Below are 243793 nucleotides of genomic sequence, written 5' to 3'. Positions count from 1 at the left end.
GTATAAGTCATACATCTTCTTGTATATAGTGATATGGAGCATGCTGGTATAACCTGGGTATCTTCTGTATATAATTATATATGTACAGCTGGTATAAGTTATACATCTTCTTGTATATAGTGACATGGAGCATGCTGATATAACCTGGGTATCTTCTGTATATAATTATATATGTACAGCTGGTATAAGTTATACATCTTCTTGTACATAGTGATATGGAGCATGCTGGTATAACCTGTGTATCTTCTGTATATAATTATATATGTACAGCTGGTATAAGTTATACATCTTCTTGTATATAGTGATATGGAGCATGCTGGTGTAACCTGGGTATCTTCTGTATATAATTATATATGTACAGCTGGTATAAGTTATACATCTTCTTGTATATAGTGATATGGAGCATGCTGGTGTAACCTGGGTATCTTCTGTATATAATTATATATGTACAGCAGGTATAAGTTATACATCTTCTTGTATATAGTTATATGGAGCAGGCTGGTATTACCTGGGTATCTTCTGTACATAATTATATATGTACAACTAGTATAAGTTATACATCTTCTTGTATATAGTGATATGGAGCATGCTGGTATAAACCGGGTATCTTCTGTATATTATTATATATGTACAGCTGGTATAAGTTATACATCTTCTTGTATATAGTGATATGGAGCATGCTGGTATAACCTGGGTATCTCCTGTATATAATTATATATGTACAGCAGGTATAAGTTATACATCTTCTTGTATATAGTGATATGGAGCATGCTGGTATAACCTGGGTATCTTCTGTATATAATTATATATGTACAGCTGGTATAAGTTATACATCTTCTTGTATACAGTGATATGGAGCATGCTGGTATAACCTGGGTATCTCCGGTATATAATTATATATGTACAGCTGGTATAAGTTATATATCTTCTTGTATATAGTGATATGGAGCATGCTGGTATAACCTGGGTATCTTCTGTATATAATGATATATGTACAGCAGGTATAAGTTACACATCTTCTTGTATATAGTGATATGGAGAATGCTGGTATAACCTGGGCATCTTCTGTATATAATTATATATGTACAGCTGGTATAAGTTATACATCTTCTTGTATATAGTGATATGGAGCATGCTGGTATAACCTGGGCATCTTCTGTATATAATTATATATGTACAGCTGGTATAAGTTATACATCTTCCTGTATATAGTGATATGGAGCATGCTGGTATAAGCTGGGTATCTTCCTGTATATAATTATATATGTACAGCTGGTATAAGTTATACATCTTCCTGTATATAGTGATATGGAGCATGCCGGTATAACCTGGGTATCTTCTCTATATAATTATATATGTACAGCTGGTATAAGTTATACATCTTCTTGTATATAGTGATATGGAGCATGCTGGTATAACCTGGGTATCTTCTGTATATAATTATATATGTACAGCTGGTATAAGTTATGCATCTTCTTGTATATAGTGATATGGAGCATGCTGGTATAACCTGGGTATCTTCTGTATATAGTTATATATGTACAGCTGGTATAAGTTATACATCTTTTTGTATATAGTGATATGGAGCATGCTGGTATAACCTGGGCATCTTCTGTGTATAATTATATATGTACAGCTGGTATAAGTTATACATCTTCCTGTATATAGTGATATGGAGCGTGCTGGTATAACCTGGGTATCTCCTGTATATAATTATATATGTACAGCTGGTATAAGTTATACATCTTCTTGTATATAGTGACATGGAGCATGCTGGTATAACCTGGGTATCTCCTGTATATAATTATATATGTACAGCTAGTATAAGTTATATATCTTCTTGTATATAGTGATATGGAGCATGCTGGTATAACCTGGGTATCTTCTGTATATAATTATATATGTACAGCTGGTATAAGTTATACATCTTCTTGTATATAGTGATATGGAGCATGCTGGTATAACCTGGGTATCTTCTGTATATAATTATATATGTACAGCTGGTATAAGTTATACATCTTCTTGTATACAGTGATATGGAGCATGCTGGTATAACCTGGGTATCTTTTGTATATAATTATATATGTACAGCTGGTATAAGTTATACATCTTCTTGTATATAGTGATATGGAGCATGCTCGTGTAACCTGGGTATCTTTTGTATATAATTATATATGTACAGCTGGTATAAGTTATACATCTTCTTGTATATAGTGATATGGAGCATGCTGGTATAACCCGGGCATCTTCTGTATATAATTATATATGTACTGCTGGTATAAGTTATACATCTTCTTGTATATAGTGATATGGAGCATGCTGGTATAACCTGGGTATCTTCTGTATATAATTATATATGTACAGCTGGTATAAGTTATACATCTTCTTGTATATAGGGATATGGTGCGTGCTGGTATAACCTGGGTATCTTCTGTATATAATTATATCTGTACAGCTGGTATAAGTTATATATCTTCTTGTATATAGTGATATGGAGCATGCTGGTATAACCTGGGTATATTCTGTATATAATTATATATGTACAGCTGGTATAAGTTATACATCTTCTTGTATATAGTGATATGGAGCATGCTGGTATAACCTGGGTATCTTCTGTATATAATTATATGTGTACAGCTGGTATAAGTTATACATCTTCTTGTATATAGTGATATGGAGCATTCTGGTATAACCTGGGTATCTTCTGTATATTATTATATATGTACAGCTGGTATAAGTTATACGTCTTCTTGTATATAGTGATATGGAGCATGCTGGTATAACCTGGGTATCTCCTGTATATAATTATATATGTACAGCTGGTATAAGTTATACATCTTCTTGTATATAGTGATATGGAGCATGCTGGTATAACCTGGGTATCTTCTATATATAAATTATATATGTACAGCTGGTATAAGTTATACATCTTCTTGTATATAGTGATATGGAGCATGCTGGTATAACCTGGGTATATCCTGTATATAATTATATATGTACAGCTGGTATAAGTTATACATCTTCTTGTATACAGTGATATGGAGCATGCTGGTATAACCTGGGTATCTCCTGTATATAATTATATATGTACAGCTGGTATAAGTTATACATCTTCTTGTATATAGTGATATGGAGCATGCTGGTGTAACCTGGGTATCTCCTGTATATAATTATATATGTACAGCTAGTATAAGTTATACATCTTCTTGTATATAGTGATATGGAGCATGCTGGTATAACCCGGGTATCTTCTGTATATAATTATATATGTACAGCTGGTATAAGTTATACATCTTCTTATATATAGTGATATGGAGCATGCTGGTATAACCTGGGTATCTTCTGTATATAATTATATATGTACAGCTGGTATAAGTTATACATCTTCTTGTATATAGTGATATGGAGCATGCTGGTATAACCTGGGTATCTTCTGTATATAATTATATATGTACAGCTGGTATAAGTCATACATCTTCTTGTATATAGTGATATGGAGCATGCTGGTATAACCTGGGTATCTTCTGTATATAATTATATATGTACAGCTGGTATAAGTTATACATCTTCTTGTATATAGTGACATGGAGCATGCTGATATAACCTGGGTATCTTCTGTATATAATTATATATGTACAGCTGGTATAAGTTATACATCTTCTTGTACATAGTGATATGGAGCATGCTGGTATAACCTGTGTATCTTCTGTATATAATTATATATGTACAGCTGGTATAAGTTATACATCTTCTTGTATATAGTGATATGGAGCATGCTGGTGTAACCTGGGTATCTTCTGTATATAATTATATATGTACAGCTGGTATAAGTTATACATCTTCTTGTACATAGTGATATGGAGCATGCTGGTATAACCTGTGTATCTTCCGTATATAATTATATATGTACAGCTGGTATAAGTTATACATCTTCTTGTATATAGTGATATGGAGCATGCTGGTGTAACCTGGGTATCTTCTGTATATAATTATATATGTACAGCTGGTATAAGTTATACATCTTCTTGTATATAGTGATATGGAGCATGCTGGTGTAACCTGGGTATCTTCTGTATATAATTATATATGTACAGCAGGTATAAGTTATACATCTTCTTGTATATAGTTATATGGAGCAGGCTGGTATAACCTGGGTATCTTCTGTATATAATTATATATGTACAGCTGGTATAAGTTATACATCTTCTTGTATATAGTGATATGGAGCATGCTGGTGTAACCTGGGTATCTTCTGTATATAATTATATATGTACAGCAGGTATAAGTTATACATCTTCTTGTATATAGTTATATGGAGCAGGCTGGTATTACCTGGGTATCTTCTGTACATAATTATATATGTACAACTAGTATAAGTTATACATCTTCTTGTATATAGTGATATGGAGCATGCTGGTATAAACCGGGTATCTTCTGTATATTATTATATATGTACAGCTGGTATAAGTTATACATCTTCTTGTATATAGTGATATGGAGCATGCTGGTATAACCTGGGTATCTCCTGTATATAATTATATATGTACAGCAGGTATAAGTTATACATCTTCTTGTATATAGTGATATGGAGCATGCTGGTATAACCTGGGTATCTTCTGTATATTATTATATATGTACAGCTGGTATAAGTTATACATCTTCTTGTATATAGTGATATGGAGCATGCTGGTATAACCTGGGTATCTCCTGTATATAATTATATATGTACAGCTGGTATAAGTTATATATCTTCTTGTATATAGTGATATGGAGCATGCTGGTATAACCTGGGTATCTTCTGTATATAATGATATATGTACAGCAGGTATAAGTTACACATCTTCTTGTATATAGTGATATGGAGAATGCTGGTATAACCTGGGCATCTTCTGTATATAATTATATATGTACAGCTGGTATAAGTTATACATCTTCTTGTATATAGTGATATGGAGCATGCTGGTATAACCTGGGCATCTTCTGTATATAATTATATATGTACAGCTGGTATAAGTTATACATCGTCTTGTATATAGTGATATGGAGAATGCTGGTATAACCTGGGTATCTTCTGTATATAATTATATATGTACAGCTTGTATAAGTTATACATTATCCTGTATATAGTGATATGGAGCATGCCGGTATAACCTGGGTATCTTCTGTATATAATTATATATGTACAGCTGGTATAAGTTATACATCTTCTTGTATATAGTGATATGGAGCATGCTGGTATAACCTGGGTATCTTCTGTATATAATTATATGTGTACAGCTGGTATAAGTTATACATCTTCTTGTATATAGTGATATGGAGCATGCTGGTATAACCTGGGTATCTTCTGTATATAATTATATATGTACAGCTGGTATAAGTTATACATCTTCTTGTATATAGTGATATGGAGCATGCTGGTATAACCTGGGTATCTTCTGTATATAATTATATATGTACAGCTGGTATAAGTTATACATCTTCTTGTATATAGTGATACGGAGCATGCTGGTATAACCTGGGTATCTTCTGTATATAATTATATATGTACAGCTGGTATAAGTTATACATCTTGTATATAGTGATATGGAGCATGCTGGTATAACCTGGGTATCTTCTGTATATAATTATATATGTACAGCTGGTATAAGTTATACATCTTCCTGTATATAGTGATATGGAGTATGCTGGTATAACCTGGGTATCTTCTGTATATAATTATATATGTACAGCTGGTATAAGTTATACATCTTCCTGTATATAGTGATATGGAGCATGCTGGTATAACCTGGGTATCTTCTGTATATAATTATATATGTACAGCTGGTATAAGTTATACATCTTCCTGTATATAGTGATATGGAGCATGCTGGTATAACCTGGGTATCTTCTGTATATAATTATATATGTACAGCTGGTATAAGTTATACATCTTCCTGTATATAGTGATATGGAGTATGCTGGTATAACCTGGGTATCTTCTGTATATAATTATATATGTACAGCTGGTATAAGTTATACATCTTCCTGTATATAGTGATATGGAGCATGCTGGTATAACCTGGGTATCTTCTGTATATAATTATATATGTACAGCTGGTATAAGTTATACATCTTCCTGTATATAGTGATATGGAGCATGCTGGTATAACCTGGGTATCTTCTGTATATAATTATATATGTACAGCTGGTATAAGTTATACATCTTCCTGTATATAGTGATATGGAGTATGCTGGTATAACCTGGGTATCTTCTGTATATAATTATATATGTACAGCTGGTATAAGTCCTCCGTGTGCAGAGATGTATACGGCTCAGAGGTGGTGATTTCTTAGACAATCTGGGGTAATGTATAAGTAGTTGTTAGTTATAAACAGATTTCACATCCCCGAGGATGGGGCCGCACAGGAGGATGTGAGTCATTATCGCATCTAATGCCACATCCTATATGGGGGGGGGGGGGGGGGTGTAGGACCCCAGTAAAGCTGGAGGAGACCAAGCGACAATTTGTTTTTCCTGCATTTTACATCCTTTCTCGTACGTCAGGGACTTCTGCTGATAATTGGGGTCTCCTCCATAGAACAGCAATAGCCCCAACAGACCCCAACATACAGTCACACTCTATTAGCACCTGGAGGCTCCGGATAAATGCAGCTACAGGTTGATTATTACTTTATATTCCTTGTCTCTTTCCATCAAGTTGTAATATTCAGATTTAACCCTTTAGAAGATTTTGCAATATTTGCCTATGAATAAATATCATAGCAGTCAATGGAAAGTTGTGCACGGCCGTAACCACGTTCAACCTTCAAATTGGCGCACGCCGTGTAATATAATGGCCGAAGCGCTCCGCATATTAGACATGTCATAGAACACGATGGCCACTCGGCTCACACCAATAATCTATGCACAAAAAAAATATCATAGCAGTTGCATTCATAGAGAAGATGGTGCAGCAGGAATCGGCAACAACTGGGGACCCCATTTTAATTTTTGCAATGAGCCCCCTCATGGAAGCGGAGGACCTAACACTTGTTGCCCGCATGTCTTGCATTAGAGATAAGCGGTGCCATAACACCAACTTGTTTGCAGAGAGGGGGAGTTTTGTGCAGAGTAAAGCGGGATTGGCCCGAGATCAGCAGCTGCCTCTATGGTCTGTGCCCCCCATCGCCCTCCCAGCACAGAGCGGTTATGATGAATCACTTATGTGGTGTAACATTGTGGTCGGCCCAGGTGGCAGGATTTACAGTTCTGACTCCGGGAACACAATCGCATCAGCTCATTCACCCGTCTGGACTTTCAATGGCAATAAATGAATGGACACCATGGGGGGAGGCTGGAGCGTTGCGTCCTGGTGAGGCGGAACATGAAATGAGGGTCCCAGGGATCCCGGGACCTCCACGCCAGTGCAGTGATCACAATAGATGTGCCACTGAGGGTCGGATTAAGGCCTCATGCACACGACAGTAGTGATGTGCACGGCCGTGATTTGCGGCTCGGACGGCCAGGAAGTGTCATCCGCAAACCACAGGCCGCGTGCATTCATTTCAATGAGCCTGGACCATGGAAACCACGGTCGTGTGCATGGGCCCATATAAATGAATGGGACCTCAATTCAACCACAGACTTGCAGGTGAATTGCGGCCACAAAAACACGTTCATGTGTATGGGGCCCAAGATTGGCGGAGGGTCCCGAATTTTTTTTTCTTGTAAAGTGCCCCATCCTACTTTGGGAACCTGGACTCCACCTGACCCCATCACAGCCAAATATTAGAGAGATGGCCGCCTATGATTTTGGAATTCTTTACTAAAGTCTATGGAAGACTCCACCTCTTCTTAGCTGGATACCACCGAATGGCCATCGTAGGGGGCGCCATGTCTGACACGTGCCCCTGGGGGTCTGAGAAAATGGACTAACCTCTCATCTGTGGGGGCTCTTAGGCCCCATGCACATGACCGTATTTTCATAAATCCGTAAATACTGATCCATAGTCACCCGCAAATACGGAACTGTATCCGCAAATACGGTCCATAGTCTATTTGTATATACGGATCTGCAAAAAGAAGAAAACCACAAATGATGTGCCGTCGCCTAGCAATGCTTCCGTAATTACGGACGGCTACGGGGGCACATCTGTAGCCGTCCGTAATTGCGGAAGCGCCCATAGACTTCTATGGGGAGTCCGTGCCGTAATTACGGACACGAATAGGACATGTTCTATATTTTACAGATCATTTCTACGGAACGGACACCCATCTGTAAAAATACGGAAAGGTGTCCATAGCCCATAGAAATGAATGTGTCCGCAATTACGGTTGAAAAATATGTCCGTGTGCATGGGGCCTTACCGGAGACATATTCGCTGCCACCCAGCTTTCCTCATTTATGCCTGAGAAGAACTTCGAAAAAGACGACTTTTTATTTGTTTTTAGTGAGAAATATTCCCTGCTCACTTGTAAGATTTTATGTACTAACGACCTCTTACTATATAGAAATACATCAAAATTCCTTTAATCCAGAAGGTCTCATAGTCCAGCACTCCAATATGTCAAATGTCACAAGACCAAAAGCTGAACACAAAGCGACATCAGATTTTGGATTCAGATTGTATTTTGGCCTCCCTGAATAACGGTTTGATAATCCAGAATATTTGATAATCCGGCACCGATCCTATGCGGCCGGATTACAGGACATTTACTATATAGATATGAGATATTTTCTCAGATTGGCTGGAGGTGATTGGTGTGTGGCCGGTGTATACGAGGGGGGGGGGGGGGGGTCTGAGGATGGTTGAGGGTATATGAAGGGGTCACGATTTCCTTTAAGGAAGTGGGAGCTGTAATTTTGTGTATGTAAGGGATTGTGTTTCCTGTAGATAAGCGGCCGCCTGTGTTTGCAGATCCGGGGGAAACTGTCAGCAGAGCTGTGAGGTTTGATAAGAGATGAAATCACCGGCACAGGCCGAGCTCAGCCCAGCGGGAGGAGGGGAATGCCCTTCACTTCTGCGCCAACCCTTGCGTTTAAACCGGACAATTGTCCGGGCACCGATACCGAGAGCTAATAACAAGGACGTCTTGGGCCAACGGCAGAAATGCCCGGTCACTAATAACAGGACGATAATATATATCCCCCCCCATGTAAATCCTTGAGTCTTCCTCTTCTGGACATTTATTTGTTATATCTCTACCTGGGAAAGCTGGGTTACAACCGATATGTTCACCATTACAACTCCCATAGTGGTTGTCACCCAGCTTTCCCAGACTCCAGAAAGGCAAATGTATCTAGTGATACAAAGAAACAGCAAGTGAGTTACTATGGAAACTGGGGGAATGCCATTCCCTGGCCCAATAATAATGGAAGAAATAACTAAACCTGTGTGTGCGGCGCCACCTGCTGGCTGTAGTATTCTAGGTACAAGGATTTCCATCAGCTGCATGACTGACGCCTTCCATAGGAGGTCCACACCCGGCAGACCCGCACACCTACATGGGGTTTGTATGTTTCTATGCGCACGCTGCAGAAATGACCCCGGTCAGATGTGATGGACGGTCTGCAACAAATCCGCCGCATGTGAACAAGCGAAGACGTCTTTATTATTTTGTTGCTGCATGGGGAGATAGCGGGGCCCTTCTTTTGGGGGGGGGGGGGGGGGGTGCAACCAACGAATGCCGTGTCTGGTACTGCAAAAAACACGCAGAGAAGGCCATACTTACATAAAGGGCAGGTAGAAACCCATTCCCAACGGGCCGCGGACCGGTCAGAAATTCTGCTGAAGGAGAGTGATCAGGTGCATTAAATAATAATAATAATAATAACCGCACCCACAAGCCTAGAGGGGGGAGGCGTGTGGTGCGCGGGTGTGGAGAAGAAAAAAAATAGTGTATAATATACAAGTGGTAATAAAATGTGTGAAACATAGGGGGCAGTATAGTGCATGTGCAAGAACATGGAGGGATAATGTGCGAGTCGTGAGGCGCAGCTTATATAGCCGCATAGCGGCCTATTTGTAAGGCCATGTTATTACATAGAGCGGGCGGCCCTGCGTGCAATACCAGATAACAGCACATAATGCTCCCCCAGCATTAGAAGACCTGGCCGCGTCCTGAAAAAAACATGGGGTATTGGGAGTAATTTTGGCCAAAAGAACGCAAGCTCGCAATCCTCGTCACGAGCAATCCTCCAGCTGGTATTACAGCTCAATCCTACTAAAAAAAACCCGGCTATACCGCTGATGATCGGACCAACTTTATGATCATTAATGATCGTCCAGGGTCATCGGGAGCGATCACACCCAGGCCTGAGCGGGCATAAAGGCCTCCAGGTAATGTCTCTACCTGGGGCTACGGTTTTTATTGAAGTTGGAGTCCACAGGTTACATTGCATTGCGCTACTTTCCTTTACACCTAGACCCGGCCACTCGCATTAAACCAGTGGAAGACTCGATCACAGTGATTGCTTTTGGCAAAATGCCAGGCAGGTCACCTCTGACTATAGATCTAGCAAATCATTGTGGTCAAGGTTCTACTGGTGATGCGCTGTGTAGCCCGAGCCCCAAAGGAGATGTCCCAGAATCGAAAATTATCACCTATCCACAGGCTAAGGCCTTATTCACACGAACGTGTTTAACGTCAGTGATTCGCGCGTGAAAATCACACGTGTCGCACGGACCTGTTAGTGAATGGGGCCATTCAGACAGTCCGTGATTTTCACGCAGCGTGTGTCCGCTGCGTAAAACTCACGTCATGTCCTATACTTGGCAGGTTTTTGCGCATGACGCACCCATTGAAGTCAATGGGAGCGTGATAATCGCGCACGGCACACGGAAGCACTTCCGTGTGTGGCGTGTGATTCGCGCAACAGTAAAGAAATGAAGGAAAAAATCAAAGCACCTCCTTCATTTATTTTTATAAACATCAAAACTGCGTGTCATAAGCATGAAAATCACGCAGCCACGCACCAAGTACTGATGACACACGCAACTGCAACACGCAAGAAACGCTGCGTTTTTTTGCGCGTGTAAAACGCACACGCTCGTGTGAATAAGGCCTGAGGCCTCATTTACACGAGCGTAATATACGCGCGTGCGACGCGCGTGCTTTTCACGCGTGTCGTACGCACCTATATTACTCTATGGGGCAGTGCAGACGATGCGTGAATTTTGCACAGCGCGAGTGCGTTGCGTAAAACTCACGACATGTTCTATAATCGTGCGTTTTTCGCATTGAAGTCAATGGGTGCGTGAAAACCACGAAGGTCGCACGGAAGCACTTCCGTGCGAACTCGTTTTGACCGAACCTGTCAGGAGACAGTCACTGTGCAGGGTGCTGAAAGAGTTAAACTGTTTCAGCACCCTGGACAGTGACTTCCGATTCCAATATACGTGAATATGTAAAAAAAAAAAAAAAGTTCTGACTTACCGATAACTCCCGGCTTCTTCCTCCAGTCTGACCTCCCGGGATGACAATTCAGTCCAAGTGACAGCTGCAGCCAATCACAGGCCAAGCACAGGCTGCAGCGGTCACATGGACTGGCGCGTCATCCAGGGAGGTGGGGCCAGATGTCAAGAGAAGCGCGTCACCAAGGACGCGTCACCAAGGCAACGGCCGGGAAGTTCTCGGTAAGTACGAACCTCTTTTTTTTTTAAACAGGTTACTCGATATGGTGATCGGAATTCACTGTCGAGGGTGCTGAAAGAGTTACTGCCGATCAGTTAACTCTTTCAGCACCATGGACAGTGACTGACGTCGACTAGCCTCATCTCTATGCATCATACACGGATGACACATGGAGCTGTCAGGTGCCTTTTGCGCACGCAAAACGCTGCGTTTTTTGCACGCGCAAAACGCACACGCTCGTGTAAATGAGGCCTGAGTGTGAGTTTTTTTTTCTTTCTGAGTTGTGATTTTTTCAGCAAAAATCACATCTGCCATTTGCTTGTTTTACCTCCGCACTGAATTCAATGGGGAAAATCCGTAACATAAAAACAGCGATTCCGCAAAAACAATTGACATGCTGCAGATTACCCGCACCGCAGGTCAATTTGAGCGTTTTTGCCGCTTATCATTTCCGTATGGTGTGGATGAGATCATCTCTGCTGCTACTGTATTATGCGGCGGATTTTCCACAACTAAATCCGTTGTGGTAAATCCCCAGTATTTATGCTACGTGTGAACCCGGCCTAAGAATGACGGATACAGCACAGGCACGTACTCCGTTTCTTGTCATGCCTATAAACTTTGCTTGACCGCCGCTCCATTCAATGACCTCCTCATCACTGTGCGGGTTCAGTGAGGAGGATCTAAGGGATCGGCACCCCCGTTCTCGCAATCAGTGGGGCCCCCAGCGATTAGACCATTATCATCCACCCGCAGGATAGGTGATAATGGTCTATTCCAGGACAACCTCTTTAAGGCTCTGTTCACACCACATTTTTGTTCTACGTTTTTATTAAAAATAAATAGTAATGTTCCCTATGTCCGTGCGCCCGTCACGTGCTTTACCTCACTTCTGTCCAGCTTCATCCTTTAAAGTGACGGCTCACATAATCAGATCTGTCAGCGTCCGATTAAAAAAAACACAATCTACAAAAATGACCAAACGTTTGTTTAAAAACATGTCTTTTATTCAATGACCCCCCCCCACTCCAAATAATATTAATCAAAATATTAAACAGGAAATAACAAACCTCTGTACACAGCAGGAAGGGAACACTGTACCGAGACACCCACTCAGCATCTCCCAGACACCACCACTGCCCCCCAGTGGCTCTCAGCAGTACGAGCAGCTCTTGGAAAAAATAAAAAAAAAGTTTCCTGCCTCTTTTTTTTTTTACCCGAGGGGCAGAGATAGTGCTGCGGCCGCCCCTCTGGCAAACAATGGCTTCACTGCTACCGTCAATATTAAAAAAATAAGAATTCAAGAAACGACAAAAACGACCCGAAATACTGCGCTCACGTGTTTATACAAGGGGTGAGGAAGGAAGATGTCACGTTAAAGAGACGACATCCTGAGCAGCAAAGGGGCGACTTCTTATTTCTGGTCTTCAGGTCTCCTCCTAGATCCCGAGACATCGGTCACCCCTCTCCCCACTCCTCCCGGAGTCACGACCACCTGCCGTATAGAGGAATGTGTACTTGTAGGTGTTTTTAATGCATTAAATAGGGCGCTGCGTTCCAAACTCTGCACCAGCCAGGAAAGGGTCAATAGGCCATGTTCACACCCGCGTTAGGGCTTCCGTCACCATTGAAATCATCCGCTGCCAATGGTTTCAGTTTGTCTCCGTTGTGGAAGGGTTCCGTCGTTTTGACGTGATGAATACCGTAATCGACTGCGCTATTCATCCCGTCAAAACAACGGAAAAAAACGAAAACCATTGGCACCGGATCCGTCCCCATTGAAATCAATGGCGATGGAAACGGAAACCTTTGGTTTCAGTTTGTGTCAGTCAGGGCGGCGTTCCGACGGAAAGCTCAGACAGAACGTCGGAACGCTGCCCTGACGCAGATGTGAACGAAGCCTTAACCGAACGGGTTCGGGGGGGGGTTAAGAAAACATACTGAAGTCCACATTGTCAGTGGGAAGGCAGTTTGGACCCACTTGCCACCTATTGACCTCAAAGCTTTGTTACAAGGTGCAAAAATGACCCCACTCCCCGAGAAATGGATGCAATAAGGCACTTGGGAGAGTTGATGTTGCCCGGGTCAGGAGGATGGCAGAAGCAGGTTGGAGTGCCTTATTGCCACAACTCAGCGTCCACAGCGGAAGTACAGGTAACTCCCAGCATGCCTTGCTGCAGTCAGAACTGTCCCTGGACACAGACCCTGAAGGCACAGAACTGGGCTGCAAGGAGTTAAAGGGGGGGGAGGGCTCGGAGCTAGAATAGCAGAGCTAAAACGTATTGCAGCAGTTGTCCTTCAGTCATAGGGGGACCCCCCCCCCCCAAAGTAAGAACACATGAAAGTCCAAAATACTCTCATACTATGTAAACAGTATACTCTCACATCCTCCCGTCCGCCTCCCCCAGTCCAACCCAGAAACTACAAGTCCCAGAGGGCGAACATTACTCATGTTGGGGGGTGCAAAGTGCCCGTCGTGACCCTCCTGGATTTTAAGGCGTGAGGAGGACGGGGCAGTGTGAATTGGCAGTTATCCAACTCAGAATGGCCTCAATTCAGGGACTATCCCTGTGATCAGAAGCTGTATGACCCCCCGAGGCACAAGCCAGGTGGGCTCTCCCAATGTCTCTAAATAGAAAACTGTACCATGTCCCAATCTTGGGGTAAAGGAGTCTGGTTATCGTGGCGGTGATAGAAGTCTCTCCAAGTACCCCGAAAATGAATCCGAGTGTTTGTATAGGAGGGCAGCCAGTAGGACCAGGAGCAGCGTCCCCAACGTCCGGCCACGGGTCTTCAGTAACGGGACCACGCAGTTCGCCACAGTGGACACAAACACCAGAACCACGGCCATGAGGGCCAAAAGGATGTTGATGAGTTTGCCCAGAAGATTTCGAGCCGTTGCGTTCTCCAAGCCTTCCAACTGGACCACCTGCTGCTGCTGTTGTTGCAGCTCCATCTTGGATATCCTGGTCTGACAAGTTTCTAGCGCCTCCTAGAGGACAAAATATATAATGTCAGCTCAGACGTAGAGAACCTACTGGATCAGTCACAAGCAGGGAAATAAAACAGACTCAATCCTAAGGGTATGTTCACACGGCTTATTTTCGCCGTTTTTCGGAAGCAGAACGCCTCCAAACATCTGCCCGTTAATTTCAATGGGAAAAACGGCGTTCTATTTCAATGGGGCGTTTTTTTTATAAAAAAAAAACGGCTGCGAAAAAGAAGTGCATGTCACTTCTTCAGCCGTTTTTCATGGACTCTATAGAAAAATCGCTCCAAAAAAGGCCGTGAAAAACGAGCGTTTGCTTAAAAAACGTCTGAAAATCAAGAGCGGTTTTCCCTTGAAAACAGCTCCTGATTTTCAGACATTTTTTTAAGCCACTCGCGTTTTTTGTGGCGTTTTTGGAGCGGTTTTCAATAGTCAATGAAAAACGGCTCCAAAAACATCCCAAGAAGTGACCTGCACTTCTTTTTCGCTGGCTTCTTTTTACGTGCCGTTTTTGGAAAACGAGGCGTAATAAAATGTCGGCAGCGCGTCTCCCGGTTTACACACCAAGATGCGCTGCCGACAACCACAATATTTCCTGCTGCATAAACAATATTTGCTCGTTCATTGGCTGATCGTTGCCGTTTTTACGCAGGGCAATTATCGGGATCGAGTGTTGATATGAGCGCTTGTTTGCCCGATTATTAACCAGTGTAACGGCCTTTAGATAACGCGTGTGAACTTTGCAGAACGACTGACTGAAGTCGTTTTCATCTTTTTCTTGAACAGGATTTTGTAAATAAAACCTAATATAATTTGTGTTTTGCTTCTTCACCATTTTCGAGATCTCAGCATTTTGTCGGGGAATGGGGACACTCTTTTTTTTTTCCATTAAAACCAGTCCTAAGTCCAGGGATTCTCGGGCCATGTGACGGCCGTTCTTTGAACAGCTGCAGTAGGAACAAGAGACCCCAAATGGGGCTCTTCACCCGGCCGACTTTTTGACAGCCCAGTAAACCGGGCCGTCAAAAAATGGAACATGCCCTATATTGGGCCGTTCTCCTGGCCGCACGGCTCCCATAGAAGTCTATGTTGCCGTGTAAAGAACGGCTGCCACTTGGATGTGTTTTCTGAGTGACGTCCGTGCTTCCTGACGCTCCTTCGCTCTCTTCTCCTCCTTACAGTGCGAAGTGCATGTGAGGAGGAGGAGGAGATCTTTTTTGCTCCCTGTAGCATTGCCGAAGCAGTGGCCGGGAGTTCTCCTCCAGGAAGGGTCTGACTTCACTGTCCATATTCCGCTCCAGGAGAACTCACTGTCCATATGTAGACAGTGAAGTCAGGGACTTCTCCTGGAGCGGTCCCCTACAGAGGCGCTATCTACAGGAAGGGGGGGGCACTATCTACAGGGGAATGTGTTGCACTATGTACAGGGGGCAGTGTGTGGCACTATGTACAGGGGGCAGTGTGTGGCACTATGTACAGGGGGCAGTGTGTGGCACTATGTACAGGGGGCAGTGTGTGGCACTATGTACAGGGGGCAGTGTGTGGCACTATGTACAGGGGGCAGTGTGTGGCACTATGTACAGGGGGCAGTGTGTGGCAAAAAAGATTGACAAATGAGATTCATCCGTTTTGAAAACGGGCAGGGAAAAAAAAACTGATGCAAAAAGGGTCAAAATCATCCGTTAAAACGGAAACACAACCCGGAATGGATGCAAAACGGCCGTTTTTATCGGCCGACACTCGGAGCCCAATACTGTTCACAGCTGAGGGTTTGCTACCATTGTATGCTAAACATAAGCAGCACAAATATATCTCCTGATAGTTTGCTACAGTGTATCAGTCTGGAGTCCAGGCTGTATATTTCATAGAAGATTGTCTAGGCTGCATACAATGATGGCAAACCTTTAGCTGTGAGAAGTTTTAGGTCAGGACGGGTTTTCAGCCTCTGAATATAAACAAGAATGTTACCGTTTAATGACAACAAACAGAGATCTTGAAAATGGTGAGAAATGTAATACAAAAAGTCTATTAGAAAGTTGCAGAAGTTTTCAATATACAATAATTCAGATTCAGAAAACCAGAAACCCTTTAATAAATGAACGGTTCTGGATACTGAAGCAAACACTATGCGGGCAGCTCCCCGGAGCCAGCGCCAGTCTAATGGGAATTATAGATAAAAACTAATGCAAAGTGGGGTGTGCGGAGCTGCTCTGGGGACGGCTCCAATTTCCATTTGCACCGTTCTTCATATCTCAGACTCGTAGATTGTGCGACTCCATAGGGACTGACCTTCTATACAGACTACGTGGCTGCTCGTGTTCATTGCTGCTCTGACCTACTGCAGAGATCATTGACTGTAAAATGACAAGATCTCCTCCTGGTTCACACTGACATCTAAACCATCAGCCGCAGCAGACGAGGATCAATGATAGGACTGGGCAATTAAATAAAAAAAATAATCGAAATTCAGCGCAATTAATCGAAGTCATCTTACAATTTTCGGTTTTATGAATTAAATTGTATTTGCGTCTTCAGGACGTAGACACAGATAAATCCAATGGTAGAGCAGGGGCCGGTCCCTCCTATAACCTTCACTATGTGTCGCCGGACGCGAGGCAGTGACGTCATCGCGCCGAGCTGCACAGACCTGAGGAGCGGAGGGATCTCCGCCACTCTTCATTGGAACGGGGTTAGGTATATTGTTATTTTTATCAGGCACTATTGGGACCAGCTATGGGGGCATTATACTGTGTGGGGGCAGCTATGGGGAACATTATATGGTGTGGTGGCATTATACTGTGTGGGAAGCACTATGGTGGTATTATACTGTGTGGGGGCAGCGATGGGGCAATATACTGTGTGGGAAGCACTATGGTGGTATTATACTGTGTGGGGGCAGCGATGGGGCAATATACTGTGTGGGGGCAGTGTCAGGGGGTATATTATATACAGTACTATACAGCAGGCTTAGGGGATAAATATTAATTCAAATAATCGTAATCGAGGTTACATGTTCAATTAATCATAATTTTGTTTTAGATAATTGCCCAGCCCTAATCAATAATATTAAAGATCCCTGAGATAACGTAAGCAAAGAACGTCTATCCCCATCACCGCTCTCCGTCCAGCCCGCCCCGTCCTCACCTGTATGTCTCGCGCCCTCTCGTAGGACTGGTAAGCGATTTTCTCCTCCATGCTGGCCAATTCCTGCTTTAAGTTGAGGATCTCGTTCTGGTGAAGCTCGGTTAAATCGTTCAGCTGCTCCTCGAGTCTCTCACATCTGATCAGAAAAAGAACAGGACGAGAGAGATGAGAGACGTGATCCGCAGATTCACCAACCAATAGTACACAATGGGCAAGAGATTTCATTCGGATTTTACTGGCAGTTTTAATGCCTAATACATAATAATAGTGGTTGTAGTACAAATCAACTCGCTAATCAATTACTGAAGGCTGTCAGGGAATATTGGGAGTTGTGGTTTCAATGGTTGGAGACCAATCATATCCATCCCTAAGTGACAGGTTATCTGTCATTCCTGTAAGTCACCACTAGGTGGAGCTCCGACTCCACATATTCACAGGTCCGAACTACATGATGCTGCGCATTGTGTGTGATTCGTACTCATGCAATTATGTATTTAAATAAAATAAAAAAATTACAAAATTATTACATTGACTTAATCTACTCAGGAATAAAACTCTGGACTTTCCGTCTGTAAATACTGAGCTATTCTGGCTAAATACATAGAATACCTATTTGTGCATAATAAAAAGCCGTTTAAAGGGACATAAATCTAAGGCTGATAATTGATCCCGTTAAGTAGGACACAGATAATCGTTCCCATATTCTTATTAAATGAATCAGGAGTCCATTCCGGGTCTGGAGAAGAGGACGCGTGCTGCCTTAGTGACAGGGACATCGGGTCGGATCTCTGCGGCTGTAGTGGGTTTTAAGAGAACAGTCCAGTACGAGATTACACAGAACATCATGTGTCGGGTGTGAAACAGAACCCCGAGACTTTATGTAACGTTAATTACAGGATTAATCACAGGTGAACGCGGCGTTTACAGCTTCATTACAAGACTACGCACTGCTGATTAACCGCAGAGATGACGAGTGGCAGCCGTATATACACATTTATATACATGAATGCACCTCTATGACCATCTGCAGCAGTCACGTCATCTACTCATAAAAATGCACATGAAAAACCCACAGCACACACCTATCTCCTGAAATACTCTGTGCTGCTGAAGGACGTTGCACCTTCCACTATGCAACTTTTACAACAGCAGCACACTACTCTCCTGAAATACTTTGTGCTGCTGGAGAACCCGTCCTCCACTATGTAACTCAGTTTATGATCAGCACACTCGTCTGAAATACTCTGTGCTGCTGGAGGACCCTTCTTTCACCACTATGTACTCTCAGAATATGAGTTCTCGCAAGAACTCTCCACTCACTGTCCGAAATACTCTGTGCTGCTGGAGGACCCTTCTTCTTTCACCACTATGTACTCTCAGAATATGACCACTAGCAAGAACTCTCCACTCACTGTCTGAAATACTCTGTGCAGCTGGGGGATCCTGCTCTATTTCCCTTCCCACATCACATGCAGCCACAGTCCTCACTAACACCACGAGTGGATGGGTCACTGTCCCCATCTTATTGGGGACATATGGTGCAGGGAGTACATTAGGGTGATACTCTTTCCAGGTGTATAATGAGCTCCTCCTGCCGTCACTCACCTGTATCTTTCCTCTTGTAGTGACTGGAGGATGAAGGAGTAGTCACTTTGATACTGAGTCCTAAATCCTTCCAGAGATTCCTCCAGCTGGCTTTGGGTTTCCCGCATTTCCTGGATCTCCTGAATGACCATTTCAAATCCCATCAGTCCTTGCATATCCAAGGTGTTTGTCCTTGAGCTGCCCCCTCCTCCCCCGCCAGGCCCCCCACTAGTACTGATGGCGCCCAGTGAGCCCGAGGTGGCGCTGGAGCAGTCCTCCTCGCTCCCATACTTGGGACTAGCCTGAAACATGTTCATAGGTGCCAGGCTCTTCCCATGCTGCGGTCCATCCTCTTGTGTGGAAGACAGGCCGGTGGCATCATCCAAGGATGAAATGTTGTCACTGCTGCCAAAACGGTTCCGTAACAAGGAGGCGATCTCCCGGGGCTTGGACACCACGGCCCCTGCAGCCGAGTGAGTGGCCTGGGAGAAACTGGAAAGTCCACCCCTAACACTGTCCACCACCCCTTCACTGAAACCGGTGACTCGGGCCCCGACGCCCTTCAGACCTTCTCTTAAGACATCCTTGGGTTGACGAGCGATTCCGTTCTGCTCCACCTCGCGAAGCTTGCGGTGATAATGCTCCAACTTCCTCTGCAGCTGGAGGATGTTCTGGGAAGACTTCTGGTTCTTCTTCTCAAACACCTGAGGAAGGAAAGAAAGTCAGGAAGTTAAGAAATTGGTACAAAACGTCCGTTGTCTGACGGAGGATGGCGGCAGGAAAGCTGGTGACATAATACCCTTAGGCCCTGTTCACAAGGTTTTTTTGACGCAGAAACTGCGCTACTAAACGGGCGAAAAACTCCTCCCATTGATTTCAATGGGAGGCGGAGGAGTTTTTTCCCCGCGAGTGGAAAAAAACCCACGGGAAAAAGGAGAGTCATGCCCATTCTTCGGGCGTTTCCGTCTCTGACCTCCCATTGACATCAATGGGAGGCAGAGAAATCGTTTTTTGCAGTTTTTTTGCCTGCGGCGCTCAATGGCAGTGGCCGAAAAACGCAGCAAAGAACGAGACAAAGAGAGTGCAGGCAGGTCAAAATCTGCCTCAAAATTCCTAAAGGAATTTTGAGGCAGATTTTTCCACCTGCAAAAAAACGGTGTGTGAAAAGGGCCTAAAATGATCAGAAATCAGTCTGGAATAGAAGCCGATACATTTCACCCGCACTGACACATTGTAACAAAGTATCAGGACAGGAGACAAATTGCTGCTGCTGATGTGTTTACCTCACAGAGGATTCTCTAAAAATGGGACACAAGATTGCAGCTGAAAAGTCCAATGTGACCGTGCGACTTCTCAGCCGCCATCTGTGCTGGACGCCATGAACAATCGTCCACTAAGTATTTCTACACCATTTTTGGAAGTTTCTGTCTAATGTGTGTGACCTGCTCAGAGTATCCTGACTGCTTATATCAAGTCTCCCCGTTGACTAATTTCGGTCTGAATCCATGGACAGGAGAGCTTTGCTGATTCCTCCACATTCAGGAAAACAAGAATGTAAGGGTATGTTCACATGGCCAAATTACGGACGTAATTCGGGCGTTTTACGCCTAGAATTACGTCCGAAATTACGGCTTGAAAGCGTTGACAAACATCTGCCCATTGAAATCAATGGGCTGACGTTTGTCTGTTCACACGAGGCGTATATTTACGCGTCGCTGTCAAAAGACGGCGCGTAAATAGACGCCCGCGCCAAAGAAGTGTCATGTCACTTCTTCAGACGTAAATGGAGCTGTTTTCCATGGAAAACCAGCTCCAGTTACGTCCGTAATGGACGCGGCGTTCAAGCGCCTGCACATGCCGTTACGGCTGAAATGACGGGGCTGTTTTCTCCTGAAAACAGCCCAGTAATTTTGGCCGTTACGGACGCTGCCGTGTCAACATACCCTAATAGAAAGGACTGGGCAGCTTGAAACCCAGAGAGATAAGTGGCGCCAGGTGGAGCATGGCACCCAATATCCCACCTATTAAAATAATTTGGCCAAAACTGGTGGGATTCTGGGTGGTATTAAGTGTTGGCGGAGTTTATTGCCATCACATACCATGGAAACTTTAGGATTGCGTCGTCTCTACCAGTAAACTAGGACATCAGGGATGTGGCCTCGGCCTGATACACTGGTCCACACCTACAGCGTTAAGGGGGTTTTACACTAGGCGATCGTCGTGAAGACGAGCGTTCATATAACGCTCATTGACGATAATTGCGCTGTGTAAAGAGGGGAACGATCAAACGCTGGATCATCCGCTGGTCGTATCGTTATAAAAAAAAGTCAAATATTCCGGTTGCCGACATGATGATAATATATGGGGACGAGTGATCGGAGTAACGACCGCTCCTCCTCATCCATAGCTCCATGTGACAGGAGCAAACGAGCGCCAATCAACCAGGTCTCATTGAGCGGCGCTCGCTGCACCGGCCGGTGTAAAAGGGCCTTAATTAGAAGTCCCAGCGATATTCTGGCACCCCTGGTCGCGCTGAGAGGGGATTTTCCAGACTGTTGGAGGTCCAGATACTGGACATTAATCTGGATAATCCAAGAGTTGCCCCGGACGGTGCAGCGGGTTATGTGGTTTTGTATACACTACATTATTCCATGGAGAGGTCACCTGCTTGATCCGCGCGCCCTGCTGTCTGTCCGCATTGTTCGCCAGCTTCAGGTACTCGGCCACGTTGTCGTCTCTGGCCGTTTGCTCGATCTTAATCTGTTCCGTCAGCCGGAGGATCTTCTGCTGCAGGTGTAGAATGGCCGCCTTGGTCCGCTGGGGGTCAGGCGTCTCGTCAACTGTGTCCAACATGCCGTCCACCCCCGAGGACACCATACTGGACACCTGCGAGAGTCCTCCACCTTCTAACCGATCGAGCTGTTAAAGACAAAAGGAACAACAAATTATATCCGGCCTTATTTATAGCGGTTTCTAAGCGACAACCAATATGGCCGCCTTCACAGGGGTAATCCGCCGCTTTCCCACAACCCTGAATAGCAAATCTGCCTAATTTGTCAGAAATCCGCCATATTGCTGCATAACTATGAAGCTTTGCCTTACAGAGCTCTAGAAAAGCTGAGTGAGCGGTAATGATGGCCATTCTGGTTGCCACCCAGCTTTCCCAGAGACTGATATATCTAATGAACCACTGAATAGCATTTTTAATAACTCGATAGAAAAGGACGACTCGTACAGGCGATGTCAGACAACAGGTAAAGGGATGGAACTACAACCCCCAGCAATACCCTTTCTCTTCAGACAATGCTGGGATCATTAGTTCCAGGTCAGTCGGACAGACACGGTGACAGGACAGACTCTCCGGATGCGGCACTTCCAGTACATGAAATAAATGAAGACCAGGAAAGGGAAATTATCTATTTAAAGCCAATTACAAAAGTGCCCTCCCCCAGCGCCAGTCATGACTAGGAAAGCCAGGGAGATTCCGCAGCCAGCGGCTGGTCAATCTCCGAGAGAGAAGGGGTTAACAGTGCGGTTTCCTCAGAGGAGACGTCTCGGTAATTGTATTAGCGGCAGGGGGGGGGGGGGGGGGATTTTCTCCTCTCCACCCCAGTGTAATCCTAAATCTCAGAGTGGTCAGTGGTCAGGAGGCTGCGGGATGGATTAGAGGTAGTGGCTCCCTGGAGAACAATGGACCGAAGGGGCCCCTAATAGAGTCCTCGAGAGGAGGGGGCGATGATCTTACACCGGACTCTTCTATGGCGGCCTCGGAATAGTGTAACGCCGCGCCGGAGAACTCTAACATTAATACCAATTGTTTATTTAAAAATAAATAGAAATATAACAGACGCCATTTATTATACGGAAATATAGAACCTGCGCTCAGTGCGGCATAAAATATTTACTACTTCAGTGCAACGATCAGCGTCACCCGGGCACAATGATCAGCGTCACCCGGGCACAATCACAGCACGCTGATCAGCGTCACCCAGGCACAATCACAGCACAATGATCAGCGTCACCCGGGCACAATCACAGCACAATGATCAGCATCACCCGGGCACAATCACAGCACAATGATCAGCGTCACCCAGGCACAATCACAGCACGCTGATCAGCGTCACCCAGGCACAATCACAGCACAATGATCAGCGTCACCCGGGCACAATCACAGCACAATGATCAGCGTCACCCAGGCACAATCACAGAACGCTGATCAGCGTCACCCGGGCACAATCACAGCACAATGATCAGCGTCACCCAGGCATAATTACAGCACGCTGATCAGCGTCATCTGGGCACAATCACAGCACACTGATCAGCGTTACCCACAAAAATCACAGCACGCTGATCAGCATTACCCGGGCACAATGGCCAGCATCATCTAACTGATCATTGTGCTGCCATTGTAGTTACCCTGACACAATGGCAGTACATTGGTTAGGGGCACCCAGGTACAACGGTGGCACTTACTGATCCCTGTGACTCTGCCACACACTGACCACGGTGATCTAGACACAATTACTACACACAGTGTCCCGGGCACAATCACTGCATAGTAACTCATGCCATGCTATTCACTGTCCCCGGGCACAATCAATGTTCACCCTCTCCTGCCACAACCAGCCCACACTGATCACAATCACAGAGTAATACAGGCTGCAGGATCCTCACACTCCCCATATACTGGTGCCCCCTCCTGCTGGCACTGCCCGCTCCTCACCTCCTGTGTGTGGTCTCAGGATCGGGTGTCCCGGCTGCTGCATACCGGAGCCCTCAGCTGCTTGTATCTCACCACCTGAAACTGTCAATCAGGGATGAGCTCCTGGCCCCTCCCCAGGAGGCGGGACCGCCCCCGGGCCAGAGGTGAAGTAACCCTTTGTTTCCCGGAGAGATCACAGCGAGTTTCACTATCACATGAGTCAGAACTTACTGAACAGTCAATAGAAAATCTAAAACGTAAGCGGAAACGGAACAAAACTCTGGGCCAAAGAGCTTACGATCTCCGCATTAGGAGCATCAGCGCTGGCTCCATTCACTGGGCTACAGTTTCATTAATGGGAGATTTGGAGCGATCCTGAGCGGATGAAGTGATCGTTAGATCTGCAGTTTTATCACTTCACCAGAGACGCCCAGATGGGGTCAGATCAGCAAAATTATCAACGTGTCTGGGATTTGCACCTTTACGGCTGGGTTCACACTGTGCGTTTTTTTGTTAGATCATTTCCATGTCTCTCAATGAGAAATTATCAACCAAAACAAAAACCACATGTTAAAAATGCACTGTGTGAACCGAGCTCAACACAGGTCATCCAGACATGTCAGGACGAAGCGCTGGTTTAATTTCCTCAACATTTTCAAGATCTCTGTTTGGCGTCAGTGAATCAAACACCCTCATGTTCCATCCCTTTCATGTTTACATCAAGAAGTTGAACACCTGTGCAGACCTAATACTTCTTACAGCTGAGGGTTTGCTACGATTGCGTCCAGTCATAAGGTCCTTTTACGCGGCCAATTATCGGTCAAATGAGCGTTCACGTGAACACATTACTGAGGGAGACGCGCTGCCGACGCGATAGAAATGTATAAGGACGAGCGAACGCAGTAACGATCGCTCATCCCCAAACAAAGCTCCTTGTGAATGGAGCAAACGAGCGCCGATCAACGAGCTGTCTGGTTGATCGGCGCTCGTTTACACGGCCTCTGTGAGCTAAACACACCAGCGCCACAAATCTCTCTCCTGTCCTGATAGTTTGTTACAATGTGTCAGCGCAGGTAAAATGTGTGAGTCTGGAGTCCAGGGTGTTTAGCTCACACACAATAAATAAACTTCATTTTTATTAATCTGATCCATGTACGTTCCCATGTGATAGCGGGATTAATTTCCGGGGTATAATCCAGTTATGCAAAGTATGGAAACAAGTATAGGGTTATATAATGCGCAGGAACAATGTGCCTTGTATTCAGAAGTCTCAGGCAACACATAATCCGGCTGCCGTCTACGGAAACCCTGTCCACGCGGCTTTAAGTCTGCAACCTGTGACTCTCCAGAAGTTGTGAAACTATAACTCCCAGCAGGGCATGCTGGGAGGAGTAGTTTTACAAAAGCTCTCAATGGAAACACAGTTGTGCCACTTAGGGGGTCGGAGTTCAATTGGTTTTGACCCGATTTTCTTAAATTAAGATTTTGTCGTCGTCTAGAGGGCCCTCGTTGTGTGCATAGCCGGTCACATTCTTGTGCATCTGCCAATCCATCTCGGATCAAGCTTTTCTTTTTTTTTTTAAATTGTGTAACCGGCCATCAACAATTGCGGACTGAAAAAAAACCCTGTCTCCGGGATCCTTTCCAACATCCTTGACAGTCCCTGATGCGGCACGCTGATCGCCCGTGAGGAGGCATCGCTAAAGATCCAGCATAATTAGTGGAAGCATCGTCATCTGGTGAAGTGTGAACGCTGCCCTCTGCTAGCAGAATTCTGCCATTAAAGGGGTTCTCCGCTTTAGACAATCCCCACTTGCTAGGTTGTGTTCACACAGTGCGTTTGTTTTTTTGTTTAACATGCATATTTTTTTTTGTTTTGGTACTTGAATTCCCATTTAAAAGACATGCGAGTTCATCAACCAAAACAACGCGTGTTAAAAACGCACTGTGTGAACCCAGACTCAAGGCCCCATTACACCGGCCGCTGCAGCGAGCGCCGATCAATGAGACATTGTTGGTCGGCGCTCATTTGCTCCTGTCACATGGAGCTACGGATGGAGACGAGCAGTCATTACGCCGATCGCTCGTCCCCATACATTATCATCATGTCGGCAGAACGTCTCCCTGATTACACACCAAGATTCGCTGCCGACAACTATAATATTTGACTTTTTTTTTTAAAACAATATGATCAGCTGATGATCGAGTGTTTGCTCGTTCATCTGCTGATCGCTGCCCTTTTTACACGGGGCAATTATCGGCAACAAGCGCTATATGAACACTCATCTGCCTGATAATCGTCCTGTGCTAAACCCCCTTAAAACAATCACAAATTGTCCCCCTGCTGAGACTCCAGCGATCAACTGTAATCTGTGGGGACACCTGGCAGTAAGTATTTAATATTCCTGCAGCGCCACCACAGGAGAAATGAAGCATTACACAGTGTCCATTCATATCGAGTGGTCTGTGTAATACAGGACAGGTCCTCCAGAGAGAGAGACGCTCTACGTAACCGCTCTCCACTCTGACCAAGAGATGAGGATCCCGAACAGAGGACCCCCCCCCCCCATTACCTCAGAAATCCCTAATAGGGTGTACGACAATGGGCTGTCTAAACTGGACAATTCCTTTAAAGGGTGGACTGGACATTTAAGATGTTACCGCAGTCCTCAGCTGTTGTGGTGGAGCCACCCCGGCTCACAACATATTTCATGAAGCGCAGCAGTGACTGACAACCACAAACCTCAAGTTCTGTAGCAGCTGCAGATGACCAGTCGCCATCTCTTAAAGGGCCACTGCACCTAAAAGTGTTCAGCTTATATTAGCACAGAAGCGTTATAAGAGGAGCAGCTGATATCAGTCACACATATGGATGTAAAGGTCTCCGGAGGTTCTCAGCACTGGAGAATGTGACAAAGTATATATTTTGACTGGAGGCATGCTGACACTTGTAGTTCTGCTGCGGCTCGCCCTCTTTCCTCGATGTGATCATTATCTTAGTCTTTGTGTCAGCAGCAATGTCGTTCAGGCAGGAGATTTTCATGAATTAGGTCCAGAGACTTTGCAAAGAAACACAAAGAAGATTAACTTCCATGTCGTTAATCCAATTCTGGGCGCAATATTTACCTGTAAACGTCGTGGATTAGAAGGGCTGGGAAGAAGTGTTGAAGGGTTAATGTCTGCCCTGAAGTGAAAGGGTTAAAAGAAACTTCTCTCATGACATCATGGTGACAGAGCGCACAGCTCATGTTTATGGCATGAAAGCAGCAAAGCGGGGAGTGACTGTGGTGACAGCTGATACCAGAGAAGGAAATGACTCCCCCGCCCCCCCAGGACACATCATGGCCCAGCGCCCCGGGCAAACAGCAAATCCTGAGTGTAAACATCCTGGAGTAAGAACACCTACCCCGAAAGTGAACGCACAATACCTGACAATACACACCTGCAATTTACCTGCTCTGCCACAATACACAGACCTCACCGACCCTCCCGAAAAAAAAAAAAACACCCAGTGATAATATGGAGCTTCACATATACAGAGCTCCCCTGCCAGGACCCAAAAATATACACAGCTCCCCTGCCAGGACCCAAAAATATACACAGCGCCCCTGCCGGGACCCAAAAATATACACAGCGCCCCTGCCGGGACCCAAAAATATACACAGCGCCCCTGCCGGGACCCAAAAATATACACAGCTCCCCTGCCGGGACCCAAAAATATACACAGCGCCCCTGCCGGGACCCAAAAATATACACAGCGCCCCTGCCGGGACCCAAAAATATACACAGCGCCCCTGCCGGGACCCAAAAATATACACAGCGCCCCTGCCGGGACCCAAAAATATACACAGCGCCCCTGCCGGGACCCAAAAATATACACAGCGCCCCTGCCGGGACCCAAAAATATACACAGCTCCCCTGCCGGGACCCAAAAATATACACAGCGCCCCTGCCGGGACCCAAAAATATACACAGCGCCCCTGCCGGGACCCAAAAATATACACAGCGCCCCTGCCGGGACCCAAAAATATACACAGCGCCCCTGCCGGGACCCAAAAATATACACAGCGCCCCTGCCGGGACCCAAAAATATACACAGCGCCCCTGCCGGGACCCAAAAATATACACAGCGCCCCTGCCGGGACCCAAAAATATACACAGCGCCCCTGCCGGGACCCAAAAATATACACAGCGCCCCTGCCGGGACCCAAAAATATACACCGCTCCCCTGCCGGGACCCAAAAATATACACCGCTCCCCTGCCGGGACCCAAAAATATACACAGCACCCCTGCCGGGACCCAAAAATATACACCGCTCCCCTGTCCTGCACTCTTCACTAGGTATACATCAGTTACTCATGAGATTTAGTTGCGGGGTGTAGGAGTTCGGGCCAGGCAATGACGACATAAATCAAAATCACGATTTATTGAAAAATGTAACCTCGATTACTGAACGATTATTTTGGCCACGCCCCTTTTTGAATGCTACACCATTGAATATTTATCCCCTGAGCCTGCTGTATATAATATATCCCCTAACACTGTCCCCACACAGTATATTTCCCCCATAGTGCTCCCTACGCAGCATAATACCCCATAGCTGCCCCCACATATTATAATGCCCCTAGAACTCCCTCCACACTGTATAATGTCCCCATAACTCCCACCCGCTGTATAATGCCCCCATAGCTGCCTACACATAGTATAATGCCCCCATAACCAATTTACCCATATAGCTGCCCTCACACAGTAGAATGCCCCCATAACGGCACCGCACACAGTATAAAGCCCCCCACAGCTGCCCCCAATAGTGCATGAAATAATACACACTCACCTAATCCCATTCCAATGACGATTGGAGGAGATTCCTCCACTCCTCCGGTCCGTGCAACTTGGCGCAGTCAGGCGCGATGATGTCACTGCCTCGCGTCCAGCGATACATAGTGAATGGCAGAGCAGGGACCTTACGATCCCCGACTCTACCATTGGATTCAACGGTATCTGCGTCCTGAAGATGCAGATACAGTTTAAACCGGGAAAAAAGAATTGATAAAACCGAAATTCGCAAGAGGACGTTGATAAATTGCGCTGAATTTAAATTTCCATTAATTAATTGCCCAGCCCTAGTACGAGTGCTGTATACAGTTGCGATGGCGGTCTGTCAGGCACAGATGACACGACATACAGGTGGTGTATATTTACTTCAGAGAGTCAACACTAGAGCGAGATCCCATTGATGTCTAATCTAATGCACACATCCAATCTCCACCAACCTTATTGTCAGCGGCCATAAATCACTGCGGACAAAGGCAGCACATAACGGCGCACATGGAAGGTGGCGGGACCATGACAAACATGGCAATCGTAAAGGGCAATGCCCCCTAAAAGAAAAAACGTCCTTGTGTCGGCCTCTTCAGTCATGTTGTAAATGTTCTATTCTACTGTTCCTATGTAATATCGGTTTCTAGGAAATCCGGGTGACAACCAATATGGCACCATTAGTCCACCCATAGGGAATGTAACCCAGCTCTCCCAGGGTCCTGAAAAGTTACGCAGTTATGTGGGATTGAAACGATTCTTAAAGGGGTTTTCTCATAACGATCATTTATCACCAATCCACAGGATAGGTGATAAATGTCTGATCAGTGGGGGATCAACCGCTTATCCCGACAACGGGGGTCCCCGAGTGGCCTATGTGAATGGAGGAGTGGCCGAGCATGCGCAGTACCACTATTATTTACATAGGGCACTCCGGGACCCCCATTCTCGTTCATTGCCGTTCGAGCAGAGCCTGTATGGCGGCACACCTAGTTACTATGGGTCTGTTTTACAGACCCATAGACACACAGTGTGCCCCATTAGGCTCCATATTCTCCTTCTAGGGGAGATGACCTCTGTAATATGGCACTCGATGAAGCATGCCACATATAAAAGAAACCAGTGCTAATCGGCTTCCCCATATATAAAACAAGAGTTTAACCAGTGGGTCTTTGGAGCGTTTTCAATGGTTTGTGGTAATATTCTAACAGCACCGAGGCCTAGGGCCTCACATACCAAATCTGCCTCAGATGCCTGGTTGCCAATAGCAACCAATCAGAGATCAGCTTTTATCTTCGAACTAGCCTTGGGAATATTAAACATGGGCTCTGATTGGTTGCCATGGGCCATTTTGTTCTGTGAGGCCTGTACTAGACAAACTGCCATTTTGAGGGATAAAAACAATATTACTAGTAGTTGGTCCAGTCACTGGGGATCTAGCATACGACATTCAGTGGACTAGGCCAACATTTAGCTCAATAAACTCATCAGGGTGTAAAGTGCCTCAGGTCTCACACTGATAAAAAAAAGGTTCACCCGCTCCTAAAATGGCGTCCTCCACACTGTTAGGGTGATGGCGCGCCTTAATGAAAGAAATAAGGTAGAAAAATAAAAAGAATTTCTCTATAAAAGCAGTGAAAGTAGAAAATGGAAGGTTAATGAGATGCGTGTTCACGGCTGGGCACATGCCTCTAATCTCACAGATGACATGTCTGTGGAGGCAGGCACAGCGTGTAGAGATGGATGTCGATGGAAAGCCTGCGGGCTTTGCTTTTTTTTTTTAACAAAAAATTGCACTTACTGACAAGTTAATCTTCACAAATGTAATACCTCTGGCGACTCAATACTGAATGGAAATACGATATGGAGGGGGGGGGGGGGGTAATTAAAACGAGAAAAAAAAAAACCATTACGAGCGATTATAAAATGTAAGACCATGTTGCATTAAAAGTAAGAGAAAACAGCTCCGGAGTTTCAGACGTAATGGCATGTTGAGGCGTTTTGCGCTGCGTCCATTACGGACGTAATTGGAGCTGTTTTTCCATAGAGTCAAGGGAAAACGGCTCCAATTACGTCTCAAGAAGCGACAGGCACTTCTTTGACGCGGGCATCTTTTTTACGCGCCGTCTTTTGACAGCGGCGCGTAAAAAAAATGACCGTCGGCACAGAACATCGTAAAGCCCATTCAAATGAATGGGCAGATGTTAGCCGACGCCTTGGAGCCGTATTTTTGGACGTAATTCGGGGCTAAAACGCCCGAATTACGTCCGTAAATAGGGCGTGTGAACCCAGCCTAAGAGCGAATGCCCCCTTCTCCACCGTGCGGGGGAGGGGAAGTGACAATTGTCGATTTTCCAGTAAAAAAAATAAATAATAAAAAAAAATCAGGAACTACGCATTGTAATTTAGTTGGGAACAGTTTTACGCAATGACTGAAAATGGTTTCGATTCTGTGGCGTGAAATTCTGGGTTAAAATAAGAAACAAGGAAGAAGAAAGAGGAAACGGATTTTGCCTAAAAAACAAGAATAAGTTCTGGTCGTAGTTTAGTCAGTCACCCAGGGCGTCTCTTTTTGGGGGCAATTAGATGGTCAGGTTTGCTTCAACCCTTTTGTTACCCCCCATTTCTTATTAATTAGGGGGTGCTAATACGCAGCCATTATCCCATGTACCTGACAGGATTTACGCCTGAAATTACAACCACCGCCCAAATATTATGTGTATCAGTTACGCCGGGCAATTCAATCTCTGGGAAATCTTGGGGCCGGTGTCTCATGTAACACACACGCAGACAGAGCCGCGAGCAAAGATGACGGCAGTGCATAAATCACTGACACAACCAGAAAACGTACAAAGACTCGTTCACAATGTGTACGCTGCTGCCCTCAGCTATAAAAAACGAAAAAAAAAAACGGAGGGGGATTTCTCAGAGCCGCCGACCTGTACACATAATAGGGAGGTTACAGAACCCCAGATCGGACCGTGAACTGGGAAAACCCACAAAACGTAAAAATAAACCCGCTGGAAGAATAAAAATGGCCGATGCGTATATTTTAACGTTTCAGCGCTGCAAACGCTGGAAAGAGTCGCACCCGTGTGTACCAAAGGTCACTGCGAGAGCGGCGTTATCAGTTCCGGGGGGTCAGGAATCTGTAATATACCCAGATTATAACTCTCCACAGCAACGTCAGACACAATGGAGGTGAACAGCCCCCATATACACGTCATATTTCCGCCATTCGAACACATGGTAGAGCGGGCATGGGCCTATATATAATACCGGAGAGGCGCTTATTCTGGTGGGGCGTCACCGCCACAGTAAAGGACGCAAACCCTTTTTTGTAAAACCCCTAGAGACACAAATAAATGAGTGTGATGGAAAGTAATCAACGCTCGTCCCCTATTTTGATCACACACAGATTCTCTCAGGGGCCCTGAATATATTGAGCGCACGGGCGGCAGATTTTTTTTTCTTCTTTGAGATAAACCAGAATTGAAATGAATGCGGCTTCGCATCTAGTGATATCCGAGTGGTGCGATGCCTCCCACGTTACGTTTTTTTTAAACAAATTATGGCTTATGTCACCAATTACTAGTTGACGGGCGACAAAATGGCTGCTGGACTGGCACAACTGTGTTTCATGGTCACGTCTCATAGGCCTCATTCACAAGAACGAAAGGGTTTTTACTGTCCGTAAATATCTGTAGCCATCCCATAGAGCCGGTGCCGCAATAGCGGGCCAGGATAGGACATGTTCTATATTTTACGGATCATTTCTACAGCCCGGACACACATCCGCACGGAAAGGTGTCCAGGGCCTATAGAAATGAATGGGTCCGCCACTTCACCCATAATAACCTGATCCGTAATTACGGATGAAAACTACGGTGGTCTGTATGGGGCCTTATGCATTGTAGGCGGCTTTGCCATTCAGAGCTCTGAGAAAGCTGGATGTAGCCCTTCTGGGGCTGTAATGGCGACCATATCTAGGAATCCGCGAAACAGAATTTTTAAAAGAGGACGACTCTAGGCCCCGGGCAGTGGCACGTTACACGCGATCATGTGACCGTATAAAAACGGCGCTCTCGTCTGTGTAGAAATGTGCTGCGCTCTGTCATTTCCTGCCCTCATTCTGTGTAAACTATTATAGGAGCCGGATAAATAAATGATTCCTATTTAAGGGACGCTCGTATACCGGCATGCTTCACCCCGGCTGATTCAGTCTGAGGAATGGTGACGCGTACGTGGGCGGGGCTTCTACGAACCGCAGCGTACATGGGCGGGGCTTCTACGAACCGCAGCGTACAGACCGGACGAGTCTGACCAGATTGATCTGTAATAATAATAAAACACCTAATATTCTAAGAAGTCATTCAGGACGAGACGCTCCTTGTCATTTCAGCTGTACAAACAGTTCTCACTGCTCCATAGGGAAACACGTTATATATGTATAATGTACCAGATTCTGTCCTTTACCTGCAGGCACCACCATAATAACGTGGCTGTCCGGTGGCGGTCACCCCCCTGCTAACACCACGCCAATTAGGGCACATCTGTAAGCAGTGACTCCAGCTTAACTGCATTGTCTATAGGAGTCAGAAATCCTCATTCTGTTTCATCAGAGGCTCAGGCTGCTGCTCTGTCCCACCACCATGCTTTACACTGAAGCTCTGCTTTTAGTGCACAACTTTGAAAAATGACTCCAGCTTGGCTGTATTGTCTATCGGAGCCTAATGCCTCATGCACGTTGAGTGTATTTGAAAACCGTATTGCACAGATCCCAAATACGGTGTCAATACATTTTAACGGGGGCTATGCTTACCGCCATATTGGATCGAGTTCTCCCCTAGAGGCACTGAATTCAGCGCCTAAGAGGAAGACTCGATTCATGAAACAGAACATTATCGAAGCTTTGGCGTACATGTACGAATAGCAGATGTCATTATACAATAGTTGTCGTTTTTGTGTGATGACATCACAATCCCTATAGACAGTACTCAGGTCATGTGACCGCGTCCGGTCATCGCCTCGAATTGTGGAAATACACGAAACGTTCGGAGACATCAGGGACTGAGACAACCTGGTAGAATTCCTCGCGTCGGCGCGACAGCTGTCAGTCGTGGGCGCTCTATCCAATTATCTGCGCCGACGGAGATGCCTCAACGCGTCCCAGTTGTTTAAACAGATTTCTTGCCAAAGTAAGCGGCGCAATGTTTACAGATCTAGACGTGTGCGCTCGGCTATTTATGAGCGAGTGCTTATGCAAAAATAACGATGGGGATTCAGCAGGCCCCGGGTAACAGCGATTCTCAGCCACGCGATCGCCAAATGTCGTGACACCACATCTACACAACTCCAGCCTTGTGTCACTCTGCAAAAGAACAGAATGGAGAATGCGCCGTCACTGGGAACATCCGCCATTCACTCCGACTGTCACGTGTCGCGCTGACCTGTAATGGAGAGATTACGATAATTACATTATATTTGGGCACTGCCAGGGAGGGGGCGGCATCTGAGCTCTGATTGGTTGGGCAACAAGGTCGGTCTTAAGCTGCCCATATACTTAGGGTGCATTTACATGAGCAGTTTTTGTCCGCGCGGGGGACTAACAACGCACAAATTGCGGTTTTACCACGAATTGTTGCAGTTTGCTCCTGTGTGAATTTTTCAGGCGAAGCATGTAAAATAAATGTTTCACCTGCCAAAACCGTGTCCAAAAACCGACGCATTTCGCAGTAAAACCACGTGCGTTTTTGCCATAATTTTTGATGCGTTTTTTACTGTGCGGCCAAATAATCTCATGTAAATTCACCCTTCCAATAACCATCAACCTACACCGATTCCTCCCAACCCCCCCCCCCATACACATGCATGCTTGGCCAGACAGCCGCTTATCTCCGGTGGTAACAATGGATCAAGTGTGGTATTTTGCCCAACATCTGTCGTAGGGAAGGAGGGAGGGTGGTCGCAAAACCTCCATACACATTAGTCGGCCAGTGTAGCCCTAGGCTACATTGAGACGAGCGTTGGCAACCTCGGGCGTGAAAAACCACAGTCTATGGAGGGAATGCGTGAAATGCAAGAAAACGGGACATGTCCTATTTTTTCACGGACCCTTCACACGCTCTGTTGAAACAATGGCCGTATCTACGACCCCATTGAAATACATGTGTCCGCGTGACGGCCGTCGTTTTTCACGGCCGTCACACGGACGACTTATACGCTCGTCTGAATGAGCCCTTAGGCTATGTTCGCATCTCGCCGATTTGCCATCCGTATTTGCGATCAGAAAACCTGCAGCAGAATTCAGTAGCAGCAAAGTCGATGAGACTTGAACAAAACTCTCTCACATGCTGCAGACATTTTCTCACCTCCAGTGCGGATTGTCACTTACGCTGCGGAAAGCGCATGGAATTTTGTTACGGATTTTCCCCAATTAATTAAATTGGAAAGAAGAAACCCCACACACATTTTTATTCCTGCGGATTTTGCGGCGCATTTGGAGCAAAATCGTCACGCCCAGATAGTTTAAAATAAAAAAGTACAACACTCACCTCCCCCCGGCAATGCCTTCCTCAGTCTCTGTGGACACTTGTGATTGGCTGCAGTGGGCACATGTGACGACCCGTCTTCGCTGGAGATCAGGGGTACATGGACATTCCACTCTTTTTCTGAAGGGTAATCCGCACTATACGATTTGGTGCGGATTTCCCTGCGGCTTCCTCCAGATTTACTGCAAGTGTCCACTCTTAGGCTATGTTCACACGCAAACGCAAAATACGTCTGAAATTACGGAGCTGTTTTGAGGCGAAGACAGCTCCTGATTTTCAGAAGTTTTTTTTTTTTTTTTAACAACTCGCGTTTTTTGAGCTGTTTTTCTATGGAGTCAATGAAAAACGCCTCCAAAAACGTCCCAAGAAGGGTCCTGCACTTCTTTTGACGAGCCGTCATTTTAGGCGCCGTATTTTGACAGCGACGCGTAAAATAAAGGCTCGCGGGAACAGAACATCGTAAAACCCATGGCAAGCAATGGGAAGATGTTTGTAGGTGTAATGGAGCCGTCTTCTCAGGCGTAATTGGAGGCGTAAAACGCCCGAATTACGCCCGAAAACGCTGCGTGTGAACATCCCCTTATGTGGAAAATTAGGACGAGAGATTCAATGCCAGTCAAGCCAATTTACATTTGCAGAAAATGGGCCCAATATACTGAGGCGCTCGTGTCTTTGGCGTCTGTGTTTGTCCACGTACAGAAATACAAATGTACGCCAGCTTTGAGCCGTATGACTGCGTTCACATCTGCATCGCAGTTCCGTCCACATTAGAGGACAAGAAAAGTGCCGCCTGCAGCGATATTCTTACCGCCCCAACGACAGAACTTATAACAGGTCTGTAAATCTGCCGGGTGCTTTTCACACACATTGCACCGCGGCGTGGCCTCCATTATAAACTTGGGCTTTCTGCGGGCACCGGATTTGGGACTCTGAATATGGCCGTGTGCGTGGGGCGTTCGGGCTCGTCCACACGGAACGGAATTGCTGCGTATTTTTCGTCCGGAATTGTAAACGGAAAATATGCAGCAGAATACAGTACAAATCTCATCCACACGCTGCGTAATATTTCCCACCAGAAACTCAACTGCGTATTTTTCGTACCGTAGAACGTCAGTTCCTGCTGCGGAAAGTGGACTGAATTGCGGCGTTTTTCAGGAGAGGTCACCATCCCCCAACACTGAGAAAAACGCAGCAAAATCCGCACCATTTTCCGCCGTAAAAAACGCCGGAAATGGTGCGTTTTTTCCACAGCGGAACGTCTGCTAGTTTTAACGGCAATGCTGCAGCAATACCGCAAAGTGTGGACAAGCCCTGACACCGATTTGTGGGATTTACCGTCTCTGTAGGTTTTTTTTTAGAATACGAATCTTTACCTTTCTCGGCCATTAACCGCGCACATTCCATATTCCAATCGGATAGGAACGTGGTATCAAAATCCTTAAAAAAAACGAAACTGGTCATAATAAATGGCGTTAGCCCTCGGGTTCTGCGGTTATTTAGTCCCATATGTCAGGATACAGTCACACGCGGCATTTTTGTCATGGTTTAATCGCGGTTTCGCCACAATTTCCACAAACCGCTTAAGGTACTAGAAACATCCTACACTTACCACTCACGGCAGAATTTTTCGATAGCGATTACGGTTTCGTTCAACACATTTGTTGGCAAAACGTTTAAATGAGAAACGAGGCGCTGCCCCAGCGTGTACCCGACGTAGTGGGACGCCATTTTCTGTATAAAAAAAACCGCCAAAACTTTTGTAAGTCAGATGTGCGGAGCGCGACTTCAGCGGTAACCTCAGCTGCTCGGGGTGTCGCATTTACAAAACAGGTTACAGTTGAAAAAACACACGCGCCGCATTTACCAAACGCCCCGGCCGCCATCTCTTACCCCACGGTCAATGGTTCTCGATTTCGGAGGTTGGGTTGTGCAGAAACCAACGGCAGGTCGGAGCGGGCGCACATCATAGAAGGGACACGTATGAACGTCGCTCAGGGACCTGCATGGGAATTCAGTGCGAAGTAACGGAGACGCAGGTGCGGAGCACAGGTGTCGGGGGAGGGGGGCAGGGACTTGTGGATCTTTCCATCTTCGGGCTGTTTGCTGACACTTCACTGTTGATGTTTCCTCCATGCAAACAAGAACCGGGCGTGGCCAAATGAAGAACAAACCGTCCGTCCTGAGGCTGCCCGCACACCCGAGCTCCGACCAGACATCGACACAAACAAGACCGGCATTGTGTGCCCTAAATACACCCACATTGTGCCGGGAGCGCAGGGGATCACACAGCCCAGGATATGCTGGTATCTGTGGTTCCACTAGTTCTATAGGGAGCAGTGCTTATACCGGAGTCACCCCCGGGCCCTCTATAAGGGTCAATTTACACGAGGCGTATTACGTGCGGTTTAGCCGCGTGTATTTGCGTGCGGCAGAACCGCGGCGTAATACAATGAGATTCCAGGAAATCTCACGTACGCGCTGCAGTATTTTTTTTTTTGCACGTAAATTGACCTGCGATGCGGATTTTAAAATCTGCATGTCAATTTATCTTGCGTTTCCGTTTGCGAGTTGTATACGCCTCGCGCTGAGAAATCGCACCAAAAAACGCAGCATGAAAACGTGCCGAAAAAACGCATCAAAACTTTAAAACCACACCGAAAAACGCACGATTAAGTGCGGTTTTTACCTGCGAATTTCCAGCGTATTGCTGCGGTTGTGGTGCATCTCGTCCGTGTGCTGTGCCTTGAAATCAATGGGGCTATCCACACATGCGTGACAATCACTGCATGTCCTATATAGGTGAGTTTCCACGCACCTAGCCGCCCATTGAAGTGAATGGGTGCGTGAAAACCACGGACAGCGCACAGAGGCACATACGTGTGATATCCGTGTTTTACGCATCAATTACATTGAAAAAAAAAAGGAAATGCTTGCGAGTGCGTAAAAAAAACCCACATGCCACACGCAAAGCACGCTGATACACAACGCACATGGACAGATTTTACACGGCCATAAATCTGTCACGCTCGTGTGAATGTAGCCTAAGGGTGTATTCACACGTGCAGGTTTTTTTATGCCATTTTTGGAGCCAAAATCAAGGGTGGATTCAAATAGAGAAGAAGTATCTGTCCTTTATACTTCCCCTTTATGATCCACATCATCGGCATAAAAAACCTGATCATAAACTGCCTGTGTGAATACACCCTAATAAGTGACGGTTGGGGGCCCAGATTGTTTGCTGGTTGATGCGTAAATGCTGCAGAAGTTTTCCGTAGCAAATCTGTTACGTGTGGATAAGCGCTTAATATACACCCCGGCAGATTCTAGGGAGAGGGGTGTCAGGGTAAGGCCACAAGGAGCGGCCCTGACACGGTCGCGACGCGGCCAACGACACCATGTTCGGCGCGGCTGTCAAACACCCCGTTAACGCGGGTAAAGCGTCCCTTTATCTTAATTTTAAAAACGCCAACAATTTTAGAGGCGTTTTTAAATAGTCAGAAATTTGAGAATGAGACCGAAGAGCAACTTCCAGACATCTCTTGCGTTGCCCTAAGGAGATGAATATTACGAGGACGCACACGGCCCGTTTTACGGACTCATTTTGCTCAAGTTTATGACCCCTTTAACATTGGAATGACCCCCACCCAATTTCTTCATGTAAAGAGAGTGATTCTGATAATGGACTCCTATATGGCCTGGTCTGGACCACCAGTGATGGATCGTGCGTACCTTTCTGGGGGTGACTTGTGGTGATCTGGGGCAGCAAAGACTAATACGAGCCCATTTTCCAATTGGGAATGTTGATAAGTAAACCGGCGCGCTGACGGGCTGCATCGTCACAAGTCTTTACCAGGCCTCCCCCCCGCTGTGACGGCATGGGTTAATGGTGCCGATCTCTAGCACATGAGAACATATTCACTCTTATCACCTGCGTGAGAGGGAGGGGGATGGGAGCCGCAGGTGACAGAGTGAACAATTACTTTAGAGGTAAGGAATCCGTCTGTCTATGAAAGTCTGAGTGACCCAATAGTGGGGTCACGGGCGGCGGCTCCTCCACTCATACAGTCTATCCCGACATTCCCAAAGTATCCGTTACAGTCTATGGCGGCTGGGTAATGATTAACAAATGTGGAAAAATATTTAAAGAACATTTCAGGAGTTCGGTCAGGACTTCACTTTCTTTCACTCTGAGGCTCATCTGTAATATACTATATATGATGAAGACGACCGTGTAATCTCACAAGACAGAAGAGTTTATACAGATTCTGATATTGAAAGAAGCAGCGGCGGTCACTAATGAAAGGTCCCCAAGGTACATGGTAAAAATATTTTATAAAAGAGGTTTGGGAACAGTACTTCATTTTCATTCCCTTCCATCAGGCCTCAGGACAAGGAGCAAAAACGTAATGTTCTCTTTACTCCAGGTTGAGATTTCTCCGATGCTCAGTGCTGCCCCTGCTGGATAATGTAGTGAGAGCCGCAAAGGAGTGGGGGAAGGGAAGAGACACTTTGCAATATCGAATGGTCATTATTGACTTCAGCCGTTATCATCACAAACAAATGGTATTATAATTAATTACTATAATACTGCCCCCTATATACAAGAATATAACTACTATAATACTGCCCCCTATATACAAGACTATAACTACTATAATACTGCTCCTATATACAAGAATATAACTACTATAATACTGCCCCCTATATACAAGAATATAACTACTATAATACTGCCCACTATATACAAGAATATAACTACTATAATACTGCTCCTATATACAAGAATATAACTACTATAATACTGCCCCCTATATACAAGAATATAACTACTATAATACTGCCCCCTATATACAAGAATATAACTACTATAATACTGCCTCTATATACAAGAATATAACTACAATAATACTGCCCCCTATATACAAGAATATAACTACTATAATACTGCCCCCTATATACAAGAATATAACTACTATAATACTGCCCCTATATACAAGAATATAACTACTATAACACTTCCCCCTATATACAAGAATATAACTACTATAATACTGCCTCCTATATACAAGAATATAACTACTATAATACCGCTCCTATATACAAGAATATAACTACTATAATACTGCCCCCTATGTACAAGAATATAACTACTATAATACTGCCTCCTATATACAAGAATATAATTACTATAATACTGCCCCCTATATACAAGAATATAACTACTATAATACTGCCCCCTATATACAAGAATATAACTACTATAATACTGCCTCCTATATACAAGAATATAACTACTATAATACCGCTCCTATATACAAGAATATAACTACTATAATACTGCCCCCTATGTACAAGAATATAACTACTATAATACTGCCCCTACATACAAGAATATAACTACTATAATACTGCCCCCTATATACAAGAATATAACAACTATAATACTGCCCCTATATACAAGAATATAACTACTATAATACTGCCCCCTATATACAAGAATATAACTACTATAATACTGCCCCTATATTCAGGAATATAACTACTATAATACTGCCCCCTATATACAAGAATATAACTACTATAATACTGCCCCTATATACAGGAATATAACTACTATAATACTGCCCCCTATGTACAAGAATATAACTACTATAATACTTCCCCTATATACAAGAATATAACTACTATAATACTGCCCCTATATACAAGAATATAACTACTATAATACTGCCCCTATATACAGGAATATAACTACTATAATACTGCCCCTATATACAGGAATATAACTACTATAATACTGCCCCTATATACAGGAATATAACTACTATAATACTGCCCCCTATATACAAGAATATAACTACTATAATACTGCTCCTATATACAAGAATATAACTACCATAATACTGCTCCTATATACAAGAATATAACTACTATAATACTGCCCCTATATTCAAGAATATAACTACCATAATACTGCTCCTATATACAAGAATATAACTACTATAATACTGCTCCTATACACAAGAATATAACTACTATAATACTGCTCCCTATATACAAGAATATAACTACTATAATACTGCCCCTACATACAAGAATATAACTACTATAATACTGCCCCCTATATACAAGAATATAACAACTATAATACTGCCCCTATATACAAGAATATAACTACTATAATACTGCCCCCTATATACAAGAATATAACTACTATAATACTGCCCCTATATTCAGGAATATAACTACTATAATACTGCCCCCTATATACAAGAATATAACTACTATAATACTGCCCCTATATACAGGAATATAACTACTATAATACTGCCCCCTATGTACAAGAATATAACTACTATAATACTTCCCCTATATACAAGAATATAACTACTATAATACTGCCCCTATATACAAGAATATAACTACTATAATACTGCCCCTATATACAGGAATATAACTACTATAATACTGCCCCTATATACAGGAATATAACTACTATAATACTGCCCCTATATACAGGAATATAACTACTATAATACTGCCCCCTATATACAAGAATATAACTACTATAATACTGCTCCTATATACAAGAATATAACTACCATAATACTGCTCCTATATACAAGAATATAACTACTATAATACTGCCCCTATATTCAAGAATATAACTATTATAATACTGCCCCCTATATTCAAGAATATAACTACTATAATACTGCTCCTATATACAAGAATATAACTACTATAATACTGCCCCTATATACAAGAATATAACTACTATAATACTGCCCCCTATATTCAAGAATATAACTACTATAATACTGCTCCTATATACAAGAATATAACTACTATAATACTGCCCCCTATATTCAAGAATATAACTACTATAATACTGCCTCCTATATACAAGAATATAACTACTATAATACTGTCCCCTATATACAAGAATATAACTACTATAATACTGCCCCTATATACAAGAATATAACTACTATAATACTGTCCCCTATATACAAGAATATAACTACTATAATACTGCCCCTATATACAAGAATATAACTACTATAATACTGCCTCCTATATACAAGAATATAACTACTATAATACTGCCTCCTATATACAAGAATATAACTACTATAATACTGCCCCCTATATACAAGAATATAACTACTATAATACTGCCCCCTATATACAAGAATATAACTACTATAATACTGCCCCTATATACAAGAATATATCTACTATAACACTGCCCCTATATACAAGAATATAACTACTATAATACGGCTTCTATATATAAGAATATAACTACTATAATACTGCCCCTATATACAGGAACATTACTACTATAATACTGCCCCTATATACCAGAATATAACTACTATAACACTGCTCCCTATATACAAGAATATAACTACTATAATACTGCTCCTACATACAAGAATATAACTACTATAATACTGCCCCCTATATACAAGAATATAACTACTATAATACTGCCCCTATATACAAGAATATATCTACTATAACACTGCCCCTATATACAAGGATATAACTACTATAATACTGCTCCTATATACAAGAATATAACTACTATAATACTGCCCACTATATACAAGAATATAACTACTATAATACTGCTCCTATATACAAGAATATAACTACTATAATACGGCTTCTATATATAAGAATATAACTACTATAATACTGCCCCTATATACAAGAATATTACTACTATAATACTGCCCCTATATACAAGAATATAACTACTATAATACTGCCCCTATATACCAGAATATAACTACTATAACACTGCTCCCTATATACAAGAATATAACTACTATAATACTGCTCCTACATACAAGAATATAACTACTATAATACTGCCCCCTATATACAATATAACTACTATAATACTGCCCCTACATACAAGAATATAACTACTATAATACTGCCCCTATATACAAGAATATAACAACTATAATACTGCCCCCTATATACAAGAATATAACTACTATAATACTGCTCCTATACACAAGAATATAACTACTATAATACTGCTCCCTATATACAAGAATATAACTACTATAATACTGCCCCTACATACAAGAATATAACTACTATAATACTGCTCCTATATACAAGAATATAACTACCATAATACTGCTCCTATATACAAGAATATAACTACTATAATACTGCCCCTATATTCAAGAATATAACTATTATAATACTGCCCCCTATATTCAAGAATATAACTACTATAATACTGCTCCTATATACAAGAATATAACTACTATAATACTGCCCCTATATACAAGAATATAACTACTATAATACTGCCCCCTATATTCAAGAATATAACTACTATAATACTGCTCCTATATACAAGAATATAACTACTATAATACTGCCCCCTATATTCAAGAATATAACTACTATAATACTGCCTCCTATATACAAGAATATAACTACTATAATACTGTCCCCTATATACAAGAATATAACTACTATAATACTGCCCCTATATACAAGAATATAACTACTATAATACTGTCCCCTATATACAAGAATATAACTACTATAATACTGCCCCTATATACAAGAATATAACTACTATAATACTGCCTCCTATATACAAGAATATAACTACTATAATACTGCCTCCTATATACAAGAATATAACTACTATAATACTGCCCCCTATATACAAGAATATAACTACTATAATACTGCCCCCTATATACAAGAATATAACTACTATAATACTGCCCCTATATACAAGAATATATCTACTATAACACTGCCCCTATATACAAGGATATAACTACTATAATACTGCTCCTATATACAAGAATATAACTACTATAATACTGCCCACTATATACAAGAATATAACTACTATAATACTGCTCCTATATACAAGAATATAACTACTATAATACGGCTTCTATATATAAGAATATAACTACTATAATACTGCCCCTATATACAGGAACATTACTACTATAATACTGCCCCTATATACCAGAATATAACTACTATAACACTGCTCCCTATATACAAGAATATAACTACTATAATACTGCTCCTACATACAAGAATATAACTACTATAATACTGCCCCCTATATACAAGAATATAACTACTATAATACTGCCCCTATATACAAGAATATATCTACTATAACACTGCCCCTATATACAAGGATATAACTACTATAATACTGCTCCTATATACAAGAATATAACTACTATAATACTGCCCACTATATACAAGAATATAACTACTATAATACTGCTCCTATATACAAGAATATAACTACTATAATACGGCTTCTATATATAAGAATATAACTACTATAATACTGCCCCTATATACAAGAATATTACTACTATAATACTGCCCCTATATACAAGAATATAACTACTATAATACTGCCCCTATATACCAGAATATAACTACTATAACACTGCTCCCTATATACAAGAATATAACTACTATAATACTGCTCCTACATACAAGAATATAACTACTATAATACTGCCCCCTATATACAATATAACTACTATAATACTGCCCCTACATACAAGAATATAACTACTATAATACTGCCCCTATATACAAGAATATAACAACTATAATACTGCCCCCTATATACAAGAATATAACTACTATAATACTGCTCCTATACACAAGAATATAACTACTATAATACTGCTCCCTATATACAAGAATATAACTACTATAATACTGCCCCTACATACAAGAATATAACTACTATAATACTGCCCCCTATATACAAGAATATAACTACTATAATACTGCCCCTATATACAAGAATATAACAACTATAATACTGCCCCCTATATACAAGAATATAACTACTATAATACTGCTCCTATACACAAGAATATAACTACTATAATACTGCTCCCTATATACAAGAATATAACTACTATAATACTGCCCCTACATACAAGAATATAACTACTATAATACTGCCCCCTATATACAAGAATATAACAACTATAATACTGCCCCTATATACAAGAATATAACTACTATAATACTGCCCCCTATATACAAGAATATAACTACTATAATACTGCCCCTATATACAAGAATATAACTACTATAATACTGCTCCTATATACAAGAATATAACTACTATAATACTGCTCCTATATACAAGAATATAACAACTATAATACTGCCTCCTATATACAAGAATATAACTACTATAATACTGCTCCTATATACAATAATATAACAACTATAATACTGCCTCCTATATACAAGAATATAACTACTATAATACTGCCCCCTATATACAAGACTATAACTACTATAATACTGCCCCTATATACAAGAATATAACAACTATAATACTGCTCCTATACACAAGAATATAACACTATAATACTGCTCCTATACACAAGAATATATCTACTATAATACTGCTGCCTATATACAAGAATATAACTACTATAATACTGCCCCTATATACAAGAATATAACTACTATAATACTGCCCCTATATACAAGAATATAACACTATAATACTGCTGCCTATATACAAGAATATAACTACTATAATACTGCTCCTATATACAAGAATATAACACTATAATACTGCTGCCTATATACAAGAATATAACTACTATAATACTGCCCTATATATACAAGAATATAACTACTATAATACTGTCCCCTATATACAAGAATATAACTACTATAATACTGCCCCTATATACAAGAATATAAGTACTATAATACTGCCTCCTATATACAAGAATATAACTACTATAATACTGCCTCCTATATACAAGAATATAACTACTATAATACTGCCCCCTATATACAAGAATATAACTACTATAATACTGCCCCCTATATACAAGAATATAACTACTATAATACTGCCCCTATATACAAGGATATAACTACTATAATACTGCTCCTATATACAAGAATATAACTACTATAATACTGCCCACTATATACAAGAATATAACTACTATAATACTGCTCCTATATACAAGAATATAACTACTATAATACGGCTTCTATATATAAGAATATAACTACTATAATACTGCCCCTATATACAAGAATATTACTACTATAATACTGCCCCCTATATACAAGAATATAACTACTATAATACTGACCCTATATACAAGAATATAACTACTATAACACTGCTCCCTATATACAAGAATATAACTACTATAATACTGCTCCTACATACAAGAATATAACTACTATAATACTGCCCCCTATATACAAGAATATAACTACTATAATACTGCCCCTACATACAAGAATATAACTACTATAATACTGCCCCTATATACAAGAATATAACAACTATAATACTGCCCCTATATACAAGAATATAACTACTATAATACTGCCCCCTATATACAAGAATATAACTACTATAATACTGCTCCTATACACAAGAATATAACTACTATAATACTGCTCCTATACACAAGAATATAACTACTATAATACTGCTCCCTATATACAAGAATATAACTACTATAATACTGCTCCTATATACAAGAATATAACTACTATAATACTGCTCCCTATATACAAGAATATAACTACTATAATACTGCTCCTACATACAAGAATATAACTACTATAATACTGCCCCTATATACAAGAATATAACAACTATAATACTGCTCCTATACACAAGAATATAACTACTATAATACTGCTCCTATATACAAGAATATAACTACTATAATACTGCTCCTATATACAAGAATATAACTACGTTAATACTGCCCCTATATACAAGAATATAACTACTATAATACTGCCCCTATATAGAAGAATATAACTACTATAATACTGCTCCTATATACAAGAATATAACTACTATAATACTGCCCCTATATACAAGAATATAACTACTATAATACTGCCCCATATATACAAGAATATAACCACTATAATACTGCCTCCTATATACAAGAATATAACTACTATAATACTGCACCCTATATACAAGAATATAACTACTATAATACTGCTCCTATATACAAGAATATAACTACTATAATACTGCTCCTATATACAAGAATATAACTACTATAATACTGCCCCCTATATACAAGAATATAACTACTATACTACTGCCTCCTGTATACAAGAATATAACTACTATAATACTGCCCCTATATACAAGAATATAACTACTATAATACTGCTCCCTATATACAAGAATATAACTACTATAATACTGCTCCTATATACAAGAATATAACTACTATAATACTGCTCCTGTATACAAGAATATAACTACTATAATACCGCTCCTATATACAAGAATATAACTACTATAATACCGCTCCTATATACAAGAATATAACTACTATAATACTGCTCCTATATACAAGAATATAACTACTATAATACTGCCCCTATATACAAGAATATAACTACTATAATACTGCCCCATATATACAAGAATATAACCACTATAATACTGCCTCCTATATACAAGAATATAACTACTATAATACTGCACCCTATATACAAGAATATAACTACTATAATACTGCTCCTATATACAAGAATATAACTACTATAATACTGCTCCTAGATACAAGAATATAACTACTATAATACTGCCCCCTATATACAAGAATATAACTACTATACTACTGCCTCCTGTATACAAGAATATAACTACTATAATACTGCCCCTATATACAAGAATATAACTACTATAATACTGCTCCCTATATACAAGAATATAACTACTATAATACTGCTCCTATATACAAGAATATAACTACTATAATACTGCTCCTGTATACAAGAATATAACTACTATAATACTCCCTCCTATATACAGGAATATAACTACTATAATACTACCTCCTATATACAAGAATATAACTACTATAATACTGCCCCCTATATACAAGAATATAACTATTATAATACTGCTCCCTATATACAAGAATATAACTATTATAATACTGCCCCCTATATACAAGAATATAACTATTATAATACTGCTCCCTATATACAAGAATATAACTACTATAATACTGCCCCTATATACAAGAATATAACTACTATAAGGCCTCATTTACACGAGCGTGTGCGTTTTGCGCGCGCAAAAAACGCTGCGTTTTGCGCGCGCAAAAAACGCTGCGTTTTGCGCGCGCAAAAGGCACTTGGCAGCTCCGTGTGTCATCCGTGTATGATGCGCGGCTGCGTGATTTTCGCGCAGCCGCCATCATAGAGATGAGGCTAGTCGACGCCCGTCACTGTCCAAGGTGCTGAAAGAGCTAACTGATCGGCAGTAACTCTTTCAGCACCCTCATCAGTGAATGCCGAACACAATATACACCAACCTGTGAATAAAAAAAGACTTTCATACTTACCAAGAACTTCCTGCTTCCCCCAGTCCGGGCTCCCGGCCGTTGCCTTGGTGACGCGTCCCTCTCTTGTCATCCGGCCCCACCTCCCAGGATGACGCCGCAGTCCATGAGACCGCTGCAGCCTGTGATTGGCTGCAGCCTGTGCTTGGCCTGTGATTGGCTGCAGCTGTCACTTGGACTGAACTGTCATCCCGGGAGGTCGGACCGGAGTTATCGGTAAGTCAGAACGTCTTTTTTTTTTTACAGGTTCATGGATTTTCGGAGCGGAAGTCACTGTCCATGGTGCTGAACCAGTTTAACGCTTTCAGCACCGTGGACAGTGACTGTCTCCTGACGTCGCGTACCCGAACATTTTTTACCGGTTTCGGTCAAAACGAGTTTGGCCGAACCCGGGGAAGTTTGGTGCGCTCATCTCGAATTTGACACTCCGTTTGGATGTTTGTAAACAGAAAAGCACGTGGTGCTTTTCTGTTTACATTCAGGAGTTTGACAGCTCTTGCGCGAATCACGCAGTTCGCACGGAAGTGCTTCCGTGCGGCATGCGTGGTTTTCACGCACCCATTGACTTCAATGGGTGCGTGAGTGCGCGAAAAACGCACGATTATAGAACATGTCGTGAGTTTTTTTCTGCGCACACGCGCTGAGCGCAATTCACGCATCGTCTAAACTGCCCCATTGACTAATATAGGTGCGTACGACATGCGTGCAAAGCACGCGCGTATATTACGTTTGTGTAAATGAGGCCTAATACTGCCCCCTATATACAAGAATATAACTACTATAATACTGCCTCCTATATACAAGAATATAACTACTATAATACTGCCCGCTATATACAAGAATATAACTACTATAATACTGCTCCCTATATACAAGAATATAACTACTATAATACTGCCCCCTATATACAAGAATATAACTACTATAATACTGCTCCTATATACAAGAATATAACTATTATAATACTGCCCCCTATATACAAGAATATAACTACTATAATACTGCTCCTGTATACAAGAATATAACTACTATAATACCGCTCCTATATACAAGAATATAACTACTATAATACCGCTCCTATATACAAGAATATAACTACTATAATACTGCCCCTATATAGAAGAATATAACTACTATAATACTGCTCCTATATACAAGAATATAACTACTATAATACTGCCCCATATATACAAGAATATAACCACTATAATACTGCCTCCTATATACAAGAATATAACTACTATAATACTGCACCCTATATACAAGAATATAACTACTATAATACTGCTCCTATATACAAGAATATAACTACTATAATACTGCTCCTATATACAAGAATATAACTACTATAATACTGCCCCCTATATACAAGAATATAACTACTATACTACTGCCTCCTGTATACAAGAATATAACTACTATAATACTGCCCCTATATACAAGAATATAACTACTATAATACTGCTCCCTATATACAAGAATATAACTACTATAATACTGCTCCTATATACAAGAATATAACTACTATAATACTGCTCCTGTATACAAGAATATAACTACTATAATACCGCTCCTATATACAAGAATATAACTACTATAATACCGCTCCTATATACAAGAATATAACTACTATAATACTGCTCCTATATACAAGAATATAACTACTATAATACTGCCCCTATATACAAGAATATAACTACTATAATACTGCCCCATATATACAAGAATATAACCACTATAATACTGCCTCCTATATACAAGAATATAACTACTATAATACTGCACCCTATATACAAGAATATAACTACTATAATACTGCTCCTATATACAAGAATATAACTACTATAATACTGCTCCTAGATACAAGAATATAACTACTATAATACTGCCCCCTATATACAAGAATATAACTACTATACTACTGCCTCCTGTATACAAGAATATAACTACTATAATACTGCCCCTATATACAAGAATATAACTACTATAATACTGCTCCCTATATACAAGAATATAACTACTATAATACTGCTCCTATATACAAGAATATAACTACTATAATACTGCTCCTGTATACAAGAATATAACTACTATAATACTCCCTCCTATATACAGGAATATAACTACTATAATACTACCTCCTATATACAAGAATATAACTACTATAATACTGCCCCCTATATACAAGAATATAACTATTATAATACTGCTCCCTATATACAAGAATATAACTATTATAATACTGCCCCCTATATACAAGAATATAACTATTATAATACTGCTCCCTATATACAAGAATATAACTACTATAATACTGCCCCTATATACAAGAATATAACTACTATAAGGCCTCATTTACACGAGCGTGTGCGTTTTGCGCGCGCAAAAAACGCTGCGTTTTGCGCGCGCAAAAGGCACTTGGCAGCTCCGTGTGTCATCCGTGTATGATGCGCGGCTGCGTGATTTTCGCGCAGCCGCCATCATAGAGATGAGGCTAGTCGACGCCCGTCACTGTCCAAGGTGCTGAAAGAGCTAACTGATCGGCAGTAACTCTTTCAGCACCCTCATCAGTGAATGCCGAACACAATATACACCAACCTGTGAATAAAAAAAGACTTTCATACTTACCAAGAACTTCCTGCTTCCCCCAGTCCGGGCTCCCGGCCGTTGCCTTGGTGACGCGTCCCTCTCTTGTCATCCGGCCCCACCTCCCAGGATGACGCCGCAGTCCATGAGACCGCTGCAGCCTGTGATTGGCTGCAGCCTGTGCTTGGCCTGTGATTGGCTGCAGCTGTCACTTGGACTGAACTGTCATCCCGGGAGGTCGGACCGGAGTTATCGGTAAGTCAGAACGTCTTTTTTTTTTTACAGGTTCATGGATTTTCGGAGCGGAAGTCACTGTCCATGGTGCTGAACCAGTTTAACGCTTTCAGCACCGTGGACAGTGACTGTCTCCTGACGTCGCGTACCCGAACATTTTTTACCGGTTTCGGTCAAAACGAGTTTGGCCGAACCCGGGGAAGTTTGGTGCGCTCATCTCGAATTTGACACTCCGTTTGGATGTTTGTAAACAGAAAAGCACGTGGTGCTTTTCTGTTTACATTCAGGAGTTTGACAGCTCTTGCGCGAATCACGCAGTTCGCACGGAAGTGCTTCCGTGCGGCATGCGTGGTTTTCACGCACCCATTGACTTCAATGGGTGCGTGAGTGCGCGAAAAACGCACGATTATAGAACATGTCGTGAGTTTTTTTCTGCGCACACGCGCTGAGCGCAATTCACGCATCGTCTAAACTGCCCCATTGACTAATATAGGTGCGTACGACATGCGTGCAAAGCACGCGCGTATATTACGTTTGTGTAAATGAGGCCTAATACTGCCCCCTATATACAAGAATATAACTACTATAATACTGCCTCCTATATACAAGAATATAACTACTATAATACTGCCCGCTATATACAAGAATATAACTACTATAATACTGCTCCCTATATACAAGAATATAACTACTATAATACTGCCCCCTATATACAAGAATATAACTACTATAATACTGCTCCTATATACAAGAATATAACTATTATAATACTGCCCCCTATATACAAGAATATAACTACTATAATACTGCTCCTGTATACAAGAATATAACTACTATAATACCGCTCCTATATACAAGAATATAACTACTATAATACCGCTCCTATATACAAGAATATAACTACTATAATACTGCCCCTATATAGAAGAATATAACTACTATAATACTGCTCCTATATACAAGAATATAACTACTATAATACTGCCCCATATATACAAGAATATAACCACTATAATACTGCCTCCTATATACAAGAATATAACTACTATAATACTGCACCCTATATACAAGAATATAACTACTATAATACTGCTCCTATATACAAGAATATAACTACTATAATACTGCTCCTATATACAAGAATATAACTACTATAATACTGCCCCCTATATACAAGAATATAACTACTATACTACTGCCTCCTGTATACAAGAATATAACTACTATAATACTGCCCCTATATACAAGAATATAACTACTATAATACTGCTCCCTATATACAAGAATATAACTACTATAATACTGCTCCTATATACAAGAATATAACTACTATAATACTGCTCCTGTATACAAGAATATAACTACTATAATACCGCTCCTATATACAAGAATATAACTACTATAATACCGCTCCTATATACAAGAATATAACTACTATAATACTGCTCCTATATACAAGAATATAACTACTATAATACTGCCCCTATATACAAGAATATAACTACTATAATACTGCCCCATATATACAAGAATATAACCACTATAATACTGCCTCCTATATACAAGAATATAACTACTATAATACTGCACCCTATATACAAGAATATAACTACTATAATACTGCTCCTATATACAAGAATATAACTACTATAATACTGCTCCTAGATACAAGAATATAACTACTATAATACTGCCCCCTATATACAAGAATATAACTACTATACTACTGCCTCCTGTATACAAGAATATAACTACTATAATACTGCCCCTATATACAAGAATATAACTACTATAATACTGCTCCCTATATACAAGAATATAACTACTATAATACTGCTCCTATATACAAGAATATAACTACTATAATACTGCTCCTGTATACAAGAATATAACTACTATAATACTCCCTCCTATATACAGGAATATAACTACTATAATACTACCTCCTATATACAAGAATATAACTACTATAATACTGCCCCCTATATACAAGAATATAACTATTATAATACTGCTCCCTATATACAAGAATATAACTATTATAATACTGCCCCCTATATACAAGAATATAACTATTATAATACTGCTCCCTATATACAAGAATATAACTACTATAATACTGCCCCTATATACAAGAATATAACTACTATAAGGCCTCATTTACACGAGCGTGTGCGTTTTGCGCGCGCAAAAAACGCTGCGTTTTGCGCGCGCAAAAGGCACTTGGCAGCTCCGTGTGTCATCCGTGTATGATGCGCGGCTGCGTGATTTTCGCGCAGCCGCCATCATAGAGATGAGGCTAGTAGACGCCCGTCACTGTCCAAGGTGCTGAAAGAGCTAACTGATCGGCAGTAACTCTTTCAGCACCCTCATCAGTGAATGCCGAACACAATATACACCAACCTGTGAATAAAAAAAGACTTTCATACTTACCAAGAACTTCCTGCTTCCCCCAGTCCGGGCTCCCGGCCGTTGCCTTGGTGACGCGTCCCTCTCTTGTCATCCGGCCCCACCTCCCAGGATGACGCCGCAGTCCATGAGACCGCTGCAGCCTGTGATTGGCTGCAGCCTGTGCTTGGCCTGTGATTGGCTGCAGCTGTCACTTGGACTGAACTGTCATCCCGGGAGGTCGGACCGGAGTTATCGGTAAGTCAGAACGTCTTTTTTTTTTTACAGGTTCATGGATTTTCGGAGCGGAAGTCACTGTCCATGGTGCTGAACCAGTTTAACGCTTTCAGCACCGTGGACAGTGACTGTCTCCTGACGTCGCGTACCCGAACATTTTTTACCGGTTTCGGTCAAAACGAGTTTGGCCGAACCCGGGGAAGTTTGGTGCGCTCATCTCGAATTTGACACTCCGTTTGGATGTTTGTAAACAGAAAAGCACGTGGTGCTTTTCTGTTTACATTCAGGAGTTTGACAGCTCTTGCGCGAATCACGCAGTTCGCACGGAAGTGCTTCCGTGCGGCATGCGTGGTTTTCACGCACCCATTGACTTCAATGGGTGCGTGAGTGCGCGAAAAACGCACGATTATAGAACATGTCGTGAGTTTTTTTCTGCGCACACGCGCTGAGCGCAATTCACGCATCGTCTAAACTGCCCCATTGACTAATATAGGTGCGTACGACATGCGTGCAAAGACCGCGCGTATATTACGTTTGTGTAAATGAGGCCTAATACTGCCCCCTATATACAAGAATATAACTACTATAATACTGCCTCCTATATACAAGAATATAACTACTATAATACTGCCCGCTATATACAAGAATATAACTACTATAATACTGCTCCCTATATACAAGAATATAACTACTATAATACTGCCCCCTATATACAAGAATATAACTACTATAATACTGCTCCTATATACAAGAATATAACTATTATAATACTGCCCCCTATATACAAGAATATAACTACTATAATACTGCCCCCTATATACAAGAATATAACTACTATAATACTGCCTCTATATACAAGAATATAACTACTATAATATTGCCCCTATATACAAGAATATAACTACTATAATACTGCCCCTATATACAAGAATATAACTACTATAATACTACCTCCTATATACAAGAATATAACTACTATAATACTGCCCCTATATACAAGAATATAACTACTATAATACTACCTCCTATATACAAGAATATAACTACTATAATACTGCCCCCTATATACAAGAATATAACTATTATAATACTGCCCCTATATACAAGAATATAACTACTATAATACTGCCCCCTATATACAAGAATATAACTACTATAATACTGCTCCCTATATACAAGAATATAACTACTATAATACTGCTCCCTATATACAAGAATATAACTACTATAATACTGCCCCCTATATACAAGAATATAACTACTATAATACTGCCCCCTATATACAAGAATATAACTACTATAATACTGCCCCATATATACAAGAATATAACTACTATAATACTGCCCCTATATACAAGAATATAACTACTATAATACTGCTCCTATATACAAGAATATAACTACTATAATACTGCTCCTATATACAAGAATATAACTACTATAGTACTGCTACTATATACAAGAATAGAACTAGTATAATACTGCCCCCTATATACAAGAATATAACTACTATAATACTGCCCCTATATACAAGAATATAACTACTATAATACTGCTCCTATATACAAGAATATAACAACTATAATACTGTCTCCTATATACAAGAATATAACTACTATAATACTGCCCCCTATATACAAGACTATAACTACTATAATACTGCCCCTATATACAAGAATATAACAACTATAATACTGCTCCTATACACAAGAATATAACACTATAATACTGCTCCTATACACAAGAATATATCTACTATAATACTGCTGCCTATATACAAGAATATAACTACTATAATACTGCCCCTATATACAAGAATATAACTACTATAATACTGCCCCTATATACAAGAATATAACACTATAATACTGCTGCCTATATACAAGAATATAACTACTATAATACTGCTCCTATATACAAGAATATAACACTATAATACTGCTGCCTATATACAAGAATATAACTACTATAATACTGCCCTATATATACAAGAATATAACTACTATAATACTGTCCCCTATATACAAGAATATAACTACTATAATACTGCCCCTATATACAAGAATATAAGTACTATAATACTGCCTCCTATATACAAGAATATAACTACTATAATACTGCCTCCTATATACAAGAATATAACTACTATAATACTGCCCCCTATATACAAGAATATAACTACTATAATACTGCCCCCTATATACAAGAATATAACTACTATAATACTGCCCCTATATACAAGGATATAACTACTATAATACTGCTCCTATATACAAGAATATAACTACTATAATACTGCCCACTATATACAAGAATATAACTACTATAATACTGCTCCTATATACAAGAATATAACTACTATAATACGGCTTCTATATATAAGAATATAACTACTATAATACTGCCCCTATATACAAGAATATTACTACTATAATACTGCCCCCTATATACAAGAATATAACTACTATAATACTGACCCTATATACAAGAATATAACTACTATAACACTGCTCCCTATATACAAGAATATAACTACTATAATACTGCTCCTATATACAAGAATATAACTACTATAATACTGCCCCCTATATACAAGAATATAACTACTATAATACTGCCCCTACATACAAGAATATAACTACTATAATACTGCCCCTATATGCAAGAATATAACAACTATAATACTGCCCCTATATACAAGAATATAACTACTATAATACTGCCCCCTATATACAAGAATATAACTACTATAATACTGCTCCTATACACAAGAATATAACTACTATAATACTGCTCCTATACACAAGAATATAACTACTATAATACTGCTCCCTATATACAAGAATATAACTACTATAATACTGCTCCTATATACAAGAATATAACTACTATAATACTGCTCCCTATATACAAGAATATAACTACTATAATACTGCTCCTACATACAAGAATATAACTACTATAATACTGCCCCTATATACAAGAATATAACAACTATAATACTGCTCCTATACACAAGAATATAACTACTATAATACTGCTCCTATATACAAGAATATAACTACTATAATACTGCTCCTATATACAAGAATATAACTACTATAATACTGCCCCTATATACAAGAATATAACTACTATAATACTGCCCCTATATAGAAGAATATAACTACTATAATACTGCTCCTATATACAAGAATATAACTACTATAATACTGCCCCATATATACAAGAATATAACCACTATAATACTGCCTCCTATATACAAGAATATAACTACTATAATACTGCACCCTATATACAAGAATATAACTACTATAATACTGCTCCTATATACAAGAATATAACTACTATAATACTGCTCCTATATACAAGAATATAACTACTATAATACTGCCCCCTATATACAAGAATATAACTACTATACTACTGCCTCCTGTATACAAGAATATAACTACTATAATACTGCCCCTATATACAAGAATATAACTACTATAATACTGCTCCCTATATACAAGAATATAACTACTATAATACTGCTCCTATATACAAGAATATAACTACTATAATACTGCTCCTGTATACAAGAATATAACTACTATAATACCGCTCCTATATACAAGAATATAACTACTATAATACCGCTCCTATATACAAGAATATAACTACTATAATACTGCCCCTATATAGAAGAATATAACTACTATAATACTGCTCCTATATACAAGAATATAACTACTATAATACTGCCCCATATATACAAGAATATAACCACTATAATACTGCCTCCTATATACAAGAATATAACTACTATAATACTGCACCCTATATACAAGAATATAACTACTATAATACTGCTCCTATATACAAGAATATAACTACTATAATACTGCTCCTATATACAAGAATATAACTACTATAATACTGCCCCCTATATACAAGAATATAACTACTATAATACTGCCCCTATATACAAGAATATAACTACTATAATACTGCCCCTATATACAAGAATATAACTACTATAATACTGCCCCCTATATACAAGAATATAACTACTATAATACTGCTCCCTATATACAAGAATATAACTACTATAATGCTGCTCCCTATATACAAGAATATAACTACTATAATACTGCCCCCTATATACAAGAATATATCTACAATAATACTGCTCCTATATACAAGAATATAACTACTATAATACTGCTATATACAAGAATATTACTACTATAATACTGCCCCTATATACAAGAATATAACTACTATAATACTGCCCCTATGTACAAGAATATAACTACTATAATACTGCCCCCTATATACAAGAATATAACTACTATAATACTGCTCCTACATACAAGAATATAACTACTATAAGGGCATGACCACACATGGCGGAATTCCTCCGCAACTGTCCGCATCGATGCCGCACAGAATCTGCGTTGCAGATTCTGCAGCGGATCTGCACAAAATGTGCAGTACATTGATGCGGACTAGCTGCTGCAGACTGCGGGAAAAGTGCTTCCCTTCTCCCTATCAGTGCAGGATAGAGAGAAGGGACAGCACTTTCCCTAGTGAAAGTAAACGATTTTCATACTTACCGGCCGTTGTCTTGGTGACGCGTCCCTCTTTCGGCATCCAGCCCGACCTCCCTGGATGACGCGCCAGTCCATGTGACCGCTGCAGCCTGTGCTTGGCCTGTGATTGGCTGCAGCCGTCACTTACACTGAAACGTCATCCTGGGAGGCCGGACTGGAGACAGACGAAGGGAGTTCTCGGTAAGTATGAACTTATATGTTTTTTTACAGATACATGTATATTGGGATCGGTAGTCACTGTCCCGGGTGCAGAAACAGTTACTGCCGATCGCTTAACTCTTTCAGCACCCTGGACAGTGACTATTTACAGACGTCTCCTAGCAACGCTCCCGTCATTACGGGAGCCCCATTGACTTCCTCAGTCTGGCTGTAGACCTAGAAATACCTAGGTCCAGCCAGAATGAAGAAATGTCAAGTTAAAAAAGCAAGACGCATCCGCAGCACACATGACATGTGCATGACAGCTGCGGACTTCATTGCGGAACTTAGAATCTCCATTGAAGTCAATGGAGAAATTCCGCCATGAGTCCGCCACTGCTCCGCAACAGACAGAGCATGCTGCGGACACCAAATTCCGCTCCGCAGCCTATGCTCCGCAGCGGAATTGTACGCATCGTGTAAACGAACACTGCTAAATTAAAGTGAAAGTCAATGGAGAAACGGCTCCGCTGCGGATTAACGCTGCGGAGTGTCCGCAGCGGAATTTAAGTGGAATTCCGCCATGTGTGAACCCGCCCTAATACTGCCCCCTATATACAAGAATATAACTACTATAATACTGCTCCTATATACAAGAATATAACTACTATAATACTGCTCCTATATACAAGAATATAACTACTATAATACTGCCCCCTATATACAGGAATATAACTACTATAATACTGTCCCTATATACAAGAATATAACTACTATAATACTGCTCCTATATACAAGAATATAACTACTATAATACTGCCCCCTATATACAAGAATATAACTACTATACTACTGCCTCCTATATACAAGAATATAACTAAGATTCTGGGGGTTCTGGTATATGGGGGTAGTGGTCCCTGTGTCGGGTCCTTGCAGTCATTGTTATATACTCTTGCGCTTTATGTATTGTGAAATGAAGTTCTGTTTACAACCAGTTATATAAAGCGTCAGCTCTGGGGTTTTGTGGCCTTTAGTGGCCTCGTCTCTAGAAGAACTAGTCCTAACATGTCCTGAAGTCTGACACATAGGACATGCTGTGACTTGTAGTACCACTAACACCGGACACAGACGGTCTAGTTACACTCCAGAGCCAGGATATTGCCATAAAGATTTGCTTATTCTTTTACGTAATCCGACTTAAGAGGGGCCCACAGGACTCCTCACATGACTTCTCCGCGCTGCAGTTCTTCTCACCTTAGTTGAACCCGCACTTATATACTAGAAAACGTCATGAATGACAATGACCCAATCTTAAAGGGGTATTCCCATCATAAACATTTATGGCAGGATATGTCATAGTTGCTTGATAGGTGCGGGTCCCTTCTATGGCTCATGGAGAGATGGCCACGGGTTTATGGTTGTTAGAGTGGCTGGTCAGAAGCTGCAAATGGGGGTTGCGGGACCCTTGTCCCCCAATATCTTCTATATATCCCATAAACGTTTACGTTTGGAATACCCCTTAAACTATTCTCTTTACAAAACAGGAGAACCCCAATAATAGAGGACATTTTCCGCACAGCGCGTGTATGTATACTCTATATACAGTAGGGGTGTTGTAATAATAAATGTGATGGCAGAGCGACCCCCCCTTATATAGGGAGCGATTCTGATAAGTTGTTTTCCCTGGTGACTTGGTGAATCAACAAGTTTAGTGGCGGAATGATGAAATTCCTACATCTCACCAGCAGGTGTCAGTGCAGAGCTAAGTGACCCGATACTGTACATTCCTCTGTATATTACTGGTAAGAGTTAATTTTTTTTTCTTTTTCTGGCATGGAATTTATCTGATATAATTGTATAAAGCGCCAGTCATATCACTGTTTTGCTTTAAAGGGGTTCTCCGGTTTCAGCAAATTAATGATATTTTGTGCATAATTAAGTATTACAATTTTCCAATATCCTTTCAGTATTAATTTCTCATTTTTCAAGATCTCTGCTGGCTGTTACTCAGTAGGAACATTCATTCTTTACTTCCAGTTGATACAATTCTGCCCATGGTCATGTGGTGGGCACACAGGTGCTGGGATCGTTACAGTTACAGTATGTGTATCAGGGCTTTGTCTTCTAACGTTCTCAGCATGTTTGTCCATCACATTACCCTGCAACGAGCCATTCACCCGTGTCCATCACGTGACCCTGTAACGAGTCCAGCACCTGTGTGTCCATCACATGACACTGTAAAGATCCCAGCACCTGTATCCATCACATGACCATGTAACGAGCCCAGCACCTGTGTCCGTCACATGACACTGTAACGATCCCAGCACCTGTGTCCATCACATGAACCTGTAACGATCCCAGCACCTGTATCCATCACATGACCCTGTAACGAGCCGTGCACCTGTGTCCATCACATGACCCTGAAACGATCCCAGCACCTGTGTCCATCACATGACCCTGAAACGATCCCAGCACGTGTCCATCACATGACTCTGAAACGATCCCAGCACCTGTGTCCATCACATGACCCTGTAACGAGCCGTGCACCTGTGTGTCCATCACATGACCCTGGAACGATCCCAGCACCTGTGTGCCCATCACATGACCCTGGAACGATCCCAGCACCTGTGTGTCCATCACATGACCCTGGATTATGACATCTACGTTAAACGGATGCCATAATAGTTTATGCGCGATGGATCTTATTGTTGGGCATCCGTAAGCGAATTGTAAAAACTTTGAAGATGGCGGCCTGCATTCTGCTGCTGGATGCCCAGGGCAGGAGATCTGGTTCATACGGTGTGAATTTAGGGAACTGCTATTTCAATATGATAACCGAGCGCCGTAAGAAGGACACAGCGCGTTACCGGCGTTTATCCAGCGCAGGGTATACAAGAATAAACTGCGGCATCTTGTGCCCTTCCTGTCCCCTCGGCACCAGCTCCACTAATGTATCGCTCACCCTGCAGAGGAAACGATGCGGTCTGTGGCAGGAAACCGCTCTGCGTACAGTGGGGTATGTTATATACGGCTATATAAATATATACTGATAAATGTCCGCTTCTCGTTAAACACTTAACTCTTTCAGCGCTGAGGTGCCATCATCCAGGGTCGCCATGGGGGGATATTACACTACTGTCTAACATACTTTGTTTCAAATCCTCACCCTATTCAAAATCTCCGCTAGATATCAGTGAATGGAAACTATTCATTACACCCAGAGGCTGAAAAACCAAATAATTCTCACAGCTGAGGGTTTGCTACCCTTGTATCTAGTCTAGACAATCCTCTGTGAGCTAAACAGCCTGGACTTCAGACTGACACATTTTACCTGCACTTATACCTTGTAACAACCTGTCTCTACATGAAAAGGATTGTAACAAACCCTCAGCTGTGAGAAGTATTAGGTCCGCAAATCGCTGTGTAAATGCAATCGCTCGATGGTCTGTCAAATAAAGGGCGCTGCCCTGCAAACCATCCCGTAGCGGGAACGATTTTGCCATGTTTCCGCAGCGCTTTACCATGTGACTGCAATCGTAATCGCGAATAATTGTCACACGTAAAGATAGGTCCTCCACGATCAGGAGTTATAGGCGATCAAGTGGTCAAACCGCTGAATCGTACACAATATCAAAGCGTGTAAAGCCGCCCATTTAAGGCCTTATTTATGGTCCAAGGGTTCGGCTGTTTCGGTCAGTGCCAGGGCGGCGGGGCGTATGCGTGACCGCCAATCCAATCAAACTCCTCCTAGCCGCGGTTGTACCCCACCGATCTAACATTGATCCCCTGTACATGCTTCTGGATATAATAAACCTTTATCCATTGTCCTGGCCTATTTTTTTTACAGCTGAGGGTTTGTTCCAATTGTATCCAATCTAGACAATTCTCTGTGATCTGAACTGCAGACTGATACATTGTAACAAACGATCAGGACAGGCGAGAGTCTTGTGCTGCTGATGTGTTTAGTTTACAGAGGATTGTCTAGACTGGATACAACTGTAACAACCCCTCAGCTGTTAGAAGTTTTACTTCTCTACAGATCATCAGCACAGGAACGTTGTAAACATATACAAGAGGTATTAATATTTATGTGATGGCGTCGCGCTGGAAGCTTCCTGTGGGGTCTGTGCGAAATGTCCCCGGTTTATAGTCAACAACTCAACGTCTTTCCATCTTGCATATAAATGTATAGGAGGCGCTGGCGCCCTGGCCGCCATGACACGTGGCGCTGGCGAGGTCGGATTCTGTATAAACAGGACTCTACACGTGAGGAAATATTTACAGCAGACGCAGAATAACCGCCACTGGACTCCGCACTGCCGCCAATGACGCTTTGGGGCTTTTACTACAGGTGATTCTGAGAACGAGGGCCCGGTCCACGTATCCGGCAATAACCGGTCCGAGGCCGCGTGAAAATCCACAACCCTCCGTAACCACAAGTTCTTAACTCGTCGTCGTCCCCTGTCAAGTAGTTCAACGTTTCATTTAGTCGTGTCTTAGTTTTCCCAGGCTCCTGAATGTCATGTTTTGCAGTAATACACCTTGTTTACTAGGCAGATTAGCCATTCAGGACTATGGGAAAGCTGGGTTGAAGTCCATATAAGTGCTGGTGGCTATATTGTTATCATCCAGCTTTTCCAAACAACCGAATGGAATCTCAACTTTGTAGAAGTGGACGATCAAGGACAACTTGTGGGGGTACTTGTAGATTTCCATGTATGATGCCCTTTACAAGCACCAGCTCTACTAGAATGTCAGTACATTGAGGAGGGGGTGGGGGGGGGGGTGTCATTATTTGGGCAGGATATCCCGGGTTCGTTACTTCCACCCCGGTGCAGACACTTGTACATTGTTCTGGTCACACACACAAGGTCACAGCAGTGTCACATACGTTTTGGTCTGACTGCGAGCGTTCCATCCCGTCTGCGGCCTGTACGGAGGGAGACATGCATGCTGCGGCCCGGCTCTACTCACTCATTCTAGAACAGGAGCGACCAGTCATATGAGATCAGGGGCAGCGCTATAAATACTGCCAGCTGCTGCCCACGTGAGAGGACGAGGGTCACTACCCAAACACTGCTGACACCTCTGTGGCCATGCACTCTATGGAGGGGGACAGTCTGCATTCAACAGCATGGCAAACACTCTATAGTTCTCTGTTATCAACCATTGAAGACTAGGGAAGGGTTGCCTAGTTCTTTAATAACCCAGAAACCCCGCTGCCCCCCCCTGATCACTACTTTATATCTCATAAAACATTTGCTTCTATATCGGTGACTCATATCAGCCGCTCCTCTTAGAACGCCGCTGCACTGTCAGGGTATGTTCACATGCACTATTTACGGACGTAATTCAGGCGTTTTACGCCTGGAATTACGTCCGAAAATACGGCACCAAAGTGCCGGCAAACATCTGCCCATTCACTTGAATGGGTTTTACGATGTTCTGTGCCGACGGTCTTTTTTTTTTACGCGCCATTGTCAAAAGACGGCACGTAAAAAAGACGCCCGCGTCAAAGAAGTGCCTGTCACTTCTTGCGACGTAATTGGAGCCGTTTTCCATTGACTCCATAGAAAAACAGCTCCAATTACGTCCGTAATGGACGCCTCGAAAAACGCCTGAAAACAGCTCCGTAATTTCAGACGTATCGGACGCTGCCGTGTGAACATACCCTCAGGGCTCGTCCACACGTAACGGAATTGCTGCGTATTTTCTGTCCGGATTGGTGGATGGAAATGACGCAGCGGAATACGGTAGCAGCAAAGTGGATGGGATTTAACAAATCTCATCCACACGCTGCGTAACATTTCCGAGCAGAAGTTAACCTGCGCTGCGTATTTTTCGAACATGTCAATTCCTGCTGCAGAAAGTGGACCGAATTGCTGTGTTTTTCAGAGGAGACGTCGCCATCCCCCGACATTGAGAAAACCGCAGAAAACTCCGCACCATTTTCTGCAGCAATTTAGTTACATGTGGACAAGCCCTTATAAGATTACGACATTAGGGTGCATGGCCCTTTAAATAGGAGACGTCTTGCTCCGGCGGCGTCGCACTTTGTACGGACTCTGGTCGGAGTAATTGAACTTATATGGGCCCGAGTTTCCTTCCTTTTGTTTTTATATTCAAAAACAACATTGGGAGGAAAAAAAAAAAAGAAACAAAACCATAAAATAATTCAGACTGAGCAATAAAACGAGTCTCGAAGCCTCGGCTCACAGAACACTCATATAACAAACCTGGAAGATCAGCGGCGCCTTTATATACATAAGCGCTTCCTCTCCGGAGATCACGTTGGCGATTACAGCGGCGGAGGAGGAGGATTTTGACCCATTTGAGTCTCTCGTAAAACGCGCTTTATCTTTATTGCTTAGAAAAATAGGAGATAAGTTACGAGGCTCCGCGGGAGGTCCGATATACACAATGTACAACTTTAACCCTTTCATACAGCAGAGAGGGGGGGGGGCATTCCCAAGAATGATCCAACATCATCTGAGAAGACAGAAATAATGGGGGTAGGGTAACGGAGCAGTGTGATGGAGAATGGACGCAGTTGCTGTGTGTTGTGTTTTCCCGCTGTAGGGGCTCGTCCACATGTAGCGGAATTGCAGATGGAAAATCCGCAGCAGAATACAGCAGCAAAGTGGATGGGAATCTAACAAATCTCATCCACGCGCTGTGTAAAATATCCGTATGAACAGAGCCTAGCAGGTAGTCGCTAAGTTACAGCAGTCCTCTCTAGCAGCTATGGCGTTATCATGTAGTCACAGGGTCACCCAGGCTTCATGGATATACATAGTCCCTGCACACTCCTCCCTCTTCTGTGACTCCTCCTGTTTAAGACTATATGCACATGACCGTTTGTATTTTGCAGCCCGTAAACAATGCTCTGTGCCCTTTTGCAGTCTGTGTGTCATTAGTGTCTCCTCCACTTCCATTGTCCGTGGTTTTAACGACACCATAGGCTATTGAGCAAGATCGAGCCGCAAACACGGACAGGAATAGGACCTGCTCTGAGTTTTATGGCCCTGGTCACACAGCCCTCACATGGATCGGTAGTGTGCATAGGGCCATAGAAATGGCTATCCATTAAAACCATTTAAAAAAAAACAGCTAGCGCACTGACTAAAGCAACGGTCATGTGCATGTAGCCTTACACTGAATTTCATGCAATGCATGATCGATGGCAGTCCATGTCCAAGTTGCAGCAATCCAATGTACGGATCTGTCAGCAGCACCCAGGCTGCTGTTTATGGTGGCCTGTATTCTGTCGAGACTGTAATAACATAACCTGTTGCTGCTGAGCGGGAATGTGAAAACTCTGCTGCATTATAAGCTTATTAACATATTGCTCGAGCTTGTAAGGTGTGTGTGTGTGTGTGTGTGTGTGTGTGTGTGTGTGTGTGTGTGTGTGTGTGTGTGTGTGTGTGTGTGTGTGTGTGTGTGTGTGTGTGTGTGTTTTGAACAGATCTCAGCAAAACTTTCCTTTTAGTTTTTCTGCTCTCCTATAAATATGTGGAGAACAATAGCAACTATGGACAGAAAACATGCAATTCGCTGCTTTACACCCACTCATAGGCCTCTCTCTCGCAGCTGTGCCTGCGTGTCAGTCTTTACTGCAGTCCTGGCATTGTATTCATGGATCAGGAGGAGCGCTGCAGTGCATGCAATCAGGACGACACAAAAAAAGTGGAAAGATGAAATCCCTACATAAAATAGACGTGTGACTTATCAATCAGCGATTGCGGCATCTGTGGCTACAATCTATAGGACCTCCTGGAATAGACATGCAGCGTACAGTTGTTCCTACTGAATATTACAATAATTCATCAGTGCAGCTTCCCGCCACCGCCGCCGCCGCCTTCCTCAGACACCTCAGCGTCTTCTCCTGGCGGCTGATGTTGGGTTAAGGCCGGCCCGTCTGTTTGCTTCTCATGGCTGATATTTATTTTGAGGTTCTGCCAACATAAAAAATCTCAAGTTTCTCATCCTCATAAACAATGAACGTCCTCCGGTTGCTACAGTCGGCGGCCGTGCCAGCGTTACATGGGGTCTCTGCTTTGGACGAGCACTTTCCATATGTCCCATTACAGCATACGGAGGTAAATAGAGGAGTGGGGGAGGGTTATGGACCCTTTAAATTCACCTGTCACGTCAGACAATCAAGAACATGAATAATAACAACTACTTTACAAGCCAGAAATGTGCTCAGCAGTTATCACGTTCCTCCCCCTACTCCTCCTGGCAACTATAAAGTGCAATCCTCAGCAGGGGGCAGCACTGAGCACAGGAGAAAGTCAATTCCAGGATAAAAGAGATGAAATATGCGTTCCATCCTGCGGCATTAAGAGTAAAAAAAATAGGGATTTACCAGTCAATTGCATGGACCATGAGAATCAACATTGACACGAAGCTACATCAATGCGTCACCGAAGCCTCAGACCTGCTGCTGTTGGGACGCCAAAGGAGTCAAGTGCCGGACTACCAGAAAAATTCCTGCTAATCTGGCATTGGACTGTTTTTGACGTATTAGCAGAATTTCTGGACCATTGGATGACCTGAAAAACATACAAAAACATCCCGCACTGATCTCCAGAAAAGGGGTCCTGCTCGCTCGTCTGTTTCCGTAACTCCCATAGCAATGAATAGAGAGTTGCGCACAACTCTTCATTCATTCTCCGCACCTCTCAGACATTATAGCAGAGCCGGTGGATATTCCATAAAGGTCTATGATGGAAAAGACCCTTTAAGGTGGTATATTCCCCTTTAAAAATTTCAAGACTTCATTAATGACCGACTATCACGGTTTCATCGCGCCTGCAGGTTCGGTTGCACATCCCTGTGCGCGCTGCATAAATGGTTAATAATAATAATAATAATAATTTTTTTATCATCCGGAGCAGAACGCGTAATGCTCACTCTAACTGTATAACGCATCTCCAGGCGCGCTCTATTCATCCGGTCTGGTCTACACACCGGGGATCCGGCCTTTCCACAAGATCCTGATCGCCTGTTAATTATAAAGCTGCTAAATAAATAAAACGCATCTCAAGTGGAAAGTAACATCGGTGCCGGAGGAGGATTTAACCTGAATTAAGAGACGTCACTTGGCCGCAGAGACGCTGCCCCCCCCCCCCCTCCATCTGATCTGGGGTGTCAGATTGAGTTGGCGCCGCAAGTCTCAAGAAACTCGAGCGCAGGGGATATTGTTATGAGGCTGAAGCTCTGCAAAACTAAACCTGAAAATGCCAAAAGGGCAACGGCCGGCGCGATCAGAATTCAGCCGTCAGATATCGCCACTCAGGTAAAGGAACGACTTTCGTGTCGCCAAGGGCTTGTCTGTCCCCGGATGAATGTGTAGGCAACGTTCTGGGTAGATGGATGGTTTTGCAGTAGATTGCTATGAGCTGTAATACCCCACTTCCAGCACCCACCACTAGGGGCGCTGTGGCCACTGTGAATTACACGAAGGCCTGCAATGTCCCCTGATCCAATAATAATCCCAGATTTTTTATCATCAAAAGATTTTTCCCTTAAAATACCGTGCCCTTTGGATCATTTGTTTTACCCACATAGGTCATAACAATTTACCCAGGACAAGTTCTCAATAATTGGCACATGCAGATCACTCGCTAGAAGGACAAAGTATAGACCGCTTGTTATCAGATGTATTCACTGTACACCGGCCTGAATGCTGAAAAAAGGGGGGAAAGTTGTAATTCGAGCAGGTGACGGGGGCAGCTGTAATACACAACCTGACCAGTAGACGGCACCACATGCATGTCCACTAGTGCCCTCCCCCCACAGTATAGAAGAGCGGTAGTGTTATATAATGTGTACATGGGATCATGAATCCTATGGGGGTCACATGTACGGAGAACGGCGACTTCTACCACGCTCATTAACCCCATAAGGACCAGCCCTGGGGTTTTCAGGTGTCATTTTGGGTCTCTTACAACCATCAGAATTTTGTTTGGTCTCTGTTCACATCAGCATTCCAGATTTTTTCTGTTCTGCCCAGTCCAAAGGAGCAAAACAAAAAACGCAATTGCCGGATCCGTTGCACAAAAGACACCAACGGCGCCTGATGAATCCCATTAACTAATGGGTTTCGTCAGGATTCCGTCATTTACCTGACATAATAGCGCAGCGCTCTACACCACATTGTCCAGCGTTCCTCACCAGATCTGCGACGCAGATGTAAACAGAGCTGAAGACCAGGAAAAAAAAAAAGCAGCGATAATAAAATGCGACGTTACGCAACAAACACCATAAATGTACGGAAGTGACGCCGCTCACCTACGAGACACAGACGAAGGTTCACGATGAGGGAACGCAAGTCTCAGTATGGCTGCAACACAACCGAAAGACCCCGGACCACCAGCAGGTTCCACGGCGCTCTAAGCTCGGTGCAACGGTACCAAGACGGGTTCTGGTCTTGCGGCCGTAATACGGACGGTAAAATGTAGGCGCCTGAACTCAACCTACCCGTTTCTAAGGAGCGTACACAGGCGAGTTACTGCCAGGTGAACCCCCCCCCCTCCCCCCCACGTGTTTCCGATTGTCATTTCTGTTAAGGTTATTTGCATAGCGGGGGACCAGAGTTCAGAGGTCATGGGCTGTTTTACGACATCCTTGCTCTATAGACAGAATACAGGCTGCCACAAACAGCAACGCTCGATGACTATTAGGGTATGTTCACACGCACTAATTACGGACGTAATTTGGGCGTTTTTGCCCCGAATTACGTCCGAAAATAGCGCCTCGATAGCGTTGACAAACGTCTGCCCATTGAAAGCAATGGGCAGACGTTTGTCTGTTCACACGAGGCGTATATTTACGCGCCGCTGTCAAATAACGGCGCGTAAATAGACACCCGCGTCAAAGAAGTGACCTGTCACTTCTTGGGGTGTAATTGGAGCCGTTATTCATTGACTCCAATGAATAGCAGCGCCAATTACGTCCATAAAGGACGCGGCGTTCAAGCGCCTGCACATGCCGTTACGGCTGAAATTACGGGGATGTTTTCAGGCGGAAACATCCCCGTAATTTCAGCCGTTACGGACGCCCTCGTGTGAACATACCCTCAGGCTGGGTTCACACGACCTATTTTCAGACGTAAACGAGGCGTATTATGCCTCGTTTTACGTCTGAAAATACGGCTCCAATACGTCGGCAAGCATCTGCCCATTCATTTGAATGGGTTTGCCGACGTACTGTGCAGACGACCTGTTATTTATGCGTCGTCGTTTGACAGCTGTCAAACGACAACGCGTAAAAATACAGCCTCGTCAAAGACGTACGGGACACTTATATACCTTACGTGCGGGGCGCTTCTATACGCTACGTGCGGGACGCTTCTATACCTTACGTGCGGGACGCTTCTATACGCTACGTGCGGGGCGCTTCTATACGCTACGTGCGGGACGCTTCTATACCTTACGTGCGGGACGCTTCTATACCTTACGTGCGGGACGCTTCTATACGCTACGTGCGGGACGCTTCTATACGCTACGTGCGGGACGCTTCTATACGCTACGTGCGGGACGCTTCTATACGCTACGTGCGGGACGCTTCTATACGCTACGTGCGGGACGCTTCTATACGCTACGTGCGGGACGCTTCTATACGCTACGTGCGGGACGCTTCTATACGCTACGTGCGGGACGCTTCTATACGCTACGTGCGGGACGCTTCTATACGCTACGTGCGGGACGCTTCTATACGCTACGTGCGGGACGCTTCTATACGCTACGTGCGGGACGCTTCTATACGCTACGTGCGGGACGCTTCTATACGCTACGTGCGGGACGCTTCTATACGCTACGTGCGGGACGCTTCTATACGCTACGTGCGGGACGCTTCTATACGCTACGTGCGGGACGCTTCTATACGCTACGTGCGGGACGCTTCTATACGCTACGTGCGGGACGCTTCTATACGCTACGTGCGGGACGCTTCTATACGCTACGTGCGGGACGCTTCTATACGCTACGTGCGGGACGCTTCTATACGCTACGTGCGGGACGCTTCTATACGCTACGTGCGGGACGCTTCTATACGCTACGTGCGGGACGCTTCTATACGCTACGTGCGGGGCGCTTCTATACGCTACGTGCGGGGCGCTTCTATACGCTACGTGCGGGGCGCTTCTATACGCTACGTGCGGGGCGCTTCTATACGCTACGTGCGGGGCGCTTCTATACGCTACGTGCGGGGCGCTTCTATACGCTACGTGCGGGGCGCTTCTATACGCTACGTGCGGGGCGCTTCTATACGCTACGTGCGGGGCGCTTCTATACGCTACGTGCGGGGCGCTTCTATACGCTACGTGCGGGGCGCTTCTATACGCTACGTGCGGGGCGCTTCTATACGCTACGTGCGGGGCGCTTCTATACGCTACGTGCGGGGCGCTTCTATACGCTACGTGCGGGGCGCTTCTATACGCTACGTGCGGGGCGCTTCTATACGCTACGTGCGGGGCGCTTCTATACGCTACGTGCGGGGCGCTTCTATACGCTACGTGCGGGGCGCTTCTATACGCTACGTGCGGGGCGCTTCTATACGCTACGTGCGGGGCGCTTCTATACGCTACGTGCGGGGCGCTTCTATACGCTACGTGCGGGGCGCTTCTATACGCTACGTGCGGGGCGCTTCTATACGCTACGTGCGGGGCGCTTCTATACGCTACGTGCGGGGCGCTTCTATACGCTACGTGCGGGGCGCTTCTATACGCTACGTGCGGGGCGCTTCTATACGCTACGTGCGGGGCGCTTCTATACGCTACGTGCGGGGCGCTTCTATACGCTACGTGCGGGGCGCTTCTATACGCTACGTGCGGGGCGCTTCTATACGCTACGTGCGGGGCGCTTCTATACGCTACGTGCGGGGCGCTTCTATACGCTACGTGCGGGGCGCTTCTATACGCTACGTGCGGGGCGCTTCTATACGCTACGTGCGGGGCGCTTCTATACGCTACGTGCGGGGCGCTTCTATACGCTACGTGCGGGGCGCTTCTATACGCTACGTGCGGGGCGCTTCTATACGCTACGTGCGGGGCGCTTCTATACGCTACGTGCGGGGCGCTTCTATACGCTACGTGCGGGGCGCTTCTATACGCTACGTGCGGGGCGCTTCTATACGCTACGTGCGGGGCGCTTCTATACGCTACGTGCGGGGCGCTTCTATACGCTACGTGCGGGGCGCTTCTATACGCTACGTGCGGGGCGCTTCTATACGCTACGTGCGGGGCGCTTCTATACGCTACGTGCGGGGCGCTTCTATACGCTACGTGCGGGGCGCTTCTATACGCTACGTGCGGGGCGCTTCTATACGCTACGTGCGGGGCGCTTCTATACGCTACGTGCGGGGCGCTTCTATACGCTACGTGCGGGGCGCTTCTATACGCTACGTGCGGGACGCTTCTATACGCTACGTGCGGGACGCTTCTATACGCTACGTGCGGGACGCTTCTATACGCTACGTGCGGGACGCTTCTATACGCTACGTGCGGGACACTCCTTGGGACGTAATTTGAGCCGTTTTTCATTGACTTCAATGAAGAACAGCTCCAAATTACGGCCGTAATTGACGCCTCGCAAAACGCAAGTACGAGCAATTACGTCTGAAATGCAGGTGCTGTTTTCTCCTGAAAACAGCTCTGTAATTTTAGCCGTAATTGTCGTTATCGTCTGCACATCCCCTTATTATTAGATGCATATTAGGAAATCGTTGTTTAAAAAGGAGTTTTCCAGGACTATAAAGGCGGATTCACACGGGGCGGGTAAGGACGCAGTGTATCCGCGCTGTGCACTGCAGGGAATTTCGATCGAAAAACTGCACCAAAAACTGTGGTGCAGTTTTTCGCCCAAAATGTTCGCTGCGGAAAACTGCAGCACTTAGCCGGCCTTTGATTGGCTGCAGCAGCGGGCACATGAAATAAATAAATAAAAAAAAGAAAATGTAAAAAAAAAAAAATCTGCCACAAAATTCCTTCAGAAATTTTGAGGCAGATTTTGAGCTGCTGCACTCTCCGCACCGCAGATCAATTTGAGCGTTTTTTTCCCCACTTATCATTTACGCAGCGTGATGCTACAATATTATGCTGCGGATTCTCCGCAACTAATTCCGTCGCGGAAAATCGGTAGTATTTACGCAACGTGTGAACTGACTCGAATATTGATCAGCGGGGGTCCGCCTCCTGGCACCCCTGCCAATCAGCTGAATGAAGGGGCTGTGGCATGAGCAGCAGTACCAGGCACAGCCACAACCAAAAGTACAGCGCTGTGCCTAGTAAATAACATAGGGGACGCAACGCTTGCTGGAACGCCACATCCATCTCACTCGGCGGGGGTGGCAGCAGTCAGACCCCCATCAGCTATTATTGGTCTATACGAAGGATAGGCAATCAATATTATAACCCCGGAGAAACCCTTCTGTCACGTGACTCACGTGATACACACGTGACTCACGTGATACACACGTGACTCACGTGATACACACGTGACACACACGATCCATCATGGCGGCTCAGCCGTCAGCAGGAGTGTCAGCACCGGGGTCCTAGGTTCAAATCCAACCAATAAGCACTAGGGATGTCGTCCGAGTTCTTGATTTACATGCGATGGGAACGAGACATTATACAATCATAACGGCAGCGACAATGGTGGTCAGATAATGGGAGGAGCCAATCACTGAGCGTTCAGGACATGTGATTAATGGATCCAATCGAATATTCGCGGTCGGGTCCCGGGTGGAGAGGATCTCTGTAAACACGCGGTCGTTATCTCCAGCAGAAGCTAAACTTTCACCCCACGCTTCCTGCAATAATATTTTATCTGCAAAAACATGAGCGGGTGCGTGCGCGGCGGAGCGCGGACGGTCAAGTTTAGCACATTGTCCCCATGCAGAAACGGTCAGTGAATGGTCACCTGGCGCTAGCAACGTTACACACCAGAAAGATGGCGGACGAGGTCTGCGCCACAGGACGGCCGGGAGGTTCTGTTACTGGCCAGGAGAGCGTTAAAACGATCAATACACGTAATAATCCACTAAATAGAATAAAGGGACAGAAAGGGTTAAACAAAAATCAATCATTTAACCCCGTCTTTTCTGTATAGATTGATAACCCTTCGTAACATTGCACATTGTTGTAGGTGAAGTAGAGCCAAATATCATCTCTGTCTACAGGAGACTTCTGCAACTTTCTAAATCAACAGTGGTTTAATTCACCATTTTTAATATCTCTACTTGCTGTCAGTAAATGGAAATATTCTAGAGGCTTAAAAAAAAAACATCCGGACCGAATACTTCTCACAGCTGAGGGTTTGTTACAATTGTATCCAGTCTGAACAATCCTCTGAGCTAAACACTGTGGACTCCAGACTGATTCATTTTACCTGCACTGATACATTGTAACAAACGATCAGAATAGCAGAGCGATTTGTGCTGTTGTCATATTCAGCTCACAGAATGGACTGGACATAACTGAAGCAAACGATCATCCGTCTGAAGATGCTTGGAGTTGTAGTTCTGCACATCGAGCGCATCATGGATGCATCAAAATCGTAGCGTAACTATAATTCAGAAACGGTGACATAAGCGCGAACCCCCCCCCCCCCACCCCAAAAAAAACTTCGGTTGCGCTTCTCCCCAATGAACTTTCCTCTGTTTTCATTCTGCAGGAAGGAGCTGGTCACACAGATTAAGCAGAGCCGAGTTAGCGGAGGCAGCTGATTAGGGAACAACAACTGGTTATCTGGAGCTACAGACACATGTGACTCGCACAGCAATGAGGGGGCAAGAACGGTCAATCCACATGAAGATAGGACCAACTGATGATGTCATCGTGAGGTCATCTGACTACAGGGTTAATAGAGGGACGGAGAGGGGGCTGCAAACCGAAAAGAAGCTGCTCGGCGTGGATAAAAGAGGGAGTTCATCTCGTAGATCCCGTGGCAACAAATTGTGCCATATAATGTCTGTATGTGGCGGCTCTGAGTACCTGTTCATGATCCCCACGCTCCCATAGATTCCCCACGCTCCCATAGATGCCCCATCCCAATCATTGTACCATCTACCGTGCAGACCCGGACCATGCGGAGGACAATGACCACTTTCTATCCTGACCCCCGTCTAGAACCGTTTTCGATGAGAACGATGAGCGAGCGCAGGACACACAATAGTGTCACGCTGTGTCTACCACCAGCTCCTCGCTGGTCACCGTGTCCGTCCCTTAATCATCTAGTGATGCGGACAATGGGGACTTATACAGAGGGTGTATCATAGAGCACGGTTCTCATCGTCGGGAAAGAAGAGAGAGTCACATTGATGATTATCCGATTTACGTAATTGATAAAAAGTCATTTTTAAAGGGTTGAGAGGAGATGCCGAGGACACACGGCTGAAATACAACCAAAATTAAGGATGTAAAACCCGCAGCGTTCTCGATTCTGCCAGAAAGAACTTAGATCAACATTGGATCCTATCAGGATGGAACCGCGGGAAGTCCAGGTTCAGTTTCCCTGCAGCGCCTCCTCAGGAGAAGTGAAGCATTACATAGGTCTTATTGAAATTCAATAGGCTGTCCGTGAGGGAGACACTCTAATAGGGTTAATAGGTTTTCTAATCCAGACAATGCCTTTGAATACAAGAGTCCTGCCAACCAGCGGAGCATGCTGGGATTTGTGGGTCTACAATACCTTAAAGTGTAACTCCAGCCATTACATGCCTGGACATTGAGGACTTTGCGGCAGGGGAAGTGACAACTGCTCATTGGATAATAGAAGTCACCGGATGCTGCTACTATATCTAGATGGACCACGGCAAACTGTTCAGACCACGAGTCCACGCTGCAGATATGAACGATGTCAATGTACGATTCCTCCCGGTCTAGAAAAAGAACAGTAAGATTTACCGGAGTCCAGGTCATTGTGGCAGCGGATCCGCGCGCAATACGACAAACCAAGTCATTTAGAGGGAAAGTTCAGATGCGATATTAGACAACGTGACTGACGTGCACATCTGTAGTGTATTTCCGGTCACGCCATCGTATTCGAGGCGATCCAGCGGGGGTGGGGTGGGCATAGGTGGTGCACCTTCTTATGCAGTGTTACTTAGTATTGTATACGGGTCAATGCACACCATGCGTATTACGTGCCACTTTTCCACACGGATTTGCGTGCAGCAAATCCGCAGAGTAATACAGGACCAGCATAGTCAAGGCGACTCCGGGAAATCTCATGCGCACGCTGCAGTATTTTTCAGGACGGAAATTGACCCGCGGTGCGGATTTTACAACCCGCTTCATGTCAATTTATCACGCACACGTTATTTTGGTGCGGAAAACACGCACCGCAACCGCAGGTAAAGAGCGCACCGGATCAGGACGCGTTTTCCGGGGCGTTTTAATGCTGTAGGTTTTGGTGCATTAGGCAGATACAATGCGCAAGCGGAAACGCAAGATCAATGGACATGCTGCAGATTCCAAAAGAACGCAGCGCAGAATCAGTCCCGAAATGTACTGCAGCGTGTACGGGAGATTTCCTGAAATCTCATTGACTATGCTGGTGATATATTACGCTGCAGATTTTCCGCACATAGTGTGCATTGACCCTAAGGGATACTCCTTGCAAAAGTAATGCCTGATGCAGGAGCTGAGGGGGCGGAGCATGACCAGAGGGGGCAGGTCATGACCAGAGGGGGCTGAACATGTCAAGAGGGGGTGGAGCATGTCCAGACAGGGCGGAGCATGTCCAGAGGGGCGGAGCATGACAGATAGTCTTTGGAGACCTTTGAATCCCTATGTTACATTTTAGGGTTAAGGTCCTTTTACACCGGTTCCGTGAACGCTCGGTTCCTATCAATGTCCTGTGTAAACGGTGCAGCAATCAGCCGATGAACGAGTAAACACTGGATCATCTGCTGATCGGATCAGATCAGCAGATGAATAATATTATGGTGGCATAAATATTATCGTTGTCGGCAACACATCTTGGCGTGTAAAACAGGGAGACGCGCTGCCGACATGATAAGAATGTATGGAGACGAGCGATCGGAGTAACGACCACTCGTCCCCATCAATAGTCTTGTGCAGTTGAATGACATCTATTGTTCCCTGTTATCAGCCATTTCAGGCTAGAAAGAGGCCACTTGTAGTGTTCGGTTGCTTTTACAAGGGCAGATTTTTGCCAGTTAAACAAGCGACCACTGACAATCTTTTGCTCAACAATCGGAATAAACGTGGAGGAACGATCGCTCACACGGGGAGGCGCTGCCGACGAGAAAATGTTTTGGCTGCATAAAAGTTTAAATCAGGAGACAACCCAGCATTCTCTCATTAGTCAGCTGATTGATGCCCTGTTTACGGTAAAGAGCTACGGGCAGCATTGAGACGAGTGACAGTTGTGCCAGTTCCATGCGGTTGTCAAATTGCTTGTTAATGGCAAAATAGTTCGCCCGATCATTGACACGTGTAAAGGGCCTTATTTAGTGGGATGAGTGACAGGAAGTGCAGAAACCTCCCTCTTCCCCCCCCCATGATCCCTACATTGTCCCATATCTCCAGTGCAGAGACCCTCCAGAGACATTACATCATGTGTGTGACTGATATCAGCCGCTCCTCTTATAACACTCCAGTACTATTATATCCTCCAGACATTACATCATATGTGACTGATATCAGCCGCTCCTCTTATATCACTCCAGTACTATTATATCCTCCAGAGACATTACATCATATGTGTGACTGATATCAGCCGCTCCTCTAATATCACTCCAGCACTATTATATCCTCCAGAGACATTACATCATATGTGTGACTGATATCTGCCGCTCCTCTTATATCACTCCAGTACTATATCCTCCAGAGACATTACATCATGTGTGACTGATATCAGCCGCTCCTCTTATATCACTCCAGTACTATTATATCCTCCAGAGACATTACATCATATGTGTGACTGATATCTGCCGCTCCTCTTATATCACTCCAGTACTATATCCTCCAGAGACATTACATCATATGTGACTGATATCAGCCGCTCCTCTTATATCACTCCAGTACTATTATATCCTCCAGAGACATTACATCATATGTGACTGATATCAGCCGCTCCTCTTATATCACTCCAGCACTATTATATCCTCCAGAGACATTACATCATATGTGACTGACATCAGCCGCTCCTCTTATATCACTCCAGTACTATTATATCCTCCAGAGATATTACATCATATGTGTGACTGATATCAGCCGCTCCTCTTATATCACTCCAGTACTATTATATCCTCCAGAGACATTACATCATATGTGTGACTGATATCAGCCGCTCCTCTTATATCACTCCAGTACTATTATATCCTCCAGAGACATTACATCATATGTGACTGATATCAGCCGCTCCTCTTATAACACTCCAGTACTATTATATCCTCCAGAGACATTACATCATATGTGACTGATATCAGCCGCTCCTCTTGTATCACTCCAGTACTATTATATCCTCCAGAGACATTACATCATATGTGACTGATATCAGCCGCTCCTCTTATAACTATCCAGCACTATTATATCCTCCAGAGACATTACATCATGTGTGTGACTGATATCAGCCGCTCCTCTTATATCACTCCAGCACTATTATATCCTCCAGAGACATTACATCATATGTGTGACTGATATCAGCCGCTCCTCTTATATCACTCCAGCACTATTATATCCTCCAGAGACATTACATCATATGTGACTGATATCAGCCGCTCCTTTTATAACACTCCAGTACTATTATATCCTCCAGAGACATTACATCATATGTGTGACTGATATCAGCCGCTCCTCTTATATCACTCCAGCACTATTATATCCTCCAGAGACATTACATCATATGTGACTGATATCAGCCGCTCCTCTTATATCACTCCAGCACTATTATATCCTCCAGAGACATTACATCATATGTGTGACTGATATCAGCCGCTCCTTTTATATCACTCCAGCACTGTTATATCCTCCAGAGACATTACATCATATGTGACTGATATCAGCCGCTCCTCTTATAACACTCCAGCACTATTATATCCTCCAGAGACATTACATCATATGTGACTGATATCAGCCGCTCCTCTTATATCACTCCAGTACTATTATATCCTCCAGAGACATTACATCATATGTGACTGATATCAGCCGCTCCTCTTATATCACTCCAGTACTATTATATCCTCCAGAGACATTACATCATATGTGTGACTGATATCAGCCGCTCCTCTTATATCACTCCAGTACTATTATAAGTCGGTGACTTTAGGGTGCATGGCCCTTTAAGTGCAGCTTCATAATTCGTTCCTCTTATTAATTACTTCAGGCTTAGATTCTTTTGCTGAATGTGTAACACATAAGACTGGGCAGAAAATGCTAAAATCAGCTCCTGACCGTAGGAAGGCGACGAGCGCAGAATGTTGCTAAGTACGTTTGGCAAATCTTTATCGCCCCTTTTTGTGAGCAGCTTCTTACACCCCAGGGAGCGTTCAGCCAAAAATACCCTGATCACGAGTTTAGGGCTTCACCTCTGGAGCTGGCACATTGCAGCAGAAAAATAAATCATTAGGATTGTGCCCTGGCTCAGCTCATCCACACCGGCACCTTAAGGGGTACTCCACCTATAGAAACCTGACAGATCTCTGACCGCTGCATCGATATCCCGGGTCATGGGGTGCACTGGTAAAACACATCGGCCCACATGGAGGAAGACCGGCCTGTCATACATTAGTCTTAGGTTGGCCGTAGGTCAGACACACCTGCCAATGTCAGCGGGACCGGCTGACCATCTCATGTATATGGTGGCGCCCCAAAACTCCCGACAGCAGATGTCGCAGGAACGGAGGGTCGGGCATGTGGATTCTCAAGTGTCAATCAGCGCTCGTTTGTGACAATCAAATGGAGCCGTGGTCGGGATGTGCGGGGTTTATTACGGTCGCTTGTCCCTATACGTTTGCATCTGGTCGGCAGCACATCCTCTGTTTACACGAGGGACTAGGGACCGTTTTTTGCCGCATAAAAGTTCCGATCAACGAGTGACCGTATGAACGCTTGTTTGTCCGATCATTGGCCCGTGTAAAAGTGTAAATTGCTTTTCCAGCTCGGCGTGGGCTGTCATGTGGCGGTTTCATAGTGTAGGGAGTAACTTTTACGCTCATATTACAGATGTAAATCCCAACCACAAGTTTAATGACCTGAACGAACAGCTTTATGGAAGTTTCACACGCAGCGGTTTTCTGAAAAACGCCACGTTTGTTTGCGGTAAATGCTGCGGCCAGATGTCAGCTGGAAGTCACCGGAGAAATATAGAACACGACCAAAACGTGGCTTTTTTTAGGTTTTCATTCAGTTCTATTGGCCGCAGTATCGCTACGGATGGGTGTCCGTGCCATAAAAACGTTCCGAAAGTTATGGCGGAACATGTCCGTTCTTTTGCATTTTACGAACTGTGCTGCCATACTTTGTATGAGAGCAGGACACAAAAATGCGGGCTGCCATCCGCGGCCGGCTATGCCTGAAATCGCGGGCACGGCGTGTGCATGGGGCCTAAACGTGTGCTGCGTTTTATTCCGCATTTTTGGTGCCATTTCTTCTGGAAGTCGATGTGTTGCAAAGATTAATTTGTTTGAATCACATCATTTGCAAATCGGAGAAAAGCCACCTAAAAAATAAAAAAATACACAAAAAAAAAACAAAGACACGTGGATAGTAGAAAACGAATAGCAAAAAAAAATAAAAGAATAAAGTGTGACGGAGGCCTCTCAGGTATTTAGGACTTGCACCCGTGTTGCGTGTAACCGGCCTTAGACCTTATTCAGGCGACCAGAATGCAACAGCATTTTAGCATCTACATTATGACAGCAAGACGCGGACCCTCGCGGTTCCTGTGAGCAGAACTTGGATCACCCCTGGGGTTCACACTAGTCATGGAGGGGGTTCTCAGGCGCCGGATGACCCCCAGCGGTGCGCGCCCTGTACAGGTGACAAGAGCTGTAAACTCTTTTCATATGTACAAACCGCGTGGCCAAAAACCGCATTGCAATTTTGTGGTAAACCGCGTCCAGTTTTGCTGTACAGTAATTGGCCACCACTTCCCCTTGCCACGTAAGAATTCACCCCAAGGGCTTATTCACACGAACGTAGAATAAGTCCACGTGACGGCTGTTAAACCAACGGCCGTCACACAGACGCATGTATTTCAATGGCGCCGTTCACACGGCTGTTTTAATGGTCCGTCCGTGTGAAGGGTCCGTGGGATAACAGAACCTGTCCTATTATCTTCCGTTTTCACAGATCCTCAATGGACTCCAGGTCTATGGAGATCCGTGAAAACGGGACCCGCACCGGGGCAACACGGATGTGAAAAACTGACGTCTTGTGAATAAGCCCCAAGAAGATTACAAATAAAAAACCAAAAGATCCGTCATTCGCAGATGGACCCTGCTTGTTGACAGTCTCCAGGCACTGCCGGATTTGTTTTACCAATACTGCACAGACGCCAGATTTTACATTTGCCGAATACAGAGCCATGTAAAACGATGGATCAGTACAGGAAGTGTAAAGCAAGGCGGTTCAAAGGGTCTTCAGATACGTGCGCTCCCCCCCTCAAACAGGAAAATACTGGATTTACATGAAGAAATTTCCCTCATGAGGAGCGCTCTCCAGCCGTTGCAAAACTACAACTCCCAGCAATCCCCGACAGCTGCAGATTACAAAATGTTGCGGTCTTGCGAGGAGCAGATCATCATCATCATCATCATCACCGGCTTAGGTCATTATCCCCGCCGGTTTTTGCTGGGGTAAAATGAGGCTGCGAACAATGCAATGAACCAGCACCGGATACAACGTGGAGCAATATATGGGGGTGTCCCGACGGTCAGACATGTAAGCTGCAGGAGGCGGCACACGTGGCATTACATGGCGGGAGCCCCTAAGACTCCCTTCAAAAAAACGGTGACCGAATGGACATCCCCTTTAAAAACATTTCCCTCCATTTCTGAGTTCTTCATTCAATTATGGCTAAGTAGGGTGACCAGCATTATGGTTGCCATTAAGCTCGCCTAAAGATGGTCACTCAGCTTTTCCAGACTTCGGAACGTCAAATCGCTGCAGCTCAGCATTTACACACGACTGCTCTGAACAACTAACTTGAAAGGAGTCTGGGAAAGCTGGGTGACAACCAATATAGAGGTCATTACAGTTCTATCAGGGGTGATCATCCAGCTTTCCTCTAGTACCGAATGGTAATGCCGGCTTATGCAGCGATACATCCCCTGCTACCATATCCCCACATCGCTCGAGCCTGGAGAAAGCAGAGGGACAGCTTTTATGGGAGAAGCAATGTTGGTGGTCACCCAGCTTTACCAGAAACAGATAAGATCTTTGCGTGGAATTATAACTCCGGGGCTGGGAATTATGGGAGTTTAGAGGGAAATACGATGTGCAGCTGCTGCATTTCTGCCCCATTCTATGAATACAGAAAATATTCTTCAGCAACTATACAACGTCACCATTACCGGAGGATATAAAACACGGTTGAAAAGCAAAGACTGTAGAATAGTAAGAAGCGATAGCGCAAATAATGAGCTGCAACAAAGCACCAGAAATACAGAAGAGGTGAAGCAGCAGCAGCAACAGCCGCCGTCTGAAAAGCACCAGAAAGTCAGAAGCCGCTACAAGAGACGATACAGCGGGGAAGGTGCAGCGGGGAAGGTGCAGCAAGGAGTTTTCCGGAGAGGCGGCTGCACCTCGTCTCATCTGTGGGCAGGAAGCCGGATTCTACCAACTGGGCAGGGCACGGGAAAACATTCCTGGCGTCTGACAAAGCAGGAACTCCGCTTGCTGTAATACATTCCTACACAATATCAGACAATCTCCAGTCCCCGAGTCGTCCTTTTCTGCAAATTATTCCGTTCAACCAATCATGTTCCCAGGAAAGCTGGGTGACAACCAATATGGCTTTCATTACACATCCCACAGGAGTAATCACCCAGCTTTCTCAAACTCCTGAATTACAATTTCAGTCTTGTTATCCAGTAATACATCCACTTCTCCTGCTCTACAGAACTAGGAGCATTTGGTGTTTAAAGGAGCCCAGGTGACTACCAATATAGTGGCAGTTATAGAGCTTAATGGTGTGGCTACCCAGCTTTCCCAGACTCCTGAATGACAAAAAGTAAGTCTAGTAATAAAGTGATACACTAAATAGTTTTGCCATTTAAGTGCGCTAGGAAAGCCGGGCGACGATCCCTGTAGCAGGAGGAAGGGCGGTAATATTAGTGGTCATCCAGCTGCCCCAGAGGAGGATAGAACGAAGACGCGGCAGAATAGAGGACGACTCAAGGATTTCATTTACTGAAAGATTTTATATTTATAAAAAGCAGAAATTAAATAATGAAAATGCATTTTTAAAAAAAATAAAATAGCCCAAAAATAAATAAAATTACAAAAAAAAAACAAAAACAAAAAACACTAACGACACAACACGCTGCACCACAGACACGACGAGGGACAGAACGCACAGATCCGATCAATTACCCCAAATGCATAAAACTACTTCATTGTCAAAGCAGAAAATGCAAAAATAAATAAGTAAAATAAAAAAGGAGAGTGCCACGCAGGAGGGGTAGAGCGTGCGCCCGCTGGCACAGAACACCGTAACCTGCCCTGTACCCACCTTAGACAGCTGCCTCCTCAGGCTGAACCGCTGGACCATGTTGAACCCTTCTTCACACAAAGAAATAGGAGGGTGTGGTGGCTGGCGGCAATTAAAACGGCATTTTCCAGATGAAAGGGCGCAGGAAAGTAGGGGGTGAGGGGAGGGAGACCCCCCAGATCAGGAGCCCCGGACAGAGGAGAAGACACAGAGCAGATCAGCCTGAAGTTCATGGCACCTCATTGTTCGTGGACTCCACTGCCAGGCAGAGGGTGAGGAGGGAGGGGCGCCGGCTGCTCTCTACATTTCCTGTGAGTCAGCTGTGAGAGAGGGTCCGAGACAGATGGACCCTGAAGACAATCCCCCTGATACACTACCCCCCCCCTCCCCCATATCCACCTGACCCAGCCATTACCTCTATTTCATCAGCTGCAAAAATTAGGAAAGCAAATGTATTGACACGCCGGCAGCGCGGAGCAGATCTGACGGGTTCACTTATTTATACCAGACACCATTCAGCCTGACACACGTGTCCCAGAACCCCCTAGTCCCCCACAACCGTCTACAATTACATACGAGGAAATTGCATAAATTACAACTCCATCATATACAACTTCAATTTCTGCTGCGCTGCCGCCCTACAGACCCATTAGCAGCTGCTGTTTTTGGCAGCCTGTATTCTGACAGGTAGCGGTAAATACACCCCACATGACCCGGTGACGACGCAGGAAATCTTCGTATCTGCTGCTCGCTCTGACTGGCTCTAATAATGCGCGGTCTTGAGAATAGGAAAATATTAGGTCCTTGTTGGTTAAGCAATATCCTAAGTCTGCGCTCTCACTTTATTTATCTAGAAAAAAGAAACAATCGTCTCGACCTCTCATCAGCAACACTCCCCGCAAGCACGGCCGCTGTCCGCAGAGCCTTCAAGAGCGCGGCCGTCCTAAAGTGCATGCGGGCAGTGCCACCGCCTCCCTGCTGGCAGGATATGGCGCAATGGGAAACGGCAGATTTAAAGGGGTTATTCTTTTTTGGCCCAAACACTGGGTTCTCCTTAAGTCTAGAACTCATTTCTCCATTTCTGCACCCACCCGGGATCCAGGGGCCCTTGAGACTCAAGTGATCCCATATAATAGTTTACTAGAAACACTGATCGAATATGATCGCTGCTTCCCATCGATCTGTAGGTCAAAAACCATCAAAAAAAAAAAATCATAATCAAAAAGGTTTCCGACCGTAGATTTTAGTTGGTTACAAAGCGCGCACGCGGCTGGTCACACTCCCCATCCCAGGCTCTACCTACATGTACATCCCCAGGAGTCTAAAATCTGACAGCCTGGTGACTATGGATACATTGTAACAAGCGCAGTCTTAATGGCGTTGTCAGGCAGCCGGTCCCTAGCAACCAGTCTGTCTCCAATTACGCAAGACTTAAACTGGAGGCAGAATCACCACAGACCTGACGGCCGGCTGGATCCAAATCTTCCAACAACCCAAGCCGCTGTTTGATATCGAAAAATGGATCCGATCTATTAAATGGGCGGCACAAGACGACGCAGCGAACAACCCGCCAAGAAAACACAAAGACACTTCAAATAGAAGTTGCGCCGTCCTGTCTCTCGGTAGCACGGGTCATGGAAACTGCTCCTCATAGGGCATGTTCACACAGGGCGGATACGCTGCGTAAAAGTACACAGCACGTCAGCCCTGGCTCCCGCCGCGAATTCCGGACAAAAAAAAACAAAAACGCACCAAATTGCCAGAATGTCCGCGGCAGAAAACTGCGTGTAAAAACGAAACAAAAAAACAAACATGTTCATACTTACCCGTAGCCATGGTGACGCGCCCCTTTGCCGTCCGGCAGCCCGGCCTCCTGGGATGACGCTTTACCCCATGTGACCACTGCAGCCTGTGAAACGTCATCCCTGGAGGCCGGGCCGGATGCAGGGACAGAGAATCTTTTTGCTTTTTTTTTTATTCCCTAAATTGCTATTTTTGGGAATCGCAGCTTTTCTGCCGCAAAAACCGCATCATCTGCGACGTGTCGCAGGTTTCACCTCCTCATTGAATTCAATGGGAAAAACCTGCAACAAAAAAGCAGCGATTACGCAAATACAGGCGACGCCGCGGATTAGAATACAGAATGTCAATTTGAGCGTTTTTTTCCGCTTATCATTTCCGCAGCGTGTGGGTGAGGTTTGTTTTCTCATCCACTTTGCAGCTACTGTAGTTTTTGACTCCGCGTGCGAATATAATCTACAGGTGGAGTGACGGACATCAGTCACACATATGTAAAGGTCAGTACTGGAAAGAAAATAGGGATCATGGGGACTGGGAGGTTCCCAGACTTCCGGTCAATCATCGCACTGAAAAACTCTGTAGATTGTCACAACAATCATGCGGCTCTTCAGCTGATGACACTACAACTCCTAGTATGTATTAACAGCCACAGGATGCCAGGTCACGCTGGGAGTTGTAGTTTCACAACCGCTGGAGAATCAAAGGTTGGAGACCACCGTGTTAGTAGCTCGATGCCAAACAGATGGATTAAAAAAAAAAAAAAAAAAAAAAAAGAAGTGCCAGAAAAATGGAGAAACATGTTAAAAAAAAAAAAAAAAATGGCGCAACTGTCCGGCACCGTTTTGGGTCTTGTTCTGATCAGATTTGGGGGGGGGGGGTTTTAGAGGGTCAATACTTTTTATGGACAAGCGCCATTCTTTTTTTGCTCAAAATACAGCAATCCAGACAGCCATCAAAAGTCATTAGGTGGGGAGTCGTCTATTATACCTCGATTTGCTCCCACATTTGGCGCGGCTTTTAGCGACTCGCCAGTTGTAGAGCGCGGTTCTGACGCCACTATTGACGAACGTGCCCCGGACGACCTCAGCATGAAGTTTCCAAGGTGAAGCAATCAGATAATCAATAGAAAAGTCTCGGCGCCCTCGTGTTTGGCAGTTCAGGGCAGGAAAGGTTAAGTGCGATGTGGAACCGGTTGGAGAGCCTGGCGCGGGGAGCGGCGACGCGTTCATTACATAAAGCTCATTGTTCTGCCTGCGCCCTGGGATTCAGCCGCAGAGATTCCTATAGAGATAAGTCCCATTAACCCTGCAAACCAAACTCTGCTCAGCAGGTGCCGGATTATCAGAACACCAAGAAACCGGCACAACCGGAGCAATAAATGAGGCCCGTGTGTGCCGGGAAGGATTCGGTTTTATGACTCCGCAGGAGGTAACAAGTAATATAATCTCCGGGGGAGGGGCAAGAAAAAAAAATTTAAATGTAACCCCACGACGTCATCACACAGGTCTACAAAGACTGCGTTAGCTTGTCCTGCGGTGCACGGTGACGTCTCCACGCACCGCTCTTGGCCACAAGTCGCCATCTTGACATCTGATCAGGGATAGACAGATTTTTTTTGCAGGTTGTGCCGTTTTGTGATTGGACGGCAGATTCACCATTGCTGACTGATCATTTCTAGGCACTGACACATCTGGAGCCAGGAGGAAAGAGGCGTCCGGGCACATTTCTAAAAGGAAATTTCGAGGAATTATCCATAGCAGCAGAATAAAACAAAAAAAAAAAAAAAAAAGTACACAAATATTTTGGATAATGAAAGATTCTGACACTGAATGGGAACATTTTTTTTGTCTATATACAGAGGCCGAGATCCCGTACAGAACTAAAGCCCCTTATACACCGGCCGATTTTGGCTGGTGCAGCGAGCGCCGATCAACGAGACATTGTTGATCGGCGCTCGTTTGCTCCGGTCACAAGGATCTATGGATGGGGATGAGCGGCCGTTACGCCGATCGCTCGTCCCTATACATCATCATCATGTCGGCAGCGCGTCTCCGTTTACACACCAAGATGCGCCGCCGACAACCAGAATATATATATATTTTTTAAACCGATACGACCGGCGGATGATCCAGCGTTTGCTCGTTCATCTGCTGATCGCTGCCCTGTTTATACTGGACAATTATTGGCAACGAGCGTTATATGAAGGATTGTGTGCCCGATAATCGCCCCGTGTAAAACCCCCTTAATACTCTCAACAGCTGAGTGTTCGTTACAAAGGTTTCAGTCTACACAATCCCAATCCTGTGAGCTAAACAGTTTGTTACAATGTATCAGTGCAGATAAAATGTATCTTTTTGGAGTCCAGGCTTTGTAACCATGTCCCCCTATCACGGCGGCAGGAGGCTACGTCACCATGGACGAGAGGTCACCGGTCTAGTGAATTCGCAGCAGTGCGGTCCTCAGTTTCTTTCTTACAGAGATTTATGGTATTTGGAAAACCCCTTTAAAACCATTCCTGAAAAACCAGTGACAACCAACGTGGCTGCCATTACAGCTCTGCCGGGGGATGCCACCGATATCCAGTCAATCCTGTACCGCCGCATTACTGGACAGATTACCCATTCAGGGGTCTAGGAAAGTTGTAGCCATTTTGGTTGGCACCCGGCTTCCTGGAGATTGATATAACCAGGAGAGCGCTGTGGGACCCATCGTGGCCGGGGACAGTCTCTCTCAGGCACGAGCCGCTCAGACATTCAGGCAGGAGGCAGCAAATAGCCGGGATACTTGACATGTCTGGGGTATTAAGAGACGCCCCGTTTACTCAGCCGGGATCACGGGTATTAAATGATTTGGCTTCATGTTATTCCGAGACCGACATCTGGAACAGATTAATGAATTGGGCAGCTCAGGTCGTCATACCCGCTCCTCGCCCGCGGCAGAGGGCAGTTTGGTATAAGCCACCAGACGTGAGCAGCCGCCTTCATTTATGGTCGACCGCAGATTTAATACTATAAAAAAAGACAATTTCTGCACCACACGACCGGATTAAAGATGGTGGGGGGGGGGGGGGGGGAGGGGGTGCAGCTAAAAGTTGGAGAATCACCAGATCGGTCTTCGGACCTGTTCACACGGCCTGTATTTGACGCACCGAAATACGCGTGAAAAACACTTTATTAAGATTATATTCAAATCATTATTCTCTAGTTTGTTCACTGCCTATAGACCGAAGGTGAAACCCTCTAAGGGCCGGTTCACACAGAGTTTTGACATGTTTTTTGATGCGGAAACCGCGTCGAAAAATGCACCAAAAAAAAAAAATGGCCGAAAGTGCCTCCCATTGATTTCAATGGGAGGCGGAGGCGTTTTTTTCTACCCGTGAGCAGAAAAACCGTCTCGTGGGATAGAGAAGCGACATGCCCCCATCTTCGGGTCTTTGATGTCTCTGACCTCCCATTTGACATCAATGGGAGGCAGAGAAAGTGTATTTCGCAGAGTTTTTGCCCATCGGCACTCAATGGCCGGGGGCGAAAAACGCGGCAAACTGGCGTGCAGGCAGATCAAAATCTGCCTGCAAAAAACTGTGTGAACAGGGCCTTATATTAGTTAAATGGGAATTGGACATTGTTTCACCATTGCAGCAACGGTTTAAAGCCACGGCGACTGTCAAGAAAGTGTCTAAAAGTTCTGTCCACTGGGAGAGGTCACAAAAGAGAATTTTGGGATGGTCGCTCACCCCGGTCTTCCTCTGCTTCAGATTTATGTTGGAGAGGACGTGGTCTGGTGGGAGTGGGATCTGGTCCGCAACTTATGGGATATAGTTTCCCAACTGATAGTTCGGGTATCGTCACACGCTTAACAAAAAAAGGCTGAAAATACGGAGCGGTTTTCAAGGGAAAATAGCCTCTGATTTTCAACCGTTTAAGCAACGTTCTTTTACGGCTGTTTTTGGAGCTGTTTTTCGATGGAGTAAATTAAAAACAGCTCAATAAGTGACATGCGCTTCTTTTTCGCAGGCGCTTTTCAAAACGGGCAGGTAAAAAAAATGCCCCGTTCTGGTCCCGATTTTTCAGCCGTTTATGGCCTGAAAAAAGACCGAAAAAAAGCTGTGTGAACATAACCCTCAGGGCTCTAGGAACACTCATTTCTTCAGACCCCGGTCTGGTCTTCGGTTTCATGAACATGGAGTGCGTTCCGAGGGAGGGCAGAACTGTTGTACGCCACATAATATCGGCAGCTAGACTCCCCATCGCCCGCAAATGGAAATGCGCTGATGTGTTATTATTGAAAGAGATTAATTATTCGTTCCAACTGGAAAGAGCGCGGGGTATTCGGACGCGCGTGTTTGAAAAGTTTGCCTTGCGATGGAGGGACTGCTGGATTTTTCCGGGACTGACGCTCCGCCTTGATTTCCCTCTTTTGTACTCCTTATCCCTCGATTCCTTTTCGCCTGTACTCCGGTGGTGGTTTCGTGATCAGGTCCCCCCTCATTGTTAACTCCTTCTGCAATGGAACGATCGCCTCCCGTTTATGACACAGTATTGGATTTCGTGTATGATCTTTACCGTCACTTTCTCTTGCAGGTATTTTTTTTATTTTATTTTCCTTGAGTTTACAAATAGTTTCATCGGCTTCACGTGCAGCGGTTTCATGTTCGAGGCTCTTTGATAGGTTTTGCTGCGCCTTTCAAAAATTTCCTAAAAACTTTATTTACAAAAAAAACAAAAACAAAAACGCATTGTATGTAAAAAAATGGGGAAAAAAAACCACACAAAACGCGTCAGCTCAATTCTTTGGCGTTTCCCATAGTCCATGGGAGTCCTAATTACGATCCAAAAAACGCACACAAAATTAGTAAAAACCACCTGTATTTTAAAAAGCACTTTACAAAACCGCTAGCGTATTTGACACGTTTACACGTCGTATTTTTTGAGCTTTGTGTGCACATGCCCTTAACGTGCGTTCACGTGCTACACCGTTTATTCCAAGCCGCCATATTGTTTTACCAATAAACACATCCCTTTAAAAATCCATAAACAGCCTTACAGATCCACTAATATCCCTACACTAGGGGGCGCAATAGCACGCACTCCGTTGGTTGGAAACGATTGTTCTAAACCCTCGGCCGCGCAGATTAACTGCGGCATCCGAGACACCAGGGCAGGAGGGGGAACATTCTCTCCAGCAACAAACTGGTTAACCTTGGCACCTCTGCAAATTTACATGAATCATAGCGGAAAATGCCCATTTGTGAGCGCTAACGACGGCGGCTTCTGTGCCGACTGCGTCCGGACATCTCAAATAGGCTGAGGGTTTCAGTTAAAAACAAACATTGGGATTAGGACGGAGTTACATGATATTTTGTGGGCACCGTACACAAATTAGTGGGCGCTGTGCCAGGGAAAGCCGAGGAGAGGCTGCGTTGTGTAACAGGCAGTGCTGCAGGCCGTGAATTACTGAACAACGATGAGGACGCAGCAGCTCGAGTGAGGGTTGTAGTACGTACGGAGCCTGCTCAAAGCAGAGAAAGATCCCGTGGTCTAATAATCCAGGAGTATTATAGTCTATAGCGGCGGGGGAACCTACACTCACAAATAGCAATACTAACCTACAACTATTATAGCAGGGACCATGCAGAGAAACCAGTCCTGATGGTGCGGAGGCTGCTGATTGGGTAGGACATGAGAAAACCCCTCCCCTATTGAAATCAATATTAAACAGTACATGCGATTTCTGAAAGAACTTTTTCCTAAGTTCTCTGGTCACATCCAAAGCTGCAGCCAAAATTCTGCTGCCTCATATCTCCCTGCTGGCTCGATGTCTGTACAGAGCAATAGGTGGTGTGGCCCTCAGCTAGGCTGTTGTGAAGAGACCAGAGCAGTGATTGAGATTGTCATTCGAAATCAATGCAGCTCTGGATGTGATTGGAGTAGAAGACACGAAACTCCAGGTTAAACGGTACCACACAGTAATTAATGGCACATTTCTAGAATATACCATTACTTACTCCACCTGTCTGCACCAAACACAGATTCTTGGCATGAGGGGGCCGCAGCGCAGCATTTCCCTGCACAGTGACGCAGCCACCACCTGATGTGCAGGACAGAACACAAAAGGGACTTCATTCTATAGATCAGCAGGAGGGGGGGGTCCACAGATGTTGGACCACCACCGACCAGAAGTTCATAACATTTAATAATGGGAGTAACACCTAAAACGTCATATGCAGAGAATCTGCCAGAAGCCAATGTAGATTTTAACCGTTTTGCTTGTAGGTAAAAGTAAAAAAAAAAACTGTTTAACCAAAACCCTCTTTTATGGGACGTTCCGTACGGTGATAACAGATCCAGCGGTGGAGAATGACGGGACAGCGAGCACAACGATCGCCGGAGGAAGCTGCATGAGCGACACCTAGTGGCCAAACTACAACATGACGGCGACATTCAGAGAGGTTACGCTGGGGTGTTGTCCTAAAGTAACACTGTATATCCTGATCCCTAATGCAAAGATGGTGCAACTCAAAACTTTACCCTCTGCCAGCATTACCACCATGACCAGTTACCACAACATCTTGTCATCGAGTGTGAAACGAGGCTAGATTGTATATCAATGGGGGAGGGGGCGTCCTCTGTTGCTCTCTGATATAATGGGGTGACGAGGTGTAATCTGATCAGGTGGACTGAACGCAGCGCCCTGTGCGGGTACTCGTGGCGCAGTGTACGGGTTCTGGGGCCAGGAGATGGCGGTACCGGGCACCGAGCGTCCATGAACTTTGCACAGACGTCTCAGCCTTTATCAGGTCTCCCGTAACCCAGATCTGAGAAGAGACACAAAACACGGCGCCACATAGTGTAGATTACCAAAGGTAAAAAGATGCAGAATCCCGAAGTCCAATAAGGTGCTCACCTAGAGACAAGGGACAACGAACGGTGGAGAGAACGGTTGCTGCTGCTGCCAGGACTCGGTGCCGGTGTTCCGCAGAAGACCGCAAATGTAATGCTGGTATACAGAAAAAGATTGAGTCTCCAAGGCGCTGCTGCACGGGGAAGCAATTCGCAAGCAAGGTAACAGGTAAAGGTGGTTTATTGCAAAAGGCTACGCGTTTCAATGCCGCACCGGCATCTTCATCAGGCCATTTTATGGCCTGATGAAGATGCCGGTGCGGCATTGAAACGCGTAGCCTTTTGCAATAAACCACCTTTACCTGTTACCTTGCTTGCCAATTGCTTCCCCGTGCAGCAGCGCCTTGGAGACTCAATCTTTTTCTGTATACCAGCGTAACCCAGATCTGACACGGTCGCTGTCGCCATAAACCAACACGTAGCGAAGGTCGAGGCCTGGACGTGTTGGGTTGTAGGAAAGGAAAAGTGAAAGGAAACCTACAGAATGACGCTGCCCCTCAAGGCAAACAATAGCGGAGAGGTTGGTGACCACTGGCGCCATCGGATGTGTCCCTGGCAGCGTATCTCGCCACTTCGTCGCATTTTCACTTTGTGGGACTTTGTGAGAAAAACACGTCACAATGTTCTAATAGGGAAACCGAAGGTGTATGTAAGGTCGGACGTACAGGCAGATGGCAGGGGAATATTAACGGAGACTCACAGGTGCTGATATAATATACCAGAAGCTTAATACCCAGGTCACCTGACCGACACCGAAAAGCCATCGCATCATCGCCGCCGCTACGGGGGTATCTGTATACGGCTCCTATTGACCTGAATAGAACCTGTGCACAGATCGCCCCCTAGTGGTGTCAACAGGAAACTGTGTGGGGAAACCAAGAGACAGTGTTCTAAGCCAGCGGTGTTCAACCTGCAATACGTGTATCCAAGGGGGCACGGCCGCAGCCTTAAAGGGTACGCCAAGAGTAAGAAAAAAAATCTAGACTGCCCTAGCGTACAGAAATTGCTGGTCGCTGGGGCACGTGCGAGCTCTTATCTAAAACCCTGCCCAGCTGAAGACACCCTCTTGGCTCCCGCTGCTTTGGTCGCCAATTTAAAGAGTCAGTAACCTTCAGGGGGGTCTCATCTGGGATATGTTAATTTTAGGAGGGGTCTAAATTTTAGGGGGGTTTGATATAGTCTGTTAACAGAAGGGGGGTGGTCTGGAGTCTGCATATATAGGGGGATCTGGATTTACAAGGGGGTTTGGTGTCTGTATACAGGAGGGGTTCTGGTCTGGTCTGATGTGTCAGTGGGGGGGTTATAGCATCACTTTTTATTCTCATCTTCTAGACCGACATCATGACGTATCGCTAGATCTGTCGCACCCGACACCAACAACTCCCAAGGGGCCCCATTGACATAACGGGGTCTGTCAGGTTCTGTTGTGGTGTCAGTCGTAGGACGGGAAGAATCGCGCTGCATGCTGCGCTATTCTACCCATCAAATCTGCGCCGGCTCTGAACATGGAATCTGGCAGTAGTGTGATCGGAGCCTTATAACTGATCGCTTCCTTGGGGGGCTCGGTTGGGACTTCTTGTCACTAGGCAGGCGGGGGGGGGACGGGACGGGACTTGGAGGGTTGAGACTCACTGTCCTATACTGTGGAGAAGATAATCAAAATCATGAAGACCCAAACACAAGACATTTTGGGAAACGCCCTTCACATGGCCGACGTCACAGCGCTTAGTAATAGGGATTATCCACAGCCTCTTACCTTCTCAGACGACTCCTCCCCAGACAGGTAAGAGGTGCTGGACATCTCCAGGGCAGCAGAAGCCGTGTGGGCATCCGTGGTGGATGAGGAGCGAGGGCGCCCTGGATAGGACAGGACGGCCATGATATCCTGAGCAGACCGCCGGCCGATCTGCGGACTCCCCCGCGTCTTGCCTTTGCGGTTCTGCTGCACGTTGCTTCCTCTTCTCACTTTCGGAGGGGCCCGGATCTGCTGCAGGACACGATTTAGGGCCATCGGCTGAGAGGTGCCATCAGATTCTTGCAGCAGGGAGTGATCAGGTTCTGGTTCCGGCTCAGGTTGGGCTTGAAGCACATCGTGGGGGGAGACGGAGGAGCGGCGTCTCTGATGCTGAAACAAGTGCTTCAGGCCCTGGCCAATCACATTGATGTTGTCGAAGTGCGAGGCCTTGGAGGCTTTCTGCTCTCCGTCCACCAAACTCTTGCAATCGTTACCCCCGGGATCCACGTCATCGCAGAGGCTGTCACTGCCAGGGGCCTCCATCAGAAAACATCAACCATGCCCCCTGCCCCCTCCCCTCAAATCTTCAGTGCGCAGATGGAGCTCGAGCAACGTCCTCCTCAGTTATTTTATCTTGAAGTGGATAGAGTAGGCCCGCAAGACGCGTGGGGATGGGCGTAGGGAAGTCATAAGAGTCGAGCGGTAGCGGCAGGAGGTCAATGCTCCTCGGGGCTCTGGTCTTTTATATCCTCACGAAAATCTGAGAAACAAAAATATAAAGTTAGATGGAAATTAAATGTATAAGGGGGGGGGCAAGGCCACCCCCCAAATTTTTGTCTTATACGTAGAAATTTAGTCTAGGGCTCTATTCACACGACAGGGTCCGAGTGTCGGCCGATAAAAACAGCCGCTTTGGTCCATTTTTCTCTGCAGTTTTGCATCCGTTCCGAGTATCAGTTTTTAACGGACGATTTTGACTGTTTTGAATCCATTTTTTTTTGTGTCAGTATTAAAAACGCTGCCCCCTGTAGATAATGCCACACAACCCCTTTGTACATATCACCCCCGTAGGAGCGGAATCCCTCTGGCCGGGAATCTCCCACTTCGGGAGTTGCCCCTGATGTCACTGTCCATATATGGATAGTGATTTCAGTGACTTCTGAAGCGGAATTCCCGGCCACAGCTTCGGCAACACTGTGGCCGGTGATTAGAGGGATTCCGCTCCTCCAAGGAGGTACGGTGGCGCAATCTACAGGGGGGGGGGGGGGGTACCATCTACAAGGGGGGGGGGGTGTGGCACCACCTTGCAGCAAAAAAAAAAACAAAATCCCCTCCTCACATGAAATTCGCACCGTGAAGAGGAGACAGCGAGGGGCAGAAAGCACGGCCATCACTCAGATCACATCCAGATGACGGCCATACTTTACACAGCCCCATAGATTTCTATGGAAGCCGTGCAGCCGGGAGAATGGCCCAAAATATGGAATGTTCCAGGTTTTGACGGCCCGTATAGCGGGCCATCAAAAAAAGAAATCGGCCGGGTGAATAGTCCCATTTGGGGTCTATTGTTCTTACTTTGGCCGTGTGACGGCTGTTAAATAAACGGCCACCACACGGCCGAGTAACCCATTGGTGTGAATAGGACCCAACCAACCCTATGAGATCCTGTCTCTTCCAAGATAAGCGGCATCAGAGTGTCTGGTAGCTCCTTTTCTCCCTCCCAGACAAACAACATGATTTCAGCCAAGCCAAACAGACATGCTACAGGTAGGATTGGTAGGGGGGGGGTCAGTATGTTACTTACGTATGGACTGCGGCTGGGCATGTAGCGTCGCTCCCGCTGACTGTAACCTTCCATGTGAAGACGACGTCTGGAAGAACAAAGTTTGTCGTCTTTATTGGGCTCATAGGTCAGCTGTGTGGGCAAGAATCAGGAGTTGGCGTGAGTACAACAAAGTAAATAACAAAAAAATATATATATGTATATATGTCCCAATGACAAAACTTCCTGTACTGCTCTGACATTTCAGCCTCATCATAGGGACATCACAGAGAGCCAAACCCCCCTATCCACATTCTGTTGTGTTTGAACTACAGCAATTCGGCTGTGGCCATTGATGAGGATGGGACACAAGGTCCCTGCGACAAAGCTGAACAGCCGGAGCACAGGACAGGAAGTGTGGTCATGGGGGCACTGGAGTGTCACATAGGGCAGTGGTAAAGAGGACTATGTTTTATATAGTCCTTTATTAGAGCGCCGGTAGAACGCAACCATTTATAATAATTCACACAGAGGATTAGTCGGCGACAGGCAAGTATTGAAGTAGTGATAACAGAGACTATAGCGGGAGCGCCGGGTAATCCAAGGGCACCTTCCTCCGGTTTCCTTGTGTGCTGTATGGAGCTAATAACACAGGACAGATCTGGCACACTCCTCCGGGCTGCGCTCACGTGCATATTTTATGTTATATTTATACCCTTTATTACACGAGGATCATTCCGCCAACAGTTAACCCCAAACTGGCCAGGAGCCGACAATCCAATATCGGGAGAAAGCGAATTAATGGGGGAACAGACGCCAGAGCGGACAACACCGGAAGGACGAAGCGACGGGCGAGGGAGGCGGCTCTGGTCTGAGCTCTCTCCGCAGCTAGAGTAACAATGAAACTAAAACGCGTCAGCAGCAACTGCGCGCCCCCCTCCCCCCTTATCACAGACCCGAGTCCATATCAATCTCTAGAATTTAACTTTCCGCCACTGCCCGGTCTGCAATGATGGGGTCAGACCGTATATGTCGGTGGAACAGTCCCCGGGGGTGTAGGATGGGACAAGGACGACATGAACCTGTTTTCTTTGTAACTTTTGGGGTCTTGGAGACAGTAGTTTTTTTCTAGGTGTAATGTCCCTTTAATAAACTTCGCTTTTCCCTACAACTGTACATAGTAAACATTTTTTTTTGATGTATCCCACTATTTGCCTTTTTTTCGGGAAGGCGTCCGGGCCGTAAAAATGACGCGTCCTATAAATTTATTTTTTTTAATTTACGGACCGCGCTCCTTTACTTTATACTGGCACAAAATATAAAATTGTAATGCCTGCCCGCCACTAGGGTCTTTTCCTTGCTCTATACTGGGAGCGCGGCCCGCAAATGCGGGCGACAGTCCACGCCCGTAATCACAGACCGTGATTACAGCTACGGCCGTGTCCTAAGAGCGAGCGCGGCACCAGCAGACGGGCCATCCGTCGCTATTACAATAGTAACCCCACAGGACCCATTAAAAGGGTTGTACGGGAACAGCCTCATTCTTGTTCATGGGATTTTTCTAGCACCGCAGCTCAGCCCTATTCACTGCAATACTAGAAAAAGCCTATGGCCAAGAGGGGCGCTGTTCTGGATAATCCCTTTTTTCTAACCCTACACATCCCATTATAAAAGGCAGTAGGTTAAGGGGGTTGTACAGGATTAGAAAAACTTGGCTTCTTTCTTCCAAAAACAGCGCCACACCTGTTCATAGGTTGTGTGCGGTATTGCAGCTCAGCTCCAGTCACTTCAATAGAGCTCAACAGCAATACCAGACACTACCTGTGGACAGATGTGGCGCTGTTTCTAGAAGAAACCCCCCTGTTTTTTTTAAAATACGGATAACACCCTTAGTTACGCACTTTCATGGGGGGGGGGGGTGTGACAATACAGAACAAGACCCTCAATGTAATGAATAGATGTCAGTGACACCCAACGATGAAAGCCTGGACTCTCCCTGCCCGATGGGGTTTCAGTCTCTACAGACCACGGTGACGTATAATTTGGGGGTCTGTATGTGATATATTGTATATGTGTAGTATATACTGGATATGTCATGACATAACTGGCACAGGAACTTCCCGGAAAACATCTAATATAATTCCTAATGACGGAGATTTCCACCATAACACAATAAGTGCAGGTTTATAGGATAACACAGGAACAGATCCTCAGCGATTGATGGTAACAGCTTAAAGAGCCCCTCCAAGTGTCCATCCTTCTTACCATTTCCATATTCTTGTCTGGCGGCCTCCCATAATTATTGCTGCACTCCCGCCCCCCCCCCCCCTCTCTGAGATCACAATCAGTACTGTTCATCATGAGCCTCCTGGTTCATGAATGCAATGCAAGAACTACAGTAAAGACTGACAGAACTTGGGTGATTATAGGAGTGAAGACCTGTGGGCACAATAATGGCGACGGACCTCGGTGATGGTCACATAGCAATAAGGGGAAAGATAAAAATCACAGACCGTACACGTATCCTATATATAGAGGACGACGCAGTTCTGTATGGCTTGACGGAGGCCTCCTGACCTCGCCATCATGCAGCGCACAAAGACCCGGCTGCAAGGATTTACCAGCACGAAAATAGTCAATTAAAAAGGGTTTTGTGCCAGGTGAGTGGGACCGCAGCGCCAGCGTGCCCCTTCCCCCAGCACCATGGAGCAGCGAGTAGGAGAACGATTAGAGGAATGTGGAGGCTGGAACAGACGCTGCCTGAGTATCAGTAAGGAGGCAGCGGGATCTGCGCTCCTTGTGAAAAGCGACATCAGATCCGGGGAGGAAGTGGGAGAAAACAACGAGTGGGAGACGAACGCCAGAGCAAAAACAGGAGACTCCATCCAGAACTGCAGCGGGCACAATATACAACCGGCAGGGGTGGCACTACAAGTCCCAGGATGACTAATCAAACCCGCACCTGTCACCGGTGCAGAACGAGGGGCACAGCCCGCACACACTGGTACTTATCATGGCACTCAGCACTGCAATAGTTAATGTGGTTGTCTCTAGATCATAGTGTAAAGTTTCTAAATATTCTTTGTGTTTCAATTACTCACCATTTTAAAGATCTCTGCATGCCATCAGTGAATGGGAACATTCTTGTTTACATACAGTGGCTGAAAAGGTGTATAGAACTAATAGTTCTCACAGCTGAAGGTTTGTTACAATTGTATCCAGACTAGACAATGCTCTGTTAGTGAAACATCTGCAGCACAGACCTCTCTCCTGTCCTGTTTGTTACAATGTGGCAGTGAAAAGAAAAATGTAACAGTCTGGTGTCCCCCAATCCCAGTCCCTCCCCAAAAAAATAGGACTATACATTGGAAATGTTTTCAGCCAGGGCCTAACGCACACGACGGTAGTTGGTGAAGCTGCAAATCCGGACAGTAACATGACTTGTCCTGAGTTTTTGCGGCCTGGAGTCGTGCCCCCCCCCCCCCACCCCGCAGGGATCTGTGAACTTCATGGTCGTGTGCACGAGGCCATAGAAATGAATGGGTCCCTGTGCAATACGCAAATTGCAGGTAGCACACGGACAAAAAACTACGGTCATGGATACGAGTCCTTACCGGCTATCTAGAGCTTCTTTAGAAGTCTGAGCCGCCTGCACCCCCTCCACCGCTATCCAATGGACCAACGCTGATATCGTGGACCCCTGTATCCGCGCGATGTAAAGCATAGTCAACGTCATCAGCGCTAATCCACCAGGGGGCAGTGGCAGCGTCTCAGACTTGTAAAAAGCTCTCCATAGTGAAGTCTGAAACGGTGGCGGCCATCTTGGAGAGCGGAAAACGGGGGAAGGAAATGCAGGAACAGATGCCGTATCATACAAGGGCGGCGTTGCACCGGGTAAGTGGACTACATTTCCCATCTATAGTCAAATAGTTTTTTGGGGAACGTGGAATCGCTTTAACCTGACAGAGAACCCTCAGCTGATTAGGGTATGTTCAGAGATTTTATGCCGCTGTTTTTGACGCGGAAATCGCGCTGAAAACACCTCCCATTGATTTCAATGGGAGGCAGAGGCGGTTTTTTCCCCACGAGAGGAAAGAAAAAAAAAAAAAAAAAAAAGAAGAAGAAGAAGCTCAGAGGAAACCGCGTCATGCCCATTCTTCAGCGTTTCTGTCTCTGACCTCTCGACATCAATGGGAGGCAGAGAACGCTGTATTCGTTGCGTTTTTTGCCCGTGTCTGAAAAAACGGCAGAGTGCAGGCAGAAAAATCTGCCTCAAAACTCCTGAAGGAATGTTGAGGCAGATTTTTCTGCATGTAGAAAACTGAGTGAACATACCCTGCCGCTTCTTTTTCCAGCAAGCGGTGGGGTTTTTTTTGTTCGTGGGAAAAAAAAATAAACACCTCCCTTTGAAAATCTAAGGGAGGCGATTTTGGACTTATTTTTTGGAGCGGTTTCCGTGTCAAAAAAAACTGTGTGAACTAGGCCTTAGGTTTGCATAAGTGGTCAGCATATAGATTTACACAAGAATGTCCCGATTCACTGACAGCAAGTGCAGATGTTGAAAATGGAGAGGAATTTAAACAAAGCACATTAGAAAGTTGAAAACTTGAATTGTGCCCCACACCCGCCTGCGTCCAGGACGCACAACTTAAACCCCCACTATAGGTCAGAAGTGACTCCATAAGGTGCAATGCAGAAGAGAACTGGAGAGCAATTCCTCAATAAAATGTGATTATCAGAATTGCCCCCATTAACTGCTGACGTATTCTAATAATAGTCCCCACGCCTCCTATCTACTCCACTACAGTCTGTATCCCGCTTGCAGAGCACAGTCTGTATCCCGCTTGCAGAGCACAGTCTGTATCCCGCTTGCAGAGCACAGTCTGTATCCCGCTTGCAGAGCACAGTCTGTATCCCGCTTGCAGAGCACAGTCTGTATCCCGCTTGCAGAGCACAGTCTGTATCCCGCTTGCAGAGCACAGTCTGTATCCCGCTTGCAGAGCACAGTCTGTATCCCGCTTGCAGAGCACAGTCTGTATCCCGCTTGCAGAGCACAGTCTGTATCCCGCTTGCAGAGCACAGTCTGTATCCCGCTTGCAGAGCACAGTCTGTATCCCGCTTGCAGAGCACAGTCTGTATCCCGCTTGCAGAGCACAGTCTGTATCCCGCTTGCAGAGCACAGTCTGTATCCCGCTTGCAGAGCAGTCTGTATCCCGCTTGCAGAGCACAGTCTGTATCCCGCTTGCAGAGCACAGTCTGTATCCCGCTTGCAGAGCACAGTCTGTATCCCGCTTGCAGAGCACAGTCTGTATACCGCTTGCAGAGCACAGTCTGTATACCGCTTGCAGAGCACAGTCTGTATACCGCTTGCAGAGCACAGTCTGTATACCGCTTGCAGAGCACAGTCTGTATCCCGCTGACATACCTAAGACGACCACTGCAGTATTTTTTGAATGCTCCAGCAGCAAACAAGGGCAAAACGGTCCAAAATAAAAATAGGGAATTGCTCCCTTACCTCCATCCCCCGCTGCTCTGCCTGTGTAAGGGTATGTTCACACGTAGTCAACCAAAACGTCTGAAAATCCAGAGCTGTTTTCAAGGGAAAACAGACCCTGCTTTTCAGACGTTTTTTACCAACTCGTTTTTGGAGCTGTTTTCATTGGAGTCTATGAGAAAACAGCTCCAAAAACGTCTGAAAGAAGTGTCCTGCATATAATGTATATAAGTGTCCTGCATATAATGTATATAAGTGTCCTGCACTTCTTTTGACGAGGCTGTATTTTTACGAGTCGTCGTTTGACAGCTGTCAAACGACGACGCGTAAATAACAGGTCGTCTGCACAGTACGTCGGCAAACCCATTCAAATGAATGGGCAGATGTTTGCCGACGTATTGGAGCCGTATTTTCAGACGTAAAACGAGGCATAATACGCCTCGTATACGTCTGAAATTTGGCCGTGTGAACATACCCTAAGTGTCGATTACAGTGCATGAAAGTGTGAGCGGATACAGAAGAAAACAAAACATGGCTTTTCAGCGCTGCGACTGCTGCACGTCACCCAGAAGGAAACTCAAAATCCACCTCTGGTCTTACAAGTCTCAGGCGGCTATTCTGTCCCTCTATGCTTTACACTGCAACACTGCTTGCTCACATTGGCTGCTGTATATAAGCAAAAGCTCCGCAAAAGCCAGTACACAGAGAGGATTTCCATGTCTACAATTAGAAATGAAAACTACAAGCAACTAAACCAGGGAGAAAACTAAGAATAATCGAGTAATAAGCCGCAACATGGGGGGTCTGTAAATTAAAAATGTACATATGTCTCACCTGAGGAGCTTGCAGCCTGGAGAAGCAGACGTCGTTGTGCTACCTGTTGAAATAATAGGGACATGTAATCATCATCAGTCCTTTATCGGGTCTTCATGCAAAGCTTTGAGAAAATAAAGACAACTCCACCTGTCAACCACAAGGAGTTAAACTGCTCCGTCCCAGGCAGGTCAAAGTGATCATGTCAGCTGGTTTAGGGGAAGGAAAGAGGAGGAAAAAAGAAGGGACTGAAACCGGCCGGACCAGTAATTCCAGCGCAGGATCCTCCGCCAAAAAAAATAATAAATAATGGAAATTCTTTACATGATCTCATTTTCACTTTTAAAGATAGTTTTGCCCAGCAGACCCCGGGGCTTCCCGCCGCGGCACGTAGCGCTCAGATCCGCTCGGTATTTTGCAGAGAGGTCAGCACAGGCGGCGCCATTAATGCAGAACAAGACTGGAACCAAAAATAACTGGAGCGCCGAGACGAATGAAGTGTGACAGAGTTCTGCTGTGGATCCAGCCAGCAGTGATCAGCACAAAGGACTCGGGGAAATCATTCATGGGAACCGCGATCTGCTGTGTGTGGAGTGATCAGCAAGCAAAGGGTTAAAAAGACAAAAAGGACGTTAATGGGGTCTAATGGGAATAAAACGCTGTTTCCCTCCCCCCCCCCCCCCTATTGAAGTGAAAGATTTTTCAGATTAAGATCTGGAACAAAAACTGGTCACCATTTTCAAGATCTTTGATTGCCGTCAGTGAATGGGTTCATTCTTGATTGCCTCTAGTGGCTGAAAACCCATCCAGACCCAATTCTCACGGCTGGGAGTTTGCTACAATTGTATCAAGTCTAGACAATCCATCGTGAGCGGAGAATCATCAACAGCACAAGTCTCTCCTGTCCAGTTTGTTACAATGTATTAGTTTGGGTAAAATGTATCGGTCTGGAGTTCAGACAGTTTAACTCATTGTCTTCACTCAATACAACAGTTACGAATCTTCAGCTGTGAGAAGCAGTAGAGCTTTACAGCTTTTCTGCCTTGGATTGTAAACAGCAATGTTTCTATTCACCCACCACAAGCAGAGATAGTGAACATGGAGAGAGGTGAAACAAAGTCTATTAGACTCTGCTGTATATCTCGGACACGCGGCACCCAATGGAGCCTCGTACAGCAGCACGCAGAGCCCGTGACGTGGGCACTCCTACCTCCAACTAGGTTTACCCACATCGGGCATATCGTATATAGACGCTTTATGTGATGACCCCCCCCCCCCCCAATCGAACATCTGCCCTGACATGTGTTCCATTTAATAAAATTGGAAAGTGTCATAAGAGGATTATATTTTAACCCTGCGGTAATGGGGGGGGGGGGGGCAGCTCTGGAGACTTCTGCTGCAGATGCCAGATCACCAAGCACAGACACGAAGGATGCACGACATGCGGCGATACCAAAGTCCCACGCTCTTCCCTGTGCCGTATGTCCTTGGCAGGTCCTGACCAGGCAGACGTGGCGAGGACGCTGCGCCCGAGCTCTGCCATCTACAGCAAACGGAAGGGACACGTGCTTGGCTGGAACGGCAGATCCCACATAATACAGGCTGTCCATTTACTACTCGCTGCGCGGATCGTCTTACAAATGCAAACTTTCCGTTTTTGTATGCGGCGCAGTAACAATTACTTTGTGCCACTCAAAGTCTTATAGCGATGATTGCCGTCCGTCACATCCACGCCTCTATACACGGTACTGATCGCCCAGCAGGCAAAGACTCCTAGCCTGCATTTATTAAAGGGCCAGTAACCTTAAGGCTGGGTTCACACTGCGCGTTTTTGTTGCGTATTAAACATGCATTCCTTTGCTTCGGTATATTAAGGCCTCACGCACACGACTGTAGCCATGTGCACGGGGGATTGCGGCCTCTTACATGGACCAATAACAGTCTATAAAACACGTTCGCTGTAGATGACGGTTTTGTCTGATGTCTCTTTGCTGAACAGGAAGGACGACATTAGAAATTTCAGCAACAGCAGCAGCAGCGACCGCAGATCAACAGAACAGGAATAATGGGATAAATGACCCTAAGGAAACGCAGAGAAGGACGCGAGCAGAACGGCACGTGGCAGAGAAACGAGGAGAAAACGGACCGAGGAGGAGCCCAAGAACGTCCCGGTCACTACATGGAACGGAGAGATGATTTATCGCGTGTTATAGATCACATACTCGTTATATTACCGAACCAAAGCGGCAGAGCGACCGTCCCTCTAACGCTGTCCTCTATGGAAGATTGAAAGTCAACGTCAACCATGGAGCGCAATTGAATTTTTATTTCATTTTGATCTAAAAAGGACAAAAATTCGGTGCCGATTCTTCTCTCATATCGTGATGTAATAGGGTTTTTGGCTAGGAAGCAGCAGGAGCCCCCCCCCCCCCCATTATCACCACAACTGATGCATTTACAAATGGAGCCTGTCCCTCAGTCAGTCCCTGCTAAAATGGGATTCAGACCAGATGGGGGGGGGGGGGGGTGTCACGAGGGCTCTAAGAGGAGAGTGCCCCCATTTTTTCATGATTTCTATAGGGTGTTTTTTTTTTTAGAAGGAAGCCTAGAGAAAATCCTCTGAGATAAACCCATCAGCAGCACAAATCTCTCCTGTCCTGATGGTTTGTTACAATGTATAAGTGCAGATAAAACGTATGAGTCTGGAGTCCAGGCTGTTTAGCTCACAGAGGATTGTATGCACTTGTAACAAACCCTCTGCAGTGAGACGCATTAGATTTGTACATGATTTGAGGCGGTGGATGTAAACGAGGATGTTTCCTTTCGGCCAGCAAGCAGAGATCTTGAAAAGGGTAAGGAATTGAAACCTAAAGTCTTTTAGAAAGTTGCAGAACTCCATTATATTTATGGAGGGATTGGAGATTAATCTCAGCGGCCAAAACAACATTTATACAGCAGCAAATCGCCAGGATCACAGACAGTGGCAGCGTGAACCCCCCCCCCCCCGAACAACCCTCATCATTCATCACGAAGGTCGGAATAGATTCGGAGGATTGTTTATGGGACATTAGAACGAAGACGACCCCCCGGGAGAGGTTCACCCCCGAGAATAATGATAGAGGGCCAGAGAGAGACTGCGCAAATATCAACGAGACGCTGCACTCAAGGCCTTATGGGAAAGAGGAAGAAAAAAAAAATAATACGATTTCCAAACAAAAAGCCTTCACCTCGAAATCCAAATTCTTAAGCTCTCCTGTAATGGAAAACGGATATTTCTGTTTCTGGGAAAGCTGGGTGACAACCAACAAAGCACCAGCAGGGAGTGTCACCCAGCTTTCCCAAGTCTGCCTAGTTGTGCAACGATAGGGAAGAATCTAGGCAGACCTGACATTCAGAGAGTCTAGGAAGGTGGGTGTCAATCCCTGTGAGAGCTGTAATGGCAGCAGTCATGCAGGGGTCTAGGAAAGCTGGGTGATAAACCTCATGCAGGGGTCTAGGAAAGCTGGGTGATAAACCTCATGCAGGGGTCTAGGAAAGCTGGGTGATAACCGCAGTAATGGTGGCTGCATTGTGGAATGTTCTATGAAGATTTTCCTTGGACCTCGTGTCATTGCAGATAAAAGCAGCGCTATATCCGGGTTTTAATATAATCCTGTTTACACAGCAATTTATTTATTTTCCTGGACCCGAAGAACAGATTTAAACTTAAATCAATTCCTGCCAGGACGGCTGCCAACCGGGGACGATCAGCCGGCCGGGAAAAATGGAAACGTCAGCTGGAAGCCGGGCAAATAGAGGAGGGGGGAGCAGGTGCGGCGGCAACAGGGAGGCTCATCAGGATCCTGCATTTATAGACAGCACTGTATGGGTTAACAAAACTAGACCGGAGGGTACAGACCCACCGCTGCTGAGGGAGATACGATCTGCGCTTCTCTGAATCCCGGCGCCATATGTAACACTTAAAGGGGAGAATGATTGAAAATTATTCCCCGATACGTCCGATTCAGGTGAAGTCCGTGACACCGCTCAGATCGGTTACTGTAAATCTGCCGGAATCTAAAGTTGCCCAAACAGATCAGACGAAACTCGGACGAACCAACCAAGATCAGCGGGGGATCGGCCGACTAATGTTTGGGTCTAAGGGGTTGACGCGGTCACAGACATTAAATGGTCGTTCAGCCGGCAGCTGTTTGTCCCGGCTCCCCCATAATCCAAAATGCCCGATCCTTATTCCTCCCGACATACGCCATCAAGGGGACAGTTGGGAGGCCCCCAGACCCATTAGATCACCAGCCGATCCGGTCTTGTGTGTGGCCACCTTCAGAGCCCTCTAGAAGAGCGATCAGTCTGGAATCACATCTTCTCGTATGTATCTAGGACAGGTGTCAGAAACCTTTGGCTCTCCAGCTGTTGTAAAACTACAATTCCCAGCATGCCTTGATAGCCCTGGGATGGAATAATAAAGCACTCGGATGTCAGGGTATGCTGGGAGTTGTAGTATTACAACTGATGGAGTAGCAAAGGCCGCTTTCCCCTGATCTAGGATATATTATAAATGCTTTATAGACTATATGGCTGGTGTTGAAATGACGTGCGCTACATATGGTAATGAGCATGAGGCGGCACTCTACCCCGATTCTGTTACAAAAGATCATGCGAGTCGATTGAGGACTCAACACAGCGCCGCTCCTGTCCATGTCAGGTGATCATCTCAGTGTGACTAAGCTGCAATACCAGACACCACCCATGCACGGGAGAGGCGCTGTTTCTAGATGAAAGCAGTCATGTTTTTGGAAACCTCAAAACCCCCGTAACATATGCTGCCCCTTTCCTTCAGCCCTGTTCTGAAATTAAGGATTTCACTTAGAGGGGGCATTGACGTCCTGATTTAAAGCACTCTTCTACTCGGAGAGGCTTCAATAAGAGAATACAGGTACAACCAATATGGCTGCCATCTCAGCTCCCACAGGGCTTTCCGCAACTCTGAATGGCCAATCGACATTTAAAAATTGCCATGTATAGCATCAATACATAAGTAGATTTGCTCTTCAGGACCCTAGAAAAGCTGGGTGACCGCTGTAATGTGGGTCATGTTGGGTATTTTTCATTTTCCCCTTATAAGACTTGGCCTCACAGACTCAGACCATCCACGGGGCTGAGATCGGATGATGGATTTGCAAAATATGAAACCACATTTGAGGTAAATGGATTTTCCGTATAAAGTAACAGTAAATGCGCCTTTATCTGCTCGCTGCGAACGTGGATTTAATGGCTCCCGCTGCAAGACAGGAGATGTGTAAAAATAGAACAGAGCGACCGTCCTTCACGCTAGGAGACAGGCAGCGCTGGAGAAACGCAGCTAAAGAGCGGCAGCCCTGGGGGAGCTGGGACCCCCGCACCGTAAATCGGCAGTCAAGGTGACCCCCCCTGTACCCATATTCATGGTGACCGCACCACGTTACTGGGGACTGTCCGGCACTTCTAATGACCTGATCCTACACTAAATCTAATTGCAGCGCGCACGGGGGCAGGGAACGCTCGACGGTGGCGCCGCACGTGACGAGGTTGAGACATTTCCCTCGTATTTCTGCAGAATTTACTTTTATAGAGAAACAAAAGACGTTTTCTTCACTTTATGACCCTGTAAAAGAGGAAAAATAAGAGGAGATCTGAAACAGAAGTCAAGCAGAAGGACAAGAATCACGGCCAGAGACCGAAAGGGCATTTCCCCCTATAATAAGACTCCATAGAAAACACTACCCCCCCCCCCCCCCCCCGATTTGTCCTCTTTTTTTTCTGTTTTTTGGGAAAGTGGGGTGGCGATCAATATGGAGAATGTTACAGCAACCGCAGGGGTCACCACGTGACTGATTTAGAGATATGGTTGGCTATATAGCTAATGCGCTAATAAAGCAACATTCTAATATCGTTTTTTGTTCAAATTCACATTTTCAAGATCTCTGCTTGCTGTCTGTGAAAGAAAGCATTGTTTACATTTAGACGTGGAAACCCCCCCATTCACAGAGTTTTTTTGCAGGTGGAAAAATCTGCCACAAAATTTCTGAAGGAATTTTGGGGCAAATTTTAACCTGCCGGCAGAACACTTGCCGCGTTACTTGGCCGTGGCCAAAAAAAACGCGGTGAAAACCGCTTTCTCTGCCACCCATAGATGTTAATGGGAGGTCAGAGACGGAAATGCCTGAAGAAAGTGCATGACGCTGGGAGGCTTTGGACGTTTTTTGGGGTGGTTTCCGCCCTAGTAGCTGAGGGTTCGTTACAATTGTATCCAGTCTAGACAATCCTCGGAGATAAACAGCTTGGACTTCAAATTGACACATTGTAACAAACTATCAGGACAGGAGAGAGATTTGCGCTGCTTATGTATTTAGCTCAGAGGATTGTCTAGACCAGATACAATTGTAACAAACCCTCAGCTGTGAGACGTATGATGGGTACAGGTTCAGACATTGGATGTAGACAGAGTTCCCGTTCAATGACAGCAAACAGTATATTGTTACAGGTCAGGATTATAAAACAAGAATCTATAAGTGTACGTTCACACGCAGTGTTTTCAGGCGCATTTCGGAGCGTATAAGTCTTGAAAAACGCTAGTGAAACGCAGACAAACAACTATCCATTGCAATCAATGGGAAAAACTTTAGTTCAGACGGGGGAATTTTTTTACGCCGCGGTTTTAAAAAAAATGTTGCATAAAAAGACGCCACGGGAAAAAGAATTTAAAAAAGAAGAAGGAGCACGTCACTTCTTTGGCCATTTTTGGAGCGGTTTTTCGTAGGGTCAATTGGAAAACCGCTCCAAAAACGGCTGAAAATCAGAGGCGGGTTTCCCTTGAAAACAGTTCCGTCATTTTCAGCCGTTTTTATTGGTGCATGTGAACATACCCCAATACTACATAGTGATGTCACCAACAGGTTGTCACAGCTCCGCCCCTATTATCATCATCACAGCAAATTTAAAAAAGGAGAAGCCAATGTAAACCAAAGTATTGTGGAAGGAAGGAAGTGGCGCAGTCTGTGGGGAGAACAGACGCAAAAAGCACAAATATAAAACCTTTTTATACAAATCCACTTCCCATTTTCCCTTTCTGCAAAGAATTTCATCCCCGCCTGACAAAAACCTCACAGATGGGATTTAATAATGATGCAACGTACTTAGAGAATGAGTAACACTCCACACCGAGACCCCCAGGACGCTGGGAACGTACATGCGGAGCAGAATTTATTACCTTATCACCTCCCTGTAATCAGTGCCGGTAATCTGCGCTGATCCACAGTAACGAGGACGCTGCGAACTCATAAACAACCCAAACATAAGGGAACGGGGCATCGAAAACTAATCTGAAGACGGTGCACGGCGGTGGCCAATACGTAAAACGTGCCAATGTGGATTAAAGGGGCCACGTGCAGCAGAGGTCCCTGATCTGCCCCCCCCCCCCCGTTCACAATCTAAATGAGGAAGGAGGGTCCCCCAACATGAGGCAGGGGTGTGCTAAGATTATTACATGGGTCCTCTATAAAGTTTAATGATTGTATAATGAAAAGTTTGGCAACTTTCTAAAAAAAAAAACTTTGTGCTTCCATGCCTCAACATTTTCAAGATCTCTGCTTTCGGTCAGTGAATGGGAACATTTGTTTACATCAAGGGGCTGAAAAAACTATCCGAATATAGTTCTGCTTGTACAGCCGTAACGTGTATAATATACATGGCCTATACATGGCCCCCGTTATAGTAACTACAGGCATTACTACCCAGCTTTTCTAGACTCCTGAATAGCAAATCTGTATTGTTATGCGTTACACCCGCTCCTGTACTGCTGCTTACAGAGGTGTAATGTGAAGCTCAATGCAAAATCTATACCCCACCCGAGCCATTATAGCACCGGTTATATGGTGGTGGGGGGGGGGGGGTCTATGGGCCTCGTTAGGAATTAGGGTCCGTGTACGACTACAAGCCCTGCTCCCCCACTGATATTTTTGCAGGATTGTCCCATGAAATGGACTTCAAAGGGGTTGGAACTTATGCAAATTTGTCCAAAAGTGGGCGCTATAGGGCGGAGCTTAATGTCCCATTAATGGGGATTCAAATATCGGGAGACATGCAAAAACTGGTGCAAAGAAAGCGATCTGATTGGTTGCCATAGACAACTGCTCCAGTCTCCTATTTATATTAGAAATGTTACATGCTCCACGGATTTAACCCAATGGACAATTCCTTTAAGAAGCTGCCAAGCTATACCCGTCAGTGTGTAAACGAAGCCTCGGTCACATGACAACACGTGCCACAGTGCAGCTACCAGCCCCCGGAGAAATGCAGCATACGCGTTCCTAAGATACGGAGCCTGGCACCATCCCAGCGCTTAGTTTGTTATCTGGGCAGATTTGGAGAGAGGAGGAAGAAGTGACGGCAAAAAACAACGGCGACGGTTACGCGGCGTCGGAGGCTCGGATGGGATTCTCCAGTTACCGCAGCGATGACGGAAGAGAAAAACGCATGCAGCCATTTATTTCATTAGTACAGATCCAGACGGAGGCAGCATGCACGATTAACCCCTCGTGTACCCACAGCCAATCAGGAGCCTCCAGTGGTATAGAAGCATCGGAGCGTCGCTGCCGGTGGTTTGCCTTTCTGGGAGCGCAGCGCACCACTGGACGATGAGGCTTATGGGATAGCCACCTGCTGCTGCCGGCTCGGCATGCACGGATTGGTTTCATACTGTCAGCACCCAGCCCGTGCCCCGTACGTCATATCTACTGCCAGAGCGGTGGGGTCTGCAACCTGTGGCCGTCCAGCTGCGGTGAAACTACAAATCCCCAAGACAGAACTCAGGTCCCATAAGTGTCCCATCCATTGGTCCTGTAGGGGGGGGGGGGGGGGGCAGAGGTCAATAAAGTCAAACCCCCGCAGCCCCGAGATCAGCATGTGGGCACCAGATCCTGACATAAATGGTCAGCCCTATTGAAAAAAGCTTCCAGAGAGACCCCCCTAAAACGGAGTTTTCCAGTTTTATGCCATTAATAAGAGTTCTGCAACTCTAATACTTGGTTTCAATTCCTCACCATTTATAACATGTCTGCTTGCTGTCAGTGAGTAAAAAACTTTTTTTAGAAAATCCATACAGATCTAATATGTCCCACAGCTGAGGGTTTGTTACAATTGTATTTAGTCTACACAGTTCTCCTTGAGCTAAACAGCCTGGACTGTATCAATGTATCAGTTCAGGTACAAAGTAACAATCAGGACAGCAGAAAGATTGGCTGTGGATGCTCACAGGATTGTGTAGAAGGGATACAATTGTAACGAACCCTCAGCTGTGACAAGTATTAGGTCAGGACAGGGTTTCAGCCTTATAGCAGTACCCTGTGGATAGGAGGGGGTTAATATATCAATGACTTACAAAGTAATTTCCAATACATGGGGGGGGGGGGTGAACATTTTTGGATGTCAATCAAATCCTTTACAGACCAATCACATTAGCCAATTAGATCGTCACCACTGCATGCAAAAGTCGATCCCCCCCATACAGGGCAGATTATATCGTACGATTTATACCAATGAGCAAACGTAACCGAAGAGAAATGGCAGCCATCAGACATCATAGGCAGGGTTGTCAGCCCGGAGTCTCACCACATAGAAACCGCAACTTTAGAAACATTTCCACTGACTTCTATGGGGTTTTTAGCGCGACACAAAACGCACAAAAGTCGCACAGGACCAGACACCACAGGCACTAACATTACAGAATACTAACCACAGCCAGCTGGTAAGAAACTACAAGTCCCAGAATACCCTTCTAAATCAATGAATGACGGAGAATGCCGGGATTTGTAGTCCCACAACAGCAGGAGAGCCCAGGGTTGCCGGACATCCTGTATCCCCGCATATATAGAGTTGTTACCTCCAGATCTTCATAGAGGGAGATGAAATGCCGCAGGGGTCCACACAGCAGCTACACCCGCCGGGCTGACACTGTACAAGGAGCAGGTTCCAACAACACCTCCTGCCGGGAGAAATCACGCCCGCTCTCCCCTCAGTCAGCGTTCTGCGTGATGACGTGCAGGCGTGTCATGCAGTAACGGGGCGTTCCTACCACGATCACCTACGCCCAGTCGGTAGATAAACACGCCCCCACCGCCAAACTGGCGAGGAATGGGCGGGCTTAGCCCTGGGAATAAAAGCAAGTGATATAGTGGCGCAATACCCAGAACTACCGCTAGAGGCAGTGCAGAGATGGACGGTACCTGATGTCTCGCACCTGCAGACCCCAGTATATGATGTGTCGCACCTGCAGACCCCAGTATATGATGTGTCACACCTGCAGACCCCAATATATGATGTGTCACACCTGCAGACCCCAGTATATGATGTGTCGCACCTGCAGACCCCAGTATATGATGTGTCACACCTGCAGACCCCAGTATATGATGTGTCACACCTGCAGACCCCAGTATATAATGTGTCGCACCTGCAGACGCCAGTATATGATGTGTCACACCGGCAGACCCCAGTATATAATGTGTCGCACCTGCAGACGCCAGTATATGATGTGTCGCACCGGCAGACCCCAGTATATGATGTGTCACACCTGCAGACCCCAGTATATGATGTGTCGCACCTGCAGACACCAGTATATGATGTGTCGCACCTGCAGACACCAGTATATGATGTGTCGCACCTGCAGACACCAGTATATGATGTGTCGCACCTGCAGACCCCAGTATATGATGTGTCGCACCTGCAGACGCCAGTATATGATGTGTCACACCTGAAGACCCCAGTATATGATGTGTCACGCCTGAAGACCCCAGTATATGATGTGTCACACCTGCAGACCCCAGTATATATGTGTCACACCTGCAGACCCCGGTATATATGTGCCACACCTGCAGACCCCAGTATATGATGTGTCACACCTGCAGACCCAGTATATGATGTGTCACACCAGTAGACCCCAATATATGATGTGTCGCACCTGCAGACCCCAGTATATATGTGTCACACCTGAAGACCCAGTATATGATGTGTCGCACCTGCAGACCCCAGTATATAATGTGTCGCACCTGCAGACCCCAGTATATGATGTGTCACACCTGCAGACCCCAGTATATGATGTGTCACACCTGCAGACCCCAGTATATGATGTGTCACACCTGCAGACCCCAGTATATGATGTGTCACACCTGGTCATTAGTGTCCGTCATCTGAAGGATCTGTCACTGAGGTCATTTTGTTGTTCTGCTCCGACATAAGAGGAAAATGACCATCGCAGATGTGTACAGGGTCTTGACAGTAGAAGCTGCACTGCTGTATTATATGATGTACAGTGAAGGAAATAAGTATTTGATCCCTTGCTGATTTTGTAAGTTTGCCCACTGTCAAAGACATGAACAGTCTAGAATTTTTAAACTAGGTTAATTTTACCAGTGAGAGATAGATTATATATAAAAAAATAAAGAAAATCATAGTCAAAATGATATATATTTATTTGCATTGTGCACAGAGAAATAAGTATGTGACCCCCTACCAACCATTAAGAGTTCAGCCTCCTCCAGACCAGTTACTGCTCCAAATCAACTTGGTGCCTGCATTATAGACAGCTCTTACATGGTCACCTGTATAAAAGACTCCTGTCCACAGACTCAATGATCAGTCTGACTCTAACCTCTACAACATGGGCAAGACCAAAGAGCTTTCTAAGGATGTCAGGGACAAGATCATAGACCTGCACAAGGCTGGAATGGGCTACAAAACCATAAGTAAGACGCTGGGTGAGAAGGAGACAACTGTTGGTGCAATAGTAAGAAAATGGAAGACAAACCAAATGACTGTCAATCGACATCGATCCTGGGCTCCATGCAAAATCTCACCTCGTGGGGTATCCTTGATCCTGAGGAAGGTGAGAGCTCAGCCGAAAACTACACGGGGGGAACTTGTTAATGATCTCAAGGCAGCTGGGACCACAGTCACCAAGAAAACCATTGGTAACACATTACGCCGTAATGGATTAAAATCCTGCAGTGCCCGCAAGGTCCCCCTGCTCAAGAAGGCACATGTACAGGCCCGTCTGAAGTCTGCAAATGAACATCTGGATGATTCTGAGAGTGACTGGGAGAAGGTGCTGTGGTCAGATGAGACTAAAATTGAGCTCTTTGGCATTAACTCAACTCGCTGTGTTTGGAGGAAGAGAAATGCTGCCTATGACCCAAAGAACACCGTCCCCACTGTCAAGCATGGAGGTGGAAACATTATGTTTTGGGGGTGTTTCTCTGCTAAGGGCACAGGACTACTTCACCGCATCAATGGGAGAATGGATGGAGCCATGTACCGTCAAATCCTGAGAGACAACCTCCTTCCCTCCACCAGAACATTAAAAATGGCTCGTGGCTGGGTCTTCCAGCACGACAATGACCCGAAACATACAGCCAAGGCAACAAAGGAGTGGCTCAAAAAGAAGCACATTAAGGTCATGGAGTGGCCTAGCCAGTCTCCAGACCTTAATCCCATCGAAAACTTATGGAGGGAGCTGAAGATCCGAGTTGCCAAGCGACAGCCTCGAAATCGTAATGATTTACAGATGATCTGCAAAGAGGAGTGGGCCAAAATTCCATCTAACATGTGTGGAAACCTCATCATCAACTACAAAAAACGTCTGACTGCTGTGCTTGCCAACAAGGGTTTTGCCACCAAGTATTAAGTCTTGTTTGCCAAAGGGATCAAATACTTATTTCTCTGTGCACAATGCAAATAAATATATATAATTTTGACTATGTGATTTTCAGTTTTTTTAAAAAAATATAATCTATCTCTCACTGGTAAAATTAACCTAGCCTAAAAATTCTAGACTGTTCATGTCTTTGACAGTGGGCAAACTTACAAAATCAGCAAGGGATCAAATACTTATTTCCTTCACTGTACGTTATACCTGCAGACCACAGTATATAATGTACGTTATACCTGCAGACCCCAGTATATGATGTACGTTATACCTGCAGACCCCAGTATATGATGTACGTTATACCTGCAGACCCCAGTATATGATGTACATTATACCTGCAGACCCCAGTATATGATGTACATTATACCTGCAGACCCCAGTATATGATGTACGTTATACCTGCAGACCCCAGTATATGATGTACGTTATACCTGCAGACCCCAGTATATGATGTGTTATACCTGCAGACCCCAGTATATGATGTAGGTTATACCTGCAGACCCCAGTATATGATGTACGTTCTACCTGCAGACCCCAGTATATGATGTACATTCTACCTGCAGACCCCAGTATATGATGTACATTATACCGGCAGACCCCAGTATATGATGTACGTTATACCGGCAGACCCCAGTATATGATGTACATTATACCTGCAGACCCCAGTATATGATGTACGTTATACCTGCAGACCCCAGTATATGATGTACGTTATACCGGCAGACCCCAGTATATGATGTACGTTATACCTGCAGACCCCAGTATTTGATGTGTTATACCTGCAGACCCCAGTATTTGATGTGTTATACCTGCAGACCCCAGTATATGATGTGTTATACCTGCAGACCCCAGTATATGATGTGTTATACCGGCAGACCCCAGTATATGATGTACGTTATACCTGCAGACCCCAGTATATGATGTGTTATACCTGCAGACCCCAGTATATGATGTGTTATACCTGCAGACCCCAGTATATGATGTGTTATACCTGCAGACCCCAGTATATGATGTGTTATACCGGCAGACCCCAGTATATGATGTGTTATACCTGCAGACCCCAGTATATGATGTACGTTATACCTGCAGACCCCAGTATATGATGTACGTTATACCTGCAGACCCCAGTATATGATGTAGGTTATACCTGCAGACCCCAGTATATGATGTACGTTATACCTGCAGACCCCAGTATATGATGTATGTTATACCTGCAGACCCCAGTATATGATGTACGTTATACCTGCAGACCCCAGTATATGATGTGTTATACCTGCAGACCCCAGTATATGATGTACATTATACCTGCAGACCCCAGTATATGATGTACGTTCTACCTGCAGACCCCAGTATATGATGTACGTTATACCTGCAGACCCCAGTATATGATGTAGGTTATACCTGCAGACCCCAGTATATGATGTGTTATACCGGCAGACCCCAGTATATGATGTAGGTTATACCTGCAGACCCCAGTATATGATGTGTTATACCTGCAAACCCCAGTATATGATGTGTTATACCTGCAGACCCCAGTATATGATGTACATTATACCTGCAGACCCCAGTATATGATGTAGGTTCTACCTGCAGACCCCAGTATATGATGTACATTATACCTGCAGACCCCAGTATATGATGTACGTTCTACCTGCAGACCCCAGTATATGATGTACGTTATACCTGCAGACCCCAGTATATGATGTGTTATACCTGCAGACCCCAGTATATGATGTGTTATAGCTGCAGACCCCAGTATATGATGTACATTATACCTGCAGACCCCAGTATATGATGTAGGTTCTACCTGCAGACCCCAGTATATGATGTACATTATACCTGCAGACCCCAGTATATGATGTACGTTCTACCTGCAGACCCCAGTATATGATGTAGGTTATACCTGCAGACCCCAGTATATGATGTAGGTTATACCTGCAGACCCCAGTATATGATGTGTTATACCGGCAGACCCCAGTATATGATGTGTTATACCTGCAGACCCCAGTATATGATGTAGGTTATACCTGCAGACCCCAGTATATGATATACGTTATACCTGCAGACCCCAGTATATGATGTACATTATACCTGCAGACCCCAGTATATGATGTACATTATACCTGCAGACCCCAGTATATGATGTACATTATACCGGCAGACCCCAGTATATGATGTACATTATACCTGCAGACCCCAGTATATGATGTACATTATACCGGCAGACCCCAGTATATGATGTACATTATACCGGCAGACCCCAGTATATGATGTACATTATACCTGCAGACCCCAGTATATGATGTACATTATACCGGCAGACCCCAGTATATGATGTACATTATACCTGCAGACCCCAGTATATGATGTACATTATACCGGCAGACCCCAGTATATGATGTAGGTTATACCGGCAGACCCCAGTATATGATGTACGTTATACCTGCAGACCCCAGTATATGATGTGTTATACCTGCAGACCCCAGTATATGATGTGTTATACCTGCAGACCCCAGTATATGATGTACATTATACCTGCAGACCCCAGTATATGATGTAGGTTCTACCTGCAGACCCCAGTATATGATGTACGTTATACCTGCAGACCCGAGTATATGATGTAGGTTATACCTGCAGACCCCAGTATATGATGTGTTATACCTGCAGACCCCAGTATATGATGTACATTATACCTGCAGACCCCAGTATATGATGTACATTATACCTGCAGACCCCAGTATATGATGTACATTATACCGGCAGACCCCAGTATATGATGTACATTATACCTGCAGACCCCAGTATATGATGTACATTATACCTGCAGACCCCAGTATATGATGTACATTATACCGGCAGACCCCAGTATATGATGTACATTATACCGGCAGACCCCAGTATATGATGTACATTATACCTGCAGACCCCAGTATATGATGTACATTATACCTGCAGACCCCAGTATATGATGTACATTATACCTGCAGACCCCAGAATATGATGTGGTATACCTGCAGACCCCAGTATATGATGTACATTATACCTGCAGACCCCAGTATATGATGTACATTATACCTGCAGACCCCAGTATATGATGTACATTATACCGGCAGACCCCAGTATATGATGTACGTTATACCTGCAGACCCCAGTATATGATGTACGTTATACCTGCAGACCCCAGTATATGATGTACATTATACCTGCAGACCCCAGTATATGATGTACATTATACCTGCAGACCCCAGTATATGATGTACGTTATACCTGCAGACCCCAGTATATGATGTACATTATACCTGCAGACCCCAGTATATGATGTGTTATACCTGCTGACCCCAGTATATGATGTACATTATACCTGCAGACCCCAGTATATGATGTAGGTTCTACCTGCAGACCCCAGTATATGATGTACATTATACCTGCAGACCCCAGTATATGATGTACATTATACCTGCAGACCCCAGTATATGATGTACGTTCTACCTGCAGACCCCAGTATATGATGTAGGTTATACCTGCAGACCCCAGTATATGATGTGTTATACCGGCAGACCCCAGTATATGATGTGTTATACCTGCAGACCCCAGTATATGATGTAGGTTATACCTGCAGACCCCAGTATATGATGTGTTATACCTGCAGACCCCAGTATATGATGTGTTATACCTGCAGACCCCAGTATATGATGTACGTTATACCTGCAGACCCCAGTATATGATGTGTTATACCTGCTGACCCCAGTATATGATGTACATTATACCTGCAGACCCCAGTATATGATGTAGGTTCTACCTGCAGACCCCAGTATATGATGTACATTATACCTGCAGACCCCAGTATATGATGTACATTATACCTGCAGACCCCAGTATATGATGTACGTTCTACCTGCAGACCCCAGTATATGATGTAGGTTATACCTGCAGACCCCAGTATATGATGTGTTATACCGGCAGACCCCAGTATATGATGTGTTATACCTGCAGACCCCAGTATATGATGTAGGTTATACCTGCAGACCCCAGTATATGATGTGTTATACCTGCAGACCCCAGTATATGATGTACGTTATACCTGCAGACCCCAGTATATGATGTACGTTATACCTGCAGACCCCAGTATATGATGTACGTTATACCTGCAGACCCCAGTATATGATGTACATTATACCTGCAGACCCCAGTATATGATGTACATTATACCGGCAGACCCCAGTATATGATGTACATTATACCTGCAGACCCCAGTATATGATGTGTTATACCTGCAGACCCCAGTATATGATGTACATTATACCGGCAGACCCCAGTATATGATGTACGTTATACCTGCAGACCCCAGTATATGATGTACATTATACCGGCAGACCCCAGTATATGATGTACATTATACCTGCAGACCCCAGTATATGATGTACATTATACCGGCAGACCCCAGTATATGATGTACATTATACCTGCAGACCCCAGTATATGATGTACATTATACCGGCAGACCCCAGTATATGATGTAGGTTATACCGGCAGACCCCAGTATATGATGTACGTTATACCTGCAGACCCCAGTATATGATGTGTTATACCTGCAGACCCCAGTATATGATGTGTTATACCTGCAGACCCCAGTATATGATGTGTTATACCTGCAGACCCCAGTATATGATGTACATTATACCTGCAGACCCCAGTATATGATGTAGGTTCTACCTGCAGACCCCAGTATATGATGTACGTTATACCTGCAGACCCGAGTATATGATGTAGGTTATACCTGCAGACCCCAGTATATGATGTGTTATACCTGCAGACCCCAGTATATGATGTACATTATACCTGCAGACCCCAGTATATGATGTACATTATACCTGCAGACCCCAGTATATGATGTACATTATACCGGCAGACCCCAGTATATGATGTACATTATACCTGCAGACCCCAGTATATGATGTACATTATACCTGCAGACCCCAGTATATGATGTACATTATACCGGCAGACCCCAGTATATGATGTACATTATACCGGCAGACCCCAGTATATGATGTACATTATACCTGCAGACCCCAGTATATGATGTACATTATACCTGCAGACCCCAGTATATGATGTACATTATACCTGCAGACCCCAGAATATGATGTGGTATACCTGCAGACCCCAGTATATGATGTACATTATACCGGCAGACCCCAGTATATGATGTACGTTATACCTGCAGACCCCAGTATATGATGTACGTTATACCTGCAGACCCCAGTATATGATGTACATTATACCTGCAGACCCCAGTATATGATGTACATTATACCTGCAGACCCCAGTATATGATGTACGTTATACCTGCAGACCCCAGTATATGATGTACGTTATACCTGCAGACCCCAGTATATGATGTACATTATACCTGCAGACCCCAGTATATGATGTGTTATACCTGCTGACCCCAGTATATGATGTACATTATACCTGCAGACCCCAGTATATGATGTAGGTTCTACCTGCAGACCCCAGTATATGATGTACATTATACCTGCAGACCCCAGTATATGATGTACATTATACCTGCAGACCCCAGTATATGATGTACGTTCTACCTGCAGACCCCAGTATATGATGTAGGTTATACCTGCAGACCCCAGTATATGATGTGTTATACCGGCAGACCCCAGTATATGATGTGTTATACCTGCAGACCCCAGTATATGATGTAGGTTATACCTGCAGACCCCAGTATATGATGTGTTATACCTGCAGACCCCAGTATATGATGTACGTTATACCTGCAGACCCCAGTATATGATGTACGTTATACCTGCAGACCCCAGTATATGATGTACGTTATACCTGCAGACCCCAGTATATGATGTACATTATACCTGCAGACCCCAGTATATGATGTACATTATACCGGCAGACCCCAGTATATGATGTACATTATACCTGCAGACCCCAGTATATGATGTGTTATACCTGCAGACCCCAGTATATGATGTACATTATACCGGCAGACCCCAGTATATGATGTACATTATACCTGCAGACCCCGGTATATGATGTACGTTATACCTGCAGACCCCAGTATATGATGTACATTATACCGGCAGACCCCAGTATATGATGTACATTATACCTGCAGACCCCAGTATATGATGTGTTATACCTGCAGACCCCAGTATATGATGTACATTATACCTGCAGACCCCAGTATATGATGTACATTATACCGGCAGACCCCAGTATATGATGTACATTATACCGGCAGACCCCAGTATATGATGTACATTATACCTGCAGACCCCAGTATATGATGTACATTATACCTGCAGACCCCAGTATATGATGTACATTATACCTGCAGACCCCAGAATATGATGTGGTATACCTGCAGACCCCAGTATATGATGTACATTATACCTGCAGACCCCAGTATATGATGTACATTATACCTGCAGACCCCAGTATATGATGTACATTATACCGGCAGACCCCAGTATATGATGTACGTTATACCTGCAGACCCCAGTATATGATGTACGTTATACCTGCAGACCCCAGTATATGATGTACATTATACCTGCAGACCCCAGTATATGATGTACATTATACCTGCAGACCCCAGTATATGATGTACGTTATACCTGCAGACCCCAGTATATGATGTACATTATACCTGCAGACCCCAGTATATGATGTGTTATACCTGCTGACCCCAGTATATGATGTACATTATACCTGCAGACCCCAGTATATGATGTAGGTTCTACCTGCAGACCCCAGTATATGATGTACATTATACCTGCAGACCCCAGTATATGATGTACATTATACCTGCAGACCCCAGTATATGATGTACGTTCTACCTGCAGACCCCAGTATATGATGTAGGTTATACCTGCAGACCCCAGTATATGATGTGTTATACCGGCAGACCCCAGTATATGATGTGTTATACCTGCAGACCCCAGTATATGATGTAGGTTATACCTGCAGACCCCAGTATATGATGTGTTATACCTGCAGACCCCAGTATATGATGTACGTTATACCTGCAGACCCCAGTATATGATGTACGTTATACCTGCAGACCCCAGTATATGATGTACGTTATACCTGCAGACCCCAGTATATGATGTACATTATACCTGCAGACCCCAGTATATGATGTACATTATACCGGCAGACCCCAGTATATGATGTACATTATACCTGCAGACCCCAGTATATGATGTGTTATACCTGCAGACCCCAGTATATGATGTACATTATACCGGCAGACCCCAGTATATGATGTACATTATACCTGCAGACCCCGGTATATGATGTACGTTATACCTGCAGACCCCAGTATATGATGTACATTATACCGGCAGACCCCAGTATATGATGTACATTATACCTGCAGACCCCAGTATATGATGTGTTATACCTGCAGACCCCAGTATATGATGTACATTATACCTGCAGACCCCAGTATATGATGTACATTATACCTGCAGACCCCGGTATATGATGTATGTTATACCTGCAGACCCCAGTATATGATGTACGTTATACCTGCAGACCCCAGTATATGATGTGTTATACCGGCAGACCCCAGTATATGATGTGTTATACCGGCAGACCCCAGTATATGATGTGTTATACCTGCAGACCCCAGTATATGATGTACGTTATACCTGCAGACCCCAGTATATGATGTACGTTATACCTGCAGACCCCAGTATATGATGTGTTATACCTGCAGACCCCAGTATATGATGTGTTATACCTGCAGACCCCAGTATATGATGTACGTTATACCTGCAGACCCCAGTATATGATGTATGTTATACCTGCAGACCCCAGTATATGATGTGTTATACCGGCAGACCCCAGTATATGATGTGTTATACCTGCAGACCCCAGTATATGATGTGTTATACCGGCAGACCCCAGTATATGATGTGTTATACCTGCAGACCCCAGTATATGATGTACGTTATACCTGCAGACCCCAGTATATGATGTACGTTATACCTGCAGACCCCAGTATATGATGTACATTATACCTGCAGACCCCAGTATATGATGTACGTTATACCTGCAGTCACGTGTACGGGGGGTGCACCACTATATCAGCGGGTTACATAGAATTATAATATATTACTGGATAGACAAATTAGGCCTAAGCTGCCGGTTTTTTTAAACACCAATTTTTGGACATCTGAAATATTGGAGGGGGGTAAATTCATAAGAGCCAAGATCAGCATAACGGGCATACCACACTACCCACGGGTCATGCACACATACAGAGTGCCCGCAGGTCCCCTGCTCTGTATGGGAATGACAGGCCATCTCTGCCCCGGTCATCTGACCCCCCACCTCATGGCCGCATAGTTTTCCACGAGGACACATTCCAGAAAACAAGGAGCTGCTTTGTTTGGTGGCAAAACTTGCAGATTCAGCCCCACAGGCCGACAATGGACGAGCACTTTACATCTGTCACAGCCAGACCCACAGACCAGCTCTCATCCGTATACACAACATACCCGATACCTGCGCCCCCGCTCCTCATGATGTCATATTAATAGACGCACCCGGAATATCTGCCAGCAGTATACAGCATGTGCAGTCATGTCATACCGGATTATTACGTAATGTTCATGATATCTGCAACGTTCTGCAGACTATTACTATATTATTCACTGTACAGTATATTATACAGCCGTACCAGGTCTGAGGTCAGGTCCGAGAGTTGCGTCTGTATTACCACCGTGTAAGGCTCCATGCACACGACAGTATTTTTCATCAGTAATTACGGACCCGTTCATTTCTATTGGCCACGGACACTTTTCAGTATTTTTACTGACGGGTGTCAGTGCTGAAAAAATGATAGACCCCGTCCTATTCTTGTCTGTAATTACGGCACGGACTCTTCTAGAAGTCTATGGGAGCTTCCGTAAATACGGACGGCTACAGATGTGCATCCATATACCGTCCGTATTTACAGAAGCGTTGCTAGGCAACATGTTGATGATATCATTTGCAACCTCCCACTTTTTTGTACCGATCCGTATATACGGATGAAATGCGGATGCCTACTGACCCGTATTTACTGACTATATTTCTGCATAGATGAAAATACTGTCATGTGCGTGGGGCCTAAAACTGGCCTTAGATTTTAAGCTCTTTTGATCTCTTACCCACTCTTTTGGGTCAGTTCACACGTAACTTAAATACTGCGGATTTTCCGCAACGGATTTTGTTGTGGAAAATCGCGGAATATTATAGTAGCAGCAGAGTGCGTAAATGATAAGCGGAAAAAACCCCTCAGAAATTGACCTGCGGTGCGGTTTTTTAATGTCAATTGTAACATGTCAATTGTATTTGCGGAAACGCTGCTTATTTGTCGCAGGTTCATCCCATTGAATTCAATGAGGAGGTAAAAACCGCCAAAAATAGCAGATGTTGCTTTTTTTGCAGCGTAAAAGCAGAAATTCCGCCTCAAAAGAGCGCAACTCAGAAAAAAAAAATCTTATACTTACCCAGAATTCCGTGTTCCTTCGTCCAGGCCGGCCTCCTGGCATAACGTTCCAGCCCAATCACAGGCTGCAGCGGTCACATGGGATGAAACATTATCCCAGGAGGCCGGGCTGCAGGACGGCGAAGGGACGCGTCGCCATGGCTATGTAAGTATGAATTTTTGCAGTTTTTTACAGTGGACAGTCCGGTCTCAAAAAACTGCACCACAATGTGGTGCGGTTTTTCGGCCGGAATTCCCTGCGGCGCACAGGGAGGATACGCTGTGTGCTTTTACGCTGCGTATCCGCCCTGTGTGAATATACCCTTAGGGGATGTTCACACAGAGTTTTTTGCAGACACAAAAATCTGCCTCAATTCCTTCTTTTGAGGCAGATTTTGACCTGCCTGCACTCTCTTTGCTGCGTTTTTTGTTGAGTTTTTCGGCCCTGGCCATTGAGCGCCACGGGCAAAAAACGCAGGGAAAACCGCTGTCTCTGCCTCCCATTGATGTCATTGGGGGGTCCGAGATGGAAACGCCTAAAGAAAGAGCATGCCGCTTTTTTTTTTCTCCGCGAGCCTCCCATTAAAATCAATGGGAGGCGATCTCGGCCATTTTTTGCCGCGGTTTCCGCGTCAAAAAAAGCCCCAAAAAAACTCTGTGTGAACTAGGCCTTAAAGGAAAGCTGCAGTAAAAACAATTCTGGGCCCCAATGTAAAATCTACACCAGGACCCCCCACCTACCATTTATAATATTGGTGTCTTCTTATGTGGCAGAGGGGATCGGGTGAGACTGCTTCCTCTGCGCCCCCTATAGCTGCCCCACTGCTAGCGACCGGTGCCGCCGCCTGCAGGTTAACGCTCCCGGTGGTGTCACTCTTTAGGGTATTGATATCATTGGGGATCTTTTTTCAGCAGTTCAGTAGCGGGTGAGGCCTGGAGACGCTTTGTACCCATGCGGGAGTTTTCGTTTGAGTTTATGTTCTATTCGTTGCATGTTCATCTTCCTGGACGGGTGCGGAATATGTTGGAACTATAAAAAGAAAGTATTAATAATATATTACACTCCAGTGTTCTTATAATAGAACAATGAAGACTAAGATACAGCGCAGCCGTCCGTGGACTAAAGGAAGTAATGACCTCTGATATAATACATACTACAGAATTAAAGGGGTCCTCCAGTCCTAGTGAAATTAGGGAAAAAGTGGAACAGTTGCCAAAAACAACCAATCAGATTCCAGCTCTACGTTTACCTTGCACTCATTTTTATAATTCTCCCTTTTTACGTTTCAGTTCTTCTTCGCCGGGAGTCAGGAGGACGGCAGGGACGGCAGGGACGGGGGGAGATGAGTATCTACATGTATTTAGAGGGTCTTGTCCGGAGCCTGTATTAGTTTGGGGGGTCGGGTCTGTGGTTTGTATTTGCGTAGGGGGTCTGGCAGTGACGTAGCTATAGGGGTCACAGCAGTCGCAATTGCCAATGCCCCCCCCCCACACCATGACTACACGGGCCCGTTACTACAGTAACCATATACTTACCCACCTCGGTCCGGATTTAGGCCCCGCCGCAGCACTGAGTCCTGACAACTTTCAGCGTCACAATGTTATATGCGCTGCACACAACGTCGTGCCGCTAAATTGCATCAGGACATGCGCTACGCGCGGAGATGAAGAGAATCCGGCTCGTGGAGGGTAAGTATAAGAACACTGTCCTTTGCCCTGTATCTAATCCTTTCATGTGTGATACAGGGCCCCAGCAGACAATATAAAACATGATATGATTAGACACAGGCTGTATCTAATCCTATCATGTTTGATACTGTCTGTTGGGCCCTGTATCTAAGCCTATCATGCGTGATACTGTCTGCTGAGCTGCTATATCTAATCCTATCATGTGTGATACTGTCTGCTGAGCGGTGTATCTAATTCTATCATGTGTGATACTGTCTGCTGAGCTGCTGTATCTAATCCTATCATGTGTGATACTGTCTGCTGAGCTGCTGTATCTAATCCTATCATGTGTGATACTGTCTGCTGAGCTGCTGTATCTAATCCTATCATATGTGATACTGTCTGCTGAGATGCTGTATCTAATCCTATCATGTGTGATACTGTCTGCTGAGCCGTGTATCTAATCCTATCATGTGTGATACTGTCTGCTGAGCTGCTGTATCTAATTCTATCATGTGTGATACTGTCTGCTGAGCTGCTGTATCTAATCCTATCATGTGTGATACTGTCTGCTGGGCCCTATATCGAAGTCTATCATGCGTGATACCGTCTGCTGAGCTGCTGTATCTAAACCTATCATGTGTGATACAAGGCCCCAGCAGACAGTATAAACCATAATAGGATTGGATACAGTCTGTATCTAATCCCATATTTGATACTATCTGTTGGGCCCTGTATCTAAGCCTATCATGTGTCATACTGTCTGCTGGACTGTTGTATCTAATCCTATCATGTTTGATATTGTCTGTTGGGCCCTGTATCTAATCCTATTATGTGTGATACTGTCTGCTGAGCTGTGTATCTAATCCTATTATGTGTCGTACTGTCTCCTGGACTGTTGTATCTAATCCTATTATGTGTGATAATGTCTGCTGAGCTGTGTATCTAATCCTATTATGTGTGATACTGTCTGCTGAGCTGTGTATCTAATCCTATTATGTGTGATACTGTCTTCTGGACTTATGTATCTAATCTTATTATGTGTGATACTGTCTTCTGGACTGCTGTATCTAATCTTATTATGTGTCATACCGTCTGCTGATGTGCTGTCTACAATATATATTTATGCAAATTTTGTCGTTGGCCATGAAGTGAGGTTGGGGGGAGGCAAGACAGATTTTTGCATCGGGGCCCATAAGCCTTTTGCTAGGCCCCTGGGGTCTGGTCTGGGGTTTCTATGAATTTGTGTCTGATCTGGGGTCTGTGTTCATTCATGCACTATTTGTGATTCATATGCCGTAGATTGGGGAAGTGACCTTAATAAATGGGAGTGACCTTTATAAATGGGCGAGGCATACCGAACAATTTTGCACGCCGATCTGCACACGCCGCTTCATATGCTTTTTCGAGATCTCTCTCATGTCCTTTCTCAAAAGTTGTACGCTACAGCCATGCTGCTTTTCCAAAGTTTCAGCACAATTGCAGCTGGGGGCGATGTTGCATTGGTGTCTATGGAAAATTTAGGTCACTTGGGGTAGTGGTGGAAGATGGTATTGCAATTAACAAGAGTTTTGATCAAGATATAATTCTTGTGTGAACTTGACCATATGCCAATCTCCTTATTATAATCCTTAAGACAAACTCTACATCATATACAATACAGCACAGCCATTATAATGGAAGCTCGTTCTTCCCCTTTAAACACTTGTCGGTAATCTTGCACCTTTTTTTCCAAATACCAGCAGGAAAGATCTTATTACAGTGGAACCTGTTAGTTCCTCTTTCCATTCAACCACAGTGCAGGAAATAATTCTGTGTATGACATCATCATGCAAAGCTTCAGCAAGCAGCATGAGCGGAGTTACAGCTTTATATCAGTCACTTTCCTGGGGGTGTTTATTACCTGCGGGGGAAACCTGTATATTTACCAATTCAAATTAGCATAATATGCCCCACCCACACACATAATACACATACGACACCGACCTATTCCATATGTACTAATGTAATACAATTTTAATCTTTTTCCTTATCGTGTCATTTTTAGGTCCAAAATATGTGCGGATTAATTTCTCAATATATCTTTACAGCGGTCCGAGCTCCATTTTCATGATACAGAGCTCCAAACCCCCTGCATAGACAGATATAAATGATAAAATTCTGCCTCCTGCAGCCACCACTAGGGGGAGTTTACTCAATACTGTTTATACAGTGATCTCAATAATAGAGTATGCAGCGAGCTCCCTCTAGTGGTGACTGCAGGTATCCAGAATTTTATCATTTATATCTGTCTTTGCAGGGGATTTTGGAGCTCTGTATCAGGAGAGTGGAGCACTGATTGCTATAAACATATATTAATAAATTAATTAGCACAAAATTTTGGTAAATAAAAATGAACTGGTGTTCACGGGTGGATATTTTCTGTATTATTATCATTCATGTGTTTTATTTCATTCTAGACAGAGCTAAAAGCACAAGATGTCCTTGCTTTACTGCACTAATTGCTTCTTGGGGGTAGGGGCTCAGGGTCTTGAATAAGGCCCATCTGTCAGAATAGGGAAGACATACTGGCCACTGTCAAAAATAAGGAGGGAATATAAAAACCTTTTGTAAGACTGAACTGTAATATAAAGGAAACAATAAGTACGTTGCTTAATCAACATCTATGGAGCAAAGGCAAAGGATGTCTGTATACTTGTGACACAGCCGGCTGTCCTGTCCTCGGTGACCTGGCGGTATATTGTGGGTAAAAGCACTATTTTTTTGCACAAAACTTTGACTTTTCTACACCGGCGTAGAGTGCTTAAAGGGGTATTCCTAAAATCATAATAGGATAGGTGATCATTTTCTGATCACTGGGGGTCACACTGCTGGGAGCCACACCAATCATGAGAATGGAGGTCCCAAACCTCCAGGCCCTCCTCACTGCTCGACATTGATTAGTTCAGTGGGTGCGTACTTGACAGCCACTCCATTCATGCTCCTCCTCACTGCAGGGAGTGCAGTAAGAAGGATCTAGGGGTTCAGGACCCCCGTTCTCACGATCAGTGGGGGTCCCAGCGGGGGAGAACCCCCAGTGATGAGAAAATGATCACCTGTGGATAGGTGATCATTTATGATTTTTGGAATACTCCTTTAATAAATCTGCCCCTAACTTCCTGGTGGTAGCAGGGGCTTCTTGGAGTCAGGTGATCTAGTTCAATTCAATTGAGTCCCTGGTAGGCTAGTGGTAAGTATTGAGGTTAGTAGCCCTAATGACTAGTACACTGGTGATTTTAGGCCAGGGCTACGCCTGAACTTTTTGTAGTACAACATAATAATTGATTTTAACTCTTGAGTGACAGCAGCTGTCCAGGATTTCACGCTCCTTTGGACTTCTGCTGTAGCTCAATAGTTTAAATCAATTATCTTGTACGACAAAAAGTCCAGGTGTAGCCCTGGTTTTAGGGCTTGTCCACACGTAGCAGAATTGCGGATGGAAAATCCGCAGCAGAATACAGTAGCAGCAAAGTGGGTGAGAATTAACAAACCTCATCCATGCACTGCGTAAATTCCGACCTGAAATTGACCTGCGGTGCGTATTTTTCGTATGTCAATTCCTGCTGTCGAAAGTGGACAGAATTGCTGCGTTTTTCAGAGGAGACGTCACCATCTTCCAGCATTCAGAAAAGCGCAGCAAAATACGCACCATTTTCTGCAGTAAAAATAAATCACAGGAAATGATGCAGATTTTCCGCAGCTGAATTTCTGCTACTTTCTGTGGAATTGCTGCAGAAATTTTCCAGTAATAGTATATACTGCTGTTACTCCCTATTGATCTAGTTGTATATAGTGGTAGAGATCTAGTGATTCACTGATGATCTGGTAGTATATACTGCAGTCACTCCCTATTGATCTAGTTGTATACAGTGGAAGAGATCCCTGGTGATCTAGTGATACACTGATGATCTAGTAGTATATACTGTAGTCACTCCCTATTCATCTAGTTTTATATAGTGGTGTTGGTCCCTGGTGATCTAGTGATACACTGATGATCTAGTAGTATATAATGCAGTCACTTCCTATTGATCTAGTTGTATATAGTGGTGTTGGTCCTTGGTGATCTAGTGATTCACTGATGATCTAGTAGTATAGACTGCAGTCACTCCCTATTGATCTAGTTGTATACAGTGGAAGAGATCCCTGGTGATCTAGTGATACACTGATGATCTAGTAGTATATACTGCAGTCACTTCCTATTGATCTAGTTGTATATAGTGGTGTTGATCCTTGGTGATCTAGTGATTCACTGATGATCTAGTAGTATATATTGCAGTCACTCCCTATTCATCTAGTTTTATATAGTGGTGTTGGTCCCTGGTGATCTAGTGATTCACTGATGATCTAGTAGTATATATTGCAGTCACTCCCTATTCATCTAGTTTTATATAGTGGTGTTGGTCGCTGGTGATCTAGTGATACACTGATGATCTAGTAGTATATACTGCAGTCACTCTCTATTCATCTAGTTTTATATAGTGGTGTTGGTCCCTGGTGATCTAGTGATACACTGATGATCTAGTAGTATATACTGCAGTCACTCCCTATTCATCTAGTTTTATATAGTGGTGTTGGTCCCTGGTGATCTAGTGATACACTGATGATCTAGTAGTATATACTGCAGTCACTCCCTATTCATCTAGTTTTATATAGTGGTGTTGGTCCCTGGTGATCTAGTGATACACTGATGATCTGGTAGTATATACTGCGGTCACCCTCTATTGATCTAGTTGTATATGGTCCCTGGTGATCTAGTGGCATAATTGGGTCAAGTTTCTGGAGGTCACTTTCTTTGCATTACAGCAAATACTGTCCAGAATATCAGATAGAGAACTGTTTGTTCAATTTGCACATGACCTGTTTGGCTTGTCAGGTTACTTACTATTCACGTATCATCTCTAAACATATGATTACTCCATGATTATGAGTTAAGGCCTTGATATATGGACACAGCATGGCATAGCCATGGATGTCACAGTGTTTTAGCATTGCCTGGAATCCCAGGTCTCCTCCCAGAGATCTCAGACAATTTAATTTAGTAGTAGCTAATAGTAAACTAGTGGAATCTCAGATACAGATAAAACACCAGCACCCGTCTAATACATGTGCTTGTCACCATCCCCCATTCATCTCGCAGACATTACATCTTTCCTCATGTTCCCTGTACTTTAGTTTCATCCTACACTACACAGAAACTTGGACGCCATCCACCAGGTGAGTGATAAAAGCTGTGACTCAAGTTCATTACGCCACCTGCTGGACAATGCTAAAATAGCAACAACAACAGTGCAACAACTAGGGGGTGCAGCAGTAGCACAAATCTCTCCAGTCCAGGCTGATAGCTGTTACTTACATAGCCCTGCTACATTCATACCTTATAACTATTCTAGCAGCTGTGTGAGCAGGACTAGGTCAAGAAGTTTTTCGGCTTCTCAATGGAAATATGGATGGTTCATTAGCTAACAGCAAGCACAGATCTTGAAATTGGTGAGAAATACACAATGTTATTAGAAAATTGCAGAACTTTTCATTGTACGAGACTAAAATATGAGACTGGACGACCCCCTTAAAAAAAATAATCCACCAATAGCACTAACTTAACCTCCCAACTGATTTGAGAGTGCGTGGGGAGCCTGGGGTAACAAGCCAATAAAATATATATCGGTTGAAATGTAGTCCGTCTATCTATATGTGTAGTGTGACATATACTCTGTCACATACATTACCCACTAATGGCATTACAGAGGGATGAGTGACATGAAAATAGTATTCTCTAAGGACCAAGGCCCTGGTGGCCTAGTGGTAAATACTGGAATCAGTCCCTGGGGGCATAGTGGTAAATACTGGAATCAGTCCCTGGTGGCCTAGTGATAAATACTGGAATAAATCCTTTGTGTCTGAGTGGGAAATACTAGAATCAATACCTGGTGGCCTAGTGGTAAATACTGGAATCAGTTCCTGATGGCCAAGTGATAAATACTGGAATTAGTTCCTGGTGGCCTAGTGGTAAATACTGGAATTAGTTTCTGGTGGCATAGTGGTAAATACTGGAATCAGTCCTTGGTGGCCTAGTGGAAAATACTGGAATTAGTTCCTGATGGCCTAGTAGTAATAAATCCCTGGTGGCCCTGTGGTTAATACTGGAATAAATCCCTGGTGGCCCTGTGGTTAATACTGGAATAAATCCCTGGTGGCCTAGTGGTAAATACTGGAATCCCTTCCCGGCGGCCTAGTGGAAAATACTGGAATAAATCCCTGGTGGCCTAGTGGTAAATACTGGAATAAGTTCCTGATGGCCAAGTGATAAATACTGGAATTAGTTCCTGGTGGCCTAGTGGCAAAATACTGGAATCAGTCCCTGGTGGCCTAGTGGTAAATACTGGAATTAGTTCCTGGTGGCCTAGTAGTAATAAATGCCTTTGGTAAATACTGGAATAAATCCCTGGTGGCCTAGTGATAAATACTGGAATTAGTTCCTGGTGACCTACTGGTAAATACTGGAATTAGTTCCGGGTGGCCAAGTAGTAATAAATCCCTGGTGGCCTAGTGCTAAATACTAGAATAAATCCCTGGTGGCCTAGTGGTAAATACTGGAATAAATTCCTGGTGGCTAGTGGTAAATACTGGAATAAATCCCTGATGGCCTAGTGGAAAATACTTCAATTAGTTCCTGGTGGCCTAGTGATAAATACTAGAATCAGTTGCTGGTGGCCTAGTGCCAAATGCTGAAAATAGTTCCTGGTGGCCTAGTGGCAAAGTCGGGAATCAGTTCCTGGTGACCTAGTGGTAAATACTGGAATCAGTCCCTTATGGCTTCCTAATATATACTTAGGTCAGTCACTGTGATCTGCTGGCTATAAGGAAAATCCTGGGAGTTATAGTTCTGCAACAGCTGGAGAGCCACAGGTAGTAGACCGCCATGATAGAGAATAAGTGGAAAAAGCAGCATAACATTATTCCACTGGTGCTGTCTCCGCTGTCATCAACAGGAACAATGTATTTTATTCATTATGTAGTGGAGCCGGACGTGTGTGGTACAGATTGTCGCTGAGCGCAGTGCACACTGTATCATTATCCCTGATTAATAGAACTCTGGCTTATTACCAGGGACAATTCTAAACCATTAATTAGTGTTTGTCCAACGATGAATAATACAAAGGGCTCCATATGGTAACTCCGATACCCCGAGACTCACATGAGTCATATAAGCAGTAAATTAGGCAACACCAAACAGAAACTTAAAGTGAAGCTCCACGTTGGATTAACATGGGCTCTATAGACAGCAAATATAAAGTCCAGTGCTATATCTTCTAGAAAGCAAAATCTGTTGCTACCTGGAAACCATCAGCAAGTGGGTCAGTTGCTGTTGACAGATCTTATCAGGTGTTTTTATAGCTGCACTTTTATTCTCACAGTGGCTTGTGTGAATATCAAGGACAGCTCGTCTCATTAACACATAAACATCCAAAAAGTCTGATTACTATATGAACTAATACCTGCAGTGGGTGGTAATGATGGGTTAATGAGCTGAGCAGTAGGGTATTAAAGGGTTAATAAGTCTGGCTGCAGATGGTAGTAAGGAGTTAAACCCATTGCCCAGGAGGACACCATTATGCATGTGAAGTACTAAACAAAGACATATAAGAATTACAGATCTGTCAACATCTGCTTGCTGACAGTTTCCTGTTGCAACATATAGTTCTTTACCTACCCTGCATGAAACAAGCTGAAAAATAAGTAAAACAGGTAGCAAAGACATATTACAAAAATGCTGGAGTTTGCGGACTATAAAGCCAATGATTAGGATTTAGCAAAATTTAAGTTTAGAAAGTTGGTCACAGGGGATCAAGAGAAGGCAGAGTTACTAAATGGGTTATTTAGCTCTGTGTATACAACAGAAGAAAGAACAGCTGATGTAGCCGATGCCGGTGCTGAGGAGCTGATGTAGGCGGTGCCAGTGCTGAGGAGCTCATGTAGGGGGGCCAGTGATGAGGAGCTTATTTATGTGGGGCCGGTGATGAGGAGCAGATGTAGGCGGGACCAGTGCTGAGGAGCAGATGTAGGCGGGGCCAGTGCTGAGGAGCTGATGTTGGCGGGGTCAGTGCTGATGTGCTGATGTAGGCTGGGCCAGTGATAAGGAGCTTATGTAGGTGGGGCCGATGCTGAGGAGCAGATGTAGGCGGGACCGATGCAGGAGCAGATGTAGGCCGTGGCCAGTGCTGAGAAGCAGTTGTAGGCGAGGCCAGTGCTGAGGAGCAGATGTAGGCGGGGCCAGTGCTGAGGAGCTGATGTAGGCGTGGCTAGTGCTGAGGAGCTGATGTAGATGGGGCCAGTGCTGAGGAGCAAATGTAGGCGGTGTCAGTGCTGAGGAGCTGATGTAGGTGGTGCCAGTGCTGAGGTGCTGATGTAGACGGGGGTCAGTGCTGAGTAGCTGATGTAGGGGGCCAGTGCTGAGGAGCTGATGTAGGCATAGCTAGTGCTGAGGAGCTGATGTAGATGGGGCCAGTGCTGAGGAGAAGATGTAGGCGGGGCTAGTGATGAGGAGCAGTTGTAGACGGGGCCAGTGCTGAGGAGCAAGATGTAGGCAGGGCCAGTGCTGAGCAGCTGATGTAGACGGGGCCGGTGCTGAGGAGCAGATTTAGGTGTGGCCAGTGCTGAGGAGCTGATGTATACAGGGCCACTGCTGAGGAGCAGATGTAGGCGGTGCCAGTGCTGAGGAGCAGATGTAGGCGGGGGCCAGTGCTGAGGAGCTGATGTAGGCGGTGCCAGTGCTGAGGAGCTGATGTAGCTGGTGCCAGTGCTGAGGAGCAGATGTAGGCGGTGCCAGTGCTGAGGAGCTGATGTAGGCGAGGGCCAGTGCTGAGGAGCTGATGTAGGCGGGGGCCAGTGCTGAGGAGCTGATTTAGGCGGGCTAGTGCTGAGGAGCAGATGTAGGCGCGGCCAGTGCTGAGGTGCTGATGTAGGCGGGGGCCAGTGCTGAGGAGCTGATGTAGGCGGGGGCCAGTGCTGAGGAGCTGATGTAGCTGGTGCCAGTGCTGAGAAGCTGTTGTAGGTGGGGCCAGTACTGAGGAGAAGATGTAGGCGGGGTCAGTGCTGAGGAGCTGATGTAGGCGGGGCCAGTGCTGTAAATACATCAATTAATATACTGAATTGGCTGAATGTAGATGTTGTCCAAGCTAAGTTAAATAATATAAATGTGCACAAGGCCCCGGGACCAGATGGGTTACACCCTAGAGTTCTTAAAGAGCTTAGTTCAGTTATTTCTGTCCCCCTCTTCATAATATTTAGAGATTCCCTAGTGGCTGGTATAGTGCCAAGGGACTGGCGCAGGGCAAACGTGGTGCCTATTTTCAAAACGGGCTCTAGGTCTTCCCCGGGTAATTATAGACCAGTAAGCTTAACATCCATCGTGGGGAAAATGTTTGAGGGACTATTGAGGGACTATATACAGGATTATGTGACAAAACATAGTATTATAAGTGACAGCCAGCACAGTTTTACTAAGGACAGATGTTGTCAGACCTGATTTGTTTTTATGACGAGGTGAGCAGAAGCCTAGACAGAGGGGCCGCTGTGGATTTAGTGTTTTTGTACTTTGCAAAGGCATTTGACACTGTCCCCCATAGACGCCTAATGGGTAAATTAAGGACTATAGGTTTAGAAAGTATCGTTTGTAATTGGATTGAGAATTGGCTCAAGGACCGTATCCAGAGAGTTGTGGTCAATGATTCCTACTCTGAATGGTCCCCGGTACTAAGTGGTGACCCCAGGGTTCAGTGCTGGGACCACTATTATTCAACTTATTTATTAATGATATAGAGGATGGGAGTAGTAGTACTATTTCTATTTTTTCAGATGAAACCAAGCTATATAGTATTGTTCAGTCTATGGAAGATGTTCGTAAATTAGAAGCTGATTTGGACACACTAGGTGTTTGGGCGTCCACTTGGCAAATGAAGTTTAATGTAGATAAATGTAAAGTTATGCATCTGGGTACCAACAACCTGCAGCATCATATGTCCTAGGGGGCGCTACACTGGGGGAGTCACTTGTTGAGAAGGATCTGGGTGTACTTGTAGATCATAAACTCAATAACAGCATGCAGTGTCAATCAGCTGCTTCAAAGCCCAGCAAGATATTGTCGTGTATTATAAGAGGCATGGACTCACGGGACAGGGATGTAATAATGCCACTTTACAAAGCATTAGTGAGGCCTCATCTAGAATATGCAGTTCATAGAAAGGATGAAAAAATACAAAGAAGAGCAACGAAGCTAATAAGGGGCGCGGAGAATGTAAGTTATGAGGAAAGATTAAAAGAATTAAACCGATTTATCCATGATAAGAGACGACTAAGGGGGGACGTGATTAACTTATATAAATATAAGGGCGGATTTACACGAGTGTGTGCGTTTTGCGCACGCAAAAAACGCTGCGTTTTGCGTGTGCAAAAGGCACTTAACAGCTCCGTGTGTCATGATCATATAGTGCGCGACTGCGTGCTTTTCGCGCAGCCGCCATCATTATGAAACTCGGTTTGGATGTTTGTAGCACGTGGTGCTTTTCTGTTTGCAATCATAGCTTTTACTGCTGTTGCGCGAATCACGCGCGTCCCACGGAAGTGCTTCCGTGTGGTGCGCGTGATTTTCACGCACCCATTGACTTCAATGGGTGCGTGATGCGCGAACAACGCACAACTATAGGACCTGTCGTGAGTTTTACGCAGTGGACTCACGCTGCGCAAAAATCACTGACCGTCTGCACTGCCCCATAGACTAGCATAGGTCCGTGCTTTTCACGCGCGTTGCACGGACGTATTACACGTTCGTGTAAATCCGCCCTTAGAATGGCACATACAAAAAATATGGTGAAATCCTCTTCCATGTAAAACCCCCTCAAAGGTGAAGGGGGCACTCCCCCCGTCTGGAGAAAAAAAAGTTCAATCTGCAGAGGCGACAAGTCTTCTTTACCGTGAGAACTGTGAATCTATGGAATAGTCACCGCAGGAGCTGGTTCTTTACTGTAAGAGCGGTGAATCTGTGAGATAGCCGACGACAGGAGCTGGTCACTGAGGCTTAGATAATTTCATAGAACCAAAAAATATCAGCTCCTATGTCAATGTGCAGAAATTTCGTTTCATCCCTTCCCTTTTTCCCATCCCTTGGTTGAACTTTATAGACATGTGTCTTCTTTCAACCCTACTATGTAACTATAAAGTTGGATTTATGTAACAATTTGCAGGTTTTGCTCTGTGAAGATTTTAAAACGGATGACGATTATAAATCTGTTTATTGTCATGTTGGTGGAAATTCACTTTAATTTATTTAGTAGAATTGTGCAGACGCCCTCTTGTCCTTTCCATATTACTACATCGCCACCTGCTGGGCAAGACTGGAAATTGCATTCTAATAAGACTAACATTGTGTTGAAGCTACAGAATTATCAGGGTTGGATTTTGGGGTAATGTAAAAACATTTATTGATCGGAACGATTTCTTTTTTTTGTAAAATGTTGCACAGATTATGATAAACGTCTCTACTACTATTACTACAGACTGTTATAAAAGAGACACCAGCTCTGCACGAGGTCCTACCTGTGGTGTTATAGGGCAGACTTAAAGGGGTTTTACACTGGACAATTATCGCGCAGACAATCCTTTATATTACGCTCGTTGCCGATAATTGTCCTGTCTAAACAGGGCAGCGATCAGCAGATGAGCGAGCACCAGCTCGATCATCTGCTGATCGGATCGTTTTAAAAAAGTTAAATATTCTGGTTGTCGGCAGCACATCTTGGTGTGTAAACAGGGAGACGCGCTGCCGACAGGATAATAATGTATGGGGACGAGCGATCCCAGTAACGACTGCTTGTCCCCATCCATAGCTACGTGTGACAGGAGCAAACGAGCGCCGATTAACAAGCTATCTCGTTGATCGGCGCTCGCTGTACCGGCCAAAATCGGCCGGTGTATAAGGGGCTTTACATATATAGATACTGATAAATATGTGGCCAACATCATGTACCAAGCCATATTACAATGGAAACTTTCCCAGCTTTTTTTCTTTCTACAAGTTACTAAATTCCATAAGAAAGCACCAGGTGGCGCTATAAGCCATTATCAGGAGCTGAAAAGCTTGAGAGCCATAAATAAATGCGGCGTCTGTGCGACTTGTCAGTGTTGCCGGGTAACCGACTAAAAACGGTCTGTGGATAAGTTATAAAAGTTTGTTCCCCATGTTTCTCGATTTCCTGAGAGTCAGCATGAAATGTGTTTTTGGAAGCAGAGGTACCGGAGCGTGGTGAACGCGTTGGATCCTATTTGCAAATCTAAAAATCTGTTTTTGCGTCTTTTCTCAAATGGCGCCCATGTGTGACGCACCTTATTCCAGTTTTTTCAACTTTGGTGCATTTTTTACAGTGGTCAGATCCATTTTCCCAGACATTTAGTGCATATATAATTATATATCTGCTTCAAAGGACCGATCATGCAAATTCCAAATGGAGGAACGGCTGAAGAGATATATTGATGATACATTTTTTTAAAATTTGTATTTTTATTATTATTTAAAAAGAATATTGAAATGACCCCCCCATTAAGGCCTTATTCACACGAGCGTTTGAGTTTTGCGCGCGTAGCAGTTCCGTGTGGCATCAGTATTTGCTGCGGGGCTGCGTGATTTTCGCGTATATGGCATTGTTATGACACTCCGTTTTTATAAAGAAGGAGGTGCTTTTTTTGAACTTTCATTCATGTAACAACTGTAGTGCGAATCACGCGCGGCACAAGGAAGTGCTTCCGTGTGCCGTGCGCAATTTTCACGCACCCATTGACTTCAATGGGTGCGTGATGCGCGAAAAACGGCCAAGTATAGGACATGTCGTGAGTTTTACGCAGCGGACATACGCTGCGTGAAAATCACGGACTGTCTGAACGGCCCCGTTGAGTTACATAGGTCCGTGCGACGCACATGATTTTCGCGCGCATATCACGGATGTAAAATACGTTCGTGTGAATAAGACCTAACACTGTTAAATGCTGAGGTTTATCCCATTTTATTATGACTACATACATTACGCATACTAATCTAGCAGAGCTGAGTTTGTAATTTAGCACAACTCATCCTGGTGATATTACATCGTGTAAGGGTCAGTTCACACGTAGCATAAATACTGCGGATTTTCCGCAATATAATTCATTGCAAAAAATCTGCAGCATAAAACAGTAGCAGCAGAGTGGATGAGATTTGAAAAAATCTCCTCCACACACTGCATTAATGATATGCGGAAAAAAACGCTCAGAAATTGACTTGCGGTGCAATTTTTTAATCCGCAGCACGTCAATTGTTTCGCGTGAATGCTGCTTATTTGTTGCGGTTTTTCCCCATTAAATTCAATGGAGATGTAAAACCCGCAACATATAGCTGATGTTGCTTTTTTGGGGGCGGAAAAGCAGCGATTCCGACGCAAAAAACGCAATAGAAAAAAAAATTATCTTATACTTACCCAGAATTCTGTGTTTCTTCGTCCAGACCGGCCTCCTGGGATGACGTTTCACCTCATGTGACCGCTGCATCTCAAGAGGCCGGCCTACTACAGGATGGCGGAGGGACGTGTTGCCATGGCTACGTTTGATTGCTTTTTTTTTTTTAGGTGCAGTTCGGACATTCCGGTCGAAAAACTGCACTACAATTTGGTACGTTTTTTTTCTGCTGGAACTCTCTGCAGCGCACAGGACGGATACGCTTTTACGCCGTGAATCCGCCCTGTGTGAACATACCCTTACATTATTACAATTTGCTGCATCTGTAAAAGTACATAGCTGCTGGTTGTAATTCTCTTGATTCACCAGTAGGAGTCACAATTGCATCAGATTTGGCTCCAGTTACCAGACCAACAATCATTATAAAAGCATGTGATGACAAAAATGCGTCAGTTTTCCAATCCTCCGGCATTGTGGGGGCTCGTCCGGGTTTGTGATCTGTTGTGATAGTTTTTTCCCGTCTGAATGTCAATAGTAACTGATTGGAAACCTTATTGCAAACCTGATGTAAACTACCAGATATTTGCATTGTTTTTCCCTTGACCTTAATGATAAAAAAAACAAAAACACTGGATTGGGTCCAGGCAATAATTACCACCATCCAATAACGAGCAGTCCCAGAGGTAATACGTAACTGCTGTGTCTATGGTGGAAAAATGGCCCATTGTTCTGATAATTTGTTATAAATGCTAAGAGGAACTATTCATGGTTGCTAGCCAACAATACCAGTCACAGCACCCCCATAAGAGTGACAGCCACAGTTCCTCCATAGCAGTGACAGCCACAGTACTCTAATATATCAGTGACAGCCACAGTACTCTAATATATCAGTGTAAGCCACAGTACTCTAATGTATCAGTGACATCCACAGTACTCTACTATATCAGTGACAGCCACAGTACTCTAATGTATCAGTGACAGCCACAGTACTCTAATGTATCAGTGACAGCCACAGTACTCTAATGTATCAGTGACAGCCACAGTACTCTAATGTATCAGTGACAGCCACAGTACTCTAATGTATCAGTGACAGCCACAGTACTCTAATGTATCAGTGACAGCCACAGTACTCTAATGTATCAGTGACAGCCACAGTACTCTAATATATCAGTGACAGCCACAGTACTCTACTATATCAGTGACAGCCACAGTACTCTAATGTATCAGTGACAACCACAGTACTCTAATATATCAGTGACAGCCACAGTACTCTACTATATCAGTGACAGCCACAGTACTCTAATGTATCAGTGACAACCACAGTACTCTAATATATCAGTGACAGCCACAGTACGCTAATGTATCAGTGACAGCCACAGTACTCTGCTATATCAGTGACAGCCACAGTACTCTAATATATCAGTGTCAGCCACAGTACTCTAATGTATCAGTGACAGCCACAATACTCTAATATATCAGTGACAACCACAGTACTCTAATGTATCAGTGTCAGCCACAGTACTCTAATATATCAGTGACAGCCACAGTACTCTAATATATCAGTGACAACCACAGTACTCTAATGTATCAGTGTCAGCCACAGTACTCTGCTATATCAGTGACAGCCACAGTACTCTAATATATCAGTGACAGCCACAATACTCTAATATATCAGTGACAACCACAGTACTCTAATGTATCAGTGTCAGCCACAGTACTCTAATATATCAGTGACAGCCACAGTACTCTAATATATCAGTGACAGACACAGTACTCTACTATATCAGTGACAGCCACAGTACTCTAATATATCAGTGTCAGCCACAGTACTCTAATATATCAGTGTCAGCCACAGTACTCTAATATATCAGTGTCAGCCACAGTACTCTAATATATCAGTGACAGCCACAGTACTCTAATATATCAGTGACAGCCACAGTACTCTAATATATCAGTGACAGCCACAGTACTCTAATGTATCAGTGACAGCCACAGTACTCTAATATATCAGTGACATCCACAGTACTCTAATATATCAGTGACATCCACAGTACTCTAATGTATCAGTGACAGCCACAGTACTCTAATGTATCAGTGACAGCCACAGTACTCTAATATATCAGTGACAGCCACAGTACTCTAATATATCAGTGACAGCCACAGTACTCTAGTATATCAGTGACAGCCACAGTACTCTACTATATCAGTGACATCCACAGTACTCTAATGTATCAGTGACAGCCACAGTACTCTAATGTATCAGTGACAGCCACAGTACTCTACTATATCAGTGACAGCCACAGTACTCTAATATATCAGTGACAGCCACAGTACTCTAATATATCAGTGACATCCACAGTACTCTAATGTATCAGTGACAGCCACAGTACTCTAATGTATCAGTGACAGCCACAGTACTCTAATGTATCAGTGACAGCCACAGTACTCTAATGTATCAGTGACAGCCACAGTACTCTACTATATCAGTGACATCCACAGTACTCTAATATATCAGTGACATCCACAGTACTCTAATATATCAGTGACATCCACAGTACTCTAATGTATCAGTGACAGCCACAGTACTCTAATATATCAGTGACAGCCACAGTACTCTAATATATCAGTGACATCCACAGTACTCTAATATATCAGTGACATCCACAGTACTCTAATATATCAGTGACAGCCACAGTACTCTAATGTAGCAGTGACAGCCACAGTACTCTAATATATCAGTGACAGACACAGTACTCTAATATATCAGTGACAGCCACAGTACTCTAATGTATCAGTGACAGCCACAGTACTCTAATATATCAGTGTCAGCCACAGTACTCTAATATATCAGTGACATCCACAGTACTCTAATATATCAGTGACAGCCACAGTACTCTAATATATCAGTGACAGCCACAGTACTCTAATATATCAGTGACAGCCACAGTACTCTAATGTATCAGTGACAGCCACAGTACTCTACTATATCAGTGACATCCACAGTACTCTACTATATCAGTGACAGCCACAGTACTCTAATATATCAGTGACAGCCACAGTACTCTAATATATCAGTGACAGCCACAGTACTCTAATATATCAGTGACAGCCACAGTACTCTAATATATCAGTGACAGCCACAGTACTTTAATGTATCAGTGACAGCCACAGTACTCTAATGTATCAGTGACAGCCACAGTACTCTAATGAATCAGTGACAGCCACAGTACTCTAATATATCAGTGTCAGCCACAGTACTCTACTATATCAGTGACAGCCACAGTACTCTAATGTATCAGTGACAGCCACAGTACTCTAATGTATCAGTGACAGCCACAGTACTCTAATATATCAGTGACAGCCACAGTACTCTAATATATCAGTGACAGCCACAGTACTCTACTATATCAGTGACAGCCACAGTACTCTAATATATCAGTGACAGCCACAGTACTCTACTATATCAGTGACCGCTACAGTTCCTCCATAGCAGTGACAGCCACAGTACTCTAATGTATCAGTGACAGCCACAGTACTCTAATGTATCAGTGACAGCCACAGTACTCTAATGTATCAGTGACAGCCACAGTACTCTAATATATCAGTGACAGCCACAGTACTCTAATGTATCAGTGACAGCCACAGTACTCTAATATATCACTGACAGCCACAGTACTCTAATATATCAGTGACCGCTACAGTTCCTCCATAGCAGTGACAGCCACAGTACTCTAATATACCATGGACCCTCAACAGTTATAGCCAGAGTGCCCCCATACGAGTGACAGGCACAATACAGCACTCCAATAAAACAATGTCCGTCACAATGCCGACACGGCAGCCACGGTGCCCATATAAGTTATAGTGTCCGTATTAAAGAGACAGCCACAGCGCCCTGAAAAGAATGATAGAGACAGTTCCCCCATAAGTATGGCAGCTACAGTTCCCTCATATAACCGTGCTCCCACAGTAACCCTCCACCAAGAAAGCATCTGAGGAAAAATAAGGAAAAACAATCCAATTGGTGGCCAGTTGCAGAACATAGTGCCGCCACGTGCCCGTCTGCAGGCTCCGGGGATGCCAGGAATCCTTGCAGCTTCTTGAGTAAATTAATCCTCCCGATCCACTGATTTTCTAGAATATATAAACCACCAAATGTGAATTTTCTCAATTTGTGATCATTCACTTTCATTTGTCAAATACAAATCCCTGGTGAAACGGAGTAAGGCCTGGCAGGAAGTCTCCTGTGTGCAGGAAAATAGCTTCCCCGATACTCACTGTTCACACTACACATTTTTTAGGATTTTCTTTTATACTTTTTAGGACATTCTGCCATCATTTTAAAGTGCAGCGCATCCTGTTCTGGTGTTTTTTTCCCCATAATTGACTTCAATGGATATAATTACATGCTGGGAACAATGTATAGAAAACCCGCTGCCCCGGTAACGTGATGTGGTTTTCCATAGAAGCAGATCTAGAAGCGTTTCTTAGAACCAACTCTTGATGAAAAACAAAAAACCTCCAAGAGTCATCTCATCCAACATGTAAGTCATTGGCGATTCTTTAATGTCAGTCACCCGCCTGCGGCGGCGGTGGCGGCGTCTTTTCCACGGATTGAGTTATAGTAAGTACAGTCTGTGACTCTATGAATCTATTACTCTATTAAAGGGCAAAGTCATCTGTCAGTCATAGAGCGGCCGCCCCCGTGACTTTAAACAGAACAATCACGTCAGTCCGTGCACAAACAAGGTCTCAGGAGACATCTGACGGTTTATAGGGGCTCTTTAACCTTTTCACATTATCGAACATCTCGGGCTCCTTCCTGATTGATGGTGTCAACAATAGAGTGACCCCAGAGCTGAATATATCATGTATACAGAAGAAGGTGCGCTCAAGGTTGACGTCTTGGAACTGGCATGACACGACCAGTAGGTGACGAGCCCCATGTCCCTAATGGGTGGCAGACGCCCTTGTGGGTCTTGAGTTCCCATTTGAACCCCCAGTTTTATGTAAATAAAGCTTAGTCCTTGTATAATGAAAAGTTCTGCAACTTCTAATAGACTTTTTCAATTTCTTACCATTTTTTTTTAAGATCTCTGCTTGCTGCTAGTGAATGGGAAAATTCTTGTTCAAAAATGTCTACAGACACAAAAGTTCTCACAGCTGAGGTTTTGTTACAATTGTATCCAGTCTAGACAATCCTTTATGAGATAAACAGTCTGGACTCCAGACTGAAACATTTTACCTGCAACGATACATTGTAACAAACTATCAGGATGGGAGAGAGATTTGTGCTACTGATGCGTTAAATCTTTGAAAAGCAAACAAGAATGTTCGTACTCACGTAGAGCAAGCAGAGATCTTGAAAATATATTGTTAAAGATCAGGACTATAAAATAATTGTCTATTACTATGTAATAATGTCACTAAGAGGTTGTCACAGCTCCGCCCCTAGCATAACAGTGAAACTTTTCATAAAACAATGATTAAAGTTTATTATAAAACCAAATCCAATGCTTCTATGTGTCGGCTCTTATAATCCTTCTTGTTCTCACTGGTGGTTTAGTTGCTGGTATTTTATATTCATTCTGTCCTTACTAGCTCTCAATGTACTAACTTGTGTCTTCCAATCTGGAAAAGCAGAGTTGCAGTGTAAAGCATGGGGGAGGATAGAGCAGCATTAGAAATCTGAGCTTCTAATGAGACAGAAGGAGTACTACAGATGACCTCAGACTTCAATAGACTATAAAGTTAAGCTGGAATCACAGATCACAGAGGTGTCCTAAAGGAGCAGAGCTGCAGGGTAAAGCGTGAGTGTCGGAGGATGAGCTTCTGGGACAGGATGTAGATTTCAGACTACCTCAGACTAATAGATAATGTATTAAAACTGGAGTCACTGTGCCCTAATAGAGCAGAGCTGCAGGACAAAGCATGGGGATGGATAGAGCAGCAGTCTGAGCCGTTCATGAAAGAGGTGGTGGATTTCAGACTAAATGAGATTCCAATAGACTGATCAATGCAGGTATTACCTATAGGTAGGAACTTTTCTAAGACCTCACTAGACATTAAGTGGCTGTACAGAAGAGGACAGACCTGGATCTCAGTACTCGGGCTGTAATTACAGGGCCGGCAGTAGGATAGATGGTGCCCCGTGCAAAATTTTCTTTCAGCGCCCCACACTGTCATAAAAAAAATGCCCCCCCTCAGTATAATGCCCTTTATAGTGCCCCCGCACAGTATAATGCCCCCTTTAGTGCCCCCCACACAGTGTAATATCCCCTAAGTGCACCCACACACCATATTGCCCCCCACACAGTATAATGCCCCTTTAGTGCCACCCATACAGTATAATGCCCCCATAGCTAACCCATAGAGTATAAGCTAATAACAGTATAATAGCTAATAAAATAATGCAGCACGCCATGTAGACAGTGCCATACAGCCCCCACCTCACCCTTGTAAATAGTGCCATACAGCCCCCACCTCACCCTTGTAAATAGTGCCATACAGCCCCCCACCTCACCCTTGTAAATAGTGCCATACAGCCCCCCACCTCACCCTTGTAAATAGTGCCATACAGCCCCCACCTCACCCTTGTAAATAGTGCCATACAGCCCCCACCTCCCCCTTGTAAATAGTGCCATACAGCCCCCACCTCCCCCTTATAAATAGTGCCATACAGCCCCCACCTCCCCCTTGTAAATAGTGCCATACAGCCCCCACCTCCCCCTTGTAAATAGTGCCTTACAGCCCCCCACCTCACCCTTGTAAATAGTGCCATACAGCCCCCCACCTCACCCTTGTAAATAGTGCCATACATCCCCCACCTCCCCCTTGTAGACAGTGCCCCCCAAACAAATAAAACAAAAAAAATTATACTCACCAAAGCCCCGTTCTTGTGACGAACGTAGCTTCTCCACAATGCTGACTGGATCCTTGCGTAGGCCGGTGTAATCCAGTGACATCATCACGCCGTCTTGCGAATGTGGCTTGTAGCCTAAGAAATGGCAGAGCAGGAAGATACCTCCCTGCTCTGCCACAGTGTTTAATAATATCTGCGTCATAAGGACGCGGATGCTATTGAATGTGGTGTCGCTACCGCGGCAGCAGGCATAACGGCTGCTAGCGGCGCCACCGGGCATGAGGGGACCGTGCCGGCAGGCTGCACGGGACCCTTATGCCGCGGACCCCATAGCCGCTGCTAAGGTGGGAATTACGCTGAGAGCTGAGAGTAAACACCGAGGCGAAAAGGCAGCTGCAGAGTCACCAGGCGCCTTCAGAAACACAAGCAGGGGGAATGGAGCCAGCGCAGCGCCCCTTCCACCTGCTGGACTGATGCGCCCTGTGCAATGGCACAGGTCGCACACCCCCAAGGCCGGCCCTGCGTGTGTATATATATATATTGATGGTATGGGGATCTTGAGGATGATTCTTCCTGACTGCTCATGGTGCCTCTTATACTGAATGATCGTCTCTTATCTTCTGCCTGTGTAACATCCACCGTCTATTCACTGACAAGATCTGGATAATATTCACTGCTGAGGGTAAAGCTGCTCATGGACAAAGAACCGAGCAGACGAGCGCCAATCACAAACATTGAATTACCCCACATGAGAAGCCTCAGCCAATCACCATAATGACAGGAGCCTACAATCTCTGTAATTGTACCACACATGATGGGCTTAGATACACCGGTTCAGCAGACAGTATCACACATGAAATGCTTAGATGTAATGACTTAGTAGACAGTATCACACATGATAGGCTTAGATACACCATCTTGGCAAAAAAATATCACACATGATAGGATTAGATACATCGGCTCAGCAGACAGTATCACACATGATAGGATTAGATACATCGGCTCAGCAGACAGTATCACACATGATAGGATTAGATACATCGGCTCAGCAGACAGTATCACACATGATAGGATTAGATACATCGGCTCAGCAGACAGTATCACTCATGCAAGGCCGATTTTAGGGGATGGCAAACTGGGCAATTGTTCAGAGCCCCCATTTACTAATGGGCCCCCAAGGACTGGAACCCCAGGAGCAAACTGAAAAACCCCAGTGTTATTTAGCGATGTATTATAGTATTATGTAGAAACTATATGGGGGCCTGTCCTTGGGTACACTGGCTCAGCAGCAGTGTCAGGCTCCATGCACACGGCCGTGCCCGTAATAACGGGCCGCTAATGTGGGCTTGGCTGGCCGCTGACGGCTGCTGACAGCCACCCGCATTGTACAGAGTATGGGAACACAGCTCATAAAAAGCAAAAGATAGCACATGTCCTATCTTATGCGTTACACTTCTACGGCCTGGACACCGTCCCGTAAATAAACTAGGAGGTGTCCGTGGACAATAGAAGTGAATGGGTACGTAATTGCGGTCCGCAATTACGGACAATTTTTACGGTCGTGTGCATTGGGCCTCACACATGATAGGCTTAGATACATCCACTGAGACCACATGGTAGGCATAAATGCACTGGGCTCAGTAGACCGTATCACACATGGTAAGCTTAGATACGCTTTCAATCGCCAGCAATCTTCATCTATCTCAGGTCACCGTCAGTCTGTCTTTCTCCAGGACCAGCACTACGGCAGAGGGACGGCTCCTTGTGTTTTTCTCCTACTTTTGAGATGATAGATTGAATTGACTTTTAGAAGATTATACAAAGCGTCCTGCGTGCCCAGGCTGAGCTCAGACTTATGTTGTATCAGTAGGGGGTCTGATGATGATGAGCGGAGCCCACCGTATCTCACGGACACACTCAGCGGCTCTGTTGACAATCAGTAAACCGCGGTGGTTGTCCCGGCGTCCGGCTGAGCTGGGTGAGAATGGAACAGCAGAAGTGGGGAGTGGGGAAACATTATATCCCCCACTACTCCAGGACCCCGACCTATCACTCTGCCGCCTTATAATCTCCTGGATTAGGGTCTGGTAAATGTGGCGACTAACACTGATTCCCACTAATAAATGGTTTGTAAAGTGTCGCCGAATCCTGCGGCACCAGCGCAAAACAGAAGATAATGATTTTGTTTGGCCGGTGCAGCGAGCGCCGATCGACGAGACAGCTGGTTGATCGGCGCTCGTTTGCTCCTGTCACACGGAGCTATGGATGGAGACGAGCGCTCGTTACTCCGGTCACTCCTCCCCATACATTATTATCATGTCGGGAGCGCGTCTCTCTGTTTACACGCCAAGACGCGCTGCCGACAACCAGGATATTTTACACATTTAAAACGATCCGATCAGCAGATGATCCAGCGTTTGCTCGTTCATCCGCTGATCGCTGCGCTGTTTACACTGGACAATTATCAGGAACGAGCGTTTTTTTAAACACTCGTTTGTCCTATAATTTGCAGTGTAAAAGGGCCTTAAGACTCAAGGAAGGATTTACTATTGGAATATTGCACAAGGCTCCGCAGGATCTCTATAATATCCAGGTCACTACTTGTCATTTATGTTAGGGTATGTTCACACGGCTTATTTTCGGTCGTTTTTCGGCCTGTAAACGGGCGAAAAACGGCCGGAAAGTCGGAAGCAGAACGCCTCGAAACATCTGCCCATTGATTTCAATGTGAAAAACGGTGTTCCGTTCTGACGGGCTGTTTTCTTTACGCGTTTGAAAGACGGACACATTAAAAAACACCCGCGAAAAAGAAGTGCATGTCACTTCTTGAGCCGTTTTTTTGAGCCGTTTTTCATTGACTCTATAGAAAGACAGCTCCAAAAACAGCCGTAAAAAACGCAGCGAAAAACGCAAGTTGCTAAAAAAAAATGTCCCTTGAAAACAGCTCCGTATTTTCAGACGTTTTTTAGTAAGCGTGTGAACGTACCCTTATTTGTATATAGTCTCTTGGTTGTATCATCTGAAGGAGCAGAATGTAACATTGTAACGGGTCTTGTTGTTTGTAAACATACACACTTTTAATAATAGCGTACATAGAGGAGAGGGGCCCCATAGCAAAGATCAAAATGGGCCCCCCATAATAGTGCCGGGTTTTTGTCTCCCCCCCTCCACACCCTTCCATGACCAGTGGTTCAATTCCCCAGCCCTTTTATTGCTAGCAATGCAGTACCTCTGAAAGGGGGTCTTGCAAAGATTCATACCACCCTGGTACTAACCAGGGCTGAGCCCACTCTCTCCATGGTCCCATAAAAGCTTCATGGGCTGCCTTTGTGTAATATACGCCCTTGATGTTTATCTTTCTAAGGGTATGTTCACACGACAGCGTCCGTAACGGCTGAAATTACGGGGATGTTTTCAGGAGAAAATATCCCCGTAATTTCAGCCGTAACGGTATGTGCAGGCGCTTGAACGCCGCATCCATTACGGACGTAATTGGCGCTGCTTTTCATTGGAGTCAATGAATAACGGCTCCAATTACACCCCAAGAAGTGACAGGTCACTTCTTTGACGCGGGCGTCTATTTACGCGCCGTCATTTGACAGCGGCACGTAAATATACGCCTCGTGTGAACAGACAAACGTCTGCCCATTGCTTTCAATGGGCAGATGTTTGTCAACGCTTTCAAGCCGCATTTTTCGGACGTAATTCGGGGCAAAAACGCCGGAATTACGTCCGGAAGTAGTTAGTGTGAACATACCCTAAAGGGAAAGGCGTAATGTGAAGCTGCTCCCCCTCTGACAGCCGTCTGCCGTTTATGGTACTGATGTCGCCTCTTGTGTCTGGTTTTAGACGTCCATAACGTGGACACGTTTTAGTGACCATATTATGGCCGCAGTACCTGGACCGATTCTAGTGAAGAGAACAGATATCAGCATAGCTCCTGCACCTAACGGTGGTGTTACTATTGTGGATGCCGAGGCCCTGAGTCCGAAGGGTCCAAAAGCTCCTTTTGCCATATAGGAGGGTAATAGTGCTGGTAATAGTGCTATATACAGTAAGGGACAGGAGTATCAGATAATGTCCATTAACAATTCTGTGCTGATTAATTTCTATATATCTTACATATCATTATATTGGTCCCAATTTTTCTGATACGGAGCTCCAAATCCCCTGCATGGACATAGTTACATAATAAAATTCTGTCTGCCGGCAGCCACCACTAGGGGGAGCTCCCTGCATACTGTTCATTCATTGAACAAAATAATAAAACAATATTCAGTAAGCTCCTCAGCTCCCTCTAGTGGTGGCTGCAGGCAACCAGAAATGTATTATGTAAAGGGCCTATCCAGTGACGTAAAGGGGTTATCCGGTCATCGGTAGGTGTCTGAATCTTAGAAACCCCGCCGCAGAGCTCCGGCGAGCGATGTTTGCCATTCTTTACGCACACAACTCAGCACTGCACAACGTCGTTGCATTGGTAGAGGTTGTGCACACTATTACAGCTTCCTCCTAGTCAAGTGAATAGATGAAGTTGTAAAACTGTGCACGGCCGCTACGAATGTGACAGCGTTGTGCAGTGCTGAGCTGCGTATGCAAAAAAGCGGAGGAAGCGCTGGCTGCAGCCCCTTCAAACAGCTGATCGGTGGGGTTGCCAATAGTCGGACCTCCCCATATCAGATACTGATGGTCTATCCTTAGGATAAGCCATCAATTTTATGTCACCGGATCACCCCATTAACTCTATGTGTATGCAGGGGATTTGGAGCTCTGTATCAGTAAAGCGAAGCTCTGACCCTTATAAAGATATATTAAGAAATTAATAAGCAGAAAAGGCTGAACCTGGAAACGACATGATGTTTAAAAGGTAGAGACTCACTTTAAGACCCGCAGTTCTACGGAACCAAACTTGAATACTTTTAGTCTGGTTCAATAGGGTGTTTCAGCCTAAAACAGACCCTCAAAATATTGTGTTATTACATCCATGTGAAATGAGCATTATAGTCATATAGTACTTCCTGCAGCCTGAGGCTAACAGGAAACCAGCAGTTTTGAATGCAGCTTTGAATGTGACTAGAGTACAGAAACTAACTTTTACATAGTCACTCAATATTATCTGTAGATTTAAACTGTAAAATGAAACGACTAAATAAATAAATCCAAACAAGCTGTAGATCTGGGCTGAGATAAAAAGCATATGACGGGAGAGACGAGAAGTAGGATGGAGGGAAGGACTCTCTTCTGTGAGAGGATTATGTTTCCATTAATTACTTCTCCTATAAAACAAGACGTTACCAGACAACAAGTATTAAGATGTGCGGTGCGGACATTCATCTTGTAAGGAAACAAAGATTTCGCACTTAGCAAGTGCAGAAAATCGATGTGGAAACTCGGGCTGTCAGGCTGGACAATGGGTTGAGTGGGCGGATAGAAGTGACCATTAGCAGCTGAAAAGACGAAGCCTCTTGGTGACCTATCCTACAGCACAAGTGATGAGCGGAGGGAACTTCAAAAGAACGCTGGGGTGGGTACAAAAACAGAAGTACCTTCTATCCCTAATGAACACCCCCCCCCCCCCCATTAATAATAATATGGTTTGCAATAAGAACCAGACCGTTATAAGGCCTTTATTATGCACAACCCAATATGGTAACCCAGATCTGCTGTTACTATGCGCCTGTTCATTTTATAGGCAGTAATATCATTTGTGTCACTCGCATGATGAATAGCTGCTTAAAGAGGCTCTGTCACCAGATTTTGCAACCCCTATCTGCTATTGCATGTGATCGGCGCTGCAATGTAGATTACAGTAACGTTTTTTGTTTTTTTTTAAACGAGCATTTTTGGCCAAGTTATGACCATTTTTATATTTATGTAAATTAGGCTTTCTAAAGTCCAACTGGGCGTGTTTAAAGTAAAAGTCCAAGTGGGCGTGTATTGTGTTCGTTACATCGGGGCGTTTTTACTACTTTTACTAGCTGGGCGTTCTGATGAGAAGTATCATCCACTTCTCTTCAGAACGCCCAGCTTCTGGCAGTGCAGACACACAGCGTGCGAGCGGGGACACATCGGCACCAGAGGCTACAGTTGATTCTGCAGCAGCATCGGCGTTAGCAGGTAAGTCCATGTAGCTACTTACCTGCAAATGCCGATGCTGCTGCAGAATCAACTGTAGCCTCTGGTGCCGATATGGCCGACACGATGCAGGACCTGGGGCAGGAAGTGAGTGACGTCACAGCGTGATCTCTGGAGAACACACTGTGTCTGCACTGTCAGAAGCTGGGCGTTGTGAAGAGAAGTGGATGATACTTCTATACACAACGCCCAGCTAGTAAAAGTAGTAAACACGCCCCGATGTACGCACATAATACACGCCCAGTTGGACTTTTACTGTAAACACGCCCACTTGTACTTTTGCAAGCCTCATTTGCATAAATACAAAAATGGTCATAACTTGGCCAAAAATGCTAGTTTAAAAAAAAACAAAAAACTTTACTTTTATCTCCATTGCAGCGCCGATCTGCCGCAATAGGAGATAGGGGTTGCAAGATCTGGTGACAGAGCCTCTTTAAGTAGGTTGTATATAGACGACAGTAACTTATACATAAGCAGCAGTATTATACTAGTTATATTCTTGTATATAGGGGCAGTATTATAGTAGTTATATTCTTGTATATAGGGGCAGTATTATAGTAGTTATATTCTTGTATATAGGGGCAGTATTATAGTAGATATATTCTTGTATATAGGGGGCAGTATTATAGTAGTTATATTCTTGTATATAGGGGCAGTATTATAGTAGTTATATTCTTGTATATAGGAGGCAGTATTATAGTAGTTATATTCTTGTATATAGGGGCTAGTATTATAGTAGTTATATTCTTGTATATAGGGGGCAGTATTATAGTAGTTATATTCCTGTATATAGGGGGCAGTATTATAGTAGTTATATTCTTGTATATAGGGGCAGTATTATAGTAGTTATATTCTTGTATATAGGGGCAGTATTATAGTAGTTATATTGTTGTATATAGGGGCAGTATTATAGTAGTTATATTCTTGTATATAGGGGGCAGTATTATAGTAGTTATATTCTTGTATATAGGAGCAGTATTATAGTAGTTATATTCTTGTATATAGGAGCAGTATTATAGTAGTTATATTCTTGTATATAGGGGGCAGTATTATAGTAGTTATATTCTTGTATATAGGGGGCAGTATTATAGTAGTTATATTCTTGTATATAGGGGGCAGTATTATAGTAGTTATATTCTTGTATATAGGAGCAGTATTATAGTAGTTATATTCTTGTATATAGGGGGCAGTATTATAGTAGTTATATTCTTGTATATAGGGGCAGTATTATAGTAGTTATATTCTTGTATATAGGGGTAGTAATATAGTAGTTATATTCTTGTATATAGGGGCAGTATTATAGTAGTTATATTCTTGTATATAGGGGGCAGTATTATAGTAGTTATATTCTTGTATATAGGAGCAGTATTATAGTAGTTATATTCTTGTATATAGGAGGCAGTATTATAGTAGTTATATTCTTGTATATAGGAGCAGTATTATAGTAGTTATGTTCTTGTATATAGGGGCAGTATTATAGTAGTTATATTCTTGTATATAGTGGGCAGTATTATAGTAGTTATATTCTTGTATATAGGGGGCAGTATTATAGTAGTTATATTCTTGTATATAGGGGCAGTATTATAGTAGTTATATTCTTGTATATAGGGGCAGTATTATAGTAGTTATATTCTTGTATATAGGGGGCAGTATTATAGTAGTTATATTCTTGTATATAGCGGCAGTATTATAGTAGTTATGTTCTTGTATATAGGAGCAGTATTATAGTAGTTATATTCTTGTATATAGGGGCAGTATTATAGTAGTTATGTTCTTGTATATAGCGGCAGTATTATAGTAGTTATGTTCTTGTATATAGGAGCAGTATTATAGTAGTTATATTCTTGTATATAGCGGCAGTATTATAGTAGTTATGTTCTTGTATATAGGAGCAGTATTATAGTAGTTATATTCTTGTATATAGCGGCAGTATTATAGTAGTTATGTTCTTGTATATAGGAGCAGTATTATAGTAGTTATATTCTTGTATATATCGGCAGTATTATAGTAGTTATGTTCTTGTATATAGGAGCAGTATTATAGTAGTTATATTCTTGTATATAGGGGGCAGTATTATAGTAGTTATATTCTTGTATATAGGAGCAGTATTATAGTAGTTATATTCTTGTATATAGGAGCAGTATTATAGTAGTTATATTCTTGTATATAGGAGCAGTATTATAGTAGTTATATTCTTGTATATAGGGGCAGTATTATAGTAGTTATATTCTTGTATATAGGGGGCAGTATTATGTAGTTATATTCTTGTATATAGCGGCAGTATTATAGTAGTTATGTTCTTGTATATAGGAGCAGTATTATAGTAGTTATATTCTTGTATATAGGGGCAGTATTATAGTAGTTATATTCTTGTATATAGGGGCAGTATAAGGGAAAGCCACACGTGGCGGAATTGCTCTTGAATTCCGCTGCGGACACTCCGCAGCGTTAATCCGCAGCGGAGCCCTTTCTCCATTGACTTCCACTTCTATTTAGTAGGGTTCGTTTAGACGAAGCAGAAAATTCCGCTGCGGAGGATAGGCTGCGGTGCGGAATTTGGTGTCCGCAGCATGCAATGGATGTTGCGGAGTTGTGGCGGACTGGTTGCGGACTCATGGCGGAATTTCTCCATTGACTTCATGCACATGTTGTGTGTTGCGGATGCGTCTTGCTTTTTTTACATTACATTTCTTCATTCTGGCTGGACCTATGTATTTCTAGGTCTACAGCCAGACTGAGGAAGTCAATGGAGCTCCCGTAATTACGGGAGCGTTGCTAGGAGACGTCAGTAAATAGTCACTGTCCAGGGTGCTGAAAGAGTTAAGCGATCGGCAGTAACTGTTTCTGCACCCTGGACAGTGAATACCGATCCCAATATACAGCAACCTGTTCATACTTACTGAGAACTGCCCTGCTTCTTCCTCTAGTCCAGCTTCCCAGGATGACGTTTCAGTCTAAGTGACGGCTGCAGCCAATCACAGGCTGCAGTGGTCACATGGACTGCCGCGTCATCCAGGGAGGTCGGGCTGGATGCCGAAAGAGAGACGCGTCACCAAGACAACGGCCGGTAAGTATGAAATTCGTTTACTTTCACTAGGGAAAGTGCTGTCCCTTCTCTCTATCCTGCACTGATAGAGAGAAGGGAAGCACTTTTACCGCAGTCCGCAGCAGCTAGTCCGCATCAATTTACTGCACATTTTGGGCAGATCCGCCGCAGAATCTGCAACGCAGATTCTGTGCGGCATTGATGCGGACAGTTGCGGAGGAAATCCGCCACGTGTGGGCATGCCCTAATAGTAGGAAACAACCTGCACTGTGAACCAGGAATGTGTTCAGGACAGTTGTCTTTCCTTTACAAGTCCTTTTTGACAGCTCATAAAAAGTGCTTTATATAATGTCACAACGAGCAGAGGAGGAATCTCCTTCTTTGTTGCATTTTGTGGCTTTTGTATTTACAAAGATGTTCTTGATATATTTTATTTAATACTCATGAAGGTGGAATTGTTACTTGTGGTAACTTGCTCTGATCACTTGACTGCCTCACTCCTCCACTCTTCTCTTGTGCCACTTTCCAACTTTGTAGACAATTTCCATAATTCTGTGCAGGTGATGAATCTCTTGTCAGACTGGTAGATAGAATTCCAGCAATGTGCAGACGGTGCCCACTCAGTCTGTAACCTGGCAGTGGGCATTAATTAGACTTTACATGACTGAGGCGGGGGCGCGAAAGAGGGAATGGAGAATCACACAATATCAGATAGACAGCCGTGCTGCCATTACAGAGACATTCAGCAAGTTTGGTTATGGTCTGCACCAGACACAGTGCAGACTGCATGCCCACCTCCTGGTCTATAGGTTCTGTGTCCCTGCCTTTTCTCATTAAATGCATGTTAGTGCAAAAAGCCGGCATCTGCCAGGGGGCAACACTAACAGGGGACAGGGTATAGTTCCTTATAATATGTTATAAATGTTTTGAGTGGATATGCAGTGTGGATGGTGGGGGGGGGGGATGAAGCGCCTTCTTGCAACCTTGACACACTATGAAGCCTCTTTGGGTATGTTCACACGTAGTCAACCAAAACGTCTGAAAATCCAGAGCTGTTTTCAAGGGAAAACAGACCCTGCTTTTCAGACGTTTTTTACCAACTCGCATTTTTACCAACTCATTTTTTTACCAACTCGTTTTTGGAGCTGTTTTCATTGGAGTCTATGAGAAAACAGCTCCAAAAACGTCTGAAAGAAGTGTCCTGCACTTCTTTTGACGAGGCTGTATTTTTACGAGTCGTCGTTTGACAGCTGTCAAACGACGACGCGTAAATAACAGGTCGTCTGCACAGTACGTCGGCAAACCCATTCAAATGAATGGGCAGATGTTTGCCGACGTATTGTAGCCATATTTTCAGACGTAAAACGAGGCATAATACGCCTCGTATACGTCTGAAATTTGGCCGTGTGAACATACCCTTAGGGTATGTTCACACGTAGTCAACCAAAACGTCTGAAAATCCAGAGCTGTTTTCAAGGGAAAACAGACCCTGCTTTTCAGACGTTTTTTACCAACTCGCATTTTTACCAACTCATTTTTTTACCAACTCGTTTTTGGAGCTGTTTTCAATGGAGTCTATGAGAAAACAGCTCCAAAAACGTCTGAAAGAAGTGTCCTGCACTTCTTTTGACGAGGCTGTATTTTTACGAGTCGTCGTTTGACAGCTGTCAAACGACGACGCGTAAATAACAGGTCGTCTGCACAGTACGTCGGCAAACCCATTCAAATGAATGGCCAGATGTTTGCCGACGTATTGCAGCCCTATTTTCAGACGTAAAACGAGGCATAATACGCCTCGTATACGTCTGAAATTTGGCCGTGTGAACATACCCTGAGGGTATGTGCACACACACTAATTACGTCCGTAATTGACGGACGTATTTCGGCCGCAAGTACCGGACCGAACACACTGCAGGGAGCCGGGCTCCTAGCATCATACATTATATACGATGCTAGGAGTCCCTGCCTCTGCAGGACAACTGTCCCGTACTGTAATCATGTTTTCAGTACGGGACAGTAGTACCACGGAGAGGCAGGGACTCCTAGCGTCGTACATAACTATGATGCTAGGAGCCCGGCTCCCTGCAGTGTGTTCGGTCCACTACTTGCGGCCGAAATACGTCCGTCAATTACGGACGTAATTAGTGTGTGTGCACATACCCTAATTACCCTAAGGGTATGTTCACACGAGGGCGTCCGTAACGGCTGAAATTACGGGGATGTTTCAGCCTGAAAACATCCCCGTAATTTCAGCCGTAACGGCATGTGCAGGCGCTTGAACGCCGCGTCAATTACGGGCGTAATTAGCGCTGCTATTCATTGGAGTCAATCGGCTCTAATTACGGCCAAAGAAGTGACAGGTCACTTCTTTGACGCGGGCGTCTATTTACGCGCCGTCATTTGACAGCGGCGCGTAAATATACGCCTCGTGTGAACAGACAAACGTCTGCCCATTGCTTTCAATGGGCAGATGTTTGTCAGCGCTATTGAGGCGCTATTTTCGGGCGTAATTCGGGGCAAAAACGCCCGATTTACGTCCGTAAATAGGCCGTGTGAACATACCCTTACGCTCTCTACATTAGGACCATCAGGGTAGGTTGATGACCTACCTGCTGACAAGAACAGAGTTTAGCCCAGAACATGTCACATGAACACAAAGTGGCCAGCAGGAGTTGAATGGTTAATACAGAGCCACTGCATGGAATCCTAATGCGTATGAAATGATATTTATTTACATGAAGCCGTAATGAAATCTATTTATTACACAGCTCATCACCTCCCCGGAGCTGTAATTAGCTCCGGCGGCTGGATGTGAAGACGAGGCGGCACCAAACGCGGCCTGGAATTAGTCTCGCTGTATTTTTTTTCCCGTGCACCATATATATAAGGGTATGTTCACACGGCGGGGGTCCGTAACGGCTGAAATTACGGGGATGTTTCAGCCTGAAAACATCCCCGTAATTTCAGCCGTACCGGCATGTGCAGGCGCTTGAACGCCGCGTCATTTACGGCCGTAATTAGCGCTGCTATTCATTGGAGTCAATGAATAACGGCTCCAATTACGGCCAAAGAATTGACTGGTCACTTCTTTGACGCGGGCGTCTAGTTACGCGCCGTCATTTGACAGCGGCGCGTAAATATACGCCTCGTGTGAACAGACAAACGTCTGCCCATTGCTTTCAATGGGCAGATGTTTGTCAGCGCTATTGAGGCGCTATTTTCAGACGTAATTCGGGGCAAAAACGCCCGATTTACGTCTGTAAATAGGCCGTGTGAACATACCCTTACAGTCAACAGCCGCCGCTGACAGAGGTATTTTTTAATAGATTTCCGTTTTTCTTATAGTAACATATAAACCGAAAACCCCAAAACGAACATGATCATCATACATGAGCAAAATAAAAAGACCAACATGGTATTTCTAGAATCTGGTGAAAAGTTCGACGTCAACTTATATTACTATTAGCTCACTAGTCAGCCGATGTAAAATCCAGCATCTTTTAAAAATTTTAATGTTCTTACTTATGGATCCAATTTGTTAATACATGGAAAGCATCAATAAACAGGTTAGCTGCTGTTTACAGATCTTTTTATGGTTTCCGTTTTAATCTTATTATGGCTTCCTTTTTACTCTTACTATGGCTTTGTGTGAAAACTCAGCCGAGTTGGCTCACTGACACCTCCATATCAGTATCGAAAACTTGCACTGGGTATTTATGTCCTAAAAAGTCAGGTCGTGGAGGGGTATTAATTTATTAATGAATCAATCAGACTCACAGCATGACACAGTTACGTACTCAAAGTACTAAATAAGGAGATAAACCTAATAAAAAAATATTTGGGAGGTCATCAGCAGCTTGCTGATGGTTTCCAGAAACAGCAGATCTTTTTTATTTTTATTTTGCAGATATATTAAGAAATTGATCCGCACACAATTTTGGCCCTATTTAGATTACAAAAATAAAACAGTGTTCGATGGTGGGTATTCACTTTAAGCTTGAGGTGTCACCAGGTAAGGCTGTTGATTTAGTTTTTTTTAGTGATACACGTTATACGCCAGGCTTTGTATCACATGTTAGAGAGGGAAGCCTTGATATAAGCAGGTGGATCTGCAAGATATTAATCATCCTGTCATGGCTGGTAGCAGTAATAAAGTAATGCTGCCACATCCAGAGATCTCGAGAGAGCGGCTCAGAATCCAGACATCTCAAGCGGAGCCCAAGTGCTTTGTGGGTGGAAAGAAATGTATTCCAAGAACCTCCGTTATGTCAGGTGCATGGAAATATGATGGATCTCCCTGGCTCTTGCTTCACAGTACAATTCTAGAGTTTTACTTGTAGGAAGTTTATTTTTTATAGCTTTTATTATGTCTGCCCAAGAAGAAATGGATGGACGGACACTGTGGGCCGGACACTGTGGGCACTGTCCTACAACCCTTTAGAGGTACCAAGTAACAGTGATCAGAGACAGCCCTGGTGCGGCTATCTTCTGATCGCAAAGAGAGTGGTGAGGCCATTATATGATAGCAATGGCAGTGGAGCGGCTGTCATCTAACTGTCGAAGCCAAGGAACGGTTGTCAAGAGATAAAAGTGACAACAAAAGTTTTTGAAAATAAAGCCTTTTAAAAAAAAAGAGATAAAATAGTGAATGGATAGACTGACATCTGTTAGCAAAAATAGTGGAACGCCTATCATATGACAGTAGTGGTAGTAGAGACACTGTTATCTGATAGCAATGGCAGTAGAGTGGCTGTCATCTGAAATCATGGCAGGGAGCAGCTGTTGTCTGATAGCAGAGTGAAGAAAGAGTGGAACAGCCGTCATCTGATAGCAAAGTGAGTAAAATGCCTGTCATCTGATAGCAAAGTGGGTAGAGCAGGTGTCATCTGATAGCAAAGTGAGTGGAAAAGCTGTCATCTGATAGCAAAGTAGGTAGAACGGCTGTCATCTGTTAGCAAAGTGAGTAGAATGGCTGTCATCTGATAGCAAAGTGAGTAGAACGGCTGTCATCTGATAGCAAAGTGAGTAGAATGGCTGTCATCGGATAGCAAAGTGAGTAGAATAGCTGTCATCTGATAGCAAAGTGAGTAGAATGGCTATCATCTGATAGCAAAGTGAGTAGAACGGCTGTCATCTGATAGCAAAGTGAGTAGAATGGCTGTCATCTGATAGCAAAGTGAGTAGAACGGCTGTCATCTGATAGCAAAGTGAGTAGAACGGCTGTCATCTGATAGCAAAGTGAGTAGAACGGCTGTCATCTGATAGTAAAGTGAGTGGAATGGCTGTCATCTGATAGCAAAGTGAGTAGAATGGCTGTCATCTGATAGCAAAGTGAGTAGAACGGCTGTCATCTGATAGCAAAGTGAGTAGAACGGCTGTCATCTGATAGCAAAGTGAGTAGAATGGCTGTCATCTGATAGCAAAGTGAGTAGAACGGCTGTCATCTGATAGTAAAGTGAGTGGAATGGCTGTCATCTCATAGCAAAATAAGTGAAAAGACTGACATATGTTGGTAGAAAGAGTGGAGCAGCTGTCATCTGAAAACCAAGATCAGACAGGAAGTTGCATGTATGCAGCCAGTGACAGTCCTGCTATACGCTATATGTAGCTTCTTGGCTGTCAGTAAAGGAGGCGGCTATACACAGGCATGGAAAAGGCTGGACTTTTATGTCCACTACTATGGCAGACATTTCAGTATAGATATCACTACAGCTGACGCTACAGTTTACTTCTTCTACTAGACTGGCACTAGTCTATTGGCAACTATGGGGTTGGCACTACTGTATGGGAATTACAGCTAGACTTTCCTTCACCTGGGGCAAAAGATTCAGATTACTGTCCTAGTTGCACATTAAACCTCTGTAACTTTTTCTGCTTCTAACATATTCATCTTTCTGCTGGAATTAAATAGCGCACAATGAGCAGCTGCTGCGTCCTCGCCTTCGCTCTCCTCGTCTATCTGGACCCCAGCCTCTTGTTTTCTGTTCCTGCCTCTCGGGAAAAATGTTAAACATGGTGCTGGAGGGTTCAGATGTGACTCCACTAAATGATAAATTACAGCCGAGGACATTTCAATCTTATGCACAGCCGACTTCATGCGTCTGACACTTGAGTCTTCCTGTCAATTCTCCATTTACCAGATCTCTCATAGCAAGATCCCCCAGCACCTGTCACCGCATGTCACTATGACTCAGTGTTACATTAATGTCTCACTTTATCCTCGCACTTCCCAAAAGATGCGAAACCAACCCAACTGTGGCCGTAATCTCTCATTGCAGCGGGAACAATGTATTCAGACAGGAGGGAGCCCGCTGGGGGTATTCCTCAGACTCGGATGATGTCTCCAAACCGTATGCAGGAAACTGTGTGACCAGATTAGCCGAAAAGTTAAGAGAGTCCGAACAGTTAGCAGCATTAAAAGTTACCAGATATCCAGGGACTAAGATTATTTTTGACTAGAAATATCATTATTTTTAGAAATATCATTATTTTTTAGTATCGACCATAAATGATCAACATGTAGTAGATACACCACAGAGCGGGCAGTATCACATAGCATAGGCTTAGATACACCCCACTCAGCGATGCACTATATCTGGAGAATATATTATAATGAATTTCTGTAACATTACGTGATGGGAATGTAGTGCTGTGTGGTTTTCTGAGATAGTATCAAACATGATAGGCTTAGATACACCAGTTCAGAAGACTGTATCACACATGATAAGCTAAAATACACCCGTTTAGCAGACAGTATCGTACATGATAGGATTAGATACAGAAGCTCAGCAGACATTATCACGCATGGTAGGATTAGATACACAGCTCAGCAGACAGTATCAAACATGATAGGATTAGATACACTGGCTCAGCAGATAGTAGCATAAATTATAGGCTTAGATACACTGGCTCTGCAGACATTATCACATATGATAGGATTAGATACAGTGTCCCAGCAGACAATATCACACATGGTAGGATTAGATACAGCGGCTCAGCAGACAGTATCACACATGATAGGTTTAGATACACCGGCTCAGCAGATAGTAGAACACATATTAGGATTAGATACAGAAACTCGGAGGACCGTATCACACATGAAAGGTTTAGATACAGTGATTCAGCAAACAGTATCACACATGATAGGCTTAGATACACCGACTCAGCAGAACAATATCAATGGACATTATATTTAAATTGCTGACAAGTCAATATCCATGGCAATCTGTGTTATTCTGGCTGTTGTGGCACCACAACTCCCAGCAGTCCATGCCAGGCATATAGTGAGGCTCTGTAGCTCAGTGTTGGCTCTGGGTGCCTCCTCCCGGGCTGCATGTTTAGTGTTTGTGGTGACATTTGTGAAGACAAATTGGCTACATATGTTTTTCTCAATGATTTTTAGAATTAATTCCTGTGTCAGGGACGGAACATTCCGGGCTCCATGCGTGAACTTAATAAGGTTTGATCTGCCCCAGGCCTCCGCCATAGGGTCGGCCGCCCCGTCTCCAAGAGAAATCCTGGGTGACGTCCTTATTAGAGCAATAATCTGCGACTTCATCTCTGTCTGTCGCTGGGACATGTAATGAGGATGTGGCTACAGTCTAATGAGAGGGAAACCAAGCACCTCATCATGGTCAGCCATTGTGATTCTGCATCGAATTACCAAATAGACGGACTGTGCAAGCAGGAGAATCCCAGGATCTGCCCCGGGCCTGCACCAATACACGATACAAATATACAGTGTCACTGCAGTTATATATAGTAATATCTAAATCAAGTTGCATGTTGTACAACAACTGTGTGTATAGCACTAAATGTATATTTACCATGCTTATATACACATTGTGTCTACTTATCAGAGAGCACCCCAAGATTTCCTCCAGTTTAATCACCAACACGTATAGACATACAATGTTCAGCCATAACATTAAAACAACTTGCCTCATATTGTCTGGGTTCCCCTCATGCCGCCAAAACAGCTCTCACAGGAATCACTATTCTGCTGGTGGAGTCACTGTGTACATACATTACATTACTTATCTTGTACTGATCCTGAGTTATATCCTGTATTATACTCCAGAGCTGCACTCACTATTCTGCTGGTGGAGTCACTGTGTACATTACATTACTTATCTTGTACTGATCCTGAGTTACATCCTGTATTATACTCCAGAGCTACACTCACTATTCTGCTGGTGGAGTCACTGTGTACATTACATTACTTATCTTGTACTGATCCTGAGTTACATCCTGTATTATACTCCAGAGCTGCACTCACTATTCTGCTGGTGGAGTCACTGTGTACATACATTACATTACTTATCTTGTACTGATCCTGAGTTACAGCCGGTATTATACTCCAGAGCTGCACTCACTATTCTGCTGGTGGAGTCACTGTGTACATACATTACATTACTTATCCTGTACTGATCCTGAGTTATATCCTGTATTATACTCCAGAGCTGCACTCGCTATTCTGCTGATGCAGTCACTGTGTACATACATTACATTACTTATCCTATACTGATCCCGAGTTACATCCTGTATTATACTCCAGAGCTGCACTCACTATTCTGCTGGTGGAGTCTCTGTGTACATACATTACATTACTTATCTTGTACTGATCCTGAGTTATATCCTGTATTATACTCCAGAGCTGCACTCACTATTCTGCTGGTGGAGTCACTGTGTACATAAATTACATTATTTATCCTGTACTGATCCTGAGTTACATCCTGTATTATACTCCAGAGCTGCACTCGCTATTCTGCTGATGCAGTCACTGTGTACATACATTACATTACTTATCCTATACTGATCCCGAGTTACATCCTGTATTATACTCCAGAGCTGCACTCACTATTCTGCTGGTGGAGTCACTATGTACATACATTACATTACTTATCCTGTACTGATCCTGAGTTACATCCTCTATTATACTCCGGAGCTGCACTCACTATTCTGCTAGTGGAGTCACTGTGTACATACATTACATTACTTATCCTGTACTGATCCTGAGTTATATCCTGTATTATCCAGAGCTGCGCTCACTATTCTGCTGGTGGAGTCACTGTGTACATATATTACATTACTTATCCTGTACTGATCCTGAGTTACATCCTGTATTATACTCCAGAGCTGCACTCACTATTCTGCTGGTGGAGTCACTATGTACATACATTACATTACTTATCCTGTACTGATCCTGAGTTACATCCTGTATTATACTCCAGAGCTGCACTCACTATTCTGCTGGTGGAGTCACTGTGTACATACATTACATTACTTATCCTGCACTGATCCTGAGTTACATCCTGTATTATACTCCAGAAGGGCACCTTCCAGCAGAATAGTGAGTGCAGCTCTGGAATAAAATACAGGTGTTAATTATCAGAACAAGATAAGTAATGCAGAGTAATTATATTATGTAGATTTGCTTTTCCGGAGTCTAGGAAAGTTGGGTGAGCTAAAATGGTGGCCAAAATGGTAGTCATCCAGAAATGACTGAATATATTGTTAACACTTTGACAAAGGACGACTCAAGGACTTATAGTTACTGTGATTTTTGTTGACATTTTATTAGGAAAACCTTTTCAGCACCATGGACAGTTCCTGCGCCCTCTCAGCTAATATTTGTCCTGGACGTTTCAGTTGTTGTTTGGGATTTTACAACAAATGCTTCTCCACAACCACTGTCATTATAATACTTAAAGGGGTTGTCACCCAGCTTTTCACAGATCCTGAGTGGCGTGTAACTATGCATTGTTACATAGGGTTACATACTCTCCTCTCTTTTACTGCTCTACTAGCCAGACCGTATTATTATCAGTCTTCACTCTATTTCTTACATTTTAAATATGAACCAGGAAGCTCAGGATGAACAGAGCTATAGATTCCTCCCAGTTAGGAGAGTTCTGCCATGCAATGCTGCATCTGTGGTTATAATCTCTTGGGGCCGCCTATCTTGGTGTGTAATGCTTCCAGAATACTAAGGGTTGATCAGATGTGTGAGATGTGCTGCCCGGCATCCTCTTGTATTCTATCTTAAGAGTCGATCGTCTGTCTTGTCTTATTGATCATTCAGATTCATTATGACGTCTCCTGACTAGAAATCATTGCTATTGACTTGACTGAAATGATCTTCAGACTGCAGCAAAAGTTTCCTCTTACATCACCGGCCAATTAGCCAAAAGTAGGTGCTGCTTGGTGGATGTGTATATTCAGGGGGCATAGCTATAGGGGGTGCCGAGGTAGCAGATGCACCGGCTCTTGTACTTAGGGAGGCCCAATGACCCCTTTGCCACATAAGACACCATTATTATAAATGGTACATGGTACAGATTTTGCATTGGGCCGAGGAGCTTTGTTACACCTCTGTAGCAGCACATTGGCAGATATGTTGTTTAAACCGTCACCAAGTGATGTCCCTGTAGCGATCACTAATGGATCGCTACGATTGATCTCTATGGGCACAGGAAGGGCCAGTGACACACAAAAAGGATAGACTATGTCACATGTAATTTCCAAGCTGCTAACATGGGAGGGTGTGGTTGGCATTATGGGAAATACAATATGTCTGGTACCGTAGAGACTATTTTAAGACTGGCATAATGGCAATCACTACGAGGCTGGCACTGGGGACACTATAATACATCTGTCAAGACAACTTCACAGATGTTAGGCTGACATTTTGGGCATGACTGTGAGAATGGCACTATGGACACTACAATGAGCCTATGGGGACTACTGTGAGCCTAACATTATATCGAGTCTGCAAACACTACTGTAAGGTTGGCATTACTATGAGGCTGGTACTATGGACACTATAATGTATCTATGAAGACAACTGTAAGACTGGCATTTTGGGCATCACTATGAGAATGGCACTATGGACACTGCAATGAGCCTGTGGGGACTACTGTGAGCCTAAGACTATATCGAGTCTGAACACTACTGTAAGGTTGGCATTTTGGGCATCACTATGAGGGTGGTACTATGGACACTGTAATGAGTCAGGCACTGTATGGACTTATGTGAGGCTGGCACTATGAGCATTATTATAAGACTGGTATTAATGACACTAGAGTGAGTCTGGCACTGTGGGGACTACTATAAAGCTGGCATAGTCTGCATTACTATGAAGCTGGCATCATGGAAACGACTTAGGACATTCTCAGTCTTTAGGGTATGACTAGAAGTATTTTAGATGGGGTACCAGGGTATCCAATAGTTGAACATCTGAAAACACTTATCATGGCACTTATCATCGCCTGCATCTGTTCCCCTTTCCCGCTGCAGCCAATACATGGGTTGTATCCTTGGCATGAATGCTCAGCGATGGGTGCCATGATGGCAGGATAACAACTCCGTCACCGCTAAGCCGTCTAATTGGCTGCAGTGGTCACATGCTGCCCACATGTAAAGAAACACCAGGGGGACCGCCGGAGCGTCAGCGCTGGATTGACGGGGGGGAAGAATAAGTGAGAACTAATTGTTCTTTTTTTTATTGTAGGACATTTACAGGATTTCACCAACCCGGATAACCCCTTTAACTCTATGGCTGTTTTAGAAAAAGGGTGCTGCACTTTTTCAATATATATATACACACAAGGACTTGCATATACATTATTCTGAGTTTTGCGATGATTCCTATGTATGCCCCTGGTGGTTCCCTTTACATAAATGATATACATGTATATACATATATAATGTGAATAGTAGTAAAAGAGAGTATATTGTGTTATAAATCAAGAGTTGCCATAAACTGATCCACATGTATAATAAAACCACCTGACTACTAGCTCCAATATTCTTCCTATATCTCACCTGTGTCCTCCACCGAAACACAAATCACTCGGACAATGAGCTACATAGAGCAGACAAGATGTAAGACGTCATGTATCGCCTCGTCTCCTCTTCATCCCACACATAATGACACAAAACCAACGTATAAATATTGGCTGCCAGTTCTGAGAGCCCTTTATCCCTCTTCTACTCCATAAGAGCCCTTCAGCGGCTGTCACGTCTCCTCGCACTGCGCACGCAGTCCTTAAAACCACACGACAGGTACATTTTGTGTAGTGAAGAGTCTCAGAGACGCACTCATGTCCGTTAAGGATGAGATGAGACCCGGCTGCCTTTGTTTTTGACAGCTCATTCTTAAAAAGACAACTAGTAGTTGAGAAGTGTCCAGGTTCTTCTCCAAAGGAAATCTAGAGAGAAGGTTAAAAGAGAGAGGTGAAAAGAAAGGAAGTGCAGACAGTAAAGGAGGCAGAGGGAAGGGTGGAACACATGACTGCAGGATCAGACTACACAGACTCTGTAGTCTGTCACCATGGAGACAAATAGGTCTGCATTGGAACTGTATACACAAAACGGTAGCAGACTTTTAATCGAGACTATTTGCAAAGTTGCTACATTTTTAATGCACTGAAGCAATAGAAGAAATGGTTGCAAAAGTGAACACAATGTATTCGGAAAGTCTTCAGAGCCTTTCAATTTTTTTCACGTTTTGTTATGTTGAGGCCTTGTGATAAAATAAAAAAAAATTCAAGCTTTTCCACTTCAGTCTGAACTCAATACCCCATAATGACAAAGTGAATTTTAGAAATTATTAAAAATTTATGCTAGATTATTGAAGAGGAAAAACTAAAATCTTGCATTGATATAAGTATTTAGCCCCTTTACTCAGGACTTAGGTGAAGCCCCTTTGGCAGTGATAACGGCCTCCAGTCTTCTTGGGCCACAAGGTTTCCACACCTCGGTTTGGGGATTTTCTGCCATTCTTCTCTGCAGATCCTCTGTCAGGTTGGATGGTGACGTCGGTGGACGGCCATTTTCAGGTCTCTCCAGAGATATTTGATTGGGTTCAAGTCAGGGCTCTGGCTGGGACACTCAATTCACAGAGTTGTCCCTAAGCCACTCCTGTGTTGTCCTGGCTGTGTGCTTAGGGTCACTGTCTTGTTGGAAGGTGAACCTTCGTCCCAGTCTGAGGTCCAGAGAACTCTGGATCAGGTGTTCATTAAGAATATGTCTGTACTTTGCTCCATTCATCTTTCCCTTAACCCTGACCAGTCTCCCTGTCCCAGCCACTGAAAAACACCCCCACAGCATAATTCTGCTGTCATGGCTGTGGGGTTTGTGGACCCCCTACGCCGTAGCGGAGTATCAGCTAGCCAGCTACAGTCAATACGAGTCTTATAACAAGTCTATCTGGATAGAAGTCCTGATAGACACGTGACGTAGCAGGTACTTGGCGTAGTAGACACTCAGTGGCGAGGCAGGTGACACTTTAGCAAGGCAGGCGACACTCAGCGTAGCAGATGACACTTAGCGAGGCAGATGATAATGAACACGACTCCAACAATAGAACTTCACTCAGGAACAAGATACAGGATACGGGAACACTGGGAACAGGATACAACTAAGGGGACATTTGTTTAGACTAACATGGGAAGACCACAACAACTATCAGGCAAGGGGTGGAAGGGCAGAGCCCTTTTTATAGTCCAGGGTGATCTGGAAATTGGTTAGGGAACTTTTTACCGATGCACGCGCTGGCCCTTTTAGACTAGGGACGGACGTTTGCGTGCACCCTAGGAGAGGCTGCAGGGTAGTACGGCCGTGTGTGTTGGTGTCTCCGGGTAGGGAGATGCCTGTATAAACTCAGAGGTCTGTTTCCACGGCCGCGAGAGAAGGCGGCGGTCTGTGACCGCAGCCATACGGCTGCCACCACCATGCTTTATTGTAGGGATGGTTTTGGGCAGGAGATGGTCAGTACCTAGCTTCCTCCAAACATGATGCTTAGAATTGAGGACAAAAAGTTCAATCTTGCTTTCATCAGACCACAGAATCTTGTTTCTCACACTTAGAGAGTCCTTTATGTGCTTTTTTGCTAACTCCAGCCGGCTTTCATGTGTCTTTTACTGAGGAGAGGCTTCTTTCTGGCTACTCTGCCATAAATCCCAGATTGGTGGAGTGCTGCAGTGATGGTCAACCTTCTGGAAGTTTCCCCCCATCTGCACATAGGATCTTTGGAGCTCAGCCAGAGTGACCATTGGGTTCTTGGTCACCTCTCTTACCAAGACCCTTCTCCCCCGATTACTTAGTTTGTTGGGGCGGCCAGCTGTAGGAAGAGTCCTGGTTGTTCCAAACTCCTTCGATTTTAAGAATTATGGAGGCCACAGTGCTCCTGGGAACTTTCTGTGCAGCTGAATTTTTTTTGTATTCTTCTCCTGATCTGTGCCTCCGCACAATCCTGTCTCTGAGCCTCCGCACAATCCTGTCTCTGAGCTCTACAGGCAGTTCTTTCCTCCTCATGGCTTGGTTTTTGCTCTGATATACATTGTCAGCTGTGAGACCTTATATAGACAGGGGTGTGTCTTTCCAAATCATGTCCAATCCAATGAATTTATCATAGGTGAACTCCAATCAAGGTGCAGAAAGATTTAGAGAAATGGAGGCCCCCAGAGCTAAATTTCATGTTTCATATCAAAGGGTCTGAATATTTATGTCCATGCAAAATGTTTAATACACTTGCAAAAAAATTCTAAAATTCTGTTTTCACTTTGTCATATTGGGGTACTGAGTGCAGAATGATGGTGATTAACTTAATTTTTTTTATTTTATTTTAGCACAAGGCCTCAATATAACAAAATGTGAAAAAAGAGAGAGGGTCTGACGACTTTCTGAATGCATTTTATATCCTTTAAAAACACGCTATTTCAGGTTGAAAAACACATCTTTGTTTTGCTGGTGACCATTGACATCAGATATTGTTGGTCTATTGATCCCAGGAGCCGTACACACCATGAGGAATATTAGTCTGAACAGACTTGGGGCACGAAGCCCCCACAGTGCTAGAAGGTAACGCGGCATATATCTTAATGAGCCAGCTATCTCGGGGGGCACAGACACTTTACTCTGTGTTTCCAGCCACAAAGTGTCCTGTTCCTTGGCAATAAAAAGTACACATAAGGGTCAGCTTTCCCATTTCCCTGAATATTAACCTGTACGGTTGTCAATCAATATAGACCTTTTATATGTGATCGTCCTTTTCTACTGTAAACTTTAATATATTACATGTCTATATTAGGGTAATTGGCTCAGCGCTAGCGTCACGACAATGATTGGCGGGAGGGGATGTTTTCTTTGGGGTTGATATTTTATGTGTATTTATTATTAATATTTTTTGCTCTTTATTTTACTTTTATTTTTTTATTACTATGATCTGTCCCTCAAAAGTCAGAAAAGACCTTTGGGGGACTTTATTTTTTTAAACTTTCTTCTTTTACACCGTGTTTTTCCACTGTAACTGGGGCTGCACAGAAGTCCCAGTTACAGGGGAAATCAGCCCTCTCATCATGACTATTGTCGCTAATAGGTCTGTGCTGGGTCTAGTAAGACCCATCAGCACATGATCACTGGGACCAATAGAGGCAGCGGAGTTCTAAAGCTGCTTCTATCTTCTCCTCAGGGTCCCCGGCAGTCACCGACTGCCGGAGACCCGAGATTCAGCTGCCCGATCACTCGGGCAGCAAGCTAAAACCCGCGATGTAAATAGTCTATGGCGCTGGTTTTAAGGACCCTGACCGGCGGCCGTAAATACACATCGATCGGTCGGGAACCGGTTAAAGGGATCTCTTAAAGGGGCCTACCCATTAGGACGTCTTATTAGGGTATATGGATGTAGTGGTGCAGGGTGGCCCACTCAGGACTCCCCTCTATTAGCCAAAGTCAAGAGTTATTGAAAAGAACATCTCCCACTTTAGAAGACACGGCGCAGCCATGTATTACATTGTCACCAATCATTTGAATGGGCACCATATAAAGGTATGTTCACACGGCCTATTTTCATACGTAAATCGGGCGTTTTACGCCTCGAATTACGCCTGAAAAAACGCCCCTAATACGCCTACAAACATCTGCCCATTGCTTTCAATGGGTTTTACGATGTTCTGTTCCCACGAGCCTTTATTTTACACATCGCTATCAAAATGCGGCGCGTAAAATGACGGCTCGTCAAAAGAAATGCAGGACACTTCTTGGGACGTTTTTGGAGGCGTTTTTCATTGACTCTATTGAAAACAGCTCCAAAAACGGCCGTAAAAAACACAGCGAAAATCGTGAGTGACTTAAAAAACGTCTGAAACTCAGGAGCTGTTTTCCCTTGAAAACAGCTCCGTATTTTCAGACGTTTTTTGGCATCTATCAGGGTATCTTCATAAGGCTTATTGACGGACGTAATTCGGGCGTTTTTGCCCCGAATTACGTCCGAAATAGCGGCTCAATAGCGTCGGCAAACATCTGCCCATTCATTAGAATGGGTCTTACGATGTTCTGTGCAGACGGTCCTTTTTTTTACGCCCCGCTGTCAAAAGGCGGGGCGTAAAAAAGACGCCCGCGTCAAAGAAGTGCCTGTCACTTCTTCAGACGTAAATGGAGCCGTTTTCCATGGACTCCATAAAAAAAACAGCTCCATTTAACGTCCGTAATGGACGCAGCAAAAAGCGCCTCAACATGCCATTACGGCTGAAATTATGGTGCTGTTTTCTCCTGAAAACAGCACCGTAATTTCAGCCGTTACGGACGCTGCCGTGTGAACATACCCTAAGGCTAGGGCTACATAGTAGCTTTGGCCGAAAACCACAGGTTGCGTGTCCAAAGATTGCACGTCTTGCGACTGTGATGTGGGTGGCAAAGCGACTACATTGAATTCCATTACCTACTATTCAGGCTGCGCGACGTGTCGTGGCCAATGTTGCAGTTGTAGCCCCAGTCTGTATGACGAAATTATCCAAAAAGTTGCAGCTGATTGTAACTTATTTGCCCCTGTCAGAAGATAGTTGCGCTCCAATAAAATGTCACACGACATAGCGGTCATAAAAGGTACATACAAAATGTATCTGTCAGTGTAACTAAAGAAGAAACATTTGCTTGGATTGAATGGTGTGAAAGTCGCAGTTTGAGCCCTGAGTGGCATGGCCTGCCAGTGCTGGCACCGAACAACTTAACCTGGCAAATGGCGAATCTATGGAAAAAGCGCTTTACATTATAAGGAATATGACACAACAGCTGCTATTTCAGCAAATTTTTGGTATGTAATTAAGTACAAATTTAAAAAAAAAAAAAAAAATGATCTGTGGGCACCGCACAATACCCTGTAAATGGAGGCAGAGGAGGGAGAATGTTCACTGTTTAATTTCAATAAATCATAAAATGCCAACACTCTCCCTGCTGCTTAATATCCCTCCTGTGACTGCTAATAAATTAATCCATTGCGAGCAGGCGGCTCCGTAATGAGGAGACGGAATATTGCTTTGGGCGATATGTGGGCACTGTGTGCTTAACTCCTACACTGCCGGATTCTGTGCAGCACAGCATTGGCCACCACTTAATGGCAGGAAATCTACACTGTGATGTTTTGCAGCCTTGATTTACCAAACCATGAGGACACCCTGCCTAATCATGGGTAATGGACCTGACACAAGATTTATTCCAGATTTCTGTATGGTTGCATCCCGGATCAGTCTGGTATACAGGGGCTTCTCATTGGACTTCTTGTCATTTGATCCTTGGTCCTTGTCATTCACACATTTGAGTTAAACTCTTTGATATACTTTTTTTTTTTCTTTATTCCGTTACATTTATATTATGATTTAAAGGGAAAATAATACTCCATATTACTTTATAGTCTATAACTCTATATTACTCTATAGTCTATAACTCTATATTACTCTATAGTCTATAACTCTATATTACTAGTCTATAACTCTATATTACTAGTCTATAACTCTATATTACTCTATAGTCTATAACTCTATATTACTCTATAGTCTATAACTCTATATTACTAGTCTATAACTCTATATTACTAGTCTATAACTCTATATTACTCTATAGTCTATAACTCTATATTACTCTATAGTCTATAACTCTATATTACTCTATAGTCTATAACTCTATATTACTAGTCTATAACTCTATATTACTAGTCTATAACTCTATATTACTCTATAGTCTATAACTCTATATTACTCTATAGTCTATATTACTAGTCTATAACTCTATATTACTCTATAGTCTATAACTCTATATTACTAGTCTATAACTCTATATTACTAGTCTATAACTCTATATTACTCTATAGTCTATATTACTAGTCTATAACTCTATATTACTAGTCTATAACTCTATATTACTCTATAGTCTATATTACTAGTCTATAACTCTATATTACTCTATAGTCTATAACTCTATATTACTCTATAGTCTATAACTCTATATTACTCTATAGTCTATAACTCTATATTACTCTATAGTCTATATTACTAGTCTATAACTCTATATTACTAGTCTATAACTCTATATTACTAGTCTATAACTCTATATTACTCTATAGTCTATAACTCTATATCACTCTATAGTCTATAACTCTATATTACTAGTCTATAACTCTATATTACTCTTTAGTCTATAACTCTATATTACTCTATAGTCTATAACTCTATATTACTCTATAGTCTATAACTCTATATTACTTGTCTATAACTCTATATTACTCTTTAGTCTATAACTCTATATCACTCTATAGTCTATAACTCTATATTACTCTATAGTCTATAACTGTATATTACTAGTCTATAACTCTATATTACTCTATAGTCTATAACTCTATATTACTCTATAGTCTATATTACTAGTCTATAACTCTATATTACTCTATAGTCTATATTACTAGTCTATAACTCTATATTACTAGTCTATAACTCTATATTACTAGTCTATAACTCTATATTACTAGTCTATAACTCTATATTACTCTATAGTCTATAACTCTATATCACTCTATAGTCTATAACTCTATATTACTAGTCTATAACTCTATATCACTCTATAGTCTATAACTCTATATTACTCTATAGTCTATAACTCCATATTACTCTATAGTCTATATTACTAGTCTATAACTCTATATTACTCTATAGTCTATATTACTAGTCTATAACTCTATATTACTCTATAGTCTATATTACTAGTCTATAACTCTATATTACTCTATAGTCTATAACTCTATATTACTCTATAGTCTATATTACTAGTCTATAACTCTATATCACTCTATAGTCTATAACTCTATATTACTCTATAGTCTATAACTCTATATTACTCTATAGTCTATAACTCTATATTACTCTATAGTCTATAACTCTATATTACTCTATAGTCTATAACTCTATATCACTCTATAGTCTATAACTCTATATTACTCTATAGTCTATATTACTAGTCTATAACTCTATATTACTCTATAGTCTATATTACTAGTCTATAACTCTATATTACTAGTCTATAACTCTATATTACTAGTCTATAACTCTATATTACTAGTCTATAACTCTATATTACTAGTCTATAACTCTATATTACTAGTCTATAACTCTATATTACTCTATAGTCTATAACTCTATATCACTCTATAGTCTATAACTCTATATTACTAGTCTATAACTCTATATCACTCTATAGTCTATAACTCTATATTACTCTATAGTCTATAACTCCATATTACTCTATAGTCTATATTACTAGTCTATAACTCTATATCACTCTATAGTCTATAACTCTATATTACTCTATAGTCTATATTACTAGTCTATAACTCTATATTACTCTATAGTCTATATTACTAGTCTATAACTCTATATTACTCTATAGTCTATATTACTAGTCTATAACTCTATATTACTCTATATTACTCTATATTACTAGTCTATAACTCTATATTACGCTATAGTCTATATTACTAGTCTATAACTCTATATTACTCTATAGTCTATAACTCTATATTACTCTATATTACTAGTCTATAACTCTATATTACTCTATAGTCTATATTACTAGTCTATAACTCGATATTACTCTATAGTCTATAACTCTATATTACTCTATAGTCTATAACGCTATATTACTCTATAGTCTATATTACTAGTCTATAACTCTATATCACTCTATAGTCTATAACTCTATATTACTCTATAGTCTATAACTCTATATTACTCTATAGTCTATAACTCTATATCACTCTATAGTCTATAACTCTATATTACTCTATAGTCTATAACTCTATATTACTAGTCTATAACTCTATATTACTCTATAGTCTATAACTCCATATTACTCTATAGTCTATATTACTAGTCTATAACTCTATATTACTAGTCTATAACTCTATATTACTCTATAGTCTATAACTCTATATTACTAGTCTATAACTCTATATTACTCTATAGTCTATAACTCTATATTACTAGTCTATAACTCTATATTACTAGTCTATAACTCTATATTACTCTATAGTCTATAACTCTATATTACTCTATAGTCTATATTACTAGTCTATAACTCTATATTACTCTATAGTCTATAACTCTATATTACTCTATAGTCTATAACTCCATATTACTCTATAGTCTATATTACTAGTCTATAACTCTATATTACTCTATAGTCTATAACTGTATATTACTAGTCTATAACTCTATATTACTCTATAGTCTATAACTCTATATTACTCTATAGTCTATATTACTAGTCTATAACTCTATATTACTCTATAGTCTATAACTCTATATTACTCTATATTACTCTATATTACTAGTCTATAACTCTATATTACTCTATAGTCTATATTACTAGTCTATAACTCTATATTACTCTATAGTCTATAACTCTATATTACTAGTCTATAACTCCAGTATCTTTCAGCAGGGATATCGGGGATTAGAGTTCTGACCTGACATCTATGTCTGTCATTGTTATCTCTTAGCCTCGATACGTGTGATAAACTAGAGGGATAACTAATAGTGATGTCTGTTGTGTTCTGTGTCTCAGCTGCGCTATAAAAGAGGCGCATCGCTTATCAGCCCCATCTCCACACGGAGCGACAATGACACCGCTCTAGTATCAGCGTCACATACCCAAGAACTGAACACAAAACTCTGACAGAAGCACAGAAAAGGTCTGAAGATTGGAAACAGAAAGGCTCTGTTCACACGCTAAACAAAAAACGGCTGTAAAATACGGAGTGGTTTTCAAGGGAAAACAGCCTTTGATTTTCAGCCTTTTTTAAGAATCAAGCGTTTTTGATACGTTTTTTGCGGCCGTTTTTGGAGCGTTTTTTCTATTGACACAATGAAAAATGGCTCCAAAAACGGCTTAACAAGTGACATGCACTTCTGTTTACAGGGCGTTTTTTTTCCGAGCCAGTATTTCAAATGGCCGCGTTAAAAAAAACGCCCCGTCGGAACGAAACGCAGTTTTTCACATTGAGATCAATGGGCAGATATTTGGAGGCATTCAGCGTTGTTTTTTTCAGCCATTTTTCGAGGCGTTTACGGCGCGGAAAACGTCTGTAAATAAGCCGTGTGAACATAACCTAATAGAAAGCATAAGGGTATGTTCACACGAGGGCGTCCGTAACGGCTGAAATTACGGGGATGTTTCCGCCTGAAAACATCCCCGTAATTTCAGCCGTAACGGCATGTGCAGGCGCTTGAACGCCGCGTCAATTACGGACGTAATTGGCGCTGCTATTCATTGGAGTTAATGAATAACGGCTCCAATTACGGCCAAAGAAGTGACAGGTCACTTCTTTGACGCGGGTGTCTATTTACGCGCCGTCATTTGACAGCGGCACGTAAATATACGCCTCGTGTGAACAGACAAACGTCTGCCCATTGCTTTCAATGGGAAAAACAGCGTTTTGTTCAGACGGGGTGTTTTTTTTACGCGGCGTAAAAAGAAATAGCATGTCACATCTTGAGCCGTTTTTGGAGCCATTTTTCATTGGGTCAATAGAAAAACAGCTCCAAATACGGCCGCAAAAAACACATTAAAAAAACGTTTTATGCTTAAAAAGCGGCTGAAATCCAGAGGCTGTTTTCCCTTGAAAACAGCACTGTACTTTACAGCCGTTTTTTGTTTAGCGTGTGAACATACCCTTAAGGTATGTTCACACGCAGAAGTAAAAACGGCTGAAAATGATGGAGCTGTTTCCACATAAAACAGCTTCTGATTTTCAGCCGATTTTGAAGCTGAAAATGCTTATTCAGGTGTTTTTTGTAGCCGTTTTTGTAGCTGTTTTTCTATTGACCCAATGAAAAATGGCTCCAAAAACGGCTCAAGAAGTGACGACTGCGTAAAAAAAATGCCCTGTCTGCACGAAACTGTTTTTCCGATTGAATTCAATGGGCAGATGTTTGTAGGCATTAAACGCCCCGTAATACGCCTGAAAACACAGCGTGAGAAAAAACCCTAAGGCTCTGTTCACATCTGCGTTGGGGTCCCATTCTGACGTTCCGTCTGAGCTTTCTGTCAGAATGGGACCCTGAACCAACACAAACTGACAGGAGCGGAAACCAGAGGTTTCCGTTTCCATCACCATTGATTTCAATGGTGACGGATCCGGTGCCCGTAGTTTCTGATTTACTCTGTTGTGCACTGGACCCGTTGTTTTGCCTCTGGTTTCGGTCTGTGTCAGTTTGTGTCTGCTCAGCTTCCCGTTCTGACTGAAACCTCAGACGGAACGTCAGAACGGGACCCCAACGCAGATGTGAACAGAGTGAGCCTAAGAGGTCAGATTCTCATGTTGGAGGAGAGGGCCTGGTTCACAATTTCCATTCTAGTTCATCCAAAAGATGTTCGATGGTGTTAAGGTCAGTACCAAACTCCCCAAACATGTATTTATGGACCTTGTGCACTGGGGCACAGTCATGCAGAGCCAAACCCCAAACTGTTCCATCAAAGTTGGAAGCTACAATTATCCACAATGTCTTGTGCTGAAGCATTAAGATTTCCCTTCACTGGATCTAAGGAGCCGACCCCTGAAAAACTTCCCCATAGCATTATCCCTCCTCCACCAAACGTTACCATTGGCACAATGCAATCAGGCGGGTAACATTCTCCTGGCATTCACCAAACCCGGACTCATCATCAGACCGCCAGATAGAGGAGCGTCACTGCACAGAACATGTTTCCACTGCTACAGAGTCCTGTGGCGGCTTTACACCCCTCCACCCGACGCTTGGCATTGTGCTTGATGGTGTAAGGCTGGCAAGCAATGAAGCTCCCGATGCATTTTGTGCAGATGTTAATGCCAGAGGAGGTTTAGGCTATGTTCACATGGCCTATTTTCGGCCGTTATTCGGGCCGTAAAAGCCCGAAAATTGGCAGAAAAATCTGAAGCAGAACGCCTCCAAACATCTGCCCATTGATTTCAATGGGAAAACGGCATCCTGTTCCGACGGAGCGTTTTTCGCTGTGTTTTTTACGGCCGATTTTCAAAACGGCCGCGTAAAAAGAGGGCTGTGAAAAAGAAGTGCAGGTCACTTCTTGGGACGTTTTTGGAGCCGTTTTCCATTGACTCTATCAAAAAAAGGTCCAAAAACGGCCGTAAAAAACGCAGGGGAAAACGCCGCAAAAACCACGAGTGGCACAAAAAACGTCTGAAAATCAGGAGCAGTTTTCCCTTGAAAACAGCTCCGTATTTTGAGACGTTTTTGAGTTTGCGTGTGAACATACCCTCATACTCTGCAGTTATTAAGTCAGCAGAGTGATAGCGACACTTATGCATTATGCGCCATAGCACTCGGCAACCCCGTTTTATAACTTTACGTGGTCTGCACGTCATAACTGAATTACTCTGGTTCCTAAATACTTCCACTTCCAGTGTTATAGTAGTTATAGTCTTGTATATAATGACAGTATTATAGTAGTTATACTCTTGTATATAGGAGCAGTATTATAGTAGATATATTCTTGTATATAGGAGCAGTATTATAGTAGTTATATTATTGTATATAGGGGCAGTATTATAGTAGTTATATTCTTGTATATAGGAGCAGTATTATAGTAGTTATATTCTTGTATATAATGGCAGTATTATAGTAGTTATATTCTTGTATATGGGGCGATATTATAGTACTTATATTCTTGTATATAGGGGCAGCATTATAGTAGATATATTCTTGTATACAGGGGCAGTATTATAGTAGTTATATTCATGTATATAGGAGCAGTATTATAGTAGTTATATTCTTGTATATAGGGAGCAGTAGTATAGTAGTTATATTCTTGTATATAGGAGCAGTATTATAGTAGTTATATTCTTGTATATAGGAGGCAGTATTATAGTAGTTATATTCTTGTATATAGAGGCAGTATTATAGTAGTTATATTCTTGTATATAGAGGCAGTATTATAGTAGTTATATTCTTGTATATAGGGGCAGTATTATAGTAGTTATATTCTTGTATATAGGGGCAGTATTATAGTAATTATATTCTTGTATATAGGGGGCAGTATTATAGTAGTTATATTCTTGTATATAGGAGGCAGTATTATAGTAGTTATATTCTTGTATATAATGACAGTATTATAGTAGTTATACTCTTGTATATAGGAGCAGTATTATAGTAGATATATTCTTGTATATAGGAGCAGTATTATAGTAGTTATATTATTGTATATAGGGGCAGTATTATAGTAGTTATATTCTTGTATATAGGAGCAGTATTATAGTAGTTATATTCTTGTATATAATGGCAGTATTATAGTAGTTATATTCTTGTATATGGGGCGATATTATAGTACTTATATTCTTGTATATAGGGGCAGCATTATAGTAGATATATTCTTGTATACAGGGGCAGTATTATAGTAGTTATATTCATGTATATAGGAGCAGTATTATAGTAGTTATATTCTTGTATATAGGGAGCAGTAGTATAGTAGTTATATTCTTGTATATAGGAGCAGTATTATAGTAGTTATATTCTTGTATATAGGAGGCAGTATTATAGTAGTTATATTCTTGTATATAGAGGCAGTATTATAGTAGTTATATTCTTGTATATAGAGGCAGTATTATAGTAGTTATATTCTTGTATATAGGGGCAGTATTATAGTAGTTATATTCTTGTATATAGGGGCAGTATTATAGTAATTATATTCTTGTATATAGGGGGCAGTATTATAGTAGTTATATTCTTGTATATAGGGGCAGTATTATAGTAGTTATATTCTTGTATATAGGGAGCAGTATTATAGTAGTTATATTCTTGTATATAGGGGCAGTATTATAGTAGTTATATTCTTGTATATAGGAGCAGTATTATAGTAGTTATATTCTTGTATATAGGAGGAAGTATTATAGTAGTTATATTCTTGTATATAGGAGCAGTATTATAGTAGTTATATTCTTGTATATATGAGCAGTATTATAGTAGTTATATTCTTGTATATAGGGGGCAGTATTATAGTAGTTATATTCTTGTATATAGAGGGCAGTATTATAGTAGTTATATTCTTGTATATAGGAGCAGTATTATAGTAGTTATATTCTTGTACATAGGGGGCAGTATTACAGTAATTATATTCTTGTATATAGGGGCCAGTATTACAGTAGTTATATTCTTGTATATAGGAGCAGTATTATAGTAGTTATATTCTTGTATATAGGTGCAGTATTATAGTAGTTATATTCTTGTACATAGGGGCAGTATTATAGTAGTTATATTCTTGTATATAGGAGCAGTATTATAGTAGTTATATTCTTGTATATAGGGCTCAGTATTATAGTAGTTATATTCTTGTATATAGGGGGCAGTATTATAGTAGTTATATTCTTGTATATAGGAGCAGTATTAGAGTAGTTATAGTCTTGTATATAGGGGCAGTATTATAGTAGTTATATTCTTGTATATAGGAGCAGTATTATAGTAGTTATATTCTTGTGTATAGGGGCAGTATTATAGTAGTTATATTCTTGTATATAGGAGCAGTATTATAATAGTTATATTCTTGTACATAGGGGGCAGTATTATAGTAGTTATATTCTTGTATATAGGGGTAGTATTATAGTAGTTATATTCTTGTATATAGGGGCGGTATTATAGTAGTTATATTCTTGTATATAGGGAGCAGTATTATAGTAGTTATATTCTTGTATATAGGGAGCAGTAGTATAGTAGTTATATTCTTGTATATAGAGGGCAGTATTATAGTAGTTATATTCTTGTATATAGGAGCAGTATTATAGTAGTTATATTCTTGTACATAGGGGGCAGTATTACAGTAGTTATATTCTTGTATATAGGGGCCAGTATTACAGTAGTTATATTCTTGTATATAGGAGCAGTATTATAGTAGTTATATTCTTGTATATAGGGGGCAGTATTATAGCAGTTATATTCTTGTATATAGGAGCAGTATTATAGTAGTTATATTCTTGTATATAGGAGCAGTATTATAGTAGTTATATTCTTGTACATAGGGGCAGTATTATAGTAGTTATATTCTTGTATATAGGAGCAGTATTATAGTAGTTATATTCTTGTATATAGGGGGCAGTATTATAGTAGTTATATTCTTGTATATAGGGGCAGTATTATAGTAGTTATATTCTTGTGTATAGGAGCAGTATTATAGTAATTATATTCTTGTATATAGGAGCAGTATTATAGTAGTTATATTCTTGTATATAGGGGGCAGTATTATAGTAGTAATATTCTTGTACATAGGGGCAGTATTATAGTAGTTATATTCTTGTATATAGGGGCAGTATTATAGTAGTTATATTCTTGTATATAGGGGACAGTATTATAGTAGTTATATTCCTGTATATAGGGGTCAGTATTATAGTAGTTATATTCTTGTATATAGGAGCAGTATTATAGTAGTTATATTCTTGTATATAGGGGCAGTATTATAGTAGTTATAGTCTTGTATATAGGGGCAGTATTATAGTAGTTATATTCTTGTATATAGGAGCAGTATTATAGTAGTTATATTCTTGTATATAGAAGCAGTATTATAGTAGTTATATTCTTGTATATAGGGACAGTATTATAGCAGTTATATTCTTGTATATAGGGGCAGTATTATAGTAGTTATATTCTTGTATATAGGGGGCAGTATTATAGTAGTTATATTCTTGTATATAGGGAGCAGTATTATAGTAGTTATATACTTGTATATAGGGGCAGTATTATAGTAGTTATATTCTTGTATATAAGGGGCAGTATTATAGTAGTTATATTCTTGTATATAGGAGCAGTATTATAGTAGTTATATTCTTGTATATAGGGGTAGTATTATAGTAGTTATATTCTTGTATATAGGGGCAGTATTATAGTAGTTATATTCTTGTATATAAGGGGCAGTATTATAGTAGTTATATTCTTGTATATAGGGGCAGTATTATAGTAGTTATATTCTTGTATATAAGGGGCAGTATTATAGTAGTTATATTGTTGTATATAGGAGGCATTATTATAGTCACTATAATCTTGTTTATAGGGGGGCAGCACTATAGTAGTTATATTTTTGTACATAGGAGGCAGCATCTACTTTTAGGCTGGGTTCACACGACCATGTTACGTCCGTAATGTACGGAACGTATTTCGGCCGGAAGACCCGGACCGAACACAGTGCAGGGAGCCGGGCTCCTAGCATCATAGTGATGTACGACGCTAGGAGTCCCTGCCTCTGCGTGGAACTACTGTCCCGTACTGTAATCATGATTACAGTACGGGACAGTTGTCATGCAGCGAGGCAGGGACTCCTAGCATCGTACATCACTATGATGCTAGGAGCCCGGCTCCCTGCACTGTGTTCGGTCCGGGTCTTCCGGCCGAAATACGTTCCGTACGTTACGGACGTAACATGGTCTTGTGAACCCAGCCTAATACTATTTCCTTGTATGTTAAGAGTTTCAGTTACACCAGGCATTAGCATGTGATAGTTTTGTAGATTTCCAGTCCCATTTTATCCTTTTACATTTAATGCTCTAAGATGTGATAACAAAAACAGTTACAATTTTCAGTATTTAGCCTTGTGTCTCACATATGACCGGCATTATTTTAATATAAGCTGCATAGCGTTCATCACACATTCAATTTTACTGCAGCATCGTGACTTATGTCTGAGCGAGTTTTGTAAATCCCTCGGAGCCTACATGACACCTACCACATGAGCTTGCTATGATTTTTGAGAAGTAAAAAGTTCAGTGGTTCATTACATGCTGCAGTAAATGAAATAATATTTTACAGTTGCGTAATTCACAAAATGTGCTGATCTGCGGGATCTGTCGTCCTAAAGTTAAGGATTCCAGTGTAAAATATCAAGAGAAGTTGAAATTACTCATGAAATCTAAGCCTGTTATCAGGTTACCAAAAGTGTCTACGGTGAAAAAAAGTTTTAATGCTTGAGGCTACACCCGCTATTGACTTTTGTAAAAAAAAATAATTCCCAGCATACAGTTAGGGTACGGCCAGACGTGGCAGAGTTTTTCCGCTGCAAATGTTGGTGCAGATTTGGGGCAATTACGCAACGAATCTGCAGCAACATTTGCATATTTGACAGGTAATTCAGACGTTGCAGATATCACAGATAAGACTTGCCACAGATTTCAGTTTTTGCATTGCAAAGGCTGAAATCCGCAGTGAAATTCCGCTTCTTCTCCGCAACAGACAGTGCATGCTGGGAGGGAAAATTACACATCGCAGGCTATTGTCCTCAGCGGAGTTTTCCGCAATGTTTGAACTAACTTGCCTAAAAATGTATTGAAACAAATGTAAAAAACGTCCACAGCAATTCTGCCACGTCCGGCCGTGCCCTAAAGGTAATTGACAGTTTCTATATGAAAGAAAAACTTTATCTTAACAAAAGTTTCTTATGTGATATTCAGTGAATTCTGGCTGAGTGACAGTTTGAAGTCTGTTGCTAAGGAGCAACTGTATTCCAACCCTGTATTCCAATATTTATTATACAATCTAAATATTTTACCAATCAGACTGTAAGGCTATGTTCACACGGAGTATTTTGCCGAGTTTTTTGACGCGGAAACCGCATCGCAAAACTCGGCAAAAACGGCCCGAAAACGCCTCCCATTGATTTCAATGGGAGGTGTCGGCGTCATTTTCCCGCGGGAAAAAGAAACGACATGCCCGATCATCGGGCGTTTACGCCTCTGACTTCCCATTGACTTCAATAAGAGGCAGAGAAAGCGTATTCCGCGGTGTTTTATGCCCGCGGCGCTCAATGGCCGCGGGCGAAAAACGGCGCAAAAATCGGCGTGCAGGGAGAGGAAAATCTGCCTCAAACTTCCAAACTGAATTTTGAGGCAGATATTGCTCCTGCAAAATACTCCGTGTGGACATAGCCTTAGGGGACACAGGAGTAAGTCAGCGAATTGAACACTTCTGCTCAGCACATGAGATATTCAGTATGAGGAGGATATAAAGGTTATGTTCTCCTCAGAGAGGTTGCTGCAAGTACTACTCTGATCAGGAAATTTCCAGCAGAGCATTTTAATCAAGCACAAAACAGTAATCTCTTTTTAAAGTGACATGATCCACTGTTTCAATGATATATTTTTCTCTATTGTGTTTTAGCGGAACTTTCTGCATACTGTATATACATTGAACTAAAAAATAAGACCGTGCGCAGAAAGTACCCAAGCTCCCCCTAGTGGTGGCTGCAGCCAGCTAAATTTTAATATGTAATCTCTGTCTATTTGAAAATTTGCATTTGAAAAATGGAGCTCTGACCCTTATGAAGATATACAGTATAATATCTTAGGCACCTCTTACTCCAGCACTTTTTAGCTTAAGACTGGCAAATGAAATGCAAGTCTTAGTAAATTCCCCCTACTGTGTACCTACATCACATAACTTATCCTGTACTGATTCTGAGTTACACCTGTATTATACTCCAGAGCTGCACTCACTATTCTGCTGGTGGAGTCACTGTGTACATTACTTATCCTGTACTGATCCTGAGTTACATCCTGTATTATACTCCAGAGCTGCACTCACTATTCTGCTGGTGGAGTCACTGTGTACATACATTACTTATCCTGTACTGATCCTGAGTTACATCCTGTATTATACTGCAGAGCTGCACTCACTATTCTGCTGGTGGAGTCACTGTGTACATACATTACATTACTTATCCTGTACTGATCCGGAGTTACATCCTGTATTATACTCCAGAGCTGCACTCACTATTCTGCTGGTGGAGTCACTGTGTACATACATTACATTACTTATCCTGTACTGATCCTGAGTTACATCCTGTATTATACTCCAGAGCTGCACTCACTATTCTGCTGGTGGAGTCACTGTGTACATACATTACATTACTTATCCTGTACTGATCCTGAGTTATATCCTGTATTATACTCCAGAGCGGCACTCACTATTCTGCTGGTGGAGTCACTGTGTACATACATTACATTACTTATCCTGTACTGATCCTGAGTTACATCCTGTATTATACTCCAGAGCTGCACTCACTATTCTGCTGGTGGAGTCACTGTGTACATACATTACATTACTTATCCTGTACTGATCCTGAGTTATATCCTGTATTATACTCCAGAGCTGTACTCACTATTCTGCTGGTGGAGTCACTGTGTACATACATTATTTATCCTGTACTGATCCTGAGTTACATCCTGTATTATACTCCAGAGCTGCACTCACTATTCTGCTGGTGGAGTCACTGTGTACATACATTACATTACTTATCCTGTACTGATCCTGAGTTATATCCTGTATTATACTCCAGAGCTGCACTCACTATTCTGAGTTTCGCTCTGGAGTATAATACAGACTGTAACTCAGCAACAGTACAAGATAAGTAATGTAACGTATTTACAAAGTGACGGCCTTTTTATGTAGATTTAATCTGTATATAAACTGTGAATGGTAAATCAGAGGAGGACATATAGTGTCTGCACTTAAATTGTTCTTAGTTAAGATTCTTGTGTATTGATTGTGCTGCTGACAATTATTTTCCATCCAGATACAGCCTCCCAAGGATAGTTTAGCTAATGCCGAAAAAAGTTATTTATATAATATCACTGTTCCTAATTAAAATGGCTACAGGGAACGGCTCTCAAATTAACTGGAGGCTGAATAACCAATTTCTGTTGCTGTCCATGAAATAGGCACTTAGCGAATGACGCTTGTCAACAGGCTGCTCAGATTAATGAGAATCTTAATTTCTCCGCTCTCTACAAGTGGTTCATTCCACACTTGCACATTGTAGGGGTATGGAGAAAACTTGTCCATTCCCTCCCAGCTTGGCCAAAAATGATATCAGGGAAGGATTTTTTTTTTTTCTTCTTGAAAATCCATAGAGTGCCGGTCAGCAATTAGAAAGCTTGAGAGGGTATGGTGGGAAAAAGTAAAAATTCTCATGTAATTATCACTGACGCAAAGGTATGGAAATGTAAATTATTCACGCACTTCTGAATCTATAATGTATGGCGGATAGGGAATACCGCTCCGGAAAATGAGGAAGGTGTTTTGCATGTGGAGGTTTATAGGTAATTATTGTAAACAAGATTCTGAATGAATTATTTTCAGGAGCTACGATGAGCGTGGTGATGGGGATTTGGGGTATCCAGTCAAATGTTTAGGTCTATGCAGTTGGATAGAGCCATTACTTCAGCCCTCTCACCACTTTTGATTGGCCAAGAGAGCCTAGGTACCCTCATTTAGAGAGCGCAAAATTTATTTTGGTGGGAGGGGCTGCAATTTTCCTTAAAGGGGTGGTCCCAACTACACAACCCCAGTGCATATGTCTTATGTGGATATATGCACATCATAGAGGGGGATCCTCTAAGGAGGACTTTTAATATCCACAATAAATTAGAATCGGTGGTTGGGGTGGGTACAATATAATTTCTTCAGTCAATGCTAAACCTAAATCTATATTTTTTAGACCTATGTTTTAGGCCCTGGAACAATTTGCGATGGGTCTTTTGTTAAAAAGTGGGAAATACAGAGAATAAATTCTGGATTAATAAAATGTTACCAAATATCTCATGATGTTCAGTGATTTTTCACAAGAGTGATGACATCATAGCTCTTCAATTTAATGATATCACAACTTGATGTTCAGGGGCGTAGCTATAGACAGCACAGAGGTAGCAGTTTCATGTTGGCCCTGGTGCCTGAGGGGGCTCAAAGGCCCATCTGCAGCATAAGAAGAAACCAAAATTATAAATATCACTTGCTAGGTGGAGGGCACCATTACAGATTTTGCCCTGGGGCCCTGGAGCTTTAAATTATGCCTGTGATGTCATTACCCAGGCAGCATATGATGCCTTTTAAGATTTGCCATTGATCAAGTGAGCCAATCACAAAAATACAATGAATGTATAAAAATAGTGCTATGGTTTAAAAAAATTCCTTGTAATAAATTGTTCCCATCATAGAATAAATTATAACAATAAAGACCAATGATGAAGAAGGGGAATAATAATCCTTCAGCATGCCCAATACATTTTCAAACTGATTGAACAGATTTCCATTGGTCTGAAATAACTGGATCATTGCCATAGACTGTGATTTTTTCCCCAAAAAATTATATTGCAATGGGGGTGTAAAATGTTTCCACTAGAGTAAATCCTGCAGGTCACCCCTAACATACCTTTATCTGATTGCCCTCACTCTGTTCCACACCGTCGTTGGCTGTGCCCTAGTGTCCATTATAGGACTCCTGCCCCACTGTGGGTCATATTTCTCATAGGACAATATTGTGGGGACCTGTGATGGTAAATGGTCTGTGCAGGTTTGTCACGGAAGAGATGGAACAGATACCAAAAGCTTGAGGCAGCAGAAACTTTACCAGACCAGTGTTAACGACTCCCGGCCACCGTCTCTTATTACAACTGCGGTGCAGAAGGGCACTCCTCTCTAATACAGGGGACGTCCGCTATATTCAGGCTTCTAGACTGCAACTGGCTGCCCTTGCTATCTCTCGTGGGGAAGCTCCTACCACCCACCGACCACAACCGTCACCCGTAATCAGTTACAGGACCAGACTAAGGTCCACCAAGTTTTAGCAGCTCACTCGTCACATCAGATTCCTGTACTTTCACCCGCTCACTGAACACTCTCGGCGGGAACAGCAGCAGTTTTATAAAGTAAGCCTTGCCCACAGCGCCAGGATGCTACCAAGATTCGCTGCAATGTCCTGGCGCTGTTATGGCACGGCAGCTTACGGGCACGGCCGTGTGCCTGGGGCCTCACAGGACAATATTGTGTCAATGTACGCTCTTCTACGTGAGATCAGGATAAATGTTGTATAGGAAAGAACATCCATATTTGAGGATGGAGCTACATGACTATTTGTGGTTACAATGGCCAGTCCAAGAGGTTTGGAGAGACACAAGCCTGAGCTTCATTGTGCCATGACTATCATGATTATCCAAAGAAACTAACAATTGAAATGTATTGACACATCTCAGAAGATCTCATCTGTGGGGGTCCTTGATCTGGAATCTGTCCTGATCCTCTTAATTCCACCAAGTGGGCTAAGAGATTGCTAAATAATTTTTTCTGTGCCCATGTCCAGCCTCTGTTCCCCTGTATCCTTTTTGGGTCTTTTCATATTCCTAGTTCCAGTCCTGTTGCCTGATTCCTGATGACTCGTCCCTGAGGTCAAAAGTATCTGAAGTTTCTGGGTTTCTGTGGCCTCTATTGCCTGTCCCTGTGTCTAGTTCCTGCTACCAGACTCCTTGTTGCTGACCCAGCTTGATTGCCGTGTCTCTGTATCCAAGATCTTCTGCCGGACACCTTGTTGTTGACCGGACTGTTAATGTGGCTCCCCTAAACTTTTATGGCAGTCATCTATAATCCTTAATAGGTCTTCTACATAGACTTGATCCATGATGATCCTGGGTTCTTGACCCCTATAGAACCCCATGAATGAAGGCTCTATCTACACTCAAAGATCTAAAGATGTTTGAGCTAAAAGTGTCAGTGCTCATGGCTCCCTTCTGGTGGACACGCTTTAAGACCTCCTCTGATGACATCTTCTGACGTGTCCAATGAGGAACCTTTACCTTCAACATCTAAGATGTTCACAGACCTTCTACGACTCCCCAGTCTGCAAATATCCCTCAGCCGGATAGTGTATTACTTCCTATCCAAGCTCTTGGGAAGCTCATGACAATGCCAATAGGTACTCATGCCCTGGAGTTGGCTTGGTGTAGGGGGTCTATAGATCTCTCAAGCGTGGGTCTCAAGAGTAGTTTCGGTGGTGTAGAAACAATTGAAACGCTTCTATACTTGAAAACTAATTTGAAGCACACGGTAAGGTAGACTGTTCCCCCTCGTCTAAGTACACAATGTTACCAATCAGATTTCTGGATAAATAAAATATTGAGTCTTTTGGCTCGTATTTTAAAAACCTCAGGTTCTGAATATTTTATGTGCCCCCCCCGTGGCTACGAGATCAAACATGTAAATAGCCACTAATTTAGCCTTCTGATTTCTCAACGGGAAACAACCCGTAAGTTTTGTAAACACAGAGACCGAGGCCATTTACATCTGTTTTGCAAATATTATAAGTTCTCGTGTGTGAATTGATTTGTCTGAAATTACATCTCATAGCAGCAAAGCTTCACGGAAGATCAATTAGAAGACCAGCAGCAAAATGTTTCAAAAAGTTGCAATAGAAATTTTTTGGGAAAAACATCACAGTCTGTGGCAATGATCCAGTTATTTGAGACCAATGGAAATCTGTTCAATCAGTTTGAAAATGTATTGGGCATGCTGAAGGATTATTCTTCTTCTTCATTGGTCTTGATTGTTATAATTTATTCTATGATGGGAACAATTTCTTACAGGAAAATTCTTCTAACAATAGCACCATTTTTTTACATTCAGGGTATCTTTCTGATTGCATCGCTTGATCGATGACAAATCTTAAGAGGCATCTTGTACTGTCTGCGCTATGACATCATCAAAGCCGTAATTTGAAGCAAAATCAGTACTGGCGCCCCCCACCTTACATGTGCTATTTATAATATTGTTTTCTTCTTATGCTACAGAGGGGTCTTTGGGCCCCCTCAGGCACCAGGGCCAAGGTGCAACTGCTACCTATGTGCTGTCTATAGCTACGCCCCTGAACATCAAGTTGTGATGTCATTAAATTAAAGAGCTCTGATGTCATCACTCTTGTTAAGCAACACTGAACATCATGAGATATTTGGTTACATCTCATGAATCCAGAATGTATTGCTTTGGATTTCACACTCTTCAACAAAAGACCCATCCGGGGCCCATAACATAGGTTTTGTAAAATATGGATTTAAGTTTAGAATTAACTGAAGGAATTATATTGTACCTGCCCCAACCACCGATTTTAATTTATTGTGGATATTAGAAGTCCTCTTTAGAGGACCCCCCCCCCCCCATGATGTGCATATACACACATAAGACATATGCACTGGGGTTGTCTAGATGGGACCACCCCTTTAAGGAAAAATTGCAGCCCCTCCCACCAAAATACTTTTTGCGCTCTCTAAATAAGGGTGCCTACGCCCCCTTGGCCAATCAGAAGGGCTGAAGTAATGGCTCTATCCAGCTGCATACATTGTTCCAAAGAGATGCCCAATAGGATGTCTTAAAATTAGGAACTCTGAGTGCTGACATGATATTTGGGACTTGTAATATCTGTCGGTTACTCCTTTTACCTTCGGGATAAAACAAAGCAGAACACGGGTGGCCATTCCCAGCTTCCTGTTTGCAATGGATAGTGTTCCGACAGCGGCAGTTGCGATGCCTGGGCATCACAATACCACATCTCCTGTGTGAACACTACTCAGAGTACAGGCTAGCTTGAGAGATGCCTGTATTCTGCTGAAGGCATGGGATTTTGTAAACAATCCTGCTACCATTCTCATTAAAGGAACACTCCGGGTAAAACGTATATACTATGTAATGCCTAGTGTATAAAAGGGCCTTTAAGTGGCGGTGCAGGTCTTCTTTAATTGGTGCTCTTTGAATCCCTGTGTCAGGCACCGCCCCTCAGGCCATGCCATAGGCATAACACAATGTATCTATTTTACTTGGAGTCTTCCTTTAAGACAAGGCTTCACATATTAGATTAGCTTTCCCTTTAAATATAACTTTTTGAACTTCTTGCCACTTTAAGAAAACATAAGAAGCATGGAGCTACATTAAACCTCTTTGGCATTTGGATGATATTGTCCCTAAGGACATGGAGGTCTGGGATATTTAACATGTATCGGCAGAGGAGCAATTACAAGGGGTCACGTATGTGAAGGGGTCACGGATGAATAATGCCAGAGATGTATGTGTGACAACGCATGCATCCAGTGACTATAGATATCCCGGATTCATTATCATGCAGTCAGGTGTCAATACAGAAATCATAGATGATCTATACATTGAGATAATAAGTTCCCGCTCCTCGCTCTGCTTCATTGCAGGATTATTATTCCGCTCCTGCGCAGGAATTCACGAGAACATCTCCTTTATTAAGAAGGACGAGGAAATAACAGAAAAAAACATTCTATTTATAATTGAGCAAATCCCTTTCAAGGACCTAGTGCCCAACCCAAGGCCCGCGCTAATTTATATTAATATGAAATCTCTCTCCTCAGCGTAGAGGCGGTTAGGAAACAACACGAAACATGAGGCTCCATGATAATAAGACTGTTATTTGCTATAAATTGAATGAACTTGGACGAGGTGTGTTCTGTAACTGAAGCCAAGTAATATGTCAGAAAGAAAAATGTATAATCAAATTGCTGAGGGGCGTTTTAACCCTTGAGTTCCTGGAAGTGAGATGATCCACAGTGTCAAATCATCTGGCGGAGATATTAACTAGCTATCCTTCTATATAAGCGGACAGTATTTGTAATGACAGGGGGGTAGGGAAACAGACAGTGAGCCCTAATCTACCCACCACTCAGTCCCTGCCTACTTGCAACGACCCGCCCTAGGCGACGGGGTACAACTGGGCGACGGTCCCTACGCTCAGTAGGTGCACGACAGACAAACGGACAAGGGGACACAAGCAAAGGGAAATGGGGCAGTTGCCCACGGCAACACCGTGAGCAACAAGAGAGGTGAACGAGCCGAGTCAAACCAGGAATGTACGAGGTACCAAACGCAGAGCAGGAGAGTAGTCAGAAAGCCGGGGTCAGTATGAAGCAAGGTCAAATAGCTAGGAGCTGCAGCAAGGCCAGGAAACCACACGAGAAGAATCACAAGCAAAGGAGGAACAGGAAAGGCAGGTATAAATAGACAGAGGGCGGAACTAGCTCCGTCTGGCCAGGCTGCGATAGGCTCCCCCACTCCTAAGCCTGCCATCCTGAGTGGTGGAAGATGGAGTCAGTCTCAGAGACATAGAACCAGGTGCAGACTGATTACCCATGGGCGTATACACAGAAGTGCCTGGCAGATCCTTTACAGTACCCCCCCTTTTATGAGGGGCCACCGGACCCTTTCTAAGTGGACCTGGTTTATTGGGGAAACGAAGGTGGAACTTCCTGACCAATACCCCAGCGTGAACATCCCGGGCGGGTACCCAAGTCCTCTCCTCAGGCCCGTATCCTCTCCAATGGACCAGGTACTGGAGGGAGCCTTGGACCATCTTGCTGTCCACAATCTTGGCCACCTCGAATTCCACCCCCTCAGGGGTGAGAACGGGAACAGGAGGTTTCCTCGAGGCAGCCCAGGACAGGGAGCAGCGTTTAAGGAGGGAGGCATGAAACACGTCGTGTATACGAAAAGATGGGGGCAACTCCAGTCGGAAGGAGACAGGATTGAGGACTTCGATGACCTTATACGGCCCTATAAACCGGGGAGCAAACTTCTTGGACGGGACCTTAAGGCGCAAGTTCTTAGATGATAACCACACCAGATCCCCGACCATAAACAAGGGGTTAGCAGAACGTCTTCTATCAGCCTGAGTTTTTTGTATACTCTGGGACGCCTCTAGGTTCTTCTGAACCTGGGCCCAGACTGTGCACAGTTCCCGATGAATGACCTCTACCTCGGGATTGTTGGAACTACCAGGTGAAACGGAGGAGAACCGTGGATTAAACCCAAAATTACAGAAAAAGGGGGAGACCCCTGACGAGTTACTGACCCGGGTATTAAGGGAAATTTCGGTGAGGGGAATGAATGAGACCCAATCATATTGACAGTCAGAGATAAAACACCTTAAATATTGTTCTAGAGACTGATTAGTCCTCTCAGTTTGGCCATTAGTTTCAGGATGGAAGGCAGAGGAGAAGGACAGATCAATCTCCAACTTTTTACAGAAGGCTCTCCAAAACAATGAAACAAATTGTACCCCTCTTTCCGAAACAATATTGACAGGGACCCCATGGAGACGCAGGATGTGTTTGACAAACAAGGTAGCTAACGTCTTAGCATTGGGTAGTTTCTTGAGGGGCACAAAGTGGCACATCTTACTGAAGCGGTCTACTACCACCCACACCACCAACTTGCCTTGAGATGGAGGCAAATTGGTGATAAATTCCATGGAGATATGGGTCCAAGGTCTCTGGGGAATGGGCAAAGAACGTAGTAAGCCCGCTGGTCGGGACCTGGGAGTCTTGGACCTGGCACAAACCTCACAAGCGGCGACGTAGGCCTTAACGTCTTTAGGCAACCCAGGCCATCAATAGTTTCTGGCAATGAGGTGATTGGTACCCAGGATGGCTGGATGACCAGATAGTGCGGAGTCATGATTTTCCCTAAGTACCCTTAGCCGGAGTTGCAGGGGAACAAACAGCTTGTTCTCAGGAAGGTTCCCGGGAGCTGAACCTTGATCAGCCGCAATTTCAGAGACTAAATCAGAATCAATAGAAGATACGACTATACCAGGAGGCAAAATACAAGCAGGATCTTCCTCCGAAGGATGGTTGGCCATGAAGCTACGCGATAGTGCATCGGCCTTAATATTTTTAGACCCAGCCCTATAGGTAACCAAAAAATTGAATCTGGTAAAAAAAAGCGCCCATCGAGCTTGTCTCGGGTTTAGCCTCCGGGCAGATTCTAGGAAAACCAGATTCTTGTGGTCGGTAAGGACCGTTACCTGGTGCCTAGCCCCCTCCAGGAAGTGGCGCCACTCTTCAAATGCCCATTTAATAGCTAAGAGTTCGCGGTTGCCAATATCATAGTTACTCTCAGTGGGCGAAAACTTCCTGGAGAAGTAGGCACAGGGACGGAGATGGGTGAGGGACCTGGTACCCTGGGACAAGACAGCCCCCACTCCCACCTCGGATGCGTCAACCTCCACGATAAATGGCTCCATTTGGTTAGGCTGGACCAGCACCGGGGCCGAGATAAAGCACTTCTTAAGGACCTCAAAAGCCTGGACAGCCTCAGGAGGCCAGTGGAGGAGATCAGCACCTTTGCGAGTGAGGTCCGTAAGAGGCTTAGCGATGACCGAGAAGTTAGCAATAAATCTCCTGTAATAATTAGCGAGCCCCAAGAAACACTGTAACGCCTTCAGGGAGGCAGGTTGGACCCATTCCGCCACAGCCTGGACCTTGGCGGGGTCCATGCGGAATTCATGAGGAGTGAGGATTTGACCCAAAAATGGTATCTCTTGCACCCCAAACACACATTTTTCGGTCTTAGCAAACAGTTTGTTTTCCCGAAGGACCTGGAGCACCTTCCTGACATGCTCAATGTGGGAGGACCAGTCCTTGGAAAACACAAGTATGTCATCAAGGTACACTACAAGAAATACCCCCAGGTAATCTCTTAAAATCTCATTTATGAAATTCTGGAAGCCCGCGGGGGCATTACACAACCCAAAGGGCATGAGGAGGTATTCGAAATGACCTTCGGGCGTGTTAAACGCAGTCTTCCACTCATCCCCCTCTTTGATGCGGATAAGGTTATACGCCCCCTGTAGATCAAACTTAGAGAACCATTGGGCCCCCTGGACTTGATTAAAGAGATCAGGAATCAAAGGAAGGGGATACTGGTTCCTTACAGTGACCTTATTCAAGTTACGGTAGTCAATGCATGGCCTAAGACCACCATCCTTCTTCCCTACGAAGAAGAAGCCAGCACCTACCGGAGAAGTAGAAGGGCGAATGTAACCCTTGGCCAGGCATTCCTGGATATACTCTCTCATGGCTTCACGTTCGGGACAAGAAAGGTTAAATATCCTACCCTGAGGGAGCTTAGCTCCTGGTACCAAATCGATAGCGCAATCGTATTCTCTATGAGGAGGTAACACTTCGGAGGCCTCCTTAGAGAAAACATCGGCGAAGTCCTGAACAAACTCAGGTAGCGTGTTCACCTCCTCAGGGGGAGAAATAGAATTAACAGAAAAACATGACGTCAAGCATTCATTACCCCATTTGGTAAGCTCCCCAGTATTCCAGTCAAACGTGGGATTATGCAACTGCAACCAGGGAAGGCCTAAAACCAAATCGGACGATAATCCCTGCATCAACAGTACAGAGCACTGCTCCAAATGCATGGAGCCAACAAGGAGTTCAAAAACAGGGGTATGCTGAGTAAAATAACCATTAGCAAGGGGAGTGGAGTCGATACCCACTACCGGGACAGGTTTAAGCAAATCAATCAAAGGCATAGCTAGAGACATAGCAAATTCCACAGACATGATATTAGCAGAAGACCCTGAATCCACAAAGGCACTGTCGGTAGCAGACCTACCACCAAAAGAGACCTGAAAGGGAAGCAAGATTTTATTACGTTTCATATTTACGGGAAATACCTGTGCGCCCAAGTGACCTCCCCGATGATCACTTAGGCGCGGAAGTTTTCCGGTTGCTTATTCTTACACGTGGACAGGTGTTCACTTGATGTTTGTCATCCCCACAATAGAAGCAGAGACCATTCTTCCTGCGGAACTCTCTACGTTGACGGGGGGACACGGAGGCCCCGAGTTGCATAGGTATCTCCGAGTCTTCCGTGGAAGAGCGAGGCAACGGGACCTCGGGAGGCATCATGGGGGAGTCAGAGGGGAAAACACAAAACCGTTCAAGTTGTCGTTCCCTGAGACGTCGGTCAAGTCGTACCGCTAAAGCCATTACCTGGTCTAAGGAGTCAGAACAGGGATAGCTAACTAGCAGGTCTTTCAGGGCGTTCGACAGACCCAACCTAAACTGGCACCTTAAGGCAGGGTCATTCCACCGAGAAGCTACGCACCACTTCCTAAAGTCAGAGCAATTCTCCTCCACAGGTCTCTTACCCTGACGTAAGGTCACCAGCTGACTCTCGGCAAAGGCAGTCCTGTCAGTCTCGTCATAAATGAGTCCGAGAGCAGAAAAGAAACGGTCAACGGAGGAAAGTTCAGGGGCGTCAGGGAGAAGGCCCATTCTTGGGGCCCTTCCTGGAGCCGGGACATAATTATACCCACCCGCTGGCTCTCAGAACCTGAGGAGTGGGGCTTTAAGCGAAAGTAGAGATTACAACTCTCCCGAAAGGAGAGGAAAGTCCTCCGGTCCCCTGAGAACCGGTCACGCAACTTGAGGTGGGGTTCAAGAGGTGAGGTGAGAGGTACAACCATGGCAGCGTCAGGCTGGTTGACCCTCTGAGCCAGGGCCTGGACCTGTAGGGAGAGACCCTGCATTTGCTGAGCCAGGGTCTCAAGGGGGTCCATAATAGAGTGAGGGACCAGGGTAGCCTAGGTATATGGCTTGTGATTATGTAATGACAGGGGGGTAGGGAAACAGACAGTGAGCCCTAATCTACCCACCACTCAGTCCCTGCCTACTTGCAACGACCCGCCCTAGGCGACGGGGTACAACTAGGCGACGGTCCCTACGCTCAGCAGGTGCACGACAGACAAGGGGACACAAGCAAAGGGAAATGGGGCAGTTGCCTACGGCAACACCGTGAGCAACAAGAGAGGTGAACGAGCCGAGTCAAACCAGGAATGTACGAGGTACCAAACGCAGAGCAGGAGAGTAGTCAGAAAGCCGGGGTCAGTATGAAGCAAGGTCAAATAGCTAGGAGCTGCAGCAAGGCCAGGAAACCACACGAGAAGAATCACAAGCAAAGGAGGAACAGGAAAGGCAGTTATAAATAGACAGAGGGCGGAACTAGCTCCGTCTGGCCAGGCTGCGATAGGCTCTCCCACTCCTAAGCCTGCCATCCTGAGTGGTGGAAGATGGAGTCAGTCTCAGAGACATAGAACCAGGTGCAGACTGATTACCCATGGGCGTATACACAGAAGTGCCTGGCAGATCCTTTACAGTACTGTAGTAGTTATATTCTTGTATATAGGGGGCAGTATTATAGTAGTTATATTCTTGTATATAGGGGGCAGTATTATAGTAGTTATATTCTTGTATATAGGAGCAGTATTATAGTAGTTATATTCTTGTATATAGGGGCAGTATTATAGTAATTATATTCTTGTATATAGGGGGCAGTATTATAGTAGTTATATTCTTGTATATAGGGGCAGTATTATAGTAGTTATATTCTTGTATATAGGGAGCAGTATTATAGTAGTTATATTCTTGTATATAGGGAGCAGTATTATAGTAGTTCTATTCTTGTATATAGGAGCAGTATTATAGGAGTTATATTCTTGTATATAGGAGCAGTATTATAGGAGTTATATTCTTGTATATAGGGGGCAGTATTATAGTAGTTATATTCTTGTATATAGGGGCAGTATTATAGTAGTTATATTCTTGTACATAGGGGGCAGCATTATAGTAGTTATATTCTTGTATATAGGGGCAGTATTATAGTAGTTATATTCCTGTATATAGGGGCAGTATTATAGTAGTTATATTCTTGTATATAGGAGGCAGTATTATAGTAGTTATATTCTTGTATATAGGGGCAGTATTATAGTAGTTATATTCTTGTATATAGGGGCAGTATTATAGTAGTTATATTCTTGTATATAGGGGCAGTATTATAGTAGTTATATTCTTGTATATAGGAGGCAGTATTATAGTAGTTATATTCTTGTATATAGGGGCAGTATTATAGTAGTTATATTCTTGTATATAGGGGCAGTATTATAGTAGTTATATTCTTGTATATAGGGGCAGTATTATAGTAGTTATATTCTTGTATATAGAGGCAGTATTATAGTAGTTATATTCTTGTATATAGGGGCAGTATTACAATAGTTATGTTCTTGTATATAGGGGCAGTATTACAGTAGTTATATTCTTGTATATAGGGGCAGTATTATAGTAGTTATATTCTTGTATATAGGAGCAGTATTATAGTAGTTATATTCTTGTTTATAGGGGCAGTATTATAGTAGCTATATTCTTGTATATAGGGGCAGTATTATAGTAGTTATATTCTTGTATATAGGGGGCAGTATTATAGTAGTTATATTCTTGTATATAGGGGGCAGTATTATAGTAGTTATATTCTTGTATATAGGGGGCAGCATTATAGTTGTTATAATCTTGTACATAGGAGGCAGTATTATTATATGCTTGAAGTATTAGGGGCTATTTAGTTCAATAAAATGTATTTATCAAAACCTATTTTGGTAACTGGAGCTGATGTACAAAGTGTGATCTCATTGTGACGTCCATTCTCTGTATCTGTATTTTCTGAACATTTATTCCTCAGCAATATTTGTAATAGTTCTTCCATCTCACTGTGCAGTATAATATAAAGTAAACCTGACATCATGCACTCTTCATCTTCACTCCTGCATTGCCCATTAAAACTTATCAGTGTCCCCAATCTGCCAGTAACAGGTGCGTTGTGTGCCCTGCCTGTGTCTCTCCAGCCCTCCCGCTATAGAGACTGAAATTGAAATCTCTGTGTGGTTTAGTTTTGAAGTTAAATAACACTAAAATCACTGGACATATAGAAACCCTGTCCTGCTTTATATATTGTACGCTCCCTACCTGCGTAAATTTCTAACCAATTTTTCAAACCTAATTTCTTGCCCCTAGTGGCCAACTGTGCCAAACATACTATGTACAGCAAAAACTTTTTATCACCCCGGCAACCACCTAAATTGAGGAGAGTCAATATATTCCCATAAAAGCGTGAAATGCTTACCTTCCTAACATACGAACACAGGTATATAGCTCCCAATTGTCCCGATTCAGCGGGACAGTCTCAGATGCCAGGCGGTGTCCCGCTGTCCCGGGCGGCCAGTGGTATGTCCTGGTGTCAACTGTATCTGCATCCTCAGGACTTAGATACAGTTGAATCCAATACTGAGACAAAGAACTGTCAGCTCCCTGCTTCAGCATTCATTGTGTGAAGTGGCCGTGAGCCGCTCAGCACAGACGCAGTGACATCATCGCGCCTGTCTGCGCCGAGCCACTCATACAGAGCGGAAGAGCAGAGGAATCTCCTCCACTCATCATGGGAACGGGGCTAGGTGACTATTTTTTTAAATGTTTTATTAGACACTATGGGGAATTATACTATATGGTGGCAGCTAAGGGGGCATTATACTGTATGGGGGAAGCTAAGCAGGCATTATATTTGTTGGGGCAGCTAAGGTAGCATTAAACTGTATGGGGGCAGCTAAGGGGAATTATACTATATGTGGCAGCTAAGGGGGCATTTTACTGTATGGGGGTAGCTATGGGATCATTATACTGTATGGGAGCAGCTCTGGGGGGTATTATACTGTATAGGGGCAGCTATGGAGCACTATACTTTATGGTGGCAGCTAAGGGGGCAGTATACTGTATGGGGGCGGCTATAGGTGCATTGTACTGTATGGGGACAGCTGTGGGGGCAACATACTGTATGAGGGAATTTGTGTGGACATCATACTGCATGAGGGCATCTGCGTGGGCATTATACAGTATGGGGCATTATACTGTATGGGCGTATCTGTGTGGGCATTAGACTGTATGGGTGCATCTATGGGGCATCATACTGTATGGGGGCATCTATGGGGCACTATACTGTGTGGGGACAGCTATTTGGCATAATACTGTGTGGGATGCACTATGGGGTATTATACTGTGTGTGGGGCAGCTATAGGGGCATTAAATTGTGTGGGAGGTTCTGTGGGGAGGAAATATGGAAGCATGATACTGAATCGGCTGAACCGGTTGTGAATGGGCGTGGTTTGGGCGGGGTTAGGGATAAAAGTTGCCCCTCTTTGCGATACAAGAAAGTTTGGAGGTATGCAGTATCCCTGACAGTTAAGGCCCTTTTACACTGGGCAATTATCGGGCAGACAAGCGTTCATAGAATGCTTATTGACGATAATTGCCCTTTGTAAACAGGGCAGCGATCAGCAGATCATCTGCTGATCGGATCGTTTTAAAAAAACTGAAATATTCTGGTTGTCGGCAGCACATCTTGGTGTGTAAACAGGGAGACGCGCTGCCGACAGGATAATAATGTATGGGGATGAGCGATCGGAGTAGCGACTGCTTGTCCCCATCCATAGCTCCGTGTGACAGGAGCAAACGAGCGCCGATCAACGATCTATCTCGTTGCTCATCGCTCATTGCATCAGCCAAAATTGGCCGGTGTAATAGGGTCTTTAGCCACATAAGCTTCCTTAAAATTTTGTGCTATATACAGTTCTGCCCCTTGTTCACACTGAGTTTTTTTGGAGGTGGAAAAAATGGAAGGCGTTTTCGGATGTTTTTTGGCGCGGTTTCCAACACTGTTTCCGAGCTAAAAATGCACCAAAAGACTCAGTGTGAACAGGGCCTAAGAGTCTGAGCCACAGGTGTGGTCTAATTATTGCCTGCCTCAATTGCCCGTATAAACCCCTGGCACAAATGCCTTATAAATGTTTGCCTCAGACGCCCCCATAAAAACTCAGTCCGTGCCCCTGGCACTGGGTTGTGATCAGGATTCCTGGTGGTATAAACCAAAAAAACTTGTTACTACGCTGCCAAATTTGGTATTCATGGAGGTCTGGTATTGTTGTCCTGGCAAGCAGTGCCAATCAGTCTGCATCTAAGTACAGAGCATTGTACAATGTGTGGCCAGCAAAAGCCTCGATTAAAACACTCCTACAATTTTGTGTATACAGCTCCTATGCAAGCTTATGTATCTCCATCTTTACAGACCACACGCATACTTTGTGTAGTCTGATACTGCAGTCATGTGTTACTCCACTCCCTATCTTTAGCATTGGCCATCAAGGTGTGATCAACGTGGGTCCGGGTTTCTCATCAAATAGTAGAATGAAGGTGATGATCAGAAGCGATTCTGTACATGCGGCTGTGCTTGGTACTGCAGCTTAGCTCCATGCAAGTGAATGGGTCTGAGCTTGGTATGAGCTGCCAAACTTCCTTCATTCTGTGAATAGTGGGGTCGCCATGATTGATACCCATTGATGGCTTATCGCAAGGAGAGATCAACAATGTAAATTCCTGGAAAACCCCAATAAAGTTTAGGACAGTACAGCAGAGCACTGGTATCTTCCACATTTATCGTCTTTCCCGAATTCAATAGACTGGGACTGATTAGATCCCTCCAGTGTTAGGACCACGCTGTTTTAAGAGATGTTCTCTGCAGGACCTATGTTACCAGATGTTAAATCTGTGACGTCAGGCAGAGCTTCAGTACAGATGCAACCCGGCTGTCAGTGTCAATACAGATTATACTTCAACTCTCCATACACGTTAGATACTTGTTAATGGATTCTGCCAGTTTCGACACGACCTGGCAAAACTTAATGTGTGCCTGAGAGTTCCCGTCATGACATGACATTGATATCTAGAAGTGATGGTGGGTTACATTTAATAGACATTAAATAGACATAGATATTTAGACTGTAAGCTCCTGTGGGCAGAGACAAAGATGAGTCACTATATATAATAATAACATCACATATGTATGCACTGTAGTATACAGAAGACACCTACAGACATAAGGAAGTACTAATTAAGGCAGGTAACGTCTCAGCAGTAAATAAATGAACCCTAAAGTTTTCTACAAGATGAATACAGCTCTAGTGTGTTCATGGAGAAGAAGTGTCTTGTGTAAAGAGCTTCGTTATCTTGGGTTTAATGTCATTATTCCAATTGTTTCCTGTTGAAATCATCAAAACGAAACAACATTAGTTCAATCCACCCCGCGGACATGAGAGGTGAGACCTAAATTAAAAAGGACAGGCAATGACCAACAGCAAGAAACAGCTGAAATGTTCTCACTAGGATTTCACATACTGCTTGTAATATTCATTCATCTCATTCCTAAATTCATTCAATATATTCCTTTAATTATTCATATATATTTTAGTTCATTCACTATTCATTCTACATTCATTCACTTATTTACTTAACCCATGTATAAGAATAGAACTACTACAATACTGCTTCTTTCACTGTGCCCCTATGAATAAATATATGACTACTATAATACTGCTCCTATATACAAGAATATAACTACTATAATACTGCCCCCTATATACAAAAATATAACTACTATAATACTGCTCCTATATACAAGAATATAACTACTATAATACTGCTCCTATATACAAGAATATAACTACTATAATACTGCTCCTATATACAAGAATATAACTACTATAATACTGCTCATATATACAAGAATATAACTACTATAATACTGCTCATATATACAAGAATATAACTACTATAATACTGCCTCCTATATACAAGAATATAACTACTATAATACTGCCCCCTATATACAAGAATATAACTACTATAATACTGCCTCCTATATACAAGAATATAACTACTATAATACTGCTCCTATATACAAGAATATAATTACTATAATACTGCTCCTATATACAAGAATATAACAACTATAATACTGCCCCCTATATACAAGAATATAACTACTATAATACTGCCTCTATGTACAAGAATATAACTACTATAATACTGCCCCCTATATACAAGAATATAACTACTATAATACTGCCTCTATGTACAAGAATATAACTACTATAATACTGCTCCCTATATACAAGAATATAACTACTATAATACTGCCTCCTATATACAACAATATAACTACTATAATACTGCCACTATATACAAGAATATAACTACTATAATACTGCCACTATATACAAGAATATAACTACTATAATACTGCTCCTATATACAAGAATATAACTACTATAATACTGCTCCTATATACAAGAATATAACTACTATAATACTGCCCCCTATATACAAGAATATAACTACTATAAGGGCATGACCACACGTGGCGGATTTCCTCCGCAACTGTCCATCAATGCCGCACAGAATCTGCGTTGCAGATTCTGCTGCGGATCTGCACAAAATGTGCAGTAAATTGATGCGGACTAGCTGCTGCGGACTGCGGGAAAAGTGCTTCCCTTCTCTCTATATCAGTGCAGGATAGAGAGAAGGGACAGCACTTTCCCTAGTGAAAGTAAAAGAATTTCATACTTACCGGCCGTTGTCTTGGTGACGCGTCCCTCCTTCGGCATCCAGCCCGACCTCCCTGGATGACGCGCCAGTCCATGTGACCGCTGCAGCCTGTGCTTGGCCTGTGATTGGCTGCAGCCGTCACTTACACTGAAACGTCATCCTGGGAGGCCGGACTGGAGACAGACGCAGGGAGTTCTCGGTAAGTATGAACTTATATTTTCTTACAGATACATGTATATTGAGATCGGTAGTCACTGTCCCGGGTGCAGAAACAGTTACTGCCGATCGCTTAACTCTTTCAGCACCCTGGACAGTGACTATTTACAGACGTCTCCTAGCAACGCTCCCGTCATTACGGGAGCCCCATTGACTTCCTCAGTCTGGCTGTAGACCTAGAAATACATAGGTCCAGCCAGAATGAAGAAATGTCATGGTAGTAAAACGAATACGCTCCGCAGCACACATAAGATCTGCGGACTTCATTGCGGAATTTTGACTCTCCATTGAAGTCAATGGAGAAATTCCGCCATGAGTCCGCCACTGCTCCGCAACAGACAGAGCATGCTGCGGACACCAAATTCCGCTCCGCAGCCTATGCTCCGCAGCGGAATTTTACGCCTCATCTAAACGAACACTGCTAAATTAAAGTGTAAGTCAATGGACAAACGGCTCCGCTGCGGATTAACGCTGCGGAGTGTCCGCAGCGGAATTTAAGTGAAATTCCGCCACGTGTGAACCCGCCCTAATACTGCTCCTATATACAAGAATATAACTACTATAATACTGCCCCTATATTCAAGAATATAACTACTATAATACTGCCCCCTGTATACAAGAATATAACTACTATAATACTGCCCCTATATACAAGAATATAACTACTATAATACTGACCCTATATACAAGAATATAAGTACTATAATACTGCCCCTATATACAAGAATATAACTACTATAATACTGCCTCCTATATACAAGAATATAACTACTATATTACTGCCCCTATATACAAGAATATAACTACTATAATACTGCCTCTATGTACAAGAATATAACTACTATAATACTGCTCCCTATATACAAGAATATAACTACTATAATACTGCCTCCTATATACAACAATATAACTACTATAATACTGCCACTATATACAAGAATATAACTACTATAATACTGCCACTATATACAAGAATATAACTACTATAATACTGCTCCTATATACAAGAATATAACTACTATAATACTGCTCCTATATACAAGAATATAACTACTATAATACTGCCCCCTATATACAAGAATATAACTACTATAAGGGCATGACCACACGTGGCGGATTTCCTCCGCAACTGTCCATCAATGCCGCACAGAATCTGCGTTGCAGATTCTGCTGCGGATCTGCACAAAATGTGCAGTAAATTGATGCGGACTAGCTGCTGCGGACTGCGGGAAAAGTGCTTCCCTTCTCTCTATATCAGTGCAGGATAGAGAGAAGGGACAGCACTTTCCCTAGTGAAAGTAAAAGAATTTCATACTTACCGGCCGTTGTCTTGGTGACGCGTCCCTCCTTCGGCATCCAGCCCGACCTCCCTGGATGACGCGCCAGTCCATGTGACCGCTGCAGCCTGTGCTTGGCCTGTGATTGGCTGCAGCCGTCACTTACACTGAAACGTCATCCTGGGAGGCCGGACTGGAGACAGACGCAGGGAGTTCTCGGTAAGTATGAACTTATATTTTCTTACAGATACATGTATATTGAGATCGGTAGTCACTGTCCCGGGTGCAGAAACAGTTACTGCCGATCGCTTAACTCTTTCAGCACCCTGGACAGTGACTATTTACAGACGTCTCCTAGCAACGCTCCCGTCATTACGGGAGCCCCATTGACTTCCTCAGTCTGGCTGTAGACCTAGAAATACATAGGTCCAGCCAGAATGAAGAAATGTCATGGTAGTAAAACGAATACGCTCCGCAGCACACATAAGATCTGCGGACTTCATTGCGGAATTTTGACTCTCCATTGAAGTCAATGGAGAAATTCCGCCATGAGTCCGCCACTGCTCCGCAACAGACAGAGCATGCTGCGGACACCAAATTCCGCTCCGCAGCCTATGCTCCGCAGCGGAATTTTACGCCTCATCTAAACGAACACTGCTAAATTAAAGTGTAAGTCAATGGACAAACGGCTCCGCTGCGGATTAACGCTGCGGAGTGTCCGCAGCGGAATTTAAGTGAAATTCCGCCACGTGTGAACCCGCCCTAATACTGCTCCTATATACAAGAATATAACTACTATAATACTGCCCCTATATTCAAGAATATAACTACTATAATACTGCCCCCTGTATACAAGAATATAACTACTATAATACTGCCCCTATATACAAGAATATAACTACTATAATACTGACCCTATATACAAGAATATAAGTACTATAATACTGCCCCTATATACAAGAATATAACTACTATAATACTGCCTCCTATATACAAGAATATAACTACTATATTACTGCCCCTATATACAAGAATATAACTACTATAATACTGCCCCTATATACAAGAATATAACTACTATAATACTGCCCCATATATACAAGAATATAACTACTATAATACTGTCCCTATATACAAGAATATAACTACTATAATACTGCCCCTATATACAAGAATATAACTATTATAATACTGCCTCTATATACAAGAATATGACTACTATAATACAACCCCGATATACAAGAATATAACTACTATAATACTGCTCCTATATACAAGAATATAACTACTATAATACTGCCCCCTATATACAGGAATATAACTACTATAATACTGCTCCCTATATACTAGAATATAACTACTATAATACTGCCCCTATATACAAAAATATAACTACTATAATACTGCCCCCTATATACAAGAATATAACTACTATAATACTGCCCCCTATATACAAGAATATAACTACTATAATACTGCCCCCTATATACAAGAATATAACTACTATAATACTGCTCCTATATACAAGAATATAACGACTATAATACTGCCCCCTATATACAAGAATATAACTACTACAATACTGCTCCTATATACAAGAATATAACTACTATAATACTGCCCCCTATATACAAGACTATAACTACTATAATACTGCCCCCTATTTACAAGAATATAACTACTATAATACTGCCCCTATATACAAGAATATAACTACTATAATACTGTCCCTATATACAAGAATATAACTACTATAATACTGCTCCCATATACAAGAATATAACTACTATAATACTGCCCCTATATACAAGAATATAACTACTATAATACTGCCCCTATATACAGGAATATAACTAATATAATACTGCTCCTATATACAAGAATATAACTACTATAATACTGCCCCTATATACAAGAATATAACTACTATAATACTGCCCCTATATACAAGAATATAACTACTATACTACTGCCGCTATATACAGGAATATAACTAATATAATACTGCTCCTATATACAAGAATATAACTACTATAATACTTATCCTATATACAAGAATATAACTACTATAATACTGCCCATATACACAAGAATATAACTACTATAATACTGCCTCCTATATACAAGAATATAACTACTATAATACTGCCCCCTATATACAAGAATATAACTACTATAATACTGCTCCTATATACAAGAATATAACTACTATAATACTGCTCCTATATACAAGAATATAACTACTATAATACTGCCCCTATATACAAGAATATAACTATTATAATACTGCTCCTATATACAAGAATATAACTACTATAATACTGCTCCTATATACAAGAATATAACTACTATAATACTGCTCCTATATACAAGAATATAACTACTATAATACTGCCTCCTATATACAAGAATATAACTACTATAATACTGCCCCCTATATACAAGAATATAACTACTATAATACTGCCTCCTATATACAAGAATATAACTACTATAATACTGCTCCTATATACAAGAATATAATTACTATAATACTGCTCCTATATACAAGAATATAACAACTATAATACTGCCCCCTATATACAAGAATATAACTACTATAATACTGCCTCTATGTACAAGAATATAACTACTATAATACTGCCCCCTATATACAAGAATATAACTACTATAATACTGCCTCTATGTACAAGAATATAACTACTATAATACTGCTCCCTATATACAAGAATATAACTACTATAATACTGCCTCCTATATACAACAATATAACTACTATAATACTGCCACTATATACAAGAATATAACTACTATAATACTGCCACTATATACAAGAATATAACTACTATAATACTGCTCTCTGTATACAAGAATATAACTACTATAATACTGCCTCCTATATACAAGAATATAACTACTATAATACTGCTCCTATATACAAGAATATAACTACTATAATACTGCTCCTATATACAAGAATATAACTACTATAATACTGCCCCCTATATACAAGAATATAACTACTATAATACTGCTCCTATATACAAGAATATAACTACTATAATACTGCCCCTATATTCAAGAATATAACTACTATAATACTGCCCCCTGTATACAAGAATATAACTACTATAATACTGCCCCTATATACAAGAATATAACTACTATAATACTGACCCCTATATACAAGAATATAACTACTATAATACTACTCCTATATACAAGAATATAACTACTATAATACTGCCTCCTATATACAAGAATATAACTACTATAATACTGCCTCCTATATACAAGAATATAACTACTATATTACTGCCCCTATATACAAGAATATAACTACTATAATACTGCCCCTATATACAAGAATATAACTACTATAATACTGCCCCATATATACAAGAATATAACTACTATAATACTGTCCCTATATACAAGAATATAACTACTATAATACTGCCCCTATATACAAGAATATAACTATTATAATACTGCCTCTATATACAAGAATATGACTACTATAATACAACCCCGATATACAAGAATATAACTACTATAATACTGCTCCTATATACAAGAATATAACGACTATAATACTGCCCCCTATATACAAGAATATAACTACTACAATACTGCTCCTATATACAAGAATATAACTACTATAATACTGCCCCCTATATACAAGACTATAACTACTATAATACTGCCCCCTATTTACAAGAATATAACTACTATAATACTGCCCCTATATACAAGAATATAACTACTATACTACTGTCCCTATATACAAGAATATAACTACTATAATACTGCTCCCATATACAAGAATATAACTACTATAATACTGCCCCTATATACAAGAATATAACTACTATAATACTGCCCCTATATACAGGAATATAACTAATATAATACTGCTCCTATATACAAGAATATAACTACTATAATACTGCCCCTATATACAAGAATATAACTACTATAATACTGCCCCTATATACAAGAATATAACTACTATACTACTGCCGCTATATACAGGAATATAACTAATATAATACTGCTCCTATATACAAGAATATAACTACTATAATACTTATCCTATATACAAGAATATAACTACTATAATACTGCCCATATACACAAGAATATAACTACTATAATACTGCCTCCTATATACAAGAATATAACTACTATAATACTGCCCCCTATATACAAGAATATAACTACTATAATACTGCTCCTATATACAAGAATATAACTACTATAATACTGCTCCTATATACAAGAATATAACTACTATAATACTGCCCCTATATACAAGAATATAACTACTCTAATACTGCCTCCTATATACAAGAATATAACTACTATAATACTACCCCTATATACAAGAATATAACTACTATAATACTGCTCCTATATACAAGAATATAACTACTATAATACTGCCCCTATATACAAGAATATATCTACTATAATACTGCCCCTATATACAAGAATATAACTACTATAATACTGCCCCTATATACAAGAATATAACTACTATAATACTGCTCCCCATACAAGAATATAACTACTATAATACTGCCTCCTATATACAAGAATATAACTACTATAATACTGCCCCTATATACAAGAATATAACTACTATAATACTGCCCCTATATACAAGAATATAACTACTATAATACTGCTCCTATATACAAGAATATAACTACTATAATACTGCCCCTATATACAAGAATATAACTACTATAATATTATCAAAATGGACAAGATTATTAGAGCTTAGGAAACAGTAACAAAATCCTTATATAGAACTGATTATATTTTGTAAAACTAGAACTGTATAAGACGACTGAAAAGAGAAAATCTAATGGTAGTTTCCTAATGATGTAAATAAGAAGATGCGTGGTATTAGGAGTTGTTGCCTGTGGGTCAGACTTTACAGAACGCCATCATTTCTAGTTTGAGGAGTTTATTTGGAGATGGCCATAGCTGTAGGAAACGACCCAGCACTCCTCTTCATTACAGCTGCTGGCATTGCAGGGCGATTACTATAATTATTTTGGAATTTCATGTCTGCTACAAGTTACAGCTCTGCACTGATGATCCTGGTCCCTCGCCCTCCGCTCGGAGAATGGCAGCTTCCTCCTGGGAGATTAATATATGTGCATTTTTAAAGCAGGAACATTGGAAGAACATTGTGTTGGAGAAACAGCTAGAAGCGTGAGGGGTTGAGGGGCAGAGTGACCCCCTGATTGGCTGGCGGTGCTAATGTCATTATTCCTGTGCAGGCAGCGGTGGTTGGACTGGGCGCTGTAATACTGTTATTTGTGGTGTAGGGTTAGAGGGGTTTCAGAGGCTAAATGGGATCTGTATACAGAGGATATAGAGGACAAGGTCGTTTTAAGGTGAAAGAAGTTCTGTAAGGGGAGAGGTGAAGGCTACATACAGGCGGCTGTGTAATCAATGGAAGAGGAAGGGGCTTAGCTCAGGTTTGTCCCATTCCTTTTCTCCATAGGTGGTGTGTAGATACTCAAGGCACAATGTTAGCAGCCACGAATGGGGGGGGGGGGGGGTCACTCTCCAAAAAAGTATGGACCTGCACTGGCAATGACACCAGGGACCAGAGCTCCCATGCCCAATGAGGACATACTTCCATACTAAATGAAGTTGTCCTACTGTGAGCAATCTCTTAAAGGGGTGGTCTCATGAAGAGAACAACTTTGTAAAGAGAGGCTGCCCCAACGATCCGCTAATCATGTATTACATGATCGCCTATTGACTTGAACAGCCAATCAATGGAGAGTTAAGGTACTATTACACGGCCCAACATGTAAACGAGTGCCGATCAACGAGACAGCTCGTTTATCTGCGCTCGTTTGCTCCTATCACAAAGAGCAATGATTGTATATGTATGGGGGTATATGTATGGGGAGGAGGGCTCGTTACTACGATCGCTCGTCCCTATACATTTTCATCACAACATGTCGGCAGCGCATCTCCCTGATTACACATGTGCTGCTGACAACAATAATTTTGCATGAAAGACCAGATCAGCCTATGAACGTTTGCTCGTTCATCCGCTGATCGTTGCCCTTATTACACAGGGCAATGATCGAGAACCAGCGTTCATATGAACGCTCCTTTACCCCATCATTGGCCCGTGTAATAGGGCCTTTAGAGGAGCCAGACCCGCAGTGATCAGCTAATCATAGATAACATGATCACCCACTGATTTGAACATCCAATCACTGGAGAGTAAGAGGAGCCAGACCCGCAGTGACTGAGGATCTGGCTTTTCTGAATCTCCGGCGATTGGCTGTTCAAATCAACGGATGATCATTAAATACATGGACAAGCCATGTCTGTCTGAGCGAGAGCCGCTCTTTGTGAGTAGCTCCCTGCCCTTGCTCGTAGAGGGGGGGGGGGGGTCACTCTATGCTGAAAATTGCCTAGGGCGGATCTTCACGAGTTTGGCTCTCAACAAACAGCTGATTCTGCCAGGGAAAGGTGTGGCCAGCCTGGCGTTTCTTCTAAGGGCCAGTTCACACTCAAGTTATTTGGCGCTGATTTTGATGCGGAAACCGCGTCGGAATCAGTGCCAAAAGACTGCCAAAATATCCCCCCATTAATTGCAATGGGAGACAGAGGCGTTTTGTTTCCCGGGCTGCTTTTGGCACGCTCTCAGCAAAAAAAGCGACATTTCCATTCTTGCCGCGGTTTCCGCCTCTGACCTCCCATTGAACCAATGGGAGGCAGAAAAAAACCTGCGGCACTCGTTCCTGAGCATTTTTCGCTCTCTTGTTATATCAGTATTTTACAAAGCTGGGTGGCAGTCAGTGTGGCCACTTCATGCATCTTCTTCTTTAGGAGAAATTGACTATTTAAGACCTGGTTATATGACTTTTTAGGCCATGATGGGTTCATAGCAGGAGGACTACATGCACTACGGCTCTAGGGAACCAAGGGAGCTCATTGAAAATAATGGATATCATGGACGACTATTGATTTGAACATGGTCCCAGAATGACAATGTGTTGTCAGAGCCCCATAACCACATGAATGGGCAACCGTAACACCCGTCAACAAACGACATCATAAAGCATTGACTCTTTATTGGGATCATTGATCTCTAATCTGAGGGAATAGATGAAGATTATAACGGATTAGGATGTCACCGTAATAAAGATTCATGGGGAATTTTTATAATGTGAAGAAATTGCAGGAAAATGTAAATCCAGTGATTTACAACCTGAGCGTGAAGTTCTTAGTCCTAGAAAAATATTGCTTCATTATTTTCTAATTAACGACATTAACATCTAAGATGCATTTGACAACAGACTGAGCCAGTTATTATCATTTATTATTTAATATTTGGCTACGTGGAAGTCTAAGTAGTGAGGATAGAACAATGTTTAAGGCACCAGATCATGGGAATGGGCACAGCAGCAGAAAAGGAGTCACAGACATAGTTACATATAAAAAGGAGCAGGAGTATAGAGCAGCACAGAGTATTTCAGGGGATGAGTGTGCAGATTCTGTGAGAGGCAGTAACTTGTCCACTCCTGTAATGTTGTTAGTGAGGACAGGGCTGCATGTGACAGGGACAGTGTCATATTGTGAGGAGGGGAATGGAGACAAGTGAAAGGTCACAGTCTGAGAGTTGTATAGTGGAAGGAGCCGGAGGACCTACAAGCACAGAGTATTTCAGAAGAGGAGTGTGCTGATCTGGTGGGTGTTCACAGCTTTAGGCTGGGTTCACACGACCATGTTACGTCCGTAATGTACGGAACGTATTTCGGCCGGAAGACCCGGACCGAACACAGTGCAGGGAGCCGGGCTCCTAGCATCATAGTGATGTACGACGCTAGGAGTCCCTGCCTCTACTGTCCCGTACTGTAATCATGATTACAGTACGGGACAGTTGTCCTGCAGCGAGGCAAGGACTCCTAGCGTCGTACATCACTATGATGCTAGGAGCCCGGCTCCCTGCACTGTGTTCGGTCCGGGTCTTCCGGCCGAAATACGTTCCGTACATTACGGACGTAACATGGTCGTGTGAACCCAGCCTAAGAGTTACATAATGGAAGGAGCAGGGTTCTTAGTAACAGATTATTTCCAGAGAGCAGTGAGCTGATCCTGGGGGAGGTCACAGACAGGGAGTTGCATAGTTCATGGAGCAGGAGCACACAGCAGAACAGAGTATTTCAGGAGAGGAGTGTTCTCATCTTGTGGGAGGTCACAGACTAAGGCCCATGCACATGACTGTATTTTTCATCCGTAATTACGGACACATTCATTTCTATGGGCTACGGACACATTTCCGTATTTTTACAGATGGGTGTCCGTTCCGTAGAAATGATCCGTAAAATATAGAACATGTCTTATTCTTGTCCGTAATTATGGCACGGGCTTCCCATAGAAGTCTATGGGCGCTTCCGAAATTACGGACGGCTACGGATGTGCACCCGTATCCATCCGTAATTACGGAAACGTTGCTAGGTGACGGCAGGTTTGCAGATGTTGCACATAATTTAAGGTTTTCTTCTTTTTGCGGATGCATTATGGATGCACTACGGGCCGAATTTGCGAATACCGTTCCATATATGTGAATAAGTTGCGGATGACTACGGATCCGTATTTACGGACAGTATTTACGGATGGATGAAAATACGGTAGTGTGCATGTGTCCATAGAGTTACATAGTGGAAGGCGCATGCCCCCCCCCCCCCTCCTGCAGCACATAGTATTTCAGGAGCTGAGTGTGCTCTCATGTGATGTTAGTGAGGACAGGTCTACTCCATCTGCGGAGATGCAAGGTCCACAGCAGCACATGATGATTACTATGTGTAGCACGTCAGTCTTTGCACAGACATCTCAGGATTGATGCACAGGTATAAATGTGTTTAGTAGCAATCTCGCCGGGTAATTCTCCCAATATCTCAAGCATGAGGGTCCGCCAGACAATAAATTAGAGACTGAGCCTTTTTCCATTAAGATCACTTGTCTGGTAACAAGTGGAGATAGCTGCGTATAAGAAGCTCCTGCATTCATTCTATGGGAGGTCTTGATTTATTCTGCAGAACAAATTTACTATGAGAATGCGAAGATGTCTCCTTGGGAAAGAGAGTGCATGTGAATGAGGAGTCTGCGGCCTCGTATGTCCGGTGCCGCCGCTCACACATCATGTCTGGGCTGTTCTGGGGCAGATTGATGCGCTCCTGGTGCACCGTCCCCTCTCATGACCCTCCGTCCACAGCTTTCCTGCGCTATTTCTGACATGACGAGTGTTACTGACGTCTCCCGTTATTAAAAGTGACAGTGTATTTATAAGATATTCTATCTCAAATAGACTTTGTATTTTCATGCCTCCAGATCACTCTATGTTAAATAATGTAGAGGTAAAGGTGTGAGTGTTAAAATATCTGAGAGATCGAATGATGATAGATAAATAGATAGATATGAGATAGATAGATATGAGATAGATAGATAGATAGATAGATAGATAGATAGATAGATAGATAGATAGATAGATAGATAGATAGATAGATAGATAGATAGATAGATAGATAGATATGAGATAGATAGATAGATATGAGATAGATAGATAGATATGAGATAGATAGATAGATATGAGATAGATAGATAGATAGATATGAGATAGATAGATAGATAGATATGAGATAGATAGATAGATAGATATGAGATAGATAGATAGATATGAGATAGATAGATAGATATGAGATAGATAGATAGATATGAGATAGATAGATAGATATGAGATAGATAGATATGAGATAGATAGATAGATATGAGATAGATAGATATGAGATAGATAGATAGATAGATATGAGATAGATAGATAGATATGAGATAGATAGATAGATATGAGATAGATAGATAGATATGAGATAGATAGATAGATAGATATGAGATAGATAGATAGATATGAGATAGATAGAGAGATAGATAGATAGATAGATAGATAGATAGATAGATAGATAGATAGATAGATAGATAGATAGATAGACGCACCAATAACACTGCAAGAAGTAACAGAGAGAACCTCAGACATAAGGTGTAAAAAATCCAGCGGCCTAGACAGAATCTCACCAGAAATGATAAAACACAGCCCGCCAGAAATACAGGCCGCAATAGTCAAACTATTTAATATGGTGCTGAGTGCCGGCTACTTCCCGCAAATCTGGAACCAAGGCCTTATAACACCAATCCACAAGAGTGGGGACAGGTACGACCCGGCCAACTACCGAGGGATATGTGTCAGCAGCAACCTGGGGAAACTGTTCAGCAGCATCCTGAATAAGAGAATCCTCAGCTTTCTCACCCAGCACAATGTCCTCCACCAAAGCCAAGCTGGGTTCATGCCAAACCACCGCACCACTGACCACATCTACACCCTGCGCAGCCTCATCAAGAGCCACGTCCACAATACAAAGCATGGGAAGATTTACGCCTGTTTTGTGGACTTTAAGAAGGCCTTTGACTCAGTGTGGCACCCGGGCCTATTCCTGAAACTGCTGGAGAGCGGAATAGGAGGTAAAACCTATGATGTCATCAGAAGCTCCTACACAGAGAACAGATGCAGCGTGAAGGTGAACGGGAGAAGAACGGCTGATTTCCAGCAGAGCCGAGGAGTCAGACAAGGCTGCAGCCTCAGTCCAACGCTCTTCAACATCTACATCAATGAACTGGCCACAGCTCTGGAATCCTCCTCAGCACCAGGTCTCGCCCTCCATGACACCCAGGTGAAATTCCTGCTGTATGCAGATGACCTTCTGTTACTATCACCAACCGAGAAAGGTCTCCAAGACAACCTGCAAATCCTAGAAAAATTCAGCTCCACGTGGGCACTACCCATCAATGCCAAGAAAACCAACATCATGGTGTTCCAGAAGAGAAACTCAAAATCCCCCAGGCACCCGACCTTCACACTAAATAATGCCACAATCACAGCGACCGACAGGTACACTTACCTGGGCCTAGAAATCAACCAATCAGGAAGCTTTAAACAAGCCATAGAGATTCTGAAAGACAAGGCGTGCAAAACCTTCTATGCCATCAGAAGAAAACTCTATCACCTCAAACCACCAGTGACGGTCTGGCTGAAAATCTTTGACTCCATCATCTCCCCAATCCTCCTGTATGCCAGTGAAGTCTGGGGTCCGGACACATACCCAGACTGGTCAAGGTGGGATTCCAGCCCAACAGAAATCTTCCACCTAGAATTCTGCAAACACCTTCTCCAAGTCCATCGGAGCACCTCAAATAGTGCCTGTCGGGCAGAACTGGGCAGATTCCCACTACACCTCACAATCCAGAAGAGGGCGCTATCATTCTGGGCCCATCTACACAGCAGGAGGCAAAGTTCCTATCACCATAAAGCCTTGTTACACCAAGGGGTCCCAGGTAAACCAGGCCCCGCAGAACATCTCACCCTGACCCGGCCTGAAGAAAATGTCACCCAGCGTGGCCTCACAAAAGCCGAAATCAAGAAGACAATAAACGAGAACCAAGAGGAGTATATCAGTGACTGGAGGAATGACATAAAGACATCCCAGAAACTGACAATATACCGGAGTCTACAGCGGGAATATAAACTGGCGCCATATCTGGAGAAACTGCCAAACCCCAGAGACAGACAGATCCTGAGCCGCTACAGACTGAGCGCCCACAACCTGCTCATCGAATCCGGGCGCCACAGACAGACCTACAAGCCCAGGGAGAGCCGACTGTGCCAACAGTGCGACCAGGAGGCCGTGGAGGATGAGGCCCACTTCCTGCTACACTGCTCCAAATACTCAGCAGTGAGGGACACTCACTTCAGGAAACTCTCTGATCTCTTACCGGACTTCAGCTCCATGGAAGAGCAAGAGAAACTCTACATCCTGCTGGGTGAAGAGGAAACCACAGTGGGCACAGCGGCACAATATGTCACTGCATGCCATAAACTGAGAGAGACATGATATGCCATGGACTCGTATAACCCCGACCCTAGATGTGTCCCTATCCCCAAGCCCTCAGTCCCTATCCCTCATTCCCTTACTTCTTACTTGCTTTGGCAATGCTAATATGTATTTGGTCCTGCCAATAAAGCTTCTTTGAATTGAATTGAATTGAATTGAATTGATATGAGATAGATAGATAGATAGATAGATAGATAGATAGATAGATATGAGATAGATAGATATGAGATAGATAGATAGATAGATAGATAGATAGATAGATAGATAGATAGATAGATAGATAGATAGATAGATGATAGATAGATAGATAGATAGATAGATAGATAGATAGATAGATAGATAGATAGATAGATAGATAGATAGATAGATAGATAGATAGATAGATAGATATGAGATAGATAGATAGATAGATCCTACATTCTGGCTTGGTATATAACTTCAGTGACTATATCTTACCTGCAGTTGATTTATTACCAGAACAAACACTTAAAACAAGCAAAAGGAAAATAATAATTCAAAGTAAGAAATTCTCCAAGGTTTCCTCTCGGCTCTATCAATATTGGGTAGAATCTCATCCAGCCCTCTAGAAATAGACAATATTACAATGTACAATGCCACAAATTGTCAGCTTCTGGGACTCCATACTCTGAACACCCAGGAGGAGGCCGCAGCCTCATTACTACAAATAAGAACGTTACAGAAGACAAAACCTGGTGAAATATTTATATCTGCGCTGAATATTATTAGTGATGGACGCCGCATTGGATTACAGATCAGACGCCAGCGCAGCTCGTTCTTAAATTGACTTGAGAAACTTCTGCCAGGGAGTCCCTCTAGTGTTGCTGCAGTTTATTAAGACCTAATATTGTCTCTGTCTAAGAAAGAACAGACTCTCCAGATAGAAGGATTTACACCAGACCCTGCTTAATATATTCCCACTGCTGCTGCATTCCCCTCTTCTATAATGAGCATAACTCCATAAAAAATCACAGTAAATCCAAGTCTTTGAGTCTTGCTCTTCCATTAAAACTTTTACCTTCAGAGACAAAGCTGAAATCAGCTGATCGCTGTAGATCTGGCTCCAGGCAACAGGGCCGCCATCAGGGGGGTATTAGGGGTAGTGGTGTGAGGGGCCCGGCCAAACCTAATTGAAAGGGGGGCCCGGCAACTGCCTCGACATTCTTTTGGTAGGAAAAAACGGGCCCCTGCAATGGGGCCCGTTTTTTTCACCAAAAGAATGTCGTGAGCTGCTGCGGGCCCCCTCCCCTCGTCATGGGGGGCCGTCAAACCGTCCGCCCGCGCGCGCGCACCCGATCGCGCGCACAAGGAAATTCCCGCGCGTGCGCACTCGCGAGCGCGCATCCACGAACGCCCGCACTGGAGACCGCCCCCGCGCGCACCCGCGATCGACCGCGCGCGCACCCGCGAACGAAGCGAGCGGCCGCGCGCGCACCCGCGAACGAAGCGCGCGCAGCCGCGGACACACATGGACAAAACTTACCTGGAGCCTGGCTGGAGGTGAAGGACTGGACGTCTGGACGTCTGGACCGAAGACCTCCCCTGGAAGACATCGCCGGAAGAGGACTGGAGTGGGAGCAGCTCTTCTGACACAGTGAGTAAATTATCTCAAAGTGCTGTTTATGTATGGCCCTGTTCACACAGTATTTTGCAGTCAAAAAAAAATCTGCCTCAAAATTCCTTAAAGAATTTTGAGGCAGATTTTGACCTGCCCACACTATCTTGCCGCGTTTTTTTGCTGCGTTTTTTGCTCGCGGCAATTGAGGACAGCAGACAAAAAACGCAGCGAAAAATGCATTTTCTGCCTCCCATTGATTTCGATGGCAGGTCAGAGGCGGAACCGCGGCAAGAAAGGACGTGCTGCTTTTTCTTTTTTCCGCAACTGGCTCCCATTGATTTCAGATTAAATCAATGGGAGGCGGTTTTGGAAGTTGTTTGGTGCTGATTCTGACGCAGCGTCCGAGTCAATATCAAAGCCCAAAAACTCTGTGAACTGGGCCTTATTGTTAGGGCTTATTCAGACGAACGTGTAATACGTCCGTGCAACGTGTGTGATTTTCACGCGCCTCGCACGGACCTATGTTACTCTACGGGGCCGTGCAGACTGTCAGTGATTTTCACGCAGCGCGAGTCCGCTGCGTAAAACTCACGACATGTCCGATATTGGTGCATTGTTCGCGCATCACGCACCCATTGAAGTCAATGGGTGCGTGAAAATCACGCCCAGCACTTCCGCAGCCGTATAAACTATGAATGAAAACAGAAAAGCACCACGTGCTACAAACATACAAACAGAGTGTCATAATGATGGCGGCTGCGCGAAAATCACGCAGCCGCGCATCATACGCTGCTGACACACGGAGCTGTTATGGACCTTTTGCATGCGCAAAACGCCACGTTTTTTGCGCGTGCAAAAAGCACACGCTTGTGTGAATCCGGCCTTAGGGTAGGAACACACTAGGCATGAACACTGCGGATTTTATGCAACACATTTTATTGTGGAAAATCCGCAGCGTATTACAGTCGCAGCAGAGTGGATGAGATGTGAACAAATCTCATCCACACGCTGCAAAAAAAATGGACCTGCAGTGTGACTTTTTAAGCCGCAGCGTGTCAATGTATTCTGTGGGATCGCTGCTCCTCTGTTGCGGAAATGCTGCGGTTCTGCCGCAAAAATCACACAAGAGAAGAAAAAAAAGGTACTTTTTTAAATTGATAAAGTTTAGACTTGCCCCGGCCATAGTCCTGGTGACGCGATCCTCTATTCTTAGCGCAGCTCGGCCTCCTGTCATGACGTTTCATCCCATGTGACTGCTGCAGCGGTCACATGGTCTACAGCGTCATCCCAGGAGGCGGGGCTACGTTCAGAAGAGAGAGATGCGTCACCAGGACTACGGCCGGGGTAAGTCTAAACTTTTTTTTCCCTGCAGGATTCCCGCAGCGGACATGCCTCACCAAACCTGCGCCACTATTTGGTGCGGTTTTGCTGGCAGAATTCCCTGCGGCTCCCGGGATAAGCTGTGTAGTTTTACTCCGCATATCCGCCTAGTGTGTCCCTTATGATGTCGCTCCTGGAGCTGCTGCCGCTCTCTAAATAGGCAGTTGGTCCAGTAGAATTTGGAATTATTTTTTTTTGTGAACCAGCTTAAAAAAATACAAAACTTTTGTGTTAGGGCCTGTTCACATCACTGTTCGCTTCCGCTCCGGGGTTCCGTCTGAGGTTTCCGTCGGGTGAACCCCGCAACGGAAAGTGAAAGTGATAGCACAGCTTCCGTTTCCATCACCATTAGCGCAGTCGACTGCGCTATTGATTCCGTCCGAAAACCAGCCGGAATGGTGACGAACCACCGCTCCGGGGTTCCGTCTGAGGTTTCTGTCGGGTGAACCCCGCAACGGAAAGTGAAAGTGACAGCACAGCTTCCGTTTCAGTCACCATTGATCTCAATGGTGACGGAAACATCGCTAATGGTTTCCGTTCGTCACCATTCCGGCTGGTTTTTGGACGGAATCAATAGCGCAGTCGACTGCGCTAATGGTGATGGAAACGGAAGCTGTGCTATCACTTTCACTTTCCGTTGCGGGGTTCACCCGACAGAAACCTCAGAAGGAACCCCGGAGCGGAAGCGAACAGTGATGTGAACAGGCCCTAACACAAAAGTTTTGTATTTTTTTAAGCTGGTTCACAAAAAAAAATAATTCCAAATTCTACTGGACCAACTGCCTATTTAGAGAGCGGCAGCAGCTCCAGGAGCGACATCATAAGGGACACACTAGGCGGATATGCTGAGTAAAACTACACAGCTTATCCGCCCCGGTAGCCGCAGGGAATTCCGCCAGCAAAACCGCACCAAATAGTGGCGCAGGTTTCGTGAGGCGTGTCCGCTGCGGGAATCCTGCAGGGAAAAAAAAGTTTAGACTTGCCCCGGCCGTAGTCCTGGTGACGCATCTCTCTCTTCTGAACGTAGCCCCGCCTCCTGGGATGACGCTGTAGACCATGTGACCGATGCAGCAGTCACATGGGATGAAACGTCATGACAGGAGGCCGAGCTGCGCTAAGAATAGAGGATCGCGTCACCAGGACTACGGCCGGGGCAAGTCTAAACTTTTTTTATAAATTTAAAAAAGTGCCTTTTTTTTTTTTCTCATGTGTGATTTTTGCGGCAGAACCGCAGCATTTCCGCAACAGAGGAGCAGCGATTCCACAGAATATACATTGACATGCGACTTAAAAAGCCAAAAAGCCACACTGCAGGTCCATTTTTTTTGCAGCGTGTGGATGAGATTTGTTCTAATCTCATCCACTCTGCTGCGACTGTGATACGCTGCGGATTTTCCACAATAAAATGTGTTGCATAAAATCCGCAGTGTTCATGCCTAGTGTGTTCCTACCCTAAGGCCGGATTCACACGAGCGTGTGCTTTTTGCGCGCGAAAAAAACGTGGCATTTTGCGCTTGCAAAAGGTCCATAACAGCTCCGTGTGTCAGCAGCGTATGATGTGCGGCTGCGTAATCTTCCCGCAGGCGCCATCATTATGACACTCTGTTTGTATGTTTGTAGCACGCGGTGCTTTTCTGTTTTCATTCATAGTTTATACGGCTGCGGAAGTGCTGGGCATGATTTTCACGCACCCATTGACTTCAATGGGTGCGTGATGCTCGAACAATGCACAAATATCGGACATGTCGTGAGTTTTACGCAGCGGACACACGGACACACGCTGCGTGAAAATCACTGACAGTCTGCACGACCCCATAGAGTAACATAGGTCCGTGCGAGGCGCGTGAAAATCACGCACGTTGCACGGATGTATTACACGTTCGTCTGAATAAGCCCTAACAATAAGGCCCAGTTCACAGAGTTTTTGGGCCTTGATATTGACTCGGACACTGCGTCAGAATCAGCACCAAAAAACTTCCAAAACCGCCTCCCATTGATTTAATCTGAAATCAATGGGAGCCAGTCGCGGAAAAAAGAAAAAGCAGCACGTCCTTTCTTGCCGCGGTTCCGCCTCTGACCTGCCATCGAAATCAATGGGAAGCAGAAAATGCATTTTTCGCTGCGTTTTCTGTCTGCTGTCCTCAATCGCCGCAGGCAAAAAACGCGGCAAGATAGTGTGGGCAGGTCAAAATCTGCCTCAAAATTCGGTGCGCGGTTCCAGGCGGTCGCCGGTGCGCATGCGCGGGAGTTTGCGGGTGCGCGTGATCGGTCGCACGGGCGGCGGTGTTTGACAGCCCCCATGCTACCCAGGGCCGCCATCAGGGGGGGTATTAGGGGTACTGATGTGAGGACCCCGGCCAAACCTAATTGAAAGGGGGGCCTGCAGCTCATGACATTCTTTTGGTGAAAAAAACGGGCCCCATTGCAGGGGCCTGTTTTTTTTCTACCAAAGGCAAGTCGCGGCAGTTTGCCGGGCCCCCCTTTCAATTAGGTTTGGCTGGGCCTCTCACATCAGTACCCCTAATACCCCCCCTGATGGCGGCCCTGGGTACCATGATATAGTGCTGGACGGAGTACCGTTAACAGGCGGTGCCACGGTAGGGGGGCCCAGAAAATGTAGCTGTAGGGGGCCCTGAAATTCCTGATGGCGGCCCTGCCAGGCAATCAGCTGATTTAGGCAAGGAAAGCCGTGACCAGCCAGGCATTTCCCTTACAGTGGCCTCTGCAGGGCAAATGTAGTTTTACATGGCAGCAATTCAGATGAATGGGGGTCCATATAATACATGGGTGGCTTGAGTCTGCCAGAACGGGAGCTGCTCTTACAGTGAAACAATCGTTCTGGTTTAAAGAGGGGGGTCCCAAGAGTATGGAACGGGATCCCCTTATTTTCAAAATCAGTGGGAATCCCAAAGCAGCAAGTGAGTATCTAACTGAATATCTCATAGAGGCGCACCTATGGTCTCATTTCTCAGGTGTCTCTTAATTCCTCCCCTTACCCATCATGTCCATGTCATTTAGAGTGTGCCCCCTCCTATGTACTTAGGCCAATGTTTCATACACCAGTCTTAATCCAGCCTTTGTTGGAGTAAAATGTGCCAAATTTTATTAAGAGAGGCACCTATTATTAATTTTGCCGCATCTTTGGCTATCCGTGCATCAGAAATTAAAAATCCCCACCTGCTATGAGCCCGATTAGATTTGCATTATAATTTACGGCAACTTCTAACATAAAATAGAGCAAATCTGTCAGATTGGCGATGGCCCCTCCCACCTAACCATGGCGATTTTTCTCGCCACTTTACAAAAGTTGTAATAGGAGTAAAAAGTCACAAATTTTAGCACATATATGGCAGAAAACCTGCATAGATCAGTTAATAAATTCCTCCACTGAGATTCAGAGACACAACACTGTGCAAGAGGTGCCCCATCCCCCATGGTAACCTGGAGGAGGAAGGTCCCGGCAGGGCAGTACCTGGATACTTCCTATTATAATATTTACAGAAATCACCAGAGTTCACATTTCGGAATAAAATCACAAGACTTTCTCTAAACCCAACCGTTTTTTTATTTGGCGTGAAGAATATAACCTGGATTTCTGGGCAAATTTTACGCCAAAATCTAGTGTAAACCGCATAGTAAATGTGGCCCATTATGTATAGATGTATATTGTATGAATACATCTAGAAATCTGCAATTACTTAGGGCGGCTATCATGTTTCTATGGACTTATCGGCCACTGACCCCAAGAACCAACGCAGCATCAGGAGCCCGTTATGTTTTAAGGGAATGTCCAAACCAAACAAACCCTTTAAGTGCAGTCCCGCTAACTAACTGGGAGGGAACGGGCTACAAACGGGACAAAATAGTGCCCAGACTCGTTGGAATAAAGTATAAGAGGGGGGTCCATCAATTGTCTGTGCATCACATGATCTGGACTGGTGCTGAAGGGGTTGGAACCCTTATTGGGCACCACAGCTTTTTTTTTTAATTAGAATAAGTGATGCCTTCCCGGGTAATCTGCCTTTTTATGATGAAATTTAGCGTGACACGATGTTAGATTGTTGATCAAATATATGAATATTAATGTCCATGGCTCATATTTTACAGGATAAATAAAATGTCAGCTGGGGTGTCACTCATTAGAAAAGACACCTTATGCCTACTTTATTATCCTCCGGGGTATGGTTATGCCATGTCCTTTAACGCTTGTATCTCCTTACGCTTCGCGAAGTGTGTCGGCTTGTCTCTGAAAAAACTACAACTACCAGCATTCTCCAGGGGCAAATGTGGCAGTCGATAAGGGTCTTTTAGCATCCTATCCTAAAATCCTAGCCCTACAGGAGGACAGAACCCCTGTGCACTCTATTATCTAAACCTTTCAGAGCCAAAATCGTCTTATGTGCTATACCTATTTAGAATGTATCATGTAAAGTTTCATGAAGACAGCCCATCTATATGCGCTACTAGGGCATATGGATGTCATAGAGGGGGGTCCCATGCTCGGGTCAACTACTATGAGCGAGAATGGAGGACCCCTGTGAATGGCCGCAATGAAATACTACATTTCTCCAGCACTGGCTGCTGCATGGGAGATAACTGGCTGGCCGAGGCCTCCCCCAGCAAAATCAGCTGTTTCCTGGGTGTGCCGTAAGCTGGACCCTCAGCGATCAGCTGCCAGATCCGCAGCGATCAGTCGATTGCCGCGAAGTCTCCCATATTAAATGGGCTAACTCTAATGAGACAACCCCTTTAAAGCATATTTCCAGAGATTTAAAAAAATAAATAAAAAATAACCATTATTCTACAAACCTGGCTTCACGATCAGGCCCCGCCTTTCAAAATGTTTCTTGACAAACTCTCTTATCTGTTGCAGATGGATTGGATGGAAACATCTCTCCATAAAGAGCAAAGGGTCAAGCAATTTTTCGATACCTGGGAATCCTTTATTTCAAGAACAGTTACTCATGGGGAATACACCTATATTGTAATGTGTGTTTACTATACGTTGATGAGTTGTCGGGGATTTGGATTCTCATGGTGCCTGCGGGGGTCACGCCTCTGATCTCTCTAATGGCGATCTCATTCCTCTGAGAAAACTTTTTGATAACATATCGGTGGGACTGGCAAAGGGTAATTGGCTGGTTCCATGCCCAGGCTTTCGTTCACACTGGGGTTGAAAACCCTGCGAGGGAGGGAGAGCCTGTCACTTGCTTGATATGTAGATCCCCTCACCTGACCTATTGAATCTCTTGATACAGCGAGCTTAATAGTAATGGTTATGACTGTTATGATTTTGTCGCCCCCCCCCCTTTTTTTGCTTTATTTTTTATGCATCCTTTTATTTTATCTTTATTATTATCTTGGATGCTTCTCATTCCCCATCCCCTCTTTACTTTTTGTATCCCTTATTGAAAAATGTTAATAAAAACAATTTTGAAAAAAAAAATAACCATATCAGGAAGTGACAATAAAATTGCTACATTTGTTATAAATCCCATGTCATACCTGAAGTTATGTTTCAACCTGACCGCCATATTGATTTAGATTAAAACCCAAGTAGAAGGAGAAGTTAGCTACATCCTTCCTCACAACAGTGAATTAGACTTTTCAATTTAAAAAAAACTAAACCTTTGAACCTTAGAAGCCCTAAATTAGAATTCAGAATCTAATCTGACAGGACCATCTACAAAAATAATAAAAAAATGGGTCACTGATACTAGATTGTAGTCTAAAGGCATAGACATGATAGGGCATATCTTTGCACGGTAAGAGGGATGGAAAGGGGACTGTGATTGACTGCCAGGGAGAGCTGAGAGAGGGAGTGGGAGGAGCCTGACAGTGACCAGGTGACAGAAGTGAGTTCAATAGGAGCTAATATGGTTGCCAATGGTTGCTGTTAGTCTGTGGCACGGAGACCATGTCTACAGGGTAGAGAATATTTGTAAGATGCAAAGCCTCCATATATGAGTGCATTGATGTACGTAAGACTTTTTTGTGCAAGGAATCTTTTGTAAACAAAAACAGCAGTCCCTATAGACACAGTTCCCAAGATCAGAACTCACAAAACAAATTAAAGCTCATTGGGCCTCATGTATCTAGAAGAAAGGGTGTTGCAACCCATCAGAATTTCATTTTATATCTTTAAAACCTTCTGAATTAATAATATATGGACTCTGATTGGTTGCTGTGGCCAAGAAGGGGCACTTATCATCGAAGTCTTGATACGCAAGGCCTATAATTTATTAGTATATACTGGATATAGATTGTGCACTTCCCCCATTCTTATCAAAGAACATTATTTACATAGTCCCAAGTTTTGGACAATCCCTTAAGGGCCTTTTACACGGGCAAACGATCGATTATAGAAGGCTCGTTGCCTATAATTGTCCTGTGTAAACAGGGCAGAAATGAGCAGATGAACGAGCAAACACTCGTTAATCTGCTGCTTGTATCGTTTAAAAAAAAAAACTAAATATTATCGTTGTCCGGAGCACATCACGCGCTGTTGACATAATAATAATGTATGGGGACGAGCGATCAGAGTAACAAGTGCTCATCCCCATAAATAGCTCCTTGTGACTATTTAACGAGCTGTCGAGTTGATCGGCGCTCATTGCACCGACCTAAATTGGCCAGTGTAAGTGGACCTTTAATGTTAGAAGGGTCCACCAATGAATAGCTTATCACAGGGTATCACATTGCTTGGATCCTAGTGATCGACTGCAATCAGTTTGGCAACCTGGCAGCAAGAGTTCAATTCCCCTGCAGCACCTCCACAGGAGAAATGAGGCATTACATAGTTCTGATTGAAATGAACTCCTTTCCGCAAAATGACGTGTCTGGTACGTCGGTATTGCAAGTCACTTACTGCAATGCGACGTACCAGACACGTCAGGACTTTAAACTGTTAAGCTCTAAAGCAGAGTTGCCAGGCAGGAGATGCCGGCATGGGACCAATCAGAATGGTCCCCGTGCCGGCGAGCGCTGTGATTGACCAGTCTGTACCGACTAGCCAATCACAGCGCAGAAGTATTGTTTTGCCGGGCATCTCCTGCTCTGTCAAGCTTAATTTTGTCCTGGAGCTTGACAGAGCCAGATGCTGTGAAAATTCAGTTAAAAAGTGAAAGTAAGGCTGGCGATCAGTCCCCTCTTAGCTGATAAAACACCAAAACCACCATCATCTGGTGATCAGTGTCATCAGTCCTGTCATCAGACCTGTCATCACCTGTACCCAGCTGTATATCCCTAGATTGCCCACTGCCAGAGGTCCCGGTTGGGTAGCAATGACACCTCTCATTTAGCATTTGGTAGGTAGGGTATCCCCACTTTGAAATACAGCAGGGTCACTGGTGGGCACTCCGCTCACATTGTTCAGTTGAAATATAAAAAAACAAAAAACACAACTGTCATCAGACCTGTCATCGTCGGTCATCAGACCTGTCATCGCCTTTCATCGCTGGTCATCAGATCAGTCATCAGACCTTTCATCAGACCTTTCATCGCCTGTCATCAGACCTTTCATCGCCTGTCATCAGACCTTTCATCGCCTGTCATCAGACCTTTCATCGCCTGTCATCAGACCTTTCATCGCCTGTCATCAGACCTTTCATCGCCTGTCATCAGACCTGTCATCAGACCTATCATCGGACCTTTCATCGCCTGTCATCAGACCTTTCATCGCCTGTCATCAGACCTTTCATCGCCTGTCATCAGACCTGTCATCAGACCTATCATCAGACCTTTCATCGCCTGTCATCAGACCTGTCATCAGACCTTTCATCGCCTGTCATCAGACCTGTCATCAGACCTTTCATCGCCTGTCATCAGACCTTTCATCGCCTGTCATCAGACCTTTCATCGCCTGTCATCAGACCTGTCATCAGACCTATCATCAGACCTTTCATCGCCTGTCATCAGACCTTTCATCGCCTGTCATCAGACCTGTATTCACCAACTAGAAAAAAAAAATATATATGGCCCAAAGGCTTTACACCGCTGAATAGGCATATCAAATGTTCTGTGAAACTCACTTTGAACCCCCCCGTCAGCACCAAATAGTCGCAGGTCCTGCTATGCCCGAATTGTCATGGGTAGCTGCAGATAATTATAGCCCCTAAGTGCCTGACTTTACAGCCTCCTCAGGTAATGCCACAGGGTTTGAGGCCATTGATTTGTTTTCCCTTTTTTTTTTTTTTCACTCCCTGATAAATTTGATGGCCGAGCAGACGAACATCTATGCCGTTCGGTTTATCTCCCAAAACCCTGACTCCTACAAATCCAGAGGCCAAAACTGGACCAACAAATGCAGCAGAATTTTGGGGCATATTTTTACGTTTTGGCATTATAAAAATGCCCACTATTAGAGATTACTGGTTCTCTGATATATTATATAGCATCCTCTCTACCGCACAATAATGAGCAGGACGCGCTTTGAGCCGTTAATTAAATTCCTGCATCGTAATGATAATAGTCGCTTCCCACACCCAGATGCCCCAAATTTTGACCGGCTCTTCAAAATAAGGCCAATAATTGACCATTATTGTCAATCATTTTACCAAAATTATATCCCTATGCAAAATATTGCGGTGGATGAATCCTGTGTTTCTTTTAAGGGAAGGCTCGTTTAGGCACTACCTTCCAAACAAAAGGGCCCGGTACGGTATTAAATTATATAAAATCTGTGAGAGTGCCACTAGGTATACCCATCACTTCAGGGTTTATGAGGGAAAGGACTCTAAAATTGATCCTCCTTAATGCCCCCCCCCTTCCTAGGAGTCAGTGGGAAGATTGTGTGGGACCTTGTGCATCCACTGCTTGGCAAAGGGTACCATTTATATATTGATAATTTCTATAATAGTGTCCCTTTGCGTCCCGATGCACATTGGCCTGTGGCACAATCCGGAAAAAACAGAAAGGCCTCCCCAAAACTCTGCTAGGAAAGTCGTTAAGGGTGGGAGAGAGCATGGCCGTCTGCAGCGAAGATCTGCTGCACCTCAGATACAGAGACAGAGGAGACATCCTGATCCTGACCACCATTCATGATGGCAACAGCAGCCTTATCCCTGTACGCGGATCCACCACCCAAGCCCTCAAACTCCTGTGCGTACAGGAGTACAATAAACAGAGCCATGCGCAAAACAAAGGTATGGTATAAGAAGCTGCCTGTCCACCTGACACAAATAGAACTATACAACGCCTTTGTTTTGTGCGGATATGTTGGCAGTAGGGATACGTTCCTACAATTTCGGGAAAGAGTAATCAAATCCCTTTTATTTGCTGACTGGCATAGCTAGGGGTTTAGCACAGGGTGGTGGAAACATACCTGATCGGGCCCCAACCCAGTGCCCCACCCAATGCATGTTTACAACTGAAGAGGCACATTCTAATTATATACCAGCCATCATCCCTGTGTATAACCCCCATCAACTGTAACGTCCGTGGTCGCTGACCACGAACTCCTTCCATCCAGTCGACATCCTTCTCTCAAGAGATGTCTGCACATACGGCCGTCCTGCTCCACAGTGACCACCAGGGTGCACTCACGAGCTCAGTCCAGACTCAAGAAGCCAGAGCGCACGCATGTTGGAGATTGAGCTAATTGCTCCCAGACCACCCTGGGCTATAAGAAGGTCCAAGCCCCATCCTCCCACGCCTGAGCGTTGTTGTCGTATTCCAAGTCTGTCTTGCAAATGGTCCCTTAGTGTTTCCTGCTCCCAGTGTTCCCTGTTCCTGTATCCTGATCTAGTGCCGTGCTTAGCTGTAGATGTGCTGTATACCACGCCTATCCTGCTTCTCCACGCCGGAAGTCTACCTGCTGCCTAGTTTCTGCCAAGACTGCCTTGCTACTCTCCGAGCTGCCACAGGTACCCTATATGAACTATAGACTCTGACCTGCGCCCTTTTGGCCAGCTGACATACCACCGAGGCGGTACGGCCCAGTGGGTCCACGAACCCTACGTGACCTCAACCCTGTATATACCAGCCATCATCCCTGTATATACCAGCCATCATCCCAGTTTATAACCTCCATCATCTCTGTATATACCAGCCATCATCTCTGTTTATAACCCCTATCATCTCTGTACATAACCCCCATCATCCCTGTGATATATCAGCCCTTATCCCTGAATACAAACCCCATCATCCCTGTATCCATTCATTATTGAGGAGGGGTGCTTGCTTACCCTCTTCTCACACGCAGGCTTCTTCTGCTCTTCTGTTCCTCTCTGGAGGGCAGCGTCAAAGGTGTACTCTAGCAGACATGCCTAGCGTGTGGCGCGCCTGCTAGATTGAAGAGTATTGTGGCGTGGCCACAGCTGTTACGGCGGGGGCGGCAGTGGTCGCGGAGGGACCCACCATCTCAGTAGGGCCGGGGCCACGGCCCACCTGTCCCCACACTAGCTACGCCACTGCTGACCAGGAAGCGGAGGGCAGTACATCTAGTAGCAATGTCAGTAGGATTGTTCCCGGCCAGCATTTCATCACAGAAGTCGTCATCCCACACTGAAAAAAAAACAGAGGCCCCAGAAAAGACGCCGCATGTGCTCAAAATAAGGCATCAGGAAGAACATGCGATATAAACGTGCCCCACAAACCCCGGATTGTGTCTTAAGTGTTTTAAAATTGACCACACTTCTTTAGATTTTTAATTTTCTTTTTTTTTCAATTCTTCATAAAACCTTCTGTGTTGCATATTGGCCATAAAAATTATTTCACTGACCAGCCCTTTTGCTCATTGTAATATTAGTAAAACCCCCAAATAAACTAAATATTCTCCCTGTACACTATAACCTGTAGGCAGCTGGAATAGTAATGGAGGGAGTGTCCCTCTCACCCGGGTTGTAAAGCTGGATGAGAGATGAGAGGATAAAATGCAGAATAGATGCGTTACCTCCACAAAAAATTTGCAGAGGTTTTTAATAATTTTCTTTTCTGGGCTGCATTTTATGGAATGGTGGGTAGGATGGCAGCGGGATTTCCAGGAGGTCCACTTCACAACTAATAATTCGGACTATACCCCTAGATGAATTTTATGAGAGGTGTCCATCACATAGTAACAATTCTCATTATACCCCTAGATGAATTCCTTGAGGAGTATAGCTTCAAAAATTGGGTTACTTCTGTGGGGTGTATAATATTTTGGCACCACAAATCGTCTGTAATCATGGCACAATGTGATAAATACCACCATAGTAAGCCTCAAATATTGCATAGTGCTCCTTCCTTCCTGAGCCCTACCGTGTGCCTAAACGCCAGTTTACGTCCACATATGTGGTGTTGCTGTACTCGGTAGAAATTGTGTACAAACTTTTGGCGTGCTATTGCTCCTATTACAACTTAGGGGGAAAAAATGATGAAAGTTAGATTTTTCGTGGACCATTTCTAACAAACACCTGTGGGGACAAGTTTACTAGACACTAGATTAATTCCTTTATGGGTGTAGATTCCAAAATGACATCATTTTTGGGGGTTTCCACTGTATTAATACCTCAGCGGCTCTGCAAATGCCATTCCAGCAAAATCTGTGCTCCAAAAATCCAAATGGCGCTCCTTTCCTTCTGAGCCCTGCCGTGGGTCCAAACAGCAGTTTATTACGACATATGGAGTATTGCCGTAATCAGGAGAAATTGCTTTACAAATGTTGAGGTGCTTTTCCTCCTTTATTCCTTGCAAAAAAAAAAGAATATTTTCAGAGACTAATTCAAATAATTTTAGCAAAAAAACTGTGGGGTCAAAATGCTACCTATACCCTTAGAAAAATTCCTGGTGGGGTGTATTTTCCAAAATGGGGTCACTTTTGGAGGTTTTCCACTGTTTTGGTCCCTCCAGTGCATTGCAAACGCGACATGGCACCAAAAACTATTCCAGCAAAATCAGCGCTCCAAAACACAAATGACGCATCTAGGCAATAAAAATTGAGTTGCATTTCTCGGGTGAAACCTTCTGTGTTACAGAAAAAAATGTACTACAAATTAATTTTGAAAAAAAAAATGAAATTTGTAAATTTCACCTGTAAATTGCTTTAATTCCTGTGAAACACCTAAAAGGTTCAAATACTTTCTGAATGCTGTTTTGAATACTTTGATGGGTGCAGTTTTCAAAATGGGGTGTTTTATGGGGGTTTCTAGTATATGGGTCCCTCAAAGTCACTTCAGAACTGAACTGGTCCCTGAAAATATAGCCCTTTGAAATTTTCTTGAAAATGTGAGAAATTGCTGCTAAAGTTCTAAGCCTTGTAACGTCCTAGAAAAATAAAAGTACGTTCAAAAAATGATGCCAACATAAAGTAGACATATGGGAAATGTAAACTAGTAACTATGTTGTGTGGTATTACTATCTGTTTTACAAGCAGATACATTTAGAAAAATCATAATTTTTGCAAATATTATCTAGATTTTGGGGTTATTCAAAAATAAATACAGAATTTTTCGACCAAACTTTTCCACTAATATAAAGTACAATGTGTCACAAGAAAATAATCTCAGAATCCCTTGGATAGGTAAAAGCATTCCCAAGTTATTACCACATAAAGTGACATGTCAGATTTGAAAAATTTGTCTTTAAGGCCAAAACAGGCTGTGTCCTAAAGGGGTTAATGAGCTTTCCATGTAATACACAGATGTGTGGGGTCCTCCATAGTGAGAGACACTCTTTGTAGCTGCACTTTGGGTAACACATGACGATTCTGAATTGCCCTCCCCATGAACTGTGAATTTTCTTAGGCTTCGTTCACATCTGCGTCAGGGCTCCATTCTGACGTTCCTTCTGAGCTTTCCGTCAGAACGGAGCCCTGACTGACACACCATAGGTTTCCGTTGCATCACCATTGATTTCAATGGTGACTGATCCGGTGCCAATGGTTTCCGTTTGTCTCCGTTCCGCCGTTTTGACGGAATGAATAGCGTAGTCGACTACAGTATTCATTCCATTAAATCGACGGAACCTTTACACAACAGTGACAAACGGAAACCATTGACACCGGATCCATCACCATTGAAATTAACCTATGGTTTCCGTTTGGATTCCGTTCATGTGTTGCCCTGACAAAAAGGTCCCACGTAACCCATGAACGGAGCCATGACGCAGATGTGAACGAAGCCTTACTGAGTAGTCGTAGATTCTTAAAAAAGAAATCCAGCTGATGTTGTGGGAAAAGCTATATTTCTAGAAGGAAAACTGTATTACTCTTCCCATCTGGAATGTAAAAGGTTAAACTTGTTTTGAGATTTTATTTTCTGACATCAAACATATATATATATTAGAAAAAAGAAGAAGACGTACCCTAATGACATCACGGGCATTTCCATAATTGGGCCAGGAGGGGTATAAATGAGAGGAGGCTGGAGAAGGCAGCAGCACACAGAGAGCAGAGGCAGAATCCAGACAGACGGTGCTCCATACAGGAGGTGACATCCACCCAAACACCAGACACAGTCCAGGAGCTGACGTTACAGGTAACTTCTCCTCCTCCCTTCTGCACAGGTATAACCTTCAGCAAATCTCCAGGTATTTCCTGTGCTAAAGTCTTGATAGAAGAGTCAAAGTTAGACAACAAGAAAAGTGTCAGCTAAGTATATATAGATATGGGATAGAGAGAAGAGATAGATAGATAGATAGATAGATAGATAGATAGATAGATAGATAGATAGATAGATAGATAGATAGATAGATAGATATGAGATAGATAGATAGATAGATAGATAGATAGATATGAGATAGATAGATAGATAGATAGATAGATAGATAGATAGATAGATATGAGATAGATAGATAGATAGATATGAGATAGATAGATAGATAGATATGAGATAGATAGATAGATAGATATGAGATAGATAGATAGATATGAGATAGATAGATAGATAGATAGATATGAGATAGATAGATAGATATGAGATAGATAGATAGATAGATAGATATGAGATAGATAGATAGATATGAGATAGATAGATAGATATGAGATAGATAGATAGATATGAGATAGATAGATAGATAGATAGATAGATAGATAGATAGATAGATAGATAGATATGAGATAGATATGAGATAGATATGAGATAGATAGATATGAGATAGATAGATAGATAGATAGATAGATAGATAGATAGAACATTCTTGCTTCTCATTATATTATATTAATCCTAGGGAAACATTTTTTGAGCGGTCTGATATTTTTCTCATCAGTACAGACTTGTTTGTTGTATATCACAATAATAATAATGTAACCTGTCACTAAATATAAAACTAACATCTAGGAAGTCATTTGTTGTACTTCATCTCAGGGACTGCAAATCTTTGGGTGTAGTTATAAGTATCCTGCAGTCATAATGCTTTTATACACAGGTGTAGCAGAGCTGAACTTGTCATTTCACTATTTGAGGTAACGCAGTAGTTTTATTTGCAGTCTTATGGATAACTACAGATAAAATTCACAGATGATTTGTGTCAAATAATAAATTCAGCTCTGCTATATCAGATCTGAAATTGTCATTTGAATCTGTAATTTTTACAAGTAGCAAAGAGAAATTTTGCTAGAATTTTGGGGGTAATTTTCTCTTCTCCCCTCTGCTGGGATGCATTCCTGTTTTTCTGAATAATGGCAACAGAAAATCAGATCTCAAAACACCAGTGCGACTCTCATAAGATAAGATATGCTAGGAGTTGTAGTTCCCAACAAAGTAATTGTATTAAAACCTAGCCTAAACCTATATGGACTATCAGGATGAAAAAGATCATTGAAGGAAATGTTAAATATAGTTGGGTAAGTCATATACTATACTGTCTGCGCCAGGTGCTACAGGTGTCGCCACGGATGCAAATAGTGGTACTCTAATACACCATATTGCATTCTATTGTTTCCAGTATCTATAGACTGGGTTTATTCATGTTATGTGGATGACATCGGATGTAGCAGTGTTAACGCAGTATTTTATGGTGTCCACTAGACACGCATATTACATGTTTGTCAGCAAATCCAGGTATTTTTAATAAGATTTGCTCATAATCTGTGGCCACCTGTATCTTCAGTTCTATGAAAAACCACAAATAACACATGGGGATATCATTGCAAAGGATGATCCCAAGTAGCAAACCCAGCTCTGCTACATCTATTATGTTATGTGCATGTAATGAATTTCAAGACTGTAATAGATCCTTAAAGGAGAACTCTACGGTCATTACTGTTTATAAAACATTACCTTTCCACCACTCCATAGAAAGCAGCTGGGGTTACCATCGCCTTTCCATAGACGGTACTTGGGCAAAATTTTGATCAGTTTCATTCACTTTTTGTGTAACAAACGGGTAACTGTGGTTCTGTGGGTGCAGCTGTCAGGTTGCCCAAAGGAGATGTGAGCATTACCAAAATGCCAAGGCATAACTCTCTCCCAGTCTGGCACTAGATAGGTTGGTTAGTTGCATGGAGATAAACATGTTGGGTTCAAATTGTTATGAAATGGTAACACACAGATGTGGTAGATCTGAGTTTTTAATTTATTTACTTGAGGCTGAATTTTTGTCAATTATGAACATTTTCTAAGTTAATAAAATGAATATTGTAGGAGTCCTAGGTACAAAGTCTTAATATCACCATGGATTGTATCAAAGCCCAGCTCTGCCACATCTCAGAAACTAACATGCTATATGACAAGTTCAACTCTGCTACATCTAATAAACTAAGAACTAATACATGACAAGCTCAACTCTACCACATCTTATTAACTAAGCATTGTTACATGTAATAAACTAAGCTCTGCTACACGACGAGCTCAGCTTTGCCACATCTGATAAACTGCTAGTCACCTATAGATGGCACCAGAGAGAAAATATTTTCTGGATAGTCCATTGGGCCAGTTGGATTTTATTTCAGAACATTTACTATCTATCTATCTATCTATCTATCTATCTATCTATCTATCTATCTATCTATCTATCTATCTATCTCATATCTATCTATCTATCTATCTCATATCTATCTATCTATCTATCTATCTATCTATCTATCTATCTATCTATCTATCTAATATCTATCTATCTATCTAATATCTATCTATCTATCTAATATCTATCTATCTAATATCTATCTATCTATCTATCTATCTATCTATCTATCTATCTATCTATCTATCTATCTATCTATCTATCTATCTATCTATCTATCTATCTCATATCTATCTATCTATCTATCTATCTATCTATCTATCTATCTATCTATCTATCTATCTATCTATCTAATATCTATCTATCTATCTAATATCTATCTATCTATCTAATATCTATCTATCTCATATCTATCTATCTATCTATCTATCTATCTATCTATCTATCTCATATCTATCTATTTATCTATCTATCTATCTATCTATCTTCCAGAATGTCTGCTAATCCGGCACCTATTACAGCCTATAAATGCCAGGTAAGAGTTCATTCAGACGAGCGTGATTCTCATCCGTGTGCTGTGCGTTGAAATAACGCACAGTACACAGACTTATTCATTTCAATGGGGCCGTTCACACATGTGAGTTTTCACACAGCGAGTGTCCGCTGCGTGAAACTCACTGCATGTCTTATATTGCTGCGTTTTTGCGCACCTAGTTGCCCATTGAAGTCTATGAGTGCGTGAAAACCACGGACAGCACAGACGACATCCGTGTTCTCTGCGTGTTTCAGGCATCAGTTACATAGAAAAGCAGAGAAATAAATAAAATTAAAAAAAGAAGTGCTTACACGGGCGTGAAAAACACATGCCACACGCAAAGCACACTGATGCCAATACGCACACGGACATGAAATGTAGGAAAAACGCTACTTTTTTTACGCGCGCAAATCGGACACGCTCGCCTGAATGTAGCCTTAAAGGAATCTTATTAGAATTAAAACAATAATCATGATAAGCAGGTCCTGTCAATCTGGGGGGTGGTCCCAAAAAGAAACATTAGGGAGTTATACAAAATCCATGATCCCTTGCCAGTTGTGAGCTGCATTGGCTGAGCAGGGAAGACTAATGAACCTTCTGTGCCGCGCTCCTTATCAGCACCTCGTCCAAATAAGAGACAATTTGTCTGAAATCAATCCATGATGATTGTTGCGATACACCTGATGAATGATTTATTTATACCTATAGATGTAAGGGGCGGTAAACATGAAATCCATAGCGATTCCTCCCTTCTCCATCATCTCTTCTACATCTTTTCCTGGCTGAGATTTAAGTATTGAAGGTTTCCTGTGCGACATTTAATAATGTACCAACTAGAAGTCACAATTCCTCTAGTTGTTATTGGAAAACGTTAACAGACTTGTTGGCACACACTTCCCTAATGGTTTAGCGGAGCTCCTATAATAAATGAGGGGCAGTTTGTTTTCCCTACATCAGATGACTGTACAGTGCCTGGTGTAAAGATGACACTTCCCAGAATGTAAATCAGAGCAAGCTGTGTGCAGACACTGAACAAGCAGGGAATCAGAGGCGTAGCTAGGTTCTCCAGCACCCGGGGCAAAGATTCAGTTTGGCACCCCCCCCCCAACCTCTTTCCCGACATCTCCTTCCCCCTCGCCGTGTTTGTTTTCTCTACCAATCGACGTGTCATTTCTTTTTATGTAACGCGAGCATAAAATTATTTGTACATTTCACAAGCAATATGGTTCTATACACAACACCAGAACCAAGCTCGGTACATATATACAGCACCAGAACAAAGCTCGGTACATATATACAGCACCAGCACAAATACAGCTCAATTTAGTGCAACCCCTGCCGTATAGGTTTGTACGGCGTTAAACTACAGCTCCCAGCATAGCCCGAACAATGATAAGGATATGCTGGGAGATGCCGTTTCACAAAAAATAAATCCTATCATAATCATACCACCCATCATCTCGCTGCAGATCATACCGTGACTTCAGTGCTGATCAGAGGCAGAATGAACATTTACATTGAGTGACTCACCGGTGACGTCTCAGATTCTAGTTCTTTTTCTCCATTTGGTCCAGACCTCTATGATGACTTCTCCCGGCCCATTTCTGCAGTTTGCCGCTCACATGTCTTCAGCTCCTCCCTTTTCCAACATTTCTTTACCTATAAATAAATATAAAGTTCTCATTATACCACACACTACGCCCCTAAATATAATAGCGCCATACACTGCACCTCTAATTATAATAGCACCATACACCGTGTCCCACACACACACTGTGCCCCCTGTAGATAGTGCCTGCCATAGAGCCCCTGTAGATAGTGCCCCCATATAGACCACCCCTGTATATAGTGTCCCACAAATAACTCCACCTATAGTGCTCTACAGATAGCCCACCCCTGTATATAGCCCCCTGTAGATATAGCCCACCCCTGTATATAGTGCTCCACATATAGTCCACCCCTGTATATAGAGCTCTACAGATAGCCCAACCATGTATGTAGCCCCCTGTAGATATAGCCCACCCCTGTATATAGTGCTCCACACATAGCCCACCCCTGTATATAGCCCCCCCTTGTACATATAGTCCACCCCTGTATATAGTGCTCCACTAGATAGTCCACCCCTGTATATAGTGCTCCACTAGATAGTCCACCCCTGTATATAGTGCTCCACAGATAGCCCATCCTTGTATATACTATATACAGGGGTGGGCTATCTGTGGAGCACTATATACAGGGGTGGACTATATGTACAAGGGGGCTATATACAGGGGTGGGCTTTCTGTGGAGCACTATAGGGGGAGCTATTTGTGGGATACTATATACAGGGGTGGGCTATATCTACAGGGGGACTATATACAGGAGTGGGATATATCTACAGGGGGACTATATCTACAGGGGGACTATATACAGGGGGACCATATCTACAGGGGGACCATATCTACAGGGGGACCATATCTACAGGGCTGGGCTATACACAGGGCTGGGCTATACACAGGGCTGGGATATACACAGGGCTGGGATATACACAGGGGGGCTATATCTACAGGGGTGGGCTATATCTACAGAGGGGGGCTATATACAGGGGGGCTATATCTACAGGGGTGTGCTATACATAGGGGGCTATATACAGGGGTGGGCTATATACAGGGGGAATATATCTACAGGGGGGGGCTATATACTGGGGTGGGCTATCTATGGAGCACCATATACAGGGGTGGGCTATATCTACAGGGGGCTATATACTATATAGCCCACCCCTGTATATGGTGCTCTATAGACAGCCCACTCCAGTATATAGCCCCCCTGTAGATAGTCCCCCTGTATATAGCCCCCCTGTAGATATAATCCCCCTGTAGGTATAGTCCCCCTGTAGATAGCCCAGCAGATATAGTCCCCCTGTATATAGCCCAGCCCTGTAGATATAGTCCCCCTGTATATAGCCCCCCTGTATATAGTCCCCCTGTATATAGCCCCCCAGTAGATATAGTCCCCCTGTATATAGCCCAGCCCTGTAGATATAGTCCCCCTGTATATAGCCCAGCCCTATAGATATAGTCCCCCTGTATATAGCCCCCCCTGTAGATATAGTCCCCCTGTATATAGCCCCCTGTAGATATAGTCCCCCTGTATATAGCCCCCCTGTAGATATAGTCCCCCTGTATATAGCCCAGCAGATATAGTCCCCCTGTATATAGCCCAGCCCTGTAGATATAGTCCCCCTGTATATAGCCCCCCTGTAGATATAGTCCCCCTGTATATAGCCCCCCTGTAGATATAGTCCCCCTGTATATAGCCCAGCAGATATAGTCCCCCTGTATATAGCCCCGCAGATATAGTCCCCCTGTATATAGCCCAGCCCTGTAGATATAGTCCCCCTGTATATAGCCCCCCTGTAGATATAGTCCCCCTGTATATAGCCCCCCTGTAGATATAGTCCCCCTGTATATAGTCCCCCTGTATATAGCCCCCCTGTATATAGCCCCCCTGTAGATATAGTCCCCCTGTATATAGCCCAGCAGATATAGTCCCCTGTATATAGCCCAGCCCTGTAGATATAGTCCCCCTGTATATAGCCCAGCCCTGTAGATATAGTCCCCCTGTATATAGCCCCCCTGTAGATATAGTCCCCCTGTATATAGCCCCCTGTAGATATAGTCCCCCTGTATATAGCCCCCTGTAGATATAGTCCCCCTGTATATAGCCCAGCAGATATAGTCCCCCTGTATATAGCCCAGCAGATATAGTCCCCCTGTATATAGCCCAGCAGATATAGTCCCCCTGTATATAGCCCAGCCCTGTAGATATAGTCCCCCTGTATATAGCCCCCCTGTAGATATAGCCCCCCTGTATATAGCCCCCCTGTAGATATAGTCCCCCTGTATATAGCCCAGCAGATATAGTCCCCCTGTATATAGCCCCCCTGTAGATATAGTCCCCCTGTATATAGCCCAGCCCTGTAGATAGACACCCCCCGTAGATAAAGTCCCCCGTGTAGACAAAGTCCCCCCCGCAGATACAGCCACACAGTTCTATTACAATAAAAAAAAATAATTCAAACTCACCTTATTCCCGCTCCCACGCCGTCCGGTAGCCATGGAGACCTGCTCTCTTCTGCGCAGGTCTCCAGGGGGTTGAACACAGCGTCTATGAAAGGCGCTGATTGGCTGGGCAGGATGTCTTTCCCTGTCAGTCAGTCAGCGCCTTTCATCGACGGAAGCGTCACTGGTACAAAAGGGACCAGTCGCTTCATTCGTGGAAAGGCGCTGAATGGCCGGGCACGGAACGTGCCCGGTCATTCATTGCTTCTAATTGTACCTGTGTCCTTGCGACACAGGTACAATTATAGCGCAGGAGGAGGGGGCCCCCCTCTGAACTGCGCCCGGGGCACATGCCCCGCTTGCCCCCCCCCCCCTAGCTACGCCCCTGCAGGGAATGATGGGAGATTTCAGCTCTTAAGCCTGCAGAATTGTGAATACAGCTCTGGTGTATAATACAGGATGTAACTCAGGATCAGCATAAATAAATAAGTAATGTCATGTATGTACACAGTGACTCCACCAGCAGAATATTGAGTGCAGCTCTGGAGTATAATACAGGATGTAACTCAGGATCAGTACAGGATAAGTAATGTAATGTATGTACACAGTGACTCCACCAGCAGAATAGTGAGTGCAGCTCTGGAGTATAATACAGGATGTAACTCAGGACCAGTACAGGATAAGTAATGTAATGTATGTACACAGTGACTCCACAAGCAGAATTGTGAGTGCAGCTCTGGAGTATAATACAGGATGTAACTCAGGATCAGTACAGGATAAGTAATGTAATGTATGTACACAGTGACTCCACCAGCAGAATAGTGAGTGCAGCTCTGGAGTATAATACAGGATATAACTCAGGATCAGTACAGGATAAGTAATGTAATGTATGTACACAGTGACTCCACCAGCAGAATAGTGAGTGCAGCTCTGGAGTATAATACAGGATGTAACTCAGGATCAGTACAGGATAAGTAATGTAATATATGTACACAGTGACTCCACCAGCAGAATAGTGAGTGCAGCTCTGAATTATAATACAGAATGTAACTCAGGATCAGTACAGGATAAGTAATGTAATGTATGTGCACAGTGACTCCATCAGCAGAATAGTGAGTGCAGCTCTGGAGTATAATACAGGATGTAACTCAGGATCAGTACAGGATAAGTAATGTATGTACACAGTGACTCCACCAGCAGAATAGAGAGTGCAGCTCTGGAGTATAATACAGGATATAACTCAGGATCAGTACAGGATAAGTAATGTAATGTATGTACACAGTGACTCCACCAGCAGAATAGTGAGTGCAGCTCTGGAGTATAATACAGGATGTAACTCAGGATCAGTACAGGATAAGTAATGTAATATATGTACACAGTGACTCCACCAGCAGAATAGTGAGTGCAGCTCTGGAGTATAATACAGAATGTAACTCAGGATCAGTACAGGATAAGTAATGTATGTACACAGTGACTCCACCAGCAGAATAGTGAGAGCAGCTCTGGAGTATAATACAGGATATAACTCAGGATCAGTACAGGATAAGTAATGTAATGTATGTACACAGTGACTCCACCAGCAGAATAGTGAGTGCAGCTCTGGAGTATAATACAGGGTGTAACTCAGGATCAGTACAGGATAAGTAATGTAATGTATGTACACAGTGACTCCACCAGCAGAATAGTGAGTGCAGCTCTGGAGTATAATACAGGATATAACTCAGGATCAGCACAGGATAAGTAATGTAATGTATATACACAGTGACTCCACCAGCAGAATAGTGAGTGCAGCTCTGGAGTATAATACAGGATGTAACTCAGGATCAGTATAAATAAATAAATAAATAAGTAATGTAATGTATGTACAAAGTGACTCCACCAGCAGAATAGTCCAAAGTTTTTGCTTTTAACCCCTTACAGTGCCAGCCACAGTACTGCCCTCCCCCAACAGTGGAATACCTAGACGGACTGTGGGCCCCCCAAGTGCAGTATCATATATGTGAAGCATTCAGTGTATATTAAATAGAAAATTCATTAAAAATATTAGAAAACGTAAGCTTGTTTTCTGTCACAAGGGTTAAACATATTTGCTTAAAACCTTATTCTAAAGTTGTTTTGGATTTTTGGGAGATCTCTTTACAGCTTAAATTACAGAGCGTGCTGTTCCCTGGCGACAGGTTTAGGGTTTCATATAATTGTGTTGATACGTAATAATTATCCGTACATCCTGCTATTTTCTGATACACAAGGACTTGTCTGTTAGTAGACTGCGGTGCTACCTGCGGATTCCAGCACTACTAAATGGTGATAATTATTTATACTGTGATGTGTTCATTTGCAGACAGTGCTCTCAGTACAGCAATAAGGCCGATATTAGAACTTTATGGGAATGGAGACCTAATTTCCTTGTCTTCCTTCTGCTTTGCAGTTGTGATGTCATCTACATGGTGGTTGCTGCTTTTAGGCACAGCGTTATCCTATTTGGTGGTGGCGCAAGAACAACCTTTGCCCGACGAGGAAGAGGATGCGTCCGAGAACAGCATGGATCCCAGCAATGCACTGAAGAAAGCCCAGGGGGCCTTAATTCGTAATCTCCTCCATCGAATTGAAGAGGAGCAGAGTGTCAGAGGTAATGATTGCACATAGGACAGTACATGGTCTTTTTTATTGGTGGTCTTTTTTTATTGTCCATGGGAACAACTGTTGTATGGTGGGCCTATCTACTTTGCTTCTCATGGTGGCAATTGAAATGGCAGCCTCCTGATTGGCTGTGGGAACGATTGTAAAAATATCAGTAAACCTTTCCCAAGACGGGCCATTTTGCCATGGTTGTTACCTATGAAAACAACTACGACCATCTAAATAGATATGACGATGGAGGACCTGCCTACTTTTCTTCTAATGCTATGGCAGCTTCTTCATTATTAAAATCTTAATAGACATTACTTTTCCAGGGACGGGCCTATCTTATGGTTACGGTGGTGGCGACTTTATGGTGAACTTTTTATTGTGGTGGCAACTCGAAGGTCAGGCTTTGGTCTATTGGACGTACTGC

General features: G+C 43.5%; 2 protein-coding genes across 4 annotated transcripts in view; one reads left to right on the top strand and one right to left on the bottom strand.

Moving 5' to 3' along the window:
* Window positions 1-12636: 12636 nt before the first annotated feature.
* Window positions 12637-112240, bottom strand: TMCC1 (transmembrane and coiled-coil domain family 1). Of its 3 annotated transcripts, none has more exons than XM_075831838.1 (8): window positions 112111-112240; window positions 102216-102258; window positions 95930-96040; window positions 94147-94885; window positions 21996-22250; window positions 19353-20035; window positions 17748-17883; window positions 12637-14606 (listed from the first exon to the last, which is right to left on the bottom strand). In XM_075831838.1, the coding sequence occupies exons 4-8, from the start codon at window positions 94666-94668 to the stop codon at window positions 14292-14294; spliced, it is 1911 nt and encodes a 636-aa protein (XP_075687953.1). In that variant the 5' UTR covers window positions 94669-94885; window positions 95930-96040; window positions 102216-102258; window positions 112111-112240; the 3' UTR covers window positions 12637-14291. The 3 variants fall into 3 exon arrangements, with proteins under 3 accessions (XP_075687953.1, XP_075687954.1, XP_075687955.1); XM_075831839.1 differs by having other exon boundaries at window positions 95930-95996; XM_075831840.1 differs by lacking the exons at window positions 94147-94885; window positions 95930-96040; window positions 102216-102258; window positions 112111-112240 and adding an exon at window positions 83713-83928.
* Window positions 112241-233629: 121389 nt separating this feature from the next.
* TRH (thyrotropin releasing hormone) overlaps window positions 233630-243793 on the top strand; it is a 15423-nt gene continuing 5259 nt past the window's right edge. The window contains exons 1-2 of the mRNA XM_075831837.1: window positions 233630-233738; window positions 243167-243367. Coding sequence (XP_075687952.1) covers window positions 243172-243367 — 196 coding nt within the window. The 5' untranslated portion in view covers window positions 233630-233738; window positions 243167-243171. The remainder of the gene's footprint in view (window positions 233739-243166; window positions 243368-243793) is intronic.

This window comes from Rhinoderma darwinii, chromosome 7, assembly GCF_050947455.1.
Source record: "Rhinoderma darwinii isolate aRhiDar2 chromosome 7, aRhiDar2.hap1, whole genome shotgun sequence".
Taxonomy (NCBI): domain Eukaryota; kingdom Metazoa; phylum Chordata; class Amphibia; order Anura; family Rhinodermatidae; genus Rhinoderma; species Rhinoderma darwinii.
The sequence above is the reverse complement of the archived record's forward strand: the minus strand, read 5'-3'. Positions and strand labels throughout refer to the sequence as shown.

What these genes read in the sequence shown, in the direction of transcription:
- TMCC1 (XM_075831838.1), bottom strand. Translation starts at nt 94,668, where the DNA reads ATGGAGGCCCCTGGCAGTGACAGCCTCTGCGATGACGTGGATCCCGGG. An exon ending in CTACAAGAGGAAAGATACAG is followed by an intron (nt 17,884 to 19,352) that starts GTGAGTGACGGC and finishes TTTTCTGATCAG; the next exon opens with ATGTGAGAGACTCGAGGAGC. An exon ending in AGAGGGCGCGAGACATACAG is followed by an intron (nt 14,607 to 17,747) that starts GTGAGGACGGGG and finishes TTTGTCCTCTAG; the next exon opens with GAGGCGCTAGAAACTTGTCA.